Source organism: Trichosurus vulpecula, chromosome 8 (assembly GCF_011100635.1).
Source record: "Trichosurus vulpecula isolate mTriVul1 chromosome 8, mTriVul1.pri, whole genome shotgun sequence".
Lineage (NCBI taxonomy): Eukaryota > Metazoa > Chordata > Mammalia > Diprotodontia > Phalangeridae > Trichosurus > Trichosurus vulpecula.
Window position 1 is genome coordinate 15,353,243 of NC_050580.1, and position 288,358 is coordinate 15,641,600.

Here is a 288,358-nt window from a genome sequence, read left to right on the forward strand (position 1 = left end):
GCCTTCAGGTTTTCCTGAACCAAGCCTCTCAGCATTTCTTAAAACCCATTTTCAAAAGTATTTCATCACAATTGTATACCACAACTTGTTCAGCCATTCTCCAACTGTCATGCATCCCCTCAATTTCCTTACAATCTGAAAGGAGATGGTGGTCAAGGTTGTGGTGGTGATTTGACTACCATGGCAATGCAGTCTCCTCCCTCTGATTCAGTGTCTTGTAGCTTCAAGGTTGACTTGCCTGCCCTGTGGCTCTTGGTTGGCAGTTGGTGAATGCCTGGCTCCTTCTTCACAGAAATTTCTTCTTTGGATATTGTTTGTAAGAACTGAGCCAGGGGAGGTGCGGCCATGCCCAGGACTCTTGTGCTCACACTGAACACATCTCACGTTACCCCTCTTTTCGGACTGTAGAAGTTAAGCATCATGTGCCTGACAGTGGTAGACTATACACACATGTTACCCCTTAAAAAGATTCTTCATGTTGTATACTCACTTTCAAGAGGTTGGTAGTTTATGTTATGCTGTCTCTACCATTCCCAGGTTTTGAATTTTCACTGAAGTTTTGAAGTCCTGGTTTGTAATTTGGGATCATAGGATCATAGATTTACAGTTGGGAGGGACCATCTAGGTCAGGTAGTTCAGGGGTTCTTGCTTTTTGATTACATGGACCTCTGGGATATTCTCTATGGACCCCTGCTCAGCAGAACATTTTTAAATGCATAATATTAAAAAGGAAAGCAATTATGTTGAATTATAGTAGCCAGGTTAAGGAGCCCTCATTTAGCCCAATGTCCTCATTTGGATTTGAACCCAGACACTCTGATACCAAAGCAATGTCTCTAACATCAGAGGACTTGATTTCAAATCTTACCTCTGCCCCTTGCTTTCTTTGGGCAAGTCACTTGACCTTCTTGTGCCTCAGTTTTCTTCTCTGTAGAAATGTGAGTGTTGGATTAGATACCCTCTGAAGATCCCTTCCGACTCTATAATCTTGTGAACTGAAACATTTGACCTACTTCATCCTATGTCTTCATGTTCACTTATTATCTTTTTCTCAAGCATCATTGCTCTGACAGAAGAAAAGACTTGACTTTTCCTCTTTTAAATTGTAATTTGTTTCTGGTTTCCTTCTGGAGAGCCTAAACTTTAGGTTACCTGCAGCCTCTTGGGCCTTTCTGAGCATCTAAGCACTTTGAATTTTACAGTGACTGATCCCTCATTATTCAGGACCTAATATTTCAAATTATGGTTTTTCCACATATAAAATGTGTATCTCTCAGGGAAATGGTTTTTGAAAACCCTTTCAAGATATCCAGGAGTACTTTTATAGCCCCAAATGGGGAATCGGATTCCCAGTTCCCACTGCGGGAGGGACCGCTGATGTTAACTTCCTGCACAGTGAATGTAACTTTACCTGTTATTTTTAGTCTAAGAGAGCCCAGAGCTGGTGTCAATTTACACACCTGGCTTCTGTTTTTAGGAAAGTGATGATTATGACCATATTATTATTATGTTTATTGCCCAAGCCATTTTTATATATGCTACAAAATAGGTTGGTAGTATTTCCTCCCAGGGAAGAACATAATAAAGGGGAAATCTGAGAAGTGGAAGTGAAGAATTTCAGAGACGATTGGGAGTTTTGAACCCCATTGAGTCCAAATCATCCCTGATCATCCCTGATCCAGCAGGGGGTCAGGTGGGGCTGACAGGATCCTGGTTTTGAAGTCAGAGAGCATGGATTTGAATCCTGCCTCTGATTGTTTGCTGCATGTGAGCCTTTGGAAAGCCACTTGGCCTATCAGGGTCTCAGTTTACTCCCCTATAAAATGAAGGAGCTTGACTTGTCTTGTGTCCAGGTCTAGGTACCTACGATCCTTTGACAAGACATTGTACAATCTTGATTAAAGATGTCCAGTACCTCGTAAGGCAGCCTTTCTCCTCTGAGATGGCTCTTACGGTAGAAGATGGTGTCCACAGTGGGAAGAGCACTGGCTTTGGGGTCAGAGGACCAGGGTTCAAATCCTGGCTCCACCACTTTTAACCTTTATGAGCACCATATCTGTGAGCCTCAGTTTTCCTCACAGTAAAATCAGAGGTGGACCGGAAGAGCTCTAAGATCCATTCTAGCTTTCAGTCCATTAGTCTTGGATCCTAATTGTTGGGAGGGTTTTCCTCAAAGAAAGATAAAACCTGTTTCTCTGTAGCTTCCACCCATTGTTCATGATTTTGTTTTCTGGGGACAATGAGAATGATTCTAATCCATCTTCTGATGGTTAGCCCTTCAGATATTTGAAAATAGCTATTGTGTTCTCCCCCTAAAGCTTCTCTTCTTTGTCCCTCTGGCCCTGCTGTGTCTGGATCCCTTAAAGGTACAGCATTATGGGAGCATAGCTCTAGAGCTAGTAGGAACCTGAAAGACCATCATTTTCAAAAGATGACATTGAGGCCCAGACATATTATCTGGATGGCATCCTTGGTTCTTTACTGCCTGTTGCTGTGTGGAACAGTTTCAGAATCAGTAACTTAACAGACCGGTGAGATACAAAATTTGTCTTATCCGTCAGGGCTTTTGATTCCATCAGCTTCACAGAATATGAAGGTGATGGTGGTGACAGCTATTGCCTTAAAAACGTTCTGAGTTCATGGGGATTGAGAAATAGTCTATGTTTTCTATTAGAGATGGGACTTGGGTAACAAGAACTTGAATGATCATTTAAAAGCCTTAACATTTCCTCAGCGGCTAGGGAGAGCATCGGGATGTCAGAGCATTTTTCTTTAAGTGGTTTCCCCATCCCCTGCAGTCACAAGCATCAGGTCACTTTGCACGGTGAAATTGAGGAAAAGTACAAAGGAGACGGGATTCCACATTCTCATTTACAAAGCTTGTCACTCAGTCAATGTAAAATTCTCCAGGTGCTACAGAAAAGGGAAAAAGTAAGGGGTGCTTAGAATTCTTCTTGAAAATAGGGACCATTAAATGTGTCCCAGTTAAAACTAACCTTCTTGTTAATGACCCATTAATAAGAGCTAACCTTTTTATAATGCTTAATGGCTTGCAAAGTGCTTTAAATATGTCATTTCAGTTGTTCTTCATGACAACCTGTTGGGGAAGCAATAAGAATATTATTATCATCCAGTTTTACAAATGGGAAAAACAAGGCAGATAGCAGTTAAGTTACTTTCCAAGGACCATGTAGCTAGCAAATGTTTTAAGCAAGACTAGAGCCCAATTTTTATATTTCCCAAGGGCCCACCATGTGCCTCAAACACTGAATTACCATGTGACTTTGGATCTCAGAGCTGCTCCTCATTAAGAGGGTGGGAGGGTTGCATTAGATAACCCCTTAGGACCCTTTTAGCTCTAAGTGTATGATGCTATAGGATCCTAATTATGTGACTGAACCAATCAAGCAGAGTTTATTAAATACCTAATATGGGCTTTGTACTAGGATAACTGTGAGAGACAAAGACAGACAGATGGACAGGGAGAGAAAGACAGAGAGACAGAAAAAGTGAGAGAGAGAGAGAGAGAGAGAGAGAGAGAGACAGAGACAGAGAGAGAGAGACAGAGAGAGAGAGAGAGAGAGAGAGAGAGACAGAGACAGAGACAGAGAGAGACAGAGAGAGACAGAGAGACAGAGAGACAGAGAGAGAGAAGACAGAGAGAGGAGGGAGGAAGGAGGACACAAAAGTTAAGTGGTATATTCAGGATCTCATAGCCTATAGGTGTCAGATGGGGCCCTTGGCTCAGTTCTTCCTGGCTCTGAGGCTGGCTTTCTATCCACCATCTTGCTACTTCTCATGACATAGATAACACAAGCATTTGTGTGCCCATTTTATAGACTAAGAAACTGGCACCCGGAGAAGTTTCGTGATGTGCCTTAGGTTATACAACTAGTGAGTGCCAAAGCTGGGACTCTGACCCAGTTTTCTGATTCCAAGCCCAAAATTGCTGGTGCTAGTTTTTTTGGCTTGTTTGAATTTTTCTACCTCTTTTAAGTAGCGAAAAAGAGTGGTCAACATTTTGGATGAAATGCATCTAGGAATGATGCTGTTTCCTCAGCTGTATGGAGACTCTAGTCATGGCATCCATCCATTCATTCTTCTGTTCAGTCAACAAACAAGTATTTTGCCAGTTGCCCACGTAGGAGGAAATAGATGCTTGTGTGGTGAATGTTGATAAGGGTGTTACTCCCATGTGGTCAGGAAATAAACACTTTTGACAATTGGAAGACAAGTGAGTGGTGGTCATTGTGACCTACTGAGAGGTACTGAGGCAGCTGTCCATCAAGCTGGCATGTATCTTGAGTATGATAGGGAATCTCCCAGCCACCCACTTCTGGTGATTCATGTTGGGCTAAATGATCCTGCCTGAAGAGCCCTTGGAAGCCTTACGTGGAGTTAGTTCTTGACACAAAAGGAATAAAATAAAATTTTAGGGGCCCAGGAAGTCTTTTCATGACTACCGATGATCACAGATATGGAATTTAGAAGACAAAGACAGATTTGGGAAGGGAATGGCTAGTTAGAAAGTGGTGCCGAAGAACAGGATTTGAATTTCTGGACCATGGATTAATCTATAGTAATTATGGGCTTTTGGCTAGGGATGTAGTACCCCAAAGAAAGGTTGGTAAGAGTCTTGTGAATGTGATGAAAAAGACTTAAAACTCAGGGAGAAGGGGGGAAGGAAAAACAAACACACAAAGAAACAAAAGAAACCTGACTCTATCTACCCAGCTAGATGCCAAAGTAAGTAGCAGATATAACATAGGAAGAAAAATATTTGAGGTGCCTAGAAGTAGGAGACAAAAGAAGTCAAGAAAGGACTTATCTGTAAAAACTAAGCCCTTCTTATCTCCTGTATGGCCTTCTAATAATTAATTTGCATCAATCATGTTGAATACATTACCTGTTACCTCGCATTGGAAGTAGTCATGTATTTTCCTCTCTCCATTGCTAGATAATAACTTAGGATAGGTCCTACCACAATCATCAAACCAGAGGAACTGTTCTGTGGGGGCAGGAAGGCAGCAGCTAGGCAAAGGACCCTCTCAAGGGCACCAGCTCCTCTTCTGCTCTAAGGCTGTCCATAGAAACCTTTGAAAAGCAGAGCCAATCCAGGCTTTTGGGTCAGGGTTTCTAAACCCATACTCATACTTCAGGGCTTGCTGACTGGGCAAGAAGGAGAACGGGTGCCTTGCTGTCTCTATCCCCTAACCCTATAGCCCAGGGCCAGAGACCTTCCCCCCAAGCTATATGCAATCAATTGTTTAACTAATAAATAAAAAAACACTATGTGCCAAGAACTACACTGAACACTGAAGACAGAAAGACAATTAATAGTGTCTGCCCTAAAAAAATCCTCATTTGCCAATAGGGAATAAAAAGGACAATAAACAGAAAGGCATAGGGAAAGCCACCCACTAAATAGGCTCCCAGAGGTGCCATCACAGGCGTACAGAGACAGTACAGAAGAAGGTCGGAGGTTTGCTGGTACATCCTTCTATACAGAATTATCCAACTTTTCCTCCAGTGAAGGAAAGAGAAGAACTAATGCTGGTGTGCCTACCCATTTCTATGACTGTGCTGCTTTACTGCCCAGAGGCCACCCAGACAAGAAGCCAAGGAAATCTTGATCTCCTTCCCACCAACACAGTGCATGATGCACTGAGATGGATTGGTTTAGCAACACCAGACCAGAAAGCTGGGCTAGGTCTGCTTTTATTGGCTCTCCACAGGAAGACTGGGGCAGAAAGGTAGTGCCATAGTGCATAGCATGCTGGGCCTAGAGTCCTGAAGACTCATCTTCCTGACTTCAAATCGAGGCTCACACACTTACTAATTGTGTGACCCTGGGCAAGTCACTTACTTTCTATTTTCCTCAGTTTCCTTATCTGTAAAATGAGCCAGAGAAGGAAGTGGCAAACCACCCCAATATCCCTGCCAAAAAAACTGCAAATGGTGTCACGAAGAATCAGATATAACTGAAACAACTGAATAACAATGCAGGAAGACTCAGAAGGAGAGAGTGGCTAGTGATGCCTCAAGGTCATAGGAATGGCTTCTACCTTCCTTTTCCGATTTGCTCCAAGTAGGGCAACAGGGCCAAACTCAAATAGAAACCCATCCCTGTGGGCTGGATATTGACTTAGAAAACCACCAATTAACATTATCTATGTTATATTTTATTTATTTTGTCAAAAATTTGTTAAATATTCTTTACTAAACAATTTGAGTCTGGTTCAGTGTCTACAGCAGCTTCCTAAGTCTGATCAAAATAACAAAAAACTGTGATCAGGTTTATGAAATAAACACTTGAACCATTTTTGGTAAGGATGATCATCCTTTAAGTCTCTCATTTTAAGAAGCACAACTCTAAATATTATTTTCGTAAGCTATTTCGTATGCTCTTTTCTTGGTTTCTGGTGACATATGCATTTCTCCGATCTCAAGTCACAGCCCTACCTTGGGAGACCAGGAGCCAAGACCCAGGCTTGGCCTCCTTCTCTGTGCTCAGAGCAGAGGGCTGCAGGGGGTCATTTCTTACTCACTGGCTGCTTGATGATCATTAATCAATCTTCTTCGAAGGAAAATAAGCCCATCTCTTTCTGAGTGAAATGTAGATGTGAAGCAAAAACTGTTTCTTCCAACAAAGGCAAGTCATAGAAAGATTATGAGTCACTTTCTTAGACCATAAGGTCCTCAAGGGTAGGGAGCTAGGTCTTATTCATCCTTAAACCTCCTACATGATGACAATAGTTGTGTTGTGTAATGGCTAGAGGGTCAGCTTTGATGAGGGCAGGAGCATGGAGGTGAAAATTCTGCCTCTGACACATACTAGCTGGACCACTGTTGATAAGTCACTTAATGTCTCTAGGCTATCAGTGACTAAGACTATAAATTAGAGAGAAGTCTCTGACCTGCCTCAGAGGAAGGATTCCCCAGTGGGGTACTCTCTACACTTATGAAATCACAAATGGAGGGTTGGAGAGGGATGATCCCCCAGAGCAACTAATGCAATGTGAAGCATGGTGCCTGGGACATAGCAGATGCTTAATAAATATCTATTGATAGATTTATTGATTGGCACTAAGCACGTTTTCAATTGGTTGAATGAGACAATGGATTTAAAATGCTTTACAAAATGTATATATTATTACTTATAATGGTGCTAGCTGCCATTTATATAAGCCCTTTAAAGTTTGCAAAGTTCTTCATATAGGTTAGCTTGTTTGGTCCTCACAAGCCACCACAGTAATTATTTAATACTTTAATTTATTATATGGATGTTCCCTCTAATGATGCAGATTGCAGCCCATCCATACCTACCCACTCCATGTGACTCCGGTCTATGTTCTCCTATACCTGTGCCTCAGAAGGTCCTTCCGCCACCCTGAAGAGTTTTTTCTAGATCTCCTGGTATCAGCGGATACCAAGAAAACCCACAGTCTGTCCATTGCTTACCCTTTTTTTCTGATACCTGACCTACCTTTTTCTTTCCCGGATCACATGTTTATTTAATGTTATACTTTACCCCAATTTTCTTGATCAATTCCTAATTTACAAAATATCACAGACCATTCATGTGCCGACCACGTGCTTTTCACTACCCTTTGGCTGATTCTCAATGTCAACTACTTAGAGACTGGGTAATCCTTGACTCTCCAACATAGCCCATCAGTAAAAGAATATTAATGCTAACTATATGGGTCAAAATGAAGCCTGGGCACATTTTTTAAGTCACTTTCTCCATCACGATGCATCCTCCTTCTCCCCACCTCTTCATTTCTGGGTCTAACTCATTGTCCCTGTGTGTTGTCTGACCAAGATCTGTGGAGCAATGGACAACGTTAGGGCTTGCCCATCTATCATAGGCTGGACAATAATCTTCTTCATCAATCTCATTTTCCCCATGTGGGTAGTGATAATAAACATTATTTAGGAGACTCTTTGGCTGGTCCAATTAATATGGTATCATCTGCAAATGGGCATCTGAAAACAATGTAACTTCCATTTAACCTCTGCTCTGGCTGGCCGCTATGATGATGACTTTTTTTTCAACATTGCATCTCCCTGCTTTATGTTTTACTCGATATTCATATTCAATAAAAGGTAGGTTTGTACTACTGGAATGATTATCCCCATCTTACCGATGAGGCACCTGAAGCTGTGAGAGTTGAACTACTTATGTAGGGTCACACAGCTAGGAAGTTAAAGGTTCAAGGAAGGCTTTGAAAACCAGGTCTTTCTAACTCTAAGCTCAGCCCTCCATCCACTCACTTAAAATGCCTCTGACTCTTACAGAAACATTGTTAGTGCTCTCCACCATTCTCTTCTTCTCTTCTTTCTCTCTTTTCCTTTCTTCTCTTTCTCTTTATTCTTCTTACTCTCTTCTTCCTCCTCTATCTCCATCATCATCATCATCATCATCATTCATAATGCTGTTTCTTTTACATCCCACTGCCTTCCTAGTCTAACTGCCATAGTAAAATGCCTAATTCTGACTCTGCTGCTTAAATTACTCAAAGCTGTTCCTATAACTCAGCATGTTACTTCTTACCTCTATGGATTTGCTTGGGCTTTCCTCCATGCCAGGAATATGTGTGTTCCTTCCTCACCTCTACGTTTTAGAATCTTTCTCTGTCTTTATAGCTAAGACCTTGTGCTATCTCCTCCTTCTCAGATTCCCCCAGCTCAAAGTGTTTTATCCCTCCTTAGATTTTCTTAGAGCACTTCATCTGGGTATGTTCTTTGCCTCATCCATCAACCATAACCTTGTGTTACCCCATGATATATGTTTCTCCCATCCCCCAAATGTAAGGAATAGAAACTTCTTGAAGGTAGAGATATGCTCTATTTTATTGGTTTGGTTTTTATATTCCTAATGCATTGCGTGAGACCTCCATCTTAGTGGTCTTAGGCTCATATGTTAAGACCATGAAGGAACCTCAGCATCCATTTTCTCCAACTTCCTCATTTTATTAGAAAACTGGGAACCAGAGGTAAAGAAAATTACTCAAGTAGAAAATGTCAAAGCCAGCATTTGAAGCCAGAACCTCTCTCTGACTAAATCTCCTGTTCTTTTGGGTGTACCATAGTACTTAATAAACGTGCAATGGGTGAATTGAATTGGAAGATGGGAAGATGTAACCTTGCACACTTTATTTAGGCACAAATGAACCAATTCTAAGAAAATTCTGAGAGAGAGAGAGGGAAAGAGAGGGAGAGAGAGAGAGAGAGAGAGAGAGAGAGAGAGAGAGAGAGCCAGAGCCTTCTTCCTTGGCTTTTCCCCCTCTTTTTTGTCAAAAATGATTAGTTGAAATTGATTATGTAAAATTTCCACTTTCTGTTGTTGTGAAGCAAGGGCTGCCTGACAGGCTCAAGTATGAGATTTATGAGCAGCAAGCGGAAAACAAAATATATTTCTTCAGTGAGTGCACAGACCTAACCAACGCGTTTTGCCTCAAGACTTCTTGGATGGATGTGAAATTGCCTAGGAAATTAGATGTAGATTTATTTTGTGTTAATCCTGAGCAAAAAGAATATGTTACAGTCCAGTGACATTCGCAAATATTGCTCTTAGTAAAAAGAGCTGCTGAATGCATGCTGGGGCTGGAAGATCAGTGGACACTCAGACAGAGATCTTTTGTTGCTGGTCTCTTGTCTTGTGTCTGGGCTGAATTTCAAATAGCCATTTTGCATTTCAAATCCATGTTTACATAAAATGCATAATAATGAAAACCCTGTTTGATATTGCTGGACTATGAAGAATCTTGCAGATAGAAATTCCCCGAACAAAACCTTTTTGGTGTTCCAGGAGAAAATAAAAAGACTGCTTTTAATAGGATTTCCTCATAAAACCCTCTTTACAAGGAGTCCATTAGAAGATAATTAGAAGTACATTACAGATGCCTGAATAACTGATATATGCCTTATTTAAATACGCAGTCGTAAGCTTTCTTACCGCTGTAGAATTGGATAAAAGCCATTTCATTTCTACAACATAGTGATATGAACATCTGAACAATTAAAATAAAGCCCTCTAAGTCTGAGGAAATGAAAATTCTTACAAGTGCAAATTTTATTGACAGTTAATCCATTTACAGCAACTGATTGTTACATTGGATAAAAGTACATAATATCTGTTGACTTCAAAACTTCTTGTGGTTCAATTTTTTTTTTGGTAGAGACAATTATGTGTCTACAGAGGCAGCCCAATGTAGTAGATCGATGAGAATAAGGAAGAGTTAGGTTTATATTTGGCTTTTATTTTTGTTCAGTCACATCTGATTCTTCATAACCCCATTTGGGGTTTTCTTGGCAAAGATACTGGAGTGGTTTTACATTTACTTCTATACTTTTATGCAGTCAGGGGTTAAGTAATTTGCCCAGGGTCACACAGCTAGTAAGTGTCTGGGGTCGGATTTGAACTCTGATCTTTCTGACTCCAGGCCCAGTGTTCTATTTACTGCACCACCAAGCTGTTTGTATAACCTGGAGCCAGAGGATCATATACTTAGAGGCAGATGGGACCTTAGTGGCCATCTAATGCAACCCCTTCTTTTTATAGACAAGAAAAGTGAGGACCAGAAGGGCAAAGTAACATGTCCAAGGTCATACAAACAGCAAATGCCAGAGTTGGATTTGAACCCAGCTCCCTCCTTTCTTTCTTTCCTTTCTTCTTTCCTACCTTCCTTTCTTTCTTTTCTTTCCTTCCTTTCTTCTTTCCTCCCTTCCTTCCTTCCTTCCTTCCTTCCTTCCTTCCTTCCTTCCTTCCTTCCTTCCTTCCTTTATTCTTTCCTTACACTGCTAAGTCACTTAACTTATCTGAGACTATCAGCAATTGCTAGGATTTATCTATTAAGTCAGAGAAAAGTTGTGTTGATGGAGAGAAGTCTCATACTAGAAGTACTTACTTCTTACTGATGAAATCACTCATATTTCATGTATTCACACAAATGTACATACACACATACACACACCCATGGCTAATACATGGTAGACATGAACAGATGTCAAACCACTCTAAACAAAGAATCACCTATGATAAGTCCAGAATGTATACATACTCATAAACAAGGTTCAGAGCTATTCTAGAAACAGCTGCTGCACAGTAAAACTTCACTGTACCATACCATCATTGTATAATTTCCCAATTTTTCAAGTAAATAATTTACCACCAATATTTAGAGTATGTAAAGATATGTGGTTATATGTTCCAGTAAATGTCTCCTGATGGCCACGAGTTGATATGAAATCAAACCCTACAAATGGGAGCATCAGTCATTCTTTCCCAGATAGAGCCTCTGATGATTTCATAAGAGTAGTTGAAGAAATTAGATCAGTTATTAAATAAGGCTTTTTATTTCAGTAGAAAAGATAGGCAAGTTTTTTTTCCGCAGTAACCACAGGGATAGGGAGGAGAAAAATCACCTTGAGAAAACTAATATACACGTCCTTTTCAAAAGCACAAAAAGATTTGGAGGTTATGGAAAACATTTGAATTAAATGAATTTTGAATAAATATGGTAATTCTTCAAATTGCCCGCTTATCACCACCATGATCTAGCAGTCTACAAGGGTACTGATATGTTCAGGAAGTTGAGCCATTATACATCAGTGTGTCCTGTTGTTCTAGGTTGACAGTGCCTCACTCTCAAATATGTTGGGTTCCATGAGGTTCCATGACATTCCATCTAGCTGAAATTAGCCAACAGGCATTGGTATGGTGTTAACCTGACAGCCAGCTACATCTAGCATCAAAAGAATCTGAATCAGCAGCAGCTCTTTTGTACCATCTGAAAACCTTAGAAGCATCACTAGATCATTAGGGTCAGCCTGTAGTGAGGGTATTTAGAGACAGTCTGGGGGAAGTATGGTCAACCCAGATCTTCCTTTCGTGCTGGGGAAGAAAACACCCCCTTCTCTTCTTTTGTTCCCTCCTTGTTCCTTTCTTCCTCTTATTGCCCATTTTCCTACTCCTCTCAAAAGCCCAAGAGATTCCTAAGAAGAAATTGGGGATGGTTGGGCTCTAGATATGGAGTAGATCATCATGTAGGCAGCCTAAATTCCTGCTGCTAATGGATATTTCTGAAATACTTTCACCAGACATGGGGTAATATTCTGTTCATAAGTTGATGGAGTTTGTAATATAGAGTAGACAGGTTCCCAATTCTAGTCTACCACCACAATGGATTTGTTGTTTTCCCCTCCAATTATGCATATTCCCACCCTCCCATGCCTTCTCATCTCATGTTACTGTTGGTCATGCCCTGCCATGAGTTACCACAAGGAGTCAATCCAATGTAGTGGCAGCTTTCATTTTCCTGCTAACCTGAAATTTCATTGGATTCAAAGTACCCACATAGAATGAAGGGCTTGGGGACAGAAGAAATCTGACTAAATCTGCCTGTAATTTTTTTCCCTCTCCTTCATTCATGACAATGAAGCAGCTAAGTGGCATAGTAGAGTGCTGGACCTGAGTCAGGAAGACTACCTCAGAGATCTCCTAGCTGTGTGATCCTGGATAATTCATTTTACTCATCTCAGCCTTGATTTCCTCATCTGTAAATGAGGAAGATAGTAGTACCCACCTTACAGCGTTGTTATAGCAAATGAAAGACATATGTGAAGCACTTTGCAAACCTTAAAGTACTGTAGAAATGTTAGACACTACTACAAGAAGTGAACTTCCTTTTTTTGTTTTTTGCTGCTATATGTTAATGGCATTAACACCCCCAGATTCCTTTGCTCATTTGTTTACTTTTTAAAGAGAAGTAGCTTTAATTAGTCCCATAAGATTTAGAGGAGGAAAAAAAGGTTTTCTCTGCTACAGACTGGATTGTTTCTAGGCTTCAGTACATCCATTGGAATGTAAAAGAAACCAAGATGGCTGTACTAGAAATGGTGTGGTAGAGTGGCTGGCCGATAGTTCAAATCCTGCTTCTAACACAAATCCAGACTGTGACCCTGGGCAACCTCTTAATGCTCCAGGCAACTCTCTAACACTATACAAAGAAGGTTCCAATCAGCATTGGTAGAGGGAGTTTCCTCACCTGGGAATTGCCTATTCAAGTGACATCACCCAGGTCCTCTGCATCCTTGTCCTTCAGGAGTCACAGGGAGCAGTAGCTAGTTGAAGATGGACTCTGGGTAGGGAAGGGCTTTTTGTAAAACAGTGAATGCTGCTGTGGGTATCTACTCTATTCAATGTGGGTTTTCCCTTCAATGATGCACATGACAATCCATCCATGCCTGCCCCGCTGGGAGACTCTTACTCATATCCTGCTATACCTTTGGTGCAGAAAGTCCACTAGGGACCTGCCTCATTTTCTCTTGACATTTCAAAATACCAGCAGAACCCATGTTCTTCCCTTGCACCTGCCACATGACCAATCCAGCTTCTTTTTTGTTCATATAATTCATTAATGCACACAACATGGTAAAAATAAACAAATGAACAAATGCACCTATACTTCATTAAATAACTGGCTTTTAAACCTACAGTTCAGAGCAATGGAATTCACCTTTGCTTTCCCCATGGAAAAGCAGATGGCTAGTTTACTTGGTATATGGTAAGAGATGTCTGTTCTTTCCTAGTTGTCTCCTCATCCTTCCTCATATACCGCATGTAGCCCTCCTCCTCCTCCTCTGATCCGACAGACCTTGCACTTGGATTCTACTTCAGGTTCTCTTGCTCTGATGGGTCAGCTCATACTTTATCTTTCCTACAAACTACTTCCTGGAAATCTCTGCCCCCCACGGGTGTCCCACACCTTTTCCACCTCCATTCTCTGTGTTGTCCTTCCTAACTAAAATATAAGCACTTTGAGGGCAGGGGCTATTTTTCTTTTGGCTTATATTTGCTCCCTTTTATTATCAGCCACTTAGCATAGTGTCTGCCATATAGTAAATGTTTAATAAATATTCCATCTGGCTATCACTTCCAAAACTCTTTTTCAAAAATTAATCATTCTTAATAGCTAGTATTTATAAAGAGCTTTAAGGTTTGAAAAGGACTTTGTATTCATCTTGTCATTTCATGCTCACAAAACCTTTGAGAGGTGGTTGTGACTATTCACCCTATTTTATAGATGAGGAAACTGAGGCAGAAGTGGATGAAGTAATCTTAGAGTCTGAGAAAGAATTTGAATAAATTCCTGACTCTCAATCACCCCATCAATGTTTCATATGCTATATCTGTACTTAATATACTGTTTCATATATTAATATACTCTATGGTTAATGTTCTAAGTCCAAGAGCCAGTACACTTAACAAGAAACAACTTTTAACACATTAATGAGATAGTATGATAGAGTAGGGGACAGCTAGGCATCACAGTGGATAGAGCTCCAAGCCTGGAGTCAGGAAGATTCATCTTACAGAGTTCAAATCCAGCCTCAGACATTTACTATCTGTGTAACCCTGGGTAAGTGATTTAACCCCGTTTGCCTCAGTTTCCTAATTTGTCAAATGAGCTGGAGAAAGAAATGGCAAATCACTCCAGTATCTCTGCCAAGAAAACCCCAAATGGCATCACAGAGTTGAAAATGACTGAACAACAACATTATAGGGTAGAGAGAGCTGGTTCCCAGAGTCAAGGGCAACCTGGGTTCTAATCTATTCAACAAACATCTAAGCACTTACTATGCGCTGTCTGATGGGACCATCTTGCTTTCTGTTCTTGTTGGAGGAAGGGGGAGGATCACATGCACTGTATTGTTAGTGCCAGAATTTAGGAGAAATGAAAACTCTTCTACCCTGCTTTCCAGCACTCCCTTTTAGGCTGCGGGCCCCTGCCTGAGCTCAGAATAATTCCCCATTCTTCCCGCTTCTCTCTCCTGCCCTGCTTGGCCTTCAGCCAAAGTCTGCCCATAACAATGATGTCACTGGCAAAGAGCAGGGATGAGCAGTCATGCTTCTGGCCCTCACTGCTGGGCAGACTGACGGTGTACGAGGGCAACATGGCTTCTAAAAGGAAAAGCTAGTTTCCTTCATCTACCAGAGTTCCTTAAGGAGAATGACAGACAGAGTTAAAAAGGAATACTGGAAACTATGTATTGAAACTTTCAAAAACCACTCAATAGGGTTGGTTTAAAACAAAGCAGCAGAAGCCTGGGGCTCTGGGCTCTCTGAGCCCTCCCTGACCTCTTTTCTTCTGTCCCGGTGACTCATCACCTCCTGTCCTAAGCTGTGTGGGTATCGTAGTTTTGAGGGGGCATCCTTCCTTTCACTATACTATAAACTACGAAAGAGACTAGGCCTTTACCTCACTTTGCATCCAGAGCCATAACTAACAATTTTTGTTCCCAGGGCAACTGGAACAAAAAGCAGCTGGCTGAAAGAGGAGCTTGGATGATTTGCAAGTACCTGGAGGGAGAACTAAGGGAGGATCTGGAGGATACTGGTGTTAGTTAGTTATTATTCTTAACTAGCTACTTACATCATTTGTGTCTATGCTGCTGGCAGACATTTGCTGTCAGACATCTCTAAATTTCAATGCACAGGAGCAAAACCCCAGTTGCCCCACCTTAGTTGCAACTCTTTCAGTACCTTGCCTTACAACATATACATACATACATGCATACATACGTACATACATGCATAATTGCTTCAATTCACAGGACTACAGATTTATAGTTGAAAAGTACCTTTGAGGTCATTGAATCCAACTCCTTATTTTACACATGAGGGAACTGAGGTCCAAGGAGTTTAAGGGACTTCCCCAGGGTCACGAAGCTAGCATGTATCTGTAGCAGTCTGGACAACCCAGGTTTTCCAGATCCAGTGCCATGCACAGTCTACTATACCACACCGTCTTTCAATTGAATTCAAGAAGTGTTTATTCAGTGTGTGTGCTGGGCATTTGGGAGCATTTGTGAATACAATAACATAAAGGAAACAATTACCTCCTTGATTTTACTCTATTGGGATTTCAGTGAAGAAATGAATGAAGTCAGAGTATGGAGGAGAGAGGGCAGGACATACTGTCATGAATGGAGAACTGAGTTAGAGACAAGGAATTAAGAATGGAGATCTACTATCCTGTCCCCCCAGATGTCCCAGACTGTCTTGTACCCATTGATTTCATGGATCTTGCACTTGGATTCCTGGCCTAGCATTGTCATTCAGTGTTGTCTCATGGATACTTGCTTTAATTTCGTGCCAAAGATTCTTAGGTATGGATTATACTATGTCCCCTGAGGTCCTATGAAATCTGTGTTGGCTAGGTCCTGTTCCCTCAAGGCTTCACCAGTTACATTTTCTAAATTCTCTGATTTGTACCATGGTTTTAATGAAGTGTTAATGGACCACGGTAACAAGTAGATTCCATTAAATGAAGGACCATTCCTGTGTAGGCATTTAATAAACAAAGCTATCAATTTGGTGTTGAACATGCAGAAATGTTCCTCCAATAAGCATATTTCAATCTCTCATTACCATTACATGTTTGACTCAATTGGCCCTTTAGATGTTTGTGCGATGTGATTAAGAGATTCGGTAATGAGACATCGATGAAAGGTCACTTGTTCAGCTCAGGCCCCCAATGTTAAGCACACAGCAGAGGAAGACAGTTTGAGGAAGAGGTCACAGGGATGGCAGAATTGTGGTGGTTTCAGAAGTCATCATTGGCTGCTCCAAGTCAATGGGTCCAGCAGAGATGTGGTATTGCCCCTCTTGTGCCTACCTGGCATTCTGATGCCAATGATGGCTGACAAAATATTTGTGAATATGCTTCATGACATCTGCTCAGCTGGACCGTGTTATATGACCTGCTGGGAATGAGGGAAGTCTTGGGGAAGACACCTTCTCTGCCCCGCCCTTGTCCAGATGAATCATTTTTACTCCCCATTTAACAAGAGGCTGATAGTCACCACATATTCAAAATATTGGGGAGAGAGTGTTTGTAAAGTAGAACTCTAGAACCTCAAGTTGGCTCAAGAAAGAGATTGGAAAACGACTCTGAGCCACATCAGCTTGATCAGATCAGTAATGAAAAATGCCACTTTAAGCCAATCCCAAAGTCCATGGACAGTCAGCGGTAATAACTGAATAAGGAAGAACATCCAAATCCACCCAAAATCAATCATAAAAAGTCATTTATGAAGCACCTACTGAGAGCCAGGCACTGTGTGTCCTAAGCTCTAGGGATACAAGCACCAAATGGGAAAGGCTCCCTCCTCTCGCAGAGCATACATTTCAATTGGAGAGAAATATATAAATACATATTAAATATATAATATATTTATATGAATAATATAATAATAATATATAATAAATAATATAAATAAATATTAAGATATAGAGAGACCACATAAATATAAAATTAATAAGTATGTGTATGTGTATATTGGCATATATATATGTGCAGATACTATGTTAAATACAAGATAGTTTGGCAGGGAGGTCACTAGTCATTAGAGGGGAAATCAGGAATGAAAGAAACAAGCATTTATTAAGTGCCTACTATTTTCCAGACACTGTGCTAAGTGCTTTACAAACATTATTTCATTTAGGGAATAGAAGAGAAGGGAATAAGCATTTATGTAGCACCTACTATGTTCTAGGAACTGTGCTAAGTGCTTTGCAGACATTTCATTTGATCCTCACAACAACCCGGAGGGGTAGGCACTATTATTATCCCCACTGTACAGATGAGAAAACTGAGGCAAATAGACATTAAGTGACTCACCCAGGGCCACGCAGCTGGTAAGTGTCTAAGGCCAGATCACCCAGGTCTTTGTGACTGCACTATAGCCACTGTACCACCTGGGGGTCCCTTGGATCAGGAAAGCTTTCCTGTAAAAAGTGGAGCATGATAAAGCAAGGGAGGGATTCAGTGAAGTAGGGTGAGGAAAGAAGGCATACCAGGCATGGGAGAGAGCCACTGCAGTGGTAGGAATGAGAGGGAAACTTGTGTGTAGGAAAAGAGAGAAGGGTGGATCCCAGAGTGTGAGAAAGTGAGGAAAGTCTGCTGAGTCTGGAACACTGGGTTGGAGCGATTCATAAGACAAACACAGAAATTTTGATTTAATAGAAGCAATAGGGAGCCAGTAAGGTTGTTTAAGGAGGGGAGTCATGGAGCCAGCTGAGTCCTTGTAGCAAAAATGCGGCTGGTAGCAGCTGTTGAGGTGTAAGACCCAACAAGACCAGCACCAAGAGCTGTCAGCACAGGTTCTTTGATCTGCTTTACTAAGGAAAGCAACTTTAAGGGGTTAACAATCTCACTTTAATCAAACGAACAAATATCATTCACTTAGTTCAGGAGGAAAAGCCAGCACCCTGAACTTCAGAGCAAATACAAGCAAGTTACAAACATACACAATATAACAAATCATAATTCATAGTTACCAGGGAAGCATCAACATCTGGGTTTACAAGCCAGGGGGCTCTTAAAATAGCTGCCCAGAGTCCCACACCATTCTTCCAGTGACTGAGATCCCCAAGGGAAGACACGAACCTCTTAAGTTTATATAGTCTATTCAGGGTCAAAGGGCGTCACACATGCGACTTACCCATGTGACCTAAAGGGGTCACAAACCTGGAACAAACCAATGCAAACCAGGCTTTCCCTTGAAGCAAGGAGGTCATCAAAGACTCCTAATTTAATCAAAGAAGCAAAGGCTGGACTCATCAAGGGCACTTGATTAAATAAGTGCTAAAAGAGAAAACAGTAAAAAAAAAAAAGTCCCACCTTAATTAATATTAAGGAATTTCCTTGAGTAGCTCTATAGAGGAAGGACAAGAAGACAGGGGAAGAGGGGAGGCCGGCTAAAGGGGCATCACAGTAGTCTAGGCAGGGTGGGAAAAAACCTGAGCTAAGGTGTTGAGGGTGAGAGATTAGTGGCGCCAATGTGAGGAAGGGGTCAGATCCAAGAGATTTGGAGAGAAAATGGCAAGATTTGAGAACTGATCAGATATATAGGGTGAGGGAGAGTCAGGTGTGGAGGATATAATGCTAAGGTCACAATCCTAGGAAACCAGAAAAAATGGAGGTAATGCCTTAAACAGTTGGAAGATGGCAAGGTTTGTGGGGAAAGATAGTAAGTTCCATTTTAGCCATTAGACTTTAAATTTGAAATATCCCTGGGACATCGAGTTTAAAATATCCAATAGGCAACTAGTGATACCTTAAAAGAATTCCTATATAAGTAAAATATACAAGAATTCCTAGAAAGAAGGTGGAGGGGGATCAGCAGCTGATTAAAGTCCAACAGGGCCCATATGGACTGTGAGACCACACAGATTTTCCAGCTCCTAGCAGAAAGAGAAAGAGCAAAAGAGAAGAAAGAGGAGGAAAATATGACTCCTCTGTCCTACTGAATCCTATCCGCCTTTGCCCAGAGAGCAGCTCCTTCCCTCCCTCATTCAGAAGAAGAAATACTGAACAAAGAGACACATGAGAACAGAGAGCCATGAGGCTGCTGCCCCCAGGGAGCTGGGGGAAGGAAGGATGGACCTTTGGGTGTGGGGAGGAGGGGAATCCAGAGGTCAGGGTTCTTGGAGTCAGTAGGAATGAAACAAGGTCAAAAGGAAAAAACCCCAGCAGATTTGTCCCAAACCAAACCTACCGCTTTCTGTCTAATCAAATCAAATGTTTCTGTTCTTGAGCCTTCTTCCTAGAATGCAAAGTTCTTCTTCTTCTCATGTTAAAAGGCAGCTCTGCCCTCTTGGGGTCAGTTTTGTCTAGAAAAAGATCAAGCCTCCACTAATGAGCAGAAAGCCACCACTTCCATTCAGCACAAGTAACTTTTGTTACTTTTCTGAAACCTCTCTGGACCCTATGAGGAATCCCTGAGGACCTTCAGCATCACATCCAGGTGGTGTCACTTTTGTCAAAGACATTCCATCTTTTCTTGGCTGGCTCTGAGATGATCTAGCATCCCACCTGTGTTTGCCATCCTAAGGCTCTGCTCTATTCAGAACTATCTGGGATTCTCAGCCTGGTCTCCAGAACCTGTTCCCCTGGACTCCCTAAGCCTCATCCTCTGAACGTTTTAGCCATTTTCTGCCAGTCCCCTTTAAGACTGCTCCCCTTCAAGGCCAGAGGGATGCCGGTCAGAGAGAAAGCAGCCAGCTGCCTCAGTTCCCCAGGTCCAGTTGCCTCAGTACCATGCTTCTGCTTCTCCATTTATCCGTGCCCTGCTTCTCTAACACCTCGCCATCTTGTTTTCACTAACCTACCCACTTACTTTATTTGACCCACTTAAAATGAAATCAGAATTATGAAGTGGCATAATGTTTTTGAGATGTAAACACAGTGAAATAGCACTTTTCCCCTCTATTTGCAGTTTCCTTTCCTTCCTAGGGGAAGAGGGAAAAGCAAATGTAAGCATATGGCAAGCCAGTCCTCCAGCATGTAAATGGTGTGATTTGTTTGAAAAGTAAAATATAATTTTACTTTTGTTTACTGTTGGTTACAAGGCAGCTGTGGTGGGGGTGGGAGGTGGGGAGAGTGTGGATGACTCAGGCTACATCTATCACTACTGCTAGGGGAAAAATAAAACACAAAAATCCCCAAACTACAAAGTACACGTTCTACCAGTGCCATTGTGGGTCAACAAATCTCAGTCTACCAGATGCAGAGAATCACAGAGATAACATTGCCCTATTCCTCTCTGTGGTTGAACCGGTCCGATATCACCCATCAGTCCTGCAGGCTCTGCTTGTGGACCTCCAAGGGGGAAGCCAACACGTCCTCAAGCGGCCCCTTCCTCTCAGGGACAGTTCTCATTGGGACTTAGGGTTTCTTACCTCGAGTTTCAGTTTTTTTTTTCTCTTTTCGGTTTCCATGTATGTTCTAAGTCCTGCCTTCTGGGGCGAAGCTTCTGCCAGATGAATCTTTCTTCCACAGGATGGACTTCTAAGTGCTTTAGAATGGCCCACAAGTCCTCTCAAAGTCTCCTCTTCCCTAGGTTCCCTCTCCCAGCCATATCATCTTCTACACAAAGGCCGACATAATTTCACTTTTCTCTATACGCACCTGGGGGTGGAGGGTAACTGGAACTTTGTTTTATTCTGGATGAACATCTTTGCACATGTCAATTATAGCGTGCGTGAGTACTTGTTGGGGCAGGCGAGGCTATGAAACAATTAGGCTAATCATATAATGTATTTTAAATTTTTTACCATCACAAGCTATTTGAAAATTAGTACAGGCCCTATCAATACACTGAACTTGCTTGTCTCTTCTATCTAGAAGAATGCTTCGAATATTCTTATGAAAAAAGTACTGCATAACATCATATTGTGGTTAACTAACTCTGAGAAAGAGGGAGCAAGCATCCTGGGAGAATCCAGAATGTTCTCCGACAGACCCTTTGCTTTAAGCCTGGAGTCTTCTTGCCTCAAGGACAGGGTTTAAGGGTTACCTGATAATTTAAATGCTCCCTCTCTAAAGAAAGGTTTATAAATAAAACCAGAAAGTGGGAAAGACAGGTTTTATTTCCGGTAGGAAGCTCAACTGAAAATCAGCTAGTAAAAATGTGAACAAAGAAAGTTTCAACTCCCTTTAATAAGAAAGCTTATTCCTTAAAACTGTGACTACATTGACAAATTTAATTTACTGCAATTTGCCAAACACTTATTAAGTACCTACTATATCCCAGGAAGAGAGATTGGCACTGGAGTTCCTTCCTTACCACTATCCTGTGAGGAAAGCAATATTTATCATTGCCCATTTTACAGATGAGAAAATGAGTCACAGAGAAATGAAGAAAAAATTTCAAGGTCAACCATCCAGTAAGCAGAAGATTAAAGCTTCCATCCTGGGTCACATGGCTCTAGATTGACTATCTTCTCCTCTCCTCTATAGCTGTCTGTATATCATAGCTTCCGTATGTTTCAGGGTATTGAACGGTTCACCTGAAATTGTGAAACAAACATCGATCCTTCCTGATAGAATTTTTTCTCTTTTATTTCTCCATTTCCACCTTTTCAAAGGGAGATTTATAAATTATTCTCAGGGAAAATGGTCCTTACCACTTTGTTAACTTTTCAGAGTTATTTTTTTTCCTTCTCCATGCTGGACAAAATGATTTAGAGGCTGAGTCAGTTCCATCTGTCTGAAGCTGCCTGAGGAGAACAGTTGTTCTGCCATCAATATTTTATGCTAAGACAGAAATTTTCAAAACGATCGACACAAAAAAGAAAAGCAGATTCTTGAAGCAAAGCTAGGAAATTGAATGACAACCCTGAGCAGTTCTATTCTTGAGCAATTTACAGAGATCCAAGTCCTATGTGATGAACAGCTCTGGCCTGAGGTTAGACCTCCACAGGCAATAGAAAATGGAGAATAATTGGGGTCTTTATTAATAACAGTAAGTTACATTTCTAGAAAAGTTAAAGCTTTTCAATCTAATGCCAATGAAACATTTATTGAGTTCTGTGTCAGGCAATATGTTAGACACCAGGCATTAAAAGCCAAAAAAAGGGGGCTCCCCTTCCTTCAAGAAAATGACATTCAAATGGCAGGACACAGAATTTAAACTGATAAGTAATAATAGGATTGTCCAAGGAGGGACAATGTATTAACAGGAATCCTTAACCATCTTTTGTGTCTTTAACCTCTTTGGCTGTCTGTTGATACCTATGGACCCCTTTCCAGGATGAAGTTTTTAAATGTATAAAATAAAAATAATTTTAAAAAACACAGGATTAGAAAGGAAACCAACTAGATTGAAATATGGATGTTGACATATTTTTTTAAGCCCATAGACCCCAGGATAAATTCTCATCAAGGGGAGTCATCAAAGGGCTCTGAGGACTCACAGAAAAACCCACTTTTGCATCTTGAAACTGGATGTTTCTGAGAAAGGTATTTGCTTGTTCTTTGTTGTCCTCAATCATCCAAATATTTGCCACAATTACCCCTTCCCTTTGGGTGGTAGAGGCCTGGCTCACTACAGGATACATATCCCATTGTTAAAATAAAGAGGTTTTTTGAGATCCTTATCAGCTGGTGTTAGGCGGAGACGACAAGAAAGGATCGTCCAGTAAGATTTGAGAAGATGCTCCAGATGAAGTAAAGGGAAGATCCTACTTGAACAGTTCAGACATTGGCTGAGAGCTTTGATTAGTCAGTGGAAAACCGAGAAACCCTAGAAAATGTGCAAAATATAAGTTGAGGGTTCCTATGTGTCCAAATATGAGACTAAGTGAACAAATGGAAGAAAAGTTTCTGTTGTTATTGAGCCATTATGGTTGTGTCTGCCTCTTCGTGAACCCTTTTGGGGTTTTCTCGGCGAAGATCCTGGAAGGGCTTGCCGTTTCCTTCTCCAGCTCATTTCACAGATAAGGAAACTGAGACAAACAGGGTGAAGTGACTTGTCCAGGGTCACCCAGCTAGTAAGTGTCTGAGGCTGGATTTGAACTCTGGAAGATGAGTCTTCCTGACTCCAGGCCTGGTGCTCTATCTACTATGTTGTGTCCTTCAGCCATGGTGTTGTCAATATCCAGTTGACTTATTATACCTAGGCTAGGGGTGCATTTGATGGAAGTTTAGTTCTGGGTTTCACAGAAATTCCCAAGGTGCAAAACAGGAATAATAAAAAAAAACCCCTCTCTCATCAGGGAATTGATTGTTTATATTTGTATTAATGCAGACTGTACTTGCTTTGCATCTTATAGCATCAGAGAACTGCCCGAGGACACCAAGAGTTTGAGAGATTTTTCTGTGGTTACTATGCAGGAAATAGGTGTCAGAGGTGGGACTTGAACCCAGGCCTGACCAGAGACAGAAAGTGCACTTAGGTCTTCTTGATCTCACAGGGTTGTTGTGATGACCCAATAGGATTGCGTATGTAACATACTTTCCAACGGTGGGGGGGTATTAACACACTCAGCAGTTTCTGCAGATCGTCTTCACGGTTCCAGTTGTGTTCTCCTCTTCTGTCTAGATGGACAGGTGGATGTTTCAGCCCTTAGAGTGTTGCCTGGCCCATAGCATGCCCTTATTAAATGCTTTTTGATTTAACATCCCACTGGCCAGGCAGCCTGGGGAGAAGGCTGAGGGATTATTCCATGACTCATCTACCATGGGCCTAATGCTTCTTTTCACCTGCATTTTGAACTCCGTGCACAACCCTGCATTTCTCTAAGTCTTCCAGCTACCACTGCCTATCTCCCCCACAGCAGGATGTAAGCTGCTTGAGGACAGGGATTGTCTTTTTGATTTTGTTTTTGTATCCCCAGGCACTAGACCAGTGCTGGGAGATAAGTCCATGCTTTAAAAAGTATTCACTTAAACTTAACATGATATTTTGGGCTGAAATATTCAATTTTCATTTCACATCGAATAATTTCTCTGATGTTTTACTAGTGCTAAATTCCAAGGTGGCTTCTTCCTGAGTACTTTATATTTAGGGGTGATGCAGAGGAAACATATTGCCTTCAGATTATTGCCAGGATTCCCAAGCCCTTACATCCAAGGCCTAAACAACCTTCTTGGTCTTTAAGACTGCCAATTAAACAGTTAACCAGTGTTCCTTCAGGATATAGGTCATTGCAGGATTTTTTGTTTATTTACTTACTTTAAAAAAATAAATGTATCCTTTACTTGTTCAATTAAATGACTTGTGCTGCTTACTTAGATTTTTCCAATATATTTGATCCATTTCCTCAACTTACATCATCAGTTTTCAAAAGCTGAGAAGTCATTCATTAATTTATTCATTAAATAAGTATTCACCACGTGTTATGTACTAGGCTCTGTACACCGAGAGCTATAGAAACACTAATTTTACCCTGATAAGTCTATAAAAATGATTCCAATCTAAGATCAATATGCTTCTGTCTTCCCTCTTCCCTTTCTCCTCCTCTTCTTCCTCCTCTCCTCCCTCTGTCTTCTTTTTTTAATATAGACATATACATTTACTTGTATGGTTTTGTTTCAGCACCTATGTAGGTCTCATGACTAAGAATGCAGATGGCAGCCCATCCCTTCCTTCTCATCTGGTGCAGAACTTGTCCATGTCCTCACATGACTGCCCCAAAGGGAGGTCATCTGACATGCTGGACTTCTTTCTTTGTCTTTTAACATCTTGCCTTTTAATCTCCTATTGCTCACTCTAGCTATATGTTGACCAACATTCTTTTCTGATCAGGCATTTTATATGCAGACCTATGTGGAAACTTGGTGTGTCATATTAGAATTGGAAAAAACCTGTTTGTATGTCCTGTCTCTGACACCCTAAACAAGCCACTTAGTTTCCATGCACCTGGAACAATTTCCTAGGACGTATATACTAAGTCATATACAAGTCGTGATCTGTATGGAGGAAGAGAGTTTACAACATGGAATTTCCCCGTGTTGTTGAAATATTAAATTCTTCCTTTGCTTATATACATCCATACATTCACACTTACCAACAACCAAATAAAAAACTATATGCCAGGCATTGTGCTAGACACTGGGGATTCAAAGACAAAAAAAATGAAATTATACCAATTCACAAGAAGCTTATGTTCTAATAGAGAGGACAATTGGTACATATATTAATAAAAAAGCATAAGTATGTAGAGAACAAATACAAATAAACACAAAGTAATTAAATACAAGGTAGTCTGGAAGGGAAGGAACTAGCAACTGAGAGATATGGAATGGCATCACCTATGTGTTCATGTCTATTTTGGCCAAAGTTTAAAATGGAAACATCTGAGATGTGACAGGATCATCTCATTCCTCTTCCTTTTAATGTCTAATACCCACTTCATTGGAGGCAGTGTTGGGGTGTGGGGTCTAGAGGCTCTAGAGTCCAAGAACCTGGGTTCAAATTCTATCTGTGACCCTTCTTATCTGTGTAGCCTTGGGCAAGTAATTTAACACCCCTAGGCCTCAGTTTCCTCATCTGTAAAGGGTTTGGACTAGCTCCTCTTGGGGCTTTTCTAGCTTTAGATCAATAAAGGTTCTGTCTTTATATGATCCTGGAATCCAACCTAGAGACAGAAACCATCTTTCCCTTCCGGTCAGAGCTGGGAGTATGGCAACCCTTTCCTCTGAATTAAGCCTTTTGGAAAGTAATGAGTCTTTAGAGGAGAAAGGTGATTTCTAGAAGTTATTTCTGTGGAATACTTCTTTTCAAATTCTAGCTAATATTTGCTCAACATTTTATGACTCATTTGAAGGCATTGTGTTCTTTCTGTATTATTCCATTTACTAAATAATTGTTAATTGTCCTTGCTGATGAGACAACATGGTGCAGTGGAAAGCCAAGCTTCAAATCCTGATTCTTATAGTCAGAGCCTGTGTGAATCTGGGCAAATCAGGTAATCTCGTTGGGCTTCCGTGTCCTCATCTATAGAATGATGCGACTGGCCCAGATGACCTTTATGGACCCCTCCACTTCTAAACTTGTCCTCTGTTGGTTTACTCTATGGCAGATTTTATAACAAATTCAGGACAAAAGCAAATTTTCTTAACCTGACTGCCTGATCTGAGAGAAGTTAATCAGCCCAGCATCTGTTTCCATTAGCCACCCTCTCATCTGAGACTTTCTTCATGGTATTTAATTAGACCAAACTCAGTTCATTAACATGTTCTTCAAACTAATTGATTCTCCAATAATAGGGCTTTGTTCCCTTCTAGTCAAATTCTTTGATGTCTTAACAAGGTTAAGTGTCAACATGTTCTGAAGGTAATTAATTATCCAATAAAGAGTGAGTTTCATACATCTGGCTTATGAATCCTGATCTCTGATGATTTATGGTTAAGATAGAGGCAAACTTCCATTGCCTGGCCACATTTTTAGTAGCTGGGATTGCCACCTAGCCTCATCAGCCCCATTTCAATATAAGTAGAATTAATCAGTTGAGGTGGGGCAGCTAGGTGGTACAGTGGATAGAGTGCTGGACCTAGAGTCAGGAAGACCTGAGTTCAAATTCAGCCTCAGAAACTTATCAGTTGTGTTACTCTGGGCATGTCACTTAATCCTTTTTGCCTCAGTTTCCTCATCTGTAAAATAAGCTGGAGAAGGAAAATAGTAAACCACTCTACTATCTCTGCTAAGAAAACCCCAAATAGGGTCATGAAGAGTCAGACCTGACTGAACAACAATAAAATCAATGAGCATTTATTAACCATCTATGTGTTAAAGGAGGTGCAACCTTCCATTTTCCAGCCACACTCTTCCTTAACAACAGTTTGGAGTTGCTGTGTATCTTCATGAACATGATTTCAATTCACAAATTCTTACTAAGGCATGCCTCTGGGTTTTCAGGATGCAAAAACAAAATTGCATAATTCCTCCCCACAGGGGGCTTACATTCTATCAGAGAGTCATTGTGTCTGCCCATTAGGCATGTGGAAAATAAGTATATGAAAAATATTATAAACAGCCCCTGCCTTCATGGAACTTAATTTCCAACTGGAGAATCAAGACCCCTGAGCAGTGATTAGAAAGCAGTGAAACTGATTTTGGGGTGTGACCCTTGGAACTGAGCTTATCCCTTAGAATTTGCAGTTTGTACATACATGAAAATCAGAAAACAACATGAAGAACTTATATTGTTCATTGTAATATCACACAATAAATAAATGTTCTTAGAATTCAAAAACGAGAAGAGAAAGTTATAGGCTGAATATAGTTATCCTTTTAGTAACCAAGTCCAAGGGTCAACTGCATCTACATTATAGAAATGCCTGAAATATATAAATTGTTCAAATTTACATTTTTTCTGGAAACTGTAAGAGGCAGCATGGCATAGTAGATGGAGAGACATGTCTTCAGGGTCTAGATTACCCTGGCTCAGGTCATGCCTTCATAGGCCCTGGCTGTGTGACCCTGGGAAAGTGAACTAACCCTCTCATTACTTTATTACAGCTGTCTAAGACTATCAATCCCAGAGAAGGTGCAGACCTACATTGGCACAGAGAGTTCCTTCTATTAACAAAAGCAGGAGTCTAGTCCCTATTCCTATTTACATCTTCTGAATTTCCTTTATTGTTAATGGGACAACATTCTAGATGTTCATTTAGTTTAGTTTTTTTCAGTTGTGTTTAACTCTTCATGACCCCATTTGGGGTTTTCTTGACAAAGATACTGCATTTGTTTGCCATTTCCTTCTCTAGCTCATTTTACAGATGAGGAAACTGAGGCAAACAGGGTGAAGTGACTTGCCCAGCTAGTAAGTAACTGAGGCTGGATTTGAACTCAAGAAGATAACTCTTCCTGACTCCAGGCCCAGTGCTTTATGCACTGAGCCACCTAGTTGCCCCTAGATATTCTTAGGTTGGCAAATAGTCCCATTATTCTCTGTAAAACTCTTCCTAAAAGGCTAACAGTGGGATATAGTAAGCATGGACCAACTTCTTCCTTTTGGAGATGCGTAATATTTTGGAGCAGCCTATTCCACTCCATGGTATGAGGGAGACATCACTAGACTGACAATCAAGAGGTCTGAGCTCTCCTTCTGACCATATCCCAATAAAAGTATTCAGAGCATCACAAATTTAGAGCTGCAGCAGACCTTAGGGGTCATCTGGCCCAGACCCCTCATCTGGCTGATGAGGAAGCTGAGAGAAGTGGCCAGCCAAGGTCACACAAATAGGAAGTGGCAGAACAGAGGGAGAGAAAACAATTAAATAAGAAACCCTAAGTTAGTGATGACTTTTCCATTTCCTTCCTGACCAACACAGAACAATATCGATGTCATTCAGAAGCTGTCGTGTGGTTCCATGTTATAGAGAGCTACAGCCTCTGGAGAATTAGAAATAGGGCAATGGTGGGAGGAAGGTGGCCATACCCCTTGCACGACTAAGAATTGCCCAAGAGGAGTGAGTCTCATCAGAGTGAAGTATGAATAGAAAAGGAGGTTGTTGCCTGTGTGTGTGGCAAAGAAGGTACAGCTGATGGACAGCCCACGTCCTCCATTAGCATCTTGGCAGAGCAATGAGGTACTTCCAGTGTATGAGACGAGTAGGGGAAGACATAGATGAGAGACAGCCAAGAGGAGAGGGAATATCCCCATCCATTAAAGTATCAGAATACGGGAAACCTCAGGAAGACCTGAAGGAAGCTTGTTGGGCCATACTTTTCAGGTTCTATCCCCATGCAGCAATTAATCTGCAAATTGTTATTAGATGCCTACTATGTGCCACACTCTGTGCTAGGCACCGGGGATATAAAAAAAAAAAAGAGCTTGAACTAGTTAGTCCCTACCCACAGCAAGTTTCAGTTTTTCAGGGATAGGAATCCACAAAGGGAATTACTTCTACTTTACATAAAAAGCAATTCTAAACTGCCCCCCCCCAACATACACACACACAATGGACAGAATAAAAGTAACAAACTCTAATTTCTGAAGTGCTTTAAAGTTTAAGAAGTGTTTCACGGAAGTGGTCTCAGATGATTTTCACAACAGCCTTCTAACATAGGTGCTATAAATCAGGGCTGTCTAAAATACGGCCCACAGGCCGTGTGAAGGCCCACAGTGTGATTTTATGCGGCCCGCCTGTGGGTTTTAATTTTCACGAGCGAAAAAATAAAATAACGATTTGCATGGAATGCGTATTAGTTTTAATTCTACCACTAACAAATAATCTAGTTGAGATTAATTTTCTTCGGTGTTTTTAAGCAGTGCTACAGACAGAACATATCTCATGGAATTTTCTTGATCTGTGGGATGTGTTCCATCTGTAGGAGGCAGACTAGTCCGTATGCACCTACCTTTATGCTGTTGTGTTGTCACTTTGTTGTTTTGTGTTTACCTTTGTGCATCGTGCCTTTACCTGCCATATTGATGACACACTTGTCTCCTACTTTCTATTAGTGTGCTGTATTTTTTATTCCGGGTGAGGCTCTCGAATAATTATTTTATTTTAGTGCGGTCCTAAGATAACCTAAGGTTGGACAGCCCTGCTATAAATAATATCATTCCTTGTTTATAGATGAAACTAAGGTTTAGAGAGAATATGTCACTTACCCAAAGACACACACCTATCAACTGTCATAGGCAGGATTCAAACCCAGGTCCGGTCTGGCTTCTCTATAGCACGAAGATGCCTCTCAAGTACGCAATTTATCTTAAGGAAAATTATATTAAAATATTAGGGCATTTCCCAGGGATAATTGGCCTGTATGGCTTAGAGAGAGGAGTTGCTGATAAGCTGCAGCTCATATCTCGGGATCATCTTGGCTTCCTTTGGATTCTTTCTGATGTCTTAATCGATACCCACTTTAGTCCTAACTAGGAATTTACCCCAAACGAGTTGGGAGCCTTGATTTTCTTCACTGAGACGTGCAACCAGGAGGAGCTGGCATTTTTAATATCTTTCTCAATTTTCTTTCATTTCATATGTTCTTGCTCGATGGCCCAGAACGTGCATATTAGCAATTGTCTAAACAATTCCTTCTGCGATCTCTCGTCAGCACAGTTGATGGATATATGCAAACACGCACCACTTGGGGATAGTCATATAAACTTCATTCATATTTATGAGAATGCTTCTCCTTATCTTAATTTTCAGATTCCTTGTCAGGGTATTTATGCCAACACAGTGTTTATGATAAACAGCTTTGAAAAATAATCTAAATACACATACATATTTGTTTGCCGTTACCTTCCTGCCTTAATTTGACAACAGGATAAAATTCAAATATTATTAATATGCTTGTAATATTTTCCACACTCTGGAGACAGGTGCTCACCTTGCATTGAATTTCTTCACATTGGAAGGCCTAGAATTGGTTGAGAGACACGTGGATTGGAGCTTCCCTTCAGAGCATCCATGCTATAGATTTGATCCATTTCTGATTTGCAAACTCTCATTTATTATATATGATCTCCTAAAAGGTGGAACATCATCTTTTATCTGTGGTTCCAAGAAGGTGGAGCATGTGCAGTGGCTACATCCCAATAAAACCATCTCATCAGATGGGCTAAACCAGCGTAGCTAACAAACCTCAAGCCTGTTGGTGAGTTGGGGGGTGTCTACCCCAGACACGTGAAAACTTCCCCCAGCCTCCCCCAGCTGAATGGGTGGATGAGAACATTTGTTGTGATGGCCATGAAGGCAGCTGAAGCCAGGGCTGGGGAGTGCTTAGAGCTTGATGAGGCATCAAACACACCAAGGTCATCCACTGCATCCCAGGCCATCACCAGTCATCTTGACTTTTGGCCTGCCATTGGACTTTGATGACTCTGGAAGAGAAAGAGAGGCTGATGACTTTGTGCAACTCCACCTCACTTAAATCCAGTTCATGCAAGGCTCAAGATATCATTGCGTGATGTCATTGACCCTCTTTGAAAATGAAGGATGAACAGTAACACCCTCAACATACTGCAGCCTCTAGCTAGAGAAGTGTAGCGGAAAGCATGTCGAATTTGGAGTCAGGGTAAATGAATTTAAATCCTGTCTCTGCCACTTATTGCCAGTGTGGCTTTGAGCCAGTTACTTAACCCCTCTGGACAGCCACGTACAGACCACTGGGCTTAGAGTCAAGATCACTGGAGTTCAAATACAGCCTCAGACACCTACTCACTGAATGACCCTGGGCAAGTCGCTTAACCTGTCTGGCCCAGTTTCCTCAACTATAAAGTAAGGATAATAATAACTCCCTCCTCCCAGGGTTGTTGTAAGAATCAAATGATGTAATGTGCATAAAGCACTTAGTGTAGTGCTTGGACTTATGTTGATTTTCAGTCATTCAGCTGCATCCGAGTCTCTGTGACCTCGAGGGCCATAGCACACCAACACTATCTGTGGGATTTTCTTCGTAAAATCAGTTTGCCATTTCCTTCTCTAGCTCATTTTAAAGTTGAGGAAACTGAGGTAAATAGAGGGCAAGTGGCCCAGGGTCATAAAGATAGTAAGTGTCTGAGGTCAGATTTGAACCTAGTTCTTCCTGACTCCAGCCCTGGTGCTCTATCCACCAAGCCACCTAGCTGCCTCTGACTGGCATATGCTAGGTGCTTAATCAATGTTTATTCCCTCCCCTTCCCCTTCCTCCTTCTGACTCTAGCTATAGGATCCTATGGAGTTCCCTTACAAATTTCTCTCCTTCTCCCAATCCTTTTTGATAAAACGAATATTGTAGAATCTAGATAGCTATTTCACATAACACGAAAGCAAGATGAATTTCACATCTTGCTAGAAATAGTCTTTACTTCTCAACAGTCAAAACTAGCTGAGTGCTACAAGGGTTTTGATCCACAGCACCAATACCTAGAGGATGTTGACAAACCATGTGATTGTAAGCTCCTGGAAAACAAGGCCTTTCTCTCTATCCCCTTAAAAAGTCAGTCACCAGAAGGATGGAGTCCTAGTCAGGGTGACCTGTGTGAGCTCTGGCTGGAAGGCCAAGATGAAGACAACATATTCCTCAGACAATGAGCAGAGCGGCTTCCTTGGTGTAAATGGAAGGGGACGTCATTAGTCGTTCCTGCCAATTTCCCATATCGTGATTCACATTGTGTCATGCCGTCCAGCACATGTGCTTTGTCAATAACCATTCCATACTCTAATCAGACCCGAAGATTCATCCACTGACACCGTGTCCATTTCCTAGCTTTTGGTGAATAACAAAAAGGCATGGATTCCCAAAGGAATGTGTTTTTGTTTTAGGTTTCTTATACACTGTCCTAATTTACTCTCAAAATCCACACGAGGCTCATCAACCTGTCACAGTAATTAATGAGTTTGAGAAAGAGAACAGAAAGCATCTTTAAGAGGGAATTATGGAAGGAAACACTGAGAGTCTAGGCTATCACCTATTATGGAGAATGCATGGTTTTCTGGTCTAGAGGTTTAACGACAATGGAGTAACCATGGCTGTGTCCAAAGCCGTTGAAATTGAAGAGGTCAAGAAATGAATGCCTGCAATAATTCCTTCAGAAAGCATGATTTAATTATGCATCATATTAGTGTCATGAGAAGCTATATGTCGATAGAGAGTTGATCTCGGAATCAGGGAGTCTTGGGTTCAAGTTCATACTCTCACACGTATTGGCCGTGTGACCCTTAACTTGCAGAGGTGGTGCTGATTTCCACTGTGGAAGGAATTTCCTCAGCTGGAAGTTTTCTTGCACTGATGATATCGAATGTGTAAGCACAGCTCTATTTTACATCATGAATCCCAAAGTTGATTTGAGGGTGTACAGTATGAACTGCTGGTCTGGGGCCAGGTTTCAAGCTACTCACTTGCTCCAGGCACCAAACATTACTTATTATGATTCTGGCCTATGGCTAGAAACAAGAAAATTTTCAATTTATAACCCCTCGTCCATGTGCGTATATTCAGTAGACTTAATGGTAATTGAAAAAGATTAATGAGTTCAAATGCATCACTGGTAGTTTTTATAGCAGAATGGAAAGGTGAAAATTGTATGACTGGATGGATGAGAGAAAGGACCTTTATGCAGAGTTTCTTAACCTGAGCTATATGATTTACTTTTAATATTTTGCTCTGTTCAGTTATTTCAGTCATGTCTGTTTCTTTGTGACCCCATTTGGGGTTTTCTTGGCAAAGATACTGGAGTGAATTGCCGTCTTCTTCTCCAGGTAATTTTACAGTTGAGAAAACTGAGGGAAACAAAGTTAAGTGACTAACTCTGGGGCATATAGCTAGTACATGTCTGAGGCAGGATTTGAACTCATATCTTTCTGCCTCCAAGCCCAAGCTCTATCCACTATGCCACCTAGCTTCCATAATATTTTCCTAGCTGTAATCAATATAATTGGTTTCCTCTGTGAGTCTCTATATTTTATTTCATGCATCTAAAAATATTATTCCAAAACTGGGTCCACAGGCCTCACCAGATTGTCTGCCCAAGGGCTCTAGGCTAAGAGAGGGCTAAGAACATCCACTTTATACAATCATAGATACTTTGGGTTGTAAAGGACCTCAAGATCATTAAGTCCAACCCCCTCATTTTCCATCTCAGGAAACTGAGGCACAGGGAGTTAAATAAGGTGCTCACTTTCAATCAGGTTGGAAGTGGCAAAACAAAGATTTGAACCCAGATCCCAGGACCTGTTTAATTTAGTTTCTCTTCTATTTCACCACACATCCAATTCAGCAAACACTTAATACATGCCAGGGACTATGCTGATGGCTGGAGATTCAAAAAAGGGAAAGTCTCTACCTTCAGAGAACTTATAATCTACAGTCAATCAATATGTATTTATTAAGCACTTACAATGTGCCAGGCAGTCTGCTAAATACTGGGGATACAAAAAGAGACCAAAGAAAGTCCCTGCCCTCGAGGAGCTTACAATCTAATGGGGGAGACAACACGCAAAAATGTATTCAAAGCATACAGGATAAATAGAAAATAATTAAGAGTGAAAACCCTGAAATGAAGAGGAGTTACCAGTGAGTGAAATGTAAATTCTAGGATTACAAAGTCATATTAAGTGTTTGTGTTGGGGGGAAAAGTATTTTTTTCAAATGTAACACAAATTAATTTTTTTAATTCTAAAAGTCATTTCCATCCTGACTTTTTAAAAAGAATCCAAACTATTACTTTAATCAAATTAATTTTAGCCTCAGAATGAATTTGCAATTAATTATGTATCATGCCTTTTTTTTGCTGGCCTGCCCTGAAGAAAAAAGCTAGTTTAATGATGGTTGTTATTTTTATCTCTAATTTCCATACTGTTTTCTCCTCTACTGGTGCCTCTTTTGATATATCTCTCTCTCGTTAAATTGTTGACTCTGTTTGCTCAGAGGTGGATTCAGTGATGGGTGTAATTTTAGAAATCTAATAAATGATAAATTAATAAGCACAGTCCCAGCTACTATGATGGAAGAAATGCCTTCCAAAGACCTTTTTTTAGTTAATGGTTAAAGTCAAAGTAGAAGAATATGAAGGAAGACTTTTTTGAGTGAGTGCAGTTATCAAATAACATAAACTTATTATATCAACATTTTAGATGTTACCAATACTTTGGAGATTATTCAGTCCAAATCAGTCATTTCCAATGAAGAAGCTGAAGCCCAAAAGATGTGGCAAACATCAATTTCACAGAGCTACTTAATGGTAGAGTAGAACCTAGGTCCTTTGTCTCTTAGTCCAAAACTCTTTTCAGTTTAAAATCATTATTCTTTTATTTGTGAATAATTTTCATGCATTTTAAGAGTAATCAGAACATTCAGGTTCCAAGGATGCCATTGATTTGTAAAGTTTTGGTTGATGAATTGATTCATCCACACCTCCTCTGAATAAGCTATCCTTTTTTGTTTATTTTTAGTTATTTTTTTCAATTATCAAGCTTTTTCCCTGCCTCTAACACACTTGCCTCCTCCTCTTCCCTGGGAACTGTTTTTATAAGGTAACAACATTTATTTTTGATTTATTTTGGTGTTCCATTTACATTGTTAGAGATACTATGTTTATTGCTTTCCTGGATCTTCTGGCTTCCCTCTGCATCAGTTGATAGAGATCCTTTCATGCTTCTCTGTATTCATCACACGCATCATTTCTTACATCATAGTAATACTATTCCATTACACACATGAACAACAATTTGTTTAGCCATCTTATATATGGTTTTTGTATGTGTTGCACCATAGATCCATTCATGATGGCGATGTCTTTCCTTAGATCTGTTAACATTGCACAGATAACAATGAGTACACTAATCATCTTCCCATGATCCCTTGTTCTCATCACATGAACTGCCCATTTCATCTTGATGGATCTTTCTCTTTTTATGTTCTCAATATTTTATATTCTCTTTCTTTTATATTGCTTCTCATTCATAATTCTTTGTTGGCAGTGCATTGCAGCTAACTCATAACCAGCACACACTTCTCCATGGTCCTTTGGACCACCAATAATTTAAATCTTCTGAGATCTTGGTGTTTGGTGAATCATGGCCATGTAGAATCACTGTTCAAATATCAATGTTTAAAATATATTGTGAAAAACAAAGCAAAACGCTCTCTAGCTGCACGGTCCTCCTCTGCAGGGGGTTGGACTTCACAGTGTCAAAGGTCTTCTCCTCCAGCAACATCCTATGACTCCACACTTACTCCACCAGAGATTTATACTTATGCCTATCTGTAAAAATCTCCATCCTGAAGTTAATTGAGTCTCCAATTTCTAGTTCTTAGTAGAATACTGCAAGTGGCTTGGGAAAAGGGCTTCAGAATCTTTTCTAATAACATCTTAGGGGTTGGAAGAAGTAAGAAAAGTCCTTTCTCCTAAGCTTTTTGGATCCCTTGCTATTGATTCAACTCAGATTTAAATATAAAACCTTTGATCCTTCGAAGAGAGAATATTATACCTTTAAATGTGTCAAAGGTTCAGAGCTGGAAGTGACCTTTGGGCCATCTAATCTAACTACTTCATTTTGTACAGAACAAAACTGAAGTCCATCAAGGTTAATGGACTTGTTTCAAGTCAGGCAGACAGTAGATAATGGGCCTGGGGGCCATGTTCTCTAGCCTTCATTCCAACACTCTTCCCACTACCTTACTTAAGAGAACATTCTATATATTATCTCATTGGATCATCCAACTCTTTGAGCATGGAGTAAAGAGGCAGTATGGCACACTGGATAGTGTTTGGACTTGAGAGTCATATGACCTGAGTTCGGATCCTGACTCTATCACCTATTATCTACGTAAATTTGGACAAGTCAGGATGTCTCCAGGATGCACCTCACAAGGTAGTTATGACAAAAGTGCTTTATAACCATGAAAGATCCATAGAAATGGGGCCTATAATTAAAGGAGGAAACCCAGGATCTGAGAGATTAAATTTCCTGCTGAAGTCCAGGCAGCTGGTTCACTGCTGAGCCTGAGAACATTGCCCTGGTCTTCTCACTCCTCATACCGTACTCTCTTTCCACTTCCCCATAAAAAAAGGGATTGTGGCTTTCTCCTTAGAAACAGGATATGTTACCATTTTATTGCCCACTTAACACTTAAATCATGCTCCAAAAGCACCTTTTAAACAAAATAGGTGAAAGATATGTCATCTCATTAGGAAACAGGAAGTAATTCATTTCTTAGTTTCTTTGACAGTGAGGGGAAAAAAAGTTCTCAGGCTAAGAAATCACAGTGTTTCACCTGCTTTTTTTCTGAGAATTTAGAATGGCTTAACATAATATTTATTGCAATTTTAAAAAATCACTTATTTATTTTTAGAATACAACCAAATAATCCAACCCAACAAATTTAAACCCACAACTAGCAATTTAGTGCTCCAGGCTAGCAGAATGAAATGCATTCTGTGGCAAGTAGCAAGAAAAGTGCCTTCAAATCAACCCTATTATTCTGGATGTGAAACCAATGGAACAAGCAATTATGACAAGTAAAGTTGTGTGGGGGCAGGAATTAGTCTAGAGACTCACAGATGGGAGTTAGTCACTACGCCTATGATCTGGTACCTTCCTACTTCAGCTGATAAGCTTAATGCCATTTTGACAATGAAGTATTTCTAGGCTACTGGAGGAATATCTGTGTTAATTCCTTTTGCCCTCTAAATTCCACTGCTGTGTTACAAACCTGCTACTCTTCTCACCCTCGTCATAGCACTGAACAAATACGGCTGACATGCTTGCACGTCCATCTTGCTCCCAATGTTCAATAAATATTTCCTTAAGGTCTACTAGGTATGTTATATATTGATTTATTTGACCTAGAATATCATGAGTGCAAGAAAACTTCCAGAGGAGGAAATTCCTTACCACAGTGTAGATCAGTGCCATCTTTGCAAGTTAAGGGTCACATGACCAATATGTGTGAGAGTCTGAACTTGAACCCAAGACTTCCTGATTCCAAGACTAGCTTTCTATCAACATCCTATGGCTTCTCATGACACTAATATGATGAATAATTAAATCATACTTTCTGGCAGAATTATTGAAGGCATTCACTTCTTGACCTCTTCAGTTTCAGTGGCTTTAGACACAGCCATGGTTGCTCCTTTATAGTTAAAGCTCTAGATTAGAAAACCAGGTTTTCTCCATAATAGCTGATAAGCTGGACTCAATGCTTCCCTCCATAATTGCCTTTTAAAGATGATTTCTGTTTTCTTTTCTCAAATTCATTGAGTACTATGACAAGTTGATGAGCCTCGTGTGGAATTTGAGAGTAAATTAGGACAGTGTGTAAGAATCCTACAATAAAAACACCTTCCTTTGGGAATAGATACTTTTTTATTCATCAAAAGCTAGGAAATGGACATTATGTCAAGAGATGAATCTTTGGCTCCAATTAGAGTATGGAGTGGTTATTGACAAAGCACATGTGCTGTATGGCTTGACACAATGAGAATTACGATATGGGAAATCAGCAGGAATGATTAATGACATATCCCCTTCCATTTACACCAAAGAAGTCGCTCTGCTCATTGTCTGAGGAATATGTTGTCTTCATTTTGGCCTTCCAAAGTTGATTTGATTGGGGCAGCTAGGTGGCACAGTGAGAAGAGAACCGGCCCTGGAGTCAGGAGGACCTGAGTTCAAATCCAGCCTCAGACACTTGACACACTTACTAGCTGTGTGACCTTGCGCAAGTCACTTAACCCCAATTGCCATGCCTTCCCCCCGCAAAAAAACAAACAAACAAAGTTGATTTGATTCAGGGCGTAGGGTGGGATATAAGGGAGGGAGGGAGAGGTTTACTTAGGCTACAAGGAGAGCCCCAGCCTGTGTCCCCACAGGGGTGGAAGAGATAGGCAAGCCTGAAAGAGGGACCATGAAGTATTGGAGCCCTGGACTGGGAGTGGAAGGAGTAAGGGAGGGATTTGAGGTGCCTCACACTGTAGGTTATGGGAAAATGGTGGGTTGGAACATGGGCACACACCTAAGAGGACCCTTCCAGGCAGCTGTGCTCCTAAATCAGTCAACCAGCATTTGTCAAGCATTTACTGTGTGCCAGGCACTGCCTGATACAAAGAAAGGCAAAAGACAGCCCCTACCATCAAGGAGCTTCCAAACTAATGGAGGAAAGAACATGAAAACAACTCTGTTCATATAAAGTAGTTACGGTATTGATGGGAGGTAATCTCAGAGGGAAGGCAGTACCAATGTTGGGGGAGAGACTGGGGAAGTCAAAGAAGGTGGAATCTGAGCTTAGTCTTGAAGGAAGCCAGGAGACACAGGAAGGAAAGAGGAAAAGCATTCTAGACGTGGGTCTCAGCCAGTAAAAACAAGTCTTAGAGTCAGGAGATGGAGTGTCCTGGGTGAGGAACAGCCACAAGGCTGGTCTGTAGCAGCCGAATCTTTGGCTCTGATTAGAGTATGGAGGGGTTATTGACAAAGCACATGTGCTGGATGTCATGACACAATGTGAATTACTGAGCCATAGCATATGTGTAGGAGAAAAACTGTGAGGAGACTGGAAAGGTAGTGAGGGGCCAGGACGTACAAGCCAGGGGATTTATAAGGTTGTCCCAAAAGTCTTAGTGCAGTCTGAAGCTTTAATAATGTAAAACTTTGCTAAAATTTTTGAGGTCCATGCATATGATTCAGGAGGTAATGGGGGGGCTGGAGTTTATTGAACAGGGGAGTGAATGGTCACTTTAGGATGAACACTTTGACACTGAGTGGAGGATGGACAAGTTGGAAGAGATTTGAGACAGAGAGAAAAACCAGCAGTCTATGACAACAGTATAGATGTGAGGTGATGAGGGCTTGCACCAGGGCAGGGACATCACCAGAGGCCAGGGAATATCCAGGAGATTTTGTGAAGATAGAAATGACAAGATTTCACTGATGATTCAATATGTGGGATGAGTATAGATGAGGAGTCGAGGACGACACTACCTTGTCAATAATAGGGAAGTAATTTGGAAGGGGGTGGGGCAAGAGGATGAGTTGGTTTTGCTATATTAGATTTGGGATGCCTGCTGGACATGTCCAGTAGTCTGTTGGTGATATAAGACTGGAAGTCAGAAGAGAGTTTTGAACTTTGAGAATTATTGCAGAGAGATAATTAAACCCTAAAAGAATCGATGAAACCCCCAAGCAAGAAGTCCGTGCCCCACCATGAACCAGCACGAACTAGTGGAGGACTGAAGTGAGGCATAGCAAAGGAGTGTGCTGTCCGGGAGGACTCATGCTTCCTTGTGGTTGGCACCTTGGGATACGGTGTCATTTACTCCAGGCCACTATGCATCTGCCTCTCTATAACTGTAACTCAGCATTCCTCCAGCCTCTTACAAAATAAAGTCTAAAAGAAAACACTATGTGGAAAATAAAGTGTTATTTTATTTCCATTTGATGAGATTTTCAATTAAATCTCACATCAGCCCTCCCTCTTTAGCTTGTTGTTGTGACAGGATTATACAACAAATACCAGAGATACCTGATGAAAGAGAACAGTCCTTTAAAGCTGCAGATCAGAACAGGCTCTTCTGTTTGGCATCATACCTTTAGATGTCTAAACTGAGGTCAGGAATTATGAGCTCTAAGTCTGCCAAGCTCCACGAAGGCCAGGGCCAGGACTTATCTGAACTTGGCATCTGTCTCAGGGCCAACACATGCTCCAATCACCTCAGTACTTAATCTTGCTTGAATGAATGTTGAGCAAACTAGTTACTCCAGAGTTCTTAAATTATCTATAAACCATCGACATAAAGACATAAGTCCAAAAGCATTAGACTTACTTTCCAGCTAAAATCCCCTTTCACATGTGAGGCTCCCAACAGTGATCACCATTTCCTAAGTCTTTGGAGGCCCGTGAAGGCTTTAGACACAGATCTTTTTCTTGCCTGTCCTTGTCCTAGTACTGCAGTCATTTCATGACTAGTCTTTGCAGTAAAGAAATAAGACCACCCACTTTGCACATAACCATGGCCACCTCCCTTCCTTGAGGGAGACACCAAATGCTTTTTGTACTTGTATCCTCAGTACCGAGGACAATGATGCGCACACCACAACTGCTTAATCAATGCTTGTTCACTGGGTTAAGTGGGAGAGATGCAGAGATGATGCCCTGAGTTCAAATCCTGGCTCTACCCCTGAGGTCACATGATCAGACTTGGAAAGGCCTTCACAGTCATCGGAGCTGATCCTCTCACTTTACAGATGAGGAAACTGAGGCCCAGAGAGGCTATGTAAGTTCTCCAAGGTCTTTGCACTGAATCCATCATACCTTCCACAATAGTGTGATAGTGTGTGTATATCTACATCTAGATAGATAAATACATATATATATATATATATATATATATGCTTGTGCGTGTGTGTGTGTATAACTGTATAACCTTGGGAAAGTTACATACATATAGATATATACATATATATATGTAATATTGAGAGAGTTGCGTGCATATATGCAAATATATGTATGTGTGTATATATGCATATATACACGTGTATATATACGTGTTTGTGTGCATGTGTGTATATATATATGTACGTATCTCCTTGGGGAAGTTAGTTAAGCTCTTTGGATCTCTGTTTCTTCATATCTAAAATAACAGTGTTCAGATTCTGCATTGGATACAACCCATGTGACCTCAGGCAAGTCATGTGACTTCTCTTGCTTCCTGTTTCCTTCTTGTATAAGGCACCATGCAGATTTAATCTATGATCCTAGGGCCTCATTGGACGAGAACTGCCTATGTGAAAGGAAAATGTAGTATGTCCAGAGGGAACAGCGAAGCCGTTGTCCCTCATCCTGCAATGCTCTCCATTCAGTTACTAAGTAAAAAGTCAAGGTCTAGATTACAATGAAATCTAAAATGTTCATTCCACATTCTTGAATTCTCAAACCAACTTATCGGTGAGTGCTGACATTTCTCACTGAAACCTATTGCGCACAGAAGCCATTAGGGAAATTGCTTTGCCTGTATCCATAATGTCCCCACATATTCCCAGTGCCATGTGTGGGATCAGGACATTTTGTTTTCTTTTTTGGTTTTCTTTTGTTTTTCAGAGAGGATTGCTCCTTCACTAATATTTCCAACCTTTTCAGCTTTTCCTCTATCCTGGGACTCAATGTCTGGAATAAGACAGACCTGAGAGAGGCTGAAAAGTAGTTAGAGATTTACTCAGACAGTGCTTGCTGTTTAAGGGAATGGATATGTACGGACTTTCATGAGATCCCCGTTGGCAATATTAACTACTATTGCCTGGGAGAGCCTCAGACCCAATTTCTACTCCAACATAATAATACCTGACATCAGATCCCATCTCAAGACACTCATTAGCTGTCAAGCAAGTCACTTGAACTCTTTGAAGCCACACACTGACCAAATGTCTCATGAGCACCAGGAAGTTCACATGGAACTGCTGAAGTCTTGGTGTTGATAGAAGTTAGAGTATGAGCTCCTTGTTCTTACCTGTCTTTATATTTATCCCCAGTCCTAAATAAAGTGCCTAGGATATAATGCCCAAGAAATGCTTGCTGAGTGATTGATTAATGCCATGTAAGGGTTATAATTCTATAATTTTTTTTTGCATTATTTTAATATATTTAGTTTTCAGCACTGATTTTCACAAGAGTTTGAATCACAAATTTTCTCCCCATTTCTACCCTCCCCCCCACTCCAAGATGGCGTACATTCTGGTTGCCCTGTTCCCCAGTCAGCCCTCCCTTCTGTCACCCCACTCCCCTCCAATACCCTTTTCCTTTCCTTTCTTGTAGGGCAAGATAAATTTCTATGCCCCATTGCCTGTGTATCTTATATTCTAGTTGCATGAAAAAACTTTTTTTTTTGTTTTTGAACATCTGTTTTTAAAACTTTGAGTTCCAAATTCTCTTTCCTCTTCCCTTTCCACCCACCCTCCTTGCAATTCAACATAGGCCACATGTGTATCATTATGTATAACCCTCCCACAATTCTCATGTTGTGAAAGACTAACTACCTTTTGCTCCTTCCCAACCCATCCCCCTTTATTGAATTTTTTCCCTTGACCTTGTCCCCATTCCAAAGTGTTTGTTTTTGATTACCTCCACCCCCATCTGCCCTCCCCTCCATCATTCCCTCCCCTTTTTTAATCTTCTTCCCTCTTCCTTCCTGTGGGGTAAGATACCCAATTGAGTATGTATGGTATTCTCTCATCAGGCCAAATCTGATGAGAGCAACATTCACTCATTCCCCCCTCACCTGCCCTCTCCCCTCCTCCCACAGAACTGCTTCTTCTTGCCACCTTTATGCAAGATAATCCACCCCATTCTATCTCTCCCTATCTCCTTCTCTCAATATATTCCTCTCTCATCCCTTAATTTGATTTTATCTCTTTTAGATATCTTCCCTTCATCTTCAACTCACCCTGTGCTTATATATATATATATATATACATATATATATATATACACACACACATACAAATATACATACATACACATTCACTTATATATACATACATAAACATATATATGAATATTCCCTTCAGCTACCCTAATACTGAGGTCTCATGAATCATACACATCATCTTTCCATGTAGGAATGTAAACAAAACAGTTCAACTTTAGTAAGTCCCTTGCAATTTCTTTTTCTTGCTCTTTTTCTTGATTACCTTTTCATGCTTCTCTTGATTCTTGTGTTTGAAAGTCAAATTTTCTATTCAGCTCTGGTCTTTTCACTGAGAAAGCTTGAAAGTCCTCTGTTTTATTAAAAATCCATATTTTGCCTTGGAGCATGATACTCCGTTTTGCTGGGTTGGTGATTCTTGCTTTTAATCCTAGCTCCATTGACCTCTGGAATATCGTATTCCAAGCCCTTCAATCTCTTAATGTAGAAGCTGCCAGATCTTGGGTTATTCTGATTGGGTTTCCACAATACTCAAATTGTTTCTTTCTGGTTGCTTGCAGTATTTTCTTCTTGATCTGGGAGCTCTGGAATTTGGTGACAATATTCCTAGGAGATTTCTTTTTGGGATCTATTTGAGGAGGCGATCGATGGATTCTTTCAATTTCTATTTTGCCCTGTGGCTCTAGAATATCAGGGCAGTTCTCCTTGATAATTTCTTGAAAGATGATATCTAGGCTCTTTTTTTGATCATGGCTTTCAGGTAGTCCAATAATTTTTAAATTATCTCTCCTGAATCTATTTTCCAGGTCAGTGGTTTTTCCAATGAGATATTTCACATTGTGTTCCATTTTTTCATTCCTTTGGTTCTGTTTTATAATATCTTGATTTCTCATCAAGTCACTAGCTTCCACTTGCTCCAATCTAATTTTTAAGGTAGTATTTTCTTCAGTGGTCCATTGGACCTCCTTTTCCATTTGGCTAATTCTGCCTTTCAAGGCATTCTTCTCCTCATTGGCTTTTTGGAGCTCTTTTGCCATTTGAGTTAGTCTATTTTTTAAGGTGTTGTTTTCTTCAGTATATTTTTCAGTATTTTTCTGGGTCTCCTTTAGCAAGTCATTGACTTGTTTTTCATGGTTTTCTTGCATCCTTCTCATTTCTCTTCCCAACTTTTCCTCTATTTCTCTAACTTGCTTTTCCAAATCCTTTTTGAGCTCTTCCATGGCCTGAGACCAGTTCAGGATTTTCTTGGAGGCTTTTGTTGTAGGCACTTTGACTTTGTTAACTTCTTCTGTCTGTATGTTTTGGTCTTCTTTGTCACCAAAGAAATAATCCAAAATCTGAGACTGAATCTGGGTGCGTTTTTGCTGCCTGGCCATATTCCCAACCAACTTGACCCTTGAGTTTTTCAGTGGGGTATGACTGCTTGTAGAGTTTAGAGAACTATGTTCCATGCCTGGGAGGATGTGCCAGCTCTGCCACACCAGCACTCCTCCTTCCCCAAGAACCCCTAACCCGGACTGGACTTAGATCTTCACAGGCTCTTCACTCCTGCTCTGATCCGCCACTTAATTCCTCCCACCAGGGGGACCTGGGGCTGGAAGCAACTACAGCTGTCTGTAGCTGCCCAACCTCATCTGCCCCGGGGGCAGTGGCCAAACCGTTAACTCCTTCCACTCTCGCAGCTTTTCCCACTAACCTTCTCTGCTGTCTTTGGTGTTTGTGGGTTGAAAAGTCTGGTAACTGCCGCAGCTCACTGATTCAGGGCGCTAGGGCACACTCCCCCCAGCTCCTGGTCTGGTTGGTATACCCCGCTCACACTGGGCTCTGCTCTGCTCCGCTCCGTTCTGCTCCCAGCTCCGTGTGGAATAGACCTCAGCCAGAGAGCCTCCAGGCTGTCCTGGGCAGGAGCCCTGCTTCCCTCTGCTGTTTTGTGGGTTCTACAGTTCTAGAATTGGTTCAGAGCCATTTTTTATAGGTTTTTGGAGGGACTTGGCGGGCAGCTCACGCTAGTCCCTGCTTTCCAGCCGCCATCTTGGCTCTGCCCCCTAAAAGCCATAATTCTATATATTAGTATTAAACTCAGGCTTAAAGTAGTAACATACTTGCTTCAATATCACAAGGATCTCTGGTTTCATCATTTGAAACCATCAACACTCCATCCAGCAGTGGAGATTACAATTCTTCTACAAGCTTTTGTGACTTAGAGTCATTGAAAAAAAAACCGTCCCCTGGTGGTCAACCTGTTGATGAGTCTCTCTGCGCTTAGCTATTCTGGTCTTGGACCAAAGACATTTGGTCCATTGCCAGGTCCATCCTTGAACTCTTCATTATTTGATTGATGCTCCCAGTGACTGGGCTTTACTGGCAAAGCTGTCAAAGATCTAAAGTCACCTCGATGTTCATAGTAGTCATGGCAGTAAACTTTTAATATATGAGTAAAATCCATCAAGGACGTGTGAGCTCATCAGTGTGGAAACTCCACCAAAGCATATTGAAACCTATTACTTTAATACATTATCATCATAGTCCTCGAGATAATGTTTTAAAGCCTACAATGTGCTTTGCACACCTTATCTCATTTATTATTTACAACAGCCCTTTGGAGCAGGTGATCTAAGAGTAGAGAGATGGATTTGGAGTCAAGGGACCTGGGTTCAAGCCCTGACCCTGCAATCAGTATCTGTTTGACCTCGAGAAAATCACTGAATCCTTCTGGGACTTAGTTCTTGTTCTATAAAAAGAGGGAGATTGGCCTAGTTGACCTTGGCCACCAAAATTCCTTCTAGGTCTAAATCTATGATTATCTTCATTTTACAGGTGCAGGAACTGAGGATCAGAGAGACTAAGCGTCTTGAGTATAGTTATACAGCTAGTAAATATGTGAGGCTATGTTTGAACTCAGGTCTTCCTGGCTCCAGCATTTTATGTACTAAGCCCCACTACCTCACCTAAGTTTTTGGTAGTTTTCTGAATCTCAGAGAGGTGAAGAAGGTTGTCTGTGATGACATAGCTAAGAAGTGTCAAAGAAAGAATTTGAACCCATGGCTTCCTAATTCCAAATTTATCATTCTATCCACTGCGCTGCATGGCCTCTGATTAATAAAAATCAGGAATATAAAACAGCTACTAAAATGTTCGTATAGAAGCCCCTTCCATTATCATGTTAAGCCTCTATAGGGTTGATGGTGTATCATTGGGAGAGGTGCCAGCTCCTGGGATTGCCCACCTCCCACTGTAGCCCAGAATACCATGGTTGTAGTAAGCTTTAGTTGCCCGCCCTAGGACAACTAAATGACCTATCAAAGTCCTCTAAGCATTGTATGCATAGAAACAGGTCCAAAAGTCTCTCCCTCCCTAAGCAGAACACATTTTGCTTCGTCATATGGAATATGACTGATAATTTCTCCTTCACAGAACTATAAATAAATAAAGGAGTAAAGCAGGTAGGGTTATTTTATGATGTGCCAGTAAAATGATGTTATAGTTATTAGAGCTGGCACTGAAATCCATGGTCCATGTGGCAGAATACTGATCAATATTGAGAGCTGTCATTTGAAATGGCACATATTATGGCATCTAATTTCCTTTTCCTTCTTGGATTGGTTGTTGGGCTTGGAAACAGTGAGTGGCATTATAATAGTCTATGATGCTTTTATTGGAAGAGAATTTCAGGGAAGGTCTGCTAAATGAAGTATGCACAGATGAGGCCCACATGGGCAGGGATAGGAGCAACTCAATGATTCAGTTCTCAAAAAGTATTAGAAAATTTCTGTATGCAAGATGGAGGGAAAGAAGGAAGGAAGGAAGGAAGGAGATGAGGGAAGGAAGGAAAGAAGGGATAGAGGAGGGAAATAAGCATTTATCAAGTATCTATTATGTCAGGCACTGTGATAAGTGCTTCACAAATATAAGCTTATTTGATCCTCATCATCCTGGGAAGTAGGTGCTATTTTTATTACCCCATTTTACAGTTGAGGAAACTGAGGCAAACAGGTGCCATGACTTGTCTGGGATCACACAGTAGTTAGTACTTGAGAGTGGATTTGAACTCAGCTCTTCCTGACTACAAGCCCAGTGCTCCTTCCACTGCACTAGCTGCCTCCACAAGTGGTCAACACGGCTCCACATGAAGAGCTCTAGTGATGGAGGACGCACTCACTCACTCCTGACACAGTCCTTGCCACTAATGGTTTAGAAGTTCTTCTTGACATCAATCCTTAAGTTCATCTTTTTGCACCTTCTGCCTAAGGCCCCTGATTCTCTCCTTAAGGCCAATCCCTCTTCCACTTAGTCTTTTACATACAGAGGGGATGTCAATTCATCCCTAAGGGAGCTCCAGTTTGTGCTGGAAATCACATGGATTCAGGATAGATGCTCAGCTTAGCCCCTGTTCACTGGCTAGATGCGACAAGTTGAGGTGGGAAGGAAGCTGCTGGGACTTATACATTTTCCCCAAAGCAATTCCCTATTGAGAGTACTGTGCTAACATTGCATGCACTGCTTTGCTGTAGGCTTTTCAGTCCCTTGGTTTGAAGTTATAAGCATTGTGGGAGCACACATGGTAGGCATGGGAGGGTGAGGGAGCCTGCAGATTAGAGGACATTTGATATTGTGTTTGGCAGCCTTAAATATCTGAGTGAGGGCTAGGATTCCTTCTTGCTTTAGTCCCAGGATTGCCTTTGACCCTGAGAGATGGCCTTAACAAGGTCTAGGAAGTGAGGGGCTGACAGATGATCTTGTTTGTGTCATGGGTGTGTTTATGGGTGTGTTTTAATCCTGTCTAATCTTAGATTTTCTCTTGATAAAAATAGCCATTCTTGGAGACTGAGGTGAAAGTTCCATTAGACACTATGAGTAGTGTGGAAAGTGTCCTTGGCACTCAGACAAGATGTCACTGTTGTCCCTGGTATAACCTCCAGCCAGAGAAGAGCCCTTGTTCCAAAAGCAGAACCCCTCAACCTAATACCTATGAACATAAAGTATACAGGATATCCAATAGCATTTGAAAGTTAGAGGCTAAGAGGCAACTTCCAACTGGGTCACAGTTGAAACTAGTAGCTGATTAGCTGATAGATCATTAATGAGTTTGCTGACATTTCCCAGGGAAGCTGCTATAGTGGGAGAAAGACAAGATAATTTTTTCAAAGGTTACTTTTTATATGGATACTCTAGGCAGTCAAATTGATGTGAATAGGCTTACTGAGTATGTTTTTGGGGGTGGGGGAAATTGCTTTAGCACTTTTCTTCACAATATAGTTCAGTTCGATTCAACAAATAATTATTTCCCATCTACTATATGCAAGGCCATGGACTCAGCTCTGAGGATACAGAGGAAAAATAAGTCCCTGTCCTCGAATAATTTGCAGTCTGGTAGGGTTAGGCATGGGAGGATGTGAAACATACATAGATTAATATGATTCCATGTAGTATGATAAGGGGAAAAGATAGATTCCAGCAAAGTGCTATGGGAAGATTTGAGGAATGGAAACAACCCTTTTCATGCATAAGATTAGAGGGTGTCTTAGAGAAGCAGACATCTGAAGAAAAGGGATTTAGCAGGGACAATTGAGTGCATTTCAGAGAAAGGGAGTAGGAGACAGCAGAAACAAATGCTCAGACAAAGGAGATGACAAAAGGAGATCCCTGGATCATTAGTGGTCCAATCTGGCTGGATTATAGATTGTGGAAAATAAGGCTGAATGAATCAGGACCACAATATAGGTCACTTTAAGAGTCACACAGAGGACTTAGCATTTTGTCCTATAGACAGTAGGGAGCCCCTGATGATTTGTGGGCAGGAAAGTTAAAAGGCAAAAATATTTTGACAGCTCTGCAAAGGACCAGCCAGAGAGAGGAGAGATTAGAGGCAGCCAGGATAGTTCATGGTGGATTATAACAATTCAGTTGATAAATTATTAGGACCTAAACCATGGTGGTGGCCACATGAGTAGAAGAAGATTGATGTGAGAATTGTGAGAGACAGAGACCCTGTAGAACTTGACATTTGATGGGCTCTGGATCGGGAATGTGGCAGGGGAGAGTGAGGATGAAGGAAGTGATGTGATGAAGTGTCTTTTCAGCCTATGGACTAAGACAAATATTGCACCATCAGTGGAGATCATTAGTGCAGCTTTGGTTGCATTGAGTTTTAGGTGATAGATACATAGCCAATAGATAGTCAATTGATAAAAAAAAACAAACATTGACAGGTACTGTGGATACCGAGGCAAAACTGAAGTACCTGCCCTCAAAGAGTCTGTGGGGAAAACAACACAGATACATCTAAATCTAAATAAAAGATATGCAAAATAAATTCAAAACAAATAAAAATAAATACAAAGTAATTTCAGGACACAACATCTGGAGAATCAGGGAAGGCTTCATGCAGAAAGTGTTCCTCAGGGCATGAGTCCATGTAAATCTCAGAGTCATCTACAAAGAGGATAATTGAACGTATTGGAATAGATGAGCTCAGTGACAGAAAGAAGCATCAAAGAAGGCTGAGGAAGATCCTTGAAGGACCTGCTCATTTAAGGGGCAGACGATGGATAACAATCCATCAAAGAAGACCTGGAAGTAGTGGTCTGACTTTGAAAATGAAATTGACCTGTGGCTGATGATGCTGAACGGTAGAAAATGGGCATGAGAAATGTTGGCAGTGGCTGTCTAATTAAGATAACCAGGTTGGCTTGTTACAGACTAGAACCAAGAAGGGAAGAAGTAACGTTGTCAATTGTAGGTTTGATGGTGCAGATACATCATAATTAAAAGTCCTGTTAAGTTGTCACTTAATATGTGTATTATGATGCTATATTTGGACAGCTAGGTGGCTATGCAGTGGATAGAGGGCAGAGCCCGGAGTCAGGAAGACGCATCATCTTCAGTTCGAATACAGTCTCAGACATAGTAGCTATGTGACCCTGGACAAGTCACTTAGCTCTGTTTGCCCCAGTTTCCTCTTCTGTAAAATGAGCTGGAGAAGGAAACAGCAAGCCACTCCAGTGTCTCTGCCAAGAAAATCCCAAATGGGGTCACCAAGAGTGGGACACAACTGAAATGACTCGACAACAGCAACAAAGAGATTGATGCAATGTGTCCTCAAGAGCAGGTGTGGAATAGGATATGGACTTCCACTTCAAAATTTACTCTTGCAGATGCCAACTACTTTTGCAATTATAAGAAAAAAGATTTCTTGATTGGAAATGGAACAAAACAGCACATTTAGGTGATGAATAAATAAGAAAATACTGTGCCCTAGCCCACTAATTACATGACAACTTGATAGGATGTTAAGATATTAATTAAGATATCTAGTAATTCTAATTACAAGGTATTGCTGCCTCCAAAGATGAGCCCATCAACATTGCCTTCTTAATCACAATTTGGAGAATATTGTTGATTTTCCTGTCTCTGAAGTTTTTGTACCAACTTGTACCCTTTATTCCCATCAGATGCATTCTGGGAATATCACCTTCAATTCTGCTAATTTCTTCTATTTATTTTCTAAATAACAGAGCCAAATGAATTTGCTTCATAATTCATTTTAATACTCAGAAGGTCCGCCTCCATTACTGACTCTGTGGGAGACTCATATGGCCTTGATTTCGGCTCAGCTCCACAGGCTGCCTTAAGCTATTTCCATCACAATCTTTCCGCATTTCCTACAAAGACAAAATCACAAGATGGAACAGTCAGTGGTCAGTCAAGTGAAGATCTAGATGAGTCACAACTAAGATGTCTGAACTGATTGGTTCCCTGCTTGTTTGTAAGAGAGAATTTGAAGTCTCTTCTAGCCAGCAGTCTAATTACTCTGGCTGTGACCTGCTGGATCTCATATAAAACACTAGTTCCATGCGCTGTAGCCATGGACTAGTACCTTCACATCTATGAAATGGGCATAGTGACAAGGGGCAAAGGATTAGTAGAATGCTAGGGATTGCCAAAGATATTAAAATACTGGGGCAAGCAGGGCTTGTGCATTAACACAGAGGACAGAAATATTGTTAAATGTGTTAAAAGTAAAAGTATTCATTATGAATCTGTTGTTGGGATGAGGAAGAATTTAATTCAGCTGGGCTTCATGGATTTAGAATGGAAGCTTGATATGGCTATAGACTGGGCCTTTCCATGGAATGCATGGATTTTAACCACAGTCTCTTCCTGTACTCTCTCTTTTCCACCACTTCTAAGACACTGGCCTCTCTTCATTCTCTTCCTACTTCTCCTTCTTCCTTCCTTGATTTAAAATATAATAAAACTATAGACTGCCCTCAGTGTCCACCCCAAGATCCTCAGGTCTGACAAGGAATGATCACGTAGTTCCATGTGAAAAGAGAGCATGGGGTGAAAGTGGGGCAAATCTAGGGTCATACCCTTGCTTTGTCATCTGACCTTGGCACAGGATGATTTGAATTTGAAACCCAGGCAGAGATGGACAAAAGTTTAAGAACATATGAGAAGAAGACCCCAAACACCCAGAACAAGTGAAGGACAATCTTAGATAGCAGGTGAAATTGACCCTGGTGCAAACTGAGATCATGATGGTCAGGGTCTTTATAGAGCAGAAGAATAAACAGTGAGGTGAGGCCAGGCATGGAAGACTGCTGACTACAAGAGTCCAAGAGGCTTTGAAATCAGAGGATATGGATTCAAATCTTGCCTCTGCCACTTATTACCTGTACAACCTTGACTGTGTAAACTCTCTAGACCTCAGTTTCCTCATCTGAAAAATAAGGGTATTAACTAAGTAGCCTTCTTGTTCTAAAGCTATGATCTTAAAATAATTTTAAAAATTGATACTGAATTAAGTCATATCACTCCTCTATTTATTTAAAGTTATCCAGGGCTACAAGTAATAAATGCTCAAAGGATGTGAACAGGCAGTTTTCAGGAAAAGAAATCAAAGCTGTTAATAATTACATGAAAAAATGCTCTAAATCACTATTGATTAGGGAATTGCAAATTAAGCCAACTCTGAGGTACCACCTCCCACCTATCAGATTGGCTAACGTGACAGAAAAGGAAAACGACAACTGCTGGAGGGGATAATGGAAAAAAGACTAATCCCGTTCTGACCGTACAGTGACTTTATGTATAACTGTAACTTATTTTTACATAAGGTTTGCAAAAGCACTGACCTCATTTGATACTTATAAGAACCCTGCGAGGTCAAAACTATAACTATTATTATGTGCCTGACACATAGTGATTAACAAATACATATTGGTTGATTGGCTGATATTTTGTCTTACAGACTCGGAAAAAAAAAGCTCAATGAGCTTAATTAACCTGCCCGTGATCAGAGACCTAAGTGATAGAGATAACATGTGAACCAAAGTCTTCCTGATTTCAAATCCATACTCTCTGGACTATATACGTAAAACTATGTCTCTGAGCTAGGGATGTATCTGCACCTCAGGAGGAAGCAAGGGGTTGTGGAAATGGAGATTCATCAGAATCTCATTTTAGCGCCTAAATGCTGTGTGATCCTGGGAAAGTCTTATGAGTCTGTTTCATCTTCTATAACATAGGAGCAATGTTATACTTGTCACCTGGCAGGGAGGATAATGAGAGGTAATGGGCATAAACTGTGCTATAAACCTGGGAAGAATCTGTATAAAAAATGAGTGATTATTATCAGCAAAATAACCAATGGAAAATGAAGCACCAAAGTCAGTGTGGTCATATCTCTATCACAGGAAATTGCCAGTTTAATTTATTCTGTCTACTGGGCACCATAGAGAAATATTTTGATTCTCCAATCAGGAAGGCAACATCAGACATGGTTTATGTGACATTCTAGTAATAGGAAATACTGTCATTATGATCCATGAAGAATGACTGATGGTCTCCTGAGAGTGCAGCTGTCTATGGGGTTCCCTGGGGACTTTAAGCAATATAAGAGGCTTTTGTTTTTATAACCTAATAGAGAGATGTAAACTCTGTCAACATTGACATAAAATATGTGCATGTATTTATTTTTATGTGTAATATCTACATATTCAGTACCTATGTACATAGAAGTGTAATGTAGAGTGTATGAGAGCTAAGTGGCTAAATATGCAAATATTTGCTCTATATGTATAGCACATAAAGTTGCATACATTTTATTTGTATGTACACACATGTACATGCATACACATAAGAGTACTAGGTAAATGACACATCAAAGAATACATGGAATGGCTATATTTAATGAAAGACTGAAAATTCCTTAAGATTATATGTAAATATATGGAAGATGTGATTCATTCTAGGTGGGAGGGGACTCCCTGTATGAGAATACCTTCCACCATTACAGATCACAACCTATTGACAATATATGAGCTAAGTTCTAAGTAACAGACTGATGTTAACTGAATTTTCCCAGTGTTACACAGGTAATGACTGTCAAAAAGGGGGACATGAACACAAGTTATCTGAATGCCAGGGTTGGCTCTCTAACTCCTATGGGGCTTCTCCTTTAAGCTTAAATTGTGTATTCAAATATTTTACCTTAAAATTAATAAGAGAAATATGGAGACTCAGGTAAGGAGGCAGAGAGGAGGCAGAGACTTAGGAAACTTAAATTTTAGCAAACTGTCTATCAAATTTCAAATGCTCTTCTTGTAAGGGGAAGATGGAGGACTGTGGACTGGCCAATAGTGTAATGAGGTTGATTCAGAACTAGTGTAATGGCTGGAACCAAGGAGTTTGATGTTAATTTGGAAGGAATTCTCCAGTGGAGAGCCCCAGGGATCTGTTCTTGGTTCTATGCTCTTTTGGATTTTTACCAATGACTAAGTGGCCAGATTATACAATTTTCTGATAACACCATGCCACGATGGACAGCCAATACTCTGCATGACAGCCAACATTTATAAAAGTTTGGATGTTGGTACAAACTGAGTAAGGTGAATTTTAATAGGGATTGATATAAAATTTTTAAAAAATCAATGTCACAAGTGAGACAGGGGAGAGGCATGACATTTTGATGAAGATCTGGGGGTTTTATTGGACCCCAAACTCAATACAAGTCAGCAGTGGGAAACAATAGCCAAATCTCCCAGGAGATGGGTCTATCAGAGCCCACTTCTCATGCTTCCTATCAGTGCGACCTGGGATAAGTTATTTCCTTTCCCTAGTTCTGTTTCCTTAGGTGTAAAATGAGGGGAGTTACCTAGATGGCCCCATGGTTCCTTCTAGCACCAGCTCTGTGAGTCTGTGATCATAGCCTAGAATTTCTGATGGCAAGATGCCTGCTTCTTTCTCCTTGTATCTCTACTAGGCACTATCTTCCCATGTGTCCATAACTCAATTTAATTTCACAAACATGCAGCCCTACTTTGTGCACATCACCACAGTAAACATGGAAGGAGCAAAGACAGAACCAATCAGCCATGAATCAGTAACTGGGGAGTATAGACAGAATGGTCCAGGAAGGAGAGATCATGCAACAGGGGTTAGAGATCAGAAAAATCTACACCCCGCATAGGTGGTGGTCTCTGAGCAGGGCTTTGTGGAAAGCCAGGGATGCTAGAAGGCACAGGTGGGGTGAGCATTCCAGGCATGGAGGAGAGAGGGGCCTAGTGCCTGATACTAACACAGTTCTTATTTCACAACTTCTCTATGACCCCTGGGAAAGGGTTTGAAAATCTCACTTTCAAGATGTTTTTAAAAGTTTCAAAAACTCTCTTCACAGAAACCTAATGAATATTTACATCACTGTGGCACTAAAAAAATGAATTAGTCTAAATTAACTGCCCATTTTGAAGGAAAAGGGGAAGGAATTTTGATCCACACTCCAAGGGTGACATATTGAGTTTCAAATGTCTACTGGACATTCACTTCAAGATATCTGAAAGGCATTTGGAGATGCCAGATTGAAGGTCAATAGAGAGGCTGATGCAGGGGAGGTAGATTTGATAACTGTCAGCATAGAGAAGGTCATTAAATCCATGGGATCTGATGACATCACCAAGTGAAGTATTATGGAAGGAGGAGAGGAGTGTCACCTACAGTTAGAGGGCGTGATCTGGAGGACAATCCAGCAAAGGAGACTGAGAATGAGCCATCAGAGAGGGAGAAGGAGAACCAGGAGAAAAAAAGTCCCAAAATTCTAGAGAGGAGAGATGTGTATATATTCTATATAATAAATATTAATTTATTAATAAATTAATAATATTTTCTTATTGAATTGCAATAAATGTGCAAAATATATGCAAAAGAAATAAAAGGTGATGGGGCAGGGAATCAAAAGCATTTGGGAGATCCTTACCACCCTCTTGATCTATTTCAGTAGCTTTCCTCCAGAGCCTCTGTCTCTATTAGCTTTCTCCTTCAAATTATCTTTCACACAGTTGCCAGCATAATGTCATTCATTCTGTTTGTGTATGTTTCTCTCTTTGTCTCCCTCTGTCTCAATTTCTCTCTTGTCTCATTTGTCTCTTTTTCTCTCTCTTTTTATTTTATCTTTATATCTGTCTTTATTTATCTCTCTTCTTTATTTGTCTTTCCCCAGCCTTCTTCCTTCTTCCATTCTCTCCCTCTCTCTCCTCTTTCTCTGTCTCTGTCTTTCCACAGCCTTCTTCCTTCCACCCTCTCCCTCCCTTTCTCTCTCTTCTTTCTCTGTCTCTGTGTTCCCCCAGCCTCCCTCCATTATATGAATTTTCATAGTATGTTTTCTAGTTCTGCAAAGCAATCCTTTAGTAGTTTTACTGATATAGTGTTCAGTAAATTAATATATGTAGCATTGCCATCTTTATTGTATTGGAGCGTTCTGTCCATGAGCAATTTTTCCCCCAATTATTTATGTTTGTCTTTATTTTGGTAAAAGTCAAGTGATCACCTTCTTGACCTGAGCAGACCGCTCAAAGCACGTTGCTTCATAACTTTCTAACGCACTGTCTGCAGTGTAATATTGTATATTATAGCTATTTCTGGTTATTCCTCTATAAGCTTCGTGAGAGCAGAAGCCATATCGTATCTAAATTTTATCTTTCCCTCACACTTTACATAGTAGTCTGAATACAATTTATTGTTGTTTAGTCATTTCAATCATATCTGACCCTTCATGACAAAGATAATGGAGTGGTTTGCTATGTCCTTCTCCAGCTCATTTTGCAGATGAAGAAACTGAGGCAAACAAGATAAAGTGACTTGCCAAGGGTCATTTAGCTAGTATCTAAGTACAATAGATAATTAGTAAATGTTTATTGAATTAATTACATTTAATGAGCATGCATTTAACACCTACTATGTGCCAAGCAGAATGCTAAGTAGTAGGGGTACAAAAAAATTTGAAATTAGTCTCTACCCTCAGGGAATGAACAAGAAACAATATGCCCACAGAAAAGTGAATAGGAAATATAAAGAAATAAATGTATCCCATTGCCTCAGTCCTTCCCCACTCCCACCCACGCTCTCTGGCTTGGGGCTCACACAAACCAAATGTAATCTTGGAGCCTACCCCCAAATAATCACTATCTCTAATTTAGGGGTATTTAACCTTTTCTTTGTGTTCTTCAAGGACCCCTTTGGCAGTCTGGTGAATCCTATGGACCCCTCTTCAGAATGATGATTGAATAAAATAAAATATACAGCATTGTAAAGGAAACCAGAGCTTAGTGAAAATAAAGAGTTATATTCCCCCATCCCAGTTCATAGACCCCTGAACTCTGTGCAGAGACCCTTTGAGGGTCCACGGACTCTAGGCTAAGAAGCCCTGCTTTAGCTAGCTACTGTCCTCCCCCTGAGACTGCTCTGGGAAATCTCCAACTGGAACTCATATATTCTGAATGAATTCAGGTTATGGACGAAGCAGCTGAGGCCCCAAGGTGTTGAGTGAATTCACTGAGATCCCACAGCTGTCAGCTGTGGGAGTCTAGAGTCCAGTTCTCTTGACACTGTGTCCAGCCTACTGTCTGCTGCATGTTGTCTCACCTCACGTGTAAGCTAAGAGGTGTCAGTTTCGGTCAGCGCTGGCCCAAAGGAAGTGCTAGGAACCATATTGACAGCCGGCACACTGCTCCCAACCTGGACGGGGAGTGGACAGCCCTGACAGCCACTTCACATGGACTGGATTCAGAGGGATGGCTCAGACGCATGTTCCCTGTGCCTATATCTCAGGGATCCCAGCTGCCCCAGAGAGATCTGAGCAGCTGTGACCTTTCCCAAGTCAGGTCGTTGTAACCTGGTTAAATCCTACCATTGGGCCAGAGGATAAGATGTAGCTCTGTAGAGGGAAAACAGGAGCTTGAGTGAAGACAAAACCTGCCTATGGATTATTCGGACTCTGAAAGTGATGCCACTGTCGGGTATAGTGATGATGAAGACTCCTGTCATGGTGCCACTGTGGGGTATAGTGATGATGAAGACTCCTGTCATGGTGCCACTGTGGGCTATAGTGGTGACGAAGACTCCAGTGATGACAGTGATGACATTAAGGAATTCTCAGAGTCAGTACTCAGAAATATAGCATCTAAATAGGTTTTTAAATATCTTTGTGTTCTGTATTATTACCAGAATTCTCTAACCTGCTAACTCTAACAGTGCTTTTGATTACTAAATTAAGAAATTTGGGATATAATTATTAGTGATATTAATAGTTAGTAGCTTATTTTTAAGGACAAAAGTTGTTAATACCTTCGAACTCTGGTTACTCCGAAAATGATAAAGGCAAAGGATGAACAATAATCCAATTGGCGTTGCTCTTAGGAAATCGAAGATGTACATCTAGTTTATCATGTAAGACTGCAACAGGGACAAGGCATGAAGTGCAAACCAGCCATGGACAGCAGCTACTTTATATACTTGTCTACTGTTTATAATTTTCATCAGTTTGTTATTTAGAGAATCTAGAGGCATTGCTTGTAAATAGGAGTTTTCTGTGGCAATTTCAGATTATAAATTTCCGTGTTGACCAATACTACTTTCATAAAATCTCAAATAAACAATTCCATGGTAACCTAACACCTCAATCTGGTGGGGGGCGGGGAGAGACAGCAACTCTCAGGAACTGTTTCTTTGTCTATCTGCACAAATAAAACACAATTCATAATATTTTAACTTAAAGAAAGAAGTGTATTTTTTGCATATGCTATTCTTTGGTATAACTGGAACTCCATTGTTAGGGTAATATAAACATATATGATTTGGGGAGCTTTTAGATATTAAATCTGAATAATTACATTATATGTGTATTAATGTACAAGGCTCAAACAAAATAATAGATTAAAGCACTTTGCAAACTTTGAAGTATTACGTAAATGTGAGTTATGTATATAATTAATTATAATTATTAAAATGACATAATACAAACAAAATGAATTCAAGGTAGTCCGGGGAAGCAGGCACTAGAATCTGAAGAGTTAGGAAAAGTGGTGTGAAAGGGGTGGTGCTTGAGAGATTTGGAGAACACCAGGGATAGTAAGAGGCAGAGATGAAGAGAGAAAACATCGGTGGTTTGGGGACAATCAGCTCAAAGGCACAGAGATGAGAAATGGCAGGTGATGTGTATAGAACAGCAAATAGCCTCTAGAGTTCATGGAGTAATGTGTAGGACTGGAAAAGTAGGAAGGGACTGGGTTATACAGAGCCTTAAGTGCTACATAAGGAATTTTATATTTTATTCTTGTGGTACTAGGGAGTCAATGTGGTAGTGATGGTGGTGTGTGTGTACGTGTGTGTGTGTGTGTGTGCATGTATGTGTGTATGTATTTAAATGTATGTGTGTATGTGTATAGGGGGAGATGAGTGACATAGCCAGACCTTCACTTTAGAAAAATCATTGTGTGCAGAGCAGGCTAGAATGAAGGGAAACCTGAGACATGGGGCCCAACTCAAGGGGTATTGCGATGATGAAAGAAAGAAGTAATGAGGGCCTGAATTAGACTATGGACATAGGAGAGATGGTGTAGAGATCCAACTAATTAGATATGCTGGATGAGGGAGAGTGAAACATGGAGGATGATGCAGTGAATCCCAACCTGGGAAAATGGAGGATGATATCCTCTGTGAGAACAGGGAAGTTCAAAGGAGGGCTGTGCTTTGGTGGAAAAACAAGGAGTTCTATTCTTCACGTGTTGAGCTTGAATTCCAACCAGCCAGCCAGTTCAAAATGTACAATCGGCAGCTGGAAATGTGGGAATGGAGGTCAAGGGACAGGTTAGGTCTGCATATGTAGATCTGGAAGTCATCTGCATAAAGATGATCACTGAACCCTGGAAGCTGATGAGGATAGGAGAGTATAGAGAAAAAAGAGAAGAGAACCCAGGACAAAACCTTTGGGGTACTCTTTCAGTGAATCGTGGGTAATGAATGATCCAGGAAAAGAAGACTGAGGCATGGTCTGACAAGTCGAAAGAAAACCAGGAGAGAGCAGTGTCATGAAAAGGCAGAAAGGAGAGAGTGTCCAATGGGAGAAGGTGGTCAACGGTGTCCAGTGCTACAGAGAATTCAAGAAGGAGGAGTGGGAAGAGGCCATTAGATTTGGCCAACAATTAATCATTAGGAAATTTGGAGAGAGCAATTTAAGTTAAATGATGATGTCAGAAGTCAGAGGATTTAGAAGGAAGTGAGAGAGAGTAGAGGTAGTTTTCTTAAGAACTTTAGCAGGTCAGAGGAGAAGAGATAGGAGGTGATGACTAGCAGGGATGACAGACTCAAGGTAGAGGAGACATAGACATGTTTGAAGGCAGCAGGGAAGGAACCAAGAGACAGGAAGAAATTAAAGACTGAAGGAATTGGCTGTGTTTAGCTTGGAGAAGAAAAGAAAAGAAGCCTTTCCCAATCTCCCTTAGTGCTGGTGCCTTCCCTATGTGGGTTATCTCTGATTTATCCCGTATGTATCTCGTTTGTATAAAATCATTTGCATTTTTCCTCCTCTATTTCACTGTGAACCCCATGAAAGCAAGAACTGCTAAAACAAAGCAAAAAACAAAAAGCAAAACACCAAACTTTCTTTGCATCCTCAGTGCTTGGCACACTGAATGACACATGGTAGGTGCCTATTTATAAATTCTTATTGACTGACTGGCATAACTGTTTTCAAACTTTTGCAGGGCCACCACGTGGAGACGGGATTATCCTTGTTCTCCCTGGACTCAGAGCAAGAGACCAAGTGAGAATAGAGTGTTGGACTTGGGATCAGGGTGACCCGAGTTCAAATATGGCCTCAGATACTTATTAGCTATGGGACCTTAGGCAAGTGTATAACCACTGTGTTCCTGTTTCATCATCCATGAAATGCCCTATGAGGTTCCTTCTAGATCTAAATTCATTATCCAGTGCCTCAGAGCCGAGCTCTCTAACCTCTACCAAGGTGGCTGGTGACACAATGGACAGAGATCTGGGCCTGGACTCCAGAAGACCTGAGTTCAAGTCCATTAGCAAGTCACTTAACATCAGTCTGCTTCAGTTTCCTCAACTGAAAAATGGAAGTAGTAGTAACACCTATATCCCAGGTTGCTTGTGAGGATCAAACAAGATTGTGCTGGTCCCAGCTCTGCTACTTTTAAACTGTGTGATTCTGAGCAAGGTATCTTTCTTCTCTGGGCCTAACATGAGAGAATGCATGCATGGATGGATAAAGCCACCCAGTGGTGATATCAAGATTTCTAAAATCTTAGATGGCCACGGTTTCTATAGGGAAATGTGAATCTTTGATAGTAGATGTAGAAAGCATTTTTAATGTAACTAAAATATGATCTGTGAACCTGACACTTTAGGTAATGATAGTATCCTTAGGGAAACTATCACTAATTGAATTAATTCAAAGATTACCTCTACTTAAAGAAAACAGTATTTCACAGTTACGTCTGCAGCTTTGGTATAAACATTTATTCCAATAATATAGTGCAAACACTTTAAGATGCCGAGCAGCTTCTTAAAAACGTAATATGCAAATTGTTACTAGATTTATCTTTGACAGTTCCTAAAAAGATGTTTCAAGCAGATTTTTAAGGACTGAGCATAGAATACCAAAGCAAGATGATTTTAGGATAAGGGCACAGAAATACCTTTTGTTTTTGGTATGATCTATTTGTAACAGCTCAGATGTCCCTGAACAGAAATTGTATTCCCACTTTCAATTGCTGGGAGCCTGCATTGTAGATTTCAGCAATGCTGCCCCTACACACACACACACACCCACACACACACACACACACCCCTTACCTATTCCTAGTAAGATTTCTCTCCTTTATTAACTTCAAAGATAACAAGGAATCAGAACTTCACAGACATCAAGAGTTGGAAGGGACCTCATGGGCCATTCAGCCCAACCCATACACACAAGGGATTCCCATTCTCTCATGCCCAACAAATACTAATCTTCCCTCTTCTTCTCATTTTTATTTGTTGTTTCATTTTTCCTGGTCTTTAACCTCTCTCCAAGCTTGTAATGATGGCCCTCTCACTGTCCCAACGCTCTTCACTCCCATGGCTTCATCGTCCTATATGTGAATGATCCTCAAATCTACCTTTCCAGCCCTGACCCTTTTTCTCAGCCATGGCCTCGCATCTCCAATAAGACGCTGATTATAAGCCCTTTAAAAACAAGGATAGTTTATGTATTTGTATTCCTAGGCTAACAAAGTGCCAGCCACAGACTGAGTAGACACAATGAATGTGGATCAATTAACTGATCTTGGTACAATGGATAGGACACTGAATTTGGAGTCAGAAAGCCCTGAGTTCGGATCTCACCTCAGATACTTGTAGGCCAACTGAGTCACTCTGGGCAAATTACTTAACTTCCCTGTGCCTGTTTCCCAATCTGTAAAATGAAGAGGTTGGATTATGTAGCCCTTGAGATCCGTTCCTTCCTTCTCTAGAACTATGATTTCCACCTGGATGTTACAACAACCCTTCAAAACTGAATCTACTCAAAGCCGAGGTCGTCACCTTCCAGTCTCAAAAACTTAATCTTTGACTTCGATTTTCCACCCACTTCGTCCCCCATGCTCCCGGACTTGGAGGCGACATAGACTCCACCCCAGTTCTCACCTTCATTCTTGCGCCTCGTATGCAGTCTGTCACCAGGCCCCATTAACTCCACCCCTCTTACATCTCTCCCACCTGCCTTGATTCTCTATTTCCTCCCACCAAGGCCCTAGAGCAAACCGTCGCTGCTCTTCACCCGGATATTAGACTAGGAGAGATTCCGAACAGGTCTTCCCACCTTGACTCTTTCAAGCACCTTTCACAACCTGTTAGAAAGATCTTTCACACATGGAAAAGCAGGTGGCATTTCTCTGCTCAAAAGTCTCCAGTGGCTCCCTATTGCCCCCCAACATTAAAGCGCAAACTCCTTTGCCTAACATTGAAGGGCCTCCAACATCTGGCACCACCCCCCTCAGCTTTATCTCACATCTCTCTCTCTCTCTCTCTCTCTCTCTCTCTCTCTCTCTCTCTCTCTCTCACACACACACACACACACACACACACACACACACACACACATGCACACACACTGCATTCCAGGCAACTTACCTCCACTCCCAAATAGAGACCTTGCTCCCATAGTTCTGTGCTTTGCCCAAACTCTTTTCTAAAATGAAAAGATTCTCATTCCCTCCTATCTGCATCTTGAACTCCTGCCCATTCTTTTGTAAAGCCCATATCAAGCACCACCTCTGCCAGGAAGCCTTGCAGTTTTGTGGTTGGGAAAAGTGTTCCTTAGGACTTATAAGACATTTTGCTTTGTAATTCTCTGAAGCTTTGTCGTGTGTGTGTGTGTGTGTGTGTGTGTGTGTGTGTGTGTGTGAGAGAGAGAGAGAGAGAGAGAGAGAGAGAGAGAGAGAGATAGTTTAGCTGTATCTTAGCCCTCTACTAGCCCAAGAGCTCCATGAGCACAGGGGCATCATCTTATGTAAACTGGGTATGTCTTCCATTGCCCACCACAAAGCTCTGTACCTGGGTTGTGCCTAAATCATGGTCATTCTTTCCTTTTAAATGCCATGATAACAAAAGAAGGAGGCCCAGGTGAAGACAGAGGCCCAGGTGAAGATAGAGCACCATTCACCAGCTGTGTTCTGTTACTGAGGGTCCAGTATCAATGACGGCTTTCTAGTTTTTAACTAATCTTCAGTAACTGGATATTATTCCAATTGTTTATGGAAATTAAAGAATTTTGTTCCATGTTCAGAAATGAACATAGCATTAGGTGGAAGTTATTCCTTGGGACAAATCAAACCAAACAGGAGTTTTTTGTTTTGTTTTGTTTTGTTTTGTTTTGTTTTTCTTGTCCAGACCTGCGATTTCCAGCATGGAGGGAAATCGCTATTGAAGAAACCCCTTCTCCGAATTCAGACAAGTGCCTGTTCTGAAATTTTTGGTTGTAGGATTTCTCTGATGCCTTAACACATTAGATGATTTGACTATGGTTTCACAGCAAGTATTTGTCAGGGGCAGAACTTTCCCCAGGTCTTCCTGAATCCAAGACTAACTTTCTTTCCTTTATGCAACGTTGCAGATTTATTCAAAATTCAACTGTAGGATGGGGCAAATCCAAATATTTTGATTAAAGAAATATGTTTTCATTAGACATCATTTACCAAAATGACCTGCCTGATTAAGGGTTCATTTCTATCTTAATTTCTAGGGAAGACGTGAGGACTGCGAATGTCATCGCTGCAGAAGCTGTGACCTGCCTGGTGATTGACAGAGAGTAAGTCCACTGTTTCATCCTTGTATCGTGTGTTTTGGGAATGTTGTCTACAGATGCACCTTAGAATTTATTGATGGCAATGTCTCACATTTTGTGGGCAGATTCAGCTGTTTTCCTGCTGTGGGAACTCTTCTTCACTTTTACAAAGATAATTTAATAATTGATTACCATATTAGATTCTCCTCTCCCATGTGGGTACAGTTCAAATCCAACAAGTGCTTCCTATGTATAAGGACATGGGCTGGTCATTGTATCTATAAAGACAAAAAGAAAAAAAATATTGCTTAACCCCACCCGCAAGGAGTTTGTATTCTACTGTGGGGAAACAGCTCGTACAAAGATAAGTGCAAAAATAATAATTTGAAGATGATGGAATAAGATCAGAAAAAAAAGATTACCATAAGAGATGGCAACCAAGCTGAGGCTTAAAGGAAGCTGGAAATTCTATGAGGAGGAGATGAGGTGGAAGAGAATTCCAGGTAGGGGGTAGAGCCTGTGTAAAGATACAAAGATGGGAAAAGATGGAGTGCCAAGTTCAGAGAACAGTGGATAAGCCAGTTTGGCTGGAGTGGAGAATGAGTGAGGAGGAGTTAGATGAAATAAATCCAGGAAGCTTGACTGAAGCCATCCTATAAAGTCTTTGAAAGCCAAACTAATGAGTTGATAAGTTTCCATCTCATCCTAAATCCAATAAAGAGTCATTGAACTTTCTTAAGCAGAGTTACATGATTAGACATAGCCTTTGTGGAGATTTCTTTTTATACCTGACATGAAGATGTTGTTAAGGGGAGAAAGTAGAAGCTAGAAGTCCAATTAGACTATTTCAACACCATTATATTTTTCTCCCATAATCTCAGCTCCCTATTGCACAGTGAATCACAACCCAACACAGTCTATATTTGAGAAGATCATATGACCCCAAAAGAAACATTCTGGAGATATGGCTGGTCCTAAATGCTGATGGATTCCAGGGCCACTTAAAAGTTCACTTAATGAAAAATATTGCCTCATCTATATTTCCATGGCTCCACTTTCCGTTATTATTGGACTTGAAATTCTCTCCTTTGAAGGGACTTGAAACCGAGTCATATGAAATGGCTGAAGGAAGTGGCCTTGGTTAACCTGGGGAATATAACACTTAGGAGGGATGTAAGGGTTCTTCTCAAATATTAGAAGGGCTGTTAGGTGGTTAGATAATTAAACTTGTTCTGCTTGGCCCTGTGGGTGAGGGGGAAAGGACAAAACAGGTGAGATGGGGGAAAGTTGTGAAGAGGAAAATGGAGGCTTGATGTTGGGGAAAACTTCCTAACAATTACTACAATCCCAAAGGGCAATGGGTTGTCTCAGGGGCTGGTTAGTCTCTCAATCAACAATCATTTATTAAATGCCTACGATATACCAGCATTGTGATAAGCATTAGGGATATCAAGAGAGGCAAAAGAAAGTCTCTGCTCGCTCTCAAGGAGTTCCCAGGCCAAGGGGGTGTCAATTATATCAGCAGCTAGGGTATTTTAGCAGGAGAGGTCAGGCAGCTTCTACCCGTGTGTCTACTTTTCAAGAAGGGATTCTTACTTAGGAAAAGGGTTGGACCAGATAAACTGAAAGGTCCCTTCCAATTTTGAAAATCCATGGGAAGGTCCAGTTCTTTGGTTATGAATGGAATAAACAGCAAATAGAAGTGGTATGTCTCTACAAAATACACCTTTTAGGTGTACAAATTATGGAAGTACAGCCCTCTTGCCTTTTCTCAGGAGTGACTTAATATGGATTACTTTATCAAACCAATCAATTGATGCCCACATCCTACTTGGAGCATACTGGCTTCAGTGGAAAAAAATCATGACCATGACAAGTCCCAGATGCTTGTGGACATGACATGGAGTGGCATTGGATAATGGGGCCACCCAGTAGGGTGGCGAGAAAGAGAAGCCTCCTTTTGTCAAATTCTCAGCAGGGGTGAGCCCTGGATGACAGTAGGAGTTATGGAAGAGTAACTGGATCCAAGACTGTGATGGTGGAGCTGTCAGTTTGCCTGACATGTCAAGAGTTTCTCTTGCATGATGGTAACACTATCATACACTTCATTGACTAATATCTAACAAAGGGATCCTTCTGTCTAGGCAGCAAGACCTATACAGGAGTCGTAGGAGCATAGATTTAGAGCTGGAAGTGACCTCAAAGTTTAACCTCCTCCTCATTTTATTGTGGAGGAAATTGAGACCCAAAGACATTCAATGACTTGCCCAAGGTTACTCAGGTCCAATGTAATAAAGGTAGGATTTGAACCCAGGTCCACTGACTCGAAATTCATTGTTCACACTGTACCACTGCCACTTAATAAGTTGGTCGGTTGGTAAGCTCTGTGAATCTGAGTGGAGGTAGTATGTGTAACAGAAGTGCTAGATTTGTTGTCAGAGGATCTGGATTTAAATTCTGCCACTTTCCCCCTTTAAAACCCTAGAAAGGACACAGTACCTCTGCAGGACTCACTTTCCACATCTATTAACTGAGGGGGTTGAGCCTGAAAATCAAGTCTTAAGTCCTTCATATTTTTAAAGCTATAATCTATATTCTTAAATTATCCTCAAAATAAATAGGAAGAGGTACCAATCTTTGCCCCTCTTCCAGGAACCAAAAAAGTTAGGATCCAGAGCTGTTCCTGGAATTAGCTGTGTTTCTCTCAAGTCTGAATGATCTTGGTTGTAGGGGAGAAATACAGAAGAGAACATGGCAGAGAATGGGTGGTTATGGGATCCCAAAGTGTCTTTCTCTACTTTTAAAACAGGATTTAGCAAGCATTGAAATCAAAGAATATTTTTTCCTCAGTAAATGCACCACGATGTCCTGTCAAAAGCCTGCTGTATGGTATTTAATTTATGGCCAATTAGAGGAGCACTGGGGGCTTAATCCAGTGCAAACAGATGGTAGCCATTAGGGCTGTCAATGGAAGTAGCTTTCTCCTGAAATTTACAAGCAAGGTACCATGTTACATAAGCCAGCCCTTCTGCTCGATCATTCCATGGGGATGAAGAAAGGACATGATGGTAACTAATCATGCTTTTCTACAGTAAAAAAAAATCCTCACTGAGAAAAGGAGAAACACAGAAATTATTTTAGCCTGAGCCTTCTTGGAGGAGATGATGTCTTTCTTGTGATTTAATTATGACTCTGATAAGTGTCTGCAATGGTTCTGAAATTGCTGAAAAGAAATTGTCCAAATAGCTCTCAAAATTATCCCAATCTGATGGGCCAATCTGTCTAAAAATTCATTTCTCATCAATGTAATGAGCCAATGGGTAACTTTGAAAGGTCCAATATTGGAAGTCGATAACCTAGAAACGTGTTTAAGGATGAACATTGTCATTTTTGTAATCAATTACAGAGAGACTTTCCCCCTATTTCAAAGGCACAGGGAGCTATTCATTGATCTACATGGTTTTATTTGGTATAAAGTCTATGATTTTTCAGTACATTAAAGGCCATTCTTCTCAGTATATCTTGATAACAATATAAGAACTTTTCTAAAAGAATAAAAACATTCCTCTGTGTGTGTGTGTGTGTGTGTGTGTGTGTGTGTGTGTGATAAGATTCTATACTTAGTGTAACCAGTCCTGTCAAACGAGGAGGTAAAACTATATGATCCCTAACATTGCTTGCAGTTCCAATTCTATGATGTTCTGAAACAAAAGCAATCAAACAAATAACTAAATATGATCAAAACAAAACTCCATTTAAGTTCTCCAGTGGCTCTGAGACCTCATGGATTAGAATATTCTCTCCAACAATACAGATCACAGCCCACCTCAGCACAAATCTTTTCCATGCATGCCCATCAGTTTATCACAGGGAATCTACCCAACATATGGGGGCCTCTTCTTTTCTTTTAATATTGTGAATAGGATATCAGGTTTGAAAATGGAATTAAGTTTAGACACCTGAAATTATTTTAATTTATTTCATAAATATATTAATTTTAATAAAAAATGTTCTTTTGGTTTTCATCCTCTTTCCTGATTGTTTTTCTTCCATTTAAAAAAAATGTTGTCACTATTATTAATTGGAATCTAGATGGCTCAGTGGAGAAAGTGCCAGGTCTAGAGTCAGGAAGACTCGTCTTCCTGAGTTTAAATTTGACCTCACACACTTACTAGCTGTGTGACCCTGGGCCAGTCACTTACCCATGTTTGACTCAATTTCCTCATCTGTAAAATGAGTTGGAGAAGGAAATGGTGAACCACTCCAGGATCTTTGCCAAGAAGACCCCAAATGGGTTCATGAAGAGTCAGGCATGACTGAAAATGACTAATCAACCATAAAAATTCCTACTTACTCTTATTCCCTTCCCGTCGCTTTAGCTAAATTTCCTGATGATGAATAACAAGATCCTTCAAAATGACCAGGAAGAGAGTGGGTTTCCTCTAAAAGTAGAAGCTAGATACTTTCTTCTTGGCAGATTCTAGAGCAGGCTCTAGGTCAAGTACAGATTAGACTCCGTGGCCTTTGAACTCTCTTCCAGTTTTGATATCCTAGGGTTCTGTAACTCTGATTTGATCAATAACAAATACCTTTACAGCTTAAATAAGGCAAAGATTCTCCTGAAGCTCCTTGGGAGATCCTGGGCTGTGGAGCAGAAGGAAGACCTGATTTTGCACAGAGATTTGATCTTGAATATTGGCACTGGATAGTAAGATGTAGTTCTAGTTTCTTTGCAAATAGGTTCCATCCTCAATATCTGTAAGGTCTCAGATATCCTGGACCCTCAACAGTCCTCCTTCCCCATGTATTCTAGCTCTCTAACAACACTTAGTCCAGACCTCAAAGTATAGCACCTCTAAAGGACTTTCGAGTCCACTTGGTTTCTAAATTGTCTGCCTCCTAAAATCCACTCATTCATTTATTCATTATTCACCAAGTATTTCTTAAGCATTCAGTGTCTGTAGACTACAAAATCTGTGGAGGGTGAAGATGCAGTTGAGTCAGAGTTACAGTGTAAAGACAATTTTAGCAAAAAGGTCTACTCCGTACACTCTAACAAACCAAGTCAGGGCAGAAGGAAGCAGATTTGGCACACATCTAAATGGGTCTTTATAGGAAACTAATCCCCAGGGTTGCAAAGTTACTTGTTCAGTATCACATAGGTAGTAATAGAGGCAGATAAGTCAGAATTGCTGACCTAATAGATCAAGTAAGGGGGCAAGATATAAGCACCAATACCTAGAAAGTGCATTAACAAAGTACCTAATAAAGCACTATGAAGGGTCTATGAGGAAAGATGGCTATCAATAGTATGTTGATGGGGATGGGTGGGGCAAGGACCAAGGCAAACACCCTAACCCTTGGTATTTTCTGCATCTGTTCTTCAAACCATAAAGTTCCTTACTTGGAGAACTCATTGTCGCTACTCCTCAGCCTACCAGCTCTGGTCTCTAAGGTGGCTCAGGATGCCAAGAGCTCCTCAGAGAGGTTTTTAAATAGAGCTGAGATAGCCAGTGGCCAAATCTACTTAGGGGAAAAACCTTTCCTTGATTCTTAATTCAATTTTCCATACTCCCCACCAGCCCTTAGCAAATACAAGGAGTTTTTTGGGATGCATTTGCTCTCTCCTCTTTCATTAAACCCAGAGGTGATTTCAATTTCTGTTCCTTATCATTGTGCTCTCTATAATCAACTGCCACCAAGGTGCCAGTCAACAGGGGATTTATTGTCCCTTATCAAGGGACATTTCTATTTTAACCATAACATCATAGGTAGGAGGGACCTAAGAAAATATATAGTCTAAGCATCCCATTTTTATAGAAGTAGAAGCTGAGGCCCAAAAAGGAGAAGCAACTTGCTTTAAGTATCATTCTTGAATTCCAACTCAATTTTTCTAGGTCCAAATCCAGTTTTTTTTTTTCCATAACAAGTCATTGCTTTACTCCATGTATTTTAAGACCTAAAGAAATGATTTTCCCACAGTGGCATTTTAGCCATGGTCAGGTAGCAGATGAGACATGTTTGCATTTTCTGAGTGGTCCTTAGATGATGCCTCACAACAGCAACCTATCTATTCCACCAAGTCCCAAGAATGCCTTTGTCCATGCTGGCCCTCTGTGATATTGCAGATGGGGGCATGACATGGGGCAGGAGATGCTAAGACCAACCCAAATGTCTGAAGATATTTAACAGAGGAATGGCAGCACCATAGATGGCTTCCTTCTGGAAGCCTGCTTTTCCAGCCTGTGTTTTGTCTCCTTCTCAATGAACTTGCTATGCATTCCTTTTCTAGAAGCAGATCACAGACTCTCTTCTTCCCAGGTTTCCTTTCTCCATTTTTCTCTCCCTCATGTCTTCCTCCTTGTATAACATTTTTCCATTTTCACTTGGAGAAAATATGGCATGGAGTAGTGGTAAGAACAGTGTATTTGGAGTCAGAGAGCCAAGGTTCACATCCCAGCTCTGATTCTTATTCACTATCCAACCTTGGGCTTGACTCTCCCAATCAATGTGTGTTCACATGTCTATAGGCATTATTATCAATGACAAAATCCAACCTATGCACTCCTGCCCATCCTCTGTGAATCTTAACCATGCCCTTCAGAGAGTTTCCAACAGGGCATCCCAAAAATAGTTTGAGGGTCTTTCTTGATTTCTTTGGGCATCTCAAAAATAACAAGGGACCAGAACATGGCTTATTCATCCATCTATATCCCTCCTCATCATAGGACCAGCCCAAGATGTGTTTATTTCCCCTCACTCCTCATGCATTTATTTTTTCATCTTTTTTTTAAATCAACAAAAACTGACTTTCTCTCCCCACATACCTTCTTGCACAAACGTACTCATACATGTATATTTCTTTTATGAAGTCACTGACCACAATCCTCTTTTGTCATTTCTTTGTGTCAGTAAAGACTTGCTCACACCTTACCTGTGGCTTTCTATTGCATTTTCAGTTTTTCATCAACTGTTGTGTTTCATGAAAACATCTCTGGACATGAATTCCTTTTGTCTTCTCCATGAGGGAGCTAAACTAGCAGTTCTCCAAGGTCCTGTCCAGCTCTCAATCCTACAAAGGCTCTTTGAGGGTTTCCAGATGCTTTGGAGCAAGTAGCTTATCAATTAGGGGCAGTTGGGATTAGTGTGACAGTTGTCAACTTCAGCCTCTTCTCCAGCTTAAGTAGCTTTTCTTTTATCTCATTTTGCAGAATGAAATATGGGGAAATATTAAGGGCATTGGCTGGCTGATCATTGAAAACTGAATGGTCTTGTGTACTTTGGAATCATGTATGATTTGTTTTAGGCTTGTAAATTTAAGAAAATTTTCATAAATTGTATTAATCTGAAAATTTAAGAATCCAAGAAAAGGATTTTCTAAATGCCCATTGCAAGGATGGAAGCTCCAGTGAACAAGGATCTGCAAAAGGTCCTTTTATATTTGGTTAATGAAAAAGAGAAGTTTGGGAAGTGGAGGAATGCCTATAAAGGCTGTCATCTCTGATTTTTCAAGGATATTCTAGGGAGAGGCAGTGTAGACACCACCTCTGTGGGATGAGTCGATGGGAAGCCCAAATTCCCTCTCCTTTTGCTTATCACTTATACCTAATATGTACCTCTAACTTTGGTGCTTTGGCGCTTTAGAAAAGCATCATTCAAAGAACTGATCCTTAAGGAACTCGCTGTCCTGTCGTATGTGAGCTCCTTGAGGGCAGGAATTATCTGACCTATGAAAATGTGTAGCTGCCACACCTAGCACATATCCTGGGGCACAGTAGACAGGTGATCCATGTGTTGTTTTTAATTTCTTTTTTGATTAGTAGTTTTAAAATTAACAAACACACCTAACACACAAAGGAAGACACCTATGAAATGAAACCATGAAGATCTATTTTATATATTTTTTAAATAACATATTCGATTTAATTGGGCAGTAATGAAAAAGTACCATATTTCTTAGGGTTTCCATCTGGACTTTGTTTTTCTTTCCTTCTGTTTTTGTTTTATTGATATTCTTTTCGCTTCTTTTAAGGAATGATTGTTAATGGATTGATTAATTGATCTTATCCTTTCAATAAAATGTGAGCCCCCTTGAGTAGAGGAACTAACTGCAGTCTTATTTTTCCTAGCAGCTGGCACAGTGGTCTATACATAGAAGATGCTAGAAAAATGCTTATTGGATTGTGTGATCAAATTGGTTGATAGTGCAGCCACAATTTCTAACTGTGAGAAAGAGAATGTGTAGCTCAGAGAAGGTGGATTAGAGGGCTGCTGAGTAAAAAGGTCTTGAGCCTGATCATTGGATCATAGAACTTCATTGTGAAGGGACCTCAGAGGCCACCCAATTTAACCCCCTTACTTTATGGATGAGGAAACTGAGGCCCAAGAATATCGAGAGATATTTCCCAAGTCCCACATGGAGTAAACGGTAGAAGTAGGATCTGAACTCATGTCCTCTGTATTCAGAGTTAGTGCTTGTGGGAGGAGCAATAGCCAAATCCCCACTGCCATCCAGCCTGGGATAGTTTTTCCTTGAAAGATATTGAGACCACCTTGAAGTCTTGGTTGGCTCAGAAGATTAAACGCTCAGATTGTTTGTGTCACTGCCTGGTCACCTGGGTACAAAGCAGCCAGCAAGAGCCCCAGGTATGATCTGATGCTTGGCTGGTGGATCACAATGGGCATCCATCATGGGAGCTTCACTCAGATGAATCAATCTCCAAAGCTGATCCTTCCTTCTCCTGTCAAAATAAGGAAATCTCTTTTTGTTAACGATTGAATGTCCTACAATTATCTCATGTTTTCAACATGGAATCTAAGCTACCAGGTCACTGACCTGAATTAGACTTAGCCCAGAACATTTGGGAAAGACTTGAGGATGGTAAAAAACAAAAATACATTTTAAAGAAAAATGACCCTAGGTTGTATGGAGACAGGAATTGGGATATTGCCTATACCACATCGCCCTTTCCCAGATGCAACACTTATAAATGATGTGAAAATTCATTACTCTCCTTAAGAAACACTTATTAAGCACTTACTGTTTACAGGGCGTAGTACTAAACACTGGGTTATGCAGATGAGAAATGGCACAGTACCTTTGCCTTAATGAGCTTATATTCCTCTGCAGTGGAAAAAGCAAAATGTACCCAGAGAAGTTGGGTCCAAGATAGTGTGTAATGAGGGAGAAGACAGGATCCAGACAAAGCCTTCTAGGGAAGTTTGAGTAAACACTTCAAACTGAGAGACTGCTCAAATGGGAACACATTGTCCCTGGGGGCTGGTCAGTTCCACCTGCCTGATGGCCTTCCAGAAGAGTCTGGAGGACCACTGTCAAGTGCATTGTTGTGGGGATACCTTTCTGGGTATGATTTAGACTGGATGAGTGCTGAAGTCCCTTCTGAATCCAAGATTCTATAATTCTTTGGTTCTCTGATGTCTCAGAGGAGGGGAAGAACCAGGCTTCTGTTTTTTTTTTTTCTCCCATCAGAAGATGAATATGCCCCAGTTGGCCATGGTCTTTGAGGAGCTGAGTCTCCCTCTCACTTGTAATAGGTAGAAGAGCTATCTTGAGAGTCGGCACATCCATTATTCATAGGAAGGCACCAAACTGAGTCCAGGCTTCAATTTAATTCTGAAATGTGAACCTTAGTGCTCACTGGAAGCATCGTCTTTTCCTTTGTTAGAGGGAAAGGTGGTGTAGAGACAGGCTCCAGCAGGATTTTAACATTGCTTGAAAATCCACAGTGGAGAGCTCAAGCCCCAGTGTTGAAGGCTGCTTTGTAGATTGTTCTCAAGCTTCCTGGTAGAGTTAAGTAGCTTTGCTTGCTTTGGCAGACACACTTCCCTGGTGAGTCAGTCATTACAGGCCCAGCTGGGCCTTAAAGATCTAAAACTTTCCACTTTCCAATTAATATGCCTTATGATTCCTCTCTATTTTGAAACTGATATCATAGACCCCAGAAGTGAGAAGCCTGGGTATTTGTTAACTGAGTGAGACCTCAGGCAGAAAACAAGGTTTATTTCAAAAGGAGAAAGCTTCAGGATCTAACAATTTGGATGAAATATGTGGGAAATATTGTCTATTGTACATCATGTCCCATAATTCTACCACTTTGAAAAGGACCCTTCCATCCTTCTAGAACTCTGAAAGTCCTTAGAACTTGAAGTTTACACAGAACCAGAGAAGGGTGGGCAAATGAAGAGTCTGCCATTCACAAATGAGGGTGGGGGCTGCTCCTGGTACTGCTCTTGCTGATAGCTCCAGGTTGCGAAAGCACTGTGGAGGAAATCTACTTGATCTAAGCGGAGCAGCTCTCGGTCTGCATAATCAAGGCAGAATATTCTGGTCCAAAGCATAAAGAAAGTAATGGATGGTGGACCTGGAATTATAAGCTCACTAATTGTTCTAACAGATTCAGAAATTTAGAGCTTAGGTGATGACAGACCAGAGTCAGAAAGGCATTTCATGACCTCAAGACTTGGGTCCGGGGGATAGAGGGGAAGAAGAATGAATGACCTGAGGTAAGCAGTCTTCTAAACATGAGCAGGGGCAAAGAGGACCAGCCATGTCCAGCTAGCATGTCAGAGAGAGACAGAGAAATAGAGAGACAGAGATGGAGATAGAGAGACAGAAATGGAGAGACAAAGAGAGATGGAGAGAGAGACAGAGAGATGAAGAGAGGCAGGGGAGAGGAGAGAGGAAGGAGAGGAAAACAAGAAGGGAGGAAGAGAGACAGAGAGAAACAGAAATACAGAGACATACAGAGAGAAAGAGACAGATAGACAGAGAGTCACCACACTACACTGCCTTTTCTGATATATAAGGCTAGAGATGGGACATGTGATCTCATTAGCATAGGTGAGCTCCCTTTATTGGTCCAAATTGGCATCTGCCCTGCGGTTGTCATTTTAGAGAGTTTCTTAGGGAACTGAGTTTAAGTGGCTTGCAGAAGGTCACCAAGCAAATTTGCATCATGGTGAGACTTGATTCCTGGGCTTCTGGGCTCTGCAGACAGCACTCTCTCCTCTCTGCCACATTGTGTAAGCGCATAACTATCTGGCATGACCTTCTGTGGGTGTGTGCGTGTGGTTGTGTGCGTGTGTGTGTGTGTGTGTGTGTGTGTGTATGTGTGTGTGTGTGTGTGTGTGTGTACATATACTCTCTTATATACTGTTTCTTCCTGTTAGAATGGAAGCACCTTGAAGGCAGGGACTGGCTTTTTGTTTTTGTGCCCCAGCCCTCAGCACACTCCTAGACATACAGTAAATGATTAATAAATGTTTTTATTCATTTATGTCAGAGAAAGCAACATGGGGAATTGAACATCAGCCTTGGAGTTGGGAAAAGCCGGGTTCAAGTCCTACTTTGGACGCGTGCTGGCTATGTAAATGTATAAGGACCGTGGATGAGTTATTCAACCTTTTTGTGCCTCTGGCAAGTCTCTAGGGCTATAAGTTGAGGGTGTTTCCTATAAATATTGGTGGAGAGAATTTCCACACTCCTCCACATTTAATGAAAGTTTAGGTCCAGACCAAAATAGATAAAGCAGGTTAAGCAGGCTATTCAAAAAGTGTGTGTGTGTGTGTGTGTGTGTGTGTGTGTGTGTGTGTGTGCGTGCGCGCACACATGCATATTTGGAGGGACTGGAAGATGGAATTAAGATAAAGAAAAGTGCATGACCTAAATGGGTCCAGAAAATGCCATTATGAGCTAATGAATGAAGCATTATTAAATGCCTACTATGTGCAAAGCACAGGGTTAAGCACTGGTGACACAAACAGTCCCTGCCCTCAGGGAGCTCACATTTTAACTGGGGAGACCACACATAAGGATGTTTAAGCTGCACATCAGATGGAGAGGTCCCATGGTCCTTAGGGCACAGCAGCAAAGCAGATAGGAATGACTTTAATGTCATCTTCACTGAAAAAATCACAAGTTTCCCATGTTAACCTATTTGGCAGAGCCAAGTACTTGGATCGGGAGAACTTGCTTTTCTGATTTTGCAGGAGCTCTGGCTACAGCCCCTGAAGGAGCAGTGGCCAGGCTGCCTCTCCACAGGGGCTGCTTCCCAGGACCATGGCTCAGCTTGTTGGTCTGGAAGCATGGCTATTCCCAAGGCTCTTGGGTGCAAGGGCCTGGGCTGTCTCTGCTGGGGGAGGGGACCTGAGGGGAGATGATGATCAAGATGCTGGTGGTTTGACCTACCCGGCACCTGCCTGGTCTCTCCTCTCCCCCAGGGGACCTTGCAATTTCAGGTAGGTGGGCTTGCCTACCCCGTAACATTGGGGGCCTTTGTGCAGAGTGGAGAAGGCATGCAGTGCAGCATTGACTTTGTACAGGGAGACTTCTGATATTTACTCACTGTGTGACCCTGGATGAGTCACTTAACTGCTCCATGCCTCAGTTTCCTCATTTGTAAAATGGGAATGAGCCGCTATGAGGATGAAATGAGATGATATACAGAAGGCGCTCTGCAAGTTTTAAAAGCATTTATACAAACGATAGCCATTAAGATGAAACCGATGACGTGTTTGAAGAATAGTGCTGAAAAAGCTGGCACATGGCATCAAACAGAATGGAAAGTAAATCATTTTATAGCAGCTCTAGTGAGAAGCCTGCTCAGAAGATTTTGCCTGTCTGTGTAACGATTCTGAAGATTTGCACGATGCTTACATAACGCTGTGGGATGCTCAGTCATTTAAATTAATCCATCAGGAAGCCCTTATTAATGGAATAATTAGTCCTGAGCTCAGCCCCAAAGATTTGAAGGCAAAGTTAAGCTGCCCTTGCCTGAGACATTCACGTTCACATTCTGTAGAAGGAGAGAATACAGGCTTACAGACACCCAGGAGGAAGTTGCCTGGCCTCACGTCAATGCCACAACACAGTTGTTTTAGTCATGATGACCAACATTGACATGGCAGTTAAAAGTCAGCAAAGTGTTTTGCCTTTCTTATCTCAATTGATCTTTACAATAACACTGAGCCAGATACTAGGGGTTTTATTATCTCCATTTTATAGATGAACAAACTAAGAACCAGAGAGGGTAAGTTATTTGCCTGGGGTCACACAGCTAGTAAGTGTCAGAGGTAGACCTAGATAAGTTGAACATTGTATTTGCTACATTACCCCTAACTCCATCCACTATGCCCTATTGCCCAATGAGTAAGCTTTACTGGAGTAAGACAGTGCAACATAAAATTAAACTCAAATACTCAAATGTGCCTATGGGCTCATTGATTCTGGAGTCCGCTCCAGTTATGGCACACAACCATCCAGCCATGGATTCCCATCTAATGTAACTAAGGTAGAGATATGCTACCAAAAGTTTGCCACAAGGGATCTACCCAACATTCCAGATGTCTTCCTTGATTTTTCTAGATATGGAGAAGTAGTATTGCCCATTGAGAACTATGCCTTTTTTCCCTCATGCTCACTACACGACCAGCCTTCTCTGTCTGCTTCTCAGATGTCATTCTCTACTCTTCTTCTTTGGAGCTCCTCGTTGCTTATGGGCATTTCATACTTCAAAGTTCAACTAGAAACACAGAATCCTGCTACAAATACCCTTGTATTTAGCTACTCTTACTGGCTTGTGTTTAGCTCCTGCCTCAAGCCAAGGGCATCCGCAGCTCCCCTCTACCCCATCATCTGAATTCTGTAGCTGGAAACACCATGGAGACTTTTGAGCTCTGTATGCAGGAAAATCAACAAATGACGTGGTGACCACAAAGATGGAAATGGAATGACACAGGGATTGATCCATTAGCAGAAATGAGCAAGATACATCTCCCCATTGCCATTCATTCTTCAGCATATGTCAGAGAAATGGCATTTTTCCAGGGGGACAAATGGTATAGATCTCTGCAACAGTCTGCATTACTCTGCTAAACAAAGGAAGGTATTTCATTTGTATTCACATTCTGGAGGCTGAAACCATGATCATGCCATTGTGTGAGCCTCATGTAAATTACCAACAGCACTCCAGCATTGGGGAAACACCATCGAAATGCCCTGAATGTTTCTCGATTTACATATACCAGCTTTCCTACAGTACATTAGTGGGAATGCGTGTACCAATAAAAGGATAGAACTATGACAGAAAAAGTTGGAGAGACATAATTTCTGGGTTATTAATCATGTTATTAATCATGGCTAGTGGATAATTAATAAAAGGGTCAGTAGAGCTTTTGAATGTCTGCTAAATGGTAATGCACAAATCATTGACTTAATCAGGAAGTGAATTATGACCTAGGCAACACAGGAGGGAAAAAACACCACCTCAGGAACTAAAGTCAGCAGGATTCTTCATTTGTGTGACTCAAGTTAAAAAAAAATGTTCCTGGTCATTTAACTTCTTGGGTTTGCTCCCTGGCTGAAGACTCTGCTTTGTATAAGGCATTGCGGAGTAATAAACAGAACCCTAAACCCGAAGTCAAGAAGAGGGATATGAATTCTTTATCTGACACTTACTGAGTACACACAGACAGACAAGTTACTTTCCCTTTAAAAGCTGAATTTCCTTTTCTCTAAAATGGGGATGATAATAATGTGTTCGTCATCGAGTTGTTTTGAGGCTCAAATTAGATAATGAACATAAGGCACTTAAAAGTGTTATAGAAATGTCGGGTGTTACTTTTTGTAATATTAATCAAGGTGGGACTTTCTTTTACCATTTTAGAATGCTAAATTAAGTGTCTGTGATTGAGCCTTACTAGTGCAAAGCCCCAGGCCCACAGCCTTTGTCTCTCCAGCACAAAGCATAGTACCAGGTACACCGTAGTGGCTTAATAAATACTTGCTGACTAACTAAAACTGTGGCTTCTGTTGGTTGATTGGTCGTCAGGGTAAAAACAAAACTGAAAATGAGCTTTGAATTAAAAGATTAGTCTTCCTGAAAAAAAGTTTGGGAATAGTGGTTTAATTTTAATTGTTTAAAAAGTGAGAGTCTTCCGACTAAATATGATGTGTCATTGTGAACACAATTGGGCCTATTTGGAAAATTATCTTTCTTGGCAAAGCAGAGATTTTTTTGGTCCATGCAAATGACTGGTTGAAATAGTCACGTAAAATCCCCTATTTTGTGGCTATTTTAAGCCTCCTCGGCTCTGGAGAGCTTGAGCAGAGGGCACAGAAGCCCATTTCTGGTGTGTGCCTGAGAAGAACAGGTCAGCCAAGTGTGATGGAGCTGCTATATCGATCCTGGCGTGGAGAATTGGATTTACGGACCATGTGCGGGCATTTGTCTCACTTAGTGAAAATTAACCTCTGCTCCAGTCATCCTCTGATGGGCTGTCATGGCACAGAGGTGACCCTGGGTTTCCAGAGCCTGTGCCAATGAGACCCAAGCTTTCCAAATTGGAGAGACTTCAAGTCTAGACCAGGGAAGGAAGGGCTCTGTGTCTGACATCCACGCCCCCACCCAGCTAAATTAGGAGAGTTGGGTGGCCTCACAGGGATCAATGTCAGTGTCAGAGCAGCTTTTTTTTTTGAGACTGTGTCTCCCAGTCTCACCCAGGCTGGCAGGGCAGCTGCAACTCACAAGCCCAGTTCCACTTTTGATTGGCACAGGAGCTTTGACTTGTTTAGTGTCTAACATGAGCTGGTTCACCTTGCCGGGCGCAGTGTGACCTCTTACTCCCAGGAACTCTGCATATTGGTGCCAGACAGTGTGGAAGCCTGACTGATTTAACCTGTTGAAGTTCAGAAGGCTGGAGCCCAAACAAACCTCAGGCCTCAGGCTCTGTGGTGGAAGAATTAAAGGTGTGTGCCACCATGCCCAGCCGAAGATGATCTTAAAGCCTCCCCTCAACATCTCTACTCATCTGAATGAGTGAAGGGCATATGGCACTGCCATCCTTCCCCCAGTCCTCAATGAAATCATCGTCTTTAACATTTTGGCCATAGAAGTGAGAAAAAAATCAAAGGCACAGCACTTATCTTGGCCACTTTACTACAAATCCTAGAGCAACTTGCTGTTATAGCTCATTCTGTCACGTAAGAGAGCAAAAATATACTTTAGAGTTGCCTTCTAATCTGCCTCCTGTAATTGAAAATGGAATTTACACTTCATTTTGAGATCCCCTCTGCCCCATAATTGCAACTGAGGCTCATGCATGTAATTCTCATTAGTTTTCAAAATAATTATCCTCATTAATGTCCTACATATCAGTCTGCAATAAGTTCTTTGATATTTTAATCTATTTTACTCAATTATGCCCATTTAACTCTCCATTTTCAAATTTAGAAGAAGAGTCTCATTGGCTGAACCATGCAGATCAATTTAATTCAATGTGACTCAGCAAGCATTTATTCAGTCCTTACTGTGTGCTAGGGATGTGCTTCCTCCATTATCTAGCACTTAGCACAGTGGTTGGCACACAGTAGACACTTAATAAATGCTTGTTGATGTGACCATCCAAAGTCTGCTTCCTCCAGAATTTGTACATACATGTATATACGTATATGTTTATATTTGTGTATGTATGCATAATATGTACATGTGCGTATGTATACCTTTACAGACATCTGTGGATATGTATACATGTGCACACACACACACATATACACTATTTATATAGACATACATGCATGCAGGGAGACACACATAACCCTTGTATATTAGCACCTTTCCTCCAAAAAGACCCATTCTGTGTCACATTTTAGGAATAATAGAAGGACCTCAGAACCCAGTTAGTCTAACTCCTTCCTAAGCAGGAATATATCCCCAACAAGTGGTTATCCAGCATCTACTTGAAGAACTCCGGCCACATGCTTTTAAGAGAGGTGCCATGGTGTGCAGTGGATAGAGTGCTAGACTTAGAACCAGGAAGGCCTGGGTTCAGATTCCACTACTGGAACATGAGGTGATTGGATTTAACTTATCTAAGCCTCAGTTTCCTCATCTACAAAGTGATAGGGTCGTGCTTGATGGTGTCTGAGGTCCCTCCTAGCTCTAAATCTATATTTATGTTCCTCGTTCTATACAAAGGCAGCTAGCTCATTCCAGATTCAGCCATGTCTGATAGGAGGGTAGTTTCCCTTACATGGAGTTGAGATCTGCTGCTCTTTATCCTGGCCAATTTTTCCAGTTCTCCCCATTGGCAGAGCCATAGGATCAGAGATTTCAAGATGGAAACTCTGGCATACTCTCCTCTCATTCTGTAGATGAAGAGGGTGGAACTAAAAGAGGTCAAATGAAGCACCCAATGTCAACCAGTCGGAAGGTGCAGAGGTCAGATATGAAACCACAGCCTCTGATTCCAAATATGAGATTGCTCTTTCCACTGGACCACATTGCCTCTTCTTCTATAGCCAATCTGTCTTCAATGAGGTGGCCTTTCGGATAACTAAAATCAGCTGCCACACTTCCCCTACCACGTTCCTGAAAAGCTTCTCTTCTCCAATGCTTTAAGCTCCTCGATCCTTCGGCATTCTCATGTCATATTTATCATTTCAAAGCTAGAACAGTCTACTTTCTTCCTCTTTTTAAAATCAGAGGCACATTTGCCTACGTCCAGATATGCTGTTTTTTCAATAATTTTTAAATACCAATGACAATAGATTAGTCACATTCACTCTGGTATTCCATGACCCTCAGCTCCACAGAATCATTGGAAGAAGATGGATGTTAAAAAAAGAAATGGACCTTAAGTTCAAGAAGTACTTGGAGGGGAATATGAAGCATTGGCCAACTCTAGTGGGTCCTGGACAGGAGGCATAGTTCATGAATTCAGTTTTTCCTGGAGGGGCGGAGTAATTTAGTGGCTAGGGTGCTGGATTTAGAGACAAGAGGACCTTAGTTTAAACTCTGTCCATGACACATGGGCAAGTCATTTATCCTCGCTTTTTCTGGTTTCCTCAACTGCAAAATGGAGGTGTCCATGCCTGGGACGCCTACCTCAGAAGATCATTGTAAAGCTCAAATGAGATAAAGTCCACAAAGTGCTTGGCCAGTTTTCACACATGATAACCATATTTATTAGCATTAATTTTGTGAACATTTTGTCCAATTCTTCAAAGAATTGGTAGGCATAGATGGGCCATGATTTCCCAAATGAGCCATGTGTTAAAGAATCTTCAATTTTAGCAGGTAATGTTTTAAACTAAATATTTGCTCTTTGAGGCTAGTTTGTCATGCAAATATTCTGTCGCATACACCTTATTTTACCAGAATAAATTGTTTCTGTAATATATTTCTTCTCTTCATACCTCCCCCCATTTTGTACAGAAAGGACTTAAGCACGTATAGATTCAGGACTTCAATGTGGGCATTACCTCCAATGACACAGATTGTGACCCATTCTTAATTTCTCATCTTTTACCAGTAGACCAAACTATTTTTTATGACCCATCTAAGTTTTCTTCCTACACAAAATAGCAGGGATCCTCTGGGCTTATCTTTCTGTTTCTAGGCAATGGCCCATTATAACAATGCATTTAACCACATGACCCAATGGGATTCACAGAGGTTTTTATCTCTCAGATTATAAATACAGAACACTGGGACACTTGTTTAAGGTCATAGAGCAAGGCAGATATATAGCTAACATTACCATTGGAGTTCCTGGCTTCCAGGCATCATTTCTGTCTGACAGATCCAGCTGCATCTTCCATGACAAAATTGAAGCATACATTCTTTCCTTAAAGTAAAATTAAATATATTATGGAACAAGAGGTCTAGAAGCCTTTGGTTCTCAGTGCCCTAATACTCTTTAAGTCAGGTCACTATTCTCCATGGCCTTTGTCATGTTTAATGAACCACACTTTTTATGGGAAAGCAGCCTCAACCTTTAATTTCCTTTTCATCTATATCTAAATTTCAAAGGTCAGTTCAGCCATCAGAGCCACAAAAGTTTAATGACTGGTTATCCTCAAAATACTTGGCAAATTAGAAGAGGCCTTGTCCCTTGCATGTTGAGATGTGGGCTGAAATCACTTTGGTCATGAGGGTAACAGGTCGGGGTTGGATTATGATATATGAGAGGGATTGATCCACTCATGACCTTTTTCAATGGTATGGCCTCCAAATATTAAAGAATAAGAAGGGAGTTAATGTTCTGCCCTCACCAATCTAGTTAAGCATGGCCAATGGCTCTTCAAAATCTGACTCCAGTCTAGCTTTCTGGACGTATACCTCATCATGTTCCTTCACTCGTGATTAGGTCCAACCAGAGTGCTGTGTCTGGTGTGCTAAGGAGAACACGTCACTGCACTCATCATCTTTGAAACTTTTCAAATTAAATATGTTTCCCTGGCTGTCATTCTCCTTTCAGTATTGTCTCCCTCTGTTTGGTTATACTGTTCTTGAGGGTGGAGATGGGCTTCATTGTTTAAATATTTGTTTCTCCGGAATTTTGCACAATGTCTGGCGCAGGGGAGATGCTAAATAAAAATCTTTTTTCTTTCATTCTTTCATTCATTTCTCATGTGCCTCAATCCATTTCTGATTTCTGTACCCCATGCCTAAAATGCATTCCCTCCTTACTTTTGGCTTACAGAAATCTCAACCTTCCTTCTTATATGCAACCCAATCCCCTCCCAGTTGCTAGTGGCTCCCTTAGCCCCAAATTAATTTGCATTACTTTGTATATTATTCAGATTTCTTTTCTGTGTGCATGGTATACCTCCCCTCCTCCAAAAGAATGTAACCTCCTTGAAGGCAAGAACTGTCTTATCTTTTGCAACCTGAATACCAAAAGAAGTACTACATAGTACTCAGTGAGTGTTTGTTGATTGAAAAAATAATCAGAGCCCATGTGCCAATTCTTAAAATAACCAAGAAGACAAATCTCTGCCCAGACCAAGAGCCACATCTCAAAGGCACAGTGGGCTTCCCAACACCCTTTGAGATCCAAAGAAATTGACATCTTCACCCATTTGATAGTGAAATCATCCAACAAACCAGCTGACCCTCACAGTTTAGGATGGCCATTGATAAACTGGACAGCATCTAGGGCAGGACAGCCAAGATGGCAGACCCATGCTAAGTGAGGGCTGGTACAAGGAATTGGGAATGGTTAGTATGGAGAAGAGAAAACTGAGGGAAAAGTATTTGAAAGACTATCACACAGAACAGAGATTAGACTTGTATTGCAATGATGCAGATTTAGGATTGAGTTCAAGAGCTTCCTAACAATCACATCTATTGAGAAGCGAGATGAGCTGCCTCAGGACACAGTATCAGATTTCCCCTGAACTGGAGGTCTTCAAAGGCTAGATGTCCCCTTGGTTGTTGCATTATATTGGGAATTTGTGTCTGGATTTGGACTAGATTAGGTGACAATTGAGGTCTCTTCCATTTATGATATTGTGATCCTGTGAACTTGTTGGAGATGGATCAAGTATTCAATCGGCACGCATTTATTCAACACCTGGTTTGCTCTGAACACCATGCTAGGTTCTGGGATCCAAAGACAAAGTGAGGCAAACCTTGGTCTCAAAGAATTTGGTTTCTATCAGGAAAAACACACAGATAGGTACACATGCGCAAAATAGACAAAGATAAATACAAGCAAAAAGGGATCGAGACCCCAGCAGCTGAGTTGGCATCATGAAAGGCTTTGTGTAGGAGGCATTTGAGGTGAGTCTTAAAAGATGTTCTGAATAAAAATAAAATAATAAAAAAATTTAAAAAAAGATGTTCTGTTTGTGGAGGCAATTTGGAGAATCTGGAAAATTCGGACCTCTTCTGCCATCTTCCCAGAATGTGCCTAAAAAGAGACATGGAATTCTAAGAGTCACAGGCTGGGCGATGTGGGGGAGGATCAGTGAAAAGGCAGGGGGACGGGAGTTGGGATGTTCATTGGTTCTCACTTCAGTGTTGGGGTTACTCAGCTCCAACGAGTCTGTTTTCATCAGTGTTTCTCTCTAATTGAAGCCTCGTCTCACAACTAGCAAGCCAAATTACCCATCTTCTAGATGTACCACTGAGTAATCAGCTCCCTTCAGAAAAGAGTTTGGGCTTAATCATGCAAACATCTTAATAACGCGAATTGCTGCCTGCTGAGTCCAGCGACCATAACGTTCTTCAACAGAGAGATTTCCTGGAATGAGAGAATGGCCCCTTTTAACTCCGATTTCTTAATGGAAACTCCTGTTGCTTTTACTAACCTGGATGCAGATGGCTTTGAAGCCCAGCAGTTTCTCTTGGTTTTTGTTGCTGTTTATAAATGAGGTTTTCCTAACAGTGATGTAAAGATACCAAGATTAAGGAAATAGTGGGAGCGTCTGGTGTTTGGACAATACTTTGAGGCCAAAGACCCATCAAATGGTTTGATTATTGGCCCCAACCCTACAGAACAGATATAAGCAAATCTCTTGTAGGAACCTCTAATTAAATCTTAAGTTTTCTCTACTTTAAAATAGGGCTAATAAACATGTAAGACAACTGGGTGCCTCAGTGGATAGAGTGCCAGGCCTCTTCCTGAGTTCAAATCTGGCCTCAGACACTTACTAGCTGTGTGACCCTGGGCAAGTCACTGAACCCCGTTTGCTTCAGTTTCCACATCTGTAAAATGAGCTGGAGAAGGAAATGGCAAACCACTCCAGTATCTTTGCCAAGAAAACCTCAAATAGGTTTTTGAGTCAGATATGTCTGAACAACAATAACAACAAAACTTGTATTATGTAACTTAGAGGTGGGGTTTAGGCCAAAAGGACACAATATATGCCAAGGACTGTGCAAACCTTGAAGTGCCATATAAATCTCAAATAATAATGATTTTACTTCAAGTTTTCCTTCAATTATTTCTAATCACAACTATAAATTGTATTTGATAATATAGTAGTGACAAAGCAGCAGCTCTGCTATAAATTTTAAGATTATTATATCAATAGAAATTAATTTTTCTGCTTTTTCCTTCATTTCTTTTATGATTGATAAGTCACAACATAGTAAATTAGACCCATGTGTTCAGTTATAATTATTGCTGAAATTTGCAAGGCATGTTCAATATGCTCGCTCAGATTTTTTATAAGGCTTACCCTTCATTAATGAAGAAATGTCACAGCATGTAAATAAATATTTTAAAAGTCATCCTGGGGCTAGATTAATACTTTGGAAGGAAATGTCTGTTTTAGAAGGTCAAACGGATGGCAGACTTCCCTAGGAGTGTCTGCAAGAACAAAAAAGGAGACAACTCATTAGTTCAGCCTTGCTCCAAGAGTGATCAATTCTGTGAAGACCTTCAATTATATTTATCAAAATGTTCTAAATTATTCCATTACTAGAGTTGGCATGGGTGAACTTGACTGACCCTCGGGTCTTAGCGAAATTCTGCTCATTCCTAAATTTCTGGAATAATGAAAGGTTAGCTTAGAGGAATCGAGGATTTAGAAACAGAGAAGGAAAAAGCAGATTGCGTTCTTATTCTAAAAGATTCTTTATTCCTCTTTTTAAGATTGTTTCCTAAGTAAGGGTTATTGACAAAAAAGTGGATAGAATTCACAAGAGAAAGACCAAAAAAAGCACCAAGCAGTTCCGATGTCACACAGTAAGAGCCAGAAAGGACCTCAGGGGCTCACATATGCTCATTTTATAGAGGGAGAAACTGAGGCCAAGGAATCTGCCCAAGTTCAAGCAAATAGGAAATGACAGAGTTGGGATTTGAACTCATTACCTCCTAATCCCATTCTAAGCCTGTTTCCATTAAACTGTTCTTGGCTATTCAGTAATCATTTTTCCAAAAGAACTGTGGAATTTTACATTGTGAACGGACCTTGGTGCTTATCAAATCCACCCTTCCCCTACTTCAGCACCTCTGCAGGGCTGTTCTGAGGATGGAGTGAGAGCTTATTTGTAAAGCATTTGCATAACGTGCTATAGACGTGTTAGCTAGTGGTGGTGATGGTGGTAGTACTAGTAGTAGTAGGCTGCAGCAGCAGCAGTGGTAGTAGTAGTAGCTGTTGTAGTTGTAGTAGTGGTGGCGGTGGTGGTAGTCGTACTCACGGTTTCAGTCGTAGAAGTAGTGTAGTTGCATTCCAACAAATATGTGACTATTGTTTAAGAATCAGATCAGGGTGATAATTAATAACTAGCATGTCTACGCCACTTTATGGTTCACAAAATGCTTTCTGTATCTAAATACTTTTTCTTAATTAGAATTCATCGTTTTCTCACAACTGACAGCTAACAAATGACATATGAGAGCACCTTAGGGCCCCCACGTTTTCCCTTTAGAAATGTAAGCATAGGCTAGATAAAATTGCCCAAGTCACCCTTAATTTACAATGGTGTTTCAGCATCTCCTCACCAAGGCCTCCCCTGAAGCCAGCAGCCCCTGACTGCCCACGCATACACACTATATATATAATACACACATAGAATATATACACACATGTGTATAATAACAAAATTACGTGTGTATATGTGTGTGCGTATAATCTGATCATCACAACAACCCCATAAAGTAGATGCTACTATTAACTCCATTTTACAGATAAGGAGACTGAGGATGAGAGGGGTTATATGAATTACCCAGGGTCAGTCAGTATCAAAGGCAGGTCCTCTGACCCCAAAGCCAGCATCCCTAGTCCATAGCACCATCTAGGCAGACATAATTTATATTCACTTAATGTCACACTTGTGTCACTCTCCCCTTTTCACTCCCCCTCTCCCATCAGAACACTAGAATTAAGGGCCTGAAAGACTGGGAAATTTTTGCTTTTTGCCTTTGAATTCTTACCATCTAACACAATGTCTAACTCATGGCAGGCACTTAATAAAACCTTGCTGAATAGAATTACATGGATTGTTAAATACTTCAGAAAAACTTGGAAACAGATTAATTAAATGGGTTGTACCAACCTCAGTTAACAGTTCTTTTTGCAAGAAGGTATTTAGAAGTTATTCTATGTCCTTGCACACACACACACACACACACACACACACACACACACACACACACGCGCGCGCGCGCGCGCGCCACACATATGCACACACACGCGCACACACCAAGGATAAAAAGAACCAAAAATAAACACTGTAACATAAAAAAATCAGCCTGACTTCTCTAAGCAAAACAACAGGTTAGGTTGATTAGGAAGTCTTAAAGTTCCAAGTTCATACTAATTCTGTGCTTGGGAAGGAATGAAGTCATGAAACAAGCCAACAGCTCATAATGATGTTCCCAGTGAGAGGAAGAATCCCCTCTAACAATGAACTAGAGGGTTGGGATCTCAGCCCTGGGCTAGAAAAGGCCACTGTCTTCCATGTAGCTCCCACAGTTGTCCAGTGCTCTCATGTCTCAAACAAAGGGACCCAAGGAAATGTACCCATCACAGTCAATAATGAGATATAAGAGGACCCACTTACAAGCCAGTGCCAGTCTATCCAGCTGAAGCTTAGGAGAAGGCGATGGATTCTATCAGTTCATCACATTCCCTACAAATCGACAGTTTCTCAGCCTTCCAGACATATGGACAAGCAGCAGGATTTTATTAAGCAGTCTTAAAGCTTTACCACTTGATCCTTTAAATTTCACAACTTTTTTTTAATTGACAGAAATCTATTTTCTCCCACTTCCACCTACCCTCAACATTGAGGGAAAAGAAAAAAAAGAAAAACCGAACCCTTGTAACAAACACAAAGAGTCCAGGAAAATAAACTCCCATGTTGGCCATGCCCAGTCAACACCCTAAGTCCATCCCCTCTCGGTCATTTCACTTTTGGCTTTCACTTCTCCACTGTCCCCAAAGGCGTGAGTTTGAGGAGGGGAACAATTAAGTCATTCTTCCCCAAGTGTTTTACTTATCACTGCTGCTGCTGCTGCTGCTGCTGCTGCTTCCACTGACCCCTTGCTGCCGTGTGATGGTTATTTGCTCCCTCTTCTCCTGCATTCTTTCCTTTTCCTTTTAGTGGACTCTCCCTTTACTTTCTCCCATTCCTCCATCTCAAACCACATAATATTTCTTTGCCCAAGCTGATAAGAGGAAAACCTCCAAATTCCAGAATGAGGAGGCGTGGTCTAAACTACTTGTCTCCCCCTGAAGAGATAGATTGTAGTTAAAATCTCATTTTAGTGCTGGTCTTGATGGAGGCCATACTCAATAAACATTTTATACAGGCTTACCAAGTGCCTGCCCTGTGTTAAATGGTGGAGGTATACACATACAAAACAAGGCAGTCCCTGCCCTCTAGGACTTTACATTTGACCTGTAAGAATGTAATCTCTGTGCTTGTCCCGAGGTGACAAGAGATCATCCCAGCCCCAGAGGAGCTGTGGAAATTAGAGGTTTGGACAGAAGTGACCACAAAACAAAATGGAGCATGAAGAAATGCAAACATTTTTGAAAGCCTAATGATATCCCATTTTAAGTGGGGTCTTGCTAATTCCATCCTTATAAAGGGGCTTATTGCTCCAATCTTGCTGGTTCCTGCTGTTTAGGTCTGGTTTTTCAAAGGCCCAGTGTTGCCAACAGTGAGGATTCAGCCAGAATTGTCATCCCTAGTAGGCTTATCAAAAGTTTACGATCTGATGTTGGCACCTTTAAAACGGTTCCCTAGTGATAAGGTCCTTCCTTCTACATCTGTGTGGAGGCCGCTTTCCCTCGTAATCGTTTTCAACAGGGATTTCCCAGAGGGCATCTGTAGAGTTCTAGCATAGCCTAGTGGCCTCGGCCAAAAACTGTAAGTCAGGAAGCCTGGCTGCCAATAAGAAGCCGGTGGGAGATTTCTTTTGTTGCCTTTTGGGAACTCACCAACCCTCTGAAGCCTGCCTCCGTGCCAGTCTCCACCAGCAGAGAGACGAGCTTTCCTGAGCTCATTCTTTTCTTATTTCCTATGACTTTTAAATGTTTCTGAGGCGCTGAATCATGGGACAGTTTGGAGTAAATGTATGTGCAGTCATATAGGGGTTGTTATGCTTCATCTGGAGAGGGAAATCAGCTTATTTAAGACACTCTAGAAAGAATCAGATGCTCTTAGGCAGTAATGTTTTCATAATGAATTATATTTTCTTGTATAAAGAAGGGCGTTGAAATGAATGGGGAGAGCACCAGGCTAAGTAGCAAAATTCAATTTCAGACTCTGCTAGTAACTGGCTGAGAGACTAAGGATGAGTCACTTCACTTCTCTGGGACTCAGTTTCCCCAAATGTAAAATGTACCATTTGGGGACTAGAAGATTATTATTTTTCCCAGATCTTCTGCTTCTGTCTCGCAGTCCCACATAGCAACATTGGCTCATTTGACATCTGAAACTCAAAATTCTTTTAAGTTTAAACAAGGAACTGGGAGAATTATGGGATCAAAGAAAAGAAGCCTTATCTCCCATCTCCATGCCTTTGCCTGCACTGTCCTCCACTCCTTAAATGGTTTCCTTCCTTGTCTCTTCTTTTTAGGAAGAGACCTAACTCAAATCTCTTTTTACATTAAGGCTTTCCTGGTCCCCATGGTAATGGTACCTTCCCCTCTCAGGTGACCTTCCATCCATACGTCTACAATGTACCTAGTTATTTTATGCATTGTTTTCCCCATTAGAATGGAAACTCCTTGAGGACAGCTGCTTAGAACCTTTCTTTGTGTGTCCAGTGCTTAGAACAGTGCCTGGCAAATCGTAGGCACTCAATAAATGCTAGTTGACTGATGACCCCGCCCCCCACCAAAATCAAATTTCAGTAATATCATGGATGGTATTTACATGAGCAATAGCCTGACTTCGTCAATAGAGGGCTAGACATCAGACTCCAGAAGCACTAGATTCGAATCCTGTTGCGACACTTAGCATCTGTGTGACTGCACAAACCACTTAACCTCCCTGAAACTCTGTTTTCTCGTCTATGAAATGAGTGTGACAATACCTACCTCACATGGTTATCTTAGAGATCAAATGAGAACATACAGGCAAATAGATGGCTTCATTCTTCAAACCACTCTACAAATCTCAGCTATCATAACTTTCCCCCTTTCATTGATGGGAGAGAATTGCTAATGTCGCTTACATATTTGCAAAGCAGGAAACTTTACAACTTAAAACGAGAGAATTCTCATTTCCTTCGACCTTCCCCTCCCCATTTCCATCAGAAACTTATGGTCAGTTTTACTCGGCAAAGATGCTTTCCTAGAGAGCTGAAAATCTGGTGGCAGTAGCCGCAAGCGTCCCGCAGTATGTCTGTGAGCCGCTAGTAGTCTCTAATTTAGTCGATGGTCACTTCAGTGCACTAATAACTGTCATCAGGACACGAGGGAATGAAATCAGCCTCCGGAAGGGCTGTGGTCCCCACTGGCAGAGCATGCCTCACTCACCCTCTGGGAGGATGGCATTTGCTAACTCTCTGGAGAGCACAGAGGAATTCAGCAAAGCCATTTGCAGCGAACCAAGGAGGCCAGGGTTGGAAGAAGCTATCTTCCATCTTCCCGGCTACTCGAGCTCAAAGTGCTCTGTCCCTCCTCAGATATTCCCAGGCGCCTTTGATCGCTTCATCATCCCCTCCCTCTTGTTCCATTGAATTGTGTGAATATCACATACTCCTCAGCAGAATACAAGCTCCCTGAGACCAGGACTGTGCCCTCAAGGAAATACTTCCTCCTAAAATCCACAAAGAGGATACACAGGGCTTGTACATGTGTGTGCAAAATCAGTGTTGTGGAACACATGAGTAGGCTTTTGGGCATGCTCCTAGCACCCTCACTGCCCGACGATTTTGTATTGATTTTGTGTATTCTGTGTACAGTTTTGTGTATGGATGTGTTTGTGTACATATTGTCTGCCTTGATAAAATGTAAGTTACTGTGGCAGGATTGGGGGCAGTGTTACTTTTGTTTTTGTAGCCATCCCTAGACTTAGTACAGAACCCAGCATACAGTAAGTGCATAATAAATATCTGATGATGGATTGACCTAGCATAGAGGGAAGAACCCAGAATCAATCTTCCACCCTACTGATTTTACTGAACCTACAACCCTGCTTATTATTATCAATGATAGCAACAAGCATTTATTAAGCACTTACTGTATGCCAGGCACTCTGCTGCATGTTGGGGATACAAAGAAAGGTGAAATGCCCTAATGATCTTACCTCCTTCCTAGGAGTAGCACAGGGGGACTAAGACAATTCATTTGACCTCTCTTGCTTCCCTATCTGTAAAATGGGACCACAGAGTAGTGTCTACACAGGAAGCAAATTATAGAGGTTAGGCTGGTGGGCTTGGAGCCAGGAAGAGCCAAGCTCAAAGACTACTCCTGACCCTTACTAGCTGTGGGATACTGAGTAACCTCTTAATGCCGAAAGAAATTTAGCTATTAAGTTGTAGACTAGGGTTACAATCTGCGCTAGTGGAAAGGCGTTCTCACACTAGGAGTTTGTCACATCATTGAACTCTAGTTCCTAATGTGAATGTGGTACTCTCTCATAGGTTCATGATGTGGATTACATGACAGTAAAAACAATGATCTTTAAACCTTAAAGATACTTGTATTTACACTTAATTACACTTAAAATGTACTATAATTATATGCCTATATAGTTATATCTATAACAAATCTCTATCTGAAATACATATTTTTATAGAGATACAACCATATATCTATATCTAAATCCATTTATGAAATACATTACTGTACTGTATATATATGTAATCAACCTACATCTGAAATATACTAATATTTTATATATGTGTATACGTGTGTGTGTGTAAATGTATGTTGTTCCAAAAGTCTCAGTTCAGTTTTAATACCTTCAGAATTATAAATGCCACGAAGTTACAATAGAATTCTCTGAAACTTTATTTAAATTTACTTTACATTTATTTTTGTAATATTTGCATGATAGACCCGCCATTATGCATTCCACGTGCTATGGTTTCTGGATGACGCTTTGTCAAATTGGTGGATTAGGAGGCAAGCTTCTCTTATTGGGCATATCAGTCTTATCAGCTCATTTTTTTTTTGTGAAGTCTCATCAAAACCATCACATATGCTTCAATACCCCCTTCTTTGGGTTCTCCCAAGGCTGGGCCTACAAATGGAATCCTTTCAGTCATTGAACTTCAACAGATGAAAATTTTGAAGAAGTTCAAATATCTGTTTACACAATATATAACAGAAGATGGTGATTATGTTGAATTTTTATAAGAAAAATATCAATGTTTTAAGATTTTAATAATTAGCCCTTCAAATATTATCTTTTTAAAGTTAGAAGCATCTATATATCTGCAGTTATTAGAGATTAAAACTTCACTAAGACTTTTGGGACTGTATATACATATATACACACATATGCATGCATATAGATATGTGTTTATGTATATTTACAAACACACATATATATACATATATATGCATATATAGATATATAAACATATATACATGTATATATATACATACTATACAAGAGACAACATGGTGTCATGTATAAAAATTTGGCCTTGAAGGCAAACACGCTTGTCTTCCAGCCCCAGCGGATACCTCCGGGCTGTGTGTCCTTGGGCCAGACACATGCCTTCTCTGTGTTTGGACACGAAAAACTGTAGAGCATTTGCCTCCTTGCTGCGGTAAACAGTCCCTGGGAACTGCTTTTATGCGATCAAGCCAGGGATGGCCTGTCTGTGGCCACCCGGGCTTCTTAAAGACTGCTTTACTAAGTTGCACGCCCAGCTATGATTAGGACAGTCAAAATCATTTCAAAATAGAAGTAACAAAATGCGATTTCCCAAGATCTTATTTGCATAAAGGTCACTTTCTAAAGATTCCTTTCCATTTACAAATACATTTACCTACAGATAAGCTTTTGTTAGCCTAATACTTCCAAGGAGGATTTAACAGTACATCTTGCTCCTAAGTACCTCACTGGGTCTTTGTGGGAATGCAGTGCAAAAGAACAGAGTAGTTTGCAAACCTTAAAGATATCTGCATCTGTATCTGAAATGTACTATTATCATGACACATATGTATATAATGTACTACTATCATGGCACATATGTATATAATGTACTATTATCATGGCACATATGTATATATTGTACTATTATCATGGCACATATGTATATAATGTACTATTATTATTCCTACATTTATGTCAACCTAATGTGTATCTGAAACGTGCTATTGATAAGTTCATATACATTTATGCTTAATTATATTATATACGTATATAATATGTATCTATATTATATATATGTGAACTAGTCTGTATGTACATACATGTAATGTGCATGTTAACTAATCTGTATTCACATATAATATCTACTAGGAGCAGCTGGTGGCACAGAAGGTAGATCCCTGGCCTGGAGTCAGGAAAACCTCAGTTCAAATGTGACCTCAAAACTTCCTAGCTGTGTGACCCTGGGCAAGTCACTTCACCTGCATTCGCCTCAGGCTGCTCCCCTGTAAACTGGAGGTGATAATAGCACTTACCTCCCAGGGTTGTCGTGGGGATCACATGAGATAAGAAGTATGTGGCACACTGCCTGGCGTATAGTAAGCACTATAGAAATGTTAGCTATTAATCGCTATTACATACATTCACACACACACACACACGTGTATATTTGAAACATACATTATACACATAAACATGAATTCACATTTTATATTAAATATGCTATTCTATACACTTATAAGCTACATGTACGTACACTCAAGTACATCTATATCTTTATGTGAAATACACTATTATTTATATAACATACAAAAGGCAGTGTTGCCTAGTGGATAGACTGCTGTTCTTGGAGCCACGAAATCCTGCCTGTTTGACCCTGGATAAATCCCCTAACCTCTCAGTGCCCCCAGGCCTTCAGCTCTCAAAATCGCAAGTCACCAAGGGGTGCTTGCCTGCATTGGTGGAGGGAGTTCCCTCTGTCAGGGAGATCTCTGATCCCAATCTCCCTCCCTAGGTGAACAAGCTTCTCCTTCTAGGGCTTGTTTCCTGATCCTTGTCCCTTTGTTTCTGCAGCTCCTTCAAGCACTTGATCGGAGGCTTGGACGACGTTTCCAACAAGGCCTACGAAGATGCAGAGGCCAAAGCAAAGTAAGTTAGCGTCCGTCTTGATCTCTTCTAACGTTGGCGGGCAATCACGAGACGTTAGGAATGTAATTTATCAAAATTATATAAAAAACAGCATTTCTGACAGAGAGGAATAAATTATGGGAATAACCCTGCTGGGCACCACAGGGAGTGGCGAAGAAGAAAACAGCAAAATACAGGCTATCGTAAATATTAGTCAGTGTGACTGATAAATGAGTGAGGGCCTAGCTCCACCAACAGGAGCTGTTAATGTTGATGTGTTGGTGGGTATACACGTATACATCTATGTATGTCTGTGTGTATATATACATACATACATATATATACACTTACATATATATTTATCAGGAAGGGGAAATTATTCCTATAAAATCTAATATAAATAATACAAAGCAAATTAAATAAAATATTTCACCCCATGAAAAGTACTTTCAGAAATTATGATGTGTGAGATAGTAAATTATCCTATAAGAATTTGTAACTTCTAGAGAAAATTGTTTCTTCCACATGAGAGTTTTTAAGGTCCTTATTTTAAACGGCATGGTGCCATCACAAGTACATTTTAAGCAATTTCCAGATTGAATGATATGAGGTAGATGAATACCAATGTGTTTGTTAGGTAAATGGAGGCATATATACATAGATCAAGACATAGATACCTAGATAGAGACAGAAAGAAGGGGACAGAGATAGATGAGATGAGAGAGAGATACAGAGATACAGATCGATACATAGATGATATTGACAGAGAGACAGGGATAGATGATTGAAAGACACATAAATATATACATACTCAGTCAAAATAGATTTCATCCAGCCTGCCTAAACTCTTATGAATAATTAGTTTAAGATAAAAACCTACTGCATTTTCCTAACTTAACAAAAACTAGATTTGACTTGTAGTAATTTGGCTTTTTGTAAAAGAAAATCACCTTTGTCTTTCATGATAAGGTTAGGATTCTCTGAAAGACCTGCACAAGACTCTTGGTTGTATGATTTTAAACAGACATGACAAAGCCCCACAAACCAGTCATGCCAGTCAACACTTCCGTCACTTCATTCCACTCAGGCATTGAATGTCATGTAGCCCAGATATCTGGAGGATTGACTGATTTTTAAAAACCAACCCTACAGTCTTTTCGCTAGCATGTAGATAAGCCTTAGTCCAAAGCCAGGATTATTTTTGCTCAGGGAATGCAAGAGTTTCTGTTGTCTTGCCCCAAGAATCTGTGACACATGGAAATACATTCCAGAAGAAAAGGGACTAAAATCAGTGTTGATTAGGCAGGAGTTAATCAATTTTTAAAAGGCAGTGTCATGTGTGCACAGGTACCCACAAAGAGCTCAATTTGTGTTTGTGAACATGCTTCTTGGGAGAGTTACTGACAACCAGGGCAACAATATTATTTTATATTTGAACAAGAAAGAGTACTGAGAGATGGGAATAAGGTCATTTCACCTCTGTGAGTGAGTCAGAATTTGCTTGGTCAAATATACTCAATGATTTTGAAGCCAAATTCTAGGGATTTGTTGATATCACTATCTTACTATATTGGTTTCACTTGGGATTTAAAACATTGGAAGAGATTGTTAGGAAATAATTGTTCAGATTGAAAAAAGAAATCCAAAAGGGAGATTTCAAAATGTATCGTCGGCATTTTTAAAATAACTCCTTTTCATTAGAATCCAATGTTAGGGAGTGCTTGGGTCTATGTAGAAGATGCTGATGACAAATGTCACATAATGATAGTTTTATTTTTCCAACTTTATCCATATTAATTTGAGGATGACTTTAGGCCATTTTATCTTTTTTTCAATTTTGTTTTCATTCATTCATTCAGCTATTTACTTATTTATTTTTGCTGGTGGTGTCTTTTCTTAGAATTAGAATTAGAATTCGCAATGAGTTTCACTTTAACACATTAAGGCTTTGTGACTGTCTTCATTCTAGTCACCTTTCTGTGTCTTGCTTTACATACTACTTTGCTCTGCTGGGTTCCCAGCAGAGAACCTACGAGACAGCTAAGGTGCTGTGTTTGGATAGAGGGCCCTGGGTCAGGAAGGCCTGAGTTCAAATTCAGCCTTATACACCTACTAGCAGCATGAGCCAAGACGAATCATTTCCCTTGGGTCAGTTTCTTCATCTCTATAATGGATATTAATAATAGCACCTACTTTCCAGGGTTGTTTTGAGATAATAAATGAGATAATATTTTTAAAGTACTTTGTAAACCTTAAAATGCTACGTACACTCTAGATTTTTTTCTTATTTAAAATTTTTTGATATAAATATGCAGAGATGTTTTAAACTAGAATATTTTTTCTGCTGTGATTCACTTTTCTTTCCTTCTTCAAACTTGCAAAGAGCCTTCATGTTTTCTTGTAAGTAAATTGATATACCTCTGCTAGCAGCTCTACTGAGTTTTCTTTTTAATCAGAGTATTTTTGAAACTGGAAATAATGTAGGTGCCACAGGTTAAAGAAATAAAACAAAACAAAACAAAACAAAACAAAAACCAGAAAACACCAAATGTGTTCCTCTACTGCTCCTAAGGTTTACCATGACTGTGATGTGGTAGACAGAGTTACGGGCTTGGAATTGGGGAGATCTGATGTGTGGTATTTAAAAAGTTTCAAGAGAAATAATCTCTGGGTAGTTTAATCATTTTATTAATAAGGCTAACATGTTATCAATAAAAGGAAGGTCACTTGGCTATCTCTTTCTTAGACCAAAAAGCCTCACGGTGGTGTGATCACAGTTTTTATGCCCGTCAAAGAGCAAGTGTTCCCCAGGTTGACAATCAACTCTGATTGGTTAACAATTACTGAGAGAATGAATATTACAATGAGACACTGGACCTGAACTTTGATTATGTCATGTATTTCTTAAGCTACCTCCAGCCAGTGGGCAATCTATTCAAATTTATGCCCACTCCCTCCCCATAGAACACAATAGCTACCTCATCTGGGTGGGGTCTGGACAGAGAAAGTTAGTTCAACCTTCAGAGACTGAGGTCTTGAAATGAGGGTCTAAAAAAAGGGGAGGGGATTGGAATCTCCCCAAATCATTGATTATTAATAATCATTTCTCTCAGATACTGACTGTGTGACCCTGGACAAATCACTTATCTCTGGGCCTCAGGACACTCCCTAGAACTTATCCACTCTCACAGATTGGTTGTAATTGGCTTTGGTGTCAGTTCTGCACACTAAGTTACTGAACCTTCTAAGAATCATGTTAATGATTTAATACTTGATACGAGGTGAAGCATGAAGCCAAATTAAATTCAACTGTAAATTACACAGCCCAGTATCGCATCAATGAACTCAGGCTGACAACAGTTTTGTTCCTGTTCACTGCTGAAAATAATGTGTGTGTGTGTGTGTGTGTGTGTGTGTGTGTGTGTGTGTGTGTGTTTGTGAGCATGTGCTCTCAGGACGAGGAAAAGAGATGGTATCTAAATTTGTTGAAAGAGAACCAGTTTATGAGTTAATTTAAGATAAAGGCATAAAACTCTGACTTAGGCCAACTCAATACGGAAAAATCAAGGTTTTCAAAATAAATCAATTAGGAGATTGTTCTTTCTTAACTTTTAAGAGGACTTATCATTCCTTCATACATAAGTCACTATTCTTTTAAGTAGCCAGCTGTCCTTTTGTCCTTCTATGGGATTTCTATTTACCCAGAACTTTCAGGACAAGTGAGTTGACTCTGGTCAACTCACTTTGTGGCGTTTGAGCTTCTGTTTCGACACCTGTTATATTTCCAGGAATCTCAGGATTGTTCTGAAGAAAATGCTTTACAAACCTTAAAGCATTATTGAAATGTGAGTGAGTGTTTCTTGTTGTTAAAATATATCCCTGGTGGAAAATTAGATAGAGCAGTAAATGGACCCCATTGAACCCTTGTTTTGATGAATCTAAAATCATATCGAATGAGACCAAATTCCAGTCAATATTGACTATTTTCCTTTGCCCAAAAACTTTGGAGTTGTTGTTCAGTCACGTCCATTCCTCTCTGACCCCATTTGGGGTTTTCTTGGCAAAGGTCCTGGATCGGTTTGCCATGTCCTTCTCTGGCTCATTTTACAGATGAGGGTCACACAACGAGGAATTGTCTAAGGTCATATTTGAACTCTGGAAGATGAGTGTTTCTGACTCCAGGCCAGGCACTCTATCCACTGCGCCCCCTCGCTGCTGCCCCCCAAATTACCAGAAAATAAAACGTTTATTTTGATGAAACCAGTTGAAATGAGAGTAGGTAAAAAATGAGTGTCAGAAATCAGTTGGTTTAGCCAATAGCTATTACCTGACTATCAATTCCCTGGATGAATGCACTATCCCCTGCAGGTCAGCAGGGTATTTGAAGGAGGCTCATATATACAGAACAGTTTGGAACAGTTTGGGTACAATCCAACCATCCCACCCTAGACATCGCTTATCAGCTTCTTATGGAAAAAATTGCTTTGTTTGGAAGTCTAACAGGCAGGCGGACCAACCCTCCCCTTGCTTGATGATTCTTCTGGCTATGCATTAAGTGCAATTCAGCCCCAGGCAACGCTGAGCCTCTACCTTGTCTAAGACACAAAGATGGACTCCCTGCCCTGAAGGAGTTTGTAGTCTAGCAGGTACATGCAAAATTTGACTCATATCAGCATTTATTAAAAGCCTACCATGCTGGCAACAGCGAGCTAGGCAGGGTTGTCATGCTAATTTCAGCACCGAGCCGAGTCCCGGAATTGAAGCAAGCCGAACAAGCCGAAATTAGGTGAATTACTCCCCAAGGGGGGAAGCAAACTGTGCCGCAGCTTCATTAGTCAGCCGAGCAAGTTAACAATGTACTCTCGTGTCATCCGGGCTGTCAGTCATCTCTGCCCTTCTAACTCTTAAGCACACATCACCCTCCCCGAGGTTTCCTAGGCTTTTCTGGGCTTTCCCAGGATCGGAAGGCACAGGGAGAGCGACCTGCAGCCTGACTGCTGGAGCTTATAACCGGACCCGTGGTAATTATAGAAACGGAAATTTCCTAAAGGTCTGAGTCACCACCCCCAGACTTCCACCCTTCTCCAATTAGATTAGAAACTCCTTGAGAGCAGGGAATACCCAGGGATTTGTGGAGAGAGAGAGAGAGAGGGAGAGAGAGGAAGAGAGAGAGAGAGAGAGAGAGAGAGAGGCAGAGAGACAGCAGAGAGAGACAGACAGACAGGGACAGAGACAGAGAGACAGATAAAGAGACACAGAGACAGAGACACAGAGAGAAGTAGAGAGGCAGAGACAGAAACAGAGAGAAAAAGAGAGATAAGAGAGAAAGCGACAGACACAGAGACAGACAGACACAGAGACACACAGAGAGACAGAGATACCCAGAGACAGAGAGAGTCAGAGGAGGAGGATCAGGTCCTGCAATTTCATAAACGTCTAGAAAATTCCAGGTGTGGAGATTTTTAGATCACAGCTTAGTGACCCTGATATAATTTACTGTCTGAGAGATCGGCCTAGGACACCAAGAAGTCAAGGAAATCCCCTGACATTGCACAGCCAGGAAGCGTCTGAGGCCAGATTTGAAGAGACCAGGGCTTCTGATCTTCAAGGCCAGCGCTCCGTAATAGCTGAGGCTAAAGATGAGGAGGATAGCAGCTAGAAACCATAACAGCATTTACATCGTGCTTTAAGGCTGGCACAGAGCTTTTTAGTATCTTCACAACAGCCCCTGGAAGGTAGTGGCTCTTAATATCACCATTTTCTACATGAGGATACTGAGGCAGACAGAGCCTAAGTGATTTTCCCAAAGTCACATAGCTAGTAAATGTCTGAGGCTGGATTTGAACCCTGGTCTTCCTGACTCCAGGGCTCACGCTCCAGTCATTGCACCACCTAGCTGCCAGTATCAACTATACTCCATTCCCTTTCACTTAAATTCCAGGAATCAAACTTTAGAGCTAGTTGGGACTTTAGAGGTTTTATAGTCCAACCATTTAATGTTGTGGAAAAAGAAAATGAGTTCCGGAGAGATTTAATAGCTTTCCCAAGGACTCACAGGTAAAAAGTAGCATAAAATAAATTTGAACTCAGGTCCTCTGATTGTAAATCCAGGACTATTCCCGCTGTACCAAACTGACTAAATATTTGTAAGATAGGATAGAATAGGAATAGGATGGGATGGCATGGGATGGCAATGGATAGGAATAAGATTGAGAGTGGATTGGTACTCAGACCTGGCAGGGTCGACTCACTAAAAAGTTGTCTCCACTGTGCTCTGACTACCCCCACACCCCCCAAAAAAGTTAGTCTTGTCCTCTAGAACAGCTTAAATGTGTCTATGATTCAAATGTAAAAGATATGTTTTATGTTTCCGAAAACTTCTTGGGTACTTCTTGGGTACTAGGAAGAATGTCAGAGAGGAAATAACTGGAATTTTCCATTTAATAGATATTTAGAATGAATTTCTAAGGCTTTATTTGTGAAAATCCATGACCTCTTGGCAAAAGTAGTTCTGCTTCTGTGGAATCCTGATAACAGAATGATTCTGAAAATGATCTACTATCTGTGGCAGTTAAACCAGTAAGGAAGGTTGTGCTTGGTGTGGATAAGCACAGTCATTTCGAGTATCTTAGTCAAACTGCTCAAGAGATGAACCCTGAAGGTTGGCTTAACTGGAAATAATTCTGTTTGAGATGTTTCTTAGAACAATATTGTGAGACATGGGAGACACTGGCACTGGACCACCCAGCATGTCACTCTCACATCAAAGAAGGCATTGTGCTCTCTGAGAGAAGCAGAATTTCAGTAGCTCAAAGGAAACATGAGATACACAAAATTAGAGTCATCTCTACTCCAATTGTTCATATGTCTGACCTGTGGTAGAGCCTTTCAGGCTCATATTTGTTTGTTCTACCACAGCTGAGCACATAGTACCTTGACACCAACATAGCAATGTCATTTTGGTCAAGAAGGAAAGACAAACACTAACCAACCAACCAACCATACAACCTCAGAGCTGGAAGGGATTTCAGAGGCATCACTTAGTTTAACTCACACCTGAACAAAATCCCCATCAATGGCATTCCTGACGAGTGGGCATTGATCCTTTGCTTAGAGATCTCCAATGAGGGGGAGCCCCGTGCCTCATTTCCCCCTGGGATATCTCTAATTATTAAGATGTGTATTCTTATATCAAACCTAAATTTACCTTTTAGAAATTTCTCCCCAGTAGAACTAGCTCTTCCATCTAGAGCAAAGCGGGGTCATAAACTCTTTGAGATTCAGTTTCCTTAAATTTGAAATGAGGAGTTTGGAATGGATTACCTCAAGAACTATGCCAATTTGATCCTATAGGTTTTATGAACCTTAAAGCCCTATAGAAATGTCATCAGTGATTGGATGCTCTCAGATAGTGACAACACTGGGTAATCTTTCACATTTATGGAAAATTACATAATAGCACACACCACATGAGTAACACTTAAATGGTAGAGAGAGCTATCGATACATAGATAGATGATAGATAGGTCGATGGATAGATAGATGATAGATAGATAGATAGATAGATAGATAGATAGATAGATAGATAGATAGATAGATAGATAGATAGATGATAGATACTAGATAGATGATAGATAGATAATAGATTGATAGATAGATAGATAGATAGATAGATAGATAGATAGATAGATAGGTAGATCATTGGAGCTTCATAGCAACCCTGTAAAGCAGACACAATAGATGTCATTGTCCTGTTTTACAGATAATGAAGGCAAAGTTCTAAGAAGTTAGATGAGGTGCCCACAATCATACAGACGGTCAGTAAAAGAAGGGAGGTTTGGACCCAAGATTCCTGACTCTAGGACACCCATCCCTTCTGCTACACCATGCTATCTCTCTGAAGTCAAAGAACCTAGGTTCAAATCCCATGTCCGATATTTACATTACTGTGATCTTGAAGAAATCATTCCACTTCTTGATCCTCAGTTTCCCCATCTGCAATATGGGACCCCCCAAGTTCCCTCCGGCTCCAGGATCTCAATTCTGTTTTGTTTCTGAGCATACTCACCCATCCTGAACTAGAAGAATATGCCTCATAAGATCAATTTCTTTCATGTAAAATTATACTTGACAGGAACTTTACCTTGGAGACATGTTAAAGCTTCCCTTGATTGCTTTTAATTATCCAACCTGGGCTTCTGTTTCCAAAATATAAAGTGTGAAAAATGAAGACAGTGTCGAAGGCAGCCCAAGGGAAAACATATTGGTGCCCATTGCTCTATTGCAACTGGTGTGTCCATGTTCATAAATGTATGTGTGTTTTTGGTCTAGACCTGGGCTTTCAGTGGTTCAACATAAAACCCATTAAATGAACAAACAATCTTTCATCTACAGAGCACCCCCCCCCAAATCAGATAGAGAGGTAAATAGTCACTAACATGTGCAGTGTTGTCCAGTCTGGAGGTGTCAGGTCTGTGTGCCACTCCAAGGACAGTCTCTATGACTGCATTCTGTCATCCACATACGTACACATGTGTAGGTATATGTGTGTGCAAGTATGTGCATGGTATATTGTATGTGGATTACACACACATATGTATGTATCTGGCACCTAGGTGACACATTCAATAGATCACTGGACCTACAGTCAGGAAGACTAATGACAGTCTTCTAATAAAAGTATGAACCTGGCCTCAGACCCCTCTGATCTGTGTGACCTTGGGCATGTCACTTAACAGCTCTGTGTCCCTCAGCTGTGAAGACTTCCAGTTCCAGAGGACCTTTCAAGCTTTCTGATAGAAAGCTTTGCCTACACCAGTGAAATCACAGCTTCAGACCTGCCCACCTCCTGTGTTTAGCTGGGAAAAGATTTAATGGGGACAAGTATATGATTGACAATTGGACCTGCTCTGCTTAGTGACTAAGAGCAGAACTTGGATGATTGGGTAGAAGGGGTTCAGAAGTGACCAGGCATCATGTCTGGAGGTTGGAAATTGGAGTCAGGAAGGTGTGGCTTCAATATCACTGCCAGACAGATGACCCTGGGCCAGAAGCACTTGGAGTGTCAGTTTCTTTATCTGTAAAATGGAGGTAACACTAGTAGCATGTGAGGCTCAAATTTGCTGACAACTATGAGCTATTCTGAAGTATTTCTGGCTAGAGGACTTCAACTGAAGGAAGAACTTCCTAAGCATTAAAACTGCCCTTTAGAAGGAGAGAAAGCAACCTCATCAGAGGCTTTGAAGTGTAAGCCACTTGGGATGGCTGTGATACAGAAGGTTCGATGGCCTTTGAGATTCTGGGATTCAGTGAGGTTAGATTTACAGCACCTGGTATGAAAGTCTTCTGTAATGCAGGAGTGTATTAGTGAAATTCTACTAATATGTATTTGACAAGACTCTTGTTCTCTGAAGGACGGGGGGCTACTGTGTTTTGTCACATTACAAGGAGTGAATGAATGAATGAGCATTTCTTAAGGACTTATTATGCACCAGGCACTATGCTAAGTGATACAAGATGCAATGATGCAAGAAATTCTCTGCCCTCAGAAAGCCTCCATTCTAATGAAGGAGATGACAACATCCATCAGAGGTTCACCCTATTATGTTTCATTCTCAATGACAGCGCTTTGGTCTCTCATCTCACCCAGTAGAGAAAGGGTTTTTGGTGCCAAGGGCACTGAGGCTTGTCTGATGTGTCCCGATCCACATGAGGCTGTGCCAGTTAGTCCTGAGGTTTCTGTAGCTGAGTAATGCCTCTTGTAATATTTAAATGCCTCTTAGAGTCATGAGATTTTTGCAGTATACAGAGACTCAAACTTCCTAAACCTCTACTCTTTGAAATCTTGACCTTTTATGGTCATGTTCAGGCACTGGGCACTTTGGAGGAAAGATCACCCTGTTCCCACCATCTTCCCCTCCACTTATTACCAACATCCTCTTCTCAATAAAAGGGGATTTCAGGGAGATGAGCCCAGAGGGACTTGTGTTTTCTATGATGAGGATTCAGTTTACTAATATCCTTTTCCCAAATCCCTCCCATGAGCCAACTAAACCAAGAGAATGCTGAGCACTATCTTGTGAATCTTAGCCCTCTAAGTGCAATCAGGCCTCAGTGATCCATATTAGGGCCCATAGTCAAAAGGCAGCTTCATTCCCTGGACAGTCCAAAAGATTTTGTTTCACTGAAGGGCAAAGGGTAGGAGCTTTGGATAGATAGCTAGTCCTGAATGAAGACGATGACTTACAGGAATGGTTTTTCTCTAGTCCACAGGCTGTGCGATGATGTGAGAAAGTAGGGAGCTGGTACTAAGGCTACCCATGCTAACAGGTTACCATTGGGAGAAATCTCCCTCTAACAAGAAAGAACATCAAGGTATTTCTTGTTCAACCATGTCAGGGTTAGTGTGGTAGGACCCATTATTTTTAAGATACATGTTCAGGAGGAAAAGCATTTTTCCTAGTTTCATAAAAGACTTTCGAGGTCCCAAGGGCCATGTGTTAATTTCTTCTCAGAAGTAGGCCTTTTTTAAAGCTCTCTGTGTAGTCATACATCATAGAGAATGAGGGATGCAGTTGTGTCCACACTTTTCTCATTGGCAGAGGAGAGAACTTTGGATATTTGTGGATTAGTATGCTACATATTTGCTAAGTGGGTTTTGACCAGCCCGTCCATCTCTGTACTTCCATTGTCTTCTCAAGGGAAGAAAAACATTAGCGTAGTGAATGTCGTGGACATTTCCCAAACAAGGATCTGGAAATGCTTTGAAAACAAGAGCTCGTCTATGTTAAATATAATTGCATCTCAATTCAATGCAACTAGAAGCATTTTTTTTCAGATTGTGCTGTGTGCCCTGACTTCAGGGGTAGGGATAAGAGTTAAACCACAGGCCCTCCTCTCAAGAGGATTATATTCTCATGGAGTTAAGGGCAGATGGAAGAATAACAGGAAAACGAGAAAAGGTGAGACAAGAGCAAAGGATGTAGGGATTCCAAGAGGCAGAAGGGAATAGGGAAAGCATTCCACACACTGGGCATGGCCTGGGCAAAGCCACTGGAAAGGGAAATAGAATGTCAAGCATAGTTTGGCTGGAACACAATGTCTAAGAGCTTATAATAGTAAATGAGTCTAGAAACATAGGCTGGATCCAGATTGTGAAAGGCTTTTAATACCAATTAGAGGAGTTTGTATAATATCCCAAAGACAACAGTGAGCCCCTGAAGCTTCTTGAGTAGGAGAGAAACATGGTCACAGGATCTAGGAAGATCATTTTGACAGCTGAAGAAGAGAGAGACAGGGAATACTCAGAAAGTACTTGCAATAGTCTGGTTGAGAGGCCACAAGGGGTCTAAACCAGGATGGTGGTGGATGATTGGAGAGAAGGGCACAGAAATGAAAGATGATGCAGGGGTAGAAGGAAAAAGACTTGTAAATGATTGAAAAGGGGAATGAGAGGAAAAGTGAAGGGTGGCCCCAAGGGACTAAAAGAAGGGGGCAGTCCTTAGCTGAAAGAAGGAAGGGGGGTGCAGCTAGGTGGCACAGTGAGTAGAGCACCGAGCCTGGAGTCAAGAGTACCTGAGTTCAAATCTGGCCTCAAACACTTGACACATTTACTAGGTGTGTGACCTTGGGCAAGTCACTTAATCCCAATTGCCCTGCCTTCTACCCTGCAAAGAAAAGGGGGGAAGGTGGGAAGAAGGGGAGAGTTTAAGGGGGGATATTCAATTCTCTTTTGTGCATGTGGAGTTTGAGATGCCCTCAGGACATCTAGCTGGAGCTGGTCAGCATTATCCCCTGGTATGAGGCTGGAGCTCAGGAAAGAATCGTGGGCTGAATGTGCAGATTTCAATCACTGAACCCGTGAGGGAAAGCAGATTCTCAGGGGAATGTCATCTTCCCCAGGCTTCCTTATGTTCTCTACATTCTGACCACCTAGCAGGACCTGGGCCATTATAGGCACTTCAGTAGATATTGGGATCATGTAGTCCTGAGGAAAAGTGTGAATTAAGGCGTGGGCATGGGAGAGGATGGATTGCGAATGAGTGATGGGGATGAGACTGATTTGACTGGAATTGAGACAATGTGAATGGAATGACATGAGAGAAGAACAGTCAAGTAGCTTGGGACCAAGTGGTCTAGGCCTTGAATGCCACATTAGGAGGTGAAATTTTATTTTATAGGTAATGAGAACCTACTCAAGCTTTTGATTAGAGAACTGACATTCAATCTGTCTTTCCTGAGGAGCCGCAAAATGCTGGTGTTTGGGGAGGACTCTGACCTCATCAGTCTTTTGTTTTGTTTTTTTAATCTGATTTCATGATGATCAGGGGAGGGGAAGCAGAGGTCCAGGTTTTTGTATTCTGTGGATTATGAATCATAAAACATCTAGTGGCCTTCAAAGGGATTCCTTTGTATTTCAGTTTGTATTTTCATTGTAAATTTTTGTGAAAGTTTCTCTTTGGTAAAAAAAAAATATATATGAGATTTGTGGAAATTTTAAATCACTTGAATCACTTCAGAGTTTCTTCAGACCAGTCTTTTTATAGGCTCAAATCACAAAGGTCACCTGATTAAATTTCCTTTGTAAAGCCACACAGATGTAAGATATTAATTCACTCTCCCAAATGTTGAATTCAAGAAACATGGGCCGATGGGTTTTCTTGAGCTGTGAGCCATGAAGAAATCTTGGTAGGTACAGAAATTAGCTGCGTGAGCCAATGAGTTTCCATTTTGCTAATGACAGAGACAATTTCTTCCCCCAGACTTGACCTTTAGTATGATAATCAGTTGGGTTATCTTCCAGGAAAGTGTTATTAGGAAATTATCATCTGCATTTGGAAGGAGAAAATGTTACACTAATATTTTCACATAAATCCTTTTTGAGAGAGTAATGTTTTTTTAAATCCTGAATTAAAATGGGATCCAATCTTTGCAATCAGATGAATGGTAGATTTCCAAACAATTAGTACTTTTAAATTATTGTATGAGAAAGAAAAGAGAGCATGCATTTTTTTCAGTGTGACTGTGGCCCAGTGAAACAAGGTTTGTGCATACAAATGTGATTTATCCAAGACATTAGGCACAAACATGTGTCTTCTTTGGAATGTCCAGTGCAACAGTTAGTTTCCTGAGGGCAGGAACTGGTTGAGATTTCTTTTTATCCTTTGTGCCTGGCACAGAGTAGGCACATTATTGTTATGGTTATTATCATCGTTATTAATAAGCATATACTGAACAGTAGAAATAAGACTGGCTCTGGAGTCAGAAGATCTGGGCTCAAATTCCACCCCTAATGTTTATTACCTGTGCAAACTCTGGTAAATCACTTAACCTCTCTGAGTTCCTCATCTGTAAAATAAAGGGCTTGAGCTACATACCTCCAGAAGTCCTTTCCAACTCTGAAGCTATGATCTCATGGTGCTGTGAACTGAGTTGAAAATTGTATTAACTCTTTTAGGGAATTAGGAAGCTACTACTTAGTGCCCCCAAACTATGGGAGAATCTATCAAATCAAGCTTTGGAAAATGTATTCACTCATTTAGATCATTAGCACAAGGCAACATAGTACTTTGAGAGTTAACATGTGGAAAACTCTTTGTAAGCCATAAAGCATCACATAAAACGTTTAAGAGTAGTAGTGGTGGTAGTGGTGGTGGTGGTAGTAAAAGAAGGAGGAGTAAAAGGAAGAGGAAGAGGAGGAGGAATGGTAGTAATGGTGGTGGTAGTAGTCATAGTAGCAGTAGCAGTAGTAGTAGTGATTAGGGTACCTTGCAGTAACCTCATTGGCCTGGGAAGAGCAAGACAAACGCCTCTGGATATCTAATATAAAAATATTGGCAGCTTAGGCACTGAAAGAATAGGATTCATTGAATCAGCAAGTAATCCTCGAGGTTCACTTTTCTCAAGAAGGAAAGAAAAAAAGCAGTCTATTTATAAATGGAATAATGAGTTTGGGGTAATGATGTTTATTCTTTGTAAATTTCATGATAGTTACTGAGGGTAGAGTAGGAGAATTCATGCCTATGATTTCACAAATTTGGGGAACTCCTAGTGTGGAGACTCCCTTTCCAAATGCATATAGGAAATTTCTCCATACCAAAGAGTCTTAGAGAGATGTCTGCGGCCCTGAAAGGTTAGGATACCTGCCTGTGATCAAACAACTTATGTCTGAAACAGAATCTGAACCCCATTCTTCCTGGTTTCAAAGTTAGCCCTCTATCCATTATTATATACTCCCTTCTGCAAAGAAGAAGAGAAAGAGGAATTAAAATATTATTTATTTAATATTTAGCTGGTTCACACAGTAGAAAACTTGAACACTGTATCACTAAACTGAAGGTAACCCAAAAGACACAACTAGACTACAATGCAGAAACAAAACTATATCAGAGATTCAGGATTCCATTAATCAGCAAATAAAAGCAAAAATCAATAGGTCCACATGATTGAAGGAGTTGAGTTATTGGGAAGGAAAGAAAATCAACATAAATCAAAAACTTTACTTGCACACTTGAGAAACAAAGCAATAGAGAGGAGGGAGCGAGAAGAGGGAGAAAAAGGAGGGAGAGAAAAAGGCAGAGAGAGAGAGGAATAGAGAGAGAAAGGGGAGGGAGAAGAAAGGGAGAGAGAGAAAAAGGAGGGAGAGAAAGAGGAGGAAGAAAAAAGGAAGAGAGAGGGAGGTGGAGGAGGAGGAGGAAGGAGAGAGTGAGAGAGAGAGAGAGAGAGAGAGAGAGAGAGAGAGAGAGAGAGAGAGAGAGAGAGAGAACAAGAAGAACTTTGGCAAGCAACAGGGAGACAAAGGAGGCTTTCAAGGAGCTGAGATGAATACTTGGGAATGTACATTAACAAAATTACTCAATGAAATGATTTGAAGATGAGTTTTATAGGAAGCAGGAAGATGAGACTCAGTCAAATATGACTTTAGATGTCTAAGAGAAAACAAGAAAACTGAAAACTGCAATGCCTCCTAGTCAACAGCACAATCCTCCATGACCTTATCCTGCCTTTGAGCTCCATCCAGTGGCATTCATCTTTTTTATGAACTATCTAATTAATTGTATATGCCCCAGACTTAGGAGAATCATAGAGAGTCAATAGGAATTATTCCACTGGTGTTGCTACTAAAAACCTTTATTTTTTGTAAATTGTTCACAAGATTTTTCCTGTATATGAGAGACTTCATTTCAAATGGAATGATGAGGATATGGGTGTCTTCAGTCACTAAGACAGGAAACAAAGAGGCAGCATGGCAATGAACTGAGCTGGCCTCAGAACTTGAGTTCAAGTCTGGTCTTGGGTACATGATTTCATGAGAACATTTACATCTCAGTGCCTCAAACAACTCCCTAATATTAAAAATTGCTGATAAAGTATCTCCCTGTCTATAAAATCAGAGGGAATAATATTGCACTAGATGTCCTCTGAGGTCTCTTCCATCTCCAGAACTGTGATCCCTTAATCATAGGGAAGGTCTAGGATGGAGAAAAGATGTGAATACTGCTAAGTGGCATTTCTACAGAAATAAGCTTTCTCTTCTTGTGGGCAACACGTGACCATAGCTCTGATAGTATTGCAAATCTGGGCAAATGCTCCCAGCAATGGAATTCCTTGGGAAGGTTCAATCTGACTTCACTTGGCAGGGCTTTAAACACCCCGACTTGAATTTCATGAGATCTCAATTCAATAAGTGGTTCTCTGGTGCTCCATCACTATTTCAAGTGGTTCATTTTCCTTGTCTGTCAAAATACAATTTTGGCCACAGAATGATGGCTGACCCATATTGTTCTGGGGGAGGATTTCTTTCATGCCTCATTAGAATATTTCTGTGTAATCTTTCCTCCCCCACTGGTCTGGAAGGTGGGATTGTTGACAGCTTTAAGACCCATATGCAGGAGAGGCCAAAAAAAGACAGGAATTGGACCAGCCATCTTCCTCTGGGCATGACCCCCTCTGAGGGGGAGGTAAGTGACCTTGTGGCCATCATTTATCCTTCTCAGTTCTGTCAGCCTCAATAACTACCAGTTTATTTATCATCCGTTGGCAGAAGTAATGCTGAGAAATCGTTGATCTTCACAAAAGAGTGATTACCTGATGCCCAGTGTTCTCACAAGTGCAGTAGTAGCAAAATGAAGGAACTTTCCCATTCTTTAGGGATTTCTCTTAGCTCCCTAGAGTTTAGCCTGTGATTATCCTTATCTTAGGCCATTCCTCTGGAATCTGAGAAGTGGAAATCTTCTTTAAGATCTTCTGATTACCCATGCTATTTATCAGATTTTTTAAGACTGCATGAGCTTCACAGAAAAGCCAGTCACTGCTCAGGTTCAAATTAGGTAGTGGAAGAAGTGAGTAAATAAGAGGGATAGTCATAGAGCATCATAGTTCACTGGAAGAGGAGATTCAGTGTACAAATGGGGAAGTTGAGGCCCATGAGAGGAGAATTGTGACTTGCCCAAGGTCACAGAGATAGCAATTGTGATTAGGATTTGAACCAAGGTGCTCAGACTCCCAAGCCAGTGTTCTTTTCCTTGTAGCATGATGCCTCCTAACTACTGACCCTATCCATTTTCAGATTTTCTAGTTCTCAGAAAGCTATTCAATATTAAGCCCATATATAAGGGGCTACCTAATTGTGAGAATCTGCCAGGATTTACTAGTGTAGGCTTCTAGAGCCAAAGACACTTCCTAAAGATGTCAGAATAGGACTTTGAGAAAGAGTAGAAATGTGCTAAGTAAAAATCGAAATCATTCATCATTTACCAGCACTTGGACAGTTCCTGGCACAAAGTATATGCATAATAAATACTTGTTGATGGGTTGATTGGTCCTCATTAGTTCAGCTGGGGTCTCTAGACATTTCACACACATGTTTAGTGAGGCATAATTTTGTTTCATAAATGCATGAGCTGTCTCTAAAAATGTCTCTCGTTCCAAGAGAGTGTAAAGAAAGCAAGCAAAAAAATGCCTCCTCTTCCCTCTAGTGGAGGCATTGAGAATGAGTATGTTATTTCCTAGCAGATTTCAAATCAAGTTGTTCCAATATTTAAATGGCTAAGCACATACTGCTTGTGTGACCTTGGGAAAGTCATTTCCTTCTCAGTGATCTAGGCAACCATCCAAGTTGTAGACCAAGGTCCTGACCTATTCTGGAAGAGGGTGTTCCCTTATCTTTTTACCTCTCCTTGAATCACCAGTGCTTAACATAGTGTCTGTTATATAGCAAATTCTTCCCAAATGCTTGTTGACTGACCGATTGACCTGTATCAGTCAATCAGATCCAGGCAGCTCCGTGGATAGCATCAGACATGGATCACATAACCATTTGCATGTGGTTTTGTTCATTAGACCTTGACTTCCTTGAAAGGAGGTGCTGGATTTTTGGCCTTTCTTGTATACCCAGTGCTTAGCACAATGCTTAGCATATAGTAAACCCTTAATGATAATAAATTTAATTTAAAATAACATTTAATAACACTTAATAAATAATAAACATTAATAAATGCTTGGTGACTAAATGAGCGAGTGAGTGAGGAATATTTACAACACGAAAATCCTGTTCTACACACTTACTAGCTATGTGAACCTGGGCAAGTTACTTAGGCCTCAATTTGCCAATCTGTAAAATAGGAATGATAACAGGTTCTGCCTGCTAAGATCGTTGTGGGGATCAATTAAGATCCTATTGGTAAGGTGCTTTGAAAGCTCTCAAGTACTTTGTAAATGCTTGCTCTTCTTACTGTCCGTATCCTCAGTGACCAGGGAGCACTGCCATCCAGCTCTGTTCACACTTCAGTCTCTACACATTCTATGAAGGTTCAAATGACAAAGTTCACTCTAAGAGTCTAATGGAGTCGGCCTCTTCACAGACGCCAATGGATTTTCAAACACCTCCTCGTCTATGAGATTTCATGAGACTTCCAAGATAGTCAAATTTACAGGATAAACCCAAAGATTGCTATAAAAAAAAGAAAGAAAAGAAATGTTCTCTTTTAAGGAATGCTTGAAATTGTCATAATGTCATAGATTTAGTTCAAGAAGGAGCCTTGGATATCATCTGCTCCCACTCCCTCATTTAATAAACAAGGAAAAGCAAAGCCTAGAGAGGGAATGTTTTTCCCATAACTACGTAGCTAGTAAATCAAAGATCCAAAACTTATTTTTCTGATCCCTGTCTTAGAACCAGCAGGTTCTTGTCCATAAAAGCAAGAAAGTGAAATCCATAGATTCACTTTCCAGGTACCATCTATGATAGGAGAGAAATAGTCAAAAGCCATTTGATAGCCCTATCACTTAAGGCTCCAATTTTTCCCATGACCTGGCCAAAATCGCCACCATATTGTTCCTACCATGTACTTCTAGACCTCTTTCCTCTGGCCTGTGATTCATACAAGTGGAAAGGAAGTGTCCGTGGTTGGCAAGGACTGATGCTGCATGATGAGTGAGGAGCATATCCCTGACCCTTGCCCGATCTTTTTCTGAGAGCAGCACTCCAGCCTTGCCAGTAGAGGCAAAAAGAGAGAGCTAAAATCAAGTTCTTCACATAAATGTTTTTTGATATATTTGAGGAAGAAGTTGGAGAGACCTGATCTTACTTTCCCACAAACCCAGCCTCTTCAGGAGAAGCCGGTGTGCTCACCCACAAGACACTGATCCCATTGGCAGTAGAATGTGTCTCCCTTTCCCACCAAATCTGCCTTCCCCAGGCTGATGAGAGAATATGTTTGTGCTCTCAAAATTAGAAAAAAAATCAGAATACTGAGAGAATGGTTGGAGCCTCCTTTGACAGATTAAGTCCAGAGAGGCATTCCCATCCACATTACTCAGAAGCATGAGAATCTTTCCTAGTCTTGTTTTCTGGGTTAAGGATGACATCCATAGCCAATCAAAGCTTAGCCTAAATTTCAAGACTTCCCATCAATTACCGCGTGCCTGGCAACCAGCCTTTCTTCCTGGTTAAAAGTCAGTGTTTGGTTTCTCTTAATGTCACATATCCAACACATCTCTCCCTGTCACAGTGAATCATTTCTTTCTCCAAATTCAAATTCCACCTATTTTAGGAAACCTAGCTCCCGACCTTGCCAGAAAATTACTGCTAAAGAAACCAACAATTTTCCACTCCATCTCCTCCCCACCCCTTCAAAGGAAATTAAAAAGCAATATAAAAAGGGCAGAAACACCAAATGTCCTTCTTCTCTCCTCATAATGTCATAATAATAGCTAAAATTCATTAGGCATTCATAATGTCAAGAGAAATTAAGGTCCCCGGTATCTCGGTGGACCTGTTTGCGGTAAGCGAATGGAAAGACATACACAGGAGTTTTCTAGGATAAATAGGTGAATGAGTTATAACCTGGATAATTAGAAGGAAATAGCCACATTGATAAGATCACAGAGCCCCTAGAGTATTGGCCTAGTACATACCAATTCTAAAGTTTGCAACACACTTTATATGGATAATAAGAGCTGGCATTTCTGGATAGCTTTAAGGTTTTCAAGGCACTCATATTTAATTTTGTCCTCACAGTATTTGTCTCAGGTAGGCATCATTATTCTTCTTATTCTACACATGAGGACATGGATGCAGTGAGCAGTTAAGTGACTTTGAAAGAGGACTGGAACCCAGAGTTCCTTGATCCAAGGATGACTCTCTATTCACTATGTCATGTTGCTTTAATAATAATAATAATAAACTTTCCAAAGTGCACATATATTATTTTTTAATTTTTGAAAAGTTGAAAGACAGATAGACAGATAGATAGATAGATAGATAGATAGATAGATAGATAGATAGACAAACAGACAGATAATGGCAGGTAGGTAGTGCAATGGATAGAGGACCAGACCTGGTCAGAAAGACTCATCTTCTTGAATTCAAATCTGGCCTCAGACTCTTACTAGCTATATGAATCTGGGCAAATCACTTAACCCTGTCTGCCCCAATTTCCTCATCTGCAAAATAAGATGGAATAGGAAATGGCAAACCATTCCAGTATCTTTGCCAAGAAAACCCCAAATTGTGTCACAAAGAGATGGACACAACTGAAACTACTGAACAATATATATAAATATACTTATATCTGTACATAAATATATTTTCTCACAACAATCCATGACGTAGTTATTTTTGTTTTTCAGTCATTTTTCAGTTGTGTCTGACCCTTTACAGTCCCATTCGGGGTTTTCTTGGCAAAGATACTAGAGTGTTTTTTTTCCATTTCCTTCTCCAGCTCATTTTATAGATGAGGAAACTGAGGCAAACAGGGTTAAGTGACTTGCCCAGGATCACACAGCTGGTTAGTGTCTGAGGCCAGATTTGAACTCAGGAAGATGACTTTTCCTGACTCCAGGCCTGCCACTCTACCCACTGTGCCACCCAGCTACCCAGGTACTTATTACGAGCATCATTATCCCTATTTCATGGATTAGGAAATTGGAGTTCAATGAGGGAAAAACGTTATTTGCCAAGGTTCAAACAAAGAGCCCATATCAGGTAAGGCGTCTCCATCCAATCCTTTCTCCAACTCAATCCTTTCTTACTCTACAACCACAGAAGTTTCGGCAACAGAGTCCTTGTATGGAATAAGTGAGATTTAGAAGTTGAGGACTATCAGGAAACTAAGGCTCAAATAGGAGAAGTGATTTGCCAAAGGTCACAGGGGAAGTGTAAGAGTGAGGAGTCAAGGAAGATAGGAGATTGCTAACTTGGGAGCCAAGGAGAATGGTAGTACTATAATAAGGAAATTGGAAAGAATGGAAGATTTGGAGGGAGAAACAATGGGTCCAGTTTGGGAAGTACTGAGCTTGAGATTCCTATGGGACACCTGATGCAATGGGCAGATGGAAATTTGGGCCGCAGATATGAATCATCTTCATGGCGATGATAATTGAACCAATAAAAATGCTGATAAGATGTGGAATTTAGGATAGAAAGGAAAGAGAATATGGTCCAGGACATAGTCTGGGGAGGAGCCCTATGATTAAAGAATGTGATGAGAATGGCATGCACAGTAGTTTGAGAAAGTGCATTCAAATATCTAGGAGAAAATCAAGGAAAGAACAGTTTCATGAAAATCCAGAGAGAAGAGAATATCTACTAGGAGAAAGGGATGATTGACAGGGTCCAGAAGGATGGGGGTTGAGAAAAGGTTATTGGAATTGGTAATTAAGAGATCGTTGCTAATCTTGGAGAGAACAGTTTGGGTTGAGTGACAAGGTCAAAAACCAGATTGCAGTGTATTTAAAAGAGAGTAAGAAAAGAATAAGTGGGGATAGCAAATGTAGATGGTTTTCTTAAGAAGTTTAACAAAGAAAGGAAGGAGAGATACAGGACAAAAAGCTAGCAGGAAGAGTAGGATCAAGAGAAGGGTTTTTTGTTTGTTTGTTTTCTTTTAGGATGTAGGAGACATGAATGTGTTAGTTGGCAACAGGAATGGAGCCAGGGTATAGAAAGAGATTGACGATTAGCAGGCAGTGGTTTGACAATATAGATAATATGCTAGAGCAGCTACAAAATCAAGGATGTGTATAGTGAGGTTGTCCTTGGCAAAAAACTAGGCAACCTTTCATCTGATACATGAGTGAAGGAGGAGATAGTGGAAAATGATTGCAGAGGGACTTGACATGAGGAAAAGGGAAGGAGAGAGAGCTTTCAACAGATATATTCATTGTTTTGGAAAGTAACAAATAAGGTCTCTAGTTGGAAAGAGTAGTGGTGCCATGGAATGCTTGAGGAAAGAGTTTTGGAACAGCCACTGTGGTGAGTGGGATAGAAGAGCAATGAGAGAGGAATAGAAGAATTACCTGCATGGTTTTGTGACTTCCTTAATCACTGTTCAACAGCATGTGAATTGAAGCAAAGGACACAGATAATGAAAGTAATCCAAGGAGTAATTGATAACATAATGAGGGGTCAAGGAGTGTAGAAGATAATACAAAATTGAACTGCTTCATCAATGAGTCAAGACTGAAAACAGAGAAGAGTGAGGTCAAAGCAAGAATGAAGAACTAGGAAAGTATTAATGGGTGGAAAGACATTGGAGATCCTGGTGAGAACAAAATTAAGGTTAGGGGTCAAAAGACATAGGAACAAAGATGGAATAATGAAAAGATTATAATCAGATATAAGAATTTTGGTGTTTATTAACATGGAAGTAAATCACTTATGGGTGATGTGAGGTCAAAGGTGTAATCATTTATTTGTAGATGAGAAGGATGGAGGAGTAAATCATGACATGAAAATTGGCCATGTTGTTTAGGTTTACTAACACTGTTGAAAGCATAACCGACGTGCTCTGCTAGTGATTAATGTCAAGTTCTTCCCGGAAAGGCTGCAGAGATATTTCTACTGGAAATATCTAGTCTCCTCTTTTTACAAAAGCCTGCCGTTATCTTGTGCCCCTTATTAGAAAGCACTGCAGACCTTTACCTACTTGAGGAATTTAGTCTCCTAATGAAAAACGCTGTTGTCAGGGCAGACCTATCCATTTGTATTTTGCCATTTGGGTCTTTCTTCCTGTTTCCATGGAAACATAGACAATTATGACCACAGAGGGAAAAGGAAGGGTGACAGTTATTCAGAGACAGAAATGATCGCAGAACTGAATAGCCAAGATTATACAGCAGTTAATAGATACTCCAGAATTAATACTGGGGCATTGTAAGTTTTGAAAAGAAGGTGTTAAATTAAACCTGTGAGAGTTTGTTTCTGCCCGCTTCCCTCCACACCGTACCTGATGTTGAGTTAAGCTAGTATTGACAATAGCTGGGGGAGGTCAGTACAATATTTATTAAAGAGGAAGATGGAGAAACCAAAAATAATGAGCAATTAAACCATCAGTTCTCCCATCAAGTTAATAGGGTAACAGAGGTTCACCAAATTATCCTATTTTTCCTCCAAAAGTGGCAAATCTATTAATGATATTTCAGTCTTTCAAAATGGACCATATCCAGCAAAGGCCATTTTTTATTTTTGAAAGAATAATTTGGGGGCAGAATTTAGTGCCCAGGATCATCAGCTATGTGGATGGATCAAGGCGAGCAAAGTAAAACCTTCTCCCGACTGAGCTAATTAAGGTGAAATAATTGGAAATTTCTCCTGAGGGCACCTTTTACAGTGTCACTTGATGTAATGAATCCCTGTGGGTCATTTCAACTCCAAAATGAACTTAGCATAAGTAGTCCTAATTTATCAGTTTGAGTGTCCTAGAAATGCTTGACATAAATGAATGTTTATCTGATCCTGCTACAGACAAATGAAGTGTGCCATCACCATCACTAAGCAGATTTGCATGTATGATGGTATGAACAGGTATTGGGGAAAGAGGCAGAGGAAGGGAGAACAAGAGAGGAGGAGAGAATGAGAAAAAGGAGAGAGAGAGAAAGAGAGAGAGAGAGACAGAGAGACAGAGACAGAGAGACACAGAGAGAAAGAAGAGAGAAAAAGAGAGGGAGAGAGAGAGAGAAAGAGAGAGAGAGAGAGAGAGAGAGAGAGAGAGAGAGAGAGAGAGAGAGAGAGAGAGACAGAGACAGAGACAGAGACAGAGACAGAGACAGAGAGAGCCAGAGAGAGACAGAGACAGAGAGACACAGAGAGAAATAAGAGAGAAAAAGAGAGGGAGAGAGAGAGGGAGAGAGAGACAGAGAGAGAGAGAGACAGAGAGAGAGAGAGACAGACAGAGAGAGAGAGACAGACAGAGAGAGAGACAGAGAGAGAGAGAGACAGAGAGAGAGAGAGAGATAATGAGGAGAGCATTTGAGGACAACTGAATGGATCTGGTGTAGAGAAAACAAAAAAAGGATGTGAGATGTTTACTATTGTAATAATGATAATAATAGCATTTCTAGCACCTAGTATGTGCTAAAGTATTTGAAAATTATTATCTCGTTTGATCCTCTCTGCAAGACTGAGTAGTAAGTGCTGTTATCCCCATTTTACAGCTGAGAAAACTGAATGATTTGCCAGCTAGTAAACATCTGAGGCTGGGCTTTGACTTGGATCTTTATGACTTCAGGCCCAGCTTCATCATTCAGCTTCAGCAACAGTACTGAGGAGGTCACTGTCCTGCTGAACTCAGTCTCAGGTCGCATGGGTTCAGAAAACAGGCTGGGTGGGCAAAATCAGACCACATCCGGAGCATGGTCCGATCTTGGGCTGTCAAATAGTAGCAGAGGTATTGAAAACCTGGGGAGTATCCACAGGAGTGGGACAAGGATGATGAAGGTCTCAAGTTTGTGCCACATAAGAGTCATTTAGAGGAACTGGGAGTGCTGAGTCTGGAGAAGAAAAGACTCAGGGCGAACATGATCCCCATTATTAAGCATTTTACAAGGATTTGACCCACCATGCTTGACTGTAGAAGAGAGAATTAGAAGCGATGTGTGGAAATTGCAGAATGGCAAATGTAGGTTTGATATGGAGCAAAACTTAATAATGAAAAGGGTTAAAAAGGCCTCAGCTCCTTAAGAAAATGATGGGTTCCCCATCTTTGGAGATCACATGGTGGGTATTTGGTAGTAGGATTTTTGTTCAGGGATGAATTTTCCTTAACGGACAACTCTCAGATTCTTTGACTATTAGATGTGATTATTTATGATTCCCTTTTCACTTTCTATTTACATGAATGAAAACTATTTCTTAATGAGACCTTAAGATACACATTACAATCAATCAATATCTATTAAGTACTTCATGTGTCAGGTGTTATACCAGAAATTGGAAGTAAGCGTAATAATTTTAAAATGATGATAACAGTTATCATGTATATGGAGCCATAAGGTTTGTAAAAATCTTGTACATAAAATTATCTAATTTGTTCCTTACAATAATTCTGTAAGGTAGATGCTACTATGGTCCCATATTACAGATGAGTAAATCTAAGAGAGGTTAAATTACTTGTTCGAGGTCATATACACAACTTGTTTCTGGAAAACAATTTGAATTCAAGTCTTCTGGATTCCAAATTCAACACTCTTTCCGATGTGCCATGTGGCTACCTACAAAAACAAAAACTGAACAGTCCTTGCCCTGAAGAAGGTTATATTCTTTTGAGGGAAACAACATGCATATAAAAGCATATAAAATGTGTAATGTGATTTTATAATTCTAAGGTGATTTTGAATGGAGGCACTAACACTGGAGTGGATCAGCAAAGACCTCGTGTAGAAATTCCAAATATTAAGATCTGACATTAGAATATCAAAGAATTATGGGGGCAGCTGGGTGGCACCACAGTGCAAAGTGCCCCAGGCTTGTGATCAGGAAGACAAGAGTTCAATTTCTGCTTCGGACACTAACTGTGTGACCCTGGACAAGTCACTTAACCTCTGCTCGCCTCAGTTTCCTCATCTATGAAATGGGGATAATAAAGCACCTACCTCCAAAGGTCGTCATGAGGATAAAGTTAGATATTTGTAAAGTGCTCAGTACAATGCCTGGCAAACAGCAAACGCTGTACAGATGTCAGTCATTTTGTTTGCCAAGGCTGGCATCACTAAAGTTAAAATGGTCTTTTGTGTATAGTTTTCTTTACTAAGGTTGTGCTCCCTGATCAAAAGTAAAGGAAAATACCAACTGTTTAGCAGAATTTCACCTATGCCAAAAATTAATATAGGTAATTCAGTGATGATGAATATTTGAGGATGAATTTAGGAAGACTGCTTGTTTGCCATTTAAATGTGCAGCCCTCCATTCCCTTGTGGCTCAGGAGACTTGATCTCTGTTTATACGATGGTAAGGTTTTTCAAATACCTAGAAACAAAGTATTTGAAGCATTTGATCAAAAACAAATTCCACAGATTCTGTATTTTATCCATTGTTCCTCAAGATTAAAGTTGAAAATCACCCTGAAGGCAATAAAGAGGTGGTTAATGACTGTGAATAAAATATATCAGCAAGAAAGAACGTCAAAGAAGAAATAGCTTAGCATATCATCAGAGGAAATATAAGACCAGAAAATGAAGTGGACTGATCATGTAGTGAGGTCAAGGATAGAATCATGAGCAACTTATGTGTTTCATCACTATCCATGCAAAATTAAGACACCTAGAGAAAGACTCTACTCATGTTGGATGGACCTTTTGAGGGACTGTATGGGAGGATCTACACGAGTTACAGAGACAGGAAGCTGAGGTTGTATTCTGCACCATTGAAGGCAAATGAGAAACCACACCAATAAGAGCAAAGATCCATTAAAGTAGCAAATTTCACATGGATGAGAAGCAAGAACAATGATGCATCCGTATTTTTTCTCTTTCAATCCTAAAGATTTTTGTCTTATGAGTTTATTTCTTTCGTCTTATAAAATACATAAATATTTTGCTTCATAAAATGAAATATTATTTTCCTACAACTTGCTATTTTTCAGTGGTATGCTTTTTTAAACCAAAATAGATTTATTCAATAAATCCGTAGCCATATTAATTTAGGCAACCTCATTAAGAATTTGAAATTCTTGAAAATTCTATTTAATAATATATACATAGATAACATAATGCATATGTATTTTTCACACACAAACATATTTACAGCATATGAAATGAGAACATCTACAGGATCATAGCTATGTACATGGCTCAGGAGAAGTGAACAGCAACCTGTGAATGGACACATTTTGATATTAATGGTGGATGTAATGCCGGGGAGAGGGGGATGGAACATGGAGTGAGTTGCCAAAAGAATCATAGCTAAATGTGGACCTTTTTTAAGATCTTAATCATCTGCCAGAGAAATTAGCAAATCTATTGGTCAGTTCTTAGGTGTTATTAGCTGAGAAGTGTTGTAAACATGTGAAAGGCACAATAAAATACACAGGTGGAAAGGAAATTAATTAAAACACAAATTAGAGAAACATGGCTAATCTACTTTTTCAATAAAAAGTCATATGAAACCCAGCTATTTATTGCAAGAGAGGGATTGTTTTTGCTTTGATAAAAAGAGGTTGGTTTGGGAATTCTCTAAAGACTCACAAAGATGTTGGTGGTGTAATAATTAGACATGAAGTTGCTAATGCGGCATTTATAACCGATTCTCTTCCCATAACCCAACTCTCCTCCCCAAAAGGTTCAACATATCTGGCTCCATGTATAAAATCTTCTGACAGAATTAAATATGAATAATAGTAATAAAACTTCCCTGGTTAACAAAGGATCTTATGAGCATGCTGTATTGTCTGGTTAGTGTTTGGAAAACCCTTAAAGTAATGAGGGCTGAATATATTAGCTATATTTGGAACAATTATCATTATGATAATGAAAGCTAGTTTTGCTATTGCACTTTAAGGTTTGAAAAGCATTATACATACATTAGCTCCTATTAGCCATCCGATGGGACGGGAAGGGCAATTCTACAGATTCTGGTAATGAAAGGTAAGGTTTTAGAGAAATTCCAAAGGTGTTTAGCAAGAAGGTCCTACAAAATTCAATGATAATTGTACGTGAAAACAAAGGTCTAATTTACTATATTTTTGCTTACCAGTCCTAGGAGAAATGAATAGCCAAGACAGAAAATACTGGTTTCCACTTATTCCTTACGGCAATGCTATTTTATCAGTGATATTTGATAATTTCTCCAAATCCACATGTCTTGTTTTTAAATCTTGCTGCTTTCATTTTGTTGGTGCAGAGATTTAAAGTTTTATGTGCTTGAGGATCTGCATTGGCAAATTAATCAATTTTATAACCTACTTACCATATTTCCCCATGTATAAGATGCATCTTAATTTTGGGGCCCGAAATTTGAAAAAAATGCATTACTTAAAGTTATTGAACTCAAGTTTTATTCATCTGCTCATAGCTTTCAGGCATCTTTTGGGCAAGTCTGGTGCATATATACATGCTTAGTCCATTCCATTTCATGAACCTGAAGCACCAGTTGTGTCCTCCTTAGAAATCAGTAACTTCTTTATCATCAGCAATTCTTGCCTCATGCTGAACCATCTTTGTGGACACAGGAGTTCCAATTGCCCTTTGCTCTTCAATCGATATCTTCAATTCTCTCTCTAAATCAGGCCATTTTGCTGACTTGCCTCTCAATGCCTTCTTTTGCCGTGGCGTTTTCAGTAGGGTATCTTCTTCCCATAGCCAGTCTCAGATTGTTTTCTCAGTTGAAGAAGGACCAAATTTACATTCAGCAGCATGATTTCCTTTCACTTTTGCAAACTGGGTCACTTTTAACTTGAATTCAGCACTGTACGAAAATCTTTTCTGAGCCATTTCTGGGCAGAACGTGGCAAAACATAACCTAACATACTGGTAACAGATGCGAAACAATGAGCGCAAAGACAAGTGCAAAAAAGCAGGAAATGCAAGTAAAAAAATCTACAACCACTGTATAAGACGTACCCAGTTTTTAGACCCCAAATCTTTCAAAAAAGAGTGTGTCTTATACATGGGGAAATACAGTAGATACAATTGAAGGAGAAATCATTATTATTAGTAGCTGACAGTCATATAGTTAGTGTTACCTTATGATTTTCAATATACTTTGTGTAAATTGGCTTGTTTGAGATTCACAGCAACCTTGGAAAGTATATGTTTGGATAGTATAATATGGAAATATGATAGTATAATATGGAAATATATAATATGGAAAGTATTCCTGTTTACATATAACAAAATGAAGTAAAGATAAATAAGTTAACTATAGTCACATAACTAATATCTGAGAAGAGATTTAGACCTGGGCCTTCCTGACTTCAAGTCCAGCACTATTCACCAGCCCACCAAGCCTCCCAAGGTTAAGCGTTTTGTCTCATGCTGTAAAGCTCATACATACCAAGCCCTGATCGCTAAGTCTTCTGCTTTCACATCCATCATTAAATTTTGATAATATTTTAGGAAATTGTCAAGATAATATACAGTGTTATTTGTCCCCCTTCTAGATATTTGGTGAACCAAGTGACTAACATTAGATTGGTGGTTCTGGTGGTGTCACAGGATGATGGACAAAGATGCTGGAAAGGTTTTTAAACAATAACCAAACAGAGAATCAGTTGGTCTCTCCAGTTTATGGATCCCAAAGTGAGGTGACATCGGTGAGCAAAGAGAAGCTCTCAATAGATAGAATATAGAGCCAAGAATCCTCTTGAATCTATTAGAATTCAAGAATCCATTAGAAGGGATATAAAATACCCAGAAATTGAAGCTCCATCATGGGGTAGGGATTCAGTTCAATTTATCAAACACTTATAAAATGTTTACTAAGGAAAAAGGCTTGTCCTAGTTACTTCAGATAATATACTATGGTCCCTACCCTCAAGTATCTTACCTTTTATTAGAAATCACAAAACTTTCTTTTCCATGTATCTGGAGAAAGAAACAGAAATTGAGAGATAATTGGAATTAAGCAATTACTCTTTAGTTCTTCTATATGTCTTTGATTGGTTGTTCTTTTGTTATGTTATTAGTTGAGTCTTTCTCTTAAGTAGCTGTGGAAGGACTTTTTCTTTGGAAGGAGCCAAGAATCTCCAATAGAGGTAATTATCACATCACTATACAGTTCATCCAGCTATTTATTGTGAAAACAGCCCAAGGTTCCTGATTAAAAACATGGAAACAGTTCACTTGCTGTATAAAGAGAGAAGGCATGTGAACATAGAAGGCTACTGAAGTTAGAAGTGAAAATCCAGTATTCCAACTCTGTTCTCTGCCATTACTAGTATCTGGACCAAATACTGTACCTACCTCCCCAAACCTGCTTTATCAAATATAAAATGGGAATATCATATTTGTAGTAGCTACTTTGCAAAGTTGTGATGATCAAATTAAAGTGTGTAAAGTGTTCATATTGGGAAACACTACATAAATGTAAATCGATGAGGGATATGGACTGCACCTGCAACATCACTCCAGGATGATGAAACTCTCACCCCCAGTGCAGGTGAGAGACCCTTCTCTTCTCCTTAGGGCAAGGACATGTGATGTGATTTGTCCGGGGTCTTACAGCCAGTAGGCTGTCTCTCAATATATGGACTGTAACACATTCTCTGCCTTAAATTAATAACCTTGCATAAATTGGATTATAAATAGGAAAGGGATGGGAGCTTGGTGCAAGAAGCTGGTTTTGATATGAGATGCCTGGGCTTAGAATTCTCTGACTTTGGACAAATTATTTAACTTTGGTTTCCTCATCTGTAAAATGAGGTGGTTCTAAGGTCTTAACAGCCCCCTTACCTTCAAGAGTTCTTCACATGACACTGTTTCAAGTCTCTGCACCATCCCCCTCAGGATGTGTTACAGCTGGTTAATGACTTGCTGCAACACAATGCTCCCCAAGTGATCTGTTGAAGGCGGAGGGCAGTGGTGGCTTCTAAGCTCCCTTCCAACTAGTTACATTGACTCTTTCTGGCCACCAGAACAGATGCATTATGTTAATGCATTAAAGTGGCCCACTGATTAAATGGGATGTACACACAGAAACACCCCTGTCCCAGTACCTCATCCTGACAAGGGGTTCTTGAAGGCTCTGCCAGTGGAATGTAAGATGTGACTGGTCTCAGCCAAACTCTCCCGGGATAGACCCTGAGACAAACTGTGTGTGTGCATACACCTGTGTGCCGTGGCTCTGTGTGTATCAACCTGTGTGTGTCTATCTTCTGAAGCCTGGACTGGCTCCACTCAGAGATGTTCGCTCCTAGAGAGCTGGGTCCAGATGATGGACATTGTCGATGATAGCAGCTCCCCAAAACCATAGACACTAGCATCTGCACTCTGTGTATGTGGCAGGAGTGTCCCTACAGATGACATCACATAACCTTTGAGGACAGGTGCACAAACCCATGGGCTTCCTGAAGTGCCTGACTCTCCTGGAAATGTGGAGTTCACCATTGTTCCATTTCTAATTTCAGTCAAACTTAGTTTCTCATTCTAGTCACTCAGCTCTCTCTGACAGAAAACAAAAAAAGAACCCATAATATTATAAATATTCAGGCTCCAATTTTACCTTGTCTAATGTCTTTGTGCATCTCAGCTGTCAGCCAGCATCCTGGATAGATGAGATAGACCAAATGTGGACATCTGCTGTATACAGTTTTGAGATAGCAAATGGGGAAATAGCATTACTTAAGGGTATAATTACTTGATTAAGTTGGCTTACATTCTGATAAATATTTGTTGTACAAAGGGAAATAATTTGTTTGAGAACTTCATTGGTGAATAATGGCTGTGATTTGGACTCACTGCTTTGAATCGAGCCAAAGAGTGTTTACAATAGCAATGTTGCAGTGAATAGGAAAAGAAATGATAATCATTTGGGAACTAATCTGAGAACCTGTAAGACATAACACAACATGATGTGCTAATTACAGGAGACACAATGAACGAGGAACCAAGAAAGCAGAATGTGAGTGGAGAGAGAGTAGGAATAACTGCAGTGTCCTGGACATCAGCAATGCAAAGCCCTATCATATAGCCAAAAAAGGCATGGTCTGCAAATTGTAGTCCCAGCTCTGCCCATAAGCCACTGTGTGACTGCAAATGAGGTATGCCCCCTCTCTGTGCCCCAGTTTGCTCATGGGTGCAAAGGGGGCGTGGGGCAATCAATCTCTGACCAATTGATTCCCAGATCTTTGTTTTCTGTGGTTACAATCTTCTGTCAGGGAAGAGATGGTGCGATGAGCTGGTCAGAAACCAATTACTTCCCTGCACCCAGTGGGGGCACTCTATCTAAAATGAGGGAGGTCTCCCAGACCCCTTCCAGCTTGAGCATTCCAGAATGGAACATTTAAAAAAAAACAATTGTACTGCAAAAACTGTAGGAAGATTGTTGCCATCCTATCTTCTGTCACAGCACCAAAGCAGTACCAGCATGTTACGGGAAAGCCATTTACCGGAAATGTCAGAGCCCTGGAGTTTTTTTGTAGGAGGCTCCAAGTTTCAATGACTGATTCTGCCCTGAAAGATCATTTCCAAATGAGCCTCTGAACTTCTGGAGCAAGTTCAAAAGCACTCAAGGCAAATACCAGGAAACTCAGCTGCCACTAACGGTCTCCAGGGAGTGTCAAGTAGAAATGTTCTCATTACTGGAGAGGAAACTGTAGAAAGATGAGCATTCAGAGAACCAGCAGATAAAATATTCCACAGCTCCTGCCTCAAAGCCAGAGGGCCTCAGTAGTCACTGAGATGTAGGATTATAAATGGAGAGCTGGAGAAGGCATCATAAACCATTTACTTTACAGGTAAGGAACTGAGGTTCAGAGAGGGGCACTGAGTTGCCTGTTGTCACACAGGCAATGATAGTTAGAATTTGAACCCATGTCCTCTGACTCCAAATCCATCATCCTGTCTCTTCTACAACAACAAATTACCCAGATTGGTTTATTTAGGGAAAGTATTCACAGAATTCATAGGATCATGGATTTAGAGCTAGGAAGGACCTCTGAGATGATCCGGTCCAACCCCCTCATTATATAGATGAGGAAGTTAAGGCCAAGAGAAGTGACTTGTTCAAGATCACACAGGTAGGAAACGGCTGAGCCAGAATTCACTCATATCCTGGGATTCCAGGTTTGGCATCCTTTTCATTGTACCACACTGTTCTCTGGGGTGAGAGAGGGGAACGAATGGAGGAAATCACAAAGCAAAGATGAGTATGACTGATAGAAAGGTCCTGGGTGATCCTGGGCAAAGGTCCATTCTAGCCATAAATCTGTGACTATATAATTATATAGTATATAATAGCATAATAACAATATATAACATAATTATAATTATAAATGGATAGATGATAGAGATAGAAGAGAGATCGACAGAGAGAGATAGCCAGATATGATCTATAGAGCCAGCTAGAGAGAGATGATAGAGATAGATTAAGATAGATGATAGAAGGAGGTAGAAAATAGAACAGAGGTGATAGACAGAAATAGAGCAAACTAGGTAGAGATAGAGACATAGAGAGCATTAGAAAAATAGGAGATAGTTGTATATGCATCTAGACATAGATAGATAGATAGATAGATAGATGGATGGATAGATAGATAGATGGATGGATGGGTAGATAGATGGATGGATGGGTAAATGGATGGATAGATAGGTAGGTAGATAGATGGATGGATAGATAGATGGATGGATGAATGGGTAAATAGATGGATAGATGGATGGATAGATGGATGGATGGATGGATGAATGGATGGGTAAATGGATGGATAGATGGATGGATGGATGGATGGATGGATGGATGGATGGATGGATAGATGGATATATGGGTAAATGGATGGATAGATGGATGGATAGGTAGGTAGGTAGATAGATGGATGGATGGATGGATGGGTAAATGGATGGATGGAGAGATAGATAGATAGATAGATAGATAGATAGATAGATAGATAGATGGATGCATGGATGGATGGATGGACAAATGAATGGATAGATAGATGAATGGATGCATGGATGGATGGATGGACAAATGAATGGATAGATGGATGGATAGATGGATGGATGCATGGATGGATGGATGGATGGATGGATGGATGGATGGATGGATGGATGGATTGATGAGTAGATAGATGGATAGATGGATGGATAGATAGATAGATGAAAGAGAGAGAGAACAAAAGCTACCCAGGTTGTGTCATTTGGGCAACCCACTGAGTAAAGCACCTGTGTATCAGTTTTGACATTCCATTTTAAAGGAAAGTAGTAAATGAACTCAAAATACATAATATATTAGGGATTCAGGGGCTTAGTTTTTGTTTTATATGATGGGCCCCATTCATCATATTCTGTTATACTTTTGGGTCATAAATCATAGGACCATAGATTTGGGGCTGTAAGAGAGCACAGAAGCCAACTGGTCCAACCCTCTTTTTTGCATATAAGGAAAGTGAGGCCCCAAGGAGTGAGATGACTTATCCAAGGTTATCCAGATCTAAGTGGCAGAGTCAGGTGTCTTCTGATTTCAGATCTAGGAATCTGTCATACTCCGGCAGCCTTCTATATTGTTAGTGTGATCGAGCAAATAACCACTGTTCAAATGGATGCCCCAGAAACACTCCAAGCTCTTGAGTCTTCTAAGAAGGACTTCCCTCTACCTATAGAGGCCAAGATTCAGAGGGAGCAAGATTACATTCCCAAGGACAACAGCCAGCACGTAGGTAGCCCTCCCTTCCCCCCTCCCTGAGACTGGCAAAGTTTTACTGGAAGAATGTGAAGGGGGGAGGGTCACATTGGTCTACTTCAAAAGGCTATATCTAAGCATCATAACTCTCCACTTAAGCAGAATATGTCTTTCTCCAATCACTCCAGTCAATTGAAGTCTTAATGTGTATGGCTGGAACATAACTAGTTTAGCTCTATAAGGTCAAGATGCATGACCCTTTATTTCCTTTAAAAAACATTTCTCTGGGCAACCTGGGGTGCCCTCTTAATGAACTCAGGGTCCAAATAACCAGGTTGTTGTGTCAGGTTGACTGTGTTAGAGAAACTCTTTGTCCTTCTTGCTGTCCTTGTTGGTTTTCATTCCGTTGTTCTTTTAAAAACCGACTATAACTCAGCTCTTTATAAAAATAACTCATTGCAAACAAAACAAATTTTCCTAATGGGAAGCTTTTCAATACAAAAATAGCTTACACTTCCAGAGTACTTTCAGATTTGCAAAGCACTCTGTTTATATTATGTCATTTGATTTGATCCCCCCAACAATCCTGGGAGTTAGATGCCATTTATTATCCCCACCTTAGAAATGAGAAACCTAGTCTGACAGAGGTTGTGACATGGCTGGTGTCACACAACTAGTAAGTATGTCAGGCCAGATATGAACTCAGGTCTTCCTGACACCAAGTCCAGTGCCGCCATCTTGATGACCCAGAAAGCATGATGAAAGAAAAGCCTGGCTACCTGAGATAGTACAGTGCGCTATCTGGGAATCAGGACATTTGGGGCCCAACTTTGGATTTTCCATTAGCTTTGTGTCCTTGGGCAAGTTCATGAAACTCTCTGGGACTCAGTTTCTTTGTAAAATGGAGCACAGAAGGCTTGACTTGAGACCCAGCTGAGCCAGATTACACTGAGGTCATTTATGGATGGAATTGGGAAGAGGGAAGCAAATAGGCATGATGATGACTGAATCCATAGCAGAGAATGAAATCGGAACTATGCTCATAGTCTCTTTCTCATCCCATTACTAGCACCTTTTACTATGCTGTAACTAAAGTGTATGTATTTTCAGGTGTGGAAACTGCCTTTTGAAAGACTCTTTACACTGGTCTCAAATTTGGGGGATTTGAGTGGTTTTGGCTAGACCTCTACTTCCATCTGTATGTGAAAATGTCCCTGTATGTAAAGTCCCTCCTTAATTCAAATTGACCACTTATCCAGAGAATCTTGGAGTTGCCTGGTCAACTGAGAAATGAAGCGATTTAGCCCATATACGTCAGAGGCTGAATTTAAATCCAACTTGTCCCGACTCCAAGGCCAGCTTTCTGTCCACTATGAAATACTTTTTCATGCAATTTGGTAACTTTGCAAATATAGAACAAGCTAGGAGAAACAGTAGTGTACCTTGAGTCAGGAAGACCCAGGTTCAAATCTAGCCTTAGACATTCCCTAGCTGTGGCAAGTCGCCTAGCCTCTATTTGCCTCAGTTTCCTCATCTGCAAAATAGAGATGATGAGAGCATCTACTCCCATGTTTATTATGAGGGTAACATGACACACCATATCAAGTTTTGGAAACCCTAAAGGGTATGTAAATGCAAGATACATTATATACGTATATATACATATATGTAGGGGTATGCATGTGTATATGTATACATACAAACATATGCACGCATATACATACACACATATTCATGTATGTAGTAATAGTACATGTATATATACATATATACACCCACACATACAACTGGATCCTTATCTCCTCACCTGGAAAATGAAATAGCTGGTAATCTCCAAGGTCCATTCCAGCCACAAACTTCTGATCCTGTGATCCCGTGCACTCTTATGTATAACCAATTTACAATTATAGACAGATAGGTAGGAATATGTACATATTTAAGCTATATACACATATACACATGAGCGAGGTGAGAAGTATAAATTAAGAGCCCAGAGAGCAGAGTGCTACTTGAAAACTTGCTGCATTTGGGGTCAGAGGCTATGGCTCCAAGCCCCAGCCAGCCTGGTAAGCCCAGGTAAAGCCCTGTACTTCTTCTGGTCTCAGTTTTATCATCTGTGAAATGCATGTATGCCACCCTGAGGTCCTTCCAGTTATAACACAATGACCTTGCTCACATCAGTAGGTGCATGTATATTGTACTAGGTATTTAGCATAGCAAAGTTTGCTTTGTTCAGAGAATAAGATTTCCATTAAATTGCAAGCAACATTTTAGCTCAATAATTTAATTAAATTACCAGACATGTATACGAATGTGCATGTATATGTATGAATTGGGGTTTATTTTTAACAAAAGCACCTGGTTTTCATGGAAGGGAAATCTCCTGGGGAATTTTCAACCTAATCCAAATTGGAGATTATTGGCATAAACAGGCCCTACTTTATTATTGGCAATCCGATACATTTGTGCCCCCCAGTGGAAATTTTTTAAAATGACTTGACCCAAGTTTCAGAGGAATTGCCACACTGCTGAGAGAGACTATTGTGCTCTGATATCTCGATAGATTCAGGGTTGCTTCACACAAGAAGCTGTTTTATTTTTGAAACTGTCAGGAGAGCATCACAGAGATGGTCCACTGCAGGCTGGCAGTGATGGCTTTCCTGGTGTCATTCTGAATCCTCCTCTGTAAATTGAAAGGGTTGGACTAGAGTCGCTAAATTTCCAGCTTGGAGTGTCTGTGATTCAATGACTGTCCTCTCTCTAGGCTTCCCTAGTGATTCTTTACTTACCATAAGAGGAACTTGATTTGGGCCTGAAGTACAAGGGGCCCTTATCAGCTCGGCCAGTGGAAATCTGCCCCTGAAGAGATTCCCCAACCAGGAATGCCGGAAGCCCAACTTTTAGATGAGAATATGGAATCCTCATTAATGCTGAACCTACAAGTGCCAAGGCTGCCATTGGTCCAAATGAATTGGTCTGGGATTACTATATTCCCTTATTGGATAGCTAGGTGGTGCAGTGAATAGAGTGCTGGTGCTGAATTCAGGAGGACCTCATCACAAATCTGGCCTCAGACACTAACTGCGTGACCCTGGGCAAGTCACTTAACTGTGTTTGCCTCATTTTCTTCATCTGTAAAATGATCTGGAGAAGGACATAGCAGATTACTCCAGTATCTCTGCCAAGAAAACCCCGAATGGAATCACTAAGAGTCAGACACTGCTGAACTGACCAAATAACAACAAATGATCTTCTTCATGAGACTTTCCCATTTCCCTCAACCCTAGTACGTCTCCCTATAGTTTGAATATACATATGTGGGAGTGTTCCCCCACTGTCTCCGTGATAAACTGTAAGCTCTCTGAGGGCAAGGCATGTTTCCTTTTTTCTCGTTATAGTTATGTATTGTCCATTATACATGTACAGCATAGTTAGCACACGCATATAAATGTGTATACATGTAGTGTACACACATGCTCTGTGTGGGCAGGCTCCTTGTGGGCAGGGACTGTTTTATTTTTGTCATTGGACCCCAGAAGCCTACCCCAGGGCAGTTACTTGATTAATATTTGTGGTTTGTGTCATGTTTGGCCCTGGAGATGATCTTACTTAAAGAGTCCAGACTGCAAAGGCCTTGCTTTGGCTTATTAGGACGTGTCTTTCTTATTAATCTAATGCCTCAGCTCTCTCATGTGTGTGTGTGTGTGTGTGTGCATGCGTGTGTATGTGTGTGTGCATGTGTCTGTGTTTCCATATGTGTTCACATGTATGTTCTTCTCACCACGGCTTTCAAGACGAACATGGCTATCATGAATACAAATAACCCCCACTGCACTTGGTGCTTTTTCTCCACATTATGGATACAATCAGCCAGGAAAAATTGCTTATTTGTCTCTGGGCAAGTGGGATGTTGTGACTATTTAATATGGGTGTAGATGATCAGTCAAGCTGCCTTCTTAATTTAGGGAATTAGAGTCTCTTCAATTCTCAATTAAAATTCAAAATTAAGCGAGTGAGCAGAATTGTACAATTTTGAATTGTATTGGTTCAATCCGGTCACTAGGAAAACATGTTTGTTCATCATGTCTCCATACACCAGTGGCTATACAGTCTCCTCCCTGGCTCATATGATCGGCTCTTCTGATGCACCTTTGGGACCTCAGGGTTATTTCATCCATCCATGGAGCTGAACTCTCTGCTATCTCTTATCCCCCCCCACTCCCCAGTTAGAGCCTGAGCTCCTTGAGAACAAGGACTATCCCACTTTTTTCTCTTCATGTCTAATGCTACGAACATGATAAATGCTTCATAAATGCTTTTTGCAGCTAAGTGATGCTGCAGTGGATAGAGTACCAGGCCTGGAGCCAGGAAGAACTGAATTCAAATCTGGTCTCAGACACTTACTAGTTTTGTGACCTTGGGCAAGTCACTCAAGCCTGTTTGCCTCAGTTTCCTTATCTGTAAAATGAGCTGGAGAAGGAAATGGCAAATCACTCCAGTATCCACCAAGAAAACCCCAAATGGGGTCACAAAGAATTGGACACAACTAAAATTAATGATAAACAATAAATTTGTTCATGCAACAAAGCAGCTGGTGACACATTTGTACCTGCCCATCCTGTGTGACTCTCATGCGTGTCCTCCCTCAATTTTAGCATCCACTGTGTTGGAACCTTCATCTTGATTCCAGATGGTGGGTGCTGGGAAATACCACCTTCTCTTTGACACCTGAAAAACTCATAGCATTCATAAGTTTTGGACTCAACAGGAAGCTAGACTTGAGAAGTAAGTTTTTAAAAATAAATTTTAGTGATATCGTTTGTAAATTGCCTGAAGTTCTTTTTCAATCCCTCCCTCTCCCCCAAGAGAGCAAATGAAGAAGGCAGGAGTGTTTAAATACCTCATCATGAAAAAGGCTGGGAATCCTATTTCACTTTCTAAAATGAGGAGAAAAAGCATCATGAAAATGTCAGGAGATTAGCCACTGTGCTTCCTGTCTCAAAGGCCGGTGGTACAGTGACCGCAGCTGTTGTGTGGGAATCATTGTCAGCTGCAGTTCTCAAAGCCCAGGCCACGGGAGGGTGGTTGTGGGTAGGTCCTGTCTCCCGCCCTTCCAGCAATCCCCAAGGCCCCTGATCCAGCCCCTTCCAGAGTAACAGAGCTGCTCAAAACTAAGCCCCCTTCCTTTTGGGGGGTGGGAGAGGGGACAGTATGGCAGGACCTGAATCATTCAGGGGAAGAGCTTTCTCCAAGAAAAGGGAATGTGGTAGGGTTACAGTTGGTAAAATGACAATGTTTATAAGGAGAGGGGCGAAGGATTCATTTATCCCGCTCTGTGGCTTCCTTCCAAGCCCTGCTGAGATCCCGCCTTTTACAGGAAGCCTTTCTGGACTTCTACCCCACATTCCCTTCTTCTGGGAATGACTTTGAACTACCCTGTAGACACCTTGTATTGAGTCCAGATGACAGAGTGAAGGGGGCATTCAGAGGTCCTCTGTTCCTATATCTTCATTTTAACAAAGAAGGCAACCAAGGACCAGGAGCAGGGAGTGACTCCCCGAAAGTCACCCAGGTCACTTCAGTGGCAGAGGTGAAATCTGACCCAGGTGCCTCTGACTCCATGTGTTCTAACCTATGAGTAGAAGGTCGGCTCCCAAGGGATGCGGTTGGTTTCCTTTGTTGTTGCTTTTATTGTTCTATCACCAGCTCCTGGAAGGGTCACACATTGTTGTTCGGTCATTTCAGTTGTGTCTGACTCTTCCTGACCCCATCTGGATTTTTCTTGGCAAAGAGACTGGAGAGGTTTGCCATTTCCTTCTCCAGCTCATCTTACAGATGAGGAAACTGAGGCAAACAGGGTTAAGTGACTTGCCCAGGGTCACACAGCTAATTCAGAAGCTAGATTTGAACTCAGGTCTTTCTGACTCCAGGCCCAGCACTCCGTCCACTGAGCCATATAGTAGGCATCTCATAAATGTTGGTTGAACTGAATAGAAGTGGAGCACTTAAATGAAGCAACTGAATTGGTGTGTTATACTTCCATCTTATTTCAAGGAGGTCCCACCAGAGCTCCCCTCTGCATACAGACTGTACTCTCTAGGCTTGAAGTAAGCCTGATTAGGACAGATGAAGGCCACATTTCTGTTTCTGAACATCTGTACCTGTAACTAGGCTAGTCTTCTGACCACAGATATATGGCCACGCCTCAGCCAGACGCATACTTGAAGTCATTCCAGCTCAGTAGCAAAGCTTGCCAGAGCCTAATCCTTCTGCCTTAGCCTTCAGAAGCTTGACATTACCCAGACTCCATGATGGAGCAAAGGAGAGGAATCTCTTTATATGCTTATGAATGAACACTGTTTCTGCTGATGAGACAGCATCACATAGTGGTTAGAGCCCTGGGAGTGCAGGCAGGAGAAGCTGGGTTCAAGTGTTGCTCCAAATCCTTACTAGCTGTTGTGACCCTCTGGGCAGCTCACTCTGGTCAAATCTTGGATGTTTATGATCATGTACTGAGGGCAAAGGGGAGGGACAGAAAAATGTGACCTTTGGAGGCCAAACCTGGCTCTAGATATAGGATCCTAAGATATAAATTCCTCAGGAAAATCCTGTGTGGTAAAGAAGAGCAAAAGAAATTGGTATCAAAAGCCACCATGGTGTGAATGTAGCCTCCAACATCAAACAAGCTATTGGTCCATAGGCAGGTCACTTAATGTCTCTGTGAGTGTCCTCACCTCTAAAATGGGTCTATGATGGGTAGGAATCTGGGTGGAGCAATGGAGAGAGCTCCAGAGTGGGAGTCAGGAAGGCTTGCCTCAGGCACTAACTTGTGACCTTCATCAAATCATTTCAACTCTTTCTGCCTCAGTGTCCTCATCTGTAAAGCATGGATAATAGGAACACCTACCTCCTAGGGTTGTTGGGAGGCTGATAGGAAATATCTTAAAGTGCTATATAAAAGCTAGGTTTTATTACGATTATACCTGTGGCGAGCTCCTTGAGAGCAGTGAATGTTTCATCCTTTGTACTTATAGGATCATAAGTTTAGAACTAGAGGACAACTTAAAGTTCATTGAATACAGCCACCTCTTTCTACAGATGAGGAAACTGAGGTAGACAGAGGCTAAGTCACGCACCTAGGAAGTGTCTGAGGCAGGATTTGAGGTCAGATGTTCCTGACTCCGGGCCCAGCCCTCTGTCCAATAGGACTGTCATCCGGCTGCCTAACAAAGTACATAGTGTATAACTGACCCTTAATATAAACTTACTTGGTGATTGAGAATAAAGTGCTTTGTAAGCATTGCAGCCATAGATCGATGTCAGCTAGCATTATTACTTGGTGATCCCACACCCATTCCTTCACTTCTTTGGGTTTTCTCAAAGGAATTGGACCAGTTTTTTCCTACTAGACTTCTAACTTCAAATTCCATAAGTCAGTAAGGTCTCCAAGATCACAAAGTTTCAGAGACAGCAATGTAGTATTAATGTAAAAAATATCTTTTGCCATTAAAGCTATCCTGAGGTGGAGTGGGTTCCTCTAGCAAACAGTGGCCTCTGTCTCCTTGGAGGTCTCCAAGAAGAGGGCCACTTCTCAGCATTTGTACAAAGGAGATTACCTTTCAAGCCTGGGCTGGATGCGATGGCTCCATGGTCCTTCCAACTCTGAGATTCTCTGACTTTTCCACTGAGAACATTCACATGTGGTCATTTGAATCATGGTGGGCCATAAGAAAGCAATGTATGAAGTTGCTTTTTAGCTTATTGATGTGAGATTTCTCTTCACTGAATGAAATTTTTGCTTATGAAGTAATTGACTTTTTCATGTTGAATTTTTAAATTTTAGTTCAGAATCTGACAGCAGATTTCACTTGGCTATAAATCATACTAACTGTTCTTTTGGAGTTCTGGAAGATGTTCTTTTCCTCTGTAGGAGATAGCATGACCTGGTCAATTTACTTTGCTCCAGAATTCATTAGAAGTCTTTGATTCATTGCTATTTTCAGATGTAAAATCAAATTGTGTTTCCATCTTATGAGTGACCGTGCTCATTATCAATGTCTTAAATGACAACCAAAAGAACGACCAACCCCAGAGCCATCATTCATGGGCTCAGTAACAACGTGGAAGGAGGTCTTCAAGAGGGGGCTTCAGGGCTTTGTGCTGGGCTGTGAGCTATTGAACATTTTAAACAACAACTTGAACAAAGGCATAAATGATGTGCTTATCGAATTTGCAGATGATGCAAACTAGGAAGGATAGCGATTTAATCCTAGTTCTGAATGACAGAATCAGGATTTTAAAAAATCTGAAACTAGAACTTTGAGCCAAAGCTAATAAAACCTTCTTGTTTAGCACTTAAATCTCTTCTCAGCCTGACTGCTTCCTATCTTTCCAGTCTTTTTATGTGTTACTCCCCTCTGAACAAACTACCATACAGGCCCACTCAATAGCTCTCACTGGTATCCTACCTCCAGGATATTTGCATGAGTTGACTCCTGCCTGATATGCTCTCTCTCCTCAAGTTGCCCTCTTGGAATCTCCTGCCTCTTTTCAAGGCTCAGCTCACATGCCACTTTCTGCAGGAAGGTGTTTCCCAGGCCTTCCGTCTACCAAAGGCTTTCCCTCTCAGGTCACTTTCCATGTGCTCTATGTATAACAACCAGGTACCTAATTACACACAAGCTGCACCTTCATTAGAATGTGAGCCCTTTGCATGACATGGCAGCCCCAATATTGTACACCTCTATTAGCCTTCAGTCAACATGAGGATCAACTTGAAATTAGTAAGAACAGAAGATGATGAACATTAATAGATCCCAAATAAAAAAGTACTTCATGCTATCTCATCTTTATGTTTCTTTCTTCCTGAGAAGAATAAAAAGAGAAGAAAGGAGAAGGTGAGAGGAAGAGAGAGGAATAGATAGAAAAGGAAAGAGTGGCAGAGGAAAAGAAGGAGGGAGAAGGGGAGGTAGAGGAAGGAAGGTAAAGAGAATGGAAAGGAGTAGGAGAGGGAGAAGTGAAGAAGGAAAGAGAGAGAGGCTGAGGGGAAAAGGGTAGGGATGGAGAGAATGATAGGAACAGAAAGAGAAGGTGGTGGAGTGTATGGCTTATGTGGTATCATGTTATTTCTGTGATAATATATATATATGTATATATATGTATATATACATATATATATATATTATCACAGAATATATATATATATATATATATATATCACAAAGAGTTGAAAGGGAATAAGGGATAGTGGATGAGGTGGGGGAGAGTTAGACTCCACTGGAAATGAGTGGGTCATTATATATCTAAATACTTGAATGAATCAATCATCAGCTTGGAGGCTTTAAATTGCAGCGTATAATACAGTTATAAACTCATAAGAATTTGAAAAACCATTAAGAAGGGAAGGGGAAAAGAAGGGAAGAAAGGCATTAACTGAAAAGGCTTATGATGATTTGATCACTTAGAAGATAGACCTAAATGACATCCCAAATTACTAGCTTAGATATTCACTAATACTATGAGAGTAATGTACCCTAAACTTAATTAATTAACTTAATTTAACTAAATTAATTAAATTAAAATTAACTAGTGAAAATTTTAGCAAGGGAGATGATGGTAGTTATAATCATAATGATGATGATATCAACAATAATTTACACAGGTATAGCATTTTGGGACAGCAAGGTGGTACAATGGATAGAGAACCTGGCCTGGAGTCAAGAATACTCCTCCTGGGTTCAAATCTAGCCTCCGAAACTTAGTAACTATGTGATGCTGGGCAAGTCACTTCACCCTGTTTGCCTCAGTTTCCTCATCTGCAAAATGAACTGGACAAGAAAATGGCAAACCACTCCAGTATCTTTGGCAAGAAAATGGGGTCAGGACTGAAAAACAACTCAGCAACAAAATAGCATTTTAAAATATACAAAGCACTTCCTGTAACCTGTGAGACAGGTAGATATGAATTATTAACCCCCTTTTAGAGATGAACAAACTGGGACTGAATGATTTTAAGTGACTTGCTTGCTACACAGATGCTACACACTGGATGTGGGATATAAACCCTAATCTCCTGACTCCAATACCACTTCCTTTTGAAACATAGATAACTCTCAAACATCCATGATACTGGGGGGAAAGGGCTGCAAGGATAATAAGCAAAAAATGTAATTTAAAAATATAATCATGATAATTGTAATTAACATCGCAGGTTGTAGATCTAGGCCTGGATAGAACCTTAGAGGACAGAACACAGTCCCAGTGAGCTTAAGATCTTACAGGGAACAGAACCAGTATTTGGGCCCAGGGTATCTAACTCCAAATCCGGTGTCTTTCCTCCATCCTGCTTTAAAGGTGACAAAGTGCTTTACAGGCACCAGCCCCATATCTTGTTTCTGGCATCCATTCTGTCTTCCTCCCAGATTCACTAACAAGCAACAAAATTGACTTTGCTTCCCCTGCCAATGGGCAGTGAAGTGTGCCTCAAGGGTGATCTGTGGAATGAAAGGGGGAGTGAATCTGGGGGACCTGGAATGTCCACTGAGTGCCTAATAAGCTCCGGAATGATCAGGATTTGGCTGAATCCTCCATTCTCTCATTTATTACAACCTGTCACCAATTCAAGCAAATTTACATGTGAATATTAAGGGCAGAAGACAGAGTAATTTTTTTTAATACTTCCTGCTATCAAAGACTGGGCATATTTACTGATTTCTCTGCCAATAGCTAACTCTGCCATATGTCTTAAAATGTAACAAATGGAAGAAAAAATGAAAACCACATAACCAACCACTCAATGTTCCAAAACGTCTAAGAGCCAAGCTGACTACTCCATCATAGAGACAGACAGGTTGGGGAGAGACACAAATCTGGGCTACACCTTCCCCGTTGTCTATCGATGACCTGGAAATCTCAGGAAGAAATTGGCCATAACGAACAATGGGTAAGGGTATTACTGCCAAATAGAGAACTGAGTTACTTGGAACTGCTAGGCACAAAGGGTCATAAATCTAGAATTGAACAGGCTCACAGGCTATCTAGTCCAGTCCTCTCCTTTTAGAGATGAGGAAACTGAGGCCCAACTTAGCCAGTACCACACAGATAGTAAGCTTAAGAGGCAAAATTTGAAACCAGTTCCTTTCATTTCAGGGTCAGTTCTTTATTTTTATGAGAGGCTAAGACAATATTATCTGAATAAATATGATTTGTCACAATATTTTAAATACAATATTACTGGTGACTATAAATTAGTTTCTATGATTTAGGTGGTCTCTAGTATGATCCTAATAGTATTGATCATACATAGTCTCCATTACTAGCATGCTAACAAGCCGCCTAATGTTTACAGCCAAAATATTTCACAAAGACATGAATATCTATCTATCACATCTATACATATTTAAGGAAGGTGTTCTATTCAGGGTCCAGTTGGAAGATGGAGTTCTTGTAGATGATTAGGTCTTCCAGATGCTCCTCTTTGAGAATGAAATTATGTAGATTGTACCAGATGCCAGAATATTACAGGCTCCTATGTGACAACCATGGTTTCTGCAAAGATATTGGCCTAGTCGTCTATACAGGAAAAAAAATTATGGAGAATGCCCATTGACCAAACTATGAGGTGTAGTCCAGAGACTACTTTGTTGAATTAGTATTTTAACATATACATTTAATGCAGTCACTGAAATGAGCAAAGAGTTAGCCCACAATTGAATAGAAGGGTGGACTGGAATGCATTTAGGAAATTGTACAATGCAGCAATAATCATAGGATTCTACCAAGTACAAAAATCTCTCTTTTTAATGCAAATTTACTTCTGATGCCCTTGTATTGTTGTGAATCTTGAAATGCCAAAATCTGGGAACTATCAAACCTGGAAGTAATGCAGAGATTCCTGGTTGATATAAATAGAATAAAATATGCTTCCTTTGCTGACCTGTGGTCCAAGGAATAGCATGATGTCTTCATGAAAAGATCCACCACTCAATCACTCTCCTGGTACCACAAAGCAAAAAATAAATTTTATTCATATATATATACACATATATATTCATGTGTGTATGTATATCCGTATGTATATATATATACATGTGTGTATATGTAGTATATGTATTTATATGTGTGTGCATATATATTTTGTAGATGCATATAGGTATGTATGTATATAGAGAAAGAGAGAGCAGGGATTCTCACCTGAGATCCATGGATCCCCTGAATCTGAAGTGAGTTGATGAAAATGAACTAGAAAAAAAATTGCTATCTTTGTTTTTACTAACCTTTGGTTTTCTTTGAAATCATATATATATATATATATATATATATATATATATATATATATATATATATATATATATATATATACACACACACACATATATATATATTTCATTATATATGTGTGTGTGTCTCTCTATATATATATATATACATACATATATTTTATTCATTTATTTTTATTTTATAAAATAGTATTCTGAGAAGGCATCTATGGGCAGGTTCGACCTGACGAAAGGGGCAATGACATAAGAAAGGTTCAGGACCACAAATTTAAAAGAAGGAATCAATCACATTGGGTAGCTTGTCTGAGAGTCTGTGGGAGAACAAGGTCAAGAGTAGCATAGAAGGCAAAAGTGTGGATGTGTCGTGATCTTTAATGTGGCTGAAAGGAATATTCACAGTTCCTCTGAGGCCGCTTTAGACCCAACTAAATCAATATGGGGCAATAACTCTTCATGGGGCACAGAGATGGTTCAAAAAATGACTTTTGGTTTCTTTCTTTCTATAAACATGGAAATAATCATAGCTTTCAGATATCCAGTCCTCTCTGAGATCAGGAAAAGCAGATAGAGATAGAAAGACAACTGTTTCAAATCTCATTTGAAAGAATGTAAATGATTTCCTTTCCATTCAGTTTGTTGAGATTCTGATTACAAGAAAGGGCATTCTAAGCAAACTCCTAAGAGTTTGTTTCAACATGGCTGTCTCCAGACATGCATCTATGGCATGCCTGATTTTTGTAATTAAATGTAATCTTTTCCATTGGTTCAGTAGCCACTTCCTTATTACTAAATAAGAAATTAGAAATAAATGCTCATATCATAAAACCTTAGGGTTCCATGATTGCCCTAATTATTATAGTCTCAAAATACAAAGAAAGGAAAAAAATAAGGAAAAAGAAAAGGAAGATATGAGGATGATTTCAACTATGACCACCCTTTAGAACTGTATTCATTCACTTATATGAGGGGAGGAAATCCAAAAAAATTCAATGGCTTTATTTTCCCTGCTATTTACTTTGCTATTGTGTTTTAATTAAATTAAATTAATTAAATTAAATATTTTGCAATTGAAATCATGGGTTCTACATGATATTATTAGTTGAGTAGGCACTGGATGGGAGACTGGGCTATATATTAACTCAATATTGTACCCAAGGCAGCTCAGTGGATAGTGTGTCATGGATAGTATCCATCTAAAACCACAAGCAAGCATTATCTATAGTGGTAATGAGCTAGAAGCATTTCAATCAAATCAGTGGTGAAGCAAGGATTCCCGTTATTACCACTATTATTCAATATCGTATTAGAAATACTAGCTATAGCAATTAGAGAAGAAAAAGAAAGGAAAGGAATTAGAATAGGCTATGAGGAAATGAAATTATCACTCTTTGCAGATAATATGGTGGTATACTTAGATTCATCTTCATGAGTTCAAATCTGGTCTCAAACACTAATTAGCTGTGTGATCCTAGACAAGTCCCTTAACCCTGTTCGCCTCAGTTCCTCATCTGTAAAATGAGCTAGAGAAGAACATGGCAAACCACTCCAGTATCTTTACCAAGAAAACCCCAAGTGAGGTCACAAAGAGTTGAACATGACTGAAATGACTGAACGTCAACAGCAATATTGAACCTAGAATCCCATGGAAATCCCAGAGTGAATGAAATGCAAGTTTTATAATTATTTGGAAGTTATTAGGACTCAAAAAAAATTCTAGCAGAGCCAAAATATTTTGTGTGTGCCCAGCTTAAATATACCTGCACAAATGTGTTAGGACTGTGATATTTTAGAAACCACAGGCCAGGAATTCAGCTAAGTTCAATCAAACAAACATTTACCAAGAACCTTTTATCTGCAAAGCATTGTGCTGAAAGCTGAGGATACAAAGACATAAATGATCCTATGTTCTGCTTCAAGCACTGATAGTTGAGCAAAAAGAGAGAATCATACAAAAATAAATATACTTGTTAGAATGAGAAAAGCACATTGGGAAGGTCAAACAGCAAGGCAGCAGATATAACAACAGAAAAAGATCTGGAGGAAATGAGGAAAAGCTGAATGAGAGTGGCAGCATTTGATAGGACCTTGAAAAAAGTAGAGAAGTTCAGATGGTGATATGGAGGGACTATATTCCAAATATGGCAGAATAGCATCTATGAATGGGTGGAGGTAGAAGACAGCATGAGGAGAACAGTTCAGTGTAGCTGGACCACAGAGTACACGATGGGGAATTATTATGAAATAAATCAGGAAAGATGGGCTGTAGCCAGAACTCAAAGGACCTTATTTGGATAGCATGGAAAATGAATTAGAGACCCTAATGCACCAGGTATTCACAAGGATCACTGATAGACAAAGGCAAATAGATGGGTCATAAATATAAAAGTGTAACATGATCCCAGGAGTTCTGGACTTTGGAATAACAAAAAAACTAGCAAGAAAAGTCAAGAACAATGGAAAGGAATTTCCTCTGGCTATGCGGGGGGGAAAAGAATCTGAGATGGTATGGTACCATAAATTGGGGTGGATAGTTCAGTGACAACAGATAGAGGGAAGTGGTAAAGCCTGTGAACTCTCACTTTGTTTCTGCTAAGGAGGAAAATCTTTGGAATGGAAAAGATGAATGGTAATAGATTATAGGAAATTGATACCTAGAATAAGTAAGGAACAGCTGGATGCCCTGGAATAAGTGCAAGTCACCCAACACTTAGCCCACTGCATGGAACATAGTAGGTATTCAATAAATGTTTATTGATTGAATGGCCCAGATGAACTATATCATACAAAACAAAGAGAACAGACAGGTGGGATTTGGCAAATTGTACCACACTCAACAATCTAGGAAAGATTATGGAGCAAACCCTAAAGCAACAAAAATTATATGATTAGCCCAATAGATGCAGAAAAAAGCTTTTGACAAAATCCAGCATTCAATTTCATTAAAAACACAGGAAAGCATAGAAATAAATGGTGCTTTACTTAAAATAGTGAGTAGTATCCATCTAAAACCACAAGCAAGCATTATCTATAGTGGTAATAAGCTAGAAGCATTTCAATCAAATCAGTGGTGAAGCAAGGATTCCCGTTATTACCACTATTATTCAATATTATATTAGAAATACTAGCTATAGCAATTAGAGAAGAAAAAGAAATGAAAGGAATTAGAATAGGCAAGGAGGAAATGAAATTATCACTCTTTGCAGATAACATGGTGGTATACTTAGAGAATCCTAGAGAATCAACTAAAAACCAATTGAAATAATTAGTAACTCCAGCAAGTTTGCAGGATATAAAATAAACCTACACCAATCATCAACATTTCTATATATTACCTACATAGTCCAGCAGGAAGAGATAGAAAGAAAAATTTCATTTAAAATAACTGTGGACTATATAAAATACTTGGGAAGCTAGCTGCCAAGACAAACACAGGAACTACATGGACATAAATATAAAGCGCTATTCATACAAATGAAGTCAGATCTAAACAGCAGGAAAAAATATTCATTGCTAACAGCTAGGCCAAGCCAAAAGAATAAAAATGACAATTCTACCTAAATTAACTTACTTATTCAGTGCCATACAAATCAAAACATCAAAAAATTATTTTTATGGAGCTAGAAAAAATAATAACAAAATTCATCTGGAAGAGCAAAAGGTCAAGAATATCATGGAAATAAATGGAAAAAAACATGAAGGAAGGTGTCCTAGCAGTGCCAGATCTCAAACTGTATTTATTATAAAGCAGTAATCACCAGAACAATCTGGCACTGTCTACTAAATAGAGTGGTGGAAAAGAGGAATAGATTAGGTACATGAGACACAGTACTAAATGACCATAGTGATCCAGTGTTTGATAAAACTCAAAGACACAAGCTTTTGGGACAAGAACTCATTATTTGAAAAAAATACTGGGAAAACTGGAAAGCAGTTTGGCAAAAACTATATATAGACCAACTTCTCACATGATATGCCAAGATAAGGTCAAAGCATACTTATTTTATTTTTCTTGTTCTGTTTTTTTTTTTTGCACAACATGGCTAATATGGAAATATGCTTTGCAATACTGTACATGTATAACCTATATTAAATTGCTTGCCTTCTTGAGGAAGAGGGAGGGGAAAGGGGAGGAGAGAGAATTTGGAATTCAAAATTTTAAATACATACATATATATGCATATATGTATTTTTACAGACAATTGGAAAAATAAAATATAAGAAATTACTTTTTTAAAAGAAAGATCATGGAGAAAGAAAAAAGACTTTCAAGACTACACAAAGACAAATATTGTCTAAATTTTAAAAAAAAGATGGGTGGCAAGAGAACAAAGTATGTAAACCCAAGGTCAGAGAACTCAATTCCAATTCCTGGAGAGAATCTAGAATATATTGTTAGATGTATCATTAGTGAAAAATCTAGAAAAGAAATTAGGTCATAACAAAGACTTAACATGGATAGAACATGTCATGTCAGATTTGCCACATTTCTTTCTTCCTTTCTTTTTTCTTCCTCCCTTTCTTTCTTTCATCCTTCCTTCTTTCCTTTCTTTTTCTTTCATTCTTTCTTTTTCTTTCTTCCTTCCTTTCTCTTTCTTCCTTCCTCCCTTCCTTTCTTACTCTTTCTTCTTTTCTTTTTTAACTTGAGGCATATAGATGGCATTGTGGCTAGAGCATGGTACTTGGACTCATAAAGACTTGAGTTTAAATTATGCCCCAGATGCATAAAAGTTGTATAAACCTTGGAAAATCATCTAATATTGATTTGCTTCAGTTTCCCTATCTATAAAAAGGGGATAATGGTACCATCTACCTCATAGGCTTGTCGTGAAGATCGATAAAGACAACATGTACAAAGTGCTTTGCAAACCCTAAAGCACTATACAAGTTTTAGTGGTACCGATGCTGATGATAACAACATGGTTACCAAATTGGTAGATCAAGGCAATGCAATAGATAGGGTTCACCTAGATTTTAGGAAAGTGTTTAATAAACTCTACATGTTATTCTCATCAAAAAGATGGAGATATATAAGCTAAGTAATATCACAATTCTATAGATTCAGAGCTGGTTGAAGGACTGGATAATAACAGATAATAATCCATTGAATAATAAGGAATAATAATCAATATTTGATATTAAATTGGAAAGAAGTCTGTAGTAGACTGCCCCAGGGGCTGTTCTTGGCCCCAGGCAGTTGACCATTTGTATAGATGACTTAAATAAAAGCATAGATGGATCAAATTTTTCAGGTAACAGGATTCCAGAAGGAATATCTAGCATACGACTCAGGTCATAAAGGGATCTTGACACAGGCTAGAACATTGGGCTTAATTCTGCTAGATTAAATACAATAAGGATAAATGTAAAAATGTGTACTTGGGTTCCGAAAACAGCTTCAAAGGTACAAGATTAGAAAAGTATCTGTAGACAGCAAAAGAAATGAGAGGTTGGGTGGACTGCAGACTGAGTCCACAGTGTGATACAGCAACCCCAAAAGTTCATTTAATCTTAGACTTCTTAAGAGAAAGATAGCATAGCAGCCTTGAGAAGGGAGAGCCCCATCGCGCTGTGCCCAGATCAGTCAGTATCTGAGGTATGTGTTCAGTTCTGTGTATCAATGGTTGCTGGGCCAGAAAGTATCCAGAGAAATGTGGTTGGCATGGAGAATGGCCTTGAGTCTATGTTATATGAGATTTTATTGAAGAAACTAATGTTTAGTCTGATGGTAAGACTCAGAGAGAGAGGTGTGAGGTAGAAAGAGAAAAAAGACAACTATCTTCAAGTATTTGAGGGGCTCTCCTATAGAAGAGGATCAGAATCAGTGGATTTGGTCCTAAAGGGCAGAAATAGGAACAACAGGCAGAAGTTGTAAAGAGGTGGATTTAGGCTGGATATTGGGGAGGGGGCAGGGAACACCTTCCTTAGAATGACAGTTACTCCAGAGCAGACTGGGATGGCTCAGGAAACTAGGTTTCCCCTGAATAGATTCCTTCAGGTGACGTTTGATGATCATTTAACAGGTATATTGAAGGGACCAGTCGTCTTCCATCTCGAATAGTTTGTCCTGGAAGGCCTCTGAGGAAACTTCCAACTGAAATTCAATCACATTGATTACCGAAGGAGAGATTTCACACTTTCTCTTGTAGGTAATAAGGGGACATTAGAAGAAGTGGAGAACAAGAGTTAATTGATCAGACCTGTGCATTAGAGGGAAAAAAGTATTAATGAGTATTAATGAAGAGAGAGTGTCTAGAATCAATAGAGAACAGATGCCAGTCTGTAAAACCAATGAACACTTTCCAGTGGAGCCACCCTCAAAATATATGAGCAAAAATTTATAAAGGGAGAAATATATACTTAGTAATCATATGAAAAGATGCTCATATTCCATGGTAATCAGAGAAATGCAAATTAAGGCAATCTCAAGATATCTCCATACTACTTGAATAGCAGAAATAAGAGGAAAAAAATAGGCTGTAATATTGGCAGACCTGGGTCCGAGCCAACACTGATAACTATGCTTATGACATTGTAAACTGATGCAAACATTTTGGAGAACAACCTTGGAATGTTTGGAAAGAGTAAAACTGATGAAACTGAAAAGATCCTTTTGATCTATCAATAAGCATTTATTAAGCACTTACTGTGTGCCAGGCACTGTACTAAGTTCTAGGGATACAAAGAAAGACTAAATTACAATTCCTGCCCTCAAGGGTCTCTCCTTCTAATAAGGGAGAAGACATGTAAACCACTATGCACACAGAAGATAAATATGGTGTAAATGCGAGGTGATCACAGAGACCAGACACTTGGGGAGCTAGTTGGGGGTTGGTGGGGGGCGGGGAAAAGTCTCTTTGCCAAAGTGTGATTTGAGTTAAGCCTTGAAGAATGTCAGGAGGAGGGGATGAGGAGAGAGAGTATTCTAGGCATGGACAATAGCCATGACTTTTCAATGGCATTTCAATGCAATTTGATTAAATTCAGTTATATAGACACTTATTAAGCACTTACTGTTTGTGCCAGGCACTGAGGATACAAAGAAAAAAGTGAAACAGTTCTTGCACTCCAGGAGCTTACACTCTACTGGAAAAGCTTACATTTTCTTGAAGAGTTGCTCTTCTTTGCTGTTCCCACCTCTAACTCTCTTCTTAGTCCTTTAACTCAAACAGTGGGAGAATTTGAACAAGGAGGGTGGGCTTTTTCAAAACATTTTCTTAATAAACCAAATTTTTAAACTTACCAGTAAGGAATCCTACAGTTACTTCTGGTAAATAAAGCCCTGGACAGAGTTTGAGTCAATTAGTTTCAATAAATATTTACTAAGCAACCACTGTGTGCCAGATACTCTGCTAGGGATGAGAGGTACAAAACCAAAAGGCAAATAATACCTTCTTTCAAGGAATTTGCATTCTACTGGGAAGGGGAACAGAATATAATATGTATACTGTACAGATAAGTAAAGACAGTATGATTTGAGAAAGAAGAGAATGTGAACAAATAGGGATATTGGAAAAAATGCTCGGGGAAAGTGACATTGAGCTGAGCTTTGAAGAAACCAAAGCATTCTAGGAGGTAAACATGAGAATAGAGTACATTGATGTCATAGGGCATAGCCAGTGGGAAGACACAAAGGACAGAGATGCAAGTCAAGTTCAGGAAATAGCAACCAGGTCAGTCTTGCTCAAACAAAGAGTGTGTTGAGGAGTGTGAGCTAAGAGGGGAGCCAGAATGCCAGGCACAACTCTCTTGATTGGTATGACATTCCATGCTGTCAGGTTACATTAGCAAGGCACCAATGCATTAATAGATAAGAAACAGAGAAAGATGGCGGTTTTTCTGTCAAATATATTAGTGATACCCTCAATTTAATCTAGAATTAAAATTCTGAGTTCAAGGATTCTTAAGGAATCCATGGACCAATTTCAGAGGCCCATGAACTTGAATGGGGGAAAAAGTTACATTTTTATATTCACTAACCTCTAAAATTTAGTGTTTTCTTCAGTTATTAAAAAAAACTTATTATGAAATGAATTCTTCACCAGATTGCCAGAGGGGTCTGTCACACACACACACACACACACACACACATACAAACACACATACACACACACACAAACACACACACACACACACACACACACACACACACACACACACCCTTTAAAAACAACCAAAACAAACAGTCCTGTCTTAAAAGAATTGCTACCAGCATTATGGATGGAGGTGAACTGAGCACTTGGTGGGTCATGGGTCTGCAAATACCAAGAAACCTGAGACCTAAGTCCCTGTATGCAAAGAACTGCCAGTCTATGTAGGACACAGGGCATAACAAGGATAAAGAGAATACCAGAATTCACTAGCATGCCTTACCTGCTAAAGCAGCTCTTACAGCACTTCATCTGAAAAAGTATCTGGAGCTTTTAGCTGACTGAAAACTCTAGGTAAGTCAACAATGTACTGTGGCAGCAGAAACTTAAGACAATTTCAGGCTGTAGGACCAGTCCGGTATCTTCCAGGAATAAAGGACCAATGGTCCTGCTGTGCTCTTGTCTTAGTCAGGCCACATCTGGATTCTGATGCTCATCTGTAGTACTATCTTTTGGGAAGGCCACCAAGAAGCTAGAGAACACCCAGAGAAGGCCAACCAATATGGCAGAGGGCCTTATGAGTATGTTCCATGAAAGCCAGCTGAAGGACCTGGGATGTTTAACCTGGAAAAAGTGAGGACTGCTTTTGACCATTTGAACTGTAGTCATATGGAAATGGAACTAGATTTGTTCTATTTAGCCCCAGAGAGGAGAACTAGTAACAATGAGGAGAATCTGCCATCATTTCCCCGAGGTCAATAAACATTTTCTAACAATGAGAGCTATTACAAAATTGAGTGGGCTACTTTGGAAGGTAATGAGTTCCCCCTCTTTGGAAGAATTCAAACAGCAGCTAAATGGTCACCTTGTAAGAGTGTATATGCTGGGGGGGTGGCGGGGGTGGAGCCAAGATGGCAGCTGGAAAGCAGGGACTTGCATGAGCTCCCCACTACGTCCCTCCAAAAACCTATAAAACATGGCTCTGAACAAATTCTAGAACTGCAGAACCCACAAAATAGCAGAGGTAAGCAGGGATCCAGCCCAGGACAGCCTGGATGGTCACTGGATGAGGTCTATTGCACACGGAGTGGAGGGGAGCAGAGCTCAGCATGGGAGGCAGCAGGACCAACCAGACCAGGAGCCAGGCAGGACAGGCCCTAGCACCCTGAATCAACGACCTGTGGAAGTTACCAGACTTCTCAACCCACAAACACCAAACACAACTGGGAAGGTTAGTGAGAAAAGCTACAGGGGACAGAGTTCGCAGTTTGGCCACCACCCCAGGGGCAGCGGGGGAGGTGCAGCTATAGAACTACAGCTGCAGTTACTTCCGGCCCCCGGGCCCACATGGTGGGAGTAATTAAGTGGTGGATCAGAGCAGGAGTGCAGAGCCTGCTGAAGATTTGCATCAGATCCGGGTTGGTGGTTCTTGAGGAAGGAGGAGTGCTGGTGTGGCAGAGTTGGCTGTATAGAAATAGCTCTGAAATCAACGGTGCATCCCCTCAAGCTTGGAACAAAGTACTCTTTGCTCTACAAGCAGTCATACCCTGACGAAAAACTCAAGGGTCAAGTAAGTTGGCTGGGAACATAAACATAGCCAGGCAGCAAAAACATACCCAGATTCAGTCTCAGACTTTGGAATCCTTCTTTGGTGACAAAGAAGACTGAAACATATGCCCTGAAGAAGTCAACAAAGTCCAACAGCCTACACCAAAAGCCTCCAAGAAAAACATGAACTGGTCTCAGGCCATGGAAGAGCTCAAAAAGGAGTTGGAAAAGCAAGTTAGAGGAGTAGAGGAAAAATTGGGACGAGAAATGAGAATAATGCAAGAAAACCATGAAAAATAAGTCAATGACTTGCTAAAGGAGACCCAAAGAAATACGAAAAAAAAATTGAAGAAAACAACACTTTTAAAAATAGACTAACTCAAATGTCAAAAGAGCTCCAAAAAGCCAATGAGGAAAAGAATGCCTTGAAAGGCAGAATTAGCCAAATGGAAAAGGAGGTCCAAAAGACCACTGAAGAAAATACTACCTTAAAAATGAGATTGGAGCAAGTGGAATCTAGTGACTTGATGAGAAATCAAGATATTATAAAACAGAACCAAAGGAATGAAAAATGGAAGACAATGTCAAATATCTCATTGGAAAAACCACTGACCTAGAAAATAGATCCAGCAGAGGTAATTTAAAAATTATTGGACTACCTGAAAGCCATGATCAAAAAAAGAGCCTAGATATCATCTTTCAAGAAGTTATCAAGGAGAATTGCCCTGATATTCTACAGCCAGAGGGTAAAATAGAAATTGAAAGAATCCACCAATCGCCTCCTCAAATAGATCCCCAAAAGAAAACTGCTAGGAATATTGTCGCCAAATTCCAGAGCTTCCTGGTCAAGGAGAAAATACTGCAAGTAGCCAGAAATAAACCAATTGAATACTGTGGAAAAACAATCAGGATAACACAGGATCTGGCAGCTTCCACATTAAGGGACAGAAAGGCTTGGAATATGATATTCTGGAGGTCAATGGAGCTAGGATTAAAACCAAGAATCGCCTACCCAGTAAAACTGAGTGTCATTCTCCAATGCAAAATATGGATTTTCAATAAAATAGAGGACTTTCAAGCTTTCTCAGTGAAAAGACTAGAGCTGAATAGAAAATTTTACTTTCAAACACAAGAATCAAGAGAAGCATGAAAAGGTAAACAAGAAAGAGAAATCATAAGGGACTTACTAAAGTTGAACTGTTTTGTTTACATTCCTACATAGAAAGATGATGTGTATGATTCATGAGACCTCAATATCATAGTAGCTGAAAGGAATATGCATATATATATATATATATATGTGTGTGTGTGTGTGTGTGTGTGTATACATATATATACATATGTGTGTGTCTATGTACGTATATATGTAGGTATATATACATATACATACACACACAAAGGGCACAGGGTGAGTTGAATATGAAGGGATGATATCTAAAAAAATAAAATCAATTTAAGGGACAAGAGAGGAATATACTGAGAGAGGGAGAAAGGGAGAGATAGCATGGGGTAAATTATCTCGCCTAAAAGTGGCAAGAAAAAGTGGTTCTGTAGGAAGGGAAGAGGGGGCAGGTGAGGGGGAATGAGTAAATCTTGCTCTCATCGGATCTGACCTGAGGAGGGAATACCATACACACTCAACTGGGTATCTTACGCCACAGGAAAGAAGGAGGAAGAAGATAAAAAAGGGGGGATGATAGAAGGGAGGGCAGACGGGGGGAGGAGGTAATCAAAAACAAACATTTTCGAAAAGGGACAGGGTCAAGGGAGAAAATTCAATAAAGGGGCTAGGTTAGGAAGGAGCAAAACATAGTTAATCTTTCACAACATGAGTATTGTGGAAGGGTTTTACATAATGATACGCATGTGGCTTATGTTGAATTACTTGCCTTCTTAGGGAGGGTGGGTGGGGAGGGAAGAGGGCAGAGAATTTGGAACTCAAAGTTTTAAAAACAAACGTTCAAAAACAACAACAACAACAAAAGTCTTTTCATGCAACTAGGAAATAAGATACACAGGCAATGGGGCATAGAAATTTATCTTGTCCTACAAGAGAAGAAGGGAAAGGGGGATGGGAAGGGAGTGGGGTGACAGATGGGAGGGCTGACAGGGGAACGGGGCAACCAGAATATATGCCATCTTGGAGTGGGGGGAGGGTAGAAAAGGGGAAAAAATTGTAATTCAAACTTTTGTGAAAATCAATGCTGAAAACTAAATATATTAAATAAATTTTAAAAAAAGAGTATATATGCTGGATTCCTTGGGCAGTGAGCTCTCTTCTGATTGTAGAATTATCTGATTCTCTTTTATATCTTTATACGGGCCCAATTTCATGGTTTGGATTTATTTGTTTTTTACCCTTCATTTTGTAAAATAATTGAAAACCAACCCTAGGGAAGAGAAATGGTCAAGTCTAGACTCAAAATATGATACCTCAGATGCTTGGTGAGGATAGGTCATGGCATGATTCACCCTGGGCAACAGCAGGTTACAATGATCAGGATGGATCTTTCCCAAACAGAGCTGTTGCTCAGCCATAGACAGGGCCATGAACTAAAGAATCTCTGAAGGAAGAATATTAACTGAATCAAAATGTAAATACAGATCTTAGTCCACCATTGGTTTGTAGTTTGTAAAACAGTAGGAGTATGAAGAAACACAAGGAAATTAGCATGGGTATATTTCCCTTTAACGTCCAACTCTCTTGTCTTTTTCACATAGTTTGACTTTCTAGGATGTCAGTGAAATGAATGAAGACTTTGTAGGAAGAGCCTTTATCTTAGAAATCACTTTCCCTCTTTCGTACTTCAAAAGTGGGGCTCCATACATCAAACATGAGTATTTCATAGCATGTAGAATTTTGGACTCAAGAGGAAGACCCAAGTTCAAGTTATCTTCAAACATTTATTAGCTGCATCCTCTTGTTCAAGTCTCAATTTCCTCATCTGTAAAAATATAAATTACAAAGATACCTCCTCACAGAATCATTGTGAAAATCAAATAAATATGCATATATCTATATCTATCTACACATGTATATATATATGTGTGTGTGTGTATCTATATGTGTATTATATATGTGTATATATAAACACACATATACACATATGTATATAGCTTTGCAAATATTCCTAGTTATGACTCTAGTTAAGCCTAAATTCAGATTCGAAAGAAAGGCTAGGATAGTGAGAGAGGATTTTGTTGAGGAGGCAGTTGTTTGGCTGGGCTTTGAATGATGGGTATTATAAACAGAAGAAAGAAGTAAATCAGCAGTACAGAAATGCCACCTTATTTACCTGTGTTTGCCCTGTAAATCTGGTGGAGATCAGATCTGCTGATAGCTTTATTTAAAAGTAATTTACCCTCTCATTCTACTGACTGTTGAAAAGATAGTCACTTTGAATTCCAAAATGATTAAAATGTACAATCTTCTTAAAATATGCTAATCTAAGATTTCTTTTCCAATTCCATTTCAGACTTTCCAAGTTCATTTGTCTCAAGCTATCAAATGCTCCTGAGCAAAACTGGCTTTATTGTTCAGTTTTTCATAGAATAAAGTCATGGGAATAAAGAAGTGATAACACAGTTCTAAATTGGAAAGAGATATTGGAATTTTCAACAATTCATTTCAACAAAGTATTTATTAAACACACACAAAAACGTTCCTCAAGGAATGTGCATACTGCTGGGGATTGGCATGGGGTGAGATGGTGGAGGAGTGGTGGTGAGAGCAATATGGACACAGATACATATAGTTCCTGGTATCACACTCAAGACAGGGCTGTACTTCAATTTTCTTGAGCATAGAGCGATACTCAATAGTTTAATTTGGCAAGGTTTTTTTTTTTAATTACGGTAATGGGTAGCCTTATGACAAGCATGCATAGAAGTTGGTCTCAGCATCAGAAACATCTGGGTTCCAACCTCGCCTCTTCCATGTACTGGTCTTTTGACCCTGGGAAAGTTCTCATCTCTCATTTCCTCATGTGATTCTCTAACACTATAAATTACACGCAATTTGATCATCTTTATTGGTGCAGGAACTTTCCATGTTGTCTCAGATTTTCAAAGTGTTTTTCATTCCTGCTGAACTGCAGGAGAAAATGCTACAGGTCCATGAGCTTTGCACTTTCCTCAGGACAATCACACGTCTCAGTGACTTCTATTTGACCTCTGGTTAAAATATATTTAAAAGATCAGAACAAATAATCATTGGAAAATATCTCAAGATCGTAGACTGAAATATACTAAAGAGCATCTTGATGCTACTGAGTAACATTTCAAATTTCAATTCCTGAGAAAATTGGCATGAAAGAGAAAATGCAGCAATGCAGTATCATAGAATTATCCCGGACTTGGTGTCATAAGACTTGGATTGAGATTGAAACTTCCCCTTATCATTTATGTGACCTTAGGTCAGTGATTTCATCTATTTAGATCCCAGTCTCCAAATCTGTAAAATAAATAAGTTGAATTTGATGGTCTATAAGATATCTTCAAGCTTCAAAACCTGTGAAATACAAAATACTAATTCTGCAAATTGAAAGAGACCTCAGGATTATTTTTCTCTCAAAAAAAATCCATGTTCATGAGTGGTATAGGTATTTAGCTGAAGACTCCTTAACAAGTTTCTCAGAGTAAGCAATTTGATTTGAAATTATGGCAATTTTTTAAAAGAATAATGAATTACCTATGTCAATAAGAGGTTTGACATGAACCTAACAAAATGTAAATAGTTCCATCACCTCTTTCGCTGGGTTGTTAAATCTATCCTATAAATAATACTAATTTAAAAATCCCCAAACATTGCTTAACCAAGGAAGTTTCTTTATCTATAATTCAACCCATACCTAGTCACAATGTGTAAGATTCTCTTTGAGGTAATTCATTTAATAGAGCATTGCTGTTATGCATCTGGGATACATCAGTCAATCCAGAAGTGAGATGTGAGAATGCATAAGGTCGAAGGACTTTGAAAAAGGGACCCGGTACACAGAAGGAAATTTGAGGAGCCCCCATAATTGTCAATATAATTTCCCTCGGTGGCCCAAAGAGGTCCCAGAATTAGACTATGCGTGTGTTTCTTAAGAATGGGGCAAGTTTAGGCTTGACTTCTAAAAATTAAATGGACTCAGTGAGTAGGGAATGGGAGCCCCCTCATCGGATATCATTGAACAAAGGATGTATGAAACTTGCTAAGTATGTTGGAGACGGAAGGGGGGTGGGGGGCGTTTGGCTGGGCTAGATGGCAGTTGACTGAGATGCCATGATTCTGTTCCAAGAACAATAACCATTACACATGAACCATCCATTTGGAGCCTCACAACAGAGAACTCTATGTGTCTATGAGTGCTATGCAAGGCAACATTTCTATTTGTCTTTTTCTATAAGCGATATGTTGAAAAATGTTTTTTGAAGTAGAGAAAAGTCCACATTTCAACATTGCTTTCTAACTTTATGTTCTTGATTTCAGGTCTCCTTCCCCTTCCAGAGGAAGTTAGTGATGCCGTAGCTTTAATGTCTGCTTTAGCTGCAGCCCAAATGCTCCTTTTCTGTTAGAAAATCTAAACCAGGTGGTATACAATTTCTCGTGATTTGGAATTCTTTAAAGGCAAGTAACTTTTCAGCTCCAGTGCTGGTAGGTTGGATGAATTCATCGTGCCAGTGACATCTCCCAAAAGAATAGACAGCTTTTCATTTTCATGCAATTGTCCCTGAAGCAACTGTTCTCAATTGCATTGGGGCCATAGCCGTTCCGACCTCATTTCTCATCAACTTTTGTCTCAAGTACAAATGTAATATTTTTCTTCTGATTTGGATTTTCAATAGAAAATAAAATGCCAAAAAGGAAGGGGTAGCAGCTAAACCAGGAATTAAAGCCACTACACCACTGACCTCAGAAGGATCCTGGGCTGGGAGAAGGAGACCTGAACCAGTGAAAGGCTTTAGATGCTCATTCTCTTAGAAGATGATTTTTAAACAAAGACATCTCCCTTTGTGCATATCTGTGTGTGCTTCTTTCATTTTTAACATGGATAAAAAAGATTAAGACAAAAGACCAATGGGATGATCGCTTCTCTGCCAATTCCTGATGCTTTCTGGGTATATTGTTAATTCCTCACTATGTCTGGTTTCCTTTTGCTCTTTTTTCAAATGATTCTATTGGTGGCCTTGAGGTATGGAGAACAATTAAGATCATAAGTATAATTCAAATAGTATTCTTGGGCATGTCACATCTGTTGTGCTAAATATATACGTCTGTTTAAAGGAGGCCAAGGACCATAGTCAGAATCCCAGAGATACTGACTATAGCACTGTGTCGAAGTGAGCCTTCTAATAAATCTCCTGTAGCCAGGATGGGCAATGTATAATTTCACCATGCTAAGGGACCAACAAACTCTGTCATGACTGTCATTTTCCCTTTCTAACAAGATTCATGTTTGTTTTGTCTTTTACTGATATAGACCACAGCCAACATGTGACTTTTGTGATGTAATGGAACATTGCAAGTGCATTTTGATGGAGTCATAAACGAGAAAGCAATAGGTTCTTTATGTATTCCTCTTTTTCTTCCCATCATTGATCATAACATGACTGCGAATAGACTTTCCAATTTTTAATTTTTTTTTCCATTTGGGGAAACATTTCTGGGCAAAGTACTATTGAGTAGAACAAATATTTTGTATTGCAGAAGAATTTTCACCATGAGATTTTTGTAATGAGAAGGTTTCAAACATAGGCAATTATTTTCTCAAGGACAAATCTCAGTTGCTCTGGTTGCATTGGGAGTCATCAGCCAGGTACTGCTGATCCTGGACATTAACTTGGAACACATTGTTGTTTCCATCTTCTGTTCCTGTGGCCCTAGCTGTCTTTGATGACTCCCCTATATATCAATAAATGGTGGCTACATAGAAAGGGCTAAGTGTACTACCAAAAGATGTGTTTGGGAGAGCTATGTAACCAAGAGATTTCCTGAGAGATCTCCTGCATATTACAAGAATCTATCACCACAAAGAAAACATGAGAATCCACAGGGCATAGTGCGTAGACAGCTAGTCTCTGAGTAAGGAAAATTTCAGTTTAAGTCTTGCCTCTGACACATCCTAGCTGTGCGATCCTGGGCAAGTCATATAACCTCTTAGTTCCCCAAGCAAATCTCTAAGGCCAAATCTTGGATTGCAAGTCTTAGGATATTATAGTTGATGGAGTGCTGTCTTCAGTTCTAATACTACCTTAGAGACTTACCTGCTCTGTGACCCCAGGTAAGGCACTGACTTTCTCTTGGCCCCAGTTTATTAAAGGTAAAATGAAGGGATTGAGTTTGATGGCCCCTAAGTTGCAGAATAGACTGTCAAATCTCCATCAGTAAGGACAATTTCCTCATTGGGATTTCCCTATACTGATAAAATTCTATCTGGTACATAAAACAAACAAAAACACTGAAATATGCATATTTCCCATGAATGCCTTTCAAGAATGGGCATTTCTACACTCTAATCTAAGAAGCTCTCTCGATCAACTATTCAGTATTGTTTGAATGTGACCCAGAGCAAGATGGTCCCTTGTCTGGGTACCTCCCATAAAGGGTATAGCTGAAGGTAAGGATTGCCTGCCTTTTGTAATTATCTCCTTAGCACCTAGGAGAACTCCGGTTTCATAGGAGGTACTTAATAAATACTTGTTGGTTGGCTGTTTGCTATCATGCTGAAACACCAGAAAAAGTTCGTCTTTTCCGTTTGCCACCCTGCTAGCTCATCAATTTAGTAGTATCTAAAAGTACCAAGGGGATTGAATGATTAAAATGATGTTGAATTTGAGCTTTAAAGAAATAACCTCATCTACTTTCATCTAAAAGAAATAGAATTTTATCGGTAGAGAATATAGAAGGAATTGAATGCCTCATTCATCACCTAGTCTTCTTGCTTAAACCTCATTACTTCCAATTTAATCCATCTTTGCTGTTATTCATGAATGTACAACATGGCACTTTTATAAAGTAAGGAAATCCAATTGTGAGAAGTTATAGTGAATGGCAAAACTTTATATAGTGAATGGCAAAGCTTCAAGTGGGATAGCTTCTAATTCAAACATAGCAGAGAAGGCCTGAGGGAAATAGCTAAATGATAGAAATGAATAAAATTAAAAGGAGAATGAGGAAAAATTACATTTCAGTATAGTTATTTGCAAACTGTACATTATTAATTAACTGTATAATAATCATCTTTGTGAGTTTGAATCTGGCCTCAGACACTTATTAGCTGTGTGACCTTCAGCAAGTCACCTTAACCAGTTTGCCTCAGTTTCTTCATCTGTAAAATGAACTGGAAAAGGAAATGGCCAACCACCCCAGTATCTCTGCCAAGAAAACCTCAAGTGTGGGAGTTGGACACAACTGAAATCGACTAAACAGCAACAAATATCTAACACTAGGTGGCCTCTGAGGTCTTTTTTGATCTCTAGAGAATCATATCTAGTCAGTTTACTATCCAGAACACTGGACAGGGCTCTAAAGGAGGGAGAAACAAAGTCTATGAAAAAGCCAAAATGTGTAACAAAGTCCTAGTTGTAGAGAAGTTAAACCACTCACAGGATAACCCTCACTGGCCTTCCTTGATTCCTATTCCAGATGAGATTCAAATTTGGATAGATGGTTTCTTAGGATGCACAAATTAGAACCAGGCAAATAGAAAAAAAAAAGTGTGATGAAGAAGGAAGGCTGCTGCCAATCGCTCATAGAGGCAGAGACATTCAGGGACTCTTGACAACTTGACAACAAAGGAGAGAGAAAAATGATACAAGAAAGCACAATGCTCTGGGACCATTGAGGATGGTGGTCATGAGCCTTGTCCATTTCATTTGTTTCTGAGGTTGTAACTCCAATAGTGACTGAGTCCGGAAAATGAGGCTGCAGTGACACGCAGGAATATTGCTTCACCCCTCTGGCCCCAGTTTCTTCATCTGTATAATCAGGTATTGGGGCAGATGATCTCTTTGGTCCCTTCCATTTCTAAAATTGAACCTATAAATCCCAAGTCCATAATGATGGCCCTAAATCAGGAGTTCTTAACTTCCTTATGTCAGGAACTCCTTTGAAGGTGTGGGGAAGCCTGTGAACCCTTTTTCAGAATCATATTTTGAAATTCATACATAGGATTTACAAAGCAAACCAATTATATTGAAATAGTTATCCAAACATATTTTTAAATATAAGTTCATGAATTTTCTTCTTTATATTCTGCTTAAGAAACTAATCAAGTGTGTGATATGTCTTAGAAAGATTTCTATTAGTGTTTTCTTCATGGTGGCCCTTCAAAAGGTAAGTTTCTGTTTCTTGAATGGGATATCATAGTGGCCAGATCAGTGAGGCACCACTGTTTTGTGAAGGCATCTTTGACTCTTGGTCACATATTTCCATAAGAGTAATTCAGTTCAATTCAGCAAGCATTTATTAACTCCAGTTGTGTGGAAGGCTTTTTGTAAGGCATTGAAGACACATACACACACAAATAATAAACAGTCCCTTGCCTCAAGGATCCCATAGTGTACAGGGCGCTTAGGGCTGGGCTGTACCATTTATATATAGAAAACAAAGACATTTCAAGAAGTAATGAACATTAATAAATGAATAGACGTGGGAGGAGGCTAGGGAAAGCCTTCCTGTAGGACACTGGCACTTGAACAATGCCAGAAGTTGGGGACTCTAGGGGACAGAGTGGCTGGAAGGACTAAGGATGCCATTTTTAAATGTATGTGTTATGGTTTATACAGCAAGGACCAACCAGACTCCATTTCTCTTCTGCCCCACTTCTACCCCACACCCCTGCCCCAACCAATATCAGCATCATTTTCCTGGGAAGTGTTTCCACTGTCAAGAACACTGGCTTTGGAAATAGATGACCTGAGTTCAAATCTCACCTTTGTCATCTACTAGATTCGCAAACTTGAAGAAGCCTAAATGACTTCCCTGGGCTTCACTGCCTTCATTTCTAAAATGAGAGGATTGGACTAGTTGGCCTTTGAGGTCCCTTTTAGCTCTAAGTCAATGATCCCATGATCCCCCTCCAACAGCAGTAAGTTTCAATAGATGTGTGTTACATTATTGTCCTGGGTACCCCCATCAGTGGGTGTCCATATTCCACAACTCAGGCCACGCTGCACTTAGATGAGACAAAAGCTGAAAATTAGGGATGTGGGCAAAGGGAGAGTCCTCTCCCCTCTGGAGTGCCACTGTTTGGCTGTGTTCTTTAGAACTGGAAGGGTAGAAGGAATCTGACTGAGCTATCAGCATCATGCTAGGTGTACGTTGGGATGCAAGGTAGTGAGACTGGCTGCAATAGATGCTGAGAAATCACAGATGAGAATGGATCAAAACAGCTTGTATCCCATGTCCAGTTTCAGGCTTGCAAAAACCACTTAACTGGCTGATGACTGGTGAATTTGGGGATGCTTGGGTACTGAGAGGAAGCTAAAAAGCTTCAAGGTTTCAGGGTGGAGCAATATAGCCCCAACTTCCCCTGAAGCAATGCCTACCATCAGTCTGGAAAAGGAAACTGCGTGTGGAGGAGAAGCTCTTGCTGACAAGAAGCATGAGAAATACACAGAATGGGTCTAAAACTGTGCCCCCAACAAACATTCCATTATGTCTTTGTTTGCATGTTTAATTTCTAATTATTGGAGCAGCTGGGAGACATTAAGAGAGAAGAGAAACAAAGCCATTTAGTGTTTTGTACACGGGAGAAAAAATCCACTCAAGGCAGTTTGAAGTTTTGTAAACAGGATCAGCCTCAGTCTTACACACAACAAGCTGCAGAGGAGAGAGGAGGAGCATTCTACCAGAGATGTGGTGTGTGTGGTAGAAACAGCACTTTACTTGGAAATGGCCAGGCTTGCGTTGTGTGCAATTGACCCTTTCTAGCTGTGTGACTCTCAGAGCTTAGCAAAGTACACAGTAGGCACTTAATAAAAAATTTGATTGATTGACCCTAACTTCTAAGCCCCAGTTTCCTCGTCTCTGAAATGGGGCTAAATAATGCCTGTAAGCATCTGCTGCATCGAGTTGTTTTGAGGCTTAAATTAAATAATTTCTGTAAAGTTCTTAGCAAACCTCCAGGTGCTACAGGAATACCCGTGATTCTTAGCATCGGGGATTATGGACTATGTAGCTTACAGCCTGGCCTCCTACAGATGTTACATGGAACCCACGAAGCCTCAAGACGAAGTCCCACCTGATCCCCCAAACACACACAATATGCGGAGCATCAGGCAGCCAGCAGCCAGAGCTGAGGCATTTGGTCAGGAGCTCTGTCAGCCAGCAGAGAGAAATAAAATTAATTGCCACAATCTGATCCCCACAACAACCCGTTTTAGGAAGCTCTTGGTGCAAGCACAAGAGAGTGAGTAGTACGGGGTTGCTAGGGATGAAGGTCAGTGCAGGTTTACTCATCTCTTTGCAGCACTTCTATTGAAACACTAAAGTGAAATCGGATCGTAGGTTGGTCACAGGATCTTATGACTGCTGAATCAAGCCCTAAAAGCTCAGTTAGTGTTTTCTTTGCCTGTGCTAATAGGGGGTAGAGGGAGTTTTAAGGGGAGGAAGTAACCCCATTAAGACATGGAAGTTTGATGTTTTTGTGTTTTCATTCTCATGATTTTTGCAGGAAAATAATGAGAGAGACTTGTCAATATTACGACCTTCTCTAGCCAATCAGGATGTTTCATTCCTCTTACTGTTGAGCCATTTTTCACTTGTGTCCAATTCTCCATGACCGCATTTGGAGTTTCTTGCCAGAGATACTGGAGTGGTTTGCCATTTCCTTCTCCAACTCATTTTATAGATGAGGAAACTGAGGCAAATAAGATTAAGTGACTTGCCCAAGGTCACACAGCTATTAAGTATCTGATGCCGGACTTGAACTCAGGAAGATGAGTTTTGCCAACTCCCAGCCCTGCACTTTATCCACTGAGCCACCTAGCTGCCCAATTCATCCTTAGGTCCATTTAAATTTCACAACCGAATGGGAATTCCTTGAAGCCAAGGACTGTTTATCTTTCTGTCTTTGTATCTCCAGTCTCTAGAGCTATCCTGGCACAGAATAGGTGTTTAATCAGCTTGGGTTGCATAATTGGACAAGACACATTATTGAATAGACATGGGTGGAGTGGTTGAATAATGGAACCAAAATTCCACCCAGACCAAGCCTTTTGATTTTATTTTAGACATGACCTAGGATAGCTTAGACTCCAACAGAGGCCATCAGAAGTGAACCCTACATTTTTAAGTCACTATTTATTATGAATATTTAAATGGTTAGCAAACTGCCATCCATGTGCACACAGGGAATTACCAGAAACATAGCATGTGTTTCAGAATGCATACTACAAAGTGCATACTACAGTTTCGCTGAGTTGGTGGAAATCCCTTTCTCTGAGACAGCATGGTAGAGGGAGACAGCTGGAGGTCCAAGTCGAAAATGATAACAGCTTGTCTCACAGAAGCCAAAGCTTCTTGACACTGCAAATTTAACTAAAGTAGAAAATGGCAAGAAAGAGAAGCAAGATAAAAGAGGCTCCTGCCTTCCCTCCTTGTTCTGCTCTGCTGTAGCAAGACCTCAATGATGATTTAAAAGTCTCTGACTATCCTGAATATGAGAATGGGTTGTGTTCCAAATGTTTTTATCTAAATCGCTGCTTTGGAACTTGGAATGTGGTTTCCCATAGAAACATTGGTATACACACTTGGTGATGAGGTTCTGGGCTCAGTCCAAGAAAGCTTCTGAAACCCACAAGTGACCTAGGGTTAGAGTGCCATGCTGAAAGTATTACAGAACCGAACTATCAAGGGTAACAATGCTTCTACAAGAACGTGCATTCAAAATGCCAAGTTGGAATGGCCAGAACAACTCTCCTCAGATGCTATGCTCCTGGTAGGATGGGGTGCAGCCCTTTCCCTCAGTCTCCTCCTGCCACGCAATGGAATTGGGGAATCCTTCATCAATAGCCTAAGGTAGGCAGCCTGGCAGGACAGGGGTTGGGCCAGGGTGGCAGTGGGGAAGTGGGTTAGCTCAAGAAGAGACTCTATGAAGGTGATGGGGGGAGGGGTCTCACTGTAAGAAACCAAGATTCTCCTTGGAAACATAGAAGCCCTGGATCACCCATCTGATCGCTCCCTTCTTTTTTTATTTTGTCAAGAAGCCATTTTATGTAGTGGATAGAGCATTCGATTTGAAATCAGAAAGAAGTGGGTTCAAATCCCACCCTCAAAAACATGCTAGCTATGTGATGCTGGCAAGTCCCAAAAGCTCTCTTCAGTTTTTTCATCTGTAAAATAAAAGTGGGGGGGTTGATGGCTTTTGAGGCCCCTTCAAGCATTCAATATATGATTCTATGACCCTATTGTCCTATACATTAAGTCTTGAGTAACCCACCAGTTTTCTGTTCCTGTACCACAAACTCTAATTTCTGCCTGGGGTTTCTATCCCCCATAACTACCATAACTCAGAGCAATACCCAAGCGTAGAGTGTCAGCACAAGTCAATTCAGCAAATATTTATGAAAAGCCTATTGTATAAAAAGATGCTATGCTAGAATCTAGGGATAAAAAGAGAGAAACAGACCCTGTCCTTGAGGAGTTTACACCTTACAAGAGAGATACAATATCAACCAGCATTTATTAATCTCCTGTGTGGTGCTGCCCATGCCTTCAGGGAGCTAGCATTCTACAGAGAGAGACAACATGCGTGTATAGGCATAAACAAGCTATATACAAAATAGGTACTAGGTGATTGTTCTGGGGAAGGCTGAGAGAACGGAGAAAGTCTTCACTTGGGTGGGGCTTGGGCAGAATCTTGAAGAAATCTGAGGATTCTAAATGGCAGAGGTGAGGAGGAAGAGCATTCCAAGGATGGCCGCTGTAAAGACACAGAGATGGGAGATGAAGTAGTCATCGTGTATGAGGAACAGTGGGGAGGCCAGTTTGACTGGACTTTTCCATAGTAAGGATCAGTAGGTAGGTTGGAGCCAGGTTATGAAGGGTTTAAATGCTAGGAGAATTTGTATTCAATTGTGGAGGTCACTGTGGTTTATTGAGTAGGGAAGTGACATAGTCAGACATTGGAATATCACTTTGGCCAGTGTGGGAAGGATGGGTAACAGTGGGAAGACACTTGAAGCAAGGAAACCAATTAGGAGGCCATTACAATAGTCCCTACAAGAGGGAATGAGCTGGAGTGGTGGCCGTGTAGATGGAGAGAAGGGCCACTTGCTGGAGAACGAGAAATGACAAGACCCAGCAATCAATATGACATGGGAGAGTGAAGATGATTCCATCTATAGTAGTTAGGAAAGATGGGAAGAAGGGACATTTTGGGGAAAAGAAAATGAGTTCTCTTTTGAGTATGTTGAATTGAACAAGCCCAAGGGACACATAGTATGAAATGCTAAGCTAAAGAGAGTATTAGCAAGTGAGAAGGTCAATGGAGTTTTAATGGAGTAAGTGGCCCCAGAGAGAGACCTCGAATAAGCTAAAGAGTCTGACAAATGGAGATGGAGCGGAATGAGAAGGATAACAAGAGCAATCATTTCTATGACCCTTTAAAGTTTCCAAAGCACAACACAAATACCCTCTTATTTGACCCTCACAACAATCCTGGGGGCTCGGTGCTATCATTCCTGCTGTTTTACAGGTGAGGAAGTTAAGGCAGACAGAGGTTAAATAACTTGCCCAGGCTCACATAATTAGTCACTTTGTGAGGCTAATTTGAACTCAATTCTTCTTGACTCCAGGTCTACCTATCTTCCTCATAGGGAAGGCATCCCATGCAGGAGGCTGGACTGGGCAAATACGGGGAGGTCAGAAATGGAATATTGAGTCCAGGGGAAGAGCTAATAGTCTCATTTGGTTGGAAGGGTAGATTGAAGGCAGACAGTGGAGATCCTTAATGGATAGGCTGAGAGGCTTATATTTAACCCTAGAGACATTGGAGATTGGAATTGAGAGGATTATATTGGAATGGGTGGGTAAGCCTTCCTTTCCCTTACTTTGTTTTCACTTAAGAAAACACAGAGCCCTGCATTTTTTTAATGTAAGCAATTGAAGAAAAATAGGCAATTAAACAATTAAAAAGGGGGAAAGTTTCAAGAAGCCTAAAGTCTTGCAAAGATTGTCCCTGGGATGGAAATGGGAATGTTCTCAGGTCTTTCTCCAATACCAGTTTTCTTTAACAGGATTGGGGGACGGGGGCTGGATGATCTGATGGATTCATGACTTTGGAAAATCTAGACACCAAAAGTACTTCCTCATTGAGGTGAAATTGGAATGCTGTCACTAGTGAAAGACCACAAGGATCTGTGCTTGACCCTGCACTGTTTAGTGCTTTGTTAATGATGTGGATAAAGACATGAGTGGCACACTTGGCAAGTCTGCAAGTTAACATAAAGCCTGTTAGATGACAGAACTTGATTCAAGGAGCCTTTATTAAGCACATTATTGTGTACAGAGCACAGGGATGGGTTGTGAAGATACAAAAAGAAAAAAAGGAAAGACCATCAGGATCTAGATGGATCTCTATCAACGAGGACATTGGACTGAGTCAAATAAGATAAAATTTGAGACCTATGTCGAGTCTCCCATGCCTTTAGATCCTTCCAGTCATCAGCTAGCTGTAATTGAGTTCCTCCACCCTGTGACACAGGCCACAAACCCTCTGTATCTGGCCAGATGTCCCAGTGAATATGGCTGTGTCCAGAATCGGCCACTCAAGGGCAAACTCAGAGTTGAAGCTTTCTGAACAGAGCCAGGCTGGTCCTCAACACCCCCAGCTTGTGTTCAGGGCCATTCATTGCGGTCTATTGGCTTATGAGAACGCAGAGTTTCCTCCAGTGGCCCAATACAGCATGGAAGAGGAGGTTGTTTGGAGACAATGCAAACACACACACACACACGTACATGTACACACATATACATGCATACACACACATACACATACAGTGGGGGTTTGGGGAAGAATGGGAAGCAGGCCCATGACTTCATCAGTGTTCCAATGTCCTCAGCGAGGAAAAGGGTTCTTCCAATGAAGCTCAACACTTTCTCTAAAACCTAAGAGTTTTACAGTATTACCTGGGGGCATGCCCAGAGGGGCAGAGATTTGCCCAGAGGCATGTGGTCAGTGTGTGTGAGAGACAGGACTTAAGGCCAGATCTCCTTGTTTCCAGGTGGCACTGTGCATGCTTGCCCATGTGTACATACACGCATGCTATATGTACCCATGCATCACATGTTACAGTGATGTATGCACACATATATGTATGTGTTGCATGTACCCATGCAGGAGTACATGCATATTGTTGTATGTACCCAGTGTACATCGATGCACATGTGTTATGTGTGTCCATTCATGAATGTGTGTCCCATACACCTGTGGGTACGTGCACATACATGTTAATGTACCCATGTATACATATACAGATGTTGATATTACACATTTACATATAATGACATATCATCAGTTATAGTTCTATATAATGGCTTCATTTGCCATCTTCCCTCCTTCAGCTCAACATCTTGTCCTTCCCCTTGACTCAATCTGATGCCATGTCAAAGACAGGCATGCATCACTGCTTAGCCACAGGGCAGGAAAAGGCCATTTTGACTAATGTTGTTTTCCATTCATTTCTGAATGTTCAAAAATAAGGAAAAATTGCCATATGTTTGAGAAGTCCTGTGGCGTTGGTACACCGGAGCATCAGCCCTGATGATCTTGCTAACCTGCTAGGTGACCTTGGCGCTATATGATTATCTTCTCCAGACCTTAGGTCTTTTGTCATGGTTGTATTTTGTTTTCTGGATCTTTGGTGATGTCATTGGTATAAGGAACTCTTAATATGGAAATTTGCCTGAACAGCATGTGCTGGCATCTTACAATCCCAGAGCTGCTTAGAGCGCTGAGACATCATGACTCAGGGTGGGAAGGAGACTGTCACACAGTGAGGAAGGGATGGAAAAAGTACTGGAACATAGGATTTCCCCGATCCAAGGCTGCCTCTCTCTATCTATTGCATCACACTACCTCTTAGTTTTGATATCTGTAAGATCAAGGACTTGGAGTCAATGACCCCTAATGATCCTTCAGCCAGAGTCCTTTCCTTCCCTGTCCAAAGAGAATGTCTTGTGTTTTGTGTGCGCCTAGCTTCTTCCACTAGAATATGAGTTCTGAGGGAGCAGAGACTATTTTTGCCTCAACCATTAACATGATGCCTGGCATATAATGAGTGCCTAGTAAATTCTTTTTAATTCTTGGATTGGTATAGTTCCTTCCAGCCCCAACATGCCCGGACTTCTCAGAAAGTCTGATTCATCAAACGTATTAATTTCCTACTTTGTGCTGGGTACTCTGCCTATGAAGGTGGTCCCCACACTTGTTGAACCTGTATTCTACTGAGGGGAGGATAGTTTGGCAAAATTCTTGTATTAAGATGGTATGACTTCTTCAAGCTTTGTCAAATCGTAAGGACTAAAGCTGTAAAGGACTTTGGAAGTCATTCATTCCAATTTCTCAGCTGCAGATGAGAGAACAGAGTACCCAGGAGGTGAGGGAGTAATTTGCCAGGGTCACCCGGGAGTGGCAGGGCTGGGATTCCATCTAGAATCCTCTGAAACCAAATCTAGGGCTCTTTCTCAAACTTCAGAGTTTTATTTTATCCATACATTGATATCTAGTTATTTGGGACTGGGATAAGGGGATTTCAGCAGTGTGGGCATGCACTACTGTGTAATCTCCTCTATCCATGCAGAGAAGAACCTTCTCTGCCTATCAGTCTGAGAAAGTTGCCCTTGGGAGGTTGTGACTTGGCCAGTATGTGTAAGAGAGAGAACTTGAACTCAAGTCTTTTCAGTTAGCTAGTCAGTCGACAAGCATTTATTAAGTGCTTAGAATGCACCAGGTACTGTGCTAAGGCCTGCGGTTTCAAAGAAAGGCCATGACACAGTCCTGCCAACAAGGAGCTCACTTTCTATTGAGGGTGGGGAAACAACATGTAAGAATTACGTGTGTACAGATACATATGTATTACATATAACATATATGTGTTATACCTTATTTAGTATGCATAAATCTTTTGTGCACATGTATTATATTGTTTGTATATGTATACATATGTGAGTGTCTACATATATATATATGATACATATGTGTCTATATATGTGTTATATTTGAATATTTGGAGCTAATCTCAAAGGCAAGGCACTACCATCATGGGGGACCGGGAAAGGGTTTTAGCTGAGACTTAAGGGAAGCCAGGAGGCAGAAGTGAAGGTAGAGAGTGTCAGGCATTGGGCACAGCCAACGCAAAGCCTCGGAAATGAGAGATGGAGGATCTTGTTTGAGTAACAGTAAGGAGGTTGGTGTCGCTGGATTACAGAGTGAATGGAATGGAGGAAAGTCTAAGAATATTGGAAAGGCTCGGAGGGGCCAAGTCATGAGGGGCTTTAAAGGCCAAACAGGGGGTTTTCTATTTGATCCTAGAGATAAATATAGTGTCACTGGAGTTTCTTGAATAGGAGCTGATTTGATCTGACCTCCATAGATCACTTTGGCTGCTGGGTGGAGGAGTGATAGTAGTGGACATGGTGATGAGGCCAAGGTGATGGTGATGTCAGAGAAGAGAAGGAGAACTCTGTGGGAGAAGTCGCAAAATTAGAATTGATAGGATTTAGCAAACAGTTTGAGTACGGGAGGTGACAGAGAGTGAGTATTCAAGGATGAGGCCTAGCTTGAGAACCTGGGTGATTGGGAAGAAATTTGGAAGAGGGAAGGGTTTAGTTTTGGACATGCTAAATTTAAGATGTCCATTCAGCTGTTGGACATGTGAAACTGAAGGTCAGGAAAGAGGTTAGGGTAGGCAGACAGATCTGAGAACCATCTGCATAAAGAAGAGAATTGCATGTGAATGCTGGTGAAATCACCAAGCAAAATCATAGAGAGGAGTTAAAAGGACCCAGGACAGAGGCACAGGTGAAACTACGGATATGGGTATTCCGCTCCCCAACCCTGACACCTGGGTGAGAACAAAGCAAAGGGAACTGAGAAGGAGTGGTCAGACAGGAAGACCAGGAGAAATCAGCATCACAAAAACCTCAAAAGATAAGCATTTATTGTCTCCCAGGTGCCAGCACCATCCTAGATACTGGAAACGTAAAGACAAAATTGTAACAGTCCCTGCCTTCACAGGAAGTCACCATTTCTACTTCCTTGTCCTTCACTTTCCAATGTCCTTCATGTGTTTTCTTGCCTCTATTAGAATATAAGGTCTTTGAGAGCAGGCACTACCTTTGTGACTTGTATATGGATCCTCAATGCATAGCACAGGGCCAGACACATAGAAAGCATTTAATAAATGCTCATTTTATCTATCCATCTATCTCTATCTATTTATCTATCTATCTATCTACCTATCTATCCATCCATCATACATCTATCCATTCACCCATTCATCCATTCTATTCATCTGTCTGTCCATCCATCTATTCATTTATCCATCTGTCCATCCATTAATCTAGTGATCTATCCATTTATCCATTCATCTATACATCCAGCCATCTGTATATCTATTCATCCATCCATCATCTGTCTATCCATCCATTTATCTATTCATCTGCCTATCTATCCATCTATTCATTCATCCATATACCTATTGATCTATCCATCTATCTATCCATCTATCCTAACCTCCTGACCTTGAGTCCAGCTTTCTATCCACTATGTGACACTCCCTCTCATCCATAATTGTTTCATTAAACTAAATGAGAAAATGAATGCATTAAAATATGTAAAGAAGAGAGTCCAATAAAACCATGGGGTGAGGAAGAGTCAGCTTCTATCCTGGGTGACTGGGAAGCCCAAATTTGAGTCCTTTATCTTTTTATCACACATCACTCTATGCTTCAGTTTCCTTGATTATATAACAGGGATGAAAATCATTTCCTTCTTATTCTCACAGGGAATCTAAAAGAATAAATTGAATGTGAAAAAAGCTTTGAGTCCTCAGAATAAAGGTATATTCTAAATTCAAAAGTTAGCCTTCTTAGTATTCAGCCAATGATAGAAATTCAATTTTTTTTCTGAGTTTTCCTCTCAGCTGCTTCTCCTCCAGGGAAGGTGTTTGAAAAATAAATGGAATTATTTCATAACTGGGATGCTATTTTTCAAAAAAGGAAAATAGTCAATTTCTCTAAAAACTGTGATTCTGAAATAGGGTCCCAGAAATCAGGTTATCTTCAATCCCTGAAAAAAATATTACATGGTCTGGGAAAATTGACAAAATGAAATGTTTACAGAACAGTCCAGGCTCTTGTTTCATTAAGCTACTCTAAAACTTAGGTGTTTCTTATGCTACTGCTAGGACTGACAAGAGGAAGCATGGATGGCACCAATGTGTTTTTATTTATAGTTATCAGAAACAGAAATATTCCAGGTTTTTTTTTAATTTTTTTGAGAATTGAGGTCCCCTTGACATGAAGAGGTTTTTTGTTTGTTTGTTTGTTCTTTGCTTCCTTGTTGTCTAGGTATTTGAACTCAGTTTTAATTATGGAAAACACAATCATTTCAGCATGAAATAGCTCAGCTCCAACAATGTAAACTCCAAATTATTTAATCATCGATTCCAAATAAAATAAAGGCATATGATTGTGTTTAATAAAAATGACTTTTCACTGACTGCCTGACCTTAGATAATTTAGACAATTTCAATATAAATGCAATTCAATTTAAATCAACAAACATTTGTCAGTTACCTACCATAGGCAAGACGCCATGCTTGGCATGGCAGAAACAAAGAAACAAAATGATAAATGGTCCTTACCTTCAAGGAGTTTACATTTTCCTGGGTAAGGGGAGGATATAACCTGGACACGGATGAATAAGTATAAAGAATATACAAAGTGTTTTCAAGATAGAGAAAAAACTAGTAACTAGAGGAGGAGGATGGGGTCAGGAAAGGCCTCCTTTGGGATGCAGCAGCTGAACTGCTCTTTACAGGAAGCTAGGAAATCTGAGAGGTAGAGGAGAAGAGACAGGAAATTCTAATGATGGAGGAATCCCCTATAGGAGAACATGGAAGTGAAGGATAAATGCCATGGACATGGAACACCGAAGTGACTAGTCTGACCAGAAGAGAGTGAGTGAAATAAGAGAGCTACCAAATAAAAAGCTGGAGAGATGGGTGGGAGCCAGACGGGGGTGGACTTTAAATGTCATGATGAGGAGTCATAGGGAACCACTGAAGATTTTTCAGTACGGGCATAACTAGATTTGTACTTAAGAATACCAGGTTGGCAGCTGTAGGAGAGATGGTTGGAGAGGGTAGAAAATGGAGGCCTGAGTCCAACTAAAAGATACTGGCAGTAGTCCAGGTGAGAGGTGAAGAGAGCCTGAGCTATAGTAGAGGCCATATGAGTTAAGAGCAAGGAATGAATGTGAGAGAACTCATGGAAGTAGAATTGAAAAGATTTGGCAGCTGATTGGATGGGGAGAGGACAGAGCAAGAGGGGAAGAGATGTGGAAGTGTCAAGAGGGATGCAGAGGTTGCGAAGCTGGTGCCACAACAGAGAGAAAGTTTAGAGGAGGGACAGATTTTGGAGAGGGGGTTAATCTATTGAGTTCCATTTCAAAGATGAATTATGATGAAGTCACAGAGTATTCAGCATACACATTTGCAGGGCTTTCAGGGAGGATGAGATAGATGCTCAGTGATTGCATCCACAAATACAACACAGTAGAAAAATGATACTAGTTTCAGGATAATTTAAGCTAAAATGGTATCTACTTAACTATCAAGATAGCACACGATCATGACTTCCATCATCCAATCTTAGACCAAGGTAGCTGGGTAGAGCAGTGACCACAGCAACGGATGTGGAACGAGGGAAGACTTTAGTTTGATTCCAGACTTAACCACGTACTAGCTGTGTGCTGCTTAGCCTATCTGTGCCTCAGGTCCTTGTAAGGTTTCTTCCAACTCTAAACCCAATATCTCAGCATTCTATTTGCTGTTTTCAGATCATGTGGGTCTGGCATTCTTTTTGCTCAATCCATCTGAATCTCAATGTGTCATGAACTGCTGTAGCCCTGAATTCTGTAAGTAAAACTCAAGTGAGCCTAGTCAATGGGGATGCCACATGGCCCTGGATAAGACTAAGTGTTTACCTGTGACAGTCCTGCTCTCACGGCCCCCAAAGAGACCAACAGAGTAAGGCTTTGGGTGGGTTCATTTTGTACCTGACCCCAACTTCCCTAGAACTGTTTGGCTTCTATGAAATGGAGCATCTCTCTGTGGAAGTACAAAACCCTGGAGCTTCATGTTCCAAGTGAAATAAGCAGTCACTTGAGCATCATGCTTAATGTAGGTAGGCAGCATCTGGAAGTCACTTAATGAACAAATATTGATTAAGCTCCCATCATGTGCCATTTGCCATGCTAGACCCTGAGGAAACTAATACAAAGAAGGGAACAAATTCTGCCTTCCAGGAACTTACATAACAATGCAGGAGACAAGCATATATAAACATATAAAGTGCAAACATTAAGTGAATACATACAAATAAATATGCAACAGTTAATATAAGGGAATTGGAGAGGGATAGCATTAGGAATTGGGATCCATTCAGTTGTGAGCTCCTTGAGGGCAAGGACTGTCTGTCTTTTTTTGTATCCCCAGTGCTGAGCATAGTGTTGGTGCAGAGTAGGTGCTTAATGAATGTTTGTCGACTAACGGTTTGAGGGAGGCCGAAAGGGTAGTGGAAACGCAGAGACTCTAGGTTTGAATCTCTGCTCCTTATCAGCTGGCTGACCTTGTGCAGATCATTTCATTCCACTGGGCCCCATTTTTCTCTGCTTTAAAATGAGGCTAGTCTAAATGGCCTCTAAATTCCGTTCAAGATCCAAACTTTATGATCCATCAGACATAGGGAAGTAATGGAAAGTTATTCCTGGAATTCATCTGTAAAGATATTTATTAGACATCTATTAAGTACAAGGAGAGGGCATATCATTGGCAAAAGAACCAAGAACACAGCTCTGATGTTCCCATCTGTATTTGGTCAACACCCAATTATTCAATTCTGGCTATGTTCCAGGCACTGTGCTAGGCCCTGGGGATACAGACAAAAGTGAACCAATCCTTGCCCTCACTGAACTTGGATTCTATAGAAAGAAATGATACGTATACATATAAACATGTACAAAGTAGATCCAAGGTTATTTGGGGGTGGGGAGGATGCCAGCTGCTCAGAGGATGATGTTTGAGCTGAGTCTCAAAGGAAACAGGATTCTAAGAAGTGAAGGGGAGGGGAGGAGTGTATTCCAAGCAGAGGATACATCTAGTGCAAAGGCTTGGAGAGGGGAAATCACCTGCACTGTAGGAGGGACAGTAAGAGGGCCAGTTGGGCTAGACCAATAGTAAAGTATATGAAGGGGATGAGAGCTAACCATTTGGACTCCACTCCTGGTTCCTCAGCTTGGATAAGTCAGCTGTTGCCTATTTTGTTGGGATCAGACCTTCATGTCATATCCCACAGTCTATACCATGCCTCTATGCTCACCCCCACCCCCAATTTTCCATTTTCCCCTCTTTATGTGTTGACTTCCCTCTGTTATATTGTTACCTCCTTGAGGGAATAGACTGTCTGACTTACTTGGTTTTGTATTCCCAGCCCAGATCCTGGCACATAGTTAGTGCTTAATCAATGCCCTATCTGTCTATCCATCATTCATTATCAATCCATCTATCTATCTATCCATCCATCCATCTATCCATCTGTCTATCTATTCATCTATCTATCTATCATCTATCTAGCTATCTATCTATCTATCCATCAAGGCTGGGAAGACAATGGAAGCCCAGTTTTTAAAAGTCAAAGGAGTTTGTAGCTGATTGAAAAGAACTTGGGGAGTACAATGGAGTTTATTGAGTAAGGGACTAAGATAGTGTATGGTTAGTGAGGAATAAGATCTTTCCTGCCCATCAATAGACCTCATGTGGAGCCCATTAAGGGAAGCTTACTTGCTTGTAGGAAGGCTTACACATCTTTTGCTAATTTCTAATTAGGCACTGAGCCTATTAGCTGAAAGAATATATGTATTCTGAGATGTGAGCTTTTGCTTTGGGGGCTCGCTTACAAGAAGGATCTTGGGAATCCCTGGTCAAGACTCTGAGTGGCTGGATGTTCAGAGCTCCCTGGCTGCTCAGAGGTAAAGGCTCTCTCGATTCAGTGGTGAATGTAAAGTATATATAGCAATATTCTTTTGATTCAGGCAGTAGAGCCCTGTCTGTTGACCTTTATTTCTCTGCTTTGTATTTTCTCCGTTTGCATCTTATGTAATTAAGGAAGATTGTTGACCCGTGAAACAGCTATCTTTTCCAGTAAAGCAGATCTAAGAATCTGTGCTAGCACCTATCCTGGGTATGCCAGTGCGGTTACCATTACAGATGGTCAGACCTGCAACTTAGGAAAATCCTTTTGAACATCGTATGGAAGATGGAATGAAGTCTTTTGATATTAGGGGGCTACTGTAATAGTCCAGGAGAAAAAAAATTATGAGTGCCTGAAAAAGAATGGCACCTGTGTGGGTTCAGAGAATGGGGATGAGTGTGAGAAATGTTCTGAAGGTAGAAATAATAAGATATGGTAACTTATTGGATTTATAGGGGGACTGAAAGTGGTGAGTCCAGAATGACATTGAGGTTGTAAACCTGGGAGACAAAGGGATGGTATCAAAGATAGTAACAGAGAAGTTTGGATGATTCTATGTTTTAGGAAAAAGACAATGAACTCTATGTTGGACATATTAGGTTTGAGATCCCTTGGGATATCCAGTTTTAAATGTCTAATCCAAGGGTGAGGAACCTGCAGCCTCAAGGCCCCATGTAGCCTTCTAGGTCCTTGAGTACAGCCTTTTCACCGAGTTCAAGTTGTACACAACAAATCCTTTTATGAAGGGGATTTGTTCTTTGAAGTTTGGATTTAATCAAAGGGCCACATTTGAGGACCTGGAGGGCCACATGTGGCCTAGAGGCCGCAGGTTCCCTACCCCTGGGAGAAGTTGGTGAGGTGGGTTTAAAGTTCAGGAATCTCCAGAAGTGGCACGGGCTGCCCCAGGAGGGAATGCCCTCCTCTGGTGTCATGGCTTCCCCATCATCGGATGTCTTCAGGCAAAGACTGGTGAGCACTAGTCAGCTGACTTGCTTTGGAGATCATTTTATAAGAACAGGTTGAATTCAATGAGTCTCTGAGAACCCTTCAGGCTCAAATTCTGTGACTGAATACAAATGGATAGAGTCTTGTTTCCTGGAATCAGTAAAGGAGGCATTTAAGAGGTCCTTTGGTTCTCTTTAGAAGCTATGAACGAGGCCAGGGAGCAGGAGCAGACCTGTGCAGGGAACTGTGGAAACTCCCTCTTCATCAGATACTCATCTGTGACTTGTAGTCTCAAAGAGGTTCCTGGGTCACTGATGGTTGAAGTGACTTGCCCATGGTCATAAAGATACTGTGTTTTAAAGGCAAGATTATAACCCTCATGTACCTGACCTCAAGGCTAGTCTTCTGTCCACTGTCCTTGATTGCCATGAGGTTGTTATGCTGTTGATGTGGTTCCAGTACTTAGCATAGCACCTGACACATAATTAGGCGTATTGGCTGTGCCACATGGAAAGTGTGCTGGATTTGGAGTCAGAAGAACTGGGTCCAAATGTCAGCTCTGCCCCTTATTAGCCGGGTGACCTTGGGAAAGTCACTCAACTTTTCTATAAAATGATGAGGTGGGATTAAGGTCACTGTCCACACTAAGTAGGGTCAGTAGCTGGAAGGGAGCTTAGAGGTCATCTAGCCCTTCATTTTGTAGATGAGGAAGCCAAAACACAGTGAAACTGGGGGATTTGACAAACTCCAAGTGTTTCATCTCACAGAGAGTTTGGGAAGAGGAGATAAAAATCTGGCTGCTCTTTAGGAAGTCTAGTTAAAAACAAAGAAAGAAAGGAAACAAACAAAAACAAAAAACCTCCGAATAGGGAAAGATTGACTCCAAATTATCATCATTGTAATAACAATGGCTAACATCTCTGTAGCACTTTAAGGTCTGCAAAGCACTTGAAATATATTAGCTGATTTGGTCCTCCCGAATTATTATCTCTATTTTATTGATTAAGAAACTGAGACCAAAATGAGGTCCCAGGCTTGTCTCTTTTCTCTCTGGTACTATTTCTCTCATACCTGCCCCCTTCCTCTTGTAGGTAATAGAGAGGAATATAACTTTCATTGGTGATTATACTTATCTGGGGTGCTATCCCCCAATTTCTCCTGTTAAAGTTTTTATTCTCCCTCAAAGGATTCAACTAAGGGCCACCTTCTCCATGAAGTCTTCCATGGTGTCCCCAGCTGGCAGTGGTCCCTCCCTTCTATGAAGTCCCCTGGGACACACTCTGTGTTATACTCTACAATTTTTTGCAAACCTTAAAGCACTATGTAAAAGGGAGGGGAGTAAGGAAATAAGTTATATAGTGCCTACTATGTGCTGGGCATTGTGCGAAACACTTTTTGCCTTTGATACTCACAAAACCCTGTGAGCTAGGTAGTGTTCTTATCTTCATTCTAGAGTTAAGGAAACTGAGAAAGTTTAAGTGACTTGCCCAGAGTCACATAGCTAGTAAGTGTCTGAGGCTGGATTTGAACTCAGGTCTTCCTGACTCCAGACCTAGCCCTCTGTCCATTGTACTAAGTAGCTGTTTCTATTCTTCTAATTGTCATTACAATGTATTAGTACCCTGCTGACATTAAACTGCTTTTGTTCTCAGTCTGCTGTCCCACAAGTCTGAATATATTCATTGAGTCTTTTCTCATCAGAGTTAATGTCACCTTCAAGACAGGATACATCCCAGTAAATGTATAGGATGAATATTTAACTGCCAATCAGGGTTTATGTCTCCAGTCATCCAGGATATTCCTGATCGCGTGCTTGTTGTCTGAGGCAGTGGGAGTCTTTGGATGTCCACAACATGTTTGCACATGCATCTGTTTGACTGAGGGCTGTCATTTTTTCCCCTTCTAAAGTGAGGGAGTCTGCAATTTTCCAAAAGTACAGAGTCAGCTGGAATGCCAGAAATGTCCATTTGTTGCTTAGATTCCATCACTGCAAAGTAATCTCATCTTATTACAAATGGTCAGATGTTATTGTCCAAGCAAGAATGTAAGCCTCTGAACTCTGCTGTCGAGAGAGAAGCTGAGTCACTGCCCAGGGCAAAGCCAAAGCTGCCCGTGTGGGCCTTATTCCCTTCCCTTATGGACCTCAGTTTCCCTTTCTACAAAATGGAAGAGTTGACATGCAAAGAACAGGTTATTAATGATGCCAAAGCCAACATTCCCAAGGTGTTTTGCCTTCTGGGATGCCCTCTACTAGGCCATGTGCTTGACTTCCTTATAAAGGCAGGTGGTCATACAGGTGAAAATGTGCGTTCATGAATATTCCTGATTATTGATATGGAAGTAGAAGAGATCAGGGTTCAAATCTTGTTGCTCACACTGACTGTGTGTCATGTGACCCTGGGCAAGTTCTTCTAACGTCTAGCCTTCCTTTCATCCTCTGTACCTCACCCATTGGACTGAGAGCTGCCGTTTTATCCTCTTGAAGCAAGAGAGTTCTTGATTTCCAAAACTACAGTCACAGGGATATGGTGAAGATCAAACCTTAGAGCAATCGATATAAATGTGAAATGATGGTTAGGTTTTAGAAACTGAAAAAGCCAACTGAGTCTTCTCACAAGTTTCTCTCCAAATGTTCCTGCTCATTTTGTCAGGATTAGCCCAAAGGAATTAAAGTCAAGATTTTAATCCCATTCCTAAACTTAGCAAAGTCACTTCTGCTCTTGGTTTTCCTCATCTTTAAAAGGGACACAGTAGTAGATATATTCCCTTCCTCATGGAATTATGGTAAGGGAAGATCTTCAAAACCCCTAACATGTTCTAGAAATGTGTCCTCTCAATGGTCCCTTTAATGTACAGTAATAAGTCTTCCAGGGACTGAAGGGCATGGGTTACGTTGGGCTGTGAAAAGCCATCTGTCTTGTGAGACAGCTAAATGCCTCCCTGCCCTGGCTTCAGTAAGTGGGAGGATCCCCTTCATCCATATGCCTTCCTATCCTTTCTAAAAATACCAGAGCCTCCAGCAAGCAGATATTTTGGGAAGCTCATATTCACTGGTAAGATCAGGGGAAGCTTTTTTCTGTCATTAGCATGGGCATGAGGTGCATGTTTGACGAGGCGAGCTTTGGAATCCAAGAGTCCATTTCTCCATGCACCATCTAGATAAGAAGCTAGCCACGATGCTGGTTCACTTGCTAGGAGCGTCATCTCTGAACAAGCATTAAAACCAGAGAGAAGGGAAGAGAGTTGGTTTTTGGTTTTTATTTATTTTTTGAAATCCTAATATGCTTTTGAAGTCATCCTTCGCAGGCATTTGTACCTCGACCCACAGCTTTGAGGACCTGATTTCAGAGAACCTGACTATGATTTCTCTTTAGAGACCTCAGGGATTTTAAAATATATAGAAGCTATTACCAACCTGTGGAAAAGAGAAAACTCCTGAAAGACTCTCTCATCCAAAAAAAAAAAAACTGAAAGTCAAGGGGGGCAAAGAGAGAGAAAGTAACAAAAGAAAAGCAAGGCTGAGAGAAAATGTCAAGTTGTAACTTTCACTTGAGACCTGGAGGTGAGGACAGGTGCATGACTGATGTATTGGGGGTGCTTTGTCCTTTGCTACTTTGAAAAGCAAAAAAGGGCCATTCTTCTTGAAGGGGACCAAACAAACTATGAGTGTGAGAAAAGGTGGGCTCTAAAGAGACAAGATGGAATTGAAACAGGTAAACCCTGTCCTCCAGTCATATCATTCAGGTACTTCTGTCTGGGCCACTCATGTTTGCACCTCTAAGAAATTTCCATTTTTTCGCATCAAAAAATCCAGATATGAAGCTGAAGGGGCATTCTTCGCCAATCTGAAGCTGTCCGATTTCAACATCATCGACACGCTGGGAGTTGGAGGTTTTGGAAGAGTTGAGCTGGTAGGTGACTCACTGCTCTTTGTTCTCTGACTTTTTATGCTGTGGATTGGGGGTGGGAGGCCGTTTCATCATTTGTTTTGTTTTGTTTAAATAAAAACTCTCCTATGGTCACTTTCAATATGGTTCCTTCCTTGCGCAGGGTCATGACAGCTCAAACCAACAGGTTTGCAATAGCTCGAGCCGGCAGATTTACATTAGAAATATTTCAAATAAAAAGAATAACTAATCGAAAGGTGAAATAAGCTGGTTGAAAAGGGGACCTCTCTATTTTTGTTTGTTTTTTTAAAGCTTTCCTGTGCTTAGGAAATCCTGAGAGCTATCACAAAACTAGATGGTTCAGTGGATAGACTGCTGGATCTGGAGTCAGAAACGCTGAAATTCCAGTCTGGCCTCAAGCACCTACTAGCTGGGTCACCTTGGACAAGTCACTGAACCTCTATTTGACTCAGTTTCCTCCTCTGCTAAGTGGGAGTGATATGAGTTGGTGTGATGAGAAAATGAGATGATATTGGTCCAGCTCAATGCAAACCTTAAAGTGCTACATGAATGCTAACTTATCAAATGCTTTCTCAGCCTTAAAGTGCCATTGGAATGCTAGCCATCGTCTTCATAATGAAAACCTATAAGAGCTAATTTTATATAGCGATTACTCTGTACTAGGCACCGTGCGCTGGGTGCTTTGCAATTATTATCTCTCCGGATGATGAGATAAGTGGCATCCTATGAAAGAGTTTCAAATTCAGCATCACTGTAACATTAAGGCAGGATGAGCCTGCTACAGGTTGTCATTGCTCAAAACGCTCACTCCCTGGGCTCAAGGTTCCTCCCGGTTCTCCATCCAGGATCTTCAGATACAAAAATGTCACAATGCCCTATCAGTAGATCAGATGCATTGGGAATCACACAAGATTCCCACGGTCTCACCATGACTGTTAGAGATTCTCTTGCCCTCTTTGCATCTCAGCTTAATCCCCTGGAAAAGGAGGGATATGAGCTGGATGATCTCCAAAAGGGCCCTTTTGATTCTACACACGGGGCTCCTCTTCTTTCCTTGTCACCATCAGATGACCTTTGAATGAGGAAAGAGCTTTTTATTTGTAGGTGGCAGACCTGCATTAGCATCCCAGCTCTGCTACTGATTACCTGCATGACTATGGATAATTCACTTTCCCTCACTGGGCTTCCATTACCAATAAAAAAAAACAGACATACTAAAATATCAAGGTCCCCTCCAGTTGTAGCTCCAATGATTTCATCACCTTTTAATGTGACGGTTTTAAATATGTGGGTCTCAGTGGTTATGAGAAAAATATTTCTATATTTACAGCTACTATTCCACCAAGCATAAACATTATTTATCACCGTTGATGACAAGAAAGAGATTTTTTTTAATGGAAAGAAAGGCATGAATGGACCATAAACTGCATGAGAGCATAAGTTATGATATATTTCAAATTTCTTAGGCTGTGATCTAAGTAACTGACACCTCCTTCCTTAACTAACCAAAAATAAAATTCTAGGAGTTACCGGTTGTACCAGGGCCACGAAAGCTACTAGACTCCATTTGAAAGCAGAGATTCATTTTCCTCTCTGCTGAGGCCAGAAAAACCCCTGACATTCGACACCAATACAGTGAGTTGGGCCCTTCTGTGACTCTGTGACTCTGTGACTTGTATACAGTTCAGTAAACAGAGTTCCTGTTACTATTGGAAGGATGGAGGAACCCCTTTCCCTCCAAGCTAGGAGTCACTAGCTGTTTTTAGCCTCAGTCCCCGAGGGCAGAATTGGCTGCAAGCTGTTCTTCATCTCTCTTAGACGGGAACAGGCAGCAAGGGCTTGAAATCTTAACTGAAATGTTCTACTCAATTAACATTAAAATCATCAATGAAGAGCTAGAAGGGATCTCAGAGACTGTCCCCTCTCATTTAACAGATGAACTGAGGCTCAGAGGAGAAATGAATTACCAAGGTCACTTGGTTAAGTAGCAAGAGTCAGAGGCTGGATTGAAAGCAAGGTGCTCTTAATTCCAAATCCTGTGTGTGTGTGTGTGTGTGTGTGTGTGTGTGTGTGTGTGTGTGTGTGTGTGTGTGTTGGGGGGAGGGTAATGGGTGTGTGTGGGTGTGTTTACATAGAAACACTCTCTTAGCTCTGTGCAAAATGCTTGACAATTCTCCTGTACCATTCTAGCTCCAAGGTTAAATCTGCTATCATGAATCTAAGCAGATTTACTAGAATTACTGCTTTTGAATTCTGCCAAGTTCTCAAGCTTTGTTTTTGTTTGAGTTGTGTGGAAAATGTCTTCAGAGAGATGGTATGCTCAGTAGAAGCTCTAGACTGAGAGGCAGGAAACAGGTTCCAATCTCACCTCTGACTCTCATTAGCCATGGGACCCATCACAAGTCACATATCCTCCCTGCTAGTCAGTTGTATTATTTTCAAATATGAGTAATAATAATTATCGTGGTAATGCCTCCCTCAAGAGGCAGCATGGTCTCATGAACATAGTAAGAGGCCTGGAAGACTGGATCTCGATTCCCTCCTCTCATTTTTCGCCTTTCTGAGTCTCAGTTTCCTTATCTGTATAATGGGGATTTTACCACCATAGAATCTCTCAGATGTTATGAAGCTCAAAAGAGATCATCTCTGTTGAGCTCTTTACAACACTTTAAGTACTAATTAGCAGTTATTATTTAGAGAAGATTTAGTGTCTTGGATTTATTTTTCAAAAATTCAGCTTTTATTACAAGCTATAAACATCTGTCTGTTCCATAAGCAGTTATCAAGAGGAGGTGGGTTGATCATGTCTCAATAAGGCACAAGCTTCTTTGGAAGTCATTATTATATGCCAAGTGCCATACTTGGCACATGAAGCAACTAGGTGGCTCAGTGGATAGAGTCAGAAAGATCTGAATGCAAATAAAACCTCAAATACTTATTGTGTGAACCTGGGCAAGTCACTTATCCCCATTTGCTTCGGTTTCCTCATCTGTAAATTGAATTGGAAAAGGAAATGTCAAACCATTCCAGTATCTTTCCCAAGAAAACACCAAAGGGGATCACAAAAACTCAGACACGACTGAACAGCAAACAACAACACACACTTGGTACTGGGGCCACAGTGACATTCCCTGCCATCAAGGAGTTCGATTTTGATTTTGGAGAAAATACCCCTGGGGAAATGGTGACCAGGGAGGGGCACTTTAGTCCAGCAAGTTACAGGGATTGGGAAAGGGGACATTGGGTAGTAAAGCAATGGTTCACAGTCCTAAAACTGAGGAGGGAGGAGGAAGGATTGTTATGTAGCAACAAGGTAGTGAATGAAACTATGAAAGAGTATCCTGGAGAACGGGGAGTGAAGAAAACCATGATGGTCAGGGCTTTCCACAAGTAGTGGTCTGGTAGAGACAATCACCATTCCAGGCAGTAGAGTCCCTGGGCAAAAGTTTCTCCATGGCAAAAAGGTTGGCAAGGAGGAGATAGCCATAGAGAACAAAGCAAGCTCAGTGGCTGGGACTTTCCTGAACTAATGATCTGGGAGAGGCAGTGACCAGTCACTGGGACACAGGACAGAAGTTTCTCCATGACAGCAAGAAGATGAAAGGGATGTCCATAGGGAGGTAAAGGGCTAAAGATGCTAAAGATGATTTTGTATTTTATCTTAAGGGCAGTGGGGGGCCACAGAAATTACTCCAGTTTGGCAGTGATATGGTCATACCTGGGCTTTGGTGATATCGATAGGGCAGCTTTGTGAAGGAGGGCTTGGAGAGAGACTAGATGCAGGTAGACCAATGAAGAGACCCTTAGAATAGTCTACGCTGGAGGTGATAAAGGACCAGACAAGGGTGACTGTGGTGTGAATAAATAGAAAAGGATAAATGTAAGAAATGGTGATAAGATAAAGTCAACATGATCTGGTAATTTATTGGATATTTGGGATAACTGAAGTATTAAAGCTGACTCTTACATTGAGAACCTAGGTGACTGGGAGGTTGGTACCTCAGTATAAATAGGTCATTTAGGAAGGTGGTGGATTTAGGGAGAAACATGATGAATGCTCTTTTAAACTTGTTGAGTTTGAGATACCTAGACGCTTATGAAACATCCGGTTGGAAACGTTTAGCAGGCAAAAGATGATTTGGGACTAAATTTCAGAGGAGAGACTGAAAGATAGATAGATAAACTGATAGATAGATAGATATACATATATGTAAACACTGTGTCTACATTTTTGTGAATCTATGTATAATTTGCCATCTGCATAGAAATAATCATTGAACTCATAGGAGCTGGTGGGATTGCCGAAAGAAAACAGAGAGACAAGAGTCCAAGGCATAGAGAAGAAACCTTGTATGTAACTACGCAGAGTGGGCAGGGCATGGACGATAAACTTAAAGAGGTGAATGATTCAGAGCTGAATGACACATAGGAAGAAAACCACTTGAAAGCAGTTTCACAAAAACCCAGTGAAGAGAAAATATTCTGAAGGAGAGGCTGATCAAAAGTGCCAGGTTCTGCAGAGGGCTCAAGAAGGACGAGGACTAAGAAAAAAGTCATGGGCTTTATCAGTTAAGAGATCATTGATGTCCTTAGAAAAAGTAATTTCATTGGAGTTGTGGTAGTGGAAGCCAGATGGCAAGAGGGGGAGAAATAAATGGTGGATCAGAGAACGGGGAAAGGAACTTAGTTAACTTTTTTTTTCTGGGAGTTTGCTGTGAAAGGGAGGAGAGACAACTTGAAAAAGTGGAAGGGTCAAGGGAACATATTTTTAAGGCTAAAGGCTATCTGTGCTTCCTAATAGACAGAGAGAAAGAACCAGTGTATAAGGAGATATTGAAAATTAAGGAGGGAGGGGGATTATCAAAGGGATAAGCTCTTGAGGAGATGAGAGTAGATGGGACCAAGAGCACTAGCAGATGGGTTGGCATTGGCAAGGAGAAGGGCCCTAAGACTAGAGCAAAGGAAGATTTTGCTTTCTATCTACCCAGTCTAATGCACACATAATGCAAAGGCTCATTTTATAGTTATCTATGTTAATGGAAATTCTATGATGGCACAAGTCATGATTTATCTAAATTTTATATTTCCTCCAGTACCTAGCACAGAACTCTGCATGCAATAGGTGCTAAATAAATGTTAATCAGATTATATATGTGTATCCAAGTCAACACAATTCGATTCCCTAAGCATTTAAGTATCTGCAATGTGCAAGGGATAGTACTAGGCACTACAGATACAAAGACAAAAACAAAACATCTGCCCTCAGGAAGCTTACCGTCTATTGGGGACATACATCATATACACTGACAAGGAAATGCAGGGTAAGGGTAAATACCAAATATTTGGGAGAGGGAACAGGGCAGAAAATACTGTTTGGAGAGAGATAAGGAAATACAAGCTGGATAGAGACTAGAGTCCAAACCCATAAGAAATTCAATATCTAGTTTATTTACTTGATGTCTGAGGATGCCTCTGCTTTTAGAAGGGTAAACAGTAGAAGTCCTAAGGGGATCTATCCTGGGCTTGTCTTGGTAACTTACTAAATTTCTTCTGAATCACAGAATGATGCTTGGATGTTGTTTTATCAAACAAGCATTTATTAGGCACCGATTGTATACCAGACACTTTGCTAAGCTCGGGGGATCCAAAGAAAGGCAAAAACAACAATAACAACAAGGAAATCTACCTTCCCCTCAAGTGGCTTACATTCTAGAGTAATTTTGTGCATTCCAAAGCAACCAAAACCCCAAGACCGCTGAGTTCTAAGTTTATAAGAATCATCCTTCTAGCATGTCAAGAATCACTCTTAAGCTGTTATTTTTTTTTAATCTCCTTCAAACTAAAGCATTATTTTCTTTGGACTCTGAACATTTCCCTACCATTAGCCCCATCCCAGAAAAGCCACAAAGAATCTTTTTTACCTCCAAGGTCTCAGAAATTCTCTGTGCCCCAGATGTTCTCTGCCCTCCCCCCTCACTCCAATTTTATCCATTGTTCATCATCTTCATGGCTGCTGGGACCTTTCCTCTGTATCCATCAGTCCAGGCCAGGCTCCCTTCACCTCCCTAACCTAGCCTGGATCACACACTAAGCCACTGCAGAAATGCTCTCATACAGACCCTAGAAATCAGCATCCCAGGGTTGGAAAATATCACAGTAGAGAACCTGGCACGTAGTAGGTACCTTAAAAGGTTATTGACATTACAACAACCCAATCCAATGAACCTGATTTTTTACCCTGAATTTCTCACTTCACTGTCTATAATTGGGCCAGCTGTAAGATCTCTTTCCAGTAAGATTTCTGGGAACCTACAGTAAAGGAGACATTATTCTTCATTTGAAAAGCATCTTAACTAGATCCTCATCTCTAGCCTACACTTAACAGAGATTATTTATCTTTCCATGGTCTTTATATTGAAAAAGCATTCAAGGAGGTAATAACTCACTTCATTCACTCTGTGTATTATAAAGCCATTTCAGCTGTTACTGGTACCCCAAATTAGGGATGTATTAGTTTTCCTAATGTATGCTTTTTAAGAAAATTTGCCAAAGGAGCCTTAAAAAAAAATAGAAGTCATCTTAAGCTTAGTGGAAAAAAAAACCAACATTGATAAATGAATGAAAAAGCATTTACTAAGCCATCGCTGTGTGCTAGCCACTGTGCCTTTAAGCTCTAGGGATACAACTTGAGTTAGCCACCCCAGAAGAACCACATCTTGGACCTTATTCTCACTCAGAACCCTCTCCACCTCCTTGAAATCTTACTAAACCAAGCAAGGGAGGACCTTCATTCTAATAGAGGAAGACACCACATAGAAGGGAGGGGTGTTTTGGACAGGTCAGTCAGGATAAATGGTAATTAGAGTCATTGACTGGCATGTCCTGATCCAGAATTTAGAGGCAGCTAAGTGGATACAGTGCCAGATATGGAGACAATAAAACCTCAGATCCTACCTCAGAAACATTTCTGCCTATGTGACCTTGGATAAATCATGTAACTTCTCTGTGCTTCAGTTTCCTTATCTATAAACTAAGGAGTTTGAACTTGAGGATCTCTAGGGTCCCTTCTAATTCTAAATGAATGGCACTGTTGATTTGATCAAGTGAACGCTCACCAATCAGAGCCTGGCCTCCGAGGGGTGGGTCCTTCCCTCCCACATAAAGAGCTGGAGCAGAAGTAGCACATCTCAGAGATGGTCTGGCCAGGATCTAATTAGTGACTTAGGTGGACGTTACCCAGAACTTGATCCTTGATGATTTGTATGTACTTAAAAAAGAAGTCAGGGATCACTAAATGCCACCAGGGGTTCACTAAGAATTTATTTTATTTGTTTTTCAGTTGTGTCTGACTCTTTGTGATTTCCTCTGGGGTTTTCTTGGCAGAGATGCTGTAATGGTTTGCCATTTCCTTCTCCAGCTCATTTTACAGATGAGGAGACCGAGGCAAACAAGGTCAAGTGACTTACCCAGGATCACACAACTAGTAAATGTCTGAGGTTGTATTTGAACTCAGATCTTCTTCAAGACCAATACTCTATTCACTGCACCGCCTATATGGCTCATGAATAAAAAATATAGTGTCCAAAAAGTAAATATTCTGATGTATATATATATATATATGTATATATACATGTGTGTGTGTGTGTGTGTGTGTGTGTGTTATGCAGTGGTCAGCCACTTGTGGAGTCCTGTATTCAGTCCCAAGAGGCGCATTTTTCAAAACATGGAGACAAATCAAACATGTCCAGAAGAGAGTAACCAGAATGGTGATGGACATAATGCCGTCAAGGAAACTAGGAAAGGGAGGGTGGGCTAGGTACTGGATTAGATGACATCTCTGGGCCTTTCTGAGGCAGCTGGTACTACCATGGACAGCACATTGGGCCTTAAGTTGGGAAGACCCGAGTTCTAATGCAGCCTCAGACACTTACTAGCTGGTAACCCTAGGCAGGTCACTTAACCCCTGATTGCCCTGATTTCTTTAAACCATAGAAGAGCACCACCTTTCAGGATTGTTGGAAGGATAAAATGAGATATTTGTAAAAATAAATAAATAAATAAATAAATAAATAAATAAATAAATAAATAAATAAATAAATAAATAAAGGGACTTAGCATCGCATGGTACCTAGCACAGAACAGGCACTATATAAATATTTATTCCCTTCCTTTCCTTTGTATTCACTCTCCAGCACACACACACACCCCGCCCCCCGCCGCCCCTTCGCTCCATCCCTTAGAATTTTCACTTTCCCTTAAGGCTTAGATCAAGTGCTACCTTCCGTAAGAAGCCTTCCTGGTACCCTCCTCTCTGGCTGCTAATGCTTCCTGCTCCACATACAGCCAGGGCTAGAATAGTGAGGATAATGAATCCCTTCAAGTGATCCCAGGAATTTCAATTCACACTGTCCAAAGTTATAATTTCCTAAATGTGACTTTTTGTTCCGGCCCAATGGATATATACAGTGGGATCTTGAAGAATGTGACATCTTCAGGTAGTAACTATTATCAGCACCCAGTGCTATTTATATGTTGTCTAGCCCAGCTAGAATGTAAGGGAAGAGATCGTTGACTTTTGTCTTTGCAACCTCAGCTCTTAGAGTCTAGTATGTAGTAGGTACTTTATAAATGATGGATTGATCGACTAAGATTCTAGGATTTTGTGATTTTCCATGGTGTTTAGGTAACATTTTGAAAACAATCTCGCTTCAAGTTCTAAGATTGGCCTACGGATATTTTACTTATTAAGCACCGACTATGGGCCAGGTGGGCAGCTAGGTGGTATAGTGAATAGAGTGCCAACTCTGAAGTCAGGAAGACTCATCTTCCTGAGTTACAATCTGGCCTCAGACACTTACTCTCTGTGTGACCCTGGGCAAGTCACTTAACCCTGTTTGCCTTAGTTTCCTCATCTGTAAAATGAGCTGGAGAAGGAAATGACAAACCACTCCAGGATCTCTGCCAAGAAAATCTCAAATGGGGGCCATGAAAAGTCTGACACAACTGTGAAATGACAGCAACAACAAAATGTGCCAGGCTCTGGGCTAAGCATCATTCACAAAGTACCTGATTGTTACATATGACAAGCAAACCATTATTCCTAAATCTACTTTGGAGATGCTGGAGATCTGGAAGGGCAGAAAAGAGAGACAGACACAGACACAGATACAGAGAGACACAGAGACACAGAGAAACACATTTTATTAAGTGCTTATAAGTGCCATCCATTGTGCTAAGCACTGGGGATTGCCAAAACCAAACAAGACAATACCTACACACAAGGAGTTTACATTCTCCTGGAAGAGAGAAACACACAAAAATGGGTGATAGAGTGAGAGAGAAGGTCACTGCGTGGTTACCTGCAGGAGACATGGTGAGAAGACTGCAGGAAGTACCACTTGCCCTGCCTGGGGCAAACACGTAAATGTTTAGTAGAACTCATCCAAGCTTTCCATCTGGTAGTTTCCTATTTTAACTAATGATTCTTGCTATCTAGATGTTGAAGTTCCCATGCTGCAGAATAACTGAGAGCGGTTTCAGCACCCTTTCAGTTTGGCCCACTGGCGCAACATGCTCCTTGCCAAACCCAAGTGGCTCTTTGTAGTCTGATGATGACCACAAAACTGCAGTCACAATTACACTGGTTATTGTTGCACCACTTTAGTGAATCAGCTAGGATATAAATCTCCATAGACAAAGCACATTTTGTTTCCCTTTTTACTTAATTCATTTGTTTCTGTTAAACAGGAGCATGATTTTATCCTTAAGTGGGTTTGACTCAATATGGGGATTAGACCAATGACATCATTGCTGTAGGGAAGGAATGTCTAATGCAGAAACTCTCCCAAGCAGAGAGGCATCTCCCTGCAATTTGCAGTACTAGAGAGTGGCCTAAGGAGAAGAGAGGTTAGTGACTTACCCAGAGTCACACAGCCAATGGGTGTCAGAAGCACAATTGATCCCAGTTCTTCCTGATTTTAAGCCTCGCTCACCATCTACTATACCACACTGCCTCTCTCTTTCATTTTAAGCCTTTAAATTTTAATTTTGAAATAAATCGTTTACCTTCCTATGGAATTTGGAAAGCTTTATACAGAACACATGAAGAACACATGGATGACTTAAGGGAATGATTTTGGAAGCCTGACCTAGAAGTATTATCCATTTATATACGTGGTCATTGCAATGATCGATAAGGAAATCAAGCCCTCCTGAGCACTGATCACTCTATTAAGCATCAGGAACAGGACCTTGGGCTGTGCAGGGAGAGGCAGAGCATTCTGAGTGAAAGAGAAGAGAACCCTGCTTTCCTCTGTCCTAGTCAGATCACATCAAGAATTTTCCATTCAATCTGGGCACCATAGCCAGCACCAGGGGTTAAAAAAGACATCAGTTAGTCGGAGTGTCCTGAGGAAGGCCACCAGCCTAGAGAAGGGCCTCAGCATTGACTCATTCTAATATATAGTCACAGGGGAGGCCGAGTGCTCTGGGAAACCACAAGTCATTCCAACTCAACTGCTCTTCCAAGCCTTCACAAGGCCCATCTTTTTCTCCACCCTGCCTCAGCTACCTCCATTTTTGTGACAAAATACTAGGAGAGTAAAAAGTCAGAAATCATGGCGGTAGATTCTCTAAGTAGAATAGTTCAGACTGATAGGATGCTTTGAGATTTGCAAATAAATTTACATACATTATCTCCTTTGAGTTGCACAAAAACTTTATGAGCAAGACTCTACGAGGATTATTACATCCATTGTGTGTATGAGGAAGCTGAGGCACAGAGCAAGTTAATGACTTATCCAGGGTCAGTAAGCAAATGTCAGTAGCTGAATCCTATCCCAGATCTTCCTGGCCCCAAGTCCAGTACACTATACTATGTTTTCAACACACACACACACACACACACACACACACACACAGACAATTATCATCCGCACTTACTCACTTAATGTAACCACCAGATAAGGAGGAGATGGTAAAGTCGCTTTCTATGATGCCTGTTCCCTCTTCTCTAACAATTCAACAAGAACTCTGAGAGTATAAGAATCCCTCTGTTTCCAAAGAAAACCAGGTCTTAAAATGAGCCTTGGGGAGAGTCTTTAATAAATTTCTCCTGCTAATAAAACAGTTTTTGTCTCAATTTATCATCATTTGAATGTAGGATGTAAGTACCTTCAGGGGAGAGCCTGCTTTATTTTTGTCTTTACATTTCCAGAACCTGGAATACTGTCTGATAGGGGAGGGAGGGAGGGAGGGAGAGAAAGATAGAGAGAGAGAGACAGAGAGAGATGGATAGATAGATAAATAGAGGTGATAGAGATACCAAGATGAGGGAGAAATAATTTGAGGTAGGTAGATAAATAGATAGGTGGGTAGATGACTAGATATAGATGAAGATAGAGATAAATAGATGAGAGAGAATTGATAGATAAATAGGTAGATAGATATAGAAAAGAGATAGATAAGAGATACATAGATACAGGAGAAAGAGAATTGATTTAGCACTTACTATATTCAAGGCACTGTGTTAAATACCATGGGTACAAATAAAAGCGTAATGGGTGGTCCCTGCCCTCAAAGAGCTCATATTCTAAAGGAAAAGGGATTTGAAAATAGGAGGTGGCATGATAGAGTTGGATATGTTCTTGGTGTGCTCTGGAGGCCTAGAACTGTGGAAGACAGGGCCAATGGTGGTCCGTCAATGTCCAGGGTTGTTTCAAGAATGGAGCTGAACTTTCGAGTGGGGAAGGTATGAAAATAGTGGCCAGAGTGGACTGAGCAGGGGAGTAACAAAGTAGGTGCTAAATATATGATTGGTGATTGTTGATGGATTGGTACTTAAGTTCATGTGGATTGGCTCCCTTTCAGACAACTGTGTGATAAATTTCTCTGTCTTTGAAAGAGTTCTGCTCCTCAGCTAGCCATCTCTTTCTTAAGACAGATTACCCTGACGCTATGACTTTCCAGGAGTTGATCCTTTACAGGGCAGTCTTCTGAACCAGAGCCAGTTTCTCCAATGCTTTCCTAGACTGTGCAGCCCCACCAAGTCACAAATAGCCTGACTCATGCATTGTCTTTCATTTCATAGGCCACAGTCTAGTTCTTAATCCCAGATTATATCATCCCAGCTAGAAATATCATGGTGGTTTAGAAAAACTCTGATCTTTGTAAACTGTTGCTTTTAGGCAGAGCAAGAAGCCACCTCCCATGACTGGGGGCATTCTGCAAATTTGCTTCTTCATAGGGTGTATGTGCCTGACAGGCCATTTAAACAGGGAGGAAAAAATAGAACAGGACCAAGAGCATCCTGCCAGTAACTAGGTGCTAACTCTAGTGCTCAGGCTGGGGTGCATGGGTTTCCTTGTTATGTAACAGAAGGGACTTCCCAGGGAGGAGAGACTCCATGCAAGGAAAGAGCGTGTCAGGAGTGCTGGTTGCCAGGAGCTCTGGGTCCTGAAACATAATCGCTACAGGGTCAGCACTCAGGCCACGTGTAGTGAATGATAGTTATGAATGCCAGGTTGGAAAAGCCCAGCAGATACCCTGAGCCACAGACCTCCAGGCAGGGCCAGGCAGTATGAGGACACTCAAAGGATTTTCCCTCTCCAAATGTCACCTTTTCCTCAGTTTAATCACATTTCGTTTAGTGCTGAAATGAAGGAAATGGATGCTTCCATAGCTGTTTTAACTCTTCATTTTGACCTTGGTCTTCAATAGAAGTTAAAATGAATCCTAACAACCGAAAACTAGTGATAGCTTTAGTCTCTTGAAGGTCGAACATAATGTCAAACAGCACCACGTGCTAGGTTTGAAACTAAACTCGGCTGGAATCCAAGCTCTGACACTCTCTGTGTGACTTCAGGCAAATATCCTCAGTTTCCTCATTTTTTTTAATTAGAGAGATTGGGGGGCACAGTAGAATATAAGGAATATTGGATTTTGATTCAGGGGGATCTGGTCTGGAATCCTGGCTCTGACACAGTAAGAAGACCTTTGGCAGCCATTTAAAACCTATGGCCTCACTGATCAGCACACAGCAAAAGCTTAAGAAATGCCTTTCCATCCATCTACCTCGCTGATAAGATGCTAACAGCAGTGGGCATGTGTAGCATAGGTGTGGGGACTAGACTTGCCATTTTATTGACATAAGAACTTGAGTGAGGAAACTCCTGCTGATGCTGATTAGCACCTTCTCTGCAACCAGTAGCCTGGAAGTGCTGCCTGGGTCTCTAGGAGGTTATGTGACTTGTCCAAGGTCATACTTTGTCAGTATAGGTCAAATGTAGAATTGGAACTCAGCTCTTCCTGGCTTTGAGGCCTCTCATTTACACCTAGAAAAAAGTCAAGACCTCCTCCAATGTCTCTCTACTAGTACAGGAGTCAGCCCTGGCTTCTTGCTGCCTATGACTTTGGATCAGGATCTGGATGGAAAATATTCAAGTATAGACTTAGCAATCAGTTGTCTTTGTCATGGACCATCCTACCTAAGTTTGGAGGAGTTCATCAATGGCTAAGCCAAAGGGGATTATCTGTCAGTCATAGGAACTTCTCCTGTGAGGGAAAGGGACTGCTATCTGAGTCACTGGAAGAATGCCTTACTTAGTAAATGCCTATTGGCTGACTGATTGATTCAAGAAGTGGCCGTGCTGATCAAATTATGTACTTAAATAATCTATACAAATAAAGCCAGATATGCCTTAATCTGTCCCACCTCTGTGTGCCCTATAGGATCATAGGACCATAGGTTTCGGGCCATAAGGAACCACAAAGGCAGCCTAGTATGACAACATAGTTTTATAGATGGTATAACTGAGGCCCAGAGAAGTGAAGAATGATCATATTTTAGATTGAGAGTGAGAAGAGATATCGAAGCCCATCTAAGTCAAGCCACCTTAATTGATGTTTAAGGAAATGGAAATGATTAGTTCGTGCTCATACAGGTAAGGTGTGCCTAGAAGGACTCAAGAGTGAATGTTCTATCCACTGAGCCACACTCAAACTACCATTCCCTCATGATATTAGATGTCTAATATGCTAAATGTATTCTGAACTCCCTACAACTAACTTGGGGGGAAAAAACTTAGTAACTATCCTCTTAGGACAGTGAGATGTGCCTCCATGTGGACTTAGAGTGTTTGTGACTTAGAAGAGTAAGTCTTCTCTCCCCAACTAGACTGCGAGCTGCCAGGGAGTGGGGATCACCTCTGATCTTTGGACTGTAGAGTGTGAGCTCCTTACAACTAGGGATTCTATCATTCTTTATATTTCTAGCCCTGGAACCTAGGACAGTTTCTAGCATATAGTCAATGCCTAATAAATGCTAATGGGCAGGTCGGTGGTTCAATGGAAAGAGAGGGCTGGGCTGAGGTCAGAAAGATTCGTCTTCATGAATCGAAATCTGGCCTCAGATACTCACTAGTTGTCTGATCCTGAGCAAGTCACTTCACCCTGTTTGCCTCAGTTCCTCAACTATAAAATGAACTGAAAAAGAAAATGGCAAACCACTCCAGTATCTTTACCAAAAAAAACAAAAATGCAAATGAGGTCATGAAGAGTTGGGCATGAGTCAACAACAAATTAGTGGCACCAAGGTGGTACAATGGGGAGAGTGCTGGGCCTGGAGTCAAGAAGACTCATCATTCAGCCTCAGACACTGTCTAGCTGTGTGACCCTGGACAGGTCATTTAACTGTTTGCCTCAGTTTCTTCACCTGTAAAATGAGCTGGAGAAGGAAATAGCAAACCACTGCAGTATCTTTGCCAAAACAAACAAACAAATGTGGTCACAGAGAGTAGAACACAACTGAACAACAAAAAATAAATACTCGGTTATTATTGATTTATTGATTAAAATTGCAGATCTCACAACCTCCAAGTAACTTAGAGATCCCATTTTATAGAGGAGGCACCTGGGGTGCAGAGACATAACATCACTTGTTCAAGGTTACACACATATCCACTCACTTCCTTTACTTTTCTGACAAATGTATTTTACTGCTCATGATGCCATCAGAAATGGGGGAACACCAAAGAAATAACATACCTCGGCTTCAGTGAATTGTTTGGGTCTTATTCTGTTCTTTTGGGAAAGATGTAGACTAGATGGTAATGCAATGACGTGGGACGAATTGAGTAAATGAACTCCAAGAGGGATGTTGGATGGATTAATGTCAACTTGGAAGGGATGTCTGTGGTAGGGTGTCCCAGGGACATGTTTTTGGCTCACTGATTTTCAATATTTATGTTAATTATTTGGATGAAAGTATAAATGACTTCGCTATCAAATTCACAAATGACAGAAAATTGGGAGGGATCATTAACATGTTGGATAAAATGAAAATCAAAAAGATCCCAGCAAGACAGAATGATGGCCTGAATACAAGATGAATTTTACTATGGCTAGGGAACTTCATCTTACGATGGTGAATTGAGATGCTATAGGAGAGAGAGATTTCCAATTACCCTACTCAGAAATATGAGAGAGGGAGGGAGGGAGGGAGGGAGGGAGGGTGGGAGAGAGAGAGAGAGAGAGAGAGAGAGAGAGAGAGAGAGAGAGAGAGAAGAGAAGAGAATAACCAAAAAACCTCAAAAGAAAATTGTTTGTGAAACAAGGAGATGCAAAAATAAACAAAAAAAATTTTAAAAAGCACAAAAAACCCCACAACAACCCAGAAATGCCAAAATAGTAGGTAAATATTATGGAATAAAGGAAATAGAAAAGAAGAGAGCCAGAGTAAATAATGAAGAAAAAAATTACAACCAAGGCTGTAGAGATGAAGTTCGAAATTATCAGAAAACGTCATTTTTCGTGATGAACACAGTGAAGGAAATAAATGAAAATTTGAAAGTAAAAAAGAAAAAAAGACAAATATAATAATGAAACTCAACAACTTTGGAAGTATCCATGCAAAACAGAAATAAAATCATGGATTAACTGTAAAATAGAATTTTTCTCCTACAAGACGATATGGCAGACTCAACACAAGAGGCACCATAGCAAACTCCAAAAAGAGCTTACAACTAAAAAAATGCTTTGAAACTGTACAAGGGTGATGGACATAAAGGACAGAGCTCAGAGAGGCAATCTAAGAGTTGTCAGGATCCCCCCCCCCCAAAAGTGAAAACTTTGTCATATTTCAATTAATTAGGCTGTAAAATTTTGCAAAAAATATTTAAATTAAGGGAAGGAGGACCAATCCATGGGTTCCATGAGATGTCAGTATGGTTGAACACTGGATTCATATCATTCAAAATCATTTTTATTAAACTTCAAAACTACATCAAACAGGAGATGATCTTTCAGGAAGCTGAAGGGGAAAGGGAAGAGGAAACCTCACATACAATAAATAAATAAACAAACAAATATATAGATAGATAAATTGATAAATAAATAAAACCTTAAATTTTCATCCAAGGTAAGTAATGACAGAAAGAGCTGCAATACAACCTAAAGAAAATCATGAGAAATTAAGGTACCCCAAAATAATCTACCCAGCAAAACTCAGTCAACTTTATGAAGGCTAAATAGATGACCAAAAGTCCATCAATTTATAACAGTAATAGACTTTGTGTGTCATCTCGTCCCAGAGACATAAAATAATTTGGCAAAAGCCCCACCATAAATGGCAATCAGTATTTGAACTGTGTCCCCTGCTTCCACAGTGATTGTAGTTTCCCATCACTGTACTCTCTCTTTAAAGATAACACAAAAGTTTCAGCAATTTGCAGAGGCATAGCCCAGCCTCAGTAAAGTTTATGAGATGCAAGTTTATCCAGAGTGAAGAATATCACCAAGGTAAACCCAAAGCAATCTTTTTGCTATGAATGACTAATCACCAACTCAATTTAAATTTTATGGAGGTATGGAAAAATAAAAGTAATGTTGTTTTGATCCATGACTATCTCATTGAAAACACCTTAGGGAGGAAAACAAAGCTGCAGAGATATTTGTTGGCTTGATAAACAACCACCTTAATGAAATCACTGCAGGAGGACATCAAAGAAATAAAGCATTAATTGGATTAACTCTAACTGCAGTCTCATAGGGAAAAAAAAAGTCAGTGATAGAATTGTCAGGGTTAAAAACCAATGGACACAAATGAACTTCAGGACTGCGAAGTTAAGTAAATAATGAGTGTATATGTGTGTATGCAGATCGATGGGGTGGGGGCTGGATCTATTTTTGTTTGTTGGTGTATAGGGAATTCTCAGTAAGGAAAATCACAAGAAACAAACTCCTACTAGTGCAGATGGCATCTGCTTTTCAACCTAGAATCATAGACAGTCCCCAGGAGTTACTGAGAAGTTAAATGACTTTCTCAAAGTCATACAGCCAGTGAGTGTCAGAGGCAGGACTAGAACCTAGGATTTCCTGCCTCTGTTCTGAAGACTGCTCTCTAGCTACTCTCTTACACTTCTAATGTCTCTTCATCTCTGTCTTTCTCTCTGTCTCTCTTTCGTATATATATATATATATATATATATATATATATATATATATATATATATATATATATATATAGATAGATAGATAGATAGATAGATAGATAGATGTGTGTATGTATGTATGTATGTATATATATATACACACACATACATGTATATACATATAATTTACATATATAAATATTTATCATCATAAATTTCTATATATAATATAAAACATAAATGTATATAATATGTATATTACATGTATACAAATACATATACATTTATATACATGCATCTATATGAATGTAAATCACTTAGCCCAGTGTCTAGCACACAGTAGGCATTATATGAATGTTAGCTATTATTATTACTACTGTTGGTATTTTTAGCATTATTTTCAAAAACTGTAGAGGTGAAAAAAATAATTTTATTATGTTCATCACAAATCATAGCATCTTACAGATGGAATTATAATGTTATTAAGTCTGTTCCCTTCATTTTACATAGAAGGAAACTAAGGAACAGAGGTCAATGACCTGCCCAAGGTCACTGAGGAAATAAGTGTCTGAGGTGAAATTCAAAACCAAGTAACAGGAAAAAAGGGGTGGGGCGGAGAGGAGAGTGGGTGATCAAGGAAAGAGCAAGTACAAGTAACTAGAATTCTGTCAAAAATCATTCCTATTTTTAAGAGTGGAAATTAGAGGTATTGTGTTTGGTGCTGCGTGTGTATGTGTCTATGTGTGCATGCTGAAATTAGACATGGCTTAGTACTAATGAAATAGGTTAGTTCAAGACTGAGTTGAGGAGTTTAGATTGAATTGTAAAGGCTCCGCATAGATCCTATTTAATGAAGTTCAAGTTTTCAGGTTTTCTTCAGAAAGATACTTGTATTCATTGGAGTCTAGTCAACTCTAGCTCTGCTCTTATTTAATGATTCAACATACTTCATTATAATAATCACCCAAGATGATTTAAAAGAGATGCACTGCCTGAAATTTAGCTACTAACAGGGGAATTTTTTGCTTACTTATTGAAAAAAATAATATTAGGTTGAATTTAATTTAAACCTTGAATGCAAATGGATTGAATTCTCCTAAAATGTTTTACAGAATAAAAGAAAAATGCAAGCCAATAATGTATAATCTGTAGAGCTAAAATTTCCCATGTTTTAGCTGACTCTAATGAAAAATGAGTTTCAGTCTTTATTTAAGACAAAGCTAAACTCATATTAAAAGATATTGAAATAAACTTGGGGACTATATTGTATTTAACAGTGAATGTGTTTTCACTGAGAGTGAAGGAATATTATTATTAAATATATAGAGAGATACTGTCATAGCAACTAAAATTTAAAGGAAAATTAATGATTTGGAAACAAAATGAGAGGAAGGAACAGTGGTACACCCAAGCAATTTTTTTAAAAAATCAAGCAAAATGAAAAAAATCAAACTGGACTTGATGAAATGTTGAAAAAAAACTTGTATTTCATAGGTATATTGGAAAATAAAAGGAAAATATGGAATATCCTTTTTACTTAAAAAAGATAATAATCTAGGATATAACAAACGATTCAGAAAAACAGAAATATTAAATATTATTTTAATATATCATGATGCAATGAATATAGAAATTTATGAAAAGAATATTAAAAAGATACAGGAGTAGCTGGAAACTCAAAATGTTAAATAATGTTTGATTCAAAGAATATATCATCAAAACAATTACATTAAACATAACTTTTGGAGGTTGGGAGATGGGATCTGCAATTTTCTTGCCATAGAGTACTACAGGTATAGACATTTCCTCTATAAATACAGATTAGCATTTGTTCTCCAATTTGTTGATTTAAAGGGTTGTTTGGGGCATTGGGAAATGAAGTGATTTGCTCCTTCTATGTAAGACGAAGGACTTGAAACCAAATCCCTGGACTCTGAGCTTAGCTCTATTTATAAACACTGGACCCTGCCAACTGTGTGTGAATAGCTACCATTTATATAACGCCTACTGTGTTACAGGCATTAGTCTAAATACTTCATAAATATTATCTTATATGACTCTCACAACAACCGTGGAAGATGGGTGCTGTCATTGTACCCGTTTAACAATTGAGGAAACCAAGGCAAAAAACAGAGGTTAAGTGACTTGCCCAGGGTCACACAGATAGTAAACGTCTGAGGCAAGATTTGAACTCAGGTCTTCCTGACTCCCTGCCCAGCACTCTATCCATTGTGCCATCTAAATGATGCTGGAATATAAGCACATCTTGGCAAAATAAAACGAAAAGAGTGATGTGGGTTTGGGGGTCATTTTTGCCTGTTTGGAGGGGTGGGGAAGAGCATAAGCAAACTGCCAATACACAATACATCGGAATTCGTGGGTTGTAATTATATAAAATCCCAGAGGCAAATTTATGGTTCTGATTGTTAATGTTAACAATATAGAAAAAGATAACATTAAAATAATTGTTCTTTGTATGTAAAGCTTTTAAAGAACAGAGAAAAACCCAAATCTGCCTAGTTCTTTCTATAAGATACATATGGTTTTGATCTACAAACTAGGTAAAGATAGGGCAAAAATAGAGAATTATCAATATCACTCATTTATGTCAATGTAAAGTATTACATAAATATTGGAAAACAAACACAACATATTTCAGATTATTCATGATGAGCAAGTACCATTTATATTAGAAACGCAAGGATAAGATCAGTTAGGAAAACAATTCAGATAATATATCTTGTCAATATTTTTAAAACAGTTGTGTCAATAGGTCCAGAAAGTCTTTGATACGATTTATCATTCAATTTTTTTAATTAAAAATCTTAAGAATTCAAGGATTTCTCTTCCACATGATAAGAAATATTGATTCAAATCTAACAAAATTAGTTGTAATGGAGAAACATTGGGGGAAGGACGATAAAGTCTATGTTCACCACAAATATTAGAGTCATGGTTCCAGAAATTCTAGTTATGCAGTAATATAAATGAGAAAGTAATTACAGGAGAAGACATTGACAAAGGTAAAATGTATGCTGACAAAAGAGCTTAGATTTAGGCTTTTAGAATATTTAACTATAAAGGGATCTTAAGGACATGTAATCCAACCATGTCATTTCAAAGGTGAAGAAGTGAGAGAGTAATGTGCCCATAAATCTCAGTGATAGTATGTAACTGAGTAGGAATTTGAACCCAAAACTTTTGACTCATCCAGAGCTCTTCCAATGAACAAAAGTGGCTTAATGCTAAAAGGGAAAAGGTGTTATGAAAGGTTTTGTGTAGGATAGTCATATAATGAAAGTGTAGAAACATAGATCAAGTGTTAGATTTCCATCAAGAGAGAAAAAAGGACATACCGTAGGGTGACCAGGCAGACTACTTTTATGTGGATCACAGAGATACAAGCTACCATCCCTCATCGGGCAGGGTCATGATACTTCATGCCTGCCTGGTTCTAAAGACCTCATGGGAACTATTCCAAAGAGACATTTTCCCTCATAACAATAATAATATTATAATAGCAAGCATTCATAAAGCCCTTGGCTGTCAGGCACTGGGATTACAAATATGATCCCATTTTGATCCTCACAACAACCCTGGGAGGCAAAGGCTATTACTATCCCCATTTTACAGATGAGGAAACTGAGGCAAACAGAGGTTAATTGACTTGCCCAGGGTCACACAGTTAGTTAGTGTCTGAGGCAGGATTTGATCTCAGGTCTTCCTGACTCTAGGGTCACTGCTATATCTACTGGCCTACCTAGATACTCTATCAAGGAAAAACAAAACAAAACAATCCTCTATTTGTATAAATAATGCTGGAAAATCATTGTTCTGACTGTACATGTGTAAACTATATCAAAGAGGTTGCCATCTTGGGGAGGGGGGAGAGAAAGGAGGGAGAAAAAATCAGAACTCAAAATTTTACAAAAATGAATGTTGAAAACTATCTTTACACGTAATTGGAAAGAATAAAACACTATTAAGGGAAAACATTAAAAAGAAAGAAAATCACTCATCCAAGAGAAAGTAAAATAAGGATTTTCCTTTTACTCTAGAAGGAAATATGAAACCTATAATCTTCATATATGCATATATGCACATAAATACCCTCTTATAATATATAAATCCTCATTTAAATATAAACCCATAATCCTTAATTTAGGTCAACAACTATGTCTGTTTTGCCATTGAAACTTGCTGCTAATTCAGTCTTCTGCCATCCATTACCTTAAATGCCACTTTCATCATTTGATATTGGAGGATATGGAATAGAAAGCTTGGGTTGGGGAATAATGGAAAATAGGGCTGATTCAGCTGGGTGTGGCCATATTGTGTAACCCCAAGAAGACAAGTATCAGGGATATACAAGAGTTGTGTCCCAAAGCGGTGAAGTCAGAACTATGGCTGTAAATGGCAGAGAAGTAGATTGAGGCTGAGTGTAAGAGGGGAAGCTTGCTAAGAGGCGACAAGAACCCAAAGTGGGGTGAGCTGCTTCAGGAGACAGGAGAGTCATGGAAAGAGTCAAAAAGGTTCCAGGGACCTTCCAATCAAACCATGTTCAGAAGAGAACACCCACAGTGGTGCACACAAAAAGCCTTCACTGAAGGACCTCCAGGGAGTACAGGCTCACTGCCTCTAAGGCAGCTTATTCCACTTTAGACAACTCTTCAGCTCTGGCAAGTTTTTCCCAACATTAAGCCTAAATGTTTCACTTTACATTTTCCATCCTGGCCCTGCCTTCTGCACAGAGTTCTCTCCACTAAACTGCCCTGACCACTCTAGTACCCACTTCTCCCGGTTAGTTTGAAGCTATCATCAAATGTCTTTTCAGACTTCAAGGTGCTAGGCACATATCAGTGATCATTATTATTATTAATCCAAGATAGTGTCCGAATCCTACATCCATCCATAAATGGGCATGTTTTCTAAAAGAGATGCTGGTGGTATCGGAATGTACTCTACAGGGATCATGACAGCCATTCTCAACAATGAAAGCTTACGTCAGAAGCATCCTCAACTGGGGCCCCCCCCCCAGAACTTACTGTGGGCAGAAATTGACTCACACCTCCCTGCTACCACCATACCCCAGGATCCTCACAGGAACATGGTTATCATCAAGACATGTAGCACATGGTAGGGACTTAGAAGCATCTGGAAGAAACACATATTTGAGGGGACCATAACAGCCTCAAAGAAAGAAATGGGGAGACATCATCAGAGAATATGAGGCAAAGAAGGCCATGTGCAAGTGCTAGGAGGGGTCAAGCGCCAGGAATTAATTGTTCGAGGTTTCCTTGGCTCACCTACCCAATCCAATTCAACAAACATTTATTAAGCACCTACTATGTGCAAAGCATTGTAGTAGACAGTGGAGATGCAAAGTCAAAATGAAAAGCAGGTGGTAGTGGGTGACATGGTACTGCCAATAGTGTTAGATGGAAGTTAAGACCTGAGTTAAAGGACTGGCTCCCATACTAACTAGCTGTGTGACCATGGGCAGCTCACTCACCACTCTTGACCTTGGTTTCCTCAGCTGTCAAATGATAATTTATTGGCCTCTAAAGTCCCTTCCAGCTCTCCATCTAACTTCCTATGAATTCTGGTCCCAGACAAGAACAAAATCTTCACCACGATACATCAATATGAGTGACGTTAATACCTTCATTTGTATAGCACTATGGGGCTTTTAAATGCTTAATAATGATGATAACTTGCGCTTATGTAGTACTTTATGGTTTACAAAATGTTAAATGCATTATTGAATTTTAGCTTCACAACAGCCCTCAAAGAAAGGTACAAATGTTCTCCCCATTTTTCAGATAAGAAAACTGAGTCTCAGAGAGGTAAAATGACTTTCCCAGAGTCACACAGCTGAAAAACATTGAGGCAGAGTCTCCCAGACTCCAGGTCTTATGCTTTATCCACTATACCAGACTCTTCAATGCCCTTTTCATGTGATTCCCTGCATTATGGTGTTCCATGCTGTCTCTCGTCTGCCCACCAGACTGTAGGATTCTTGATGGCAACTTATTCTCATTGAAATAAGTAAAGACGAGCAGAGGAGAAAGACTTATATTGCCTATTTCAGCATCTTTAAATAAATGCCCACAATTTTTTCATTTTTCTGAGTTTTCCTGAGTCATCTTTTGTAATCCTGTGCAGGGAGAAGATGAAAGGTCAGTGTGCTTAAGACTTGCAATCTACCTCCATTAAACAAGCCCACTTCTTGTTCCCATTATGAGATTTTTAAAAAGGTGTGGCAGCACTTAGTGCTCCTTCTCCCCCTCTTCCTCTTCCTTTTCCTCCTCCCCTCCTTCTTCTCCTTGTCCTCCTTCTCCCCCTCCCCCTCCTTGTCCTTCTCCTTCCCCTCCTCCTTTTCTCCAAACTCAGAGCATAACGTGTTCGTGTCAGATTAGGAAAGCCCCCACCTCCAGACACTTTCATCATTTCAATTCCCTTGTGGCTGATGCATTTGTATTGGGTCCTAGAATTCAAGGCTAGGACGGATCTTGGAAATCATGAAGTCCAGCCCCCTTATTTTACAGAAGAGGAAACTGAGTCCCAGAGAGCACAGTCACATAGGGAGTAAAGTAGCCAAGCCAGGATTCGAATTGAGATCCTCTGCCTCTGGATCCAGTGCTATTTCCTGTGATACCACATCTGCTCATTTTTTTTTTTCTCAGCAAATTAAAACATGGGATTTTACAGTTAAATTAAGCTCTATAACTTAGGAGGAGTTATTGAAATTAAGATGTTTTCTTTTTTCTTCCTTTTAAATAATATTAATAGTTAACGTCTATAAACTGCTTTAAAGTTTACGAAGCACTTTAAGCACTTACAGTATCTCCTTTGATCAGGAGAGGGAACCTGGGATGGAAAGGAGGTACACACCCCTCCCCCCCCCCCATTCACTGGCCAACTTGTCAGGTTTTATTCAAGTAAAAAGTCACAAATGACTTTCCTTTTCTTGTGACTGGATATATTTTAGCTTTGTTTGGAGAATATTTCTTAGAACTCATCTAATCAACTCAGGAAAGTCAGCATTTCCTACATCTGTCATAGAATGGAAAATCCTACACAGCTTGGGCCTTCTTTGGGACCTCAGTGCTTAAATTTCTCTGATTGGATGCATTCCTGGATAGTGACTCCCCTTCTCCTCTACTCCCCTTCACCCCCAGAGAATCTCAAATCCCTCACTCTGCCCTCAAAGGCCCTCCATAGTCTTCTTTTCCTGATTAAATGGGATTGACCAGGGCAGGCACAAAGCATTAAATGTACACCTACCTAACCTCCTCTCACTGTCCACCACATACATCCCAGGCAAACTGGGTCACTCAGAGTAACTCAAATATGACTTGGACTTTCCCACTTCCATGTCTTTGCTCAGGCTGCTCCCTCAGACCTGAAGCACCATCCCTATTCTTCCTTGCCTGTTGAATTCCTACCAATTGTTTAAAGTCCATTTCAAATGTCATTTCCTCCAGGAAGCTTTCCCAGATTCCTTCAGTTATTAACAACCTGATTTCCTTTAGGACCTGCCATATCACTTGATTCTGGACCTCTTTAGTGATTTTTTTTCATATTATATATTGCATTATGGTTCTTTATGCTTATGTGTCTTCCACCTATCATACCATAACATCCATGATGGTGATGCCTTACCTAAAGAATGTAGATCCCCATTTTCATCACAGGGCTTAGCACAGACAAGGTACTTTATGAATACTGAATGGGCCTGTCATTGTGAGGATCAAAGGTGGTAAGGGCAATGGATATGGAGGGAAGGGGAACCAGAATCAAGCCTGGGTGCTAAAAAATGTAATGGCAAAGCTTGACCCCAAAGAGAGATGGGAAAGATAGGAAAGAAAGCCTCCTCTGGCTTATTTGCAGAAGGCGAAGGCGAGGGGTGTGCTATGGGTGAGGAACACTATAGATCATGTCAGAATTTTCAATATGTCAGTTAATTTGGATGAATTGTTTTTTTTTTCATCTTTCTTGTTTTCTATTTTATAAGAAATGGCTATCTGGAAGGGAAGGAAGAAGGAACATTTTAAGAAATATAAGTGATGTAAAAATAAAAGATATAAAATGCATTTTTTTTAAATAAGCCAAGGCTTCAAAAAACTTAAAGTGCTATATAAACATCTGCTGTTGTGCTTGTTGTGCTTGTTATAGTTGTCACTCTTGTGGTTGTTGTATTGTAGGAGATGTGAGCGACAAAGCTTTTCCTTTCTTCTCTTCCCGTTTACTCATCCACACGGCACTCAGTTAATCATGTCCCTTATATTTTAGTTTTAGACACTGTCTGAACCAAGAGATTCCTGCCAGTGTTACTGGTACTGCCATCATGGAGAACTGAATAGTCTGTAAATGGTTCTTGCCCACATAAATGAGTAGAGGAACAAGGTCTCCAGGCCCCCTCTTATAAGCCAACTTACTCCTGGAATGCTGGAGAAAGTCTACATGTCATTTCCCCATACAGATCTATGGAAAGTGTAAGATTTTACACAATAGACTGTCTTGGCCAAGTCACCTGACCTCTCTGGGCCTCAGTTTCTCCCTTTATTTAAGACAAGGTTGGACCCAATGATCCCTGTAAATATCTGTTATTGTTATCATTTCCTCTTGGTATATTATCTTTAATTAATCAATCAGCCAATTAAATTTTATTAATCACCTACTATGTGTCAGACACTGTGCTAAGTGTTGGGGGATACAGAAAAAGACAAAACATTCCCTGCCTTAAAGAGCTCACAATTTAATGGATTGATAACATAACTGAGACTTGGGGACAGTGAGAAGCTCACCTAACCAGGAGCTGACCCCAAGTCCAGCATTCTACCTTCTATCAACTCACACCATGGGAGGGACACCATAGCAGGTCCTTGACATGTGAAAAGCATCTTTTAACTCTCTTTGTTGACTTTTAAATGTCTCCATGAACTGGTTGTGACAAGGGGTCAGTTATGTGGTAATCTTATCTTCTTGGAAATGTCGACTATCACCATGTAGGAGACACTGAAATCTGCAGCCCAGGATGGCAGAGTTTTGTAAACAAACATTGGTGGCTCGGACTCTTCTCATGAATTAGTGGGATAATGGAAGGTTACCCTGACAGATCAAGCCTAGGAAAGGCACCTTTTCTTGAGAGAAAGAGCAGGACAAAGCATTAGTGGCATTTTGCAGGAATTTAGCAGTCAAAATGATGCCTCAGAGAAGAACACAGTCTCCAATGACACATTGAATACAAAAGTTCTAAGTTTCCTATCCTCAACTTCTAATTTCCTGTATATATGCCAAGCTTGGAATCCTAGTCATTAAATTTCTGTTCATCATAAGTTCTTCCCCCTTTGTCCCTCATCACAAACTTCTGGTGAACTTTCCCCACACTATTTATAAGGCTATTAGCTTCCAGTATATGGAGGTCTATAAATAGTGAGGATGACCATACGTGGGCCACACAAACATCTTTCCTAATAAAACCATGTGCTTTAGAAACACACACACACACACACACACACACACACACACACACACACACAATTGGCCCTTCCTCTCAATGCTGCAGACCAGCCACTAGGATTAATCCAAGTCTCCTCATGTTCCTCAATTCTGTAGAGTCTATTAAAGTCCTGGGCCAGTGACAGCTGCTGCTATTTTTGTTCAAATGCTTTGAATGTTTTGAAGAGGAAGGGTGGCACAGAGGATAGAGTGCTAAGCTTGTAAATCCAGAGGACTTTGGTTCAAATCTCACCTCCGATGTTTATTAGCTCTGTGACTCTGGACAAGTGGCTGAACCTCTCTGAACCCCAGCTCCCTCATCTTTAAATGAAGGAATTGGATTTGATAACATCAGAGATTCCTTCCATCTCTAAAGTCATGAGCCAATGAGGGCAGGAATACATAGAACAGGGCTGGGGGTGGGGGGTATTGGTGGCAGGATTCCTTTCTGATGGTGGTGATAGTCAGACCAAAACAGTGGCCACCTTGTAGAATACAATTTTGGATCTGGAAGACAGCTCAGAGATTGCCTGGGGCAAAGGAGGATTCCTAAAATTTGTTTGGTATGTCATGGATCCCTCGGGAAATCTGGTGAAACCTATGGACCCCTTCTTTGAATAATGTTTATAAATGTATGAAAACAAATACATTTAGATTTCCAAAGGAAACCAAAGATTAGTGAAAATACAGATGCAATTGTGTTTTCCCATCCAAGTTCACAAATCCCTGAAATTTATCTGCAGATCCCTTGGGGGTCTATGAACACCAGGGTAACACCTCTGATGTAGTCCCAGAGTTGGGTCTACATTGAGGTAAAAGGGCTTTTGCCCAGGGAACCATCAGTGGGAGAGGAGGGGCATGTTTATTCACCATGCTGGCTACTGTCCCTTAATCTCACCTCACAGCCCTCTACGAACCTGTCACCACCCCTCATCCTTCACCCCCAAAAATTAAATAAATAAGTTAGACTTTACTCTTGGCCACCACACACACACTTCTAACTGGTTTAGCCTCAAGTGAAAACATTCCCCTGTATAGATCCTCCTAGGCCCAGCATGGCTCGATGATTTTCGAAGGATCACACAGGTAATTAATAGAAGTGAGCCTGGAAGCTTTCTGACTCCAACTACAGGGCTCTCCCGTATGCACGTAGGCTATCTAAAGACAAAAGAGGTGTCAGATCCAGCATTTTTCATTATGGTTGGAATCTTCTCCAGGGCAGACAGTATGTCATATAATCAAAACCATAGCGTCTTAGAGTTGGAAGCTTCCTCAGTAGCAACTAGTTGAAGCCATACGTGAATGAGAATCCTCTCTGCAGTCTATTCAGAAGGTGATTGTCTAATCTTTGCTTGAAGGTGTCTCATGGTGGGGGGGGGAGGGTGGGCAGGAGCTCCTGCCACTGAGACAGCTCTCATTGTGAGAAAGAGTGAGAGCAGGGACTGTTTGGGTTTCTTTGGGCGGGGCGGGGCACATGGTAGGCACTTAATAAATGTTTCAACATTCTGCTCCTCATATGCTGGACATTCTTCCCCTTCTCAATGTCCTTCCTAAAATATGCCCCCAAGAATGGAACACAGTACTCCAAATGTGATCTCATAAAAACAAAGAACAGGGGCACAATTCCTTTCCCATGTGTGACATTGTATCTAATGGCATGCACACAGTAGGTGTTAAATAAATGTTTGTTAAATGAATGAATCAGAGGAGAGACGATGGATTCCATTCTGATTCAATTCAACAAGCATTAAGTAAGCACCAACTGGGGCCAAAACCATGTGCTAGCCATTTCAATCCAGATCGTTCTTTGAGGTAAACGCTTATTCTGTGATTCTTTAGCCCTTTCATGAAGAGAACTGAAGGAAGATCAATCAGTGAAGGCTAATCTCCTCTCAGTCATGGACCTCCAATTTTAGCCTCTGTCCATGTTGATTCCGGTCCTTCTTCCCCTTAAGGAAAGCAGAAAGGCTTGGCAAGAGAACAACCCCTTTTATGGCACTACCCACATACAAAGATATGCTGAAGGCACGTATCTAAATACAATTAACAGGTGTTACTCCAAATTCTTTCGGCCATTCCTGGTGCTGTTTCTACTTCTATTTAGGAAGGCATTGTTTGGGCACCTGCTAACCCTATTCTAACAAATGGCCCGTCAACATCTCTATCTTAGACTCCATTATGCCCTTATAAAAATTAATCCCAAATACCAAAACGGAATTTCAGTATGAAGCAAGCCATTATGTGAAAAGAGGTTATAGATTCCTATTTTAGATAGACGTTAGAACATACATTTTGTTTTCACTAAAGTGAATTTTAATGGAAAGCATACAAACGATAAAACATAGATATCCATGTTTCATTAACACATCAGAGTTTTATTTTTCTATCAGCATCAATGCTGGTCTCAACCCATCTCTAAATTAGTCTAGAAGAGTTGCCTGAGGCCTAGAGAAGTTAGGCGATTTACCCATGACCTCCTAGCTAGTGAGGGTCAGAAGTGAAATCTAAGCCTCAGTCTTCATGACTCCAACTCAGACCTCCTGCCTCTCATGTTTTCTTCCTCTTTTTCACAGAATCAATATCAGTAACTTTTTAGATCATCACTACTTCTGTGCCCCTGATCTGAATTTCGTGACCAATGGAAATTCTGTGGACTGAGACCGATAGCCCTGAGATCATTTCTATAATATCTGTGAGACCACATAATGTAAAGATTGCCACCCCACTCAAGAATTATTATAGCTCACCAAATCTTCCAGAAGTAGCCTACCACATCTCTATTCTCTACTTATTCCCCTCTGCTACTTATAAACTGTGTGACCTTGGATGGGTCACTTACCCTTTCTAGGATTCTCTTTATCTATGACATGAAAGGGTAGACTGGATGGCCTCTGAGATCCCCCTTCCAGCTCCAGATCTAGCAGAGTGATCTCATAGTCTTGCAAATAGAGAAGGCATCTTGGTCATCCTTGATCCAGTTACCAACCACCTGGGATGACAAATGCCTGGGGAAGGGGAGCGCAAGGTGAGTGTCACTGTGTTTGGGAGATGGCCCCTGTGCACACACTGGTCTGAAGACCATGCCTGTCTGACCTTACTAACACATCTAGGGCCATCACAGCCCCTGGGGCTGGAATAGGAGGTCAAGGTGGAAGAAGCAATGGGCTAAGTTCCTTCCTCCGTAGTCCTGGCTCCTCAGTCCTCTGTATCATCAGCTCAGTTCCTACTTTGAGTATCAGAGCCATAGCCTGTCAAACTCCAGTAGGGAATGCGATTAATTTTTCCAGTAAGGGAAAGAAAAAACAAAGTAAAATACAGTGGTGATTTATTTGTTTGTGTTTTCTACTTCACCAAATTTTGCCATATATCATTGCAGAATGATTCCACCAAATACCAAAGTGTTTGCCATAGAAAGGAGGAGGGCAAGGCCCCTGAACAGAGAGAGAGTGGGATTCTCACTAGATCCCCATTTGAGGCTTTGTATAATGCATCTTTTGGCGGATTCCTTTGGTACATGAAAATCAGATTAGAGACTCAGCACAGTGTTGCGGAGAGAGTGGAATCACAAAACTGGAAGCATGTCAGAAGCCATCCAGCCCACCTCGTTTCTGAGAAGGAAGTGCCACCTCCAACCACCTGAAGAGGTCTCATCCAGCCTTCTCTCAGAGTCCCATGGAGCAGAAGCCCATAGTTCCCCAAGGCTGCCTGATCTGCTTTGGGGCGGATAGCAAGCCTGAATGTCACTCTCTAATTTTTACCCATTTGACTTCCTTCTGCTCTTTGGGACCAAGCAGAAAAAGTCTGACCAATACCACAAATGACAGCCCTTGACATATTCGGAGTTGCCAGTGTGATCGGATTCCTGGGTTTGAGCTCTGACTGTCATTTCTAAGCAATCTGTGTCACATCCCTCTTGAGACTTCCAAGTCTCCTTCTGTGACAGAAAGGGATTGGACTATGATCTCCAAGGTCCGTTTGAAATCTCACTTTCTATAATTCTAGGGCCTGCAATTCAGTTAGCTGACTGACAGAGTTAATAGGAGACCTTGCCAGCTATTATTATCATTACTAGGACTACTACCACTACCACCACCGCTACTACTACTACATTACCACCACCATTACTACTACTACTACTACTGCCACATTCATTAATCACCTTAAAAGGCTTTTCTCACGTTCTAGCTCTGCAAGTGGGGTCTCACTGGAGGGCTTGCATGAAGTGCATGTCTAATGGGCAAAGAACGTTGAGGATGTTTTGCAATTATCCTTGCTCAAGCCGGCAGATCACAGGGACCTTCTGAGCTGTGGTTTTTCTGGACTGATGCCTGAGACTCTTCTCTAGGTTTAGGTTGGAGCAGCCCAAGTCCCCAACTGGTAAGCGAAGGACTGGTATAAGACATTTTTTTAAATCATGCCAGATTCACCAGCAAGATGATTTTTAGCTAAGTTGTGTAAACTGTGGTCTCATCATATATCAGGGGCACACAAGTCCTGCTGTGCTCTGGCCTACGTGAAGCGCTGCATTCAGTCATGGAGGCCACATTTCAGGAAGGAGGTCGACAAGCTGGAGAGCTTCCAGAGGAGGATGACCAGGATAGACCGGCCTCCGGTAGATTGAAGGACCTAGGGATACTGATCTTGGAAAAGGCTTTGGCTGCAACTGGGCTAGGTCAGGATGGTCCACGAGAGCTGTCTCCACTCTTTTGAACCCTGGAAGAGGGATTCACCTTATTTTGTTTGACCCCAGAGGACAAAATTAGAAGCCCAAGGTGAAAGGGACAATCTAGGCTTGATTAAGGAAAAATTTCCTAAGAGTTAAAGCTGTTCTACAGTGGATCAGACCACCTCAGGAGGTGGTGGGGTGACTGTACCTGCAATGCTTAGCACAGTGCCCAGCACAGATGAAGCGATTAAGAAATTTTTGTTGATGGAGTCCGCACTGGGGGTCTTTGAAGAGTGGTTGGATGCATTTATTGGCTATGTCATTGAGGACATTCTTGTACAAGCTGTAGGCTATGCAAGGCCTCTTCTAGCCCAGAGATCCCCACCAAGGATCCTGACTTGATTGCATCTCTGCTCTAGAATTCGTTTGCCTGGCTTGGAGTCAACCTCCCAGAGCTCCATCTCAACCCCTTCCACAGTGTCTTCTTTGCATTCCTTTAGGTTTTCATTATAAATGCTTCTGTGTGCCTGGTTTCAAAGATCTGTGCTTTTCCTAACATCTTGACTTGTTCTCAAGAGTGGGCTATCCAGAGAGCAGAGAAGCTTTCAGCTGGGAGAGGCTTTTTGAAACTTCATCTCTATCGGGAAATGTTCCTCCCTCCCTCCCTCCAGCCCAGCAGGCAGGCAGGTTCATGAAGGCTGCCAAGGAACTGAGATCCATTAGGCCAAAGTGCCCTAGGGTTCTATCTAAGCAACACATCCTATTAACACACTTCCAATCTGCACCCAGGCTGCCCCCATGATCCTGGAAATGGTGCTTAGGAACATTGGAACCATCCCTGAAGTGGAAGTAAGAAATAAAATGTGACAACCAAGTCAGGGAGATGGATTTCACTAGTTAATCAGAAAGAAAGTTTCCAAATATTTTCCTGAGGCTACCTGAGGTCAGCACTCTATTGAACTCAGAGAGGGAAGCTGGTGTCTGGCCCGAGTGCAGCCAGAGTCCTGGGGCTCTCAGTCCTAGTCAAGCTCCATGCTTGAGTCCATCTCCAGTCACCAAGTTAAAGAAGGGCACACAAACCGGGGAGCAAACTGATGCCCATCCCCCTCTGGAAGACTGAGCTAGTGCCCTCAGGGGTTCTGCTGAAGGGATTGGCAGCTTAGAATGGAGAAGGGAAGACTTTGAGAAGATTATTGCTGGTGGTGAGTGTGTGAACACCTGATATTGGGGAAAGAGGCCAGATTGGTTCTATTTGGCTCCCAAAGGTCAGGAACAGAAACATTGGGTAGAAGGTGCAGAGACTCAATTTCAGAAAGGAAACAAAGTTGACATGGTAAGCAAATAAAGAGTCTTAAAAAAAAAGCAATGTAGCATTGTGGAAAGACTGCTGGACTTGGAGCTGGGTTGAGTCCCTCTCTATGTTTCTCAAGCTACGTGACTGTCTCTGAGACTCAGTTTTCTCATCTATAAAGTGGGGGCAGTTATGCTCACACGATGTAGATCACAGATCTGCAGTGATAAAAGTGCCCTGCCAAAGTTGAAGTACCGTATAAATGTGAGTTAATGTCTTGAGAAAAGGAATGGATATTCACATAAATGCTTTGGGCAGCGAGGAGAAATGACGTCAGCTCATGTGCCACCCCCAGTGGAAAACCTTTGCTGGTGCCTTTGGTAGATTGGATGCTCTTCCTCCTTCTCAAATGACCACGTGTGCATGTGTTTTCCTGGAGATTTGGTATATCTTCAGTAGACTGTAAACACACTGAGAGCAGGAGCTTTTGTTTTTCAATTTTTCTTTATAGCCCCAACTTCTTGCAGACAGTGGGTGTTCAATAAACATTTGCTACATTGGATTGGATTGAGCTTGGATATGCCCACCTCTCTAGACACTATTTAGAAACGAATTGAGATCAGATCTGCTGATTAGAACAGCTGTATTATGTCTTATTTTCATAGCCACAGGGGAACACTTATTTTTTTTAACCATCACATGAAATACATCGAAATGACAGCCTGGCATCATGATGTCTAGAGGACTAAAATTAGAGTCAGAAAGACCTGGGTTCTAATCTCATTTTTGGTTATTCACAATTTCAGTGACTGACTCAGTTTCCTCATATGTAAATATCATATCAAGGGATCATGTATTTAGAGCTGGAAAGAATCTTAGAGGCCCTTCAGTCAAACACCTTCATTTTGCAGGTGAGGAAACTGAGACTCAGAGAGGTTAGCCACTTGTCCAGAGGCACCCAGCTAGTAAATGAGTGAGATTTGAACCCAGGTATTCCGACCACCCCATCCAGGGCTTCCATAACACCTACCTCATAGAGTATTATGAGGATCAAATGAGAAAACGTTTGTTTTAAAAACCTCGTGTAAACATGAGCTTTAACATTGTTATGGTGAATGAATTATTAGAAGAGAAAAAATGACTTTTCTTAAATCATTATACATTTTACTTCAGTTTTTCAGTCCACCCTGCAAAGTCATCAGACACTTTGACCATTTCTTTCTCATTTACTTTCCTTCTAATGATCCTAGTGTCTCCTTCATCCTTCTCCTAGCGCTGCTTCCTTTGCGTTCTCTCATGAAGATCTCTGCAGGCTCTTTGGCTATCCTCTTACTCGTTGGTCTTAATTACAGAATTGCATTCCTTTGCCTTCAGATGCCATGATTGGGTGTCATCGGTAGTAGTGGTTGTAATGATAAGAACCAATAAGGCCAGTCCCTCTCTGAGTTGATCTGACTCTGATTACTCTAAATTTAGTGAAGAGAGGGGAAAGAGGCTTAACTCTGGTTTGCAAGGCAGTCTATCGCTTGCCATCTTTCTTATTTGGGGTGAGAGTGATGGATGGTTGGCTCCCTTGGGCTCCTGTAAAATGGGAACTGTGTTATGTGCTAGAATAATCACTCACTGATGGATGATCTTCCTTTCTTCCAGGTCCAGTTGAAAAGTGAGGAATCGAAAACGTTTGCCATGAAAATTCTCAAGAAGCGCCACATCGTAGACACAAGACAGCAGGAGCACATCCGTTCTGAGAAGCAGATCATGCAGGGGGCTCATTCAGATTTCATCGTCAGGTAGGGCTTGGTAATTTCAAACCTAGAGGAGTGGCATGGTGCAGTAAAAAGCATGGTGGGGCACAAATTCCTTCTGTTTTATTAAAAACAAACAAAAACTTGCCCACATCGATGTATCAATGCCGACCCCAATAGGGAATTTTCTATGCGTACAGAACAGTTGGGCTAATTCTGATGTTAAGGTGTTTTTGACTTCTTTAATCTGCAAGATTCTAATTTTGTATAAGTTTTATTGGTACTAGAAGGACACACACGCAATTTTTAAAAAAATTGCCCAAACAACGGAAACCTTTTTAGCACAGATAGTGTACATATTAGATGAGTTGCCTTAGCTCATGCCATACCTTCCTTCCAAATCTCTTTCTGCTCCATTTGGCTTCTCTCCTAAAAAGGAAAAAAACTAAATCCTTTCATGAAGTTTCACCAAAGTCATTCCCTGAGTCTTCATTTCAGTATAAAAATGATTTGATGAGAATCTCAAAGGCAAGCTCTAATCAGAGCTATAACTAGGGTGGGGTGACTGGGACTTTGTTCCTGGGTAATAAAATTTAGGGTCATGCTAATAGCACTTTTAAGCTTTCAGAAAAATGAAACAATGGTGCTTAGTACCTAGTAAGCAACTTAATATGTAGTTAAAATATTGGAAGCTATCAGATGATGATTTCCTCAACCAGACTGTTGGTCATACCACAAAGAAGCTCTTCCCCATTCAATACCTACCTTTATTCCTCCCCGTGGTTTTCCCAGAATCACCCTTGTGGCATCCTAGAGCCTTTGTCACCACCCTTCAAAAGCATCACCATTTTGTGGCATTTGCCCAGGTTTGGAAAGTGCTGCTCAGATCTCTGGCTCTGGAATGTCCAACCAAATCAAAAGGACCATGAGTGTAGGACCAGTAACAGACCATGTGTCCTTTGAGAAGCAGATGAGCTAAATTTAGAATGGCTTCTCAACAGGTTGGCCACAAGGTGCCTTTTTTAATAACCGCAGCAGACCATTAACTAAGTTTTTGAAGGGTTAAGATCTGTATTGGTGGAGGGAATAGCCACATGCATGAAATCATGCACACTTGAAGTATTGCAGAGTCATCTGTGTGTGGGAATGAGGTTTCTTAACCCAACCTAATACTGCTCAAAGCTACCTAGCCATGTTTCCCAATAAAGAAAAAAGTGTTAATTATTAAAGTACCCAGTTTTTCCTAAGTGTTTTTAAGAACTTTATTTCATAAGTTTATAAAAGCTCCTGCATGACATCAGAGACCTAAAGGTGAAGGCTAAGACAATAGAGCTGTCTGGGTGATAACAGGGTTGTTCTGGCCCCTTCAAAATGACACTTCTGCAGATGGACCAGGGCTTGTCCTCACACAAATGAGAGAGAATTGATATACACAGAATGCATCTTAGGATGCTATTCTGCCTTCAAGGATTGTCCCGTGGAAGAGGGAGGAGCCTCATCCTACTTGGGCACAAGAGACAGAAGGACGTTTGTAGAGAGAAGGAGATCATGAGGTGATGAGAGATTCTGCTATAGATGTGCACAATGTAGATAGATGTAAGGCACAGCCGGTAGAAATAGCCTGACTTCAGAAACAGAAAACCTGGCATAGGGCAAAGAGGATAGGACTTGGGGGCAGGAAGAAGCCCTGAGTTCAAATCCTGCTTGAGAAAACTACCAATTGTGGGACTTTAGGCAAATCACTCAACTCTCTTGGCCTCAGTTTCCCCATCTCTAAATCAGGTATAATAATAGTATTTATTTCACAGAATTGTTGTGAGATCAAATGAAACAGTATTTGTCAAGTCTCCGTAAACCTTTATAAAACTCATTAGAAAAATTATCTATTATTATTGCTGTTATTAATTTAGTTATTCATTAATTTAGTTATCATTAGTTCATTATTAGTTTTAATTGGTTTATTGTTTGGTGTATTGCACATATGAAGAAATATAAATATAGCTATCTATATAGTATGAATAAGCACATTTGGTGTATTTATAGGTTTTTTAAGCATATAGCATATAAATATATAGTACAAATATTAACTATGCACACACACGCTCACACACACACACACACACACACACACATCTATGTGGAACGACACAATGGTTCTCTCGGTCCTGTGCTTTGGGGAAGAGGTCCAAGCTGTAGCAGCATAAACCCAAGTACTTCTAAGTGGATCAGAATCATTGTTCTTATTCAAGGACTCCTGTGGTACTGCTTCCCTTCCCCCACCCTACTTTTCAAGGATTCCATATCAAAGAAAAGGATGTAACCCAAACATTTACGAATTACTACCAAATTATTTTAGAAGGAAATCATTTGAATAACACTGTGTTTTTTTCATTTTGATTCACAGACTATATAGAACCTTCAAAGACAGCAAATATTTGTACATGTTAATGGAAGCCTGCCTAGGTGGAGAGCTTTGGACGATTCTCAGGGACAGGTAGGAAATTTAATCCAACAGAAAATAATATTTGTAATGTTCCTTTGTGACCATGTTGCTTTTTTGAATGATAAAATTTCACCTATAAGGGAGAAGCAAGAATGAAATTCAGTGAGACATCTTGCCATAGACCCCTCCTTGTTGGACTGCAGATACAGGCTTCAGTCTAGTTCAGACATGGGGTTTGGGTCTTTTTGATGAGTTTGCTGCCTCCCTGGAGATTTCAGTATTCTGGGAGCAGAAGCCTCTCTCATTGCATTGTGAAGGAATTAGGAATGAGAGCAGACATTACCACTGTGTGTCAGAGTTCACAAAGCACTTTAGCAATGCAACTATTTCAGCAGTTCTCACCAACCCTGGGGGCTAAGTCACATACCTATTTTGCTCACATTTTGTGCAGGAGGAAGTCAGAGCTAAAGGTGGTACCTGTCCACTGTCCCACAAGGGACAAGTGTCAGAGGGGAGATTTGAACCCAGACCTTCTAGCGGTCTCCTGCAGGCCATGCAACCCCTTTAAATGGCCACATTTGTTCTTCATTCTCCATTTTATGCTGGTTGTAGCTGATATTTGTGGCCCTAGAGACTTTGCTGAGACAGCCTCCTATACAGTTGTCAGCCTTCACCCAAAGTATTCAGCCTAGACTGCCCTTGATGGGCTCAGAAAATCAGAACCAGTTACTGTGGTTGTTTGTCCTTCCTTCTCAAAGAGGACCAAAGACATCAGGAGGGGATGTCTTGCCTCTCAAGTGTTTTGGATTTAAGTGAGGCGGGGCTGGGCAAAATCATCAGGCTCCCTCTCTCCTCCAGTCATTGCAGTCCAGTGGGAGGATAGAAGTCAGGACAACTGGCAAGAACCACATACTAGGAAGCGTGTGAGGGATGGCCCACACTCCATTCAAGCTCTCTGAGCTCACTGCTCCAGGACTGAGCCAGATTTAAAGTAGAGCTTAACTCAGAAGCTTTGCCTAAGCCCATCCTAATTATAAGTTCTTGCTTCCTTTTTACCTCTCCCCCACCATCATAGCTATCTGTCCTTGGCCTGTTGTGTTTGTAAATTCTTACCACTTTATCTTAAATTTATTCTAGAAAACAGTTGGCTAGCAAGTTTCCTCTCCACTGTTAGTGGATTTTTTCAGTCTGTTTTATTGACAGTTTTTTGTTTTTATATCATGATCATTTCTACATTTCTCCCACATGCCCATCCCTGCCTTGTCCAAAAGAAAAAAATTAACCAAAAACAACTAATAGAGTGACTGCAAGTAGCAACAAATGCAATATTCTAAATCAGGGGTGTTCTGGATCCTGCTCAAATGGGCAAATGGAGAGCCAGTTGTTAAATGGACAATGTGAGCATTTACGCCTTGGAAATAGGTGGCCACTACAAAACAAAGCTTGAGTTATTGTTTTCTGGGATTTTAGACTTGAGAAAGTGAGGGAGAAAATGTTAACAAGGCAAATTAAGCTGAAGAGTGTATTGTGTGTACACCCTCCCCAGCCCACCCCCCAGGGAGCCAGTTGTTAAATATTTACCGGCACACCCCTGAACTACATTATCTCTGAAGTCACTTAAAACTCCAAGTCCTATGATCTTAAGCAGGTGTCCTCCACTCACTGCCCACCCAAATTCTTCTCCTTATGTTCCTTTCCTATTTTAACATGAGAAGCCCATGTCACTTCCTTCCTTGCTTGAGCTCTCAGTCTTCAGAATGTGGCTCCCTCACCCTGATATCTAAATACTCCAAGCTAAAGATAGCATTCCTATGGAGGCATCCTCGATTTGAGAATTGATCACCTCCCTCTTGGGCAGCCAGAACAAGGTACATGGTCTCCTGGATCCCGGGGCAGCACAAAGCTAACCAAACTAGCTTTTGCTAGCACATAAAGATCTAGTCACTATCCAGCCTTCACAGGTTTTTCTACTGTTTGCTGGAGATCCATGTATTATATCATTAGGTCAGTCAATTAATTACATGCCTACAATGTATGAGGTCCCATGCTTGGTACTAGAAGTAAAAATGATTGAGTCTGTAGTGCGCCTCAATCTGTATTCAAACTTCACAGTTCTTTCTCTGGATGAAGATAGTATTCTCCATCGTGGGTTTTTCTTTTTTTTTGGTTCTGTCTCTTCTTTCTCATGATTCATTCCATTGGTCATAATTCTTCTCCACAATTTGACTAGTGTATAAATTAATTCAATGTGAAGTTATACATGGTAGTTATATGAGATTCCATGCCGTCTTGGGGAGGGAGGGGGGAGGGAGGGGAGAAAATCTGGAACTCAAAATTATGTAGAACCATGTGTGGTAAACTAAAAATAAATTTAAATTAAAAAAAAAGATTGTAAGTTCCTTAAGGACAGAGACTGTTTTTCTTTTTATTAATTGTATGCTCAGCGCACTGTATGCACAGTGCCTGGCACATAGTAGGTACTTAATAAATGTTTTGCAATGCATTGCATTGATCAGAGTTAAAAAAAAAATGATTGAGTCCCTGCCCTGCAGGATCTCAGGTGCTTTTATCTCACTGCTCTCTTTCTCCCTCTCTCCCCTCCCCCCTTTCCCTCTCCCCCTCCTCCCTCTCTCTGTCTGTCTCTATCTCTTTCTCTGTCTCCCTCTCTCCCTCTCCCTCCCTTCCTCTCTCCCTCTCTCTGTCTTTCTCTGTCTCCGCCTCTTTCTCTGTCTCTGTCTCTCTCTGTCTCTCTGTGTCTCTGTTTCTTTGTCTCTCTGTCTCTGTGTCTTTCTCTCCCACTCAGTCCCTCTCTCTCTCCCCCACTCCCTCTCTCTCTCTGTCTCTGTCTCTCTCTGTCTCTGTCTCTCTCTGTCTCTCTGTCTCTCTCTGTCTCTCTGTCTCTCTCTCTGTCTCTCTCTCTCTGTCTCTGTCTCTCTCTCTCTGTCTTTGTCTGTCTGTCTGTCTCTCTCTCTCTCTCTCTCTCTCTCTCTCTCTCTCTCTCTCTCCCCCCACACATACACACAGTTGTGGATATGGGTATGGGCGTATATGTTGTTGGTTTTTCCTGTCCCTTGGACACCACCTAGAACTTGGACTTGCCTGTCTCCTCTTGCAACAAAAGTTCATAGAATTGTAGATCTGGAGGCTAGAAGGGATTTTAGAGACCAGCAAGTTTAATCCCTTCATTTTACAGAAAAAGAGCCTGAGGCTCAAAAAAGGTAAGTAACCAGCCTGGTGTCACAAAACTAGGAAGTGTCAGAGGAAGGATTGAATTCAGGTCTTCCTAATGCAAGCTCCAGCTCCCTGGCCACTGCACCACACTGCCTCTAATGGACTCATCGTGTTGGAGTTTTAGCCCCTTATTGGGCCCTGGGCTCTTATCTCACCTTGTTTTCTCCCACAGCAGCCAAGCAGAGGGCTCTGCTCACAGTAGTTCCACAACAAATGTGGTTTTTGTTGTTTTTAATTAATGGCTTGATTTTGCTAGCTCATTTCACCCCCAGGGCAAAACTATGAAATGGTGACTTCAGCCAAATATCATGACACACCAGGGAGAGCAAGCACATACATGTGATGCCTCATTCTCCTTCCCCCCTACTCCCAGCCCTCGGCATGGTCTTCACCTGTCCTTGTGACAGCTCTCATCACCATTATTCACCAAGGACCATTAAGTACAATATTTGGGATGTGACCTGAGGCATGCCATTGTCTCCCTCTGGGTCTCATTTCCTCAACTACAAAGTGAGGGTGTCGAATTAGCTGATTCCTCCTGCCCCTTCTCATGCTAACAATTCTATGAAGATTCCACTGTATATTTCTGGTTTCCTTCCTTTCCAGCTGCTAAACTCTGTGTGCTGGCAGAAGGAAAGAGAGTGAACACAGGCTTTATGGGCTGGATATGGTACATCAGCCTTTTACTAGTGGAAGTCACGTCTTGGAGGATGTGAGTTGACCGATGATGTATCTAAATTCATAGAATTTACCAAAATAAATTAACCAAACATTTGTCAGGTGCCTACTGTGTACAAGAGAGACAGAGACAGAGAGAAAATATAGAGGATAAAATTCCATTAAACCAAGACGTTATGTTATAGAGGGAAAAGCTCTGAATTTCAAGGACTTGAGTTCAGATTCTAGCTGTACTACTTAGTAGCTATGTGACTTTGGGCAAATTCCCTCACCTCTCTGGGCCCCACAGCTGCCTCATCAGGGAAACCACAGAAATGGACCATCACCAAAGCAGAGTGGTAGGTGAGTCGCTCTGAGTTCAAGCCCAACATGAACCTCAACAGGAAGCCCCTCCCTCATGTCCCACCAAGTTGTCAGCTATTGCCTTCAAAGTGCTGAAATTTAACTAGGGTGATAAGACAAACCAACTGACCTACCTTGGAAACTCGCTATGTAACTATGGACAAGTCACTTAGAGTCTTTCAGCCTCGATGTTCTTATCTATAAAATGGGGATAATAACATCCATAGTACTTACCCTACAGGGTTCTTGTGAGACTCAAATGAAAGAATGTTTGTAAAGCACTCTGAAAAGATTACAATGCTACATAAATGTCAGTTATTGTTTTCATCATGGCTAATAATAAAAGTACAATGGAGATAAGTGCATTGGCTTCTTTTTTCCTGAAAATATTTTGATTTAGATAAATGATGTTCTTTTTAAGCCAGTGTGATTCACATGTCAAGTAAATGGATTCACATTCAAAAATATGGGTTATTTGGATATTTGTTATGTTTTGTTATGTTTTCTTTTCTCAAGTATTCACTCTCCTGGAATTTCTTTAATATCAAAATTTAATGACTTTATTTTAATTGTCATAATAAAGACAATACAGAGAATTACTAATGTAGATGGTAGATAGAAGAACAACCAGGGAGTCAGGAAGAGCCAGGGTCAAGTTCTGCCCCTGACACTCAGTACCCCTTGACAACTCACTAAATATGGAAGTTACCCAGTAGCTGCTAAACTCTTTAATGGAGGGAGTTTCCATACTGGGAATTCCCTACACTAAAATCACGAGTCCAGACCTGAGGGTTGGGAGAAAGGAGAAAAGATAGTAAGTAATCAGTCCATGAACTGACATTTTGGACCCACCTCACCTCCCATTTAAAGAAAGGCATGTTTTCTTACATGTCCTTTCTAGTGCATTTGTAAGGCCACAGCCCAATTTAATTAGCTCCTGCCCTCTCATTCATCTGTGCAGTGGGTAGGACATTATTTGAATCCAGTTCTTGAATGACCTAAGATAAGATCTGATATTGTCACTTTTTGAAAGGAAATAGTTCTCCTTTCAAAATGGGCTTTCACCTCTTTGACTTTCTTACTGAAAACAAATTTGTCCTACAAAAGAAATCGCTCAGTCGTTCTTTGTTGACTAGCCATGGTTGACAATCAAAGGAAAAAGTCAACATGCCCACGTTCCTGTTGGAGTTCTTTCGTATTTGTTACATCCTCCCATTTCTGAAATCTGTTTATGTCGAGCACACTTGAAAAGACTGACCATTCTGGGGACAGGAGGGTAATTACCTTTCCTAGTCTGATCTAATTTAACACTGGTGTCTAGTGCCCTCTAGCTACAGAAAGAATCTTTTTCGATGAAGTGATCTGAGCTTCTCCATCTATTTATATCACGAAGACTTCACTGTCAAATGTAGCTAGCATTTCAAAGAGTTACAGAATACATAATATATTTGTTCTAGCCTCTTTCTAAATTGTTAATAAAAACAGAAACAAAAGTGCTTTAGAGCAAATTTGAGACTGTCACTTCCACTGCTGATGGTAATTTTTCATTTTCATTCTGTTCTAAGTAACTCTGACACATCTTAATGTGATGACTTCACTGAATTGGATTCGAATTCCAAAACTTATCTAAAATGGCTATTTAGTTATGAAAGCGATATCATTAATTTTTCGTAATGATTTCTTTCTTTTACAATTGGAGAGGCCCTCGGGTGAACCTTATATTTTACACCAAGCTAACTCCCTAAGGCAACACAGTCTCTCATTAAAACCTATAATTAAAGTTAACTGAGAGCCATTGCTCTCAATTGACTTCCTATTTCCAGAGGACTTGGTTGTTGTGAAAGGGATAAATGAAGTCAAATGTAAGCTCTTGAAGACAGGCATTATTTGATGTTTGTCTTTTTACCCCAATCATTGATTGATAAAATGTGGAATATAGAGTTTTTCTCCCATAATTTTCGTAAAGACATAAATATATTTCAGTATGGAGCACTGGGAAAGGGCATGGTATTAAGAGTCAGAGGACCTGAATTCCAGTCTTGGCTCTGCTCCATACTAGTTTTGTGACCTTGGGCTTGTCAGTTCTTTTGACCTTAGTTTCCTGTTTTGTAAAAGGAGAGGTTAGATCAGATGTATACCTAAGGCTCCTTCTAATTCTGCCATTCAGTGATTCAAACATATCCTCTCCATAAAATCAATCACCAAATATGTATTAAAAGAATACTATGTGCCAGGCATGGAGGCAGGATAAAAACGCAAAAATAAAAATGGCCCTGGTAGACACTATTATTTTCCCATTTTACAGATAAGGAAACTGAGGCAGATAGCAGTTAAGTGATTTGCCCTTGGTCACACAATTAATGAGTGTCAGAGACTGGATTAGAACTCAGGTCTTCCTGACTCGAGGCCCAGCCCATTGAGAGATATATACATATGTATATGTATATATATATATACAAGTGCACATATATATACAAACATACATACATGTATACGTATGCATATATCTGCGTGTGTATTATAACAAACACAAGATAATTTTGGTAATAAATAGTAAAGACAAAGGGCCTGGTGAACTAGATAATCTGGAGTTAGATAACCTGGGTTAGAATCCTGGTTTGGGACCTCTGGTCAGCCACGTTTCCTCTCTAGAACTTAGGTTTCTCTTTGATGAAATGTTGGAATGAACTGACCACTGGCTCCCTTTTTTCAATCAATTCTATTAAATGAACAGCATCCAACTCAGATTTTCCAATGTGCTTTTGCATTTGGAACACTTTATTTTAACAAATTTACCATTTTTTCAAGTATCAAACATTCACTTTTTTCTCCCAATTCTCTCCATCTACTGAAAAAGGGAAAGAAAAGGGGAGAGAGAAAGGAAGGAAGGAAGGAAGATGAAAAGAGGGGAGGGAAGGAGGAAAGGGGGAAGGGAGAAAGGGAAAGAGGGAAGGAAAAAAGGGAGGGAGAACAATATTTTAGTTTAACGTCACATGGAAATAAAAAAAAGTTCAAAAATATGTGGAGAACAAAGTCTCAAAACCAAAGCTTCTTCTTTCTAGTCTCTTTAAAACTGAATTCTGTCACAAACCCCGCTGGCAGATAAGTCCAGGAGCATGATTCTCTCCTGACTGTCATTGTTCCTTTTTGGACGTCTAGTGGGTTAGTGGAAGGGAGTTGTTAAGTACCTGAAATTAGGAAGGTAGGAAGACCTAATTTCAAGTTCCACCCCAGACACTTACTAGCTGTGGGACCTTAGGCAAGTTATTTTTTTTTTAAATCTCTATTTGCCTCAGTTTCCTCATCTGCAAAATGAGGTTATGTTAACATCTACCTCCCACGGCTGTTATGAAGATGAAATGAGATGATGTTTGTGAAGCACTTAGCACAGTGTCTGACACACAGTAGGTACTATATAAAAGCTAGGTATTATTACTGTTATCATTATGGTTATTAGCACTAAAATACACATTAGGCCTTTATGGGATTTAACCTTCAAAAACCTGGTCAATTTTTAGACACATTATTGTGTTGGATTCCCAGCTGCTTCTTAGAACTTGTCACAGAGTGTGCTCCTGTGGTGTGTTGCTCACTCAAGAAAATGCTTTGGCATATGATTGTAGGATTGTTGATCAGGAGCTGGAGGGAATCTTTGAGAGTGTGTAGTCCTACTATGGCAAAAGGACTAGTTGCAGAGTTCTGGATTTGAATCTTCCCTACGTCCTTTATTATTTTGTGATCATGGGGAGGCCACCCTCTACAAAATGAGACTCAAGAAGACCTCCAGTACCTAGCACACACAGTGGTTGTGAGCATTAACCAATCAACAAGCATTTAATGAACACCTACTGTGTGCCAGGCCCTGTGCTAGGAACTGAAAATTCAAATGCAAAGGCCGGAATAGTTCGTGCCCTTAAGACAACAAGTGAAATCACCTGGGCTAAGTGCTGGGCATGTGAAGAAAGGCAGGAAATAGTCCCTGCTCTCAAGGATCTCCCAGTATAATGGAAGAGGCAACATGCAAACAAGTCTATGCCCTCAAATGGAAAAATAGAATGAGACATTGCGTGTAAAAGCACTTTGCAAAGCTTAAGGAGCTATGTAAATGTCAGTTGTTACTAGGCTTTGGGAGTCTCTTTGGTCTTTGGCCCTCCTTTTCCGCCAGAGGTCAGACAAAACGTAAAGTCCATGAGTCTGTTTGGTTAAGCCATTCTTTGTGCTCCATTCATTCTGTTTTCTCTTTCCCAGAGGTTCATTTGAAGATTCGACAACCAGATTTTATACAGCATGTGTGGTAGAAGCGTTTGCCTATCTGCATTCCAAAGGAATCATTTACAGGGACCTCAAGCCAGAAAACCTCATTCTCGACCACCGAGGTTATGCCAAACTGGTCAGTACTTTTTGCTGCTGGTCTCTCCACCCGAGGGTGATAAACTTTCATATAGGAAGCCGATCTCATGGCTCTCGTGTGAACGTCTGTCTCTTTCCCCTAAAAGCAGCTCATATTAACCTTCAACATCTGGGTTCATAGCCATGCACGACATTCCAGGAATTGTGAAAAAATACTGGGACATTTTGGAGGTGCAGAGTGCCAAGCTAAGAAACTTGGCCATTCTAACATTTGTTATGACATATTCTCAGGCTTTGAGGCATTGTAGAGAAGAAATCTCCTCCATACGTCTTCCATCCAAAGCAATTTTAAATAGTTAAATCATTGCCTCAATTGCCCAGGAACATTTGGAGTCATTTTCAAGAATGTTGATACCCCCTTGAACACCCTTCTGTTCTAGTCAACCTCCTAAATGCCCATTCCTTCTGTTTTCATTCAGTCTCAGCCACACACACACAGAAGCAGTCAGACCCTTGATCCGACTACCGTGTGTAGCTGTCGCACCTGCATAATTCAGAACTTTGAACTCCTACTCTCTCACGATAGCCACTTAGTTGTCAATCTCTCCTTTTGCCTCATTTCCTCATTGACTTATTCTCCATCCTCATCTCAGCCTCTGGTCCTTCCATTGTTTCTCACCCTGTTTATTGCCCTTGTTCTGTCTTCACTTTCCATCCTTCACAGTCTTGGACCCATGACTAATCAGTTCAACCATACACTTTCAACTTCCTTTAACTCCTTGCCCTCTGTCCTATTTCCACACCCAATGCTGAGTCACCCTTCCTATCTATTTTATTCCTCCTCATGTGCTCCTTAAAGAAAGTCAGTCAATTGTGCAGACTTGGCCCACTATCAATTTAGAGTAATTTAGAGGGCCCAGCCAGGCCCTCACTGCTGCGCAGAAATCCTTTTATTCCTCCCCAGAATGACTCTATCATATCTTCCACAGCAGCTGCTCCAAACCTTTCCCTCTGTCTTCCAATCTCCTATAGTAAATACATCCTCCCTATTCCCTGAGCAGAGAGAGCCAGGCAAGCTCCCAGCAGAGAACTTTGCTCAGAAAACCAAGGCTGACTGTCTCATGTTCTTTCTTCTCTCTCATTCCACAGTGCCTCAAAATCTCTCCTCATCTTCCTCTACCTTCAGTTCCTTTGCTCCAGTCTCTAAAGAGCTGGTCCCCCTCCTGCCTAAGGCCAATCCCTCAACCTCTGCTCACGATCTTATTCATCGACCCTTCCATGATACTGCTCTCTCTTGCTTCTCTTCCTACATATCAGACCACTTTTCCTCATTCTGCTTTGCTAGGTTCTCCTTCAGCTCCTGACTTTAACTGTGAGCATCCCATAAGGCTTTATTTGGGATATTGGGATATTTACTTGGGATAGTTTTCTCTTCTGTGTCTACACTTTCACCCTGGGTGCATCAGTGCCCATGGGATCAGTTACTATTTCTACATAGATGACTTCCAACCTTTACTTCTGGTCCTAATCTCTTCCCTGAACTATGTTACAAACTACTTTCTGGAAACTTCCAACTACTAGCTGTCCCATGGGGGCATCTCAAACTCAACCTGCTCAAAGTGAAACTCAGTGTTTGAGTACATGCAGATGCACAGATACACACACACACACACACACACACACCTCTTTCCTATGGCACCACCCCAGGGTTCACAATTTTATTGTCATGCCTAATGATCCCTCTTCTCCAATTACACATCCAGTCAGTTTCCATGTCTCATTGATCCAGCCTCCACAGCATCTCTTACATCTGCCCACTTCCCTCTTCTTACAAAGCCCTGTTGCAGTTCAAACCCTTTCTGGTTGGTCTTCCTGCCTCCCTTTTTTTGCATTATCAATCCACTTTTTGCACAGTTGACAGATCCATGTTCCTAAAGCATATGCCCAACAATATGAACCTCTGCTCCTCAAACATCTCCAAGTAGATCTAGGAGAAAATACTAAATATTTCCCTTGGCATTCAAGGTTTCCCACGAGCTGGTTCTCCCCTCCCTTTCCAGTTTTCCCTTTTTTCTCTCCTTCATCTCTTCTCTGTTCTGGTCCAACTGGCCTGGTAGTTGCCCAGTGAGTTATTAAGTTATTATTACTATTTTTCCCTTACAATGTATGTGTTTCGTGCTGGGGACACAAGAAAGGAAGAAAGAGTAACCGCCCTCAGGAAGCTCACATTGGGATGGTGGGGACATGGAATAGCCAGGTGTGTCTGAGATACATACAAAGAAAATGAAGGCCAGCAGTCCAATAAGGGAACACACCAGCATGTGGGGGACCAGGAAAGTTCCTACAGAAGCTGGGAGATGAGCTGAATTTGAAAGGAAGCCAGGGAAGCGAAGAGATGACAAAGGTTAGTCATGCACCTCTTTAAGTGCTTAAAGACAGTGGTCATCAAGTTACATTATTAAATGAATAGATCCACTAATATTTAATTAAGGTTGGTGGAAAGTGCATTCAGGTGTCTAGATAGCCCTGGAGACAATAGATCAGCAGATCTGGCTGAGTTGGCACTAAGTGACAAAAATAAAAATGTAACCTAGTTCAGAGAGGCAGCTGGTGGCTCAGTGGATAAAGCCCTGGGCCTGGAGTCAGGAAGACATGAGTTCCAATCCAGCCTCAAATACTTCCTAGCTGTGTGACCCTGCTCAAGTCACTTCACCTCTGAATGCCTGACAAAAGGATCCACTGGATCCACTGGAGAAGGAAGTGGCAAACCATTCCAGTATCTTTGACAAGAAAAGCCCAAATGGGTCACTAATTGGACACGACTAAAATAACTGAATTACAAAAACTTAGTTCAGAATCCCTTCATTGTTCAGATAAGGGCAAGTATTCTTGTATAAAATGAATATAATACTGTCTTTAAGTCACAAGAAAAGACTAAGGAAGAGGAATCTACTGAGGGTGTGACTCACAACTAGACAGTGTTTGGATCCTAAGCATTCTTCCTTCCCTAGAAAAGTTTGGTGCCATTTATAACACAAATGAATCATTTGGAGAAGATGGGATTACGGAATATAGTATTTCTTTCATTTTTATCACTCTCCCCATATTTCTGTTCAACATTCCCAAGAAGTGCCTTGTATTTAATCTCTGATTAAAATCAATGAAATCACATCTTCTAGTATTCCACTGACTGCTTTCCCTCCACGTGGAGCAGTTTTGTTTTGTGTGTGCTTATTTTCTCTTCTCTTTGCTTTTTGCTTCTAGGTTGATTTTGGCTTTGCAAAGAAAATAGGATTTGGAAAGAAAACATGGACATTTTGTGGGACCCCAGAGTACGTAGCCCCTGAGATCATCCTGAACAAAGGTCATGACATTTCGGCAGACTACTGGTCACTAGGAATCCTAATGTATGAACTTCTGACTGGCAGGTATGAGCATTGAAATGAAAAGTGTGCTTAAAAATGGGCCAGACAGACATGAGATGGTTCTGCCCTTGTCTCTTTGATTAGGGCACTCCCAGAGGAGCACATTCCCATAGAATCACTGAATTTTAGAGTTGGGAGGCACCTCAGCAGCCATCTACTCCAATCCATATAGAAAAGGAATTCCCCCCTATTGACATACCCAGATTCTCTACTGAAAACCTGCTAACAATGAGGAACTTACCACCTTCCAAGGCAGCCCATTCCATTCCGGGATGGCTCTAATCGTTGAAAAATTCTTCCTGACATCTTGGCCTACATTGGTCCATTTATAACTTTCACCCAATGCTCCTTTAGGACAAGTATGATCCTGTATCCATACGAGAGGCTTTCACATACTTAAAGCTAACTATCACACACCCCCATGCACCCACTCACCCACTCCAGTCTTGTCTTCTCCAGGTTATACATCCCTAGTTGATCCCCCATGACAAGAACTCAAGGGCCTCCACTGTCTTGGTTGCCATGCTCTAGACACTCTCCACCTTCCCAAAGGATCATGTGTTCAAGATCTAATAGTTGGTCAGCCATGCAGATCAGTGGGTGCTGGGATGCCCTGTGTGCATTTGATACGGCATCTCTTTTCCCCCACCCAACTTCTTAAAAGAAAAAATTAAATCCAAAACTTCAACCCAAACAACTTCTTCCATAAGGTCTGTTCCCACTGTCCCAATTCCCTTACATCTATTTTCCATGTACTCTCTCTGATTAGACAAGATGGCACCCAAAGTCCCTTCCAGCTCTGACATTCTTTGATTCTGTGATTCGCTGATACTTTCTTGACAATTCTGTCCTTGCAGAGATGTTTTATTACTTAAAAGAAGTCCTACTGGGGCTGAAATTTAACTCCATCCACTCAGGCTCAATGCCAGCCTCCCTTTTGACTCATACTCACATCTATGTCCTTTCTGAGCACTCAGCCACCACCAGTTGGGCCCTTAAGGCCACTTCTCTGAACTACAGCGATAGCCTTTTATTGGTCTCCCCCTTCCATCTTTCCTCTTGACAATCCATTATCCACAGCTGTCCAATCAGTATGCCCAAAGCGGGTCACCCCCTGCTCCGGGATAACATACAAATATTGTTCAGCATTTAAAGTCCTTCACCTTCTGAGTCCAGGCTGTCTTGTTAGACAAAACATTCCATCTCCCATCTCCAAGCCTTTGCCTAGGTTGTCCTCCATGCCTGGAGTGACCTCCCTCTTCACCTCTGCCTTTTAGAACCTGTAGCTTCTCTCTAGGCCCAGGCCAAAAGGCTCTTCCTTATCCCCTCAATGGTTAGGATCCTCCCTTCTCTCCCATGGTACTGCATGTTACGAGTGTAAGCATATTCCCCACAGAATGTAGAGGCAGAGACTGTTTCATTTTTGTGTTTCTGGTGCCTTGTACATAGGATCCATCAGCTTTGTATTCACCCACAAGTGACATTTCATCGACATGGGGCTTTTCAAGAGAGGAAGCATGCTCAACCAAGGCAGATCAACCTGAACTCTGCCACTTAAAAGTCCCCAAGTGCTTCTTGAGCCACTGAGAGATTGAGTTACTCAGAGTCAGTCAGTCAGAGGCAGGATTTGAACCCAGACTTTCTATCAGGTCTACCAAATCTCATAGGTTAGAATGATGCATTAGATGTGACCTTTGAGCAGCCACATTCTAACGATACAGGATACTTAGGTAGAAGGAATGTGGTGGGAGGAGAGGGACGCTGTGGAAGCATGACTCCAGAATTCATAGGTTCTCTATTCTACTGTAAGCAGTTCAGTTCAGCAAATGACCAAAACAAAAACGAAAGCAATCCCCAGTCAAAAATCATACATTCTATAAGGGAAGAAAAGATGCCGTACGCAGAGAAGTGAACGCAAAGCCTTGGATTCCACTTTGGCCCAATGATCGCTCAGCAAGTCCACTTCATTGTCAATCGTTTAACTTAATAAAGCAAGCACTTTCTGAGTCTCTGCCATGTGCCAAGGACTGTGCAAGTAACTGAGGATGGTTTTTGGAGATGGTTTTTACAACATGTTTAGAAATGAATTCTTTACAGAATGAAAACCTAAGAAAATGTCACTGTTTTCTTTTTTCCTTCAAGTCCCCCTTTCTCAGGCCCGGATCCTATGAAGACCTATAATATCATATTGAGAGGGATTGACATGATAGAATTTCCAAAGAAGATTGCCAAAAATGCTGCTAATTTAATTAAAAAACTATGCAGGTGAGCAGTTCAACTTTACTGTCATCTTGGCCCTATGTACCCCAATCCCTTGCCCACCAAAGTATGTCTGTCTATATAGAAAGTCGTTTTTATTCCTCACCTCTATCAAACTGATTGATTCTACATGACTTCTTAGATGTCTTCTAAATCTGGAATCCTAAATAATTTTCTCCTTGTTTCAGATGCTGAGGTTTAGATGCCCTCTTTGTAAGAAAACCTTTTCATTACATGAGACCTTTAGGATAACTTGATTTCCCTTCAATTAGAATTCAATAAGCAGCATTAAAAATCAATACGTTGTTTTGGAGGAATGTGCTTTGAAGGAGGGTAGTAGGATTTATGAGGTTTTTATTGTATACAAACAAAACACATCAATCATTTGTTCTAAAATAAGAAAATTAATTCTTCAACTATCTCTTGTTTTCTTTACAGGGACAATCCATCAGAGAGATTAGGGAACTTGAAAAATGGAGTAAAAGACATCCAGAAGCACAAGTAAGTGTCCTTTTCAGGTCCCAGTGACCCTGATGTGTATTTTTCCTGGTCAGGTCCAAGTGGCTCTTTATGCAGAAAGAGTATCAGGAGGAGGGTGCCGAGTTCACCTTCAGAAATGAGAATGGGCCCAAAAGAACCATTGGGGTGAGCTAGCTGTGTGGACAACAATACTGTCAATCCCTACAATTCTACGCCTGCAACATGCCTGTATCCAGGCTTCCAAAACCACTTCAACATTTCATTCACTTGCTTTCCACATTTTATCTCGAGGCTGCAGCTGGCATTGCCTCCTCTCCAACTGGAATTCACCAAATCCAAGTTCCTATATTCACCAAATATTTAAGTAGTTACTATCTTCCCAACATATACTAGGCACCAAGGATAGAAGGATGAAAGTGAAAATCCCCACCCCCAAGGAGCTTATATTCTATTTAGCAAAAATAATATGTATACAGTCAATTAAGTACAAAGTATATACAAAGTTATACAAGGTAATTTCAAGAGGGTGGCAGCAGGATAAGGAAGCATCCCTAGTTGGAGCTTCGAAAAAGGTTTCCTTTTTCTGGTCTTCTCCTCCCTGTGAACATTAAAAACCTCTGTTCCTTCCTGTTACTTTGAGAGGAGCAAAGGGAAGCTTGCTGTGCTCTGGGAGGACCAGAATTACATCAGGGCCTTCTGCCTGGGAGCTGGAGGGAGGGGCTCAAAAACAAATACTTGTCTGATGAACTTTTAAAAAGGGAAACTGAACTGCTCATTTGGCTCCCTAATATTCTTACTTTATAGAGACCAATAAAGCAAAGTGATATAGTTCCTTGGCCAAGGTTGGCCAAGCCATTACTGACAAAACCAGGAAGACTTTCTTTTGTTTTTTTCTCAGACTCCTAGTGACCCTGTGTCTCCTACTTCAAGAAACAAGCATTTATCCAACAATACGAGTCACAGAGTCATCATTAAGGAAACTCCTTGGCTATAGTAAGGATTTAGGAGATGGTGGTCCAGAGGAAAAAGTATAGAATTTAGGATCAGAGAACCTGACTTCCAGTCCCAACTCTGCTCCTTACTATGTGGTTAGTGCCTTGGGCACATTTTCCACCTGCTCTGGGCCACAGTTAATCTTCTTTGGAAAATGAGGAGTCTGGCTAGCATGACTTCCGAGAAAATCCTAAATAACTTACTCCTTGTTTCAGATCCCGTGGGTCAAAAGCCCTCTTTGTAAGAAAATCTTTTCATTACATAAGAGACCTTTTTGATAATTTTATTTCCATTCATTTAAAAGGAACATGATTTGAAAATGTATTCCTATTACTTCTCCACAAATAAAGACTAGACAAGTTTAGTTACTACCTTGTTAAGTTGTGTGTATGTACATGCCTTTATCTATATGTGTGTATGTATTTGTGTATGTATATACATATACATTTCTTAAAAAACAAACTGTACAAGGCCACAGTTTCTTATGTAAGCCTCCTTTTTTGTAAATTGAGATATTTGTGTTGGTTGGTGAGTGTTAAGTTAAAATAACATTGTAAGATAATTTAATTTTTTTAAACATGTATACCTAAAATAATTTGGCGTACTATATATTTTATTCTGTTGGAAATGCTTGTCAATAATTCCATTCAATTCAAAAGAAAATACTCTGGATCTTGTAAGTCCAGTTGGAAGGGGCAGCCCTGGGAGCCAGAAGGCCCGGGTTCAAAGCCTACAAGTGTCTCAAACTTACTAAATTTCCAGGACCATCAGTGAATTCTCTGAGGCTAGACTGAGACTACAGCCAAGTGGCCCATCTTTCTCAGAGGAGGGAATGCCCACACCAGGCAGTTCTCCACACAGAGAAAGGCACAGGTCTAATAAGCCCACACCTCAGGGGAAGGGCAGAAATAACAAGAAATACAAATAAATAAACAATAACAAGAAATACAAATAAATAAGTCCAAGGGAATGTGCTAAACCCTAGGAACACAAAGACAATTTTTTTAAAAAAAATTCCTGCCCTCAGCAAATTTAGAGTCTATAAGCAGAACTCACATTCTATTCATTCTGTGCTATACTACCAAGTTGTTATATCTAAATCTGTGACACAGTTATGGGCAGCTGAGTGGAGCAGTAGGTAGAGTGCCAGGCCTGTGTTCAGGAAGCCCTGAATTCAAAAATGGCCTCAGACGCTTACCAGCTGTGTGACCCTGGCCAAGTCACTTCACTCTGCCTCAGTTTCCTCATCTGTAAAACGAGCTGGAGAAGCAACTGGCAAACCACTCCAGTAGCTTTGCCAAGAAAACCCCAAATGGGGGCATGAAGAGTAAAGCACAACTAAAACAACTGAATGACAACAAAAATGACACAGAACCACTAGGACAAAGATAAAATGCTCTGAATTGTCTGCTTTGTTTCCTTTGCAGATGGTTTGAAGGCTTTAATTGGGAAGGCTTAAGAAAAGGTACCTTGACACCGCCTATAATACCAAGTGTGAGTAACCTCTCTACCCCACCCTTGTGTATCTGTCCTGCCCGTTACTGGAAGTTTTGTGATTAAGGAAAAAGGTCCATGAACTCATTAGTCCATAACTCCTTTGAGGTACGGAAGGGTATACTAGTGACGCAGATACTCTGGTAGGTCTTCTCATGCTGGGCAAGCCAAGAAATAGACTGAGTCTATTCTTCAGGGACTCAGAGCAGGAGACCAGGTAGTTGAATTTTCTAACCCCAATAACTCGTAAAGATGGTTCACTAGGCAAGGGCAAGGGGTGAGGCCATGGAAGAGGGAATTGTAGGGGGAGCTGCTACCGGCTTCTGAAGAGAAAGTGTCTACACTGATGAAATGGGGACATGAGCACGATTGCAGAGCCAGGATTTTGAAAGATCGGGTATCTTTTCTGGATTGGTCCTCCCTCTACTACCATCCAAGTGGTTGTTCTAAATAAAGTTTAGCTGGGGCCCACATTAAAAAAGCAAAAATAAACTATAACAGCAATAATAAAAAACAATAAAACCAAAAACCTTGTATAACAAAATCCAAGCATTTTTAAAAAGATAAAAGGAGAAGGAAATTATCAAATTTTCCTTTCCAAAAATGATTCTTAACTTTAGAGGATCTACCTCAAGTTGTCTTTAAAAAGTCACTCCATGAAGCCTTTCCTTATAATTGATTAACTAGTTAACTGAAGCCAAAATGAGAGATAAATAATGGTTTTAGACAGAAATGAATGAATGAAAAAAAAATAAGTACTTACTCTACTCTAGCCCTTTTGCTTTGGGTATAAAAATAAAAAAGAAAGACAGTTTCTGCCATCAAAGAACTTATATTTTAATAGATGAAGGCAATAGTGGTAAGCAAAGAGGAAAGTTTTGATCAAAAGAGTGGCAGGTATATTGAGAGAAGTCACGGTGTAATATAAAGCACCATTTAAATATGTTTATTATTGTTGTTAATATATTGCTGCTTACACTAGCGTATGACCCTGAGCAAGTCATTTAAATGTTCTGTATCTCAAACAACTCTTTAGAATTTTCCTATGAAATCATAGACTGGTTCTGAACTGCATTGGTGGAGGGAATTCTCATAGTGGGTGTTCCCCATGATGAAAATCACATATCCTTTAGGTATTTCCATAATACTATTATTGACTATTGAAGGCCAACCTGTTTCAATATTTTTTTTAAAAAGGAAATAATCAATTTGCTGAAAAATATCATTTTGGTTGTTTTTAACTCACTAATAAACCTATGTTAAGACTCCATCTACTGTATAAAATAAGTCCTACCAGAAATGGATTTGCTGTGGTTCAGGTCTAGGGCCAGTCTGGTTTCCTTAAGGAAATCATGATGAATATAGTAATCAATTTCACACATAAAAATCATAGATGAGAATTATGTCAGCAGCTTCCTGACATCTTGTCCCTACCAGGAAATGGCCATCTCATCCTCACCATGAGGTTTATGTCATTCATCAATATTATCATTAGCACATGAATTAGGGGAAGAAAGTGGGAGGAAAAATGTTTTATCTAATGATAATATCTTCTGAGAAAAAATTCACCAGGAATAACTTGATTTATTGGAAAGACTTTTGACTCTGGAGTCAGAGGTCCTGTGTTCAAACTCTACCCATGAGACATATGACCCATGAGGTCTTGGAGAAGTCACCAAAACTTTCTGAGCCTGTTTCTTCACCTGTAAAATGGCAGAGTTAGACTAGATGGTCTCTGAGGTGCCTTCCAGTTCTGTATCATCTTTGCCTTCACATATTCATGAATCCCACTGTTCTTCTCCCCCGTCTGCAGGTCGCATCCCCCACAGATACGAGCAACTTTGACAGTTTCCCTGAGGACAATGATGAGCCACCGCCAGATGACAACTCGGGATGGGACATAGACTTTTAGTGCATTTCTCTTACCTGCTTCTGCCTTGCTGAAGACAGCTTTTCTGAGACACGGCTGCCAGCAAACCTGAAGGAATGGGAGAAGATCCGTGCTCGGGGTCACCATGATGCCTTGATCGATGCTGCTACAGCACTCCAGTGGCATTAGGACTTATCGCTTAGATGACAATATGCTCTCTCTACATGTTTTATGTTTGAAACGAAAATTGCAGTTGACATGGTGGTCCTGAAGCAAAGCCTTTTCACCAGTAAAGAAACGTTTTCTACCACATCAACGATCTTGCTTTGCTCTAGTTATAATCTGAAAGATAAAAAAAAATGGTATTAAGAAATCCTTCAATCAAGCTTAGGTCTGAACCTTGCAGCTAGGATTCTCAGTAGGATTGGATTGTGCTTTTTTGGATACCGTACTCTTCTATGGTATGGGTGGTCAGGGTGTCAACACTCTTCAACAGAGGAACACAGGGGTCTTTTACTGCAGGCCAGTGTCTATACAGAAAAGGACCACAAATTGATTAGTCAAGGAGTTCATGTCAAATCAGTTCTAACCATTCTTTGATTTTTTTCCCCAAGTAGTAGTCATGACAAGCCTGAATATTTCCTTTTATCTTTTTTTTGCTTATTTTCCCTTTTTCTTTACGATCTATTTTAATTGGGAGGGGAAAGAGAAGGGAATAAGCATTTATTAAGCGCCTGCTATGTGCTAGGCACTGTTCCAAGCGCTTTCCAAATATCTCATTTAATAATTTTTAAAAATAGAGATAAAAGCACAACTCTGCTAATGGTTTCTGAAAACCATCACAGCAGATGTGGACATATTCTTATACACAAATGATGATGAGGTGCATGATGTTTCTGGTTTGGGTTTCTTTTGTTTTGTTTATTGTTGTTGTCTTTCCTTTTGGTCCACAGGCTTGGTTGGATTAAAAAAAAAAGAAATTCACAAAACCATTTCATGTTTTAGCAGAATGGTCCTGGAGCTAGAAGGGCGGCAGCTGATTGGTTTTATTCATTCTTTAACAGGCCCTCAGACTGAGGCTTTAAAAAATTCTCATTTTTTAAAAGATCTCTCCTCTCCTTGAGGGGAAAAAATAAGACTCATCAAAACACCCCACGAAAACCACTCTAGAGGTGCTATGTATATTTTTCATCTATAAATGTCAATGTGTAAACCAGCCAACACACATCTCAATCATTTCATATGCATTTCACAGGTAGCCAGAGACTCACACACATATTACCACTGCGGTGATTAAACCAAACCTTTTGTCATAGTTCACTTTCCATCCCCTTAGCTCCTGGTCTGTGGAAAAGGAGAGGGGGAGGCAGGAATGAAATCATTTAAATCTAGCTTCTTGTTTTACTCTCTAGAACCAAGCAAGGCTGGCAACCACAGTTGGCCCGTCAGTGATGGAGGCATGAAACAATACAACTGAGTGGGTTCAGGGAGGAAGACAAGAATCTGACCAGCTCAATGTCTGTGTTTTTTTCAAAGGTACTATATATAATGATATCAGCCCATTAGCATCAGGACAAAGAGAAAGAGGAAGAGCACTGGGCAGGGATGAAATCAATTCTTATCACTTTTAACCAAAAGACAAATAATGATAATACTTAATATTTAGCTCATAAAGACTGAGTCAAAAGACATTGGAAACACACACACACACACCTGATAACCTAATATAATCAGATCTGGTTTTGCGTATCTAAGTGGTATTCTGAAGGTTCATGCTCAAAAGGACCTCCTAAGCTATAGTGCCCAAGTTTACCTAGTCCATTTGACTATGAGCCTTTGAAATGTTACTTTTCAGTAAATTAATATCGGGTTCTCTTCTGGGTTTAGAATAGTGTGAAGGAAAGCTGGTGTGGGTTTTCATTGCAGAGGCAGAGGAAGCAAAAAGTTAAATGAATCAGCTGAGGAAATCAAATGTGATGATTTCTGCAAAAATGTATCCAATTTAGATCTTCATGTCAGAGGCAGAGAAGTCGAATGATTTTAGGTTCTAGAAGATGATGCATTGCATTTAAATTTCTTGTACTGAAGACATCTTCAGGAATGCAATGACTTGTTTTTATTTACGTATAAGCACAAATATACGCGGACTCTCTGAAATATAGCAGCTTGAAGGACAAGTTTGGATATCATTGTGTATGCAGGTACATCCGTATTTTGAACCAAAACTTGAGGATATTTTTGTCCTGATTCTTTCAAAATATGCTATTTCCTTCCAAATTTGTAAGTGGGACTAGTCTTCTAAAAAAAACACTAGCAGCATAGGTGGGGAAGGGCAGAAGAGAGGGAGATAACTCAGAATTGAACTTTTTTTTTTTAAATGAACATCAAGGGGGCAGCTAGGTGGTGAAGTGAGTAGAGCACTGGCCCTGGAGTCAGGAGGAGCTGAGTTCAAATGTGCCCTCAGACACTTGGCACACTAGCTGTGTGACCTTGGGCAAGCTACTTAACCCCAATTGCCCTACCTTCGAAGTGAATGTTAAAAACAAATAAATATTTTCTTTTAAGAAAAGGACATTAGCATCACTAGACCATTCTAAGTCCCCAATTTAACAAAATGATTTCTAAAAGAGAACCAGCTTACTCCTACTGATTTCAGAGGTCTTCAGCAAACAAACCAACCTGTGTTCCTAGTCTAAAAGTTCTCTATCCCTAGCATTCCTTCTGATTTGGCTTAGATTCTTTAACTGACCCTTTTACATTGAATTATTATAGTAAAGGAAGAGAAAAAGCAAAAGCTACAGAGAATAAAAGGGGAGCATTAAGAATTTTTCAAAATAAAATTTAATCTGCCCAAGATTTGCTATAATACTAAAGTCATTAAAAGAGGACAAAAAATACCACAACTCCATCCTCCCCCCAAAAACCTCATATGACATTTCATGGGTCTCTGCAATGATTGTCCATTTGGTCTATTTCTGAAAGTTAACTTTAAAAAGCTACAAAGTAGCACAGTGCACCATGAAACTAACTGCACAGATTCTCTCTGATGCTTGTATATTTCACGGGTAGTATGATTTGTACTACCTGGAGCAATAGCTGAAAAAGATTTGGGTGTACCAACAAGGAATGACCAGTATCAAGCAAAAAAAAAACCCAAACAAACATCCAATCCACATAACCTTCACCACTGAATTTAAGGACTCAGATATTGTCTGCATGCAGACACAAAGACTTGAGGGCTAAAATCATAATTTTCACAAAGTACTTTCCACCGGATCTCTGAACTCTTCCTTTCCCCCTTCCCTGTTTTCTACCTAATATTGAGTAGTAGTAGTGGTATCTAGAAGAAATGTTCTTGTTTGCTTTGCTAAATTTCTTGTGAATACATCAAAGTTTGGGGAGAAAGGGCTTTCTATGGAAGTTTATTGACAGTGATACTGATGAACAGCTAAGGAAATGGATGTCACATTATTTGGGGTGAACCGAACATATGAAAGAACATTTTCCTGGGGAAAATTCTAGAAATGACCTTTATGTCTTTATGTCCCCTAGGACATAACAACTGACCTATGTAGCTTCTAATACCAATCTGTTGGGATCCTTTACTGCCAGTGAAAATATAATTTCAAGAGTTACTCTCTCCTTACAAATGATGGAGGAATGTATATGATTTGCACATGCACACACTCAATAATATTTATAAACTTACTGTTATTGGTTTGTTTTCCTAATTTGAGTCTCACTTTTATGTGAGCAAACCAACACCATACTAGAAAATTCCAACTCAGCTACTATATTGAAAACCAGGATGTTAGGACTGAATTCCCAAGGTAGAGGTGATCTGTGGTTTATTTCAGAACGGCATTATTCACAGTTTTTCTTTCACAATAGGACCACAAAGAAATATTTATGTAAATAGATATTTTCGTGCTGATATTTTGTGGTACTTATATGACTTTCTTTTTGCCCGTGTCCCATGGCATCCTTCTTTGGTTTTCCTCTTTGTAACAGTGTAACGATTTTAGGTCTGAGTAGACTTGAATGGTCCTAACTGTCAGTATTCTTGAACACTTCTGTCCATCATCCTGTTACTCATCCGTCCCATAGTTTAGATCATGACCTGCCTATTTGGTATTGTTGCAAGTGCCTTAAATTCATGGCATCCTATTAAAAAATCAAAAAAACAAAGTTGGTGTTATGCTGCATGACAAAGACAAATACACCTCAAAATGTTGTCCTTTCTTAGCTTGCTGCGTTTTACAGTTCTTTCTGCTAACGATTTATAAGCCTTTATTATACAATATTGAACTACGGAAATGACGAAGTGGTTCACTTATTTCTGTTAAATGTACCAGAGCTGCGTATCTGTTCATGAGATACAGCCTCATTTCTGTGAAATGTCTTAGTGTACGTGCAGGTCAGATTAATATAGGACATACTATCGGTCTGTATACAGGGATTCCTGTTTGCTCAGCTGTGCAAATTCAATGAAAAAAAATTAGTGCAGTAAAAGTTCGAACATATCATGTTTTCTAGACTCCATCGTCAATGGTCCATGGCCCCCAAAAGAAAACTCAGTTACAACCCAAGACAAAATTCACACGAACAAGAGTCCCTGGGTGCACCCCAGTCTACAAAACAGGATTATTGCTTTCTATGAGTTCTTGTATATGCAAATCGTTTATGAGACAAGTCTCAAACACACCTAGAAAGCTGGACGTCAAAAGTGTGTTCTTAGTCCTCTTCTATAACTGTCCCCTGCATAAACCGACATAGCTCTGAGACTTTGATAATGTCTCTGATGTTTTAGGCTTTTTAAGTCAAGGGAACTTTAAGCATTGCCTCAGATTTATCCCAGTTTATGCTGTTTTTACACTGGTCAGTTCTTTTGTATTCTTACAGCGATGATTCTTTGACTGTCCTCTTACGGATTTGTTCTACATGAAAGAGGCTTTTTTTGTCTGTCAACATGTGACACTTGTCATCAGAATGGTCCCTGACCATTTGCACTCTTTCGATGTAGATGGAAAACTTTTTTTCATAAAGTTCCCCGCTTTTGATTTGCTCTGTATTTTCCCTGCAGCTGTAATTGCCGAGTGCCTGTTGTATACTTTATAGAGTTGAAATAAAAAACAATTACTTTTGAACAGAGTTGGCATTTTCTTTCAGGTGAGATTCCCTACTTCATAAAATTGGTTCCTGGAATGGGGAAAGAGAATCATAAAATTTCAGAATTGTAAAGGACTCCAGTGGCTGTCTATTCCAACTTCCCAGACTCAACTCAGTAGGTCTTTATTAAGGACCATGTGCCTGGCACTGTGGCAAGCACTGGAGATATACAAATAAAATAAGACCAGGACTAGCTAGTACATGGCACGACAACAGAGATAAGCGCATTTTGGTTTGGGGAGTCACGAGGATGGGAAGGTGAAATATAGGACATTTGATTGACACACCATTTCAAGAAGCAATGGCAGTATTCTATAAGATGCTTGAAGAGTATTCATCCAGCCTTTTCTTGACAATCTCAGATGAAGAGGAGCCCTTCACTTGTCAAGGCGACCTGTTCCACTTTGGGACAGCTCTAATTGTTATGAAGCTCTATGTGATATCAAGCTTCAATCGGCTTGTATGTAACTTCTACCCTCTGCTCTCAGTTCAGCCCTCTGGGGCAAAGGAGGAAGGATCTAATCTCTTCCACAAAACAGTCTTAGTTCTAGCGTATTATGTCCCTCTGCTAACTATTCAAAATGACTTCATGAGGTCAGTTCTTCAATGTTTTGAGTGATCTGTGATTTTACTAGCTGTGTGACCCTGGGCAAGTGACTTCAGTGCTCTCAGCCTCAATTTAACAGACTTTAAGGAACTATATAGATGCTAGCTATTATATTATTGCTAACCGTCCATGCCTTCTTCTGTGACTCTTGACCAAGTCCTACTGATGCCATACAAGGAGTCCACCAAAAAGGCTAAGGACATACCTTGTTTTTAGCAGATGATGTGATAATGTACTAAAAGAATGCTATAGTCAACTAAAAAAATAATTTATATAATTAATAATATTAGCAAAGTTGCAAGATATAAAATAAATCCATATAAATTATCAGCATTCCTCACGTCACTGACAAAACTTAATGAGGAAGCTCAAAAAAAGAAATTCCATTCAGAATAACTATGGAAGCTACTAATTATTTCAGAGTATATCTACCAAGATATACCCAGGAACCATATGAATCCAACTATAAAATACCCTTTGCAGAAATACAAACCTAAATAGAGAAAAACTCGTTGTTCATGGGTAGATTGAGCCAATATAATAAAATTTACAGTACCTCCCAAATTAACTTACTTGTTTAATTCTTTACAGATCAAATAGCTAATGGAATATTTTTAAAGCCAGAAAAAAATAATAAAATTCAAACAGAGGAACAAAAAATCAAGAATATCAAAGGTACTAATGAAAAATAGTGGGAAAGAAGGGCTTTATCATTACCATATATCAAACTGTACTACAAATCAGTAATCATAATTATTTGGTATAGATTTTGTTTTTTTGTTTGTTTTTTTAAAAAGCTCTATCAACAGAACAGATAACGTACACAACATTCAGAGCACACATGAATTGTGTGAAGAAAAACAAATAAAGGTTTCCCTTGTGATGTCAGACTAAGCAAAGAATTAAATGGACCAATTGAGAATATCAAATGTGATGATTTTTGCCAAAATTCATCCTCTTTAGATCTTCAAGTCAGACTCAGAGGATCCAGATGATTTTAAATTACAGTAGATGGCATACTGCCTCATGCTGTCTCATGCTGAAGATATATTCATAAATTCAATGACTTTTTTCTGTTTCTGTCTAAGCACAAAGGTATGCTGACTCTCTTAAATACAACAGTGGAATGGAAGGTGGGGGGTAGTCTGAGGTCGCTTCTCTTCGGACAGTTCCTACTCAATAGGTTCACTGGAAAACCAGACTTCTCCAACCTTTGGAATGACTTGTCACTGTGTAACTCCCTGATTGCATTCATCCTATGCTTTTATATGAAACTCAGAGGAGAAATTTTTAGCTAATTAGGACAGACTTTGGTCTGGCACCATTGCACCTCATCAATAACTTTCAAGGACTTTTCATAATTACTCTAAGGTCCATTATTGAATTGATCAATTGCAAATAAAATTAGAAGGCAAACAGATGACTGGCAGGGGGACTTTACAGCAAGTTTCTCTGATAGAGGTTTCCTATTACATATATTTAAGGAACTGATCCAAATTTATAAAATAAAAACCATCCCCCAATGGAGAAATGGTCAAAAAACCCCAGGCACTTACTGTTTGACCCTAGGTAAGTCACTTAACATTTTTTTGCCTCAGGTTTCTCATTTGTAAAATTGGGATCATAATTGCACCTTTATTGAAGGATTGTTGTGAGGATCAAATGAAGTAATTCATATTGTGATTTGTATGCCTTAAAGCACCATATAAATATTAATATTGTTAACTATTGTCAAATATATGAAGAGCAAATTCTCAAAGGAAGAAAACCAAATTATCAACAACCATATAAAAAAGTGCTCCAAATGACTAATCATTAGAGAAATGCAAATTTAATCAACCCCAAGATTCTACCTCACACCCATCAGATTGTCAAAGTTGACAAAAAAAGAAAAAATGACAAATGTCAGAGGGGCTGCAGGAAAACAGGTACATTAGTGCAGTGTTAGTAGAGTTGAGATTTGGCACAACCATTCTGGAAAACAATTTGTAGTTATTCCCCTAATAGTCATACTTTTACAATACCTCTAAAAAGGCATTTAGAACATGGATCAGCAAATGATGACCCAAAGGCCAAATTGGCTAACTGTTAAAAAAAATTTAAAAATAAACGTCTTAGCTCTGGGGCCAACCAAACAGGCTACAGGCTGGGTTTGTCCCTCGGGCCCTCGACCAAGAGTACCTTTTAAAAAACCAAGAAGAGCTGGAATCTAGGGGCTGTGCCCATGAATTGGAGAATAGCTGAACAAATGGTGGGATACGGATGTAATAGAATATTATTGTTCTGTTAAAAAATAGTAAAAGACAATTTCAGAAAATCCCGGGAAGTATGAGTTGATAGAGAGTGAAATGAACATGAACAGGGAAACATTCGATATAATGACAACAATGAAAAGAAAACATGCTTGGAATACCTACGGCCTCTGAGCAGTGCAGTGCCTTGTCCCCAGGAGACCTCTGATGAAATGAATCATGTTACCCACCGCTCGGCAGAGAGGTGATGGTAAGAGACATACATACTTTGGACTTGGCCAGAGTGAGGCTTTGTTTGACTTGACTCTGCTTATTGCTTCCATGTTTTCATCCCCCTTCCATTTTTATGGGGTGGGGTTAGTGGGAAGAATAGGGGTTAGCAATAATCATGCCCCCTCAAAGGCCATTAAAACATTTTTTATGAATAGAACAGAAGGCAGTTCAGAAGGAAACACAGACAAGGACAATTTTGAAAGTGGCATATGGAGTTTATTATAAACTTTTGAAAAAAGCAAGCAGCATGAAATGGTTTCATATGTAATCTTCTTTTTATGTTTTGTTGTGTATTTGGGAATGTTCTTTTTTGGTGGGTTTAAATTCAGAACTCTAAAAGAATGTATAAAAGGCATCTGGGTGGTCAATTTCACTCACATTCTATAAAAGTTAAAACTCACATTTATTTTAAATATACTTGATATTTTATTGACCTTTGCCACTGCTTCCCCAATAGAATTTAAGTTCCATGAGGGTAGGAATGGTTTCATTTTTGTCTGGGTACCCCGCTGCTATGTGCACAGTGCCTGGCACACAGTAGGTGCTTCATAAACACTTGTTGATTAATTGAACAGAAATGAACAGACTGAGGAGCGTTCATTCGCTGAGCACCCAACGAGCCATTGATGATTGGGTCTCTTTGTTTGTCATATGTTCAAAATGGGCTTTTTCAAAAAAGGTGAGTACCATCACTTGTTTCATTCACCTTTTCGGGTACCACAGGAGACAATTCACAAGAAGAAAAATGAAGTCAATTGGCCAAGTTTAAAAAATTATTTTTAAAACCCTTTGGGAAAGCCAATCTATGAAAACCTCTATCACAATAGGATGATGCTTGTGGCTGTGACCTAGATTTTACTCCATCAATGATCAGATGTAGTATGACTTTCTAAGAACATTGAAAACTGTGAAATGAAAGGCAAGGGGTAACTTCTAAAACTTCAAGGTTTACAAAGCACCCCAACCTAACCTCCTCGAGTGCTTGTATGAGCCCTAATGGCCATTTGCTAATGATTCCAATGGCTCAAGGACTTTATAGAAGCCTCATCTCAGTACCTGAAACTCAGTAAAAGTCAAGTTGGAATATAATAAATCCGAGTCATTTCTCAATAGATGAGTGACCAAAAGAGATCGACAGTTTTCAAAAGACAAAATGCAAACTAATAACCATATCTAAAAAGTGATCTGGATTACTAATAAAAAAAGAAATTAGAATGAAACCAATTCCAAAGTTTTCCTGCACACCATGCAAATCCTCCAATCAGTCTTCTCTTAGCCAAACTCCTAGAAAAAGCTATCTGCACTCCTTGCCTCCACAGCCTCATTCACTTCTCAATCCTCTGCTGTCTGGCTTCCCTTCTCATCACTCAACTGAAATTGTACTTTCCAAAGCAACCAATGATTTCCTCATCCTATAGTTACCAAAATGTGGGTGCCAGGTGCACATGTCCAGATTAGAACTTTTTGGCTTTCCCCCAAACTCCTTCCCCCTCTAAACTCCCTGTCACTGTCAAGAGCACCACCACCATCCAAGTCACCCAGGCTCACCATCAGGCATCATCCTCCATGTCTGACTCTCATCCAACTAATATGATTTCTTTTCCAAACCTTGTTGTTTCTACCTGTTCAACATCTCTCATATATGTCCTGTTCTCTCCACTCACACCATCCCCACACTAGTCTACCCCCTCATCATCTCGTCTGGACAACTTCAAAACCTCCCAATTGGTCTTCTTGCCTCAAAAATATCCTCAGTCTGATTCTCCTCCACTCAACTGCAAAAAGGATCTTTCTAAAATGCAAATCTGCCCATGTCACACCACTGTTCAATCAGCTCCAAGATTCATACCAACTCTTCAGTTACTTCCCACTTTGCCAGTTTCTTACACTATTTCTCCCACATCATACTCTATCTGCCATACCTCAGTCTTTGCACTGATTGGTACCATGTTTGGTATGCTCTGCTCTCCTTTTTCTCCCTCTTTTCCCCTGATTTCCTGTAATACTTAGCTTGAGTCACACCTATGAAAAGCCTTTCCCACGCTCTCCGGTAACTAGTACAATCATCTCTCAGATTATCTTTCCGACTATATATAGTCTGTATGTGCTAAATTATTTCATCTGTCTCCCCAATTAGACTGTGAGCTCCTTGAGGGCAGAGACTTAGATCCCCAGATCCTAGCACAGTGCCTGACTCATGGTTAAGTACTAAATAAAAGACTTGTTGACTGATTGACTGGCTGACTAGGCAGGGAAGGCAACATCTACACATGTGCAAAGTAAATATTAGATAATTTGTTAGGGGAGACCCTAGCAGCAGGGGTGGAGGGGATCAGGATAGACTTCATGTAGAATGGTGCTTGAGCTGAGCTTGAAGGAAACTTAGATCATCTCAGAGTCTGAGATGATCTAAGAATAAATTGCAGGCTTGGGGAACTTCTGTTACAAAGGCTTGGAATTGGGAGATGAACGCTTTGTAAAAGCAGAAAGCCTGGTTTGGTTGGATCATAATATGCTTGAAGGGGAATAGAGTGTATTAAGTTCAGTAATATAGGTTGAAGATAAATCATAAAGGGCTCAAGTCCTCAGAACGTTTCACATGGACTGTAGCCTCCTACCACCTCCTACTGGGTTTCCCTACCTCCAGTCTTGCTATCCATCCCCCACACGACTGCCAAACTAATTTTACTCAAGTACAAATCTGACCATCTCACTTCCCTATTCAATAAACTCCAATGGCTCACTATTACTTTGAGTATCAAGTATAAACACCTCTGTTTGGCATTTAAAGTCCTCCCCAACCTGCCCCAAGTCTCTTTTCAGCCTCATTGCACATCACTTCCTTTTCCATGACCTGCATAGAGAAAAGCTGTCTTTCTCTGTTCATGATGATCATTCTGCTGCCTCCACACGTTTGCATCAGCTGTTCTCCGTGCCTAGACGGTATTCCACTTTATCTTTCTTCTCTCAGAATTCTATTTTCCTCATAAGCTCATCTCAAGTGCCACCCTAGTCCCCCAATATGCTATTTCCCCCCAAAAAATTACCCCATATGTACTTTACTTCTACCTATATGTGTGCCTATTATTTCCCTCAGTAGAATGTAAGCTTCTTTAGGGCAAAGACCATCTCAATGCTCATTTTTCAGCCCTCAACACAGTGCCTGGCCCAGAGCAGAGCTTAACATATGTCCATTGATTGATTAATACTGCCATTCAAGAAAAGAGGAAAGAGGAACTTGGCAAGATTTAATGAGTCACCCGTGTAACCACAAGGCCCAGCTAGGAAGTAGCCAAGGTAGGACTGGAAGGTGTTCTTGACTGCAAAGCCAGTCCCCTCCCTGCTGCACTACAGTGCCTCTTGACTGAAGTACTGAAAAATCTTCCCTGGGGAGCTGGCCTACATATCTTCTAGGCAGACCTTGGGTGAAAAAAGAGGATGCTTCCTCAAATTAAGTGGCAAAGGTAATAGTGTTACTTGTATCTGGCCAATGAGTGCACTTTGTGGAGTGCTCCATGCTTGTCTCTGCCTCATTGGGTCCCTCTTTTCCTCTCAGCCTCACCTTCCTCAGGAAACCTTTCCTAAACCCCCCAACTGCTAGTGGCCTCCTTCACGAGCTGCCTTGTACTGGTTGACTTGTAGATGTCTGTATTTATTCGCTTTATATTTATACTGTATTTGTAGGTGAACTTGTCTCTCTCATTAGAATGTCAGCTCTTAGAGGCTCATACTTTGTCCCTGTATACCCAATACGTAGCACGGTGCTTGGTATAGATGAGATGCTTAATAAGTACTTGTAGAAGGAAGGAATGAAGGAAGGAAGGAAAGAAGGAAGGAAGGAAGGAAGGAGAGAAGGAAGGAAGGAAGGAAAGAAGGAAGGAAGGAAGGAAGGAAGGAAGGAGAGAAGGAAGGAAGGAAAGAAGGAAGGAAGTCAGATTACTTTAAAGAAAACTCTTTGCATTCAAGTATCAGTTGATACAGATATTCCACCAGGGGGCAGCAGAAGCTTGAGTTTTAGCCAGGACCTAGTGCCTGGCTCCCTCCAAGTAGGTATTCCCCTCTCTCCATCTCCCGCTTCCTATTCTCATCCCCTCCCCCTCTTTTAATTAAACCAGAATTGCTGCCCCAAGTGACCAGCACACATCCCCAGCACCCACTGTCTGGAAGGGCAAGGGAGGCTGAGAGGTTTAATCCTCCCTCAGCCCACGCTCCTGAAGGGATGGGGTCTGCTCTAGGCTAGGGCTCAGGGACATGCCAGCTTGGCTCAAGTCAGATGGGTCCCCCCAAACCATTTGATCTAGGTGCATCAAAGGGGGGCCTGAAACCACCTGGGAGCCTAAACTGCTGTGGTCCAGGAATGGATGGGGCAACAGGACATTTGCAAGGTCTTAAGCAGGGCAGGATTGGGGCAGGGTGTGGGTGGTTGGGGTGTCCAGAATTGGCTTTCAGAAGGACAATACCAGGTCCAGCTAGGGGCCCTGAGGGTAGCCTTGGTGTATCTAACAGGGTTCCCAACTCAGAAAGAACAGCTAGCCGCTACACACACACACACACACACACACACACACACACCATTCATTCCCCTCTGCCTCTTGTCCTTGACTCCATCTTTTGTGGCCCTTCTAGAAATGTGTGACCGTTCTTCACATGAGAAAAATGACAACTAGTAGTCCCTTTCAGCTGAGATGAAACAAGTAACTGGATGTGAGATCAGAAGGACTGCCCATGTCCCCTCGACCACTTTGACCGTAATATCATCAGAGCAAGTCTGATCCTCTCCTCCTGAATGGCCACAAGAATGCTACATTAAAATTCCCAGGGATGAATTCTGGAAATCAGTTTGGAACTCTGCCTCAAAAGTTACTAGCCAGTGCTGACCCTTTGTGTCAGCTGTATCCCAACAGGACTAGAATTCAAAGAGCTCAAAGAAAAAGGAAAAAGTAGTAGCTCTTTTTAGCAAAGGCAAAAAAGGGGCACCCATCATTTCCGTATGCATCTAATGGCATACTATTATGCTACAAGAAATCACAAAAGGGGTGGTTTCACCTAGGTGCCTCAGTGGAGAGAGTACTGAGCCTGGAGTCAGGAAGACTCCTCTTCCGGAGTTCAAATCCAGCCTCAGACATTTACTGGCTGTGTGACTCTGAGGAAGTCACTTAATCTGATTTGCCTCAGTTTCCTCATCTGTAAAAATGAGATGGAGAAGGAAATGGCAAACCCCTCCAGTATCTTTGCCAAGAAAACCCCAAAAGGGGTCACAAAGAATCAGGCACAAATGAAACATGACTGAGCAGCAACAACAAAACAACATGGCATCACAGAGCCTCCTGAGATTTGTATAAACTGATATCCAATAAAGTGAGCAGAACCAGAAGGACAATTTATACAATAACACTATTGCAAAGACAAACAACTTTGAAAGACTTAAGAACTCTGGTCGATGCCATGACCAATCTAGTCACCAAAGGGTCAGCGATGAAACATGCCATAGCTCTTAACAGAGAGGTGGATGGGTTCAGACCGAGGGATGCTACATACTAGACTTTTCTGGATGTGGACAATGCAGGAATTTTTTTTGCTTTAATATGCATATTTATTACAGATGATTTGTTCTTTTTAATACAGGAAGGTGGAAATAGATTTTTAATTGAAAAAAACAATTTAATATTAAGAAACATTGGCATGACCAAGGCCACTGGCTTCATCTAAGATCCCTAAGGTCGATAGCCAAATGTCCCAGACTAATTACATTGCCTTACCCTGAGGTTCCTTGCAAAGCTTACAGGTTCAGAGATCTAAAGGTAGCCAGGGTCTCAGAGGTCACCTAGTCCAACCCCCTTGTTTTACAGAGGAGGAATCGAAATGAGGCCCAGGGAATTTGAAGGATCAAAGACAGCAGGACACTAGATCCCCATTTTAAGTGACATGTCCATAGTCATAGAAGTCATCAGCATCAGAGGGAAGGGGGATTTGAACCTTAGCCTTTTCCCTTCACAGGCATCCTCTTTCCACTGTACCCCACTTCCTTGTCTCCTTCTGCTCCTATTTCCATGATGCTTCACAAGGGGCCAACACTGGGGATCAGCTGATCACATCGGGGCCCAAATGTCTGATGGAATAATGTTGTGCAGTGAGACGTGATGAATACAGAGAATTCAGAGAAACTTGGCTAGACTTATCAGGCATGATGTAAAGTAAAATAACCTGGAAATAATATACACAATGACGACAACAATGGAAGAAAGGACAATTTTAAAAGGCACTCACTCTCTGTGAGTTTTGTTTGTTACGAGGGGTGGGCCCAGGGAGGGACCAAGCTGGAAATAATTGGGATTTTAAAAAAATGAATTGAATCAATCAAACTTTAAGAAAAAAGGGAGTGTCATTTTGAACCTGGTGGGTCTGGGGTGGGGGTGGGGGGGAGAGAGAGAGGAAGGGGATCTTCAGTACCCAAAGATGTCACAGCTGAACCATTTGTCTTAGTGACTGTTTAGCCAATATCTTGTGTCCTCCTATGTGCTAAATGCTCTGTCTGGGAAACTTGTCATTGACGGAAGCCCCATATCTTTCAGAAAGAATATTAAAGTAATTGTTCATTCACATAATTCTATAGCGTGACCTATCCCTGTTGTCAGGATGATCAGAAAGCTAACAAGAGAGTTTGGTATCCTGTACCCAATCATCCTCTCAAGTTTTTTTTTCTTTTTTTTTTTTAACCAGTGTAAAACTTGCCTCCCATGAAAGTTAGAAACCTCCTGTGAGGCCAGATTGAGTGCTAACCATCTCCATTGATCAAATTGCCTAAATGATTGTCTAGCATCCCCATCGCCTAGTGTTGAAAAGACTCCTTCCCTTGGGAGATCTCTTTCACCTGGCCCCACACTAACAACCATTTCCTGAAGCTTGGCCATTATGAAGGGCCCTGAGACCAAAACCCTTCAAAACCCTAGTGAGAAGACCAGCTCTCAAGCATCCAGCTGAAATAAGGCAGCCTAGGACCCTAGGATTCTGGATCTCTCACTGGAAGAATGCTCAGAGGCTAAACAGTGCAAGCCCCTAATCTTATAGAAGGAGAAACTGAGGCTCAGAGAGGGCACACTCAGGGTTACACAGCATCCTTTTTCTCTGCTCTAGATCAGTGTCACTCAATATATGAGCATTCACCAGCAAGCCCAAGTGAATCATTTTATTTCCTGAGACTACAAAATTGCATTACAACAGGTTTCCCTGTGAATAATTTTGCGAAAGCTAGAGCCACACAGAACGAGGACAAGTTTATAAACTGGAGCCCCAGTTTGGGTCCCTTGTAGCCCCCTTGGTCACACTTCTTTGATGTTGACCATACCAAAAGTACCCCCACTGCAACCTTCAACAGTTTAAATGGAATGCCCAGGCTGGCTCCCAGCTATTTGGCATCACATTTTAGGAAGGACTGTGATAAATTGAAGAATGTCCTGAAGAAAGCAAGTTGCCTGGTGAAGGGCTCAAGGCCATGCAACGTGAGTATTTGATGAAGGAATGAGGGGTGCTTTGCCTGCAGAAGAAAAGACTGAGGAGAACTTCCTTGCCCTCTTCAAGCTTTGGAAAGGATGTCACATGGAAGAGAATGTGACCAATTATGCTTGTACTCAGAGGAAAGAACTAGAAGCAGTGGGCAGAAGCTGTAAAAAAAGCAAATTTAGGCTTGGGAAGCACTTTGGAATAATTCAAAATATCTTAAATCCACTGTCTCCATTGGTATTGGGTTCAAGCCAAAGCTACATGACCATTATCTTCAACAGCAATGGGATTCTTGTTACTTTGGACTAGATGGCCCCAGTTTCCTACCAGCTCTTCAGGTCTAGGATTCTGGAAAATATGTCAGAAAAGAATACGATTCTCAATGAGAAACTTTCAGAGAAAGTTTCCTACATCTCAGAGCTGTAAGATGCCTTTTCCCATTGGCCCATTGACTTACTAGTTCACAGTTCCTGCCAATGAAGATTGTCTACTATACTACCTAAAGTCACATTTCCACCAGACCAAATGGCTTAGTGATTTCTTAGAGGGCTAAATTAGCCAGCTGGTTCCCACTCTGATATGGGACAAGCCCTTATACATGCCCTCTGTTTTCTACCTATGTTCCAATCCAATGCTTAGATAGTACATGTTTGGGAGAAACTATATCACTTCCTGCTTGCCCTGGACGGTTGGGTTACCAGAGGCTTGGGGCTTACTTATCCCCTGAAAGTCTAGCGATAACCCCAAGGAAGTGGGAGATGATTTTCTATGACTTAGTTCATAAGCTCCCACTGGTATGCTTTTCTTTGCCATGATTATCAGTTAATATTACTTAGTCACCCAGACTTAATTAGCTTTTAGCAAAGGATATTTACTAAGGTGGCATAATGTTAAAAAAAAAAAAGCAGTTGGTATAAAACATCCTCTCAGAAGTCTTCAACACTGTCTCACACCAATCCATACAGAGTCCTGGTGAAAGAAGGTTCCAACTTAGAGAGTGAATGTTGTAAGGGGGTTAAAAGTCCTTTTCTTCCCCGTTGTGGGATATGCATAAAGTCACACTGAGGCATGATACGGCTTTTCTGTTGGGACCCTTGTGGAGTCTTAAATTTGCCTTTCCTTATCACATGTAGTTTGTTCTCAGCTACCAATGAAGACACCTCAGTCAACCAATGTAGATGAAAGGAAGTCTAGAATCCTTCAAAGATTACAAAGTCTTTGTCTAGCAAGTAGGAAGAAATTGAACTCCTCCCACCAAGTGACTCCTTTTCAGGGGCTTGGCTCCTACCACTACTCTGTCGGATAATGGAATCTCTGCTCTCAGTTAGCTCCATAGTCTAATAGAGGCCCCAGAGAGTTAGAGTTATTCTCCTAGCCAATCCAAACTTCCTATTTCATATAAAGAGATATCCAGGACTCATTCATATCTAGTGGACAATTAACATCTTCTCACCTGATAAATGTATCAGGACTAAATACTAGGCACTAGAGATACAAATACAAATACAAAATAAAAAAACACTCCTGTCCTCATTGAGCTTATAGTGTACGGGAGGATACAGCACATAAATAGATAGAAATTGGATAATTTGAGGGGGAAGATAGAACTGATAATGACAACTAAAGGAATCAGGAAAGGTTTTCCTTCTGAAGTGACATCTGAACTAAGTTTTGAATTGGAGGTCTAGGTGTTATGCCACAGACCCCACTGTGTTCCCTTCTCCACGGAAATAATCCTGCCTCAGCTTGTCCCACTGTTTGTGTCCCCATCTCCATGGAAATTTAATTGTGTTCTTTCCCCTTAAATACTCTTTCTCTTCCTTTACTCGGGGCTGTTCGATTTGATTAATTACTCTGAACAGTCACACGCTTCAATAAATCCACATCTAAATTTATATCTGGGTCTCGCTCGTCTTTTTTCGGCATAATATAGGTTCTGAGAAGAGACACTCGATTATCCTACCCAAGTCCTCCTTCCTTCAGCCACGGGGAAAGGGAGTGGGGGGTTCTAACGTTCTCCTTTGTCCCTTCACTGACCGCAAGGCTGTGAGTTGCCAGGCGTCAGAAAGACCACACAGGTTTTCAGGAAGAGGAGAATGTCAAGGCTTTGTGTATTTTCCCAAAAGACTTATACAATCTTACCTGTGTGGCCTGAAAAAGTCATTTCTGATTTATCTGAGACTCAGTTTCTGAAGACAAGATGTTTTTTGTTGTTGTTGTTTCATATCCTCAGTACCTAGCACAGCATCTTGAGCATGGTAAGTGGTTAATAAATGTTTCTGGTGCTAAAAAAAAAAATATCCAGACTCCAATTAGCCCTGCTACATTCATCAGGTGAAAACTCATCTTACCTGTTCACTTAATAGGTGTGACCAATGGGGGAGTAGTACCCTAGATGGTCTCTCTAGTCCCTCCCATCTCTAGATCTATGGTCTTGTAAAGACAAGACTAGAGGAACAGCAATATTTATGGAGGGCCTTCTGTGAGCCTGATACTCTGTTAGGCTCTGGAAATGCGAAGATAAAAACAAAAGGAGACCTGCCCTCAAGGACTAGAATATAAATTCTAGGTCAAAGCAACATCATTTCCAAACCCCTAGGTGTGTATTGTGGCATAGTCGGGATAAAGGACTGGTCTTGGAGTGAGGAAGGCCTGGGTTCAAACCTGCATCAGACACATGTGGCTACCAAAAAAAAATCACTCCAGCCCAAAGAACCCAAGGGCAGCTCCCTCCCTGAAACTCCAAGTTGTAGAGAGATGGCAAGGCAATTTTGGACACCAACAAAACCTCCCAGGGAGGAATCCAGAGCTTCATCCTACTTTGCCTTGCTACCCTATATTCATCTTTGTTGGCTGTAGCAAGCCCAACTCTTTGTCTTCTGACCCAGTTGAAAGACAATAGATTTGTCAGCCACGCTGGGAAAGCGTGTCGGTGAGGACTAGGATTTCCTCTTGGGTACACAAGCAATAACAGTATCTTGGCTAAACCAGCAGAGTTCAGGGTCACCATTGAATTCTTCAATGGTCTGTCTAACATCCACCCAAATGGTGCTCCCTACATAGTGCCCAGGAAAAGCCGGGTCTTGTTGGCATGTTGCCATTGTTTTTAAACAGCCAGTATAAACCACCTCTTTGAGCTTGTAAATTTTTATCCCAAAAATCTCCGAAGTAGATAAAGTGTATATGTGAAGGGGGGTGAGGGAGGGTCAAGTGCATGCTAGTGTGGAAGCTACTTTTAGTTTCTAAGTGAAGGATTTCCAGCAGGAGTCTGTTCATTCAATAAGCATTCATTTAGCAACTATTATGTGGACAACACACTGTTGGCAAATAGAGATGCAAAGGTCTCTACTCATGCAGAGCTTATATTATAATGGGAAAGGGAATAGCTGTGATAGACAGACATTCATACCATTAATATGGGAGGATTGATACTTCCCATAGAGTCTGTCCCACAGAGTTTGCTGTTGTTCAGTCATGTCTGATTCTTTTGCGACCCCATTTGGGATTTTCTTGGCAAAGATGCTGGAGGAGTTTGCATTTCTTTCTGCAGCTCATTTTACAGATGGGGAAACTGAGGCCAGCAGGGTAAATGACTTGCCCAGGGTCACATAGCTAGTAAATGTCTGAGGCTGAATTTGAACTCAGGAAAATGAATCTTCCTGACTCCAGGACCAGCAACTCTATCCACTTCACCACCATGTGAGAGACACCTCCCTGCAAAAAATATCATTAAAAATGTTCTGTCATAGATCTCCTGGGGAAAGGAAGGACATAGTGGAGAGTAAGTAAAAATATGAGGAAATAGAGGAGTGCATTGAAAGAGATGCTTAGGAGTCTCTGTTCTGAAGATTCCTTGTTGCAGGAAGAGGTGGACAGAACAGCAAGGTGTGTAGCTGAGTATTTGTTAAAGACAAAGGGACCTTAGAGCTCATCTGGCTTTACAAATGAGGACACTGAGGCCCATGAAGGTAAAAGGACTTGCTCAAGGCCACACAGATAGTAATTAGCAGTTATTGGAGACTTAAACTAAACTCTTCCTTCCCCAAATCCAGAGCTCTTTTATTCTTCCATATTTTCTCGGTGTATCACCATGCCTGGCCATTTTTCCTTTCCCTTTGCCTTTGAAATTATTTTCAAGAAAGCAGGGGGAGGAGAAAGATGGGAAGGAGGAAGAGAAGGAGAAGGAGAAGAAGGAGAAGGAGAAGGAGGAAGATGACAATCATGACAATTACAACAACAGGAAAATGAGGAAAAGAATCAAAAGGAGAAAAAGAGGAAGAGGAAAAAGAAGAGGAAGCTTCATGCCTCCATTCCAGTCTACGTTCTCTGTGAGATCAGGGTTCCCCTTCTCTACAATTCCCCAGCCCTTAATACATACAGTAAGCATTGGATAATTTTTCTTGGATTGAAATAAAGTTTAAAGTACATGACTCAAAATAAATACATTAGAGCATTTAAAAAACATATTAATCAAAGGTTTCCTTGGGGGAGGGGGGTAGAAGAAAGAATCTAGTGGAATTCTTGTACTTCTTGGAATAAATTCTCCAAAGCCAGGTTAGAAAATCCTGGAAGATTTACTAGCAGGCCAGACCTTCAGCTTTCTTCCTCCAGCCTGGAGCCTAAATCCTGTGTGACTGCGTGTGTGTGCATGCCGGTGTGTATGTATATGTGTATATGTCTGCATGCATATGTGTACGAATGTTCATTTGAGCCAGTAGCTCTGTAGCTCCGATCTGGTCCATCCTGTTTCTCTCACAGATATCGAGGGATCAGACTGAAGGATCACAATACAAACGTAAGGCCTGATTTTAATTGAGTCCTTTCACTCCTGCCAAGCACTTGACATCTCCTGAAGCCTTTGACTTAGGCACTTCATTTTTACAGAAGAGAACACTGAGGCTCAGGGGAAGAATGATTTTCCCCGGTGACAGAACCCAGGCCAGTGGGATCTGAATTCCGGTCTCTCCTGCCAGTAGAACAGGCTTCCTTGGTCCTCCCCACTACCCCACACCTCCTCTAGCTCTCTATGCCACCCTGCCCAAGGATAACAAGAGTTCTTGGCCAGTTACAGGAAAGTCACCAGTTGTTACTTCCTATCTGTCTCCCTCTTTCCTCTCATCTCCAGCCCTGATCTAACGTCCAAAGGCCAGGCTTCCCCCCCCCCCCCCAACATTGTCCCTTCAAAAGGGAATTTAGAGCAACCTTTCTTTTCGACCAGGCTTTTGATGTGCAAATCTCCTCCCCCTTCCGCAGGGGACCGGTGGAGGGAGAGATTCAGACGGACAGAGAGACACAGACACACAGACACAGACCTACAGACACACAAGCACACAGAGAGTATGCAGAGAGACCTGAGTAAGGCGAATCCCAAAGGAAAGACTGCTGTCCGACCAGCTCCTGCCCGGGCGCGGCGCTCCAAACACCGCCTCCCCCGCCCCCAACTAAGTGCTTAATGAATAAATTACGCAGGAAGCCTAGCTAGAGCGCTATGTTTATTTTGGCTTATTGGAAGCTCAGTAAGAGGTAAAGGTTTTATCTAGCTTTATGGATTGTGAAGTTCCTTTCAGACACCATCTCTTTGAACCCTCGCAAAGCCCCAGTGTAGTGAGGCCACTACAGGGATTATAGTCTCCATTTCACGGATTGGCCCATCTTGCTAGTGGCCCTCCTCAAATTATTTGGGATTTCATTATCCGTGTATACGCCCCCTCCCCCACATTTTGCATATATTAATCTATTCGTACAGGGTATTTTCCCAGTAGAATAGACTGTAAGTTTCCTGAGGGTAGGGTAAGTTTCAATTTTATATGTGAATCCACAGGGCCTTCCTCAGAGCAAGCGCTTAAGTGATTGCTGAATAAATGGGTGTGCAAAAGCAGAAGCTCAGAGAGGTGAGGAGACTTGCCTAGGATCACACAGCTAGATAGTACTAAATTAGAGCTACCAGAGACTTCTCTAGGCAGCCTGGTCAGTTCTGTGGATCCCTTCTCATAGAACTACAAAGGAAAACAATCATGGTGAAATAGTTACTAACATATTTTAAATATTTATTTAAATATATTGATATAGCACAACCGACTCATTACAGATGAGCAAACTGAGTCCCAGAGACGTTGTGTGATTTGCCTTGGGTCGTACATCTACTAAGCGTCTGAGAAAGGGTCCGGGTCGTCCTGACTCCGGACACAGCTAGGGCAACAGCACGAGATAGTGGATGGGAAGATAGGAGTTTAAATCCTACCTCGGGCACTTAATTAGCGAAGTGCTCCTGGGAACTTGACTTCAGCTTTCAGTGTCCTAATAAAAATAGCCATCATTTATATGACCCTTTAGGGTTTCCAGAGCGATTTACTTATTTGATCCTCACAACAACCCTGGGAGGCAAAATGTTGTTAATATTCCCAAATTAGATATGAGGAAACTGAGGCTGACTCGTCCAGAGCCACCCAATGTCTGCGGCAGCATTAATACGCAAGTCTTAGGATTCCAAGTCCAACCCTCCAGCTCTGTGCTTGTTCGAAGACAAGGTCTCCCCTCCGCCCGGTTGTGTTTCCGTTACAGCCCCGGGGGTGACAATGTGCCTAGTGCGAGCAAAAAGCGCCTTTGACTATACGGGAGAGGAAGAGAGAACGGACTTTGAGTGCAGAAGGGAGGCCCGCTGAAGCTAAGAAGAGTGTCTCCGATGGTGGGGTCTGGGACCCTGATTCAGGGTGCGGGCAAGGGTCCCAGGAGTTCCCCTCCCTTAGCTATGTCCAGGACAGCTTCGGAAAACTTGATTCATGCCCTGGGGGCATGAGCTCGGCGCGCTTGCCCACCGCCGCGGAGCCTGGGACCAGAGGCAGGAGGGGGCAGGGGGGAAAGGGAGATGAGAAAGGAGAGAAGGGGAGTGTCAGCCCCAGCCTCCTTTTCTCCCTCCCCCCCCCCTCCCGCGTAGGCACTCACACACCCCCTCCCAGCCCCTCTCCAAGGCTTTGAAATACCATCCCGGGCTTTGTAGTGGCCCCCGAGGGGGCGGGCAGAGCCAGGGGCCGGGATTATAAAGGCAGTGGCGGTGGCAGAGACCCGGAACAGAGCTGCCTGCCCATCCAACAGCGCTCGGGAGTTCTGGTTGGCTCATCTGGGGCTGCTCTCCTCTGCCGCTGCTGCCGCAACTGAGAGCCAAGGAGCCGGGGAGCCTAGAGTGTCCGGAAGCCGGGCAGTCAGCAGAGCCGGGAGCCAGCAAGCGGCAGCGCAGGACCTGCTTCCCACGCGGCTGTCTGTGCGCCCTTGGGCCAGTGCGTCCGCGCTGCCCCTGCTCTCCGTCCATATCTGTATCTCTGTCTCTGTCTCAGTCTGTCTTTCTCTCTGCCTCTTCCTCGTCATCACTACATCCAAGATGCCAGCTCTAGCCCCCGCATTGGCTGAGGGGGCGGCCCGGTTTGTGCTGGCCCTGGCCGCGGCTCTCTGCTGCCCGCCGTGCGCCCCGGCGGCCGCAACGCTGAACACTGTGCTGGTGAACTCCAACGCCATCAAGAACGGGCACTCGGGGCCCGGAGGCGGCGGTGGCGGCGGTGGCGGCGGTGGCGGCGGCAGCAGTGCTGGGCTGGTCCCCTTCTGGGCAGTCAGTGTGGCTCCGGGAGACAGCGTTCTGTTCGACCGACCCAACGGGTACATGCACGTGGACAACAAACACCAGGTGGGCACCTCGCCTGGGGGCCTCCTTAGACTGTGGCGGAGGGGACGGGGCGGTGGGATCACGGGCAGCTCCAGCCTGGGGACCAGGAGCTCCTGTGCCAGCTCGGATGGACGGAGAGGGATGATCGCAGGGAAATGCTCCTGTGAGTGAACTCTAGAGGAATTGGCGAGATTACTGGTGGGGGCGGAGTGGGGCTGCAGTCGCTTTCTGAGAAAGGGGGTGGTGACGGCTCTCTCGTTAGGGGTGATGGCTAGGAGGTGGGGGGAGAACCAGTCGCGTCGTAAAGGGCAAACTCTGGCCTGGGAGGCGGAGGGTGCCCAGCCCGCACCAACTTTGCCACCTCCTTCCCTGCGTGCCCTTAGTCCTAGCGAACCAGCTGGTTCAAATATGAAATGTTTTGGAGAGGATCAGAGATCGAAAGATGGAATTGATTTTTGAAGTCATTAAGCCCAACCTCTTTATTTCACAGCTGAAGAAATTGAGATTCGGGGGTGGGCGGGCGGGGTGACTTTTTCCAAGCCACTCAGGTAGTCAGGAGCAGCGCTGGCATTCTCTGAATACAACCCACAGCGGGCTACTGTGAACGTCAGTTTCTTCTTCTGTAAAATTCAGAGGTTTGCCTCTGGAAGGACCCTTCCAACTCAAAACAGTCCATCAGTGTGCCCTTATTAAGAGCCTTGTATGCTAGACACTGGGCTGAACACCAGGGCTATTCAAAGACAGAAGTGAAATACTCCAATCGCCCGGGTTCAGATTCTGTTTGTTTTCATGAGCTGTATGACCTAGAGAAAGTGATTTAAACTCTGTGGGCTTCAGTTTTCCCTTTTGTAAGGTAACGATCTGTGGCCGGGAGGCTCTCCAAGGCAGGTCCAACTCCTAGGATCCTTCTTAGCCGGATCAGAGGTCTCACAGCGCCCTCCCCATTTTCTCTCGGCAGCAGCACTTTACCTGTGTGGATGACAAGGACTGCGGTCTGGAGGAGTACTGCGACATTGGCTCCCGGGGCGGCGGCAGTCCAGGAGGCGGCGGCGGCGGCGGCAGCAGCATCGGGGTGCAGATCTGCCTACCCTGCCGCAAGCGCCGCAGGCGCTGCCAGCGTACGATCATGTGCTGTCCAGGAAACTACTGCAGCAACGGTGAGTGGCCGTGCCGCCCGTGCGTGCGTGCCTCACCTGGGCCTTATCTGGGCTTCACCTGGGCCTCCTCTATCTTGGTCCCTGGGGGGAAAATGCGAAGCACTGGAGCCCTCTCCCCACGTAGGGAGGCCACACAGCGGGTCACAGCTTCTAAAGAAAAATAATTTAATTTCCTCCCATTTGGGAAGAGAGGAAGGAGATGGCAGGAAGCCTGGCCCTAAGACAGCTTACCTTGGCATTTCTCTTTCTGATGGCACCCAGCAAAAAAGCAAAAAAGTGTGCCACAGAAATGATTAGTAGTAGTAGTTGTAGTAGTAGTAGTAGTAGTAGTAGTAGTAGTAGTAGTAGTAGTAGTAGTAGTGGTAGTTGTAGTAGTAGTAGTGGTGGTGGTGGTGGTGGTAGTAGTAGTAGTAGAGGAGGAGGAGGAGGAGGAGGAGTAATTGGGGCAATCTAATGTAATGGAAAGAAAGATCTTTGGAGTCAGAGTCTGTATTGGAATCGTAGTCCTGACTTTGTAACCCCTAGTACTGACTTTGTAACCCCAAAGTCAAAGACCCTTGTCCCACCCTTGCTCCCCTTTCCCCTCCAGCAGATTTTGTGCCTCTGTAAAAGGAGGCTGTGGACTCTACACTTTCTCTCTTGGGTCCCTTGCCGTTGTAAAACCTAGCCTGCTATGGGGGCACAGTGGACAGAGTGCTGCCCTTGCAACCAGAAATCCAAGGCTTCTGGATTCAGATATTTGCTCATTAGCTGTGCAACCCTAGGAAAGTCACTTAAGCTCTGTACACCTCCGTTTCCTCCTCTGTGTATATTGGTTGTATGCGGCTCTTTATAGCAGTCTTCCCCCAGTAGATTGTAAGCTCCTTAAGAGCAAGGACTGTCTTTTGCTTTTCTTTGTCTTCCCAGCCCTTAGCACAGGGCTTGGCACAAAGCGGGTGCTTAATAGATGTTAAATGATAATAATAACATAAATTTCGAAGTGTTGTTGGGAGGCTCAACTAATACTACTACTACTACTACCACCACCACCACCACCCTATTAAAGTTATTAGGCCCCACTAGTTTTAGATACTAATAACTCAAGTTACTAGTCTCTCAATAAAGCTTTGGGTTGTAGTAGAGAATTGGGTACATGAGAAAGGGGTCCCAGTTGCCCAGAGCAGCACCAAGTAGAGCTGGGTGTATTTAAATTGCCATTTGTTTTATTTTCACACTTGTTTACATTTTAATAGAAATAGACTTGTTGAAATGTTCTTTTATTTACACACATCATCTCCTTTGTGAAATTATCCAGTGACTACAGTAAATGACTCTTGCTTCAAAAGAGCGTGCATGTTCCAGTGGAAAAAATGACTCTGAAGTCCAAAGGCTTAGGTTCCAATCTTACTTCTGATACTAGAGCTTTGATCCTTTGAATGTGCTTAAGAGCAAAGATTTATCTTCAAAAAATCTCTGAGATCATCTAATTTAAGCCCTTCTTGTATAGTACAATAGAAGGAGACCCTGGTGTGAAGTTAGCAGGTTTGGCTTCCCAACCTGACTTTGTCCTTTACTGATAACTAAGGGGGTTAGGCTGATGGCCTCTGAGGCCCCCTGGAGCCCTAGAGCTGATGCTATGATTAGCTGACCTCTATGGTCCCTCCCACCTCTCCATCTCAGATTCCACTGATGATGAAACTAAGACCTGGGGATCTGGGATCTAGAGATCTGGGATCTAGGGAGAGATCTGGTAACTTGGGCAGAGTCCCAGGGGGTAGTAAGTGGGTCAACTGGATTTGAACTGAGGTCCTCTGACTTTGAATCCAGGACTCTTTCATCTGAATCATGCTATGGATATGCAACAAAATACTTATCTGTATGTGTGAGTGTGTTTTTAATTTGGTGGCACAAACCTCAAAACCTCCAACCCCCCGAATTGGTATGTTCCCACAAATTCAGTTGTACTCAGAAAGTGCTTTAGAGAGTCTGGATTCTGGCCTTCATGTTGTCGGGTATGAGTATCAGGTACAGGCAGTACATCATTTACTATTGTTGTGACCTCTTGGTTCCTTGGGGTCCCCATCTAAAAATTGAGGAGGTTTTAACTGATAACCTCTAAACTCCCTTCCAGCTTTATATCTTTATCTCTATTGTAAACTGAGAGAGGGAGGTTTGGGGGACATGTAAAATGATGGTATGATACTGAAGGGGGTATCACCATGAGATAAAGTGACCTGGACAGCAAATAAAACATAGCACATCTGAGGCAGAGACTTTAGCCCTTGACCGGTGCCTCTTGCCTTTTTAGGGATATGTGTGCCTTTGGATCAGAACCATTTACATGCAGTAGAAATGGATGAGATGACCACAGAACCAGTGAATAATGATCACAGTCTCTTAGAAGGCCAGCCCAGGAGGACCACTCCTTCTGCCAAGACCAAAGGTGAGAGAATATATGACTCTCCTCCCTTCTAGTGAAGGTGTCCTGCTCTCCTCCCCTGCAGCAAGGACAGACCTGTGGATTTAGGACTGGAGACCTTCTCTTACTAGCTGCTAGGAAGTAACTTCTCTGAATCCCAGGGCAATGGGTATATAGTGGAAAGACTAATAGGTTTGTTCTTAGAGGACCTGAATTCATACCTTGGCTATCTATACGACATTGGGAAACCCCTTTAACATCTCTGAGCCTCTGTTCCCTTAATTAACAAATGAGGCTGTTGGACCAGATGTTCCCTCTACCTCCAAAGCTCTATGATTCTATGAATCACACAATCTCAAGAATTGGAAGGTTTATCAGGAATCATACAGTCAAGCCCTCGTTCGGACAAGAATCCCTTCTAACCCCTACCTGTCAATTGGTACTTCAGCCTCTGACTGAAGTCATCAAAGCAGGGGGACCCTACCCCCTCCTGAGGCAACCATTTCACTTTGGGGCAGATCTCACAATCAAGTTGTTTTGGTTTTTGTTTTTTTTTTCCTCTGAAGTCAAACCTAAATTGACCTCTTTACCACACCCACTCACTATCCCTTGGTCCCACCTCAAAGAGATATTGTTTCCAAAAAAAGTGCTTAGTACAGAGCTTCTGCATACTGTAGGCACTGCATAAATGTTTATTCCTCTCCCCCAACTCTAAAGTCAAAAAAGAGGAAGTCTAATTCCTCTTCTCCATCAAAATAGTTTCAGTAAAATGAGAATATTTATAGTGTTGTTATGAGAAAGAAAGGCATCATGGAGTGAGTTTAGAGTCCAAAGATCTAGGTCTCAGTCCAGGCTCTGCTGCTTACTACCTGGGCAAGTCACTCACCTCCCCTGGGCCTCCATTTACTCATATGTCAAGTGAAGAGATTAAACTACACGGCCTCTGAGGTCTTCTCCAGGAGAAATCAATGATCTGAGGGTACTATTTAAGCATAAGTTATTATGGCCCAAAGCAATAATTTTATTATTATGAGAAACCACTGCCACTGATATAGATCAATCACTCTACCATGGACAGTTGCCTGAGGTACTGAGGAGTTAAATGAATGACCCCAGGTCACTTGATTACTATGTTCTGAAGCAGCTCGTTAACGCGGGTCTTCTTCACTCCAAAGGCTTGTCTTCTTTATGCTGGGTCATGATTTCTCTCTCTGAGTTATGGTGTCTCAGAGAACAGGAAGCTTCCTGAGGTCAGGGATTGTTACGTTTTTCTCTTTGTCCTTGGTAAATGCTTTCTGGCTGAAGGATTCTCGGCACTTCTCACCTTCCTCACTTCCCCAGGTCAGGAAGGTGCCGTTTGCCTCCGCTCCTCCGACTGTGCCGATGGACTCTGCTGTGCTCGGCACTTCTGGTCCAAGATCTGTAAGCCTGTGCTCAAGGAAGGTCAAGTATGCACCAAGCACAGAAGAAAAGGCTCTCACGGACTGGAGATTTTCCAGCGCTGTTTCTGTGCGGAAGGCCTGTCCTGCCGAGTACAGAAAGATCACTTAACTAATAATGCTTCTAGGCTTCATACCTGCCAGAAACACTGAACTGCCCTTGTGAACGGCGGCTGGCCATGGACTCCCGTGTGACATCCAACCTTTTCTGGAAGGACACAATCAGTGTTTACAGTTGCACTCTCCAAATGCTCCTTCCGCAAGCCTGGAGTGCAAAAACGGCTTTGTTTCTGTAGGGAACGAACTCTATGCAGTGACTGTTTGCAGTAAATTACTGTGTTGTAAATATCCAATGTGGCATTTCCCTGTACATGATCCCAAACTTTTTAATTATTTTTCTAAAAGTGTTGCATTGTCCACAATTTATCCACAACCTGTAAATTTTGTACACACTGGTGATGTTATCTTGAGTCTGATAAATATTCTATTTTTAATTGAAATAAATGGTTTCTGCTGAAAGGCTTTGCCTTCTCCCTTTGTTACTTAGAGGTGAGTGCTCTGAAGGGCCATTTGCCTTTCGGGAGAGACACATAGGATCTTGGGCGTAGAGCTAGAAGGAATCGTAAAAGAAAATCCAGGATAACCCACGCCTTCATTTCAGGGAGGAGGACAAATTACCAAGACCACAAAGGTAGTAGGCAAAAATGACTCCAAGCCTTCTTAATCCAAAGGTAATTCTTTCCACTTCATCAAACGTGGATGGAATGATGGGCTTGGAGTTAGGAACAACAGGGTCCAAAGCCCACTTCTGACCGTCTTGAGCTCTGGTAATACTGGGCAAAGTGGATTTTTTCCTGGTGCTACAGACAATTTCTCAAGACTTTTCAAACATTTAGACCTAATAAGTTCTTTGAGGGAGGAAGTTCCCACACCAGAAGTTATCAAATTGACAAAAATCACATTTCTCTCCTCTCTTTGACGATCTGGTCATACTTAAGTATCTTGAACTACAAAAGCCTGTTTTCTGGCTAAAGGGGAAAGGTATGTAGTTAGGTTAGGGAAGATTGATTCATTCAAATATTCTTATCTCCAAGCAGTCTCAGAAATAAAACTCTTCATTTGTTGTGGGGAAAAATCACAAGTTAAGATAAGTTTTGGTGTAATTATCTTTAATTTTTTTGTTTGTTTACAATGACAGAAAATATTTGACGTTTTACAGGGCTATTCTGGGGCAAGATATAATCAAAATCTAAGGTGATGTCATCGGCTCCTACTGATAAAAAGCAAAAAATCTCCAAATGAAATCTTAAAGGACTTGATGAAGGAAGCCAAATAGCTTACATTCCTAGAGTGTTTTATGGTTTGCAAAGCATTCTCTCTAAATGAAACAATTATCCGTCTATGGATGAGATAATAAACCCCTGCCTTCTAAAAGACTGATTTCCATATATAACTGACATTTCTATCCCACTTTAAGATTTACAAAATTCTTTCTTCAGCATCAGCCTGATCAGGTAGTCTGACCATTATTATACTCCTTCTATATATGAAAAGCATTGACCTGGTGAGGTTTAGTGACTGGCCCAAAGTCACACCAGAAGGAGATGTCAGAACCAGGTTCTGAACCAAGATCTGACTCCAAGTTGAAAGCCGTTCTGCTTCACTCTACATCAACCTTAAGACCCAATTTATGACACTTAGAACCAAATGCATAGAATAAACCTAGGAGTCATGTTGTACATTTGTAAAACATTTGGGGGAATTCAAATTCAGCCCATGATCAAAAGGGCAAATGGGCAAGTCCAGGAGCTGAGGAAGACAACTGAAAATATCTTAAAGGTTAGGGCAGGGGTGGGGAACCTTCGGCCTTAAGGCCATGTGTTCTGTGAAGTTTGGATTCACTCAAAGGGCCACACTTGAGGTCCTAGAGGGCCATGTCTGGCTTCAAGGCCACAGGTTCCCCACCCCTGGGTTAGGAGGATGCCACTGTGAAATTTTGCTGAAGGTTGACTTCCTGCCATTTAATTTTCCTTCCTTGGCATTTTGACTTGCCAAGTATGACTTAGTTTTGACTCCACCATCCGTATGTCTTTACTGTGATAAAATAGGGATCTCTCCATCTCCAGTAGTAGGAATCCAAAACTGACTGACGCCTTCAAAGCTCAATCAGCAACTTTCTCTTTGCTCCCACAAATTCTATGTGGGTGTCTGATCCACATGTTAAATTGGTACCAGGGGAATATATGGGGGCTAAGTCTCTGTCACACATTGTTTTTTCTCTGCATGAAATCTAACCAAACAATTTCTTTATTTTGGTTTAGTCCTGAGGTGTCTTTTACTACCACTTATGGTCTAAATATATATTATATATATGCATATATATAATACATATATATATATATATGATGCTGTTTGGTTTATATGGAGGAGAGTATGTATGTATATATACATACGTATATATACATACATATATGTATATATTACTGTATGGTTTATATGGAGGAGAGGGAGAGGAGCCCTTATTATTCTACTCAATTCTTGTCTCTCCATATCCAGGAAACTCAGTACTCTGGGCATTAAAAAAAATAGTGACTGAACAAGTTCCAAAAAAAAAAAAGTTTCTCAGCTTTGCAGCCAGAAATGGAGATTGCAGGTTTAGGGGACTTCAAGGTCATCCCCCAAACTGAAAGGCTAAGATATTTCCTTACACTGCCTTTTGTTGGGAAGGTTCAGCTTTCATGCCCAGGAGAAATGTTCTCTTCCTCTGTGGATGGGTTTTGTGAATCACCAGGAAGGCCTGATGCTGAGGCCTGGATTTCCAATGAAGTACAACAGATGAGAGGAAACAGGAAACTGCTTTTTCTCAATGACTACTTTCTCCCAAGACAGAAGAGGCTTCTATTTGAGAGGAAGAGGCTTTGAATTTGACAGGCCCTGGTTATCCGATCCCTTCCTTGCCACAGGAATAAAGCAGTTGGGTCTGGAGAACAGCATCTTGCCAAGGCTGCTGCATTTGGAGAGGACTTGGGGACCTGTCCCTGCTAGTTACTCTGTCTGCAACCTTGGGCAATCACTGCAGCTCTCTGGACCCCAGTTTCTTCAGCTGTAAATTGAGAAGATTGGACTGAACAACCTTGAGGTCCCTTTGGTCTCTAAATTAATGAACCCACATTTACTGTCCAGACCAGCCCATCCTTCATAGAAGCTGCCTTTTCTCTCCAGTCCTCCAGTCTTGCAATTGCTTCATTCCCATCCTTGCTGCTGGCCATTCTGGGCCCTCTGCTTTTCCCACAAGAATTCAGACTCTATCTACCCCCTACACTCAGTTAGGTCATCCCGTTGCCACTTCATGCCCCTTTCCAAACCATTCCACCAACTCTTGTTCCCTATTATGTGTTGACTTCCCCTATTAGAACATAAGCTCCTTGAGGGCAGAAAATGCCCTGCTTGCCAGCATTTGTATGCCCAGGACTTATGCCTTTAGTGCAGCTCTGACCACAGCACCCTTCCCCCACCTCCATTAAATATAATCTAGTCCCCTCCAGCAGTAAGTAGACTCTCTTTGCATTTTAAATCCCTTCAACACTTTGCCCCTTCCTTCTGTGAGGGTCTTTTTATACCTTACTCACACCCCATGTGTGACCTCTTTGCTGTTCTTTGTACCAGGTGCTCCACCTTTGGATTCCAGGGGTCTGTCTCCCATAGTTAGAACTCTCTCCCTTCCCCTTCTGGCCTCCCTGTCTTCTTTTCAATACCAGCTCAATTGCTACCTTTTGTAAGGAGCCTTTCCTGATTCTCCAAAATTCTAATATTCTAATGCCTTGATTCATTTTATCTATCTATCTATCTATCTATCTATCTATCTATCTATCTATACACACACACGTATAGACATATATACACATGTATATAGACATATATACACACACATACATATACACAGATACATATGTATACACACACATACATATATACAGAGATACATATATACACACATATATAACTATGTCCAGACAAGATATAGATAGACCGATGATAGATAGGTGATAGATAGATAGACGCATATATCTTGTTTGTACATGGTTGTTTGCAAGTTGTCTTCCTCATTAAAGGTGAGCTCTTTGAGTCTAGGAACTGTCTTTTGCTTTTCTTTGGACCCCCAGTCTTAGCACAGTACTGGCATGTGGTAGGTGCTTAATAAATGTTTATTAACTAACTAGTTAGTACTAGTTAGAGCCTAATAAATGCCTTTCCCTTTCATAGGATTTCTTCCACTGCTCAAAAAAAAAAAGAGGTGAAGTAGATTTAAGTGAACATAAATTCCTTCAGAGTTAAAATCATAATTAAATTGCCTGTTTCTTAATAAGGGTGGTACTTCTGGCACACAGAGCTATAACCATATGCCAGTGGCAAACAGGGCTAAATGCACTTTCACTTTGGATGAAGAGGGTGATAGAGACCCCAGTACACCCTGAGGCCATTTTAAGGGAGATTAGTGCTGAGGAGAGGAAGGGTAGGGCCTGGGCCAGGAAAGAACTCACCAGGGGTGCACCCACTCCAAATGGGAGGGACTCGGGATTCAGGAAGCCATTATCTTGAAGCATCTTTTTCTAACTAATTATTCTTGTTAACTAGGTGCTAAACAGGGTATTTAAGGCACTGATTGTTCCAGCAGCACTCCTTCTAAATTCCAGTGCTCTGGGGCAAAGCCCAGGTCACTCTACCTTGGTAATGACTGTTGGCACAGATTAATTGTCAGGAACAATTGAAAGAATCACCTCTTTGTTGGCCTTTGGAGCTCCCCTATTTAGAAGGCTCTTCCTTCACAGTAATGTTATACATGTCCAACATCATCACACCACCCCAGAGTGTGCAGCACTGGCCAGCACGGTCTATAGACAGCATGCACTTTGTTTCCCAAATGTTAGCTTTCCATTGAGATCATAGTTGTCTTCCTTTCTGGTCTCTCCTTCAAATTATACCTTCGAGGAGACAACTGCATTTATGGTTCCCATTTGCTATTTATTAACAAACGATGGCTGAGCGGTTTCAACTACCAGAAAAAAAAATGCTAAAAATATGGACATGGATCCATCCAAGTAACCTAAAAATAGCAGAAAACAAAATAAAAAGAGAAACTGAAATTCAGTGTTTCTGCTTTGATTGTTTTTTTTTTCTTAACTTGCAACTTTAAATGAATGGTGAATGAGAAGAAGAGCTCAGGATGGATTACAGAATATTTGCATGGCTGCAAGACTATCATGGTGGTCATTCCAAATGTCATACCATTCAGAAATCTGGGCCATTTAATTTTCTTCTGGGAAAAAACCCTACTTTCCACACTTTTTTTAAAATTCTGGCACCATAATTAACCATCGAGTGGCAGCTATGTGTTCTTTAGTCACTTGGGCAGTCAGACGGGAAGCTTGAAATGCTTCCTACATGCTAGGCCCTGGGGTAAGTGCTTGGGATATGGAGAAAGACAAATACATCAGCCTTGTCCTTTGGCTCCCATTCTACGGGAGAGACAACTTTCAAAGGGTTGGACATACAAGGTATATGAATTCAAAGGAAAGGTCATTTCAGAGGAAGAGGCACTAGCAGTGAAGGAAGGAAGGAGGGCCACCAGGAGGGGCACCTTTAAGAGGGGGGGATTTGAGCTATCTCAAAGGCAGACAATGGAAGACAATCCCAGCCAGTGACAAGCCTTCATTAAACACTGCTATGGATCAGGAACTGTGCTTAGCACTGAGAATACATAGAAAGAGGCGGGGCGAGAGGGTGCTGTCAAAGTGCTTACAATCTAATGGGGGAGACAACATTAAACGATTCTGTACATGGATAGGATAAATTAGACATAATCAACAGAGGGAAAGCACTAGAATTAAGTAGAAAGAGGAAAAATTCTTGAAGAGGGTGGGGTTTTAGTTGAGCCTTGAAGAAAGCCAAGGAAGCCATGACGGGGAGATGAGGAGGGGGAGCATTCCACTCAATCTGGAGGTAGAATGTGTTGTTGAGGGACAGCAAAGGCATCAGAAAACATGAGAGCAGGTGAGAAGGGAGTACATTGTAAAGGCAGGAGGACTCCTGGTTAGGAAGGACTTGAAAAGCTAAAGTGGATGTTACATATGATCCTGGAGGTGATAGGGAGCCACTGGGGTTTATTAAATAGGGGAGTAAGATGGTTAGATCTGGGCTTTAGGAAAATTAATTTGACAGCTGAGTAAAGGCTGGACTGGAATGAGAACAAACCTGAGGCAGGGAGACCAAGCTGAAGGCTGTTGCAATCATTGTTCAGTTATGATGCGATGATAGCCTGCACCTGAGTGATGGCAGTGTCAGAAGAGATAGCAGGGCATATACCAGAGATGTTACAAAGACAGACCAGAGAGGACTTGGCAACTGATTGGATATGAGGGGTGAGAGAGTGACTAGATAAGAACGATACCTAGATTGGAAACCCGAGTCCCTGGGAGAATGATGGTACCATTAAAAATGATAGAAAAATTGGAAAGAGGGGATTTCAGGGTGAAAATACTGAGTTTGGTTTTGGGCATATTGAGTTTAAGATGTCTACGGGACATTCAGTTTGAGATGTCTAATAGACAGTTGAAAATGTGAGACTGAAGGTCAGGAGAGAGGCTGAATATTTAGACTTGGGAATCATATGCATAGAGATAATTGAATCCTTGGGTTCTGATGAGCTGGTCATGGGAGATAGCATAGAGGAAGAAGAGAAGCAAGCTTAAGATAGAGCCTTGGGGAGCTCCCACATTTAGTGGGCAAGACTTGGGTGAAGATCCAGCAAAGGAGACTGAGGAGTGGTTGGACAAAGTAAGAGGTGGGGAGGGAAGAGAGAGAGAGAGAGAGAGAGAGAGAGAGAGAGAGAGAGAGAGAGAGAGAGAGAGCAGTGTTACAAAGACTTAGAGACGAGTACGTATGCAACACAAGAGGGTGGTTGATGGGATTGAATGCTGCAGAGAGGTTAAGAAGCATGAGAGTTGAAATAAGCCATTAGATTTTGTAATTAAGAGGTCATTCTTGGTGACTTTAGACCTACACTTCTTTAGCTCAATTTCAGCTGAATGGTGAGGTTGGAAGCCCAACTGTAGAGTTTAAAATTGAATGAGAGGAAAGACAGTCAATTTAGAGAGTTTTCTCAAGCAGTTTAGTAATGAAAGGTAGAAAAAAAATGACACTAGCCGAGATGGTAGGATGAAGAGTGAGTTGTTTTTTTGTTGTTGTTGTTTTTAACAGATGAAGGAGATAGGAGTGTGTTTAATGGCAGCAGGGAAGAAACTAGTAGCTTGAGCGGAAATTGAATATTAGGAGAGTGGGAATGTTAAGGGGCCAATTGCTGGAGAAGACAGGATGAGGTGGGATTAAGGGGGCTCATAGAGAGGGACTTCTGCTTTGGCAAGGGTAACGGCCACCTCTTCATCTTAGGAAAAAAGTAAAGGAGAAGCTAGTCAGGAACGACTTCTCAGAGATATGAGGTGTGGAGGAGAGAAGAGGGAAGTTTCACCAAATAGCCTCAGTTGTTTTAGTGAAGTGTGAATTGAGGGGATGCCATGGGAGGCTCAAAGAGGGATGAAAAGGTTTGGAAGAGTCGCTGTGATAAATAGGAAAGTGAATCTTTAGGAGAGGTAAAAAATGATTCCCTTGTTGTACCGAGGGCCCAGTTGAGATTATGTAGCTATAAATACATAACGGATTCGGCTAGCATGGCTGCATGGCTTTCTCCAACTCTATCCAACAGCACGCGAATAGGAGCAAAGGCAGTGGGTGGTAAGAGTCATTTAAGGCTGGAGCTTGGCAAGGCATAAATGGTGATAGAACAAAAGGTGCAGGGACTCGATAGGGCAGAATTGAACGGAATCATCAAAGGGTCAAGATATGGAAGGGAGGAGAGTACAGCTGGTTTGTTGGTGATGATGTGGCACAGAACTGAGGAGTGGTGGATCTGGAGGGGTGAAGTTTAGGCAGGAAAGGATGGACAGCAGAGGAAGTAAAAGACTGGATTTGAGCAGGGTAGAGCAATGCAAAACCATCGGTCTTAAAGTCAGGCAACCTGGATTTGAGTCCTGGCTCTTCTAACAAGCTGCCCCAGTATACCACTGAGTAAAATGGACATAATACTGGTAGTATACTTGTTGAGAGGAAAGCCATTTGCAAACTATAAAGGGGAACAAAAGTGGGAGCTTTTTTGATTAATTGTTTTTATCACAAATGATAATAATAGCAGTAGCATTAGCAGCAGGAAGAGGAGATATAGCAGAAATTGTAATATTGATGGAGCCCCAGCAGGAGCGATAATAACGGCGTCAGTCTTTGGAGCAGGAGCGGTAACAGTGAGAGCAGCAGTGGTACCAAAAACAGCCAGTAGCAGCCCTGCTTCCATGTCACTTCTCCCTTAGCTTCCTCTCCACACCGCTCCGTCTCCCCAGCGGCTACTGCCCTCCTCCTGGTGTACCCTTCCTCCAGCCCCACCCTGGTTTCTGTCTCCCTTTTGTGGTTTATCTTCCCCTAACAGTAGGGAGGGTAGAGACCATCTCTTTGTATGGGTGTGTTTGTATTACCAGTGCTCACCACAGTAAGTAAGAACTTACTAAATGCAATATCTATCTATTTAGCAGTGATGGCAGTAGTACCGCTCTGAGGCATCCTCCTCACATTCAAAGTTGGATTCATGGTGTGGTAGTGACCACCCTGAGTTCAGTGCAGTCTATGGATCTGTACTACAACAGCTGTATCTCCTGAGCCCCCACCACTGCATTCACCTTTGATAAGTAAGCCAGGAGAAACAGTGAGTTCAAAGCAAGGTCAGTGATTGAGATGGTGTCTTAAGGACAGAAATAACGAAACGATCCTCTCATGAGCCTGAGGAACATGCCCCCACCACTGTAAATATTAAAAACCACAATTGTCCGTGTTAAGGGATACTTGAATGGCATTATGGTGTAGTGGATAGAGTCAGCCTTAGACTTTGATTCTCTATTAGCCTATGCTTGATTCCTGCCTCTGATGCTGACTGACTGGGCAAGTTAATTAACCTCTCAATGTCCCAGGCAACTGTCAAGAAATATGAATCATGGAGCAGATGTTGACAAACGTTGGTATTCCATTCCTCACTAGAAAATAACTTCCTGTATCAATGGAGTGACAAAGACATTTTTTAAAGTACTTTTGTATTCTGTTTGGCTTTCCTCACAAAAAGAAAATCTTAATAGTTTCATAAATTCCTACATATAATAATAGCAATATTTTATAGGTACCAACACATCCATCTGTGAAGGACTGAGCTCTGCTCTTTGATTTTTGTCTGCTCTGAAACGTAGACTTCAAGATAAATGTTCCCTATTACAATGAATAGTTTCCTTTTCTTAGTATATGAAAGAATGTTCTCTACCCTACCCAAGACTCAGGTAACAGTCTCTTCATTCAGTATGATGGTGGTCATAGATGGTCATAAATGGTATGGGACCAGAGAGGCCATCTGGCTGAGCGCTTTACGGAATCCATCACTTCTCCCTTTGATGGAATGTAGGGTCCCATGGAGACCTTGATTTTCCCAGGGTTTCTTGGGAGGGATTATAGCTCAGAGTTAGACTCCCACAGGCAGTCCTTAACTTGGGCATTTCTCCCAACAATGATGTAGTCTGTGTTCTAAAGTGATGAAAATTGGGATTTATTTAGGGTTTTGACAGCAAGTACCTGTCCCAGAACGGAAAAGTCAAAATTACAAAGCACTTGCCTGAGTGCTAAAAATTTGAACAGAGAAGCAAGGCAGTCCCTGTTCTCAAGGGGCTCACAACCTAATTTGGGAGTTGAAGCCTATAGGAAGTTTCAACTGCGAGTCAGAGAGCTTAGTTATAGAGATAATGCAGTAGTCTGCAAGGGAGGAGCTGACCAGGAATTTAAGAGTACTGGAGGGTATGGAAGCATTCGTCCCATTAACACTGGCCTGGTTCACACAATCCCCCGGAGTGGGACCGACAACTCCAAACCAGTGGCTTTAGGCTTTCCAAGGGCAGTTCAAAGGCTCTCCAAACCTTGTTAAAGCCCATGGTGTTCACAGTACTTAAAAGATGTGTTGTAGTGTGTATGCCAATCCTAGAGGTCTGCTTACAGAAAATCGGGGGAAGCCCTTTCCTGGGTATTGTTTCAGAGAAGGAGGCAGAGCAGAGGGAGGAGGAAGAGGAAGCAAGAATATCATAATATCATACAAATATCATACAAACCCATACAGCCACAGTAAGTGGCACGGCCAGCCTTGGCAAAGCACGGACAAGTAGAAAGCTGTTCAAGTATTAGAATAAGGAGGAGAGATAGAAAGATATAGACAGGCAGATTTAGACAGATACACAGAGAGAGAAGAGAGAGGAGAGGGAGGGAGGGAAGGAGAGAGAGACATGAGAGGAGGGAGAGAGAGGAGGGGAAGGAGAGAGACAGAAGAGAGAGGAGGGGAGGGAGGAAGGGGAAGGGGAGAAAGAGAGGGAGAGAGAGAGGGAGAGAGAAAGAGAGAGAGGGAGGGAGGGGAAGGAGGAGAGAAAGAGGAGGGAGAGAGAGGAAAGAAGGAGAGAGACAGACAGAAAGAGACAGAGATACAGAGATGGAGACAGAGAGACAGAGATGGGGGGAGAGGTTGGGGGAGAGACAAAGAGGGGACCACCTGTTTAAGCTTTTGTTTAGTTGCTTCTAAGCCCTTGGACTGCAGTCTCTTAATAACTGAACCTGGATCTCATTTGAGGTGGAAAAATAACCCTAATTCTGAGGTGGTTTAACTTCTAATGATTTCATTCCTTTTGAAAATGCACAGGTGTCAAAGTTTCAGTGATCTCCACCCTCCACTGTGTGCACTAAACTTTGTTTGGTCTTTTTTAACTCTATTCAGCAAAACCAGCTAACTCTTGGTTTAATCCCCACTGATGCTGGGTTGTCTTTCCCTTGGCCCATGGCTGGGCATTCTCACCCTGCAGCCAGTATGCTACATCAGGGCTCCCCCTAAATGGTTTTTAGGAGCCGGGAGGGGGAAGAGGAAATTGATAGTGATTCTCAAAGCAAAGGCTGAACTTCTGGGTCTTTGATCTTCCCCTCACAGACTCTGTGGTTGGTTTTGATTTTCAATGAAAGTAAAGTCTGAGTGCACCTTAGGTGAAGGTGAGCTTCTTCCAAGCCATATGCATATGAGGTCTGGCGCAAACAAAAAGGCAGTTTATAGATTTCTCATTGAACATGGTATGTTCAGGAATATGGCCCAGCTTGCCTTAAAAAAAAGTATTTTTATTGAGACTGATTGTTTTGTCACCACACATGTTTCCCCCCAAAACCCCAGAAAGATACCCCACAAAGTAGATTCACCAAAAACAAGTCAACAAAATCACTTAATCATCACTTTCCACTTTGTAGTTTACTTTGGACAAGAGAGAGGCAGCTTGGGGCAGCAGATTGTTGCTTGTCCTTCCTTTTTGAAGACAACCATTGACATCATGGGTGATGTCTTGACTTTTGCATGAATTGAATTTAAGTGAGGCAGAGTTGCTCAAATTTCTCTTCCAGTGTTATCAAAGTCCAGTGGGAAGACAAAAGTTAAGACAATTGATGATGGCCCAGGATAGCATCTTTGATGTGTAACCAAATTCTAAGTACTCCAATGCACCTTTGTGGCCATTGGAATAAATTGTTCTTATCCATGCATTAAACCAGTGGAAGTCTTCACAAGCTTGGTGTAGACATCCCCCTAACTCATGGATAGATTTGAGGCCCCTTGGTTACCCTCAACCTGATTTAGCCCATCTGCCGAGATGGCTTTACCAGGTTGTGGCCACTGTGCATGCTATAGTTGGGCGAAAGATGGATGAGCAGCCTGGAGAAGGGCTTGGCAAGCCCTCAACACCAGAGGTGCTAGTTCTCCTGGAATACCCCGTAAACCCCAGTGCATAGAATGCTGATCCTGAAGCCAGGATAGCCTCGGTTTAAATATCACCTCTGATGCCTGCTAACTCTATTATTATGACCATGTTGTTTAACCTTTCTGAGGATCAAGCAACTCTCTAAGACTATAAATTATAGATGGGCTGTCATTCACTGTGGAGAGAGTTCACAATGGGTAGAGTTCCCACATGGAAGAAATCACAGGTTTTTGTTCCTCCTGGAGGCCTTTCCTGGTCTCTCTCTTCCCTCCAGGGCCTTTCTGAGTCTTCATGACCCCCTTTGGCATTCTCTTGGCAGAGATAGTGAAAAGTTTTGCAATTTCCTTCTCCAGTTCATTTTATAGATGAGGAAACTGAGGCAAACAAAGTTAAGTGACTTGCCCAGGGTCACAGAGCTAGTAAGAGTCTGAGGCTGGATTTGAACTCAGGTCTTCTTGACTCCAGGCTGGCAATCTATCCACAACACTCTATCCACAAAGAGTCAGATACAACTAAAATACCTGAAGAATAACAACAACAGAAGCTATATGATCCTAGGCAAGTCACTTAACCTCTTTTTGCCTCTGTCTCCTCAACTGGAAAAAGGGGATAATAATAGCACCTACCTTAATGAAATATTTATTAAAAGCCTTGCAAACTTTGAAACAATATATAAATGCTAGCTACGATGGTGAGGATGATGAAGATGCCACATGCAGACTGGCAGGCAAGGCCCTGCCTTCACAGCTTGGTCCTTGCCTGTCTTACCAAAGCCATCGGGGTGAGTCTAAAGGCCCTCCCCATCCAAGGCCAGCGTGTGATCCAGAGCATGTGATCCAGAACTGTGAACCTTGGCTCTTTGCACAAATGTTTGTTCTTTCCTTTTAGATGAAGGGGATCAGACATGGATGCCTGGGAATGGAGTCTGAGCCAAGGCTTTAGCCAGCCAGTTCAGCATCTATGCTTCAAAGAGTGGCGAAGGAAGATGCTTCAAGACATTCATATCTAATGATGGCTGAGACCAAAACTCATTTAGTAGTGAGGTCGCATTTGGATGGGGACTTGGTAGGACCAGTGCTACATAGAAACATCATTAAGCCTGAATCCATTCTCCACAGATTTGAGGTGGTAAAAAGGAAGGCATGCTGTCACTGTACTGGGGTGACGTTCTACTGTTACTGTATTGCCAAAGTAAATATCTCTTTGCAAAAGCTAATCAATAGGGGCAGCTAAGTGGTGCAGTGAGTAGAGCACTGGCTCTGGAGTCAGGAGGACCTGAGTTCAAATCCAGCATCAGACACTTGACACATTTACTAGCTATGTGACCTTGGTCAAGTCACTTAACCCCAACTGCCCTGCCTTCCCCCCTCCAAAAAACAAAAGCTAATCAATGTCAAATGGTTAAATGGAACTACAATATGCATCATGGGCAGTTAACAATAGGAGAAAATGCCATAATGGGGGCCCAAGTTGATAGAATTAGAGAGATACCCCAATCCCTCAGAGGTACCTCTAGAACTCTGATGGAAAGATGTAACCAATATCTCTTCAAGAGAGCAAGAACAGAGTACTTTCTGAACCAAGAAAGCCTTTATGGGATATCTCAATATAATGGACAGGTCTTCTTGGGAAAGAAGTATTTGACTAAATTAGAAAGTTGCCTGATCTTAATTTATGTGGGTCCCATAATCCTTTTTGCTCTATACTAAGAATGTCTTGAGTTTGGGTTATCTTTTTTCCCAAATGGCAAAGTTGGAAAAATAGTTTGGATATAAAAAGCTACAAACTTCCTGGGAAATCTCACCCTGTAGACGGACATATTTGACATTAACGGATTTATGTATTTTTAAGAAAAGCTCTAACAATTTCATACTTGTGAGAATCTCCCCTGTGACAGCTACTTAATGTTGTAATCAATGGACACCTTAGTAACCGACAGAAAATCTTTCTTTTGAAACATGAAAATGCTAGTCTGCAAGACTGGCTGAGGGCCAGTACGATTGCCATCTATGAAAAAGAGGTCCTGGGAATGGCGGTGGGGCAGCAGGAATCCGTCTCCATTGAAAAAGTGTTGATATGTTCTAGACTAGGCAGATAGGAGGAGAGTGGTAGAAGAGATGTGGCAGGCAGAAAAGCCAAGGAAAGGGCTGAGACAAGAGGGAGAGAGAACAAGGCAAGGATAGGCAAGACTGATGGAGAAACTAACAAAAACTAAATTAAACTTGAGAGAAAGGAAGAAGAAAGAACCAGGAGTAAGAGAGAGTTCACGAGGCACAGCGTTTACATATAATAAGCCCTTAACTGACGTTTTTGCTATCGACCTGTCCATGTAGCTAACTATTTAACATTCACCAATAATTCCTTTTAATCTGGCATGGAATGTTAACTGAGATGCTTTAAAATGGAAACGTCAATGACTTGAGACTGGTGGGGACCATTTCCACTGAAATTTCCCGTTGGAGAGTTGCTAGTGTCTAAGGTCTAATACTGTCTAATAGTGGTTTGGGGCAGGGATTGTTTCACCCATGACATTGACAAAAATATCGTCATTTTAGCAATATCTACCTTCGAAAAATGGAAGTCACTTGAGCGCAATGATTGTTCCCTTTCTTTTCTTGTGTCTCCAGAACCAGTCACAGTGCCTGACACATAATAGGTGCTTAATAAATGCTTGCTGATTGTTCTACCTACTCTGTTTTTTTTCTTTAGCCAAAGAAATGTTACAATTCTATTATTTGGAGGCAAGAGAAAATTTCTCTAAGGAAATAATAATTAAGAATAGATCTTGTTAGAAGAGATTCTCAGCAAAGCCCAGCCACAAGCCTTATCATTTCACCTGGATTTACATAACACCTGTTACCATACCATCATACTGCAAGTAACCCAGGTGTAATGGGAAACACCTTTAAATGTCCCCAACCATCCACGCTGGGCGTTAGAAGGCACACAGCAGGCAATCCATAGGGTTTAATGATAGATTGAGATGTCAACATAGCAACCTCAAGGAAGTGCTCCTGTGACAGATGATAGAGAACAGACTTTTGATTTCATTAGCACAGAGAACTCCCAGATAACAGAATGACCTCTAACAAAGCAGGTTGTTGCCCAGAGAATGATAGGTTAAGTGACTCACCTGAGGGTCACGAGGCTGGAATGTGTCAAAGGGGGGATTACAACCAAGGTCTTCCTGACTCCAAGGCCAGTCCTCTACTCCATGATGATTTTCCTTTTCTGCAATTATATTCATATTAATTTTAATTGATGTTAATTATAACGTCTTATATAAACTATAATTTACCTCTCCCCCCCAAAAAGAACGTTTTAATGTACATTTAGTCGAGGGAATTTTCTCACCAGGAATTCCCCACATCAATGAAATTGCAGGTCTGAGTCCATGTACCTGCATTTACAAATATACATATATATATGATATACACACATATATGCATGTACATATACATGTATGCGCATATATGCATGCATCTGTACCTGTATTATATATACACATATGTTCATATATACCCATGTGTGTGTACACATGCCTACATACATAATTTGATATCATATTATGTTGTGCTACATTGTATTGTATTATGTTTCCAAACTATATTCTATTGTATATTGTATTATATACCCTATGTATTTGGTGTGTAATTCCAATTACTTCAAATAGATCAACAACTATTAGTAATTCATAGGCTCTTATGCTTAGAGCTGAGACCAAGAAGGGATCTCAAAGACCATCTATTCCAATCCCTCTATCTTCTATGATTGTATATACACACATATATGTAATATGTTTGTGTGCATGTATATACAGTTAATTTACCAAATATTTTCAAGCATGTTATTTTAACTGATTAATATTAATAGTAGTTAGTATGGCCAGGCTCCAACATAGATCTGGAAAAGTGAGAACATTTGGTCTAATCAAATAAAGTGAAATCATATAAGAGCTTTTAATTCAACAAGATTTATTTGGCACCTTCTAAGTGCCAGGTACTGTCCTGAGGGCTAGAGATTTGTCAGTCATGAATCAGTCATAGCCCTTTCAAGGAATTTGCATTCTGTTGGTAGGAAACATGTATGCAGATAAATAAATGCAAAACGCACATAAAGTAACCTCCAGGGGGTGAGGGTGGGCACAAATCTAATATGAAAGCAGGTTGTTAACAATAGAACAGGCTTTAAATGGGGTGCAACGGTAGGGTTGGGAAGAACAGAATAGGGACACCAGGAGAATGAAGCTGATCTGAATGGATCTGAGGGAGCAGAGATCAGTGATGAGAGAAAAGTGCTTTGGCCTAGGCAGCCTATACTCCATTGAAGAGGAATATTGAGAGGAACCATAAAGCATTAGATAGATAGTCACTCCCTTTTCAGTAGCAAAGGTAATATTGATTTGATTATCTATTTCTGAAAAAAAAAGCATGAAAAAAGGAGAATGATATATGTGCTCAAGACAAATTGGAAATACAGTCCCTGGTCTTGCTTGACGGTCAAGGCAGGGACCTGGTACATTTCTGGGCTGAGGCTGGTAGACAGATGAGACACATTTCAGCTAGTTACCTTCAGTCTTGTATCTTACCCTCTGCTCCAGGACTCACTTCAGTTTTGAACCTATAACCTAGAAACACGTCTGGAGGAGGGTATCAAGGTTGGTGCGGCACCTTGAGTCAAGGGTGTGGGAAGATTGGTTGAAGGAATGAAGGATATTTATCCTGGAGAAAAAGAAAGCTCAGGAGGGCTGCTTTCAAGTATCCAAAGGGCTATAAATTAGACCAGGTTAGACTTGTTTCTTTTTGCCCCGGAAAGTAGAACTAGGAATAGAAATTTTAACCAAGCAATTTTAGGCATGATATCAGGAAAAGCTGCTTAAATGTTATTGCTGTCCAGAAGAGGAGTGGCCTTCCAGAGATAGTGCCCCTTGCCCCTCCCCCCACTCCTGGAGGTCTTGAAGCAAAGACTGGACAATCACTTATTCAGTCTGTCATAGCAGGAGTCCTTTCAGAAAGGGGGTTGGGCCTCTGAGGTCCCATTGATATTCAGTATATGGATAGGGCAACCTGAGGGGATTTCTTGATATTTATCTTACAGAGTTACCAGTTCTTGTATGGCCCTGAAGACCCTTCCAACCCTGGGCTCCCACAGTTCTGTGATGCAATGATGTCAGCCCCTAACAAACACAAACAAAAGAGGGAGGCAAATGGGGGCAGCAGTTAGCAGCTCTGGTCTGTCCTGGGAATTCGGACTCGTTGCTATCACAGATGTTCTGAATTTCAGGGATGTCAATGTGTGTTTCATGATATCCTTGAACTTCTAATTATGTGCTGCTGACTGGATTATTAGTTGACCTTCATTATTAAAATTCACATAAAAAGAAATGAAGCTCAATTGAGAGCAAATGTTTTCCCCTTTAGAACATCTTTCGGCTTCTACCAGGGTAGGGATTTGATGCATAAAGGTAAATGGGACACTGATAATGGTTTATCAATATTATAATTTTGTGTTTTTTTAAACTCATATTACTTCTCCAGTGATCACTGAGTTGGCAGGGTATCACCATGCCCAGAGTGCTTGGGCTGGGCTCAGAAAAATTCGGGTTCAAAGACCAGGAAGACTTGGCAGGGACAAGTTACACTCATTAGCCATATGGCCAAGGATCAATTATTTCATTTCTCTGAGGCCCGGTTTCTACATTTGTAGAACAGGAGTGGTATTACCTGTACTACCCAGGCCTTGGTTGTGAGGTTCAAATGAGGATGAGATCATATAAGTAAAATGCTTTGTATACTTTAAAACGTTATACAAATGTCAGCCAATAGTCAGGAGGAGTAGCAGCAGCAGCAGTAACAGTAGGGATAGGGGTGGTAGCAGTAGTAATTATACTAGTAGCAGTAGTGACAGTGGGAGGAGGAGGGTGGTAGTAGTAGTGATAGTGGTGGAGGGTAGCAGTGATGGTGGTGGTGCTGGTGGTAGGAGGAGGAGGAGGAGTGGGAGTGGGGGTCATAGTACCAGTAGTAGACAACATCATCGTCCTTAAAGTGATCATATCTACCAAATGTCACAACTTTTCATCAGAGAGAAGCTCTATCTACAAATCACTTTTTGATTCCAAAGGCTATGACTAACTTGGAATGGTTTTTTGGGTTCTTTTTTCTAAAAATATCCACCCTGACTCTTGGGATCTGGGATTTTATGAGGCCTGGCTGCTAGCCACCATCTTGAGGACACATTAAATTATTTTTACCAACAGCAATGTAAAAGCTGAAAGGTCAGAGGGCACCTAGCAGTTTCTAGTCTGTCTTATTTCTGGTTCAACATCAGAAAAATAAAGTGACTGGATAAGCATTAAACATTTGGTTTCAATACATTCAAATTTACCTTTTTGAAATTTTACTGAGGCTTTTAAAAAAAATCACCATCACTTGCCAATACTCTCTCCCCAATAGAATGCTCCCTTTTGACATAGGGGTGCAATCAAGCAAAATAAAGAGCATATTGACGATGTCTAACAGAATGTCACATAGCGCACCTGTGGTCCATCACCTTCTTACCAAGAGGAGGCAGCTATATGTCACCAACAGGCCTCTAGTGTCAAATTACATTCATCTGCCTTCTGAAGGCTTTTAATTATTTTGTCTTTTACATTGCAGAGAGGTATGTAATGGGTCAGAGAACTGTCTTCTGGCCAAGAAGACCCAGGGTCAAGGCATGACCATAACTGACTGTGTGACTAAGGCAGCTAGGTAGTTTAATGGATAAAATGCTGGACTTAGAATCCTGCCTCAGACATCAACTAGTTGTGTAACCTTGGACAAGTCATTTAACCTTTCTGAGCCTCTGTTTCCCCATCTGTAAAATGGGTTTGTTGGACAAGATGGTTTCTAAGGTTGCCTGCAGCTCTTGATCTATAATCATCACACACACATACACACACACACACACACACACACACACACACACACACACACATATATATATATATATACATATATATATATATATATATATATATATATATATATATATACATGTAATACAGTCTGGGCAAAAGGAAAGGCATTAGCAACTGGGAGTATTTGGAAAGAATTCATACAGAGAGTGACTATATGACCCTTGAAAGAAACTAAGGATTCCAAGATGCAGAGGTGGAGAAGGAGCACATTCCAGGTATGACAGATGGCAGGTACAAAAGTGCTGATGCTGGAGGTGGACCACTCTATATGAGGAATAGTAAGGTCAGTTCTTCTGGAAAGTAGAGGATATAAAGGGATTAAATGTGTAGCATGGCTAAAAAAGTAGGTTAGCACCAGGCTGTGAAGTGCTTTAAATGTCTAATGAATTGGTTTAAATTTGATCCTGGGGCAATAGGGATCCATTGGAGATTATGGGTGTACAAGTCTGACATGGCATGCTTATATGAGAATCCATTGTGTTCAGTTTGGTTGTTGTTGTTCTGTCCATCTATATTGGCTCTGGGCTCTGTTTCCTTCATTTTTCATCAGTTCTTATGACATCCCGTGTTTCCTTGAATTCTTCATATTCAGAGTTTCTTTTGTGTAGAAATATCCCTTCATATTTGTGAACCATAATTTGTTTAGCCCTTTCCCCACCACTGGGAATCTACTTTGTTCCTAGCTCTTTGCTGCCACAGCAACAGTGTTGCTATGGATATTTGGCTATATATGGGACCGTTCTTTCGGTCATTAACTTCCTCAGGGCATATGCCTAGCAACAGAATCTCCAAATCAAAGGGAATGGGCATAGTTACTTCTTTGGATAATTCCAAACTGGTTTCCAAGATGGAAATTCACAACTCCTCCAATAGTATTGCAGCATGCCTGTCTTTTCCCATAATCCTTCCAACATTGGCTATTCCCACCTTCTGTCATCTTTGCCGATTTGTTGGGTGAGGTGAAACCTCAGAGTTCATTAGATATCGATTTCTCTTATTGTTAGTGATATGTAGATGTTAACATTTTGGAATTCATTTGAGAACGATTTGTCATATCCTTTGACTCCTTATCCATTGGGGGATGACTATGATTCCTTACATATCAGTCCCTTATTGAAGATATTTAATTCAGTTATTTTTTCTCAATCTACATTTTCCCTTTTAAGTTGAGATTCAAGTTGTAGTGCACCACCCACTTTCAGTAGGACTTAGAGCTGGAAAAGACTACACAATTCATCCAGTCAAACCCCCTTATTGCAAAGACAATGATTATGAGTTCCAGAGAAACTCAAGAACTTGCTTGAAAGAATACAGTTAGGTCACAGAGCCAGAATTGGAATTCAGGTTTTCTCTCTCTAAATATAGTGTATCTGTGCCACACTATAATGATGGCTCTCCATGAGTACTCTAGGGGAAGCTGTGCCTTTCATTCATCTTTGTATCCCTTGAACCTTGTAGTAAAGCAGTCACATAGCAAGTGCTTAATAAGTGCTACCTGAATCACATTTTTAGTGGGATAAATCTCTTGTGATTATGCTCAGTGTAATATTGGCTACAATAAGCTAAGTGTCTTCTTTAGAATGAAGGGTGTGTGTGTGTGTTTCTTTATCTAACGATGGAATATTTATTTCATGTTAGCCTTTTCAACATTCCATAGAGACTCTAAATGGGAAAATTCTATTCTTCCAGACAGATAGGCAGATAGATAATGTGTGTATACACATAAATATCAAGGGTTATATCTTAATTTTTTAAAATTATTTTTATCATAGACTTCTTTGGGAATCTGATGAAGAATGGATCTCGTCTCAGAATGGCAATTTTAAATGCATAAAATACCTAGGGATTTAAAGGAAACCAATATAGTGGGATACAGTTATCAAAAGATTTTCAAAGACAAGTTCATGAACGTCAGGTTAAGACCCCTTACCTCGCATGATTTGCCTTTAGAGTTATTCAGTGAGGCTGTAATTCTTTATCAGAATCTGAGAAAAAAAGCAGAGCAAGCTCTTCATACATTGCAAAGGTGGGGCTTTTAGTGGCAGTATTGAAGAAAGGTCCAGATGAAACCATAACTCAGAGATCAATGACTTTAAGTGTTTGGACTTTGGGACAAATAGTAAAAAATAGATTCAGAAGAAAACTACTCAAATCTAAGCACGAACACGCACGGCGCACACACACGTTATTCCTATCTAGAAAGGATGTCATGTGGCACAGTGGCACAGCTCTTCCCAGAGCCCTAGATTTGGAGTCAAACACTCAAATCCTGGCTCAGCTGCCTACTATTTGTATAACCTTGATCGAGTGACTTAAACTATCTGGGCCTCCTTCCCCTCCTATGAAAAATGATAGAGTTGGACCAGATGACCTGCTAAGTCCCTCCTACTCCAGAGCTATGCTTTCCTGTGAAGTCCCTCCTATGAACCCCCACATGCTTGTGCCCTTACTGAAATGGAGTCCTCTCTGGCATGCAGACAGGGATGTTGGTCCAGTTAGGTACAACACAATTCTAAAGCTGCCAAGTTGCCGTGGGGTACCACCCACCTTCCTTCCCATTTTATGCCATGGGGCACAGCAGTACTTCTGAGAGGTTTTTATTTTCTCACTGAGGGCTGTGCTTTTCCTAAATAAACATGATTATACCCTAGTGAAGCTGCAGATGGCTACAGATGCTAAAAATAAAACAGGCAAAATGGAGAGACTTCAATTAGATGCGGGCTTCTCAACAATTTCACTTCTAATTGGCTTGTGGTTATTCCACAACTGGGAATTGGCCCTTTTCAGTAGAAAGGAGATTAAAGGTCTGTGAAAAAGAGAGAAATGAAATACAATGCCAGACATGCCTGAATCCTGATCTGGAACAAAAAGGCACCAAATAAATTGTTAAATTTGTACTTCAGGCTAGCAAAGGCACATCTTTCTCATGTATCTCAGGACACAGTATCAAAGAAAGGAGAAGCAAATTGACATTGGGATAGGAGAAGATTACCTTGTCTGCCTTGGATTCCTACGGTATTGGGAATCATGAACAACAGTTTAAAGCTGGAGATTCATCAATTACACAGTTCTACAGGTCAAAAAAAGTCTTGATCTCTTTTACATGTATAGCTTTCTAGCTATAAGTTTAAAGCAAAATGATTACCAGTCGTCATCCCACTACTGACATCTTTCTAAATGTAGTTATGCTCTGGAGCTACTCTCCCAACTCCCACTTGAATTGAAGTCCCCAGAGCATAGCTACTCCTCTCAGGGCTCTAGCAGTAGCTTTAAGGGCTTAGAGGGATCTTTTCCAATGTTTCATAGCTTGTGAGCCCCCACCAATATGCTTCCATATGTGATTATCAGCTGAGAGTTATTTAGTCAACTAGACTTAAGTAGCTTTTAGGAAGAGATATTTACTAAGGTGCCACAAACCCCTTACAAAAAAGCCTTTAACCCATTTTCCAACAAGCTTAAACAGAGACCAAGGAAAAGTGAGCTCAAGCTCACATGTGGCAAAAGGATAACTCATAGTCCTTGAAAGTCTTTTGCTGGTTACCTTATGTAGAGCATAACTTTCTGCTGGAATCTTCGTAAAGGTGTCAGTTTGTGTCCGGTGTATCACTGAGTTTGCATTCAGCTACTGCCCTCAGTTTTTGGAGAAACACATCTAGGACATGGAAGGGAAGATTAGGATTTGGGAAGTCTTCTATAACTCCCCTGTCTAAGACAAGAAAAAGGAAACTGAGGTAGAAGCCGGTGTTCTCTCTTCCCCAGCCACTCTTTCTCAGAGGTAGGTCTCTCTATATTCTACTGCTAAACATTTATTCAACGCCCAATTTTTCTGGAGCCTTAACCGGCTTGATATGTTATAGATGATCCCTTTTGTGTAACCAAGTTCCCTCTGCCAATCCAAGAGTTCTTCCATTACAACACCACTTCCCTTTCTTCTAATCACTCCCAAGAGACATCTGAATTGATCTTTTCACATTTAGCTGGAATGTGTTTGATTTGATTCTACTGAGGTGCATTCCCGCGTGGTTAAGGTGCTAGGAAGTAGCATTTTATCATTTACCTTAGATTAGATGAGGTAATTTTATTTAATCGAAGGACCCCTACCCTGAAATAAAAATAATAGAGAATGATAGGATTAATATAATTTGTGAATTCGATCTCCTTACTCAACTTCTCTTTCTTACCTGGAAAGTTCCCATCATACATGACAACACGAGAGATACTCCTGGTGATATGTGACTTTTCTTTATATCTTTTAAAGAAATCTTTGGTCTATTTCATGGGTCCAAGGAAATTGCCGAAGGTCAATGGAGATTGATAGTAGGTAAAGGGAGGCATTATCACTCAGTGGGAAGAAAGCTGGGCTCAAATTGAGCACTAATATTTACTGCCTGTGTTATCTTGGGCTAGTCATTCTCCTCCCTGGGTCTCACTTCCTCAGTTGTAAAATAAAAGAGTCAGACTAGTTGACCTCTACAGACCCTGCCAGGAGATCATTCCCACTAGAATATAAGTTCCTTGAGGGCAGAGGCCTCAGCAAAGTATCTGGCATATAGTAGAGGTTTAATCAATGTCTGTGGAACACTGAAGCAAAGGACAGTTTGGGATAAGGAATAGATAGGCACATCTTGGCCTCAGAAATATCATGGTAAAGTTCTGTCTCTGACAGATAGTAGCTATCAGTGGGCAACTCAATTAATCTCTGTGTCCCAGGCAACTCGACAACTATAAATTACCTATGAGAAGCCCATCTGCATTGGTGGAGGGAGTTTTCGTACCCCATACAGATGAAATCATAGCTTTAGACTCCATGTCTCCCCCTTCTGAAAGGAGGGTATGTAGGATATGTTTGACTGAGAAAAGGGGTAGACCAGTCACATAACAAGAATGAAAGAGCCCAGCTCATGCAGTCTTAACTTTGTTGTGTGTCACAGAAATAAAAAGGCAGATAGGCAGTTCAGTGGAGGGGAGGCTGGACGTGGAGTTGGGAAGACTTGAGATCAGATCGCTTCCAGGATATTAAATAGCTGTGTAACTCTGGGCAAGATGCTTAACCTTTCTATGCCTCAGTTT

The 288,358-nt window shown here is 41.0% G+C and overlaps 2 protein-coding genes across 2 annotated transcripts; both read left to right on the forward strand.

The window, feature by feature from the left end:
* The first annotated feature begins 63,737 nt into the window (after window positions 1-63,737).
* LOC118828877 (cGMP-dependent protein kinase 1) lies at window positions 63,738-237,053 on the forward strand. The gene is made up of 11 exons (XM_036735763.1): window positions 63,738-63,797; window positions 94,667-94,741; window positions 179,679-179,775; window positions 214,310-214,449; window positions 216,809-216,898; window positions 225,347-225,488; window positions 228,713-228,876; window positions 231,016-231,138; window positions 231,571-231,633; window positions 234,033-234,099; window positions 235,913-237,053. Exons 4-11 carry the CDS (start codon window positions 214,346-214,348, stop codon window positions 236,009-236,011), a joined length of 852 nt encoding a protein of 283 aa, XP_036591658.1. The 5' UTR covers window positions 63,738-63,797; window positions 94,667-94,741; window positions 179,679-179,775; window positions 214,310-214,345; the 3' UTR covers window positions 236,012-237,053.
* Window positions 237,054-259,145: 22,092 nt separating this feature from the next.
* On the forward strand, window positions 259,146-264,571 carry DKK1 (dickkopf WNT signaling pathway inhibitor 1). Its single transcript, XM_036737304.1, has 4 exons — window positions 259,146-259,445; window positions 260,383-260,581; window positions 262,869-263,003; window positions 264,321-264,571. The coding sequence occupies exons 1-4, from the start codon at window positions 259,146-259,148 to the stop codon at window positions 264,569-264,571; spliced, it is 885 nt and encodes a 294-aa protein (XP_036593199.1).
* Window positions 264,572-288,358: the final 23,787 nt, after the last annotated feature.

Bases quoted from the DNA above. Each gene is read 5' to 3' on its own strand.
- LOC118828877 (XM_036735763.1), top strand. From the start codon at position 214,346: ATGAAAATTCTCAAGAAGCGCCACATCGTAGACACAAGACAGCAGGAG. The intron at 216,899-225,346 runs GTAGGAAATTTA...TCTCTTTCCCAG, and splicing joins TGGACGATTCTCAGGGACAG to AGGTTCATTTGAAGATTCGA. The intron at 234,100-235,912 runs GTGAGTAACCTC...CCCCGTCTGCAG, and splicing joins CACCGCCTATAATACCAAGT to GTCGCATCCCCCACAGATAC.
- DKK1 (XM_036737304.1), top strand. From the start codon at position 259,146: ATGCCAGCTCTAGCCCCCGCATTGGCTGAGGGGGCGGCCCGGTTTGTG. The intron at 259,446-260,382 runs GTGGGCACCTCG...TTCTCTCGGCAG, and splicing joins ACGTGGACAACAAACACCAG to CAGCACTTTACCTGTGTGGA. The intron at 263,004-264,320 runs GTGAGAGAATAT...TCACTTCCCCAG, and splicing joins TCCTTCTGCCAAGACCAAAG to GTCAGGAAGGTGCCGTTTGC.